General features: G+C 39.3%; 2 protein-coding genes, 3 long non-coding RNA genes and 2 pseudogenes across 13 annotated transcripts; 2 read left to right on the top strand and 5 right to left on the bottom strand.

Moving 5' to 3' along the window:
* Positions 1-9175: 9175 nt before the first annotated feature.
* On the bottom strand, positions 9176-11859 carry LOC140621391 (ferritin heavy chain pseudogene; annotated as a pseudogene).
* A 5712-nt stretch (positions 11860-17571) lies between these two features.
* CGGBP1 (CGG triplet repeat binding protein 1) lies at positions 17572-24626 on the bottom strand. Of its 3 annotated transcripts, none has more exons than XM_072806481.1 (3): positions 24432-24626; positions 23615-23842; positions 17572-21451 (listed from the first exon to the last, which is right to left on the bottom strand). In XM_072806481.1, the coding sequence occupies exon 3, from the start codon at positions 21430-21432 to the stop codon at positions 20929-20931; it is 504 nt and encodes a 167-aa protein (XP_072662582.1). In that variant the 5' UTR covers positions 21433-21451; positions 23615-23842; positions 24432-24626; the 3' UTR covers positions 17572-20928. The 3 variants fall into 3 exon arrangements, with proteins under 3 accessions (XP_072662582.1, XP_072662580.1, XP_072662581.1); XM_072806479.1 differs by having other exon boundaries at positions 23639-23842; positions 24432-24623; XM_072806480.1 differs by lacking the exon at positions 24432-24626 and adding an exon at positions 24005-24311 and having other exon boundaries at positions 23639-23842.
* Positions 24627-24818: 192 nt separating this feature from the next.
* ZNF654 (zinc finger protein 654) lies at positions 24819-117765 on the top strand. 6 transcript variants are annotated; one of them, XM_072806473.1, is made up of 9 exons: positions 24819-25118; positions 52318-52463; positions 80094-80175; positions 94316-94451; positions 97099-97301; positions 97946-98085; positions 108307-108448; positions 111684-114030; positions 114608-117765. In XM_072806473.1, the coding sequence occupies exons 1-9, from the start codon at positions 24930-24932 to the stop codon at positions 114613-114615; spliced, it is 3393 nt and encodes a 1130-aa protein (XP_072662574.1). In that variant the 5' UTR covers positions 24819-24929; the 3' UTR covers positions 114616-117765. The 6 variants fall into 6 exon arrangements, with proteins under 6 accessions (XP_072662574.1, XP_072662573.1, XP_072662579.1 ...); XM_072806472.1 differs by lacking the exon at positions 114608-117765 and having other exon boundaries at positions 111684-114591; XM_072806478.1 differs by lacking the exon at positions 94316-94451 and having other exon boundaries at positions 24825-25118.
* On the bottom strand, positions 40707-81491 carry LOC140621433 (uncharacterized). 2 transcript variants are annotated; one of them, XR_012021116.1, is made up of 4 exons: positions 81360-81491; positions 74511-74788; positions 52294-52589; positions 40707-40955 (listed from the first exon to the last, which is right to left on the bottom strand). It is a non-coding gene; the product is annotated as an uncharacterized lncRNA (long non-coding RNA). The 2 variants fall into 2 exon arrangements; XR_012021115.1 differs by lacking the exon at positions 40707-40955 and having other exon boundaries at positions 52128-52589.
* On the bottom strand, positions 48998-49657 carry LOC140621432 (proline-rich protein 3 pseudogene; annotated as a pseudogene).
* LOC140621434 (uncharacterized) lies at positions 106611-128397 on the bottom strand. The gene is made up of 4 exons (XR_012021117.1): positions 128173-128397; positions 115161-115241; positions 113979-114060; positions 106611-110242 (listed from the first exon to the last, which is right to left on the bottom strand). It is a non-coding gene; the product is annotated as an uncharacterized lncRNA (long non-coding RNA).
* A 36203-nt stretch (positions 128398-164600) lies between these two features.
* On the top strand, positions 164601-190188 carry LOC140621429 (uncharacterized). The gene is made up of 3 exons (XR_012021114.1): positions 164601-165325; positions 171850-171986; positions 188492-190188. It is a non-coding gene; the product is annotated as an uncharacterized lncRNA (long non-coding RNA).
* The last annotated feature ends 53605 nt before the right edge of the window (positions 190189-243793 follow it).

Raw genomic sequence — 243793 nt, 5'->3', positions numbered from 1 at the left:
AAAAGTAGAGCGAGAGGGACAAGCAGACTCTCCACTGAGTGGGGAGCTTGATGTGCGGCTCAATCTCAGAACCCTGAGATTATGACCTGAGCCAAAAACAAGAGTTGGATGTTTTCCATACTGAGCCACTCAGGCTCCCCTCTCATTTTTTATTATCTTAACATTATATGAGATATCTATCTTTCCCATATGCTGATAACATTTTAAAAATAACAGTCATCTTTACAAGCCAATTTTCTTACCTCACTGGTACTTCAATTTTCATTTATTTAAATAGATATATCCAATATCTATATTATTGATATATTATGCTTGTACTGGGATTTTTTCCCTCAATTCTTACCCTATTAGAGTTTCTTGAGCTTGTTATCAACTGAATCTTGTGTTCCTCAAGTCTAGAGTAGCGTGTCTCTTACAATATCCAGAGCAGAGTTTGTACCTAGTAATGTTTGTTGATTAAATGATGGTGACATCAGAAAAAATTAGGCCAGAAACTTAAAGACAGTGAGCAGAGGTCACCCATAATTAGGAATTGGTTATATGCTCACACACAAATATACAATGGAATAATTCACACATAAATAACAGTAATAATTCATTCTTTCAAAAATATAATAGAAGAACTCTTTGGGACTAACAGATAAAAGATCATTCTAGGGGATCCCTGGGTGGCGCAGCGGTTTAGCGCCTGTCTTTGGCCCAGGGCGCAATCCTGGAGACCTGGGATCGAATCCCACATCGGGCTCCCGGTGCATGGAGCCTGCTTCTCCCTCTGCCTGTGTCTCTGCCTCTCTCTCTCTCTCTCTCTCTCTATCATAAATAAATAAAAATAAAAATAAAAGATCATTCTAATGTAGTTAAAATCCTTAACAGTATAATTTTTAAATGTAGTTTTACTAATTTATGAATATACCCCCACAACTTGAAGCAGGAGCTTCTAAATTCCTTTCTAAGCCTATTTATGGGCCTGCTGCAATGAACAGATGAGATGCATATATAATTAGAGCTTTCCCTTGCATATATTAAATTCATTGCTAAAACCTCAAAAAGTGTATTCTCTTAAGTAATACAGTTAATTCTGTTGATTATTGAAATGCTGATAAAAAAAAAAAAATGGTAGGGATGCCTGAGTGGCTCAGCAGTTAAAGCATCTGCCTTTGGCTCAGGGCATGATCCAGGATCCTGGGATCGAGTTCAGCATCGGGCTCCCTGCATGGAGCCTGCTTCTCCCTCTGCCTCTGTCTCTGCCTCTGTCTCTCATGAATAAATAAATAATTTAAACAAAACAAAAATATGGTAATCATATATAATATAATAAAAGCCTCAGTTAGATGAAGGAATTTAATGCAAACCAGCAGAATACAAGGCATAACTGTGCAGAGTGAGTTGGTGTATAACTGTGTGTGTGTGTCTCTCCATGATACCACAACCCAGCTGAAGGAAAGAAAAAGTTCACTGTTCTGACGAACTTCCAGAGGGTGAACTTCCTTGATGATGAGGCAGTGTCAACGTTTGATGTTACCTCTAGGAGAACACAGTTCAACTTCCCAAGCTCCTTTTGTTTTGTCAGTTCTTCCTTTAGGTTCAGCCAGCAGAGGAGAAAGAGAATGAGAAAGGTTAATATGGTGTCTCTCCCAATTGGATGGGGGCTCCCAAATATGGGGCCACCCGGCTAGGTGGAAGCTGGTAGCAGGGGCAAAGGATTTACCCGAGGCAGAACAAAGGAGTTAGAAGTTTATTGGAGGCCAGACAGCGGAAGAGAGGCTGTTTGCCACAAGGCAATGAGTGTATTTAAAGTGGGAAGGTCTTCACCTTCCTGATGTGGGACTCAATTCCTGAACCCCGGGATCACACCCTGGGCCAAAGGCAGACACTTATCCGCGGAGCCACCCACTCTTCCCTAAGGGTTTATTTTAGAAGAAAACTAACAAAACTATAATTGGAAAGCCAAAGTGAAATATCCATAAATAGAACATAACTAGAAAAACTAAAAAAAAGAAAAACTAATGTACTAAAAACAAAACAATGTTATAAATTCTATGCCTCTGAGCTGAGGTTGGCTCTTTCTTTGATGAAAAGGAAGAATAGAGGGACGCCTGGGTAGCTCAGTGGTTGAGCCTCTGCCTTGGGATGGGTCCTCACATCAGGCTCCCCAAAGGGAGCCTGCTTCTCCTTCTGCCTGTGTCTCTGCCTCTCTCTGTGTCTCTAATGAATAAATAAATCTTTTTTAAAAAGGAGAGAGAGAAAAGGAAGAGTAGAGAGCTAGAAAGAGACACAGTATTTATTTTGTCAATATCAAAAAACTATTCTTTTCCATTTTACAATTATGAATTCTATTTGTTCTTATTTTAATATTGTCAAAAATGTTCTTGTTTTCCTAGCCTCTCATTAATATATCATTTTTAAACTTTTGGTGCAGTTTTAATTCAAAATTTCAGTGAAGTTCAAAGTTACTTTTTAAAAATCCAGTATTCTTTCAATAACAAACTTTTCTATATGATAATGACAGATAAATTTGGAAGCATTCCTGTCACCTCACATTTTATCTTTTGCAGTGCTTTCTTCTTTTTTATTCCTTTCTTGATTTGTTTGAATGGTTTTCTTTTTTTTAAATTTCATTTCTATTAAGGGATTGGAAGTTACACAGACAGTTCCTGTTCTTTCATTAATATGCAAATTTACATTTTAAGCAATACCTATAGTCAATTATAGCAACATCTAAAAAGTTCTAATTTTAGCACTAACTAGCATTGATCTTTGCATGGTTTTAGGTTTTATTTACTTTGATTTTTACTCTAACCCTTCATCCCAGTCTTTAAATGTTGCCATCAAGAATTTTAGAACCATATTTTTAACTGTTTTTATTAAAATTTGTGTATTGATGTGCTGCTCTTGTATATCACATCTTCTATTATATTCATTTAAAATATTTTGTTATGTGTTCTCATGTAATTATTTCAGAAAGGTTCTGTGGGTGATAACTTTTGGAGCTTTTGCAGGTCAGAATGTTCATTTTGATCTCACATGTAAATTCTAGTTTGGACAGGGGTGCCTGGCTGGCTCAGTCAGTAGAGCATGTGACCCTTGATCTGAAGGTTATGGACTCAAGCCTCACATTGGATATAGAGATTACTTTCAATAAATAAACAAACAAATGAACAAATTCTAGTTGGACAGGTACATATTTGTGTTTTCAGAATAATTCATACTCAGCAGTTGGAAAGTATTGCTGGAGTATTTTCCAACAACCGCCAAGCAATTCTCCAGTTCTCAGTGGATACCAGCTGGGTGTCCTACAAACAACTCAATTCTGACACTACCTGGAGATAGCATTAGATCCCACAAGTTAAGGACTCGGTCCTACAAAACTGACCTCATGTCAGATGCCAATCACAAGTTCAGGCTGATAGACTAGTTATAAATGGAGGTTCCCATAAGCCTGTCCTCGATTCTGTTAATTTGCTAGAGGAGCTCACCAAACTCAGAGAAACATTTACTTATGTTTATCAGTTTATTATAAAGGATATTGATAAATAGCCAGATGAAGAGGTACATAGGTGAAGTCCAGAGGGCTCTCATGGGCTGGATCTTCTGTCCCCAAAGAACTGGGATGCAACACCCTCCCAGCATTTGGATGCCTTCACCAACCTGGAAGCTCATCACATCTCAATGTCCAAGATTTGTATAGAGCTCAATTTGCAGCACCATTCTTCTGCTTTCCAGCCTTCTAATCACTTGGTCTTTCCAGTGACCAGCCCCACCCTAAGTCACCTCATTAACATAAGCTCTGGTATGCTTAAAAGGGCTAGACATGAATAACAAAAGATGTTCCTATCTCTTAGGAAATTATAGGAATTTTAGGAGCTTTGTGCTATGAACCAGGGATAAAGACCAAATATAGTTCTCATTATACCACAGTATTGATCTATTGACTTCTGTTACCCAGTTTTTAGTATTACATGGTACTAAAGTATTGCTCAGCTCTTGGAGGCATTTTCACACCTTGGGACACAATCCCAGGGAATGTCATGATGCCCTGAGAGTTTGCAATGTATCGCTTCCTGTTTGAATAGTAGTTTTTCTTTTAGGTAGCTTTCAGCAATTTCTCTGAGTCCTAAGAGTCCTGAAATTTCACAAGTAATTGTCTAAGGCAAAGATTTTTATGATGTTAACATTTGAAAAAAAAAAAAAAACATTTGAGCACTTTTATAAATCTCAACATTTGTGGCTTTGGGCATTATGGAAAGTTTCCTTCAGTTGCATATTTGATTATTTGTTCCTTTCAGATTCCCTTATTCTGTCTTTCTGGAACTTTTATTTGATAGACAAAATATATACTAACTACTCTTTCACGCTTCTAATTTTATTTTCTCAGGGCACCTCTCTCTTTGCCTTTTGCTCTTCAATTGTGGAGAGTTCTGTGACTTTATCTCCCAAATCAAACATGTAGTATTGATTGTCTATGTGATGAAGTTTTGGAATATAGTTGAGGTCCCGAGACAACGATCAAGAAAGAATTCTTGAGATGTCTTTGGTACAAAATGGTGATTTTATTAAAACAGGGGGACAGGATCCATGGGCAGGAAGAGCTCCTGCCCTGGGCCTATGAGGGAAGGATGATTATATACCCAGGTTTTGGGGGAAGTAAGCAAAAGGGAAATCCCAAAAGGATTTTCATATGCTAAGGAAGACCTACAAGATATTGGAGGCCGTGTCATTGTCAAGTTAAAGATTGCTTTTCCCCTCTAGCAAGGCATTAACATTAAGACAATTGGAAGCTTCCTGAAGAAGTCACACACATCCCACCCTGAGGGATATCACCTGTGGTTTGTCCTCAGCTAGCCTTGCTCCCTCATCACATGTATTAAATTTTATTAATTTTAATTTGGAAGAATTATGTTTTCCTTAGATTGCAATATTTTTGTTACAGGCTATAGTTTTGTGAATACAGTGTTCTCTTGTATGATATCCAGTCTGAAGAGAATTAGTTCATTTTTTAAATGTTCTCTTTTGGGGATCCCTGGGTGGTACAGCGGTTTGGCGTCTGCCTTTGGCCCAGGGCGCGATCCTGGAGACTCGGGATCAAATCCCACATCGGGCTCCTGGTGCATGGAGCCTGCTTCTCCCTCTGCCTATGTCTCTGCCTCTCTCTCTCTCTCTCTCTCTCTGTGTGTGTGTGACTATAATAAATAAATAAAAATTTAAAAAAATAAAAATAAAAAAATAAATGTTCTCTTTTGGTGTTTTGAATCATCTGATGGACCTTTGGTTTTGTCAAATAACTGGTAATTTTTTTTTAAGATTTTATTTATTTATTTATTTATTTTTAATTAATTAAATTTTTTTTTTAGATTTTATTTATTTATTCATGAGAGACACAGAGAGAGAGAGGCAGAGACACAAGCAAAGGGAGGAAGGAGCCCCCATGTAGGGAGCCTGAAGTGGGACTCGGATCCTGGCACTCCAGGGTCATGCCCCTGGGCCAAAGGCAGGCCCTAAACCGGTGAACCACCCAGGCATCCTTATTTATTTAAGGGGGGGGGGGGGTTATGGGGAGGGGCAAGGTGAGGGGAGAGAGAGAGAAGCCGATTCCCGCTTAGTAGAAAGCTTGGGACAGGGAGCTTGATCCCAAGACCCTAGGATCATGACCTGTGCTAAAGGCAGACACTTAACTGACTGAGCCACCCAGGCACCCTCCTGTTAAACTTTTTGACCAATGCACTAAGTTAATGAGTAAGTTGTTCTTATGAGTTGAATTGTGTCCTCCAAAAAGACATGTTGAAGCCCTATTCTCAATACCTGTGAATGTGACTTTATGTAGGAATAGTCTTTGCAGATATAATCAATTTAAGATGAAATCACTATAGCATAGGCCCTGATCCATGACTGTATCTTGATAAGAGGAAAATTTAGAGGCTCCTGGGTGGTTCCTTTGGTTAAGTACCTGGCTTTTGATTTTGGCTCAGGTCATGATCTCAGGGTCCTGAAATCAAGCCACATTGGACTCTGTGCTGGGCTTGGAGCCTGCTTAAGATTTTCTCTTCAACTCCTGCCCCTCCCCTCTTTTAAAAAAGAAAAGGAAATTTAAGTGCAAGCACACTGGAAGAATGACAGAATGTGACAACAGAGGCAGAAACTGAAGTGTTGCTGCTGCTGGAAGTCAAAGATGGCTTGTAAGCCACCAGAAGTTAGGAAGAGGCAAAGAAGGATTCTCCCCGATAGGCTTCAGAGGGAATATGGCCTAGCTGACAGGCTTGAGTTCAAAAGTGTAGCCTCCGAAACTGTGAGAGAATACACTCCTGTTTTTATGTATGTATGTATGTATGTATGTATGTATGTATGTATGATAGATAGATAGATGATAGATAGATAGATAGATAGATAGATAGATAGATAGATAATAGATTGATAGATAGATTTATTATAAGGAATTGGCTCATTTAAGTCCTAAGAACTGCAGCTGGTAAGCTGTAGATCTGAGCGCCAATGTTCTAGTTCCAATGTGAATATCGACAGACTTGAGACCCAGGAAAAGCTGATGTCCCAGCTCAAAGCAGCCAGGCAAGAAGAAATCTCCCCTCAATTGAGGTAGTGTTAGCTCTTTTGTTCTATTCAGGCCTTCAACTGATTGGATGAGAGGGACAATCCGTTTTATTCAGTCCACTGATTCAAAAGTTAACCTCCAAAAACACCCTCCCAGACACATCCAGAGTAATGTTTGACTAAATATCTGGGCATTCCATGATCCAATAAAGTTGACACATTAAATTGACCATCACAAATCTGCCCTTGGTCAACTTGGCGCCCATACACAGCTCATTAAACCATACTTAATCCTCAAATAAAGATAATAATAAGGTCATAATTCCATCTAACATGACACAACTATCCCGTGTACAACCAAAAACATAGTAACCCTTTCTTAGAAGAAAAGGTTAAAACTTGGAGTGAGGTTTACTCTTCTCTTTAATATCCTTTAACTTAAATTCTGTGATGTAAAATTAATACATAAATAGTATAATATAAAGTTAATACATTTATGTGCCATGATAAGGGAAAAGGAGAAGAAAAAAAAAAACAAAGAAATAGATATAGATATACAAACACACAAATGTATTTGTAGCAAAATAAAGAGGAAATACTCAGTGACAATTTACAGTCCTCATTGCTGTGATTGGTTATGTGGTCATTGCTGGTATTGATAACTATCTTCTTCCACTGTCCACTCTGTATTCTCTTTGCCTTCAGGAAGTACCCCAGCTGGTCATGTTACCTGGTTGAAGGACCCAAACCTTTCTTTCTTTTCTTTTTTTTTTTAAGATTTTATTTTTTATTCATGAGAGACAGAGAGAGAGAGAGAGGCAGAGACACAGGCAGAGGGAGAAGCAGGCTCCATGCAAGGAACCTGATGCAGAACTCAATCCCAGGACCCCAGGGTCACACCCCAGGCTCAACAGCTGAGCCACCCAGGCATCCCACAAACCGATATTTCTGATGGGTCTGGCCCTTAGTAGCCCTGCCTGAATTAAGTTATCAAAGTTTTCCATTGACCTTAGTCACAGGGCATGGCAATACTAAAAGATACCCTAAGGGATCTCTGTATTCCACACATTCCTTACCTCCACTGTGGAGGATAGTCCAGTTTCCTCTTGGTAATCAGGCTCAATTACCCCAGCCAGCACAGGAACTCTCTCCTTTGCCTGTTGATGCAGACACATAAGATGTCCAAAGTGGCTGAGCTGTGGTCTCAATTTCCAGTTCAATGGACATCATAGTTGTATCTCCTGGTGGATGCATTTCTCCCCTTGGAACTAAGACTTCTAGACCAGCAGGACACAGAGTCGTGAGAACAGGAAGCAAATATTTTACTAGTGGGTCACTGGGGGTAACAGTAAGTGATACCAATTCCATTTCCACTCCTTGGCTCCTTGCACTCCTTGTGGGGGAAACAGTGCCATATATTGGATACTGATTCAGGGTATATACAGCCTTCTGGAGAATGCTTTCCCAGCCCTGCAAGGTACTGACATCTATCACCCATTTACCCTGCTGATTACTCAGACACAACATCTCCTTCTCTGCATTTGTTCACTTTGAGTTTGCCATTTTCTTGGATCTGTTCTAAATTCTGAAGTGGTTTTCTTCAAAGAATTTGGGCTTTGTTTTTTCTCACTGTGTCACTTCTTAATCTAATACAATCTACTTTTCATTTTTCATACAATTAATCATCCAAAATAATCAGTCTTGCCATTATTCAGAGATTCCTCAACATGTCTTATCTATTCATGGAAATCTTTCTCATTTTATAATGCTTCTATGAATTTCTTCTCAAATTTTAGGGGATTTGAGACATAAAGGGAAGCAAACATATGTGTTTGGCCTATTATATCTATCCATTCTCTGGCTTTGCTGTTTAAATGTAACATATCATGACCAGAAACAAAGAATTTCTGATTAAAAATGGTGAATTAGTGGGGTGTCTGGCTGGCTCAGTACAGTATGCAACTCTTGATCTTGCAGTTGTGAGTTTAAGCCCCACATTGGGTGTAGAGCTTATATTGAAAAACTAAATAAAAATATATTTTTTTAAATAAAAAACCATTTATTTTTTTTAAAAACTCCTTTAAAACAAAACAAAAAAAAAACCTTGTCCAAAGTTTTTATTTAAAAAGGTGAATTGGGCAGCCCGGGTAGCTTAGCAGTTTAGCGCCGCCTTTGGCCCAGGGCCTGATCCTGGAGACCCGGGATCGAGTCCCACGTTGGGCTCCCTGCGAGGAGCCTGCTTCTCCCTGTGCCGGTGTCTCTGCCTCTCTATCTCTCTCTCTCTATGTCTCTCATAAATGAATAAATAAAATCTTTTTTAAAAAATTTAAAGAAAGAACATTAAAAAAAACCACAAGAGCAAATGAAATGAAAAAAGACACATAATATTATGATAAATTTTGCCAACTTTTTTTTTTTTTTTTTTTTTTTTTAGAGAAGGAGGGAGAGAGAGTAATGGGGACACAGAGAGAGGGAAAGAGAATCTTAGGCAAGCTCCACAGCCAGCACAGAGCTTGGTCTCACAACCCTGAGATCATGACCTGAGCCAAAATCAAGAGTCAGATGCTTAACCTGCTGAGCTACTCAGGTGCCCCATGCCAACTTTTATTTTTATTTTTTATTTTTGGAAGGGTACCAAATTACTTTATTTGAAGGAACGATACAAATGAAAGAAGTAGATGTTTCGGTATAACTTATAGAAAAGGTAAAGGTAACCCCAACATGCGTGCACTGCCTCGGTGACCAGGGAAGTCACCCTGTGGCTATGGGAAGACAGCCTAAGGCTTAGCTCTCACTATCACTGTTTCCCAGGGCGTGCTTGTCAAAGAGATACTCTGCCATCCCAGATTCGGGAGCCCCCATCTTGCGCAGGCTGGTTACATGGTCACCCAATTCTTTGATGGATTTCACCTGCTCGTTCAGGTAATGAGTCTCAATGAAGTCACACAAGTGGGGGTCATTTTTATCAGTGGCCAGTTTGTGCAGTTCCAGTGGTGACTGATTCACACTCTTTTCCAAGTGTAACGCACACTCCATTGAATTCAGCCCATTCTCCCAATCGTCACGGTCTGGTTTCTTAATATCCTGAAGGAAGGTTCTACCACCTCGTTGGTTCTGCAGCTTCATCAGTTTCTCAGCATGTTCCCTCTCCTCATGAGATTGGTGGAGAAAATATTCGGCCAAGTTCTTCAAAGCCACATCATCACGATCCAAGCGATAAGACACGGACAAGGAGACGCAGGACGCGTAGAGCTCCACGCTGGCCCGGCGGTGCTTCTGGCGCACCTGCGCGGGCGCGGCGTCCTGGCGGGGCGGGAGCGGCGAGAGCGCTGCGTGGAGGTGGAGGTGGCCAGGCCGGCTCCGGGCGGCGGCCCCGGAGGGCAAACGAGCGCCGGCCCCGGCCCCCCGCCCGTCCGAGCACTGTTGAAGCAGGAAACCGCGGCGACTCTGGCGGAGACTCCCCCAGCCAACGCTCAAAAGATAGAGGGCGGTTGGGTAGGTGACAGGTGACTGCCGGGGGCGGAGGGAGTGCGCGAGTCGGTCACTCCACGGAACCCCTCAGGGGCTCAGTGTTTACAAGCTAAAATGGGGTTCTCAGCCTGCTGCAGGCCTACTTCCCCAGACCACACAACTAGGTAACTATTTGTGAGTAGGGACTCATGTTTCTCCACCCCTCATGAATCAAAGGGCCAGAAGGTTATTTTCCGGAAAATTTGAGTCCAAGAAACTCTAGATTCAGGAAATGTCAGTCAAATAGAGGGTAGTTGTGAGGCAAGGGGCTAACAGCATGGAAAAGAATTCTTACATACTGAGCTATAACTCCTGTATCAGTTTCCTCATGCTGCTGTAACAAAGTACCACAAACCACAAGTCAGTGGCTTAAATAACAGAAGTGTGTTGTCTCACAGCTCTGTAGGCTAAAAGTCCGAGATCAAAGTGTAGGCGGGATTGGTTCCCTTTCAGTGCTGTGGGGGAGAATCTGTTTGTCTCTCTCCTAGCTTCTGGGGGTTTGCTGGCAATCTGTGACATTCCTTGGCTTAGGCTGCATCACTCCAATCTCTGCCTTTATCTTTATGTGGCATTCTTCTGTGAGTGCATGTCTGTATTCAAATTTCCCCTTTTCACAAGGGACCATCATATTGAATTAGGGGCTCATCCTATTTCAGTATGACCTTATCTTAAAGAGCTACAACTACAGTGACCCTATTTCCAAATAAGGTCACATTCGGAGATACTGAGGTTTACACTTCAACATTTGAATTTGGGGGTACATAATTCAATCAATAAAGTTCCCTTACTTATCCTATTCTCAGAATTCCAATAATTGGATATTCTGAACGCATCTTTGTCACCCTTCTCCCTGTGTGTTTGAAAAAATTGAAACAACCTAGATAAAAAGTTTTAAAAAACCTGACATTTGTAGTTCTTCAAAGATTGCATTTTGCTTCAGTTTATTCTACCTGTTGTCAAGTCTCACCCACATGTACAGAGCTTCCAATCAGCTCCTTAGTTCTTAAATATGAAATGAGCATCCTGGAATCACTAGGTACCTAAGTAGTGTTTCCAATAAGGAAGAGACAAATGGAAACAGAAATATAAAGGCCTAAAGGAAACAGACATAATGCAGTATCAGAAGAAAGCTTTTTTAAAAATTATAATTAATAATCACAGAGAGATAAAATACTGCGATCATAAATTTATCTTTTTTTTTTTTTTTAAGTAAACTCGACCCCCAATATGGAGTTTAAACACATGACCCCAAGATCAGGAATCATATGCTCTACACACTGAACCCATTAGGATCCCCTGCAATCATAAATTTAAGGTGGGATGCTTTGAAAAGAAAATGTTTCCAAAAAAAGAAAGTGGTCTTAGAAAGCAGGATAGAATAAATGAGAGTAGATTATCAAAGAAATAATATAATATGAAATGTACATAATAAAACATATGTGAAAATATATATACATGAGGAGTGCCTGTATGGCCCCATAGGTTATGCGTCTGCCTTCGGCTCAGGTCATGGTCCTGGGGTCCTGGGATGAAGCCCCTCATCAGGCTCCCTGCTCAGCTGGAGCTGAATAATCTGCTTCTTCCTCTCTTTCTGCCTCTCCCCCAGTTTGTGTGCTCATGCTCTCTCTCTCTCTCTCTCTCTCAAATAAATAAATGACATTTAAAGAGAAAAGAAAATATATATGTACACGAATTTTATGTGAAATTATATCTATATAATATTTATTTTCCTGGAAACCTTCCCAACCCTTTTTCCTCTTGCTCCACTCTCAACCTGTTTTTCTCTAGATCCAATACAGTAGTCATCCTGGGATGACTAGATCCAATACAGTAGTCATCCTGGGATGTCTCTTCGCTGCTTTTCTGACAGTAAATATTTACAATCTAAAAATAACATAAAACCACCTTATAAACTAAGAAACAATATTGAGAAAAGCTCTAGATTTATTAATATAGCAATAGACGACGAAAGACAGTAAAGCAATCTTCTTAGCCAAAATTTTGATTAATTGTGATGCAACAATGAAGTTATTTTTAGTCACACAACATATCAAGAAATAAATCTTCCATACAATCTTTCTTGAGAAGCTTTTTGATGATATGCTTAAGCCAAGCAATGGATTATGCAAAGCATAGGTTGTGGACTATAAGAAAGGAAGGATCTAGCCAGACAAGCAGCAAAGCAGAGACATTTCAGGATGACCACTGTTTTGGACCTAAAAAAAAAAAAAAAAAAAAAAAAGGAAAAAAGAAAAGAAAAAGGAAAAGAAAAGCAGATTCAAATTTGAGCAGGAGGAAACAAGGCTGAGGAGAAATGTCTCTAGGAAAATAAATATAATTAATAGTTTGACATATTTTTGCATTACTAAGGTATCTGCTATAAATAGGTATATAGATATTGCCATATCTCTTTGGGAAAAAAGGGAACATAATAAAATGATATAAAATTATAAAATTTTCTTAAAAATCAAAAAATTGTTTGAGAAAGGAAATATTTTTTTTAAAGATTTTATTTATTCACAATAGACATAGAGATAGAGAGAGGCAGAGACACAGGCAGAGGGAGAAGCAGGCTCCATGCCGGGAGCCCGACTTGGGACTCGAGCCTGGGACTCCAGGATCGCGCCCTGGGCCAAAGGCAGGCGCCAAACCACTGAGCCACCCAGAGATCCTCTGAGAAAGGAAATAAATACATTATTTGGTTCAGTGGTGAACAGTTATCTACAGGGCCATAAAAATGGAAACTTTTAAAGAAAATGGAAACTTTTTTGTTAATTTTTTAACTACGTAATATGGTGAGAGAAAGTGTGGAATGATGATAGTGGAAAACAACAAAATATTCATTTTTAAGCATATTGTCTAAAATTAATAAATCAAATTTGTAACATAAGCATATTGTACCCAAAATAGAAGAAGAAACAGGTAAAAGAGTTCAAGGTAGGTGATGGGAGAATAGAAGAATAGGGAAGGGTGAGAGAGTGAGGCAGGGATTACTGTTTATAAATCATTTACATTATCAGATGTTTAAAAGTGTATGCATGTGTTATTTTGACAAAAATAACAGATTTTTAAAAAAGAATACAGAAACAAATAAAACACCAAAATATACTGATAATAATTTGAAAACATATTCATATGTTTCCCAGATGTGGTATGATGACTGGTACTCTACATACAGCCTTAAGAAAACAATCAGGTTGATCAGATACTTATATTATTAGCTTCCTTGTTTATACAAGTAACAAACATAAAAGTCAATGTGATGGACACATTAATATACACCTAATGAGTTAAAGGTTAATTGTAAAGACAGAGCATTTGTAAAACCTATAGAAATGTAGAATCTAGTCATGTGTATGTATGACTCCATGAGGATACTGATTGCAATGTTCTGGCAGTATTTGCAATTTTTTTCAACTTATCATTTTACCATTTTTTTAAAAGTTTATTTATTTATAATCTTCACCCAACGTGGGGCTTGAACTCACAACCCTGAGATCAAGAGTCACATGCTCCACTGAATGAGCCACTCAGTTGCTCCAGTAGTTGCAATTTGAATTACAAAAATCAGCTCCATCTTATGGGTATTCCTAAGAATGTGGATTAATAACTACATGGATTGTAGACATGAATTTCCTACTTGTGACTCTTGTGATGTCCGTGAGTTGATATTTTGGTTTTCTTGTTTTTTTTTTTTTAAGTTGATAATATTTTGTGTTAGCCAAGGGTGCAGCATAAGGAATCTACAAGAGGAAGAGATGAAGAAGCATTAGAGGCGAAAGAAGAAAATAAGAAAGATTAAGAACAAATGGCCAGTAGAATAGGGAAAGATTGCACATTGGTTGTTCTGTCACTGTGATACTGAATAGTAAAGAAATTACTGTTGTGCCAATAAGCAAGGGGATGTTAGGCAATCCCCCACCAGAACGTTTTCAAAAGACTAAATTCCAGAATAGCTACCTTCATGGAGAATAATAGAATTAAATGACAATGACCAGACAATTAAAGTGTTTCATAGACATTATATATTATAAAGAACTACCTGATGATATGAGATTCCTTTTATTCTCACTGGATGACAGATTTTAAAACATGTTGATGGAATTTTAGCAGTGATTAAATTTATGTTTATTATAGACATTTTTGAAACACAGTGGAGTCATGTATACAACTACTATGAACAACTAGGAAGTTTAGGCTATCTATAGAAGAAAAATACAGGGATATTAAAGGTATAGCTTTGAAATTAACTCCCCAACTCCCCAGTATGTACTTAATAATGAATAACTTGGGAAAAAGAAAGATGATTTAACTTTGTAAATGTGCAACTAAATTTTATGAAAGTCAATTTTAAGAATTCAAAAAAAAGATGTTTTAAAGTATATGTTCAGCAAATTCTTTTTTTTTTTTTTAAAGATTTTATTTATTTATTCATGATAGACATAGAGAGAGAGAGAGAGGCAGAGACACAGCCAGAGGGAGAAGCAGGCTCCATGCCCGGAGCCCAATGTGGGACTCGATCCTGGGTCTCCAGGATCGGCCCTGGGCCAAAGGTAGGCACTAAACCACTGGGCCACCCAGGGATCCCGTGTTCAGCAAATTCTTTAAGGTTTTCATTAATAGTGTAAATGTATCATGATATTGCTATTCTTTCAGTTGGATATAACTATTGTGTTCACAGGTTTCAATAAAAGTCTACTTCATATTTCTACACACATATGTATGTGTGACAAAGATAACTTTGCTTGTTGTAAATAAGTCAACACATAGAGGTGTAAAAAAAAAAAAAAAAAAAAAAAAAGCAAGGATTCTCTTTCACCTCATTCAATATCACCACCCGTCAGGAATCTTGACATATGGTGCAAGTTGTCCACCTCATACATAGTGTACTTCTATTGCAGTGTTTTTTCCCTCAAAAGCAAGAAAATGCACTAAATTTCTTTTACTTAATACTGTAGATATTTCTTCTGATCCATACTTTAAGATCACTTGAAAAGTTCTGTAATATGGATGTGTCATAATTTTTGGACCATTCTCCTATTGCTGGACATTCATAGTATTTGCAGTTGCTTACTATTATAATATTAAAATGAACTTCCTTTCCATATATCTTTACATATTATTGACTATTTTGTTCCATAGGATATATTAATAGAAGTGGAATTTGCTAGATTAAAAAGAATACATAGGGGATCCCTGGGTGGCTCAGCAGTTTAGCGCCTGCTTTAGGCCCAGGGCGTGGTCCTGGAGTCCCGGGATCGAGTCCCACATTGGGCTCCCTGCATGGAGCCTGCTTCTCCGTCTGCCTGTCTCTCTCTCTCTCTCTGTGTGTCTCTCATGAATAAATAAATAAAATCTTTTTTTAAAAAAAGAATGCATAAAACTATTATTATTGAATAGGTACTACATGAGCAATGCAAGAAAAAATTCAGAGGAAAAACAAATATAAAAAGGATGTTTTTGGGACACCTGGGTGGTTCAGGGTTGAGCGTCTGCCTTTGGCTCAGGTCATGATCCTGGGGTCATATATTTTAATCTTAAAATATCTATTTTGTGGATTACAAAAACCACCAGATTTTCAAAGGATATGCAGACCATTTAGTCCACAAATTTTCAATTTCTACTACTCTTCTTGTACAAAATAAGACTTTGAGAATCAAAACAAAACCAGTAATAACTGGCTAACCAGTCTTATGACAAATGCTTAAAGAGGCTGCTTAGAAAACACAACAATATGTCCACCTTCACTCTTATCACAGTGTTATTTATGACAATGAATTATGATACTGTATTATCATTAAAATGTATGCTCCTTGAAGGCATGGATTTATTTTCTCTGATGTGTCCCCAGTGGCTAGAGTAGTATTAGGTATAGGATAGGGACTCAGTAAATACTAGTTGATTGCATATTATTCAAATTTAACCAAGAACTGGAAGACATAGACTTAAAAAAAAAAAGATTTTATTTATTTGTGAGTGACACAGAGAGAGAGGCAGAGACATAGGAAGAGGGAGAAGCAGGCTCCCCTAAGGGAGCCCGATGTGGGACTGATCCCAGGATTCCTCATGCCCTGGGCCAAAGGCAGGTGTTCAACCACTGAGCCACCCAGGCATCCTGGACTTAGACTTTTAAGTGATCTTATTTCAACATTTAAACAAGAGGTAAGATACATTCACTGTTTGTAGTATGCCCATAAAACAGCTAAAATCAAGTAACATATAGAAAGGTAGTCAGATGGAAATCATGCCCTACATTATCAAATGCATTGGATCACCCGTAGTCCTATTGTACCACCTGGTTTTAGCTTTCACAGGGATAGGTTAGCTACTCTAAACCCAGGAGCCTCTTTGCATCATGACATACTGTGTTATAGGTACATAATACAACTCAACTTACACAGACACAGAAAAAAAAAAAGGAACTGTTAGGAGACCCACAGGTACATATATTCAAGTGGTTCACCTTTAAAAAAGGTTTAATAAAGATTTTAATGAGATTTTTTAGGAAAAGTAAAGACAGATCTTTGATGCTTTGTTGATATTAAACGGGAAGCTGAAGTATTGACTGATTTTTTTAAGGTCCTTCCTAACATTTTGATTCCAGGAAATATAATTACTTTATAAATTCATTAATTTTCTGTCAGAAAGAAGCAAATAGGAGAAATGTATGCCCTCAAAACTATATAAAACTACTAAAAGGCAAAACAACTTTCAACTTCTAGCATTTTTTAACCCCAGTGGTGAATAATATAGCAAATCATTGAAAAACCCAATGAAACATATAGAAGGCAAATTAGGCCCTTGTCTTTCATAATTAATATTTCTAGAAGTAGAAAATTAAAGTTTCCAATTAAAAGCACTTACTAGGTTAACTATTACCTATGTAATTTTTTTTTTAAATTTTTATTTATTTATGATAGTCAGAGAGAGAGAGAGAGAGAGAGGCGGAGACATAGGCAGAGGGAGAAGCAGGCTCCATGTACCGGGAGCCCGATGTGGGATTCGATCCCGGGTCTCCAGGATCGCGCCCTGGGCCAAAGGCAAGCGCCAAATCGCTGCGCCACCCAGGGATCCCTACCTATGTAATTTTTAAGGAAAAGAGCTATTTTTAGCTATGATGTGAATCTGATTTGACAGAATATATGCTTTTATATTGAGCTTAAGGGCTAATAATCCTATAGAGATATAAGTAGTAGAAAAATAAAACTCAGTAAAATTCTGTTGGTATTTTGTAACTATGTTACTTAAGAAAAATTAAATATAGGGCACTTGGCTGGCTCAGCTGGTAGAGCATGTGACTTGATCTTGGGATCAAGTCTGAGCTCCATGTTGGGTGCAGAGATTAAATATTTAAAAAATATCTAGATGTTAACTGACTCACAAAATGTGCTTTCAAAAACTTCTGAAACAATTTCTTTTTGAAATTTATTTCCAAAAGTCAGAGACAAAACTTTAAAAGTGACACATTTATACTAAGGATACATGCTTGAGAAAAAGAAAAGAACAGGAATACAAAAATAGACATAGTAAAATTTTAATGAATACAATATTCTGATGTTCCGGATACAAGTAGAATACCACTAGGTAAGAACTGTATTTACCTTCGAAGTCTAGGATAGTATGGTTGGAGATAAACGAAGGTTTAGGACAGCCATTTTGCTATTCACAAGTTAATCAGTGCTGACCAGAAACTAAAGCAATTTATTTTGGGTTAAGAATTTCAATGAAATTATAGGATGAATCTTCTTTTTTAATGAATATGTTTTAAGGTGATCTGTACTCATATAAAGGCAGTCAGGGCAAGTCAAACCACAGAGAGCCCTCACAAAGACTAAGCACCAAATGACAAAATGTTTGTGGCTTTCATTTTGAGCCACTTTAAATTTTATTTTGTTTAAATGTGTTTTCCATTAACATTCACATACAAATTCCTTCAGGCAAAAGTTTTAACATAGAACTTTCTTCTTGGAGATCTTGCCAACTGTTACTTACAATAGTTTTTAAGCAATGAATACTTCAGAACAATCCCAAGCCGATACTTAATTGGTTACAATTGTAAGATGCAGAGCTTTTTTTAAAAAGTTTTCTGGTCCCCCAAAATTCAGTAGGGCCAAATGCATTAACTGGAAATAGCATTTGTTAAAAAAAAAAAAAAGTCTTAAAAGAAAATAATGAATAAAATAACTATTTAGGCTCTTGTACACAATCTTTCTAAATTTTCACCCTGTAAGAAATGATTACAATGTCCTTCAGGCCTGCTATATGCCCTACAGAATTAAACAAAACAAAACAAGAAATTTAACATTTCAACAAGCTAGTAACTATTTACTGTAAGCATATAGTGAAATTCTGGAAGACAGACTACCATACTTTAAGAAAACACTATTAACAGGTAAGCTTGTATTGAAGGCAGTTTATAAATGAAACATTACAAATCTTATGTTTATGCATACAACTTATAAAATAGAAAAAAAGCTATTTTTCCAATAGTATAGCATCACACTAACACTATATAGTTAAGATCGAAAGCTTCTGTACATGTCCACTACACCTCCACAGCAGCATACGCCTCAGACATTTTCCTTTGTTATCCAACATATGCCAACCATGGTTTCACGGATTTGTACCAGTTTAGGCAGGCTAAAATAATCACTCTGCCATATTTATTTAACTATGAGACAAAGTTAACCAATTTCAGGGAACAAAAGGTTTCATAATCAGTAAACATATTAAACTTCCACAAAGGTTGGAAAATGCTTCTAAGGACATGATATAATCCTAACAGGAGGATGAATTATGCCCCTAGATAGAGTGTATGTGGGAATAGTTAGGAGCCTGGAGAAATAAAGACATATGGGACCTAAATGATCATCAAATCAGTAATAGCTACTAGAAACTCAAATTTTAGTGCAACATCATCCAGTTTACCACTTGACTACTCAAAACTGTTCTGCTGTTAGTGTGAATTAATATTGAAATAGAGAGCAGTCTGAATCACATGGAATTTTGAAAAATTAGAATGATTGTGTATCTAACCTTAGTTTTGTACTCTGAAAATGTTATAAAGCTCAATTATTTTCCTGGCTTCTTAGATCTTCTACCATCTTAAGTAATTCAAATTAAACATGGTTGCCTGCAAATTCTTTACTAGGGGAAGTAAAAGCAAAGTACATTTTGGTTGTTTTGGTGCTGGTCTCATGTATGTGCTTTAGCATTGACAGCACTACTCCAGGCATTTATTGTGCTACTTTACATAACTAAACACGAGAAAAACTCATTCAGTCTGAAAATCTTTTTTTTTCGTGGCAGGCTTATTTAAAAATGAAAACAAAAACCCACATAAGTTCTAAAAATCAGATGGGCATTTTGACAACCTGAACTAGGAACTTTTAAGTCTGTCAAAGAAACTCAGACATGGAAAGCTGCTTCTGAAAAATATAACGTTTTTTCACTTTGGCTTTTTTTTTTTTTTTTTTTAATCTTAACGATTTGTGGTAAAATGACCTCAAAGAAAACTCCCAAGTCACATTGGGCATTCATGTCAGTGCTTTGTAATAGAAGTGTATTTTCTAAGCATTTTAAATTTTAATGTTTTCAAGGAATTTAAGTTCTTTTTTTTAAAGCTCTAGTCCAAGTCTTCAGCTATTTAGTTTTTTAAAAATATACTTTGGGTCTTCAATAGAGAGGACATAACTGGGCTAAGCTACTTTGATGACCTTATAGGATAGTGAGGTTCACTCATTTCCTGAGCATGGTTGACCCTTAACAGAACTGATTATTTCCTCACTCAGTTATGCAGGATACTGCCAGTCTCTACTACAAAAATCTTGCCAGTCTTTCTAGGCAATTGTTTACCATCCATGTTTAAAAACCTTGTACTACCAGAGGCAAAGCACATAAAATGAAAATAAGTAAGCTTGTTTCTAGTCTATTTATAAAGCCTTATAAATCATATGGGAAAATTAATGTATAGAAAGTAATTTCCTTATTATCTGATCTGTCCGCCAAAAAGTAATTACTGGGTTTCTGTAAAAACAGGAAACTCAATCATAAAATGTCTACCTGTTTAAATTAAAATGCCAATCTTGAAAAGTTTTAACATCAAGACACTAAAAAAAAAAAAAAAAAAGCAAATTCAAGAGGATGTTTGAAATGAAATTTCTGGTTCAAAAGTACTAAAATCATGTCACTGCAAAATTCCCCATGGCTTTTTGGCACGGACATTGAAATAAAGATTTTAGTCTTTCCGTCACTTGAAGCTGCTACTAAACACAATTAGCCTTTAGAAGAGTGGAAAAAAGACTGAGGAACTGAAGGATAAGGTAACTACATCATATGCACACATAGTTTGAAATAAAGTCATTTCTTCAAGGGATCTGAAGATACCAGAACAGTTTCCCACATCCCTTCTTTTTTGAAGAGAATTCTAATCAGAAATAATTCCTTTATGTTACTGTGAGTGGTGTTGCCTGGCAGCAGCTTCAATTTCCTAGGCTAGTGTTCAATCCAAGTAATTAAGTAATCTCACAAGGAATAATCATATATGGCAACAGGATAAAAGCAGGGCAGTTCTTCCATGCACAAACATTTCAGGAGAAAAACCATTAATTTTAAAGATAACCATCAGGTTTCAGGTATCCTAGCACACTCTAAACCCTAAGTTTTGCTTTACACCATTGGTGACTAAAATTAACAGTAAGTTTTGCAGTGAGGTTTTTTTTTTTTTTTTTTTTTTGCCTGCAACTATATACACATTGCAAAACTATTCTGCATCACATGATTTTAAATGAAATAAATATAAAAATGAACCACACAATCAACACATAACTTTAATACTCCACATTTATCTTGATCACAATGGTGGTAACCTCCTTGTCAACAATCTTGTGAGTTGAGGAGTTGATTCTCATTTTCATAGCCATCAGGCAGATATGCTCTCCTCAGCTGGTCTGACTTAGGTATGGAGCCTCCATTCTTCACATGGCGAGACAGGAAAGCACGGACTGCTGGGTGATCAGCCTTCTCAAGTGGGATGTTGGCTTCCAGGCACATTTTCACAAAGTCCTGGATAACACTGACTTTCTCTGTTTGCGCAGTACTGTTGCACTGAAGGGATGCAGTTAGGGGCCTCTGCTTCTTTCTCACATTCTGCTCTTCAAACTCTGCCTTCCTCTTGGTATGAGTCTTTGACTTAAGGTGGTCACTAATGGCAGACTTGCGAACATGATTCAGAACCACATTGCAAGAAGTGCAGAAGAGTTTTCCTCCATCTTCGTGTAGCTCACCTCCAAACTCAGTGACTCGATCCAGGGGAGTCACATATAAAGCAGTCTTAGAACGGTTTCGAGCAGGTGGTGCTGTCACTACAAATCTTTCCATTCTGACACTGAATAAGGTTCTTTCAAGAGAAACAGAGATAAGTGTTAAAACAACAGTTTGTTTGGAGAGTAATTAACAATAAAAGGTATAAACATTTCAAGAGTAAAGACGTCGGAAAACTTAATTCAAATGAATAAACTGTCCATTAAGTCTTAACTTACCTGAAATACGTATAGGAAGGCAAAACCAGAGCAAGCTACTAGTAACATCTAGGTCCATTCCTTGAATTTGATGAAATTCAAGTAAGTTAAAACTATGAAAAAAGAACTGCAACTAATTCAGATGTCACTATGTTTTAGGAAAACTCAATCTGATATCAATATTTAGGGTATTAATTATATATATATATTTATATTTTATTTATTTATGATAGTCACACACACACAGAGAGAGAGAGAGAGAGAGAGAGAGAGAGAGAGGGGCAGAGACACAGGCAGAGGGAGAAGCAGGCTCCATGCACCGGGAGCCCAACGTGGGATTCGATCCCGGGTCTCCAGGATCGCGCCCTGGGCCAAAGGCAGGCGCCAAACCACTGCGCCACCCAGGGATCCCGGGTATTAATTATATTAGTCTCATCCAATTTAGATGTGTATTGAAGTTTAAAAGACTCTTTTTTACCTTCACAGTTCTGGGCAACTGATTTTAGGAACACAATTATAGGAAATTATGTTCAAAAATTGCTCAAACAGGTGGGCCAATAAATTGCCCTAATTCTATATGAAGATGGGTATAATGTCCAAAATTGTTCTGAGAAGAAAAAAAGCAAAAACTGAAAAAGAACACAGACCAACTGCAATTAACAGCAGCAACAATGACATAAAATGGTAAAGCCAAGATACAGAGCTCAAAGTAAATAATTTTTTAATGTACATATATGTCTACCGAGTTTTCTAAAGATGATCAAGATATGCAAAGTGCTTTTTCTAACCCCTGTTCCCTCTTTTTTTCCCTTAAAGATGAATGCATTTGTTAATTATTTATTTCACTTATATTATTTCATTTGGTAAGTTAGAACAAATCTAAGAAGGTAACATAGTGCCTAGTATATAAGTCTATAAATCCATTTGTTGACGGAATAAGTAAATGATTTTTTTTGTTATTTTTCCAAGTATTTAACTCAGAAGCAGCTTAATAATTTCTCAATTTACCCTAAAAACATTTTTATGATCTTTGCCAAAATTATGACGTTACATTACGGACACTGAAAACCTGAGATAAAGAACAAATGTTGTCAGTGACAACCATTCGTTCTCTAGAGCCATGCCTTTGGGCTAAGCTCTTACGTTAACCCAAATATAAGAAATTAAAATGAATTTGATAGAATTCAAGATGGAATTCTGTTCTCTATAAACACGTTAGACAAAAATTCTTAAGTGCATTCTGAATAACTATCCTTTAAAAGTGTAACCAGCAATAAGGGAGTATTCCCTTAATCTATATTAGATAATTTATTGTTGGGTTATAGGAATTCTCTCTCAAAAGAATGCTAAATTGCCAATGCGTTAGAAACCCATGGACATAAACTCAAGAGACAAGACATAACGTTTCAGAGAAATTCTGGAAAGTATGATAAAGTTTAGGTTTTAATACATTTAACTGTATCTTCTTCCAATTAACAAATTATTCAATGTTCGACTCTCACGTGCCAAATATTGTGTTAGGCTATAGGTTTTCAATGGCAGAGAAGACAGATATGATTCCTGCCCCCAAATCAGTTACCATTACATATGTTTGTACTTTAAGTCAGTGGTATGTATTTTTTACTCCTCTAACAAATCAGTCAAAATTATGATTAATTTTGTTCTAACCTAGTTATAAAAACATTAAATATCTGTGCTTAGGAACGCCTAAATCTTGTGATGTGACAGTCTTCTGTCTTTTAAAATTTGGATTTCCAACTTTAAAATAAACATGATCAGTATTCTCTGAAGCGTAAAATGCTCTATCATTTGTGCTAATGTGAAAGGCCTATATACATTCCACTGCCTGTAACTTTCAAAAATCTGTTTGTGTTACCGCAGAGGGAAATATCCACCCAGTAGAGGATGCTCGGCTTTACAGAGACCCGAATAACAAAAGTGTTTTCAACAGATTGTAAAGATATTTTAAACGAGGAAGTTAAGCGCAGGAATTAGCCAACAAAAGAGAAGCTGCAAATTTACTAGACCGAAATCAAACTCACAAGTTTTCAAGTTTAAATGTTTACCCGATCAGTTTCCCGTTTTTTTCGTCTTGATATTTAGCAGTGAAGGGTCTCCAGAGTACAACCAGAGACGCTTGAAATCCTGGCACTTTGGTTTGTTCAAATCCGGAGCCGCCTTCAAATCAGTTTTTCAACAAGTGGTGATGGGGAAATAGTTCCTGGGCTTGCACCCTATTTTCCCTGCGGTGCCGGGAAGTCATGCCTTTACTGTAAAACATGAAAAACAAATGGAAAGAAAATATGGGGGAGGGGAGGGAAAGAAGGGGAGATAAAAAGACGAACAAGAACGACGCGGCCACCACGGAGGTGTCCTTAAAACCGCTCTCTTCAGGTGGACTCCACACCACCCATCCGGATCCCAACGTTTACCTCAACGCGGTCCAAGCAGTCCTCTTAGTTGCCCGCCCCCCTTGGCACCTCCTCGCGCGACCCAGGCCCCAGGGTCGGGGGCGGGGGAGAAAGGCGGGGCGCGGGGCGTCCCCGGCGTCTGGACTCCCTCCCCCGCGCCGAGCTCAGCACCCTGGCGCCCACAACCCCGGGCCGCCAGCCGGATGAGGCCGGGACCGAGCCGCGGGCCCGCGAACTCGACAGCAGAGTTGGCGGCAGTCTCAGGAGAGGAGGCGGCAGGCGCCCGGCGGAGGCGTCTGCTGTCAGGCTTCCCGTCTCCTCCCTCTTCCTCCCGCCGACAACGGCGCCCCGGCCCCGCCCCCGGCTCCCGCTTCAGGACCGAAGGCCCCGGGCCCAAACCCCGCACCAACGGCCGGGCCCACCCTCGTTCTCCCTAGCTCCTCGGTACCGTAGGATCGGGGCCGCCGTCAGGGGAAGTGGATGAGACCCGGCCGGAAAGGAAAGGAGGAGGAAGAAAAAAGGAGCACGGGGGTAAGGGAGGCGGAAGACCCGTCGCCGCCGCCGCCGCCGCCGCCGCCCGATCTAGCCCCGCGGCGGCCGCCGTGTCCCCCGCCGCGCCCCGTCCTCTTGCACCGCCTACTGCAAAGCTCGTAGGCGGGCCCCAGCAACCGCCGAGCAGCGCTGACCAACGGACCGAGAGTCTCTCAAACAGACGGTTAATTTGGCCAATGGGAGTTGAAGGGCGGGCATGTGTGTGATTGGCGGCCAGACTTCTCCAATGAGAACTGGGGGCGTGGGTGGGCGGAGCCGGAAGTAGAGACCGCCGAGAGGCCTGTCCGGCTGGGGCGGAGGGAAGGGGGAGGGAACGAGAGGAGGAGGAGGTTAGCCGAGGCAGCTACAGCGGCGGCGGCGTAGGGGCTGGTACGCGCTGGGCGGCGAGAGCCTCATGGCGGAGGAAGAGAGCGATCAAGAGGCCGAACGCCTCGGAGAAGAGCTCGTGGCCATTGTGGAGTCCCCGCCAGGCCCTGTCGGGTTTAGAGCTGCGGGCGACGGCAGAGGTGGCGCTGGCGGCGGCAGCTGCGGGGTCGGCGGCTTTGGGATCAGCAGTCGGGATTACTGCCGACGCTTCTGTCAGGTGAGGCGCCCGTCGGCCGCCTGGACTTGTCACCCGGGTCCTGGGCCTCCCTGCGTCTCCTGGCCTTCTCGTTCTCGAATCAGGGCTGTGTCCGGTGTTCGCTCCCGGAGCCCAACCGGGAGAGAGAGTGAAGATCCCTTCTCCACCTATCCGGCTTGGGGTGGGGGGCAGGGAGCGGGGCTGGGATGACCCGCGGGTTTAGGGTTGCTAGAAAGTGAGAGTTTGTCAGGGGTGGAGAGGTGGCGAGAAGAAGGGTCAGCTGGCAGGAAAGCTGTGTACTGACATTCCTCCTCTGCTCCGAATAGACCCCTTTCCGCCCGAGGGTCCCGCCTTATTGGGTTTCCTACCCTGTTCCTTCTCACTTCGTTTGGAATCTCCGGCAGCATTTCCTGCCTTCCCTCCTCCGCCCCTTGCCCCCCGTATTCTCCCCTTTTTCGGAGATGGGTGGCATGCCATCTCTCTACCGCCCCCTCTCCTGTCATCGCCACCCCTCCCCCTCTGCTTAGGGTCTCCTGTCATCCCCTCTCGGGATCCCACTGGGCCCGTTCTCCAGGTGGCTTAGGAGCTGACCCACTGTTAGTTACTTTGTCGGGAGGTGGAGGTTATGGCAGTGTGATTGTCATTTTTCCTTCTCTTGCGCTGCTTTCCCGACACATGTACTCTCTTTTCTAATGAACTGCTGATAGAGAAAGTAGTTTTCCCTAAAGTGCTGCTCTGGTGACCTCACCACCCCCTTCCATGTTTTAAATTACAATGTATTTTACGCAGCCTGTAAACTGCAGCGTCCGAACGGTGACTGTAAATTATTTACTTGGTCGTCTGCCACTACGATTTATGTACTTTAGAATCTGAATATGATCAAATATTATAGCAACAAAGTGCTTGTCTAGGTGTAAAATTCTTGTAATTTACATTCACATCTACATGTATTTATAGTTTAAACATTTCGTTCTCATTCACAACACAACACTTTTGTTTTGCGAACTGTTTTGGATTTTTTTTCTCTTTTAACACGCCATTCCTTTTTTTTTTTTTTTCCATTCCTTTTTTTTTTTTTTATCATCATCTTGGATGTATACAGTTCAAATCATGGCTCCACCACTTCCTAGTTGTGTTACTTTGTAACCTAAGTAACCTACAAATTACTTAATCTCTTTGTGCCTTAGTTTCCTCTTCTGCCAAACGGAGAGTAATTAAGTTGGTGAATAAGTAAAAGATTTGAATCCTTCACATATTAATTAAAGTTAGCTATTCATTTCATTGTGGTAACAAGTAGGAGTAAAGTTAACAAAAAGTGGGCATTGTGTTTGCTGAAATTTGATTTTATGCTTTTGCAAGCATTGAAAGAAAAAGGATGGAGTTGACATTTTCAGGTGTTTTTAACACTTTAGCTTAAATAGTTTCTTGACTCCCTCCTCCCACCTCCATAGATAAGTTGGTTTGAAGGTGGAAATTGTCTTGGTATAAAGTGTGTCAGTTTTCTTTGGCATTTGTTGTCTGATTAGTGACTTTCTTGAATTTTTTTTTGTATTGTGATTCACTGGATTTAAGGATTATTCAGTGTCTTTACAGTACTTCTAACTATATGTTTTAGGGGATCCCTGGGTGGCGCAGCAGTTTAGCGCCTGCCTTTGGCCCAGGGCGCGATCCTGGAGACCCTGGATCGAGTCCCACGTCGGGCTCCCGGTGCATGGAGCCTGCTTCTCCCTCTGCCTGTGTCTCTGCCTCTCTCTCTCTCTCTCTCTCTCTGTGACTATCATAAATAAATAAAAATAAAAAAATAACTATATGTTTTACATGTAGAAATCACATTATGGGTAGACTTTGTATCTATGGCAATTTTAGACTTCTGAAAATTAGGTTACAGTTGATTTTTTTTTTAGTATATTCACAGGCGAGTCTTTTCATTTTTTCTGTTTTCCCTCCTATATCATTAATGAGCAACTTGGTTTTGATAACAGTTAGTTTTGTTAATTTATTTGATCCGATAACTGTTATTTGCTGTAGAAGTTGAAATTTTGAGGACCAGAACATTTTTATAGAACTTTTAACTACTCTTCTGTATCTTGAAATCAGTTTTAAGAACAAATGAATAAATTTAGTCCAAAATACAGCATCTGAACAGTGACAGTAAATTATTTTAAGAACAAATGAAGTTGATGGTTCTATAAAGCTTCACTACCTCCTAAATATCCAGGAAAATAAACTAAACAGGAAATACTTTTTTTTTTTAATTTTTATTTATTTATGATAGTCACAGAGAGAGAGAGAGAGAGAGAGGCAGAGACACAGGCAGAGGCAGAGGGAGAAGCAGGCTCCATGCACCGGGAGCCCGACATGGGATTCGATCCCGGGTCTCCAGGATCGCGCCCTGGGCCAAAGGCAGGCACTAAACCGCTGCGCCACCCAGGGATCCCTAAACAGGAAATACTTAATGAATTTTTATTTTGTATTACTAAGTTATGAGTTAAGTTATACTGGCATACTTTCATGTTACTTTTACCTGAAACCTCATTACATATTTTATAGTACTCTAGATTACCAGTAGTTATGTTCTTAGGGTTCCTGTCCTAGTTCCACCTTCCAGGTGAGCTTTGTGTAGTTCTTTTCTGTATTAAAAGTTTAAGATGGAATAAAGGATTATTTGTATTAATTTGAATTTTATCCATTGATTAGTATAATTCTAGTATAGTAGTTCTGTTTTATTTGCCAGTAAGGGAAGCAGTGGGTCATATAATCTAATTTCCAAAGATTGTTTCTTTTTAAGTATTTGGGCTCCTAATATTTACTAAGAATAATTTTAAGTTACTTATATTCATTAGTAAATTACTTAATCATAAGTAATCTATAAAATGGATAATATGTACTTCGGTGGGTGACAGTTAACTAAATATATGAATTAAACACAGAGCCTTGTCGTGTTGAGAAGAAAGGCTCCAATTCATCTTCCTTTTAGAAAGAAATATGAATCAAAATTTCTTGGCAGTTAGTTTTGTGGGTGAAGGGAGAAAGGAAGGAGCACTTCAGGAAAGGTCTTTTATCATTTACCACAAGGAAAAGTAAAACAGAAGACAATAGGTAATGTATGTTGATAAATTATACCTACACTCAATAGTTGGCGATGTATTTTTCTGTTTGAGAAGCAATACCAGTAATTATAAATTCTCAAATTAAGGGAATAGACCCTGAGGTTTCAGCTAATTTTCGAGATGATGGATTTGAGAGATTCAAAGTGTTGGTTTCCAGATAGTTATATGGTCTAATGTTGGACTGCTTCTGTCATATCCTCCCTTGGCTTTTATTAGTAGACTCTGAACAGATGCTTAAATAGAACTGGCCCTTAACTGATACTTCATTTGCGTTAGAGGGGGAAAAATCAGTTTTATTGAGGGCCTACTAACTCTTAAGGCCTTCATATTGGTCTTATTATGCAAGTTACATATTTGAAATCGAGGCCTGAACAAGTTAACTTGTCTTCAGTTCCCAGTTGGTGGGCAAGCTGAGATTTGAACCAGCTCTAAATTTCTACTGAAAGGTTGAAATTACAAATAAATCTTCAAATAATTAGGGGCACCTGGGTGGCTCAGTCACTTAAGAGTCTGCCTTCAGCTCAGGTCATGATCCCTGGGTCCTGGGATGGAGCACACATTGGGCTCCCTGCTCGTCAGAGAGCCTGCTTCTAAAAGTTCTCTTTCAAAAAATAAATAAATAAATAAATAAATAAATAAATAAATAAATAAATAAATAAATAAAAGTTCTCTTTCACTATGCCACAGTATAAAAAATATTTCAAGAAATAGTTATTATTTCTCTGACTTTGGTACTGTGAACTACGTAAATACTTGAAGGCCGTAATAATTCAACCTACCTTGTTGCTAGGTATATTGAAATGTTTTCATCATAAATTGTATACTAGTGAGTTAAGGTACTTTCTTCTTAGTTTAGTGCCAGGAAGACTATAGTGAGGGATAAAGAAGTATTTCTGGAAATACTTGGATACATTGATTAAAATAGATTTAAAATCGTTTTTTTTTTTTTTTTTTTACTACAATAGGATTAATAGCTATTCCATGAGGATGTCAAGAGTATGAAAGAAGAGAATGAACCTGAAGTGCTCCATACTGTACCTAGCACATAAAGAAGATTAAATAGATAGAAGCTGTTAATATTTCTGTTGTCTGAAATCCTCTGAAGGTTTAAGAGAGACATTAGAGATAATCTTATAATTTGCATCCCGCATTTAAAATTTAGAGAAAATTTAGGAATGTTACATTTCTAAAATTGTTATTTAATTAGAAGACCTTGATTAAATACTAAATGATGTGCAAAAAATATTGCATTTTCTTAGAGATTTTGTTTCCTTCAGGGGACCTTTGGTAAGTCTGGGGATATTTTTGATTGTCTTCATGGGGGGGTGGTGTTGCTACTAGCATATTGTTGGTAGAGGCCAGGGAGGCTGTTGAACAGACATAGGGCAGCCCCAACAACAAAGAATTATCTGGCCCAAAATACCAATAGTGCCAAAGTTGAGAAATCCCACTATACCCTTGCTTTGGAGCTCAGTGGATACTTGATGTCTGTAATACTGATACAAATGGCAAATACGTATTTTTTAAAACACATGCTAATGTCTCTTACTTTAGAGAAATTAAAATTAAAGCTTTTTAATTTTTATTTATTTATTTTTTAAAGATTTTATTTATTTATTCATGAGAGAGAGAGGAGAGAGAGAGAGAGAGGCAGAGAGGCAGAGACACAGACAGAGGGAGAAGCGGGCTCCACACAGGGAGCCTGATGTGAGACTTGATCCTGGTACTCCAGGATCACGGCCTGGGCTGAAGGCAGGCGCTAAACCACTGAGCCACCCAGGCGTCCCAAAGCTTTTTTTAAAAGGTGATATTTATGTAAGTAACCTCTACACCCAATGTGGGGCCCACACCCACGACCATGAGATCAAGAGTTGCATGTTCTTTTGACTGAGCCAGCTGGGTGCTCCTGGAAAAATTAAAATTTAATTGTTTTTGGAAAATAAAGTCTTTTTTTCTTAGTCTGAATATAGAATTTACATGTATTTATAGTTCTTTGAGTAGTTTCTTGGGGTATAAGAATACATTATTAATTCTTGCTATTAATTGGAATTATTTTAAAATTTATTTTGAATTTTTATAAATGTTTCATACATATTTATTTTAAAAGATCCTACAGGGCTTATTTATCAGGAATTGCATTTTGCTGCTAATAGAGACCTGACTTAAATAAAACTATTTAAGTTTATTTAAGTTGTATACATTTATATTCTATGTGAAAAATCTTGAATAGATAGTGTAGGAATGACATGATGGCTTTATCATCATAGTACCATCATTTGCTTTTTCTCCTCAGTCATCCTTGTCTTATCTCAAGTTTGCCTCATGACTCAGGGTAGTTGCTGGAGTTCCAGTCATCACATCTGAGTTATAAGTGGCAGGAACAGGGTGTCTCTGTTGTAAGCCAAACATATATTGCCCAAATCCTATTCATTGACTTTCCTTCCCATCTTCTAGCAATGGCCATCTGAAAAATATGTTAGGAATTTTTTTGTCTTATTTTTTTGTGCTATTTTTCCTGATGAACACATGTCTGTGATTCTGCTTGTAAGGAAGAAGAAAACGAGAATAAATATTAGAGAGGCAACAGTTCCCCCCCACCCCAACAGTTTATCATAAAAAGCAGAAGTCATACTGTCCCATTCTTAACCCACTAGTTCCCTGGAGGTAATCACTTACAACTCTTTCAGCTGTTATGATTTTTACCTCCATGTTTATAACTTTTCCCCTTGTTATAGATATGATCAGTTAGCTTAGTTGATGGAGGAGGTAAGGGAGTACCTTATGGTCTCACTGTTCAGTTTGTACACTTTGATTTTACCACCCCTCCTCCCCCTTTTCCTCTGTATTGCTTCCCTTCCTTCTGACCCTTTCCTCCCCTCCCTGCCCTGAGTCTCTTGAGTCTCTTACAGGTTCAGCCTCTCCAGAGAATCCAGAGATTCCATTGATCTAGTATGGGAAGGGATCTGGGGGAAACTTTCACCTCCACTTTTGGAGATACATGGTGTTTCAGATTCCTAGTTTTTCTGATGTTCTTCAGTACAAATTAACCTGTTCCCGAATTCCCTCCCTCCTTTCTAAATAATAGCAATCTAAATGTTGTCATCTCCCCCTTTCCATTGTCCTCCTCGTGGATTTAGGTCCTTTGAAACAAAAATATTTTTACTGGTATTTCAGTGTTGTTCTCAAGTAGGAGCAGAAATGTGTGTTCAATATGCCACATTTAACTAGAAGTCTCAAATTAATTTTTCAGCTCAATAAGAAAAATAGACATGAAAGATGATGAAAGGGAAAAGAACTGAAACTAATTCATAGTGATTTATTTACTTCTGGAAAAGAGTATCCTCCTTCCTGACGTACTCTATCGTGAATATTGAGAGCTAGAAATAATAACATCACACAGATTTACTTTATGTGTTCCTTTTGGCAAATAAATTTTTATTACTAAATTGCAAGTTAAAATGTTAGCTTTTAAAATATGGCTTTGAAAATTTGACACATTTGGGACATTTCCAGTGTTCATAAAAGGCGAATTTCATGGAAACATTTATGTATTATAGTTAGGAAAAACAAATTAAAATGAACCCTAGATCTTGATGGCCATATTTGGGGAGCTAAATGCTTTGTTAATGTTGTTTAATGCATTTTAAGTTGACTTTCATGAGTGAATGGTACTAATTGCTCCTTATGACATTATTTATGATAACAGATCCTTGAAAATAACCTTAATGACCAAAGTTAGGGGAGTTGTTACATATAGTAGAATCCTCTGTTCGTGTTTTAAAATAATACTTATTCATACGGAAAACTTCATGGTATAATTACTGAAAAGACACAAGAAGCAGGTAATTTAACTTGTGTAAATAAAAAGCCTGAAAAGAAATATACCAAAAATTTGATAGCAAATAACTTATTAGTGATAAGTTTATAGCTGAATTTGATTATTTTCTTTATTCTTATTAATTTTTTATATTTTCTTGATTAAACCAACTACCTTTATAATCAGGAAAAATAAAGTATAAGAAACACATTTTATTTTTTATTCTTCTACCATCCTACTTATTTTCTGTAAATAAATGGAGTAAATGTTGGATTACTTGAGTATGATGAAATTTTAACTACTTGTTTCCTGAAAATATGTGAATTTTTAAAAAATGAATTGGTTGAGTAAACTTTTAAAGGTCATTTTAGGTTAACCAATGAGACCCTAAATTTACATAACTTCTTTATATACAATCTTGCATTTAAAAATGTGCCCATATTGCTTTCCAATAACCACCCTTCATACTAGCTTAAAAAAATCAATCTTAATTTTAATTTTGTAGATAAAGTGGTAGAGAAAATATTTTTAAATGAAGTTCATTGCTTTTAAGTATTTTAATGATACCATCATTTTGCAGTTCTGCTAAACAGAAGTGAGGCACCAGTTGTACTATTATTGTTGGCACTGAATCTTGATTTTTCTGCCAAAAAGTGCTAAACTATACCTTAGCAATTACAAACAAAAGAAGAAAAGAGAACTTTAAATTTGAGAAAGCTATGGTAAAATCAGTGTCTAATAAGTTATTTGAAAACATAAATACGATCAGTAAAATATGGTTAATTAGTATACCATTTTATTTTATTTTTAAAAATATTTTATTTATTTATTCATGAGTGACACAGAGAGAGAGAGAGAAGCAGAAGGAGAAGCAGGCTCCGTGCAAGGAGCCCGATGCGGGTCTTGATCCCAGGACTTGGCAGGATCATGCCCTGGGCCAAAGGCAAGCGCTAAACAGCTGAGCCACCAGGGATCCCCCAGTATACCATTTTAAATGCATATTAATATATAATGGTAAGGATGGTGGGCCATTTAAAATCTAAGGTAATTTATTTAAATGTTCTAGTTATAAATCATTTATAGTAGTACCTAGTCTAAATTAAAGTAGAAAGTATTTTTAAGTTACAATAAGTTACAATCTAACACTAGATAGGTAATCTTTAGTTTTCATATAGTATATATCATGTTGATTTCTTAGCTCCCTATATCTCTTGACAGGTCAGCTCATTATTTCAGCAGTATGGGTCTGTTTCTTAGTATAAGACCCAATCAATGTTTCCTGGTTAAAGCCATGGTGGAATACTGGTGGCAAACTAAACATGTGAGGAAGTCTGTCTGTAGAATTCATTACTTAAGATCCTAAAGTCCAGTACACTGACACTCTGTACCAAGCACTTGGTATACTCAACCCTTCAAGGCAGAAGTGAATATGAAAGTAGCTAAAAGATTTTCCATCTAGGCTGTAGGAAAAAGAGTCATTGGTATTATAGTTGAAGTTTGTCAGTTATATAAGGCATTGGGTACACAGTGGTAAGGAAATAGGCTTACCATTATATAATAAAAACAAAAACAACAAAACAAAAATAAAAACTTTTTGCATACAGTTATAATTTTCTTAAGTTCTATGAAGAAAAGATATACAATATATAAAATAGAGGCTAATAAGAGGCCTATTTTTGGATTCTTGGGCAAGTTGAAGTCTGCTGAGATTTTTTTGGTTTAGTTTGAACATGCTGAATTTAAGATGCCTTTCCTTAGCCAAGGAGTGATCTTAAAGATAGCTGGATTTACAGACTCCAGAATGCAGAAGTGAGGTCTGGTCAGCCTAGCTGTGTAGTTGGATGATATTTGAAGTCATGTCTTTGGATAAGCTAGCATAGGGAGATAATATGGAATGGGAAAAGAAGAAGACTTAGAAGTGAACCTTTAGCAAATCCACAGTTAAATTTCCTGGTAGAAAAGATTGAGTCTTCAAGTGAAATCTGAGAAGGATCAGTTAAATTAAAGAGGTTGGAGAATTCCAAGTGACTGTAGTGTCACAGAAATCAAGGGATCGAATGAATGAATGGTACTTGACATTGAAAGCTATTGAGATCCAGCCATTGAATTAGCATGAAGTCTTTGGTGACTTTAAGCAGACCTGTTTTGATGTAGTGATGAGAACGGGAGTCAGACTGGAGTATGAGGAGTGAGAGGCAAAGAAAGAGAGACCAGACCGTAAGTAAAGATAACATAAAGGAGAAGGAAAGGCATGAGCAGAAGTTGGAGAACTTGTGGATTAAAGGTGAGGATTTAAAAAAATAAAGTGCCTAGAATTTGGCATGTTGAAAATCTGATGAAAGTGATTTATTTGAATGGATGAGGTAAATCTACAAAAGAAAGAAGGGATAATCTATAAAATAAGATTCCAAAACGGAAAGGAAGGTTACGATTCAAAGCACAAATGGGATTGCTTTATATAGGAGCCTTGGGGTAGCAGGAAAGTTCATCTGTTGAGAATACATGATGCTGATTGGAGATTTAAGGTAAATGGAGATCTAAAATAGTAGCTTCTTAGAGAGGTATGTTGAATTGACCTACAGAACCATTTGAATTTGTTGATTATGAATGTAGAGCGACCATTAGTCTGTACTTTTTGTTCAGCGGTGCTTATCTGCATAGGTGAAGGCATGGAGAACATGATTATATTCATTGGGGGTTGAGTGATATATTGTAATTGATCAGTTAATTTTGAGAAAAAAAGAGTATAAGCTCATTTTCTGGCTCCATTTGTGGTAAAACATGGTACAGAGAAGTGAAAGGAGGAAAGAAAAAAGGTAGAAAAGTGGTTATGTCAGTACAGTAGCCCCCTTTATCCAATTTCATTTTTTGCGATTTCAGTTACCTGAGGTCAACTGTAGTCCAGAAGCAGATGATCCTCCTTTTGACGTATTGTCAAAAGGTCAGTAGTAGCTTAACACTGTCATATTGCTTATGTCATTCTCCTCACTTCATTTAATGACATAAGCATTTTATCAACTCACATCATCAATAGAAGAAGGGTGAACAGTACAATAAGATATTTTTGAGAGACAGACCACATTGTCATACTTTTGTTACAGGAAATTGTTATAATTGTTCAATGTCATAGTTATTATTATTTATTTATTTATTTTATTTATTTGTTTATTCATGAGAGACGCAAAGAGAGAGAGGCACAGACACAGGCAGAGGGAGAAGCAGGCTCCTCGCAGGGAGCCTGATGTGGGACTCGATCTGAGGCTCCGGGATCACGCCCTGAGCCAAAGGCAGACGCCCAACCACTGAGCCACCCAAGTGTCCCTAGTTATTATTTTTAATCTTTTTGTGCCTAATTTATAAATCAAACTTCATTATAGAGATGTATAGGAAGAAACATAGTATATATAGAAGCTGAGGTACTATCTGTGGTTTCAGGTATCCACTGGGAGTCTTGGAATGTATTCCCTGAAGATACTAAAGGGGGAGTACTACAGATATTAATAAGTACACAACATTGCTCTATATACAATGAAAATATATGTATATATAAAAGTGGGTATATATAATGTCCCAATAAAATGTATACCCAGTTTATTAATATATATTTCTATAACTGGAGTTTACTAAAATTAACCATTGTCAGTTTTAAAGTTTCAATATTCTAAATACTCACTAATCGCTGTTGTCACTGATGAGATGTGTGTGTTACATTTTTCATGTCTGAAAGATTTTATTTAAATATTCTATATATGTATGTATAAGTCATATTTTGAATGCTTTCCAGCTATCAGGTGCTGGATAAGTCCTTTTACGTTTTTTATCACTTAATTCGTTATGTGCTGTTGTTCCCATTTCATAGATCAGGAAACTAATAAGACCAAGAGAGTAAATGGCTTGACTAAGGCACTGTAGCTAGTTTGTGATTGTTAGATTGGAATCTGGCCAGCCTGACTATGAGGAACCTGTGTGTGTACTTAGCCATTTTAATATACACATACATTATACTTTACCTAGGAATATGCACATTTGGTATCTATGGTAGCATCTGTGTATACATATTTGATAAAGCAGTTGTGGACTGGGTAGAAATACTGATTTAAAAAGACTGAACGCAGCAGAAAATAAAGATGTTTATGAATGTAAAAGAGAGAGAAAAATCAAACTTAAGCTATCGGAAATTCCCTTTAAGGAGTGTTTTAACCCTTTAATTTTTTCTTTTCTCCTAACCCACCTAAGTGGGCTATACTTGTCTCAGAAGCAGTGGCTTTCTATAGTGTTTATTTTTAAAATGCAAGAGTTGTGATGATCACAAACCAGTTGAAGTTATCTTATGTGGAATATGTCTTAGATATTTATCCTAAATGATTAAATTTTAATGTTTCTTTCCATATTACTTAGATACAACCTTGCATAGTATGTGGAATTCTTACTAATCCAGGGTACAGTGGATATGCATTTTTCTACTTAATTATTTATCCTTTTATCATGCTTTGAAAACTCTTGCCTAAAGATCTCTCAGGTAGAAGTCTAAGTCTAAAATTTATATTCCATGTTCACAAGGGCATAATGAAATGGATATCTCATTTTCAGCTGGTAGGGGTAAAAATCACAGCCTTTCTGGACCACTGTTTATCAAAATATATTACAAACATTAAAAGTAATTTTTACCTTTGGCTTAGTGATTTTCCCTAAGCATTAATTTTTGAGGAAATATAAATTTGGACATTAAGCTGATTATCATAGCATTAATTGTAATTAATGAAAGGAATACATTTAAAATGGAGAAGCAACCAGAACATCTAAAATAGTTGAAGACTTTCAACCCTTATAAACTATTAGCACTAAAAAATGATGTGTTCAATGACTATGTAATGACCTAGGAAAACATAATAATAAAAAAATTTAGGTGGAAAATTTGTAGCAGGATTACACAGTTTGAATGTAGGCTAGTGCAGTCTCATTGTGCTCACATGCAGATTTTAGAGAAGGAAAGTGTGTTGAAGATAAATCAAATGAGCTATTTCATTAGAAATAGGATTTTTTGATGATAGTATAGAGGAGCCATTCATATACTTCAAGAAGTCTGTGAACTCTGAACTTATTTGCAAAAAGGTGTATTTGCCATTTCCTTGTTGAGTAAGTCTGAGGGTTTCTTTCTTTCCTTCTTTCTTTCTTTTTTTTTTTTTTTTTTTTGTCTTTTGTCTTTTGTCTTTTGTTTTTGTCAGATTTTAAGAATTTCAAAATTTGGGACACCTGGGTGGCTCAGCCTTGGGCTGAGGGCGTGATCCTGGAGTCTGAGATCCGAGTCCCACATCAGGCTCCCTGCATGGAGCCTGCTTCTCTCTCTGCCTGTGTCTCTGCCTCTCTCTATCTCTTTTGTTTTGTTTTTTTATTTTTATTTATTTTTATTTTTATTTTTTAAATTTATTTATGATAGTCACAGACAGAGAGAGAGAGAGAGAGAGAGAGAGAGGCAGAGACACAGGCAGAGGGAGAAGCAGGCTCCATGCACCGGGAGCCCGAAGTGGGATTCGATCCCGGGTCTCCAGGATCGCGCCCTGGGCCAAAGGCAGGTGCCAAACCGCTGCGCCACCCAGGGATCCCTCTCTATCTCTTTTGAATAAATAAATAAGATCCTTAAAAAAAAAAAAAGTTTCAAAGCTTGCTAAAAAAGAAACACAACCCAACAATAATCCAAACAAACCAAAAGGTTAGGAACCTTTGCTGTAAGCCATTATGAGATAAGCAGTGTTGCCTGTTTTTATAAATACAACTTTACTGGAGTATGCACATTCATTTTAGCATTTTCTATGGCTGCTTTCATGATACAACTGCGGAGTTGAGTAGTTGGGATAGAGGATATATGGTCCATAAGCTGTTTTTTGGCCCTTTAAGAAAAAGTATGTCAGCCCCTGTCCTAGATCTCATTTATTCTTTGCAACAACCCTGTGAGATAAGTACTATTTTTATCTTCATTTTCTGAATAGTGCAGCTAAGACTCAGAGAGGTGAGGCAACTAACTCCAAGTCACACAGCTTGAAAAGGGAAATATACCAAGATGTTAACAGTGGTTATATGTGGGAAGTACAATGATGGATGATTTTGTTTTCATATAGTATTCAAGTTTACTACAATGAGCATACATAACATGATCAAGAGGAAAGAAAGTTTTAAAAAATATAGGTAGAACTAAGTTATGAGAATCTTAAAATTCATCCATCCTTTTATTATTTTGATTTCCTATGTGTTATCCTGTGTTTATACTTATAGTAGATGTGCAATTTTTGCTTCCCTTCTTGGCATTGAATCTTACTATGTAGCTCCTTCTTAATGCTAAATTGATTTTTATGGAAAAAAGAGAAATTGTTGTTTTTATGGTTTCTTAATTTTCTATTAACTGAAATCATTTGTTCTTGAACTCCTGAGATTATCTGTTCTCTTATTTTTTGAAGTTACTTCAAGTTTTAAGTGCTATAACTTAATAGACACTCATAAAATGCTGCATAAGTATCTGTCCAACAGTATATAACTTACTTTTTCTTAACATCAGTCAGTTGAATTAGCCTTAATTATTTTAGACATAGATCTAGATACATAAAGTACCATAAAAGTGTTGCAGAAAGTACTCCTAAAAGAAAAAAATTGTCTGAACTATGTGAAAACTTCATTTTAATGATTATAGGGGATTTAAGAAGGAAAAAGTCACAACCCCTGCCTTCACAGAACTGAATCATCTTAAGGAAGAAAAGACATATCTCACTACTGCATGCACTCTTAGGACTTTGATGCAAACCAGTTATCTTTTCCTTGGATTATTTTATTTCCCTGCTTCCAATTTTTCTGTTTATTCTCCATACAGCCAAAGTGATCCTTTGAAAGACGTAAGAGTGAGATCTCTTCTAAACCTTCCATGCTTTTCTTTCTCAGAATCAAAACCAAAATTCTTACAGCGGGCCATCGTGCTTCATGATCGGGCTCTTATCTAGTTCTTTGACTAGTTTCATAATATTCTTTGTCTCTACTAGTTACTTTCAGCTGTACTACCATTTTTGCCCTTCCTTCAACTTGAATAAGTATGCCCCTGCCCTTGGCCTTTGTACTTGGCCTTTATTTTGTTTGCCAGAAGCACTTTTCATTTGGATATCTATATGGTTTGCTCTAGGACCCTGCTCAAATACCCTTTTTATAAGAGAGATGGAGGTCTTCCTTGAACACCCCATAGAAAGTATAAAGTAGTATCACATCTCTAGCATTGTCTTTTCCGTTTACCTTGTGTTTTGTTTTCCAAGGTATTTAACACTTAACATATTTGTATACCAATTTTCCTTTCACTAAAAATGAAAGTGTTAGGGTGCTTGATACACATTAAGCACTTAATAAGTTTAGAATAAACGAATGAGTAAATATAAATAAACCTAAAACAGGGAAACGGCTAGTGCCACTAACACAATGTATGTTAAGTCCTCTACAAATTCACATGGAGACTACTTCTAATAGTCATAATTTAGGAAAGTTTTAGTGGACAAGGTAACATTTGAATTGAGTCTTAAAAAATTGTTAGTATTAAAATGTAGACATGAAAAAGGAAGTGGTATGAGCAGGAGGAAATTATAAGTAGAACAGATAATTTGTGAAAAAGGTAGATGACATGATGTATTTATGTATGGGGGTAGTTAATTGTGTAGAGCTGTGGTTCTTAAAGGTGTGATTCCCCAGACCTGCAGTAGGAATGTGAACACTATTAGCAATGTAAATTTCTCGGCCCCACCCCAGATTTACAGTCTTGAAACTTGGGCTGAGGCCTAGCAGTCTGTGTTTTTCACAAGCCTCCAGGTGTTCTGAGAACCACTGGACTAGAACATATATATTCAGAAAACTATTGGTACATATTAGGATTTGAAAAAATGGATTGGTCTAGATCTTGGCTTAGGAATATGAATTTTAGGTTAAAAGCACAACAGTACCATTATTAATCTTAAAATATTGTTTTAAAATAGACTTGAAGAAGTGCCTCTGGCTAGAGGTAGGGATTTTTCAGGAACTATAGCTTGGGTTGTCTTCCTCTGAGTCAGCTATTGTTGCTGGGAGTAGCTGAGTAGCTTCCTGGGAGTAGATTTTTCACATCTTTAAAAGAATTTTTTCATTCCCAATTTCTTTTGTGTCTTAACTTTTTAAAGAATCCAGAAGTCAGTAGGGCAAAAATTTATTACTCTACACAGTCCAATACCCATTAAATTTAGAACAGTAGTTTCTTCAACTTAGTACATAGTCCAGTTGACTCATATTACTTTTGCCAGTAGAGTTTAGTGATATCACAGGGAAGATAGGTGCACAGAAAGCAGGGTTTTAAATCAGTTTTGGTTTCAACCTCACTAGGGTGTCAGTCACTTGCACCAACTGCCAGAGTCTAGAACTTGTACCTAAGTCAAGTGGTTGATTGTCTCACTGTGTGTCTACAATACTTTGGGGGGCAGTGGGAACTCTTAATCTGAACATTTCTAGTTCCTTGAAAGTGTATCTGAATTTCTGCCTTGCAAAGTTTGCAAATTTCTGTGGAAAGTGGCCCTGGGCACTAGTGTGTTTGATGTTTCCTCCTCAGATTTTTTTCATATTAAAAACTTTTAGTTTCCGTTTCATCTGTGTAGTCCTGGTATTCCTGTGCTGCAGTAAGTTTGTAATCTGTTTAGTGTCACAGCTTCTAAACTATCTCTTTTAAATAGCATATCACTTACTCAGTGTGTACAGTTCAAGGCAGATCTCCCCAAGACTCCAGCCCTGCAATCTGCAAAGCCCCAGTGTTCGTTCTATCCTTGTCTGTAGATTTCTTCGTCCCCAGCGTTCTGCCAAGACATTTTTTAGTCCTCTGCTACCTTAACTGTTGCCATCTTCCTTGGCTGTTGCTGTCTTCCTGAAATTCCTCCGCCTGTTGAGCTAAAACCATAAAAGCACTCCTGTTATGCTCCATAGTGCTGTTTTGTGGAAAATAACCATAAACAGGTACCAGAGATGAAGCTGCTTTTGATGTTTCTGGTGTCTATGCTTGCAGGAGCCCAGAGAAGACAGTATCTCTTTTGCCACTTGCTCCTCTGGACCTTCTCTTTACTCTGCTTTTAACTGTTCTGGGTCTTGCATCATTTGTTCTACTTCATTGGGAGTGTAAACATTCCTTTTTGTCACATTCCATTTGGTAGTATTAGGTTATGCTATTTCAGATAAACATAGCTGGTTTTTGTTTTTGTTTATATTTTAGCCTGTTCTTAAGTTGGCTTCTCTTGTCTTTTTCCTTTCTCTTTGCCTTTGGGCCCAAGTTTGAATTACCTGTTGTAATTGTAGAACATTCAAACCCATATAATGTCATAGATAAAAGTCAAGGAATTCTGACTTCATTAAAAAGCATTCATCATCATACAGATTTTGCCCACTGTCATCTCCCTGACTTAAAGAAAATTTTATCAGCTCAATCTCAGACCTAGGACTGACCTCTTATGTTTTTCTTCAGTGTTGCTTTTCCTTTTCACTCTCTGATGTCTAACTTTGAGTTCCTCGGGCACTTTCCTTTTTGATGCCATGCCATACCATACAACCCTCCATAATAACTAGTAATTTGAAATGTCCGTGAAATGCTGCTGGTATTTTAAGGTAATCTCCTGGCCTTTTTTTTTTTTTTTAAATCTTCATATCTGACAGATTTTATGTTACCTTATATAATGGTCTTCAAGGTGTGGTTTTTCACTTGCTCTTATTATGGACTTTCTATTTCTTTAAAAGAACATCTTGCCATAGTTCCAGTCTGGTTCACTCAGATTTTCATCCAAAGTTACCTTCTCTTTTTCTTTTGCATACTGTTGGAACTAGTCCCCCTTCCTTTCTAATGGGGAGCAACTATAAAATAGCCTTTTCCCCTAACTCAACCTTTAAGAGCACATAGTTCTGGCATATATGTTATTTCTTTTTTCCTATGTATCTAGTCTTGATTCTTGTTTGTTTTTGGTTACAATTTATTCATTTGAGAGAGAAAGAGAAAGAGTAGGGGTAGAGGGAAGGGCAGAGGGAGAAGGACAGGGAGAGATTCTTAAGCAGACTCCCTGTTGAGCACAGAGCCTGACTCAGGGTTGATCTCACCACCCTGAACCAAAATCAGGAGTCAGACTCTTAACCAACTGAGCCACCCAGGCACCCCATTTAGCCTTAATTCTAAGGGTGAATGTATTCTTAAGGTCGTACTTCTTTTACATCTTTATCAATATGATCTCCTTTTATTTTTTAACTCTCCCACTGTCATTTAATTATAAGTGTGTCATTTTTAAACAGACTTAGTTATTGAGACTGAGCAAACCTGGTACTTAAAGTTAGTGTTTGATACATGGACCTTTTAAGTTTCTCTTTTGACCTTTGAATTTGTAATAATTCCACCGAAGTTTCCCTGTGTAATAAGGAATCTGACTCTTCATCTGTTCACTTGATAAAATTTACTAGCCATCTTTGTTGAACTCAGATAAGATCTTCACATCTACAGTCTTGATTAGAGTAATGTACTTAATTCCAGAAGCTACTTGAGACCATATTGTGACGGTGAGTTTACAAGCCTTTGGACAAATTACATGAATCTAAGTTGCTCTTTGAGAACAAAACTAAGAGGTAGAGAGATAGTGTTCGTCCAACAGATCTAGAACTACTTATTCATTTATTTTTCATTTTTTATCAAATTTAGAAATTTTATTTTTTTAATAAACATACAGTGTTAGTTTCACATGTACAATATAGGTGATTCGATAAGTTCATAACCTCACCTGGTGCTCATGATGACAAGTGCATGGCTTAATCCCCATCATCTGTTTAACCCATTCTTCCAATCCCCTCCCTTTTGGTACCTATCAGTTTGTTTTTATAATTAAGAGTCTGCTTCTTGATTTGTCCTCTTTTTTTTTTCCCTTTGTGCATTTGTTTTGTTTCTTAAATTCCACGTATGAGTGAAATCATATGGTATTTATCTTTCTCTGACTGACTTATGTTGCTTAGCATTATATTCTCTAGCTCCATCCATGTCATTGCAAATAGTAAGATTTCATTCATTTTTTATGGCTCAGTAATATTCCACAGGAATAACAATTTAAAGGCTAGACGTCTAATTCACATACCAGTATTCTAAGATGCATATGGAATTTAACCAACTTTTCTGTTTACTCCTCTGGCTTGTAGTTATTGTTGAGAAACCAGAAAGAACAAAACATTTTCCACCTATTAATGTCTAAAACCTCTATATGACTAAAGGATTAAAAAAAAAGCAATAATAAAATCAGTGCCTCAGCCATACCTACAATACCCTCTCTGGCTAGGCCATGCTGAATTGAAGTCAGATGCAGAGCGCTCTGCATAGCCTAAGCCAGTTAAGTCATTTTTATGTGCACAAAAACGTGTATACCACTGGCTGCTGGCATGCACAGAGGTTTCTTCATCTTACATTCTGATTTGATGTTTAAACACATTCGCTTGTGCATATATTTTGGGGTCCACTTTTTTATTTGCCAATTTTATTGTTTATGAGAGAAGCATTTAATATATTCTTTTTAATGAGTTTGGAATTGAATGAATAATTGATAGGGATCAAAATTTGTCTAGAACATTTAAAATGAGCCTATTTTTTCTTTGGGTCAACTTAAGAGAAAAGTTGGGTTTTTATGTAAGTATGTATGTATGTATTTATTTAGAAAGTTGGATCTTTAAGCAGATACTCATGCAACCACATGGAGGACCCTGGTTTGTCTTGTGCCATAGGGATGCAGGAAACTCAGGAAGATGAGAGCCTTCTGTGAATGATATTATAATGGATATTTTTGTTTTAGTTTGTAGCTTTGACTAGATAATCATGAAGATTCCTTTTAATAGTAGGAAACATCAAGGGGTCCTTGGGTAGCTCAGGTAGTTGAGCATCTGACTCTTGATTTTGGCTGAGGTCTTGATCTCATGGTCCTGACATTGGGCCCCTCACTGGGCTCAGTGGTCAGTACAGAGTCTGTTTAAGATTCTCTCTCTCCCTTTCCCTCTGCCCCTCCCAACATGCGTGTGTGAGTGCTCTCTTGCTCTCTCAAGTAAATGAATACAATCTTTAAAAAAAGATTGTATGGAATATTAAGATTTAGAGGTGCTTACTCCATTTTCCATTTTGTAAATGGTTGAGTCTTACTACATTCGCAGAACCTATTAAAGACCTTAATGTTACAGAAATATCTGTTTAAGGAGTAGTGAGCTGAATAAACAATATGCTTAATTGAGTCTCCAAAATAACTGGATTTTAGGTTGTCTTTTACTGAAGATTATGTCCTTTGGAGATTTCAAGCAACTTTTAACTTATTAGGATGTATTTCTGAACCATTTTAGTGTTTTTTTTAAATATAACTTTAATTTTAGATTTTCTTTACATGATTATGCTGATAGAAAAATCAAATGATGGTAACTCTTGTTTTGAACAGAACTTTTCTTTACCTTTTTTATTCTCAATAGAAAACTTAAAAAAAAAAGAATCTTCAGGTATCCTCAGGCATGAGTATTGTATTGCTGTATCTAGGATACTCATCATTTGTCAATGAGTATTGGGCTAAATAGTTGAAAGTTAGCCAATAGCTTTTGAAATTGTTACTTATTTAATTTTTTTAAAATTTTTTAAAGATTTTATTTATTTATTTTTCAGGGAGAGAGAGAAAGAGAGAAGGGGGCCACAATTAGGAGGAGCTGTAGAGGGAGAGGGAGAACCAGGCTTCCCACCAAGCAGGGAGACCGATGTGGGTCTTGATCCTAGGACCCTGGGATCATGACCTGAGCCTAAGGCAGATACTTAACTGCCTGAGCCACCCAGGTGCTCCTTGGCAGTAAGTAGCTTTTGAATAGATTTTATTTGGGAGTGGCCTATCTGCTGGCTAAAAGTGTATAAAGTTTGTGTAATTTATCACACTTGGAAACCAACAATTAACCAGTTAACATTGATACAATGAAACAGTCAAAAAGTGAGTTTACCTTTGTCGTTTTCTTAGAGTATGCCAGGAATTATTCAGGCTTGTAATATATTCTCTTACTTCTCCAGGCACTCTGTGACTAAGGTGATACTAAATTCATTTTACAGGAAACTTAGACTGAGAAGTATAATTTTGCTAAGTTTGCTAAGCTAATAAATGACAAAGCCAGGTCTGATTCTGAAACCTGTACTCTTTCTGCATGCTGCCAATCTATCTGATGTATTTTTTTTCCATCTGACGCTAAAAAAAAAAAGATACCCATAGATAAGGGTAAATCTTGATGTGTAGTTAGGTAACAAAGTAGGGAAAGTACATGTAGAATTGTGCTCATGTTATAAAATATCGTCTAGAAAATAAAATAGAACATTGAGGGAAAAGGTGAGAACAAAAAAAAACTTTAAAGTTTTAACAATTGAACTAATTTTATGCTTATTGAAAGCATAGTACAATTATCAGGAATAGGAAAGCAACATTGGTGTGTAATAATCACTAAGTTATAGTTATTAGAAATTTCAGTTTTGGGGACACCTGGGTGGCTCAGTTGGTTAAGCATCTGCCTTTGGCTCAGGTCATGATCCCGGGGTCCCAGGAACAAGCCCCACATCAGGCTCCCAGCTTAGCTGGGAGTGTGCTTCTCCCTCTTCCTTTGCCTCCCCCCAGCTCCGGCTCTCTTGCTCTTTTGTGTTCTCTCTCTCAAATAAATAAACAAAATCTAAAAAAATGTATTAAAAAATTTAAGTTTTTCCACTAATGTTTTTTGTGTTCCAGGATGTTATTTCTAGATCTCATGCTGTATTTAGTTGTTATTTACCCTTAGTCTCTTCCAGTGTGTAACAGTATTTCAGTTTTTTCTCATCTTTCACAACCTTGACACTTTTGAAGAATATTGATTAATTTTTTTTGTAAAACAACCTTCAGTCTGATAATTTTTCATGATTGGAATGAGTTTAGGCATTTTTGGCAAAGTACCGCAAAAATGCTATTGTTTCTTGGTTTGCCATACCAAGAGATTTATGATAATGATACATTTTATTACGTACTGGTGATATTTACCTTGATGATTTGGTTAAGTTTGGGTCTGTATGGTTTCTATACACTTTCGTTACTATCTTTCTATTTTTAGTTGATGAATGTCTTGGGGGAGATAATTTGAGACTGCAAATCCTGCATTGCCTCAAACTTTTACCCATAAATACTAGTATTGATCCATGGATCTTGTCTGTAGCATTCATTACTATGTATTTGCCTAATGCTGATTCTCTCTCTCTTTGCTTCTGTATTTATTAATTGGGATTTTACTGTGAGGAAGAGCTGTCTCATCTCTAACATTTATTTATCTGATTATTTATATCACTGTGGACTCCTGGATATTTATCTTGTTCCATGGATTAAAAGTCTAATACTATCACTTATTTTGTTGCTTAAATTATTCTAGCTTTGGCAGGTAGGAGCTCCTTCAGGTTGGCTCCTGTGTTCTTATACCCCATCATTTATTCAGCATTTCATGACTTTCTGGCACCACAAAATGTTATTATATGTTTATAATAATATATGTTTATAATGTCCATTGTAATGTTTACTTTATATATTTAGAAAGTCAGCAAATTCATTCAGTGCATAGATTGCATGTGAATTTTAGGGAGACACATTTCAGTCCATAGAGATTTGGATGATGTAAATTAATGTTCTTAAATAATGAATATAATTTTTTTTAAAATTTTTATTTATTTATGATAGTCACAGAGAGAGAGAGAGAGAGGCAGAGACACAGGCAGAGGGAGAAGCAGGCTCCATGCACCGGGAGCCCGACATGGGATTCGATCCCGGGTCTCCAGGATCGCGCCCTGGGCCAAAGGCAGGCGCCAAACCGCTGCGCCACCCAGGGATCCCAATGAATATAATTTTAACTGAATGGGTTTATAGTAAGTCTGACTTTTGACAATTTTGCCAAAGAATGAATCTATGCTCATCCTCATAATAATTTACCTTGGTAAATTAAGATATGGCAGTATGTAGTATATACTATATCCCTTTTAGATTTGGGTATATGTTCCTGTAAATGAGAGAGCTGAGAAAGTGCTGTAGGATCATTGCAGGATTCTAGCATCTTTGGCAGTAGCTCTGCCCTTCTCTTCAACCTCCCTTATATCATGCCACGCTTTTGGCCTCAGCTGTAACTTCTTTTAGCGGTATTCATATAGTTCCTAAAAATTATAGTAAATTGCATTGCAGTATGTTTGTTATGCTCTTCAAAATGAAGGAAAAATAAAAGTTTTGGGACTCCTGGGTGGCTCAGCAGTTAAGCGTCTGCCTTCGGCTCAGGGCAGGATCCTGGAGTCCCGGGATTGGGTCCCTCATGGGGCTCCCTGCTTCTCCCTTTGCCTGTGTCCCTGCCCCTCCCTCCCCCATCTCTCATGAATATAAAATAAAATACTTTTTTAAAAAGGAAAAAAGCTATAAGAATAGAAGCTGAGAAAATAGAAAGGTTTTTTTTTTTTTACCAGTCTTTACTGGACAATTGATCTTTATCCCATTTCTTAGACTATTTTCTTGAAGAATTTAGAACTGTAGCAATAGTTGATTTTAAAGATCCAGGTAAATGCTTTTTCCTTTGTTTGCAGGAATTACAACATTATTCTGGCTACTATGTTAAGACTGTTCTTTGTTAGAGTCCAAAATAGAAAGAAAAATGTAAGATATGTTGCTTGCTATACTTTGGCCTGGTAGAGCATGTTCAAATTATGATGTCATGGTGTCTACTCTCATTAGCTGAGTGCTTATGATGGCACAGGAGAAAAATTTAAAATAAAAGGGCAACATAATGCATAGTTTCACATGTTTTAAGGAAAATATTTAAGAGAGAAATAGTGTTATAGTGAGTCTTTTTTGTTTGTTTCCATTGCATTTATTACTAATATAAAAAAATGTTAAAAAGAAAATAATTCATTCTCAGTTCTCCAACAGCTCTCATCCTTCCCTCTTGCCCACACAACTCCTGACCCATTTCCTCAGGGCCAGTGCAGAACCGAACCTGTTCACTGCCGTTTTCACAGAAAACAACAAGTGCCAGGGATGAAGGGAAGAAGGTTAGACGAGGGCGACAGTACCGTCAAGGTTCCTTCCACCCAAGGGTAGACCAGGTAGAGATTCACAGAATTCAGACGAAAGGGCTGGTGGCCTCACAATGACGTACTCTAACCAAAGTGGGCTGGAGAGGAGATAGGATAGCCCGTAAGAGGCTTTAGAGGACATCTCATGGGCTTGTGTCAAACCCCGAAAAACCAACACCAGGAGAATGGGGAGACCAGGGAGGCAGTCTTACGGAAAGTTTCACAATTCTCCCACGTTGGGAGGTGGAAAGTCTAGAGGGCATCAAGAGCCTCACTCATTTTGGCAGAAAAACTTACTCTAGTGTTGGGAAGTCACAATGATGCCGTGGACACTGAAAAAGGCTACGTACGAGGGGATGCACAGTTTTCACAAAGCACAGTGGTCACAGGCCAGAGCGGTGGGGATCATGCTACTGACGCAGGATCTACAAAATCCCAAAGCAGGGAGAATGGCCTTTCAGGAAGTAACTCTGCACCAGTCATCCATACTTGACCCCAGGTCAACCTGGTGAGTTTCACAGAGCAACTGGCAACTTTGGGGGTAGGGTTTGTCACATAAAAAGGACTTAAAAACAAGCAGCTAGAAGAAGGGAATGGTAGGAAACTGCTCCAGGGCTCTTAGGAATCGAGGGCAGTACTGAGGGCTGGGTGGACAGATGCACAAGAAACAGCACCAAAGAGGTTTCCTGTTCAGCAGTCAATCAGTGAAGGGGAAGAGGATCCAGGAGGCAGTTGAAGAGAGCAAAGGTAGGGTCCCGAAGGCAAGTCTGGAGGTTGGATCGGAAGAAAGCCCACACGCTGGGCACCAGTGATGAAACACAACTCTGGACCCCCAATGGGGGAGGTGGCCGATGGGGGTGGGTGTCACTGACTGAGGGTGGTGGATGGAACAGCCTCACAGTAGCCATCACAGGGCCACAGGGAAATATATGGTCGCTAGGTCAGAGGACTCCTTCCAGCACAGTCTCCTAGAGGAGGTCTATTGACGCCTGGGTGGTAGAAGGCACAGAGATCCTCATATCAACAGTGGCCCTTTTTGGCAAAGTGTCAGCAGACAGGGTGGTTGGATTTGTCTTCCATAACTTGGGGGCCATCCTTGGGCAGGCAGGTATTTTTAATAAGAGACCAACTTTTGAGCCTTCGGAGATTTCTCTGCTCTTTGTGAAAGCCTCCTTTGGGACTGGTCCAGGAAAAGGAGGTTCAGTATTGGCCCTCCACCAGCCATGACCATATGGGTTGCTCCCTGGATTGAGCCTCTGCCCCTGGGAGGAGGTGGGAGGCTCAGCAGTGGTAGAGTCATTGGTCCCCTTGATCCTGGAGGACCTCTGTGAAGAGCTGACTTGGGGTCATCAGGCTTTCCATTGGCCATGGGGGGAGGGCCCAGAAGGCTGGGTGGTCCGATGGGACTCCCATCCTCCTTGTCTCCAGTCTCCTCCCGCTCTGGCAGCAGGGGCTGTTGCAGTGGCGGCGGCTGCTGCTGATTCTGCTTCTTTCATTTGGGCATTGTGGTTGCATCAATGGCTCTGTTATAGTGAGTCTTAAAGTGTTATATTAATGTTTTTTTTTTAATTTTTATTTATTTATGATAGTCACAGAGAGAGAGAGAGAGAGAGGCAGAGACATAGGCAGAGGGAGAAGCAGGCTCCATGCACCGAGAGCCCGATGTGGGATTCGATCCCGGGTCTCCAGGATCGTGCCCTGGGCCAAAGGCAGGCGCTAAACCGCTGCGCCACCCAGGGATCCCTATATTAATGTTATAGTGTGTTAGTGTCTGGCATGATATTGAACAGTGTAAGAAGATATGTAAATTTCAATAATTCTGTTTATATCCCTTCAAAGGTATTCTGGCAAACTATTGGAGGTGTTGCCCACAGGGACATTTATTTTGTTAGGTTTGAGCTCAGCTAGATTAGGCAGTGTATTAGTAGCAGAATCTTGGTGAGTGAGGAAAGCTATAAGAATAGAAGCTGAGAAAATAGAAAGTTTCTCTTCTAAGGAGATAAACTCATCTCATAAATAGGAAGTGAATAAGGTTATAAGTAGATATGGATTAGGGCAAACTGTTGGAGATGGAAGATAGGAAAACATGAGACTGTCAGGTACCTATATTTTAGGTGGCATCAGAATGGTGTTATGGTGGCCAAAAAGAGCTTAATAAACTGGTCAAACACTTTAGTGAAGAGAAAATTTAGTCAGGAAACCACAGTTTATCCAACTCTTTTTTTTTTTTTTTTTTTTTTGCCTTTGGTAGTTTAGAAGAGTGTCCTATTTGGGCTCATTATAGTTAGTAGTAATTTTTACTGTCCAGTTAGCTTTCTGGTATTGCAATTTGAAATTGTCAGAGAGCCATGAAGGGTCTAAGAGTCTATCTAAGTTAGCCTGCCAGAGTTTGATGAATGCTGGCAGAAAACATGAAACTCCTGGGTCAGAGATAATGGACTTTATTTCTCATGTACTGCAAGCAGCATGAGCTTCATGCTTATGATGGCCAGTGGTTTCCCTTGACCTTCAATTTTCATAAAAGTGATGTAAGTGGCATAGGTGGATTCTCTACTCACAGTGAGTTTTCAATGCCGTACTTTAAGGAACCCTAATCTTTTATAATGGTTTACAAGAGTGTCTGCCTAGCCTTTGCTCTAGAGGGAGATGACACTGGGATTGTGCTAAATAGTAAACAGGCTCACATCTGAGGAGGGAGACATCATCTGTATTTTTCAAGGCTATTGCCTATGATTATCTTTGAAAAGATGAAGGCAGTTGGGCCTTTTTTTGAAAAAACTAGAAATACAAGAGACCCAAGGAAAATTGTCTCCTAACAGAAAGTGATGAGAGTGAAAAGTCCTTGAGCTCTTGAATGTCTTGGCTTTTGTAATCTTCTATTTTTTTCAGCTTTTAAAAAAGAGTTGGCAAACTTTCTCTGTAGTGGGGCAGATATTAAATATTTTAGGCTTTGTGAGCCATATGATTTCTGTCATAACTATGTAACTGATTGTTATAGCAGGAAAACAGCCATAGATAGTATATAAATGGATGAATCTGGTTCTGTTCCAGTAAAGCTCTAGGGACATTGAAATTTAAATTTCATATGATAGTTAGACATCACAAAATATTTTTTTCAACGATTTAAAGATGTAGCATCCATTCTTAGCTTGTGGGCCATACAAATACAGCTGGCAGGCCAGATTTGGCCTGCAGGCCATAGTTTGCCAACCAGTTTTACATGATGAATTTTAAAAATATAATACATTGTTTTAATATAATAGTTTTGCATATAAGAAATCATAATTAACAATTTATAGCCATTGATAGTTCTAATATGCTCTCTCATAAATTATCCTAATTTAGCTTCACAGTAAACCTGCAAGATAAGCATTATTATCTCTATTCTATTTTTTTAAATTTATTTTAAAGATTTTATTTATTTGTTCATGAGAGACACAGAAAGAAAGAGAGGCAGAGACACAGGCAGAGGGAGAAGCAAGCTTCCATGTAGGGAGCCTGACGTGGGACTCGATCCCGGCTCTCCAGGATCACGCCCTGGGCCAGGTGGCACTAAACCATTGAGCCAAACGGGCAGCCCTATTATCTCTATTTTATACTGAGGAAACTAATGCATAGAGAAGGAAGATGACCTATCCAAATTAATAAAGCTAGTAAAGTTACAGAGCCAAGACTAATTATATTCTGGACCCTTTCCTCCATCATGTTGTACAACTTCAACTTTAATAATTGGAGCATCCATCATACTACTATATCTTTAATACCTATTGGTGCCAAAATGCTTAGAGTTTAATCTTTAATAAGTAGTAATGATAATTATGTTTATTTCTAATTTTGTTATTATATTCTACTCTAGCTATTTTAATATTTTATAATTAATGTTTTAACAAAGGTTGGAAATGGGAGATGAAGGATATGTGGTACAGTTAATTAAAGATTCGGCATTTCAACAGTAAAATTATTCATACGCTATTTTTCCCACATTTTCAAAGATAATAGTTAAATTTTATTTTCAATTGTATACGATTAAAATAAACAATAATGTTTTTCCCCATTTGTATTCATGCTGAATTAATGTTTTAATTTAACTAGTTGTTTCATCAAATTTTTAAACTCAAGATGTTGAGAACATTTTCTATAATAACGTACTTTTTTGGATTATTTCCCCATCAGGTGGTTGAAGATTATGCTGGAAGATGGCAGGTCCCTTTGCCACAGCTTCAGGTTCTTCAGACTGCACTTTGCTGTTTTACATCAGCCAGTGCATCATTCCCAGATGAATGTGAGCACGTACAGTATGTTTTGAGTAGCCTTGCTTTGTAAGTACTTTTTACTTCCTATAAAAGAATTATTTTTCTTGACATATTTGAGAATTGGGTTTTGATTATTTTCTCTGTGGAAGGAGCCTTTCTTAATGTCTTCACTCGAAAAGAATTTCCCAAACCCTGGATTATGGGGGAAAAAAAAAAAAAAAAAGGAAAGAAAAGAAAAAATTTTCTATTTTCATTTAAGGTTTTAGGTTTAACTTTGAACATAAAACCATAAATTTACATTTAGTTTTAGAGTTAATTGGAACTATATCATACTTAAAGGATCTATCCAACAAGAGGACCTAACAATCATGGATATTTATGCCCCTAGTGTGGGAGCTGCCAAGTTTATCAATCAATTAATAACCAAAGTTAAGACATACTTAGATAAGAATTTTTGCATAGATTCTTATGGTCACTACCATCACTTTCCTTTTTTAATTCCTTAGCTTTAATGGTAAGTCCCAAAATACAGCAATTGAGGCCATCATAGTTAGCAGAGGGACCTCAAATCAGGCCAGAAAGAACTTGGGGAAACTCCTGGTTTTTAAAAATACTTGTAGAGGAATTCAAGTTAAAGATCACATTGAGCACTTGTGTTTATTGTTTTTGCTCTCATAGATCTGTTATAGTTATAGTAAAGATGTAAAAGACAGAAATACAGTGAAAAGAAAGTAGAGAAGAGCCATCAGTGAAGGAAAGATTTAAAAAATTTTCTAGGGGAGAGAACATAGAATAGTGGTTACTGAAACATGACAGAGCAGTCCACAATTTCACTTGCTTTTTGTAGTGTGTGTGTATGTGTGTGCGTATGCGTGTGTGCGCCTCAAATCACAAGTCACAATAACATGTAGTGACATCATTTATCAACATTAGAAAATACAATTAGAAAATATATCAGAGAATGTCTTGTAGGATCAGTATTATTTAGTGAAATTGTTGTTTTATATATTTATTTTTATGTATGTATATACTTGATTATTTGTAAAATATTTTACAAAACTGTAGCAGTTAAAACAGAATCATCCCCTTCCTTATAATATAGAAGGTCTAAACAGTTTGTCCTGCTCCCCTTCCCCCAGAATCGTAGAAAGGTGTAGAGTTTGAATATACACAGCGTGAAATAGAGAGTAGGGTATGAGATACTTTGGGAAAATGCAGATAAAGGAGTTAATTGCAGTTTTTCCATTCAGGCCACTCACCAGACTTTAGGACCAAGTTGGGGTAGGGAAACAGAGTTGCTGCCCCCCCCCCCCCCCCCCCCCCCCCCCCCCCCCCCCCCCCGCCCCGCGCGCCTCTTAAAGAATTAAAATGACTTTGGAGCAATGACCTTTGCATTCTGGTAGTTAAAGTTTCCTCTTTGAGACAGCTCACTAATCACTTAATTACCCTGAAGAAAAACTTCTCAGTCATCAAGGTCTAGACATGCTTATAGAGCTCCCAATTAGTCTGCTTATGGACTTATTCTTAAATATTAATGGGGATTCTGGAATCCTCAAACAGTGAGGAATACCTTCAACATGCAAAAAATACAGTAAAAACAAAAAAAATTTGGAAGAAAATTAAAAAATTAAGAGAAATATAAATTCTATAGTATACATTTTCAGAGAGAGTTGAGATATGTGTAGCATTAAAACATCAACATATCATGCTGTGTGAATGGAATAATGACATACTAAAAATAAATTTGTGGAAATTAAGAAAATCTAATGATGGTTAAAATTTAAAGTTCTGTAAGAAATTTGGAAAGTCAAGTTGGAGAAATAATCCAGGATGTCAAAGAGAACCAAAGAGAAGGAATGTGTCAGAGAAAAAAAAAAAATGATATGGTGCCTTTATATAGGAGGTTCATTATCTGACTAGTTGGAGTTCTAGAAAAGAACTTCTAGAAAATATATTGGAGGAGAATTTCATTCTTTATTTTTATTTTTTATATTTTTTTAAAGATTTCATTTATTCATGAGAGACACAGGCAGAGGGAGAAGCATGCTCCATGCAGGGAGCCTGATGTGGGACTCAGTCCCGGGACTCCAAGATCACGCCCTGACCCAAAGGCAGATGCTCAACCACTGAGCCACCCAGGCATCCCTGGAGGAAAATTTTAAAGAAAAAATAATTTTCCAGAACTGAAAGTCATTAACTTCCAGACTCAACTCAAGAAATGCTTAGCACAGTAAATATAAAAGATATACAGTGAGCAGCTTGGGTGGCTCAGAGGTTTAGTGCTGCCAGGGTGTGATCCTGGAGTCCCAGGATCAAGTTCCGCATCCAGCTCCCTGTATGGAGCCTGCTTCTCCCTCTGCCTGTGTCTCTGTCTCTCTCTCTCTTTCTGTGTCTCTTTGTGTGAGGTGATGGATATATTAACCAGCTCGATTTAGGTGATAATTTCACTGTATCTGCATATTAAAAGATCAAGTTATATACCTTAAATATATACAATTTCTGTTTGTCAATTATACCCTAATGAAGCTGAAAAATAAAATGTAGGAGGAAAGAGAATTTAAAATATAACCTTATAGAAGAAGTTTGTAAGAGCAATGCAATGTAAAGAAAACTATTATTTAAAAATATTTTATTTTATTTTATTTTTTTATGATGCCCAAATGAACTTGGGAGATAAAATTGGACTTTTTGATTATAATTGACAAACTTAAGCTACTTGAAGCAAAAGAGGAGGAAGTGTGGGGGGCATTTATTAGATGACTAAACCATGGAAAAGCAAGGACTAGAACTAGTTTCAGGATTTTCTGAATCCAGACAATAAAATATATTCTAGAACTGTTCTCCCCCTTTGTGTCTTCCTTTTTTTTTTTTTTTTTTTTGTCTTCATTCACTCATGGCTGCTAACTGTTCTGGGATTAAGCTTAGTTTTTTAACCAAGAGAGAAGGAAATCCCTTCTCCCATTTGTAATCCTCAAAATATTTTTGGGAACTTGAGTCCTGCCAACTTATGTGCCTACTGCTTTGACTAAAAGCCGTGTTTAGGAGAGTCTGTTGATGATCAACTCACCCCATGGCTGGAAGAATGAGGATACTACATTGACAGCCCAATCAGAACCATAGAGATGTTGGAAGGGTAAGCAGTTCCCTCAAGAAGTAAATGAGGTAGTATGAAAGAGAGCTAGCTGGCTAGGTAAACAAACATAACAGATGTTGGCTACAAAGAATAATTTTATGTGTCGTTTTGAAAACTACTAAAACCATTTTAGTTATTCTTGATTTCTGAGGAAAAGTACTAAAAGAAATACATTAGGGATCTCTGGGTGGCGCAGCGGTTTAGCGCCTGTCTTTGGCCCAGGGCGCGATCCTGGAGACCCGGATCGAGTCCCACATCGGGCTCCTGGTGCATGGAGCCTGCTTCTCCCTCCTCCCTCTGCCTATGTCTCTGCCTCTCTCTCTCTCTCTCTCTCTCTCTCTGTGATTATCATAAATAAAAAAAAAAAAAAGAAAGAAATACATTATTTGTAAGCAAGAAGTATTAATTTTGTTTCAGTGCCTGTTTGGATTTCCACCTCCCCCTTTCATCTATATAATCTTTTTAACATTAGTGTTACAATGAGAAATGCTTTTAAGGTTTTCAGAAGTACTTTATTATTTTTTTTTTACATTTAACTCATTTATTAATTTCTATTTCATTGTTTGCTATCTTTTTTTTACTACTGCTAATAAAAAAATAATGTATTAAGCAGAAGCAAATCTTATCTGAGATGTACAGTGCTAGAAAAGAAAGTAAACCATCTTAGTGGTTTGTCAAAGAGTAATGTTTCTTACAAGGAAAACTTTCTGCATTATTTGAATTTGCTTTAACAGAAAAGTTAATTGTAGTTTTAGTACCAGAAGAAAAAGGAAGAAAATAGCAACATGGTGATACTATTAAAAGAATGAGTCTGTTACAGTGTTTGATTTATTTAAATAAATATATAAACCAGAAAATTCTTGTAACAATTCCATAATTATTCATTCATTCATTCTGTAAATCTCTTGAGCTTAGTTCTAGGCTAAAATAGAAAATAAGATAAGTCCTTGTTCTCAAAGACCTTATAAAGCTAAAATATATTAAATAAGCAATCACATTATGTAATTATAATTATGAAAGAATTACAGGGTACAAAGAGTACAACAGGGGACTTGACTTGGTCTGGGTGGTCAGGGAAAATTTGCTGGGTAAGCTAACATTTGAGCTGAGCTCTGAATGAATGATAGCAATAAATTAGATGAAGGAGCAGAAGAGCCTCCCAGAGATGGCAAATAAGATGTTCAAGGTGACTGAAGAGGATGTCAAGATATTAATGGATTTCATTGTAATTCATATCTGTTTGTTGAATTCTTATATATGATCTATATCATGTACTTAACACTTTTTAATTCAGTTAATATACTAAAAAAATACAGGTGAGCTAAAGAGTTAAGTAATTATCTACTAGATTTTGTTTTATAGTGTATATATATACATATATATACATATATATACACACACATACGTATAATATATGTTAAGCATATACGTTACTATACTCTGTGGCAATATTGTCTGGTCCATGTGTCCATCTTCATAAAAGCCTGTTCCACTTTGTAAATTATACATATGTGAAGATGTGCCTTCTTTAGACTGGGAAAAACTAGTTTGTGAAGGTCTTTATAGGGAAGGAAGATGGATTCTCTTTTTATTCATCCTTGATTTTTTTAAAATTTTGTGGAAATGAATATAGTCATGTAGAGAGTTGTTTTAAATTGACTAATTACGATTTTACCTAGGTTGACTCTTTTTGAAAGCTGTATTTTTTTTTTTTTTGTATTTTTAAAGAAATGAAGATTTTGTTGTGTGTGTATATCTGTATTTGCACTAAAAAGGACCTCAGGTTAAATCTCTTTTTAGATAAGAAAATTTAGGCTTGAGAAGTTTAGGGAACTTTTGCAAATCTGAGTTGTTGTTGTTTTTTTTTTCTCCTATTGTTATCTTAGTTTCGTTAAACACTGAATTCTGTTGTATTGGTAGAACAGAGCCAGACACCCTGAAAGTAGTACTGGATCTTCAGGCAGAGAACTTAGACTTTACCAGTTTTATATAAAATAAAAGCAAACTTTAATGCTGCCTTCCCCACCACTTTTAGCCCAACAGAAAGTAAATGTTCATAGATTTTAGCATTCCATGCAGGCTTCAGTGATGAATAGTCTATTTGCCTGGCAGCCATTAGGTCCAAAAAGAACTGTATGGTTCTCTGGAGAGGGAACTAAGTTCAGCTAGTAGTGTTTATTTTGTGTAGTAGCAAATACTAAAAACGTATACCCTAATATGTCAAACTGCCTAGAATAGAAGACCAAAAACCTTCTCTTTCATGGAATTAAGTGAGTATAATCAGCGTCTTACTTAGAGTGGCTAGACATTCATGTTTTAGGCCATACATATAATGATAGATCAGTAACCTTTTCTGACTATGTTGCTAAATTGAATTACATTACAAACATAGAATTTGTGTCTAACTTCGATTTAAGTTATTTGGTTGTATTTATAACTTAGGTCTAGGCTTCAACTAAATTAGGAGATAGCCTAGAAATTAAAGGAAGAAAGGATATTTATAAAAGGCTGTTTTTTGGATTGTGGCCAGGCTCTACAAAAGGTGTTTGTCTGTCTTATGGCCCCAATCCGTATATCCTTTCTCTGCAACATATATCACTCTTACTGCTTCTTTACTTTTTAATTATTTTGACCAACACTTATTCAAAACCTTCTCTAATGTTATATCTATTATCTTTATTAATCATTTGTGGCAGGTGATCTCATTTATTTTATAGAGAAATCTAGGCTATCTGCCTGCTGTTTTCTCTCTCTAAAAAAGTGATTACTGAAGCACCTGTCTGGCTAAGTTAGTAGAAGAGCATGTGACTCAGTCTCAGGGTCATGAGTTCAAGCCCCACATTGAGCATGGAGCCTACTTAAAGATTAATTAATTAATTAAAAGAAATTATTTCCTTTTTGAGGCAACTGGTGGTCTTTTTTTTTTTTTTTTTTTAAAGATTTTATTCATTTATTCATGAGAGACACAGAGAGAGAGAGGCAGAGACACAGGCAGAGGGAGAAGCCAGGCTCCAAGCAGGGAGCCCGATGTGGGACTGGATCCCAGGACTCCAGGATCACACCCTGGGCTGAAGGCAGGCACCAAACCTCTGAGCCACCCAGGGATCCCCGCAACTGGTGGTCTTAATTTAATTCCTGTATTAAATCCCCTTAGGATTGCTTTGTTTTTTGTTTTGGTTTGCTTTTTTTTGTTGTTTTGTTTTTTTACTATTACATTATAATATTTTGTTTCCAGGATTTGTTGTAGCTAAAGTCAACATTAGAGACACCTGTGTGCATTTGTTTATATTGACCATGTTTAGAAACTCGGCATTTCATTTGGTGCTACTAGTAGCCTAGAATCTTTTTTCCTTATAATTTTGGTCTTTATTCTGCATTTGTTAATTTTGGGGTGAAGCAATTCAGACTTCATTTTACTGGCATTTAATAGTCATTTTATTGGCAAAGAGAGAGGGATTATTAAATGCTATATTTGTATTGACAGAGATGAGAAGTGATGATGACATACCCTGTTCCCATCCATGTTGGCATTTGTTAGAACCTAGAGGTATATACATGTATAGTTTATAAAATGGTATTTACTGCTTTTCTAATATAATCGAAGGAAGGCTTGATAATTCTTTTGGTCAGTGGAGATACACAAAAACTAGAGAGAAAAAGCAGTAGACTAAAAGCTCTTACTATTTCCACTGCGATTAGGAAGATTAATTATTCTTTAGAATAAAATGTATATAGTCATTATGAATGGTGTAAATACATATTAGAATTTTTCTGAATTTGAATCTATTTATTTTGGGCTAAGCCAGATTCCTGAAAAACTACAGATCTGAACTATTTTAAACTCTTTTTCTCTTCCTCCTAATAGCTTTGGTTCATAGAACTGGACCACATCATACTGTCAGCTTTCACTATGGAATAAAACAAGAAAAAGAAAAAAAAATGAAATGCTTCTGAAGTTATTGAAAAGATGACAAAGTTTTGCCCATTGCACCTTATATAGTAAGGACTTATGCTTTTAAGTCTGTGTGACTTAAAAGCATTCCCTTAGATGCACCAAAATTACATGGAAGCAAATATTAGGAGACCTAAAGGGAAAAATAGATAGCAATATAATAGTAGTAGGGAGCCTTAATATCCGTCTTTAATCATTGGTTAGATTATGCAGACAAAAAAATAAGGAAACATTGGCCTTAAACAACATATTAGACCTGATGGACCAAAAAGACAAATACAGAATATCCTATCCAAAAGAAATAGAATACACATTCTTCTCACATGCACAGGATAGATCATTTGTTAGGCCACAAAATGGTCTTAATACATCTTAGAGGATTGAAATCATATTAAGCATCTTTTTCTGACCATAGAGGTATGAAAAAAGAAATCAATTACAAGAAAAAACTGGAAAAACTATCAATATGTGAAGATTAAACAGCATTCTATTGAGCAAATAGGTTAAAAAAGAAGTCAAAGAAAAACCAGGAATACCTTGAGACAAATTGAAATGGATATATCTGTACAGTATACCAAAGCTTGCAGGATGCAGCAAATGCAGTGTTAAAAGGAAAGTTCATAAAGATAAGTACTTACTTCAAGAAGCAAGAAAGATGGGATCCCTGGGTGGGGCAGCGGTTTAGCGCCTGCCTTTGGCCCAGGGCGCGATCCTGGAGACCCGGGATCGAATCCCATGTCAGGCTCCCGGTGCATGGAGCCTGCTTCTCCCTCTGCCTGTGTCTCTGCCTCTCTCTCTCTCTCTCTCTGTGTGTGACTATCATAAATAAATAAAAATTTAAAAAAAAATTTAAGAAAAAGAAGCAAGAAAGAGCTCAAATAAATAACCTTACATCTTAACTAGGAAAAAAGGAACAAATGAAGGCCAGAGTTAATAGAAGGAAATAAATAACAAAGATCAGAATGGAAATGAAAGAGAGACTAACCTGAAGAAAAGATTGATGAAACTAAGAGCTAATTCTTTGCAAAGAGAAGCAAAATTGAGAAACCTGTATCTAGATTCATCAACAAAAAAGGAAGACTCAAAATCAGAAATGAAAGAGAAGATAGTATAACTGATACCACAGAAATACAAAGGATAAGAGACCACCATGAACAGTTATACACCAAAAAATTTGATAACCTAGAAGAAATGAATTCCTAGAATCACATAATCTACCAAGACTGCATCATTAAGAAATAGAAATCTGAACAGACTAATTACTAGAAAGGAGATTGAATCAGTAACCAGAAACCTCCCAACAAATAAAAGTTTAGGACCAGACAGCTCCACTGGTGAATTCTATCAGATATTCAAAGACGAATTAATATCAATCCTTTTCAAACTCTCAAAAAATTGAAGGGGCAGGAACCCTTCCAAACTTATTTTATAAGGCCAGCATTACTTGAATACCAAAACCAGACAGGGACACTACAATAAAAGAAAGAATAAAAGTCAGTATCCCTAGGAGCATAGGTACAAAAATAATCAACAAAATATCAGCAAACTCAATACAGTAGCCCATTAAAAAAATCATACACCATGATCAAGTGGGATCTTTTCCAAGGATGCAAGGATGGTTCAAGCATTCACAAATCAGTGTGATACACTGCATTAACAAAGTAAAGGATAAAAATCATATGATTCTTTCAATAGATGCTAAAAATCATTTAGCATCTATTAATGCTATTGAAAATTGAGTATCCATTTATGATAAAATCAACAAAGTTGGTATAGAGGGAACATACATTAACAACATAAAGGCCACATATTATCACAAGTCCACAGCTAACTCACACTCAGTGGTGAAAAGCTGAAAGTCTTCCCTCTAGGACAAGGATGCCCATTCTTACTACTTTCATTTACATAGTAGTGGAAGTCCTCTCCAGACCATTCATGAAAAAAAAAACGTCATCCAAATCAGAAAAAAAGTAAAACTGTCTCTATGGAAGATGACATGATAATAATAAAAAAAAAAGATGACGTGATATTATGCATAGGAAACTATAAAGAAAACTGTTAGAGCTAATAAAAAAAGTCAAAGTTACAAGATCCAAAATTGTTGTATAAAAAGGTTGCATTGTTCTGTGCTAATAATGAACTGCGAGAGAAATGAAGAAAACAGTCCTATTTACAACTATATCAAAAAGAATAAATATCTAGAAATAAATTTCACCAAGGAGGTGAAAGGCCTGTACACTGAAAACTATATGACATTAATGAAAGAAATTGCAGAAGACACAAGTAAATGGAAAAATTCCATGTTCACTGGTTGGAAGAATTATTGTTATTAATATGTACATACCACCCAAAGAAATATACAGATTCAGTTTAATCTCTATCAAAAATTCAAGGGCATTTTTCACAGAAATAGAACAAACAATTCCTAAAATTCGAATGTAACCACAAAAGATCCCAAATAGCCAAGGCAATCTTGAGAAGGATGAACAAAACTAGAGGCATCATGTGACCTAAATTCAAACTATATTACAAGAAAAAAACCTATATTACAGAGCTGTGGTGATCAAAACAGTATGATAGTGGCATAAAAACAGACGTATAGATTAACATTAAAGAATAGAGAGCCCAGAAATAAATCCATGCATATAAGGTTATTTTTTTATTTTATTATTTTTTTTTTTTTATGATAGTCACACAGAGAGAGAGAGAGAGAGAGAGGCAAAGACAGACAGAGGGAGAAGCAGGCTCCATGCACCGGGAGCCTGACGTGGGATTCGATCCCAGGTCTCCAGGATCGTGCCCTGGGCCAAAGGCAGGCGCTAAACCGCTGCGCCACCCAGGGATCCCCCATATAAGGTTATTTAATTTACATCAAAGGAGCCAAGAGAATATGTTGGGGAATGTACAGTCTTTAATAAATGGTGCTGAGAAGACTGGACAGCCACATGCAAAGGAATGGATCTAGACCATTGTCTTGCACCATGGACAAAAATCAACTCAGAATACATTGAAGACTTGAACTTAAGACCTGAAACCATAGAACTCCTAGAAGAAAACATAGGTAATACGGTATTTGACATTGTCTTGACAGTTATATTTTTGGATTTGACACCAAAGGCAAAGGCAACAAAAGCACAATGAACAAGAGGGCTTACATCAAACTAAAAAGCTTATGCACAGCAAAGGAAACCGTCAACAAAATGAAAATCAGTCTACTAGATGGGAGAAAATATTTCCAAATCATATTATCTGATGAGGTGGTTAATATCCCACATATTAAAAAGAACTCCTATAGCTCAAAAGTAAAAAAAAAATCAAACAATCTAATTAAAAAATGGGCAGAGGATCTGAATAGACTTTTCCCAAAGAAGACATACAGTTGGCTAACAGGTACATGAAAAGGTGCGCAACATCACTAATCATCAGGAAATGCAAATCAGGGATCCCTGGGTAGTTCAGCAGTTTAGCGCCTGCTTTTGGCCTAGGGCATGATCCTGGAATACCAGGATTGATTCCCGCATCAGGCTCCCTGCGTGGAGCTTGCTTCTCCCTCTGCCTGTGTCTCTGCCTCTCTCTCTCTTTCTCGGTCTCTCATGAATAAATAAAAATCTCAAAAAAAAAAAAGAGGAAATGCAAATCAAATCACACCGAGTTATCACTTCATACTTGTTAGAATGCTTAGTATCAAAAATACAAGAAATAATAAGTGTTGCCAACGATGTGAGAAAACAGAACCTTGTGTCCTATTGGTGGGAATATAAATTGTTTCAGGCACTATGAGAAAAAGTGTGGAGCATTGTCAGGGAATTGAAAGTAAAAATAATAATAATCCAACAATTCTTTTGAGTATTTATCTAAAGAAAACAAAACCATTAACTTGCAAATATATTATTATTCCTATGTTTATTATAGTGTTATTTACAATAGCCGAGATATGGAAAGAACCTCAGTGCCCACTGATTTGAGTAAAAAAAAAAATGTGATATACACGTGGAACATATATATGTTTATATAAACATAGAATGTATATATATCTCCTATATATACCACAAAAAAGAAGGTATCTTATTATATGTGACAACATGGATGGACCTTGAAAGCATTTTGCTATGTGAAAGAAGTTAGAGAAAGTGATCTCACTTACGTGTAATTTTTAAAAATTTTTATTTATTTATTCATGAGAGACACACAGAGAGAGGCAGAGACACAGGCAGAGGGGGAAGCAGGCTCCACACAGGGAGCCCGACGTCAATCGGCTCAATCCCGATCCCGGGTCTCCAGGATCACGCCCTGGGCTGAAGGCGGCGCTAAAACATGGAGCCATCCGGGCTGCCCTGCATGTGTAATCTAAAACAAAACAAAAGTCATAGATACAGAGAACAGGTTGGTGGTTGTCATAGATGGTATTGGAGGTTGGGCCAGATTCATGAAGATGGTCAAAGGGTACAAACTTCCAGTTATAAAATAAATAGATCGTTGGAATATAAAGTACAGCATGGCAACTATAGTTAATAATACTATATTGTATATTTGGAAGTTGCTAAGAGTGTAGATCTTGAAAATTCTTAACACTACAACAACAAATTGTGCCATGTGTGGTGATGAGTGTTAACTAGACTCGTTATGGTGGGCATTTTGCAGTATATGCAAATATCAAATCATGTTGTATACCTGAAACTAATACATGATGTCAGTTATATCTCAGAAAAAAAATAATTCCCCAAGGATTAAGGCACCAAGACAAATGTATATTTTTAAAATATTTAATAATAATAAATATGTGACTTACTTGCTTGAGGCTATTAATTACACTTTTCTCAAGCCACATGTTCTAAAATTTTATTTTATTTAAATTCAATTAATTAACAATATAATGCATTATTAGTTTCAGAGGTAGAATTCAGTGATTCATCAGTTGTGCATAACACCCAGTGCTCATTACATCACATGCCCTCTTAATGTCCATCACTCAGTTACTCCATCCTCCCACCTCTTCCCCTCCAGCAACCCTCAGTTTATTTCCTATAGTTAAGAGTCTCTTATGGTTTGTCTCCCTATCTGATTTCATCTTATTTTATTTTACCCTCCCCTCTTCTATGACCCTGTTTTTGTTTCTTAAATTCCACAGATGAGTGAAATCATGTGATAGTTAGCTTTCTCTGATTGACTCTTTTCATTTAGCATAATACCCTCTAGTTCTATCCATGTCATTGCAAATGGTAAGGTTTCTTTTTTTTTTTTTTGATGCCTAAGTAATATTCCATTGTATATATACACCACATCTTCTTTATGAATTCATCTGTCGATGGACATCTGGGCTTTTTCTATAGTTTGGCTATTGTGGACATTGATGCTATAAATATTGGGGTGCAAGTGCCCCTTTGATCACTATGTTTGTATCTTTTGGGTAAATACCTAGCAGTGCAATTGGTAAGTTGTAGAGTAGTTCTATTTTTAACTTTTTGAGGAACCTCAATACTGTTTTCTAGAGTGTGTACTAGCTTGCATTCCCACCAGTGGTGTAACAGGGTTCCTCTTTATTCCCATTCTTGCCAACATTTGTTGTTTCCTGACATGTTAATTTTCTGACTGGTGTGAGGTGGTATCTTATTGTGATTTTGATTTGTATTTCCTTGGTGCTTTTTTTCATGTGTCTGTTGGCCACGTGTATGTCTTCTTTGGAGAAATGTCTGGTCATGTCTTCTGCCCATTTCTTGACTGAATTATTTGTTCTTTGGATGTTGAATTTGATATCTTTAAAGATTTTGGATACTAGCCCTTTATCTGATAAGACATTTGCAAATGTCTTTTCCTATTCTATAGGCTGTCTTTTGGTTTTGTCGACTGTTTGTTTTGCTGTATAAAGGCTTTTTATCTTGAGAGAAATCCCAGTAGTTCATTTTTGCTTTGGTTTCCCTTGCCTTTGGAGACATGTCTAGCAAGAAGTTGCTGCAGCTGAAGTCAAAGAGGTTGCTGCCAGTGTTCTCCACTAGAATGATGATGAATTCCTGTCTTATATTTAGATCTTTCATCCATTTTGAGTTTATCTTTGTGTATAGTGTAAGAAAATGGTCCAGTTTCATTCTTCTGCATGTGGCTGTCCAATTTTCCCAGAACCATTTGTTGAAGAAACTTTTTTTTCCATTGGATATTTCATTCCTGCTTTTTTGAAGATTAGTTGACCATAGAGTTAAGAGTCTATTTCTCACGATATGTATAAATTTTTTAAGACTTATTTATTTGAGAGAAAGAGTGCGAGAAAGAGAGAAATAGAACATAGGAGGAGGGGCAGAAGGGGAGAGAAAGAAGCAGTCTCATCACTGAGCAGAGAGCCCAATGTGGGACTCTATCCTGGGACCCTAAGATCATGACCTGAACTCAAATCAGGAGTCAGATGCTTAACTGACTGAGCCACCCAGGTGCCACTTAAACCACAATATTTTGAATACATTTTCCATTTTAATTTTATAACTAGAGGGATAGAAAATAATTTCTTGTTTGTCATATATTTGTTTCCTTTTTTATTTTCTTTTTGATTAAGATATATAGGTAATTTCATTTTTTTAAGAAAGATTTTATTTATTTATTCATGAGAGACATAGAAAGAGAGAGAGAGGCAGAGACACAGGCAGAGGGAGAAATGGGCTCCATGCAGGGAGCCTGACGTGGGACTCAATCCCTGGTCTCCAGGATCAGGTCCTGGGCTGAAGGCGGCCCTAAACCACTGAGCCACCGGGGCTGCCCTATATAGGTAATTTCAATCAAGATCTAGTTAGGGAAATGTAAATCACATGAGATAATTCAGTAGAAGGAATTTAATTCCTAGGAACCATTTAAAATATTATTAGAAGATCTGAGGGATAGATGAGGAGAGGATGGTGAACCCAGACTTAGCAATTCTGATAAGCTACTGTTAGCCATAGAAATGGAAGGACAAGGTAAAGACATTAGAGATAGTTAATGAGGGGAAGAACCATGAGAGGGGATCTTAGAAGAGCTGTAATTACTGCTAAAAATGGCTCAGAAGAAGGGCAGAAGGAAAAGGCTTGTCACTGCTTGCTTTCTCCAGTCTTTCATTTTCCACCATTGCCAAAACTAACCGGAAGCCAATTAATTAGCTTCTATAAAAGTGATAGATTTGCTTTTAAAAAATATTTACTGATTATTGAATTCTAGGTTAATAGGATAGTTTTTTCCCCTTAGTATTTAAAGATGTCCATCCATTGTTTTCTTATTTGCCCCCCCACCCATGAAAAGTCCACCTTCATTCTTATTTTTGTGGCTCTTGTATATAATGTGCCCTTTTGGGAAGCTACTTTTAAGAATTTCCTTCATCACCTTTTTCTTCTTTAAGTTTTGGGTAGGTAATACATGCTTATGGTTCAAAATTCAATAAGTAGAGTGGGTATACAATAAGATATCCTGCAATTTGTGTTTACATTTCTACAGGAAATCAATGTAATTGTTATTTTTTGGTTGCCTTCCGGAGATGTTTTATACATATACAAGAAAAAAATTCATTTTCTTTTCCCCTATTTTGCAAAATTTCACGTGTAGTACATACACTTTTGTACTTCCTTTTGTTACCTGAATATCTTTCCCCATCAACACAGAAAGAGTTTCAGCAGTCATTAAAATGGATGCAGAGCATTTCACTCTATGGATACATGGAAATTTAATTTAATTAACCTGTTCCCCATTAAAGGGTATTTGCTTTTTGTTCCAATCTATTACTGTTTTATCAATAACACTTTAATGAATGACCATGTATGAGTGGCCCTTGGAATATGGACAAGGATATTTGTCTATTGCAGATATATCATAGAATTGCTAGATCACTGAATTTGACACTTGTCATTTTGATAGATAATATCAAATTTCTTCCATGGAGGTTGAGCCAATTTATAATACTGCCAGCAGTCTAAGAGTACTTGTTTCCCTACACATTTGTCAATACTTGTATTTAAAATTTTTTTAATTATCACAGTTGTCAAACCTATTCAGAAGTAAGAAGGAATATTAAAATGAACTGCCCTACCTATCATCAGCGCAACAGTTATCAACATATCATCAATCTTGTTTTCTCTGTACATCCCCATTCTTCACTCATTTCTAGTTATCTTTTTTCTCATTTACAGATTTACTGAGGTATAAATTTCATATTACTAAATTCTTGCTTCTTAGGTGTGTAATTTGATAATTTTTAGTAAATTTATAGAGATGTGTAGCTGTTATCCCAATCCAGTTTTACATTTTCATCACACCAAAAAACTCCTCATGCTCATTTGCAGTCAATCCCCAGTTCCTCCTCAGCCCAAGGCAGCTACTGATCTATCTCAATAGAGTTGTTATTTCCAAACATTTCATATAAACAATATGACACAATATATAGGCTTTTATATGTGATTTTTTTCCCTTAGGATAATATTTTTGAGGTTCATACTTGCTCATTCCTTTTTGTGATGACTATTATTCCATTGTATGGATATAGTACATTTTGTTTATGCATTCATCAATTGATGGATATTTGGATTGTTTCCACAGTTTTTGGCTTTTGAACATTTGTGTACAAGTCTTATGTGGACAGATGTTTTTATTTCTCTTGAGTAGCTAGGAATGGAATTGCTAGGTGTTATAAGTTATGTTTAACATTTGTTTAAATTAGAACTTCCAAACCAGGTTCAAAGTGACTATACCTTTTGTAATTCTAACCAGCCGTCTAAGGAGGTTTTGGTTTTTACACATCTTTACTAACACTTTTTTTTGTCTTTTTTAAAATAGCCATTCTGGTAGTTGTGTGGTGGTATCTCACTTTGGCTTTAATTTGCATTTCCTCAGGGCTGTTGATGGCAACCATCTTTTTGTGTACTTATTTGCTATTGCAGATCTTCTTTGGGAAAATGTCTATTTAAATCTTCTGACCATTTTTCAGTTGGATTACTTACCTTATTGAGTTGTAAGATTTTTTATATATTCTGTTTATATATTCAGGATCAGATAAGCAATTAATAAATACTTCCACTCTGGCCTGTCTTCATTTTCTTATCGGTATCTTTTGAAGTTTATTCCTGGTTTTAAGAAATTTGATTGTAATTTGCGTTGTGTAGTTTTCTTCATCTTTCTTGATCCTAAGCTTCTTGGATCTTTGGATTTATAATTTTTTAAAAAAGATTTTATTTATTTATTTGATAGAGATATAAACAGAGGGAGCAGCAGGCAGAGGGAGAAACAGAGTCCCCACTATGCAGGGAGCCTGATACAGGGCTTGATCTCAGGATCCCAGGATCATGACTGAGCTGAAGGCAGATGCTTAACCAACTGAGCCATCCAGTACCCCTGGATTTATAATTTTAACCAAATTTGGGATATTTCTTTATAAAAATTAAAAGATTTTTATTTTTAAGTAATCTTTATACCAACTGTGGGGCTTGAACCACAACCCTGAGATCAAGAATTGTACTCTATACCCATTGAGCCAGCCAAGCACCCTCAAAAATAATTTTGGAAGTGTCATTATGTTTTCTAAAGGGATGATACTTGAAGAGAATAGACAGTTGACCCATAGTTTACTCATGGTTCTGTTCATTTTTATCAGTTCCTTTTCCTTTGGTGTGTTTTTTTTTTTTAATTTTTTAAATTTATTTATGATAGTCACACACAGAGAGAGAGAGGCAGAGACACAGGGAGAGGGAGAAGCAGGCTCCATGCACCGGGAGCCCGATGTGGGATTCGATCCCGGGTCTCCAGGATCGCGCCCTGGGCCAAAGGCAGGCGCCAAACCGCTGCTCCACCCAGGGATCCCCTGGTGTGTTTTATTTTAATAATACCCTGTCTTATTTTCACTGATGTTATCCTCTGCAGTGTCTGGTTTGATATTAATCCATGTAATATATTTTTCATCTCAAATATTCTATTTTTTGATCTATAAAAGTTTTTTTTGAGTCTTTTATATGTTTATAACATGGTTATTCTTTACTTTAGGAGTTGGCAAACTATGGCCCATGAGTCAAATGCTGCCCATGCCCCCTTTCCCTTTTTAATATGGCTTCCAAGCTAAGAATAGTCTTTGTATTTTTTTTTTTTTTAAGATTTTTTTTTATTAGAGACACACAAAGAGAGAGAGAGAGAGGCAGAGGGAGAAGCAGGCTCCATGCAGGGAGCCGACGTGGGACTTGATCCTGGGTCTCCAGGATCACGCCCTGGGCTGAAGGTGGCACTAAACTGCTAAGCCACTGGGGCTGCCCAGTCTTTGTATTTTTAATGATTTATTTATTTTATTTTAGAGAGAGAGAGAGAGCGCGCGTACATGGAGGGAGGAGCTGAGGGGGAGAGAGAGAATCTCAAGTAGACTCCCTGCTGACCATGAAGCCCAACTCAGGGCTCGATCTCATGACTGTGAGATCACAACCTGAGCCAAAATCAAGAGTCAGACCTTCAACCAACTGCACCACCCAGGCGCCCCAGTCTTTGCATTTTTAAACAGTGATGTTAAAAATGTGACAGAGATCTTGTATGGACTCCCACGCCTAAAATATTATCTGGCAAGCCAACCTCCACCCTAACCACAATATAACAGTAGAAGAGGGCTTCGTCGGTTAAGTGTAGGTTAAGTGTCTGTAAGTGTCTGCTTTTGGCTCAGGTCATGACCCCAGGGTCCTGAGATTGAGCCCTGACTAGACGGCTGCCTGCTTAGTAGGGAGCCTGCTTCTCCCTCTCTCTCTGCTGTTCCCCGCTGCTTGTACTCTCTGCCCCCCTTTTCTCTCTGTCAAATAAACAAATAAAATCTTAAAAAATAAAGCAGTAGAAGAATTTGAAGCTGGTGATACAGTAGAGGTCGTGATAGCAACAACATAACACAAACCTACTTAATTCGTGACTAGATTTACTTAAATTTCCATAATGAAGGGTAATGGAAGAAAAGGGATCTATTCCCAGGCATAAATACTATTAACATCAGTCTGTTCTGTTGTATATCATGAAGTCCAGCTTTTATCTAAAAATTACAGACACATAAAAAAAGAGCAAGAAAGAAAAATCACTATCAAGAGAAAATCAATTAGAAGAACTAAATTCAGATATAAGTGCTTTAGGGAAAAAGTTGATAACATGGTTTAAACATATTGGGGATTTTAGCAGAGAGTTGGGACACTTTAAGAAAGATTCAAATGGAAATGCTAGAAATAAACGCAGTTTATTTGATGGCATATCTTAGAGTTGACACAGTTAAGAATGAATAAACTTAAATATAAGTCTATAGAGATTACCCAGACTAAAAGTAAAAGAGAAAAAGAGAAGAAAAACTAATAACATTTAAGAACTTTGGGAAAATATGAAACTGTGTAATATATGCCTACTAGAATCTAGAAGGTGATGAAAAATGAAGCTGAAGAAATATCGATAGGATTCTGGGTGGCTTGGCAGTTGATGGTCTGCCATTGGCCCAGGTCATGATCCCGGGGTCCTGGGATCAACTCCTACATCAGGCTCACTGCAGGGAGTCTGCTTCTCCTTCTGCCTATGTCTCTGTGTGTCTCATGAATAAATAAAATCTTAAAAGAAAAAAGAAATATTGATAAAGGGATAGCTGTGAATTTTCCAACTATAATGAAAGACATCCAACCATAGATCCAGGAACCTCAGAGAATGAGCAGGATAATTTCAAACATATACACACTACAGTACCACCTAGATCACCTAGAAGCATCACATTCAAACTCTGATAATCAGAAGAAATCTTGAAGGCCACAGAGTAAAAAAAGCTAATTTAGAAGACTAAAGAAATACAGCAGACATCTCAAACTATGAGCACAATGAAGTGACATCTTTAAAGTACTGAAAGAAAAAAAAAACTCTCCAATGAAGAAGGATAATTAAAGATGTTTTTAGGGGAGCAGAAGCTGAAATTATTCATCCCCAGAAGACCTGAACTATAAAAGATATAACAAATATGATGTCAGATAGAAAATCTACCCAAAGAAATGAAGAGAGCCTGTAATGATAAAAACTGAAGATAAAATATAAAATTGAATTTTTATTTTTAATCACTGTAAAACTGTCTAAAGCAGAAGTTGGCAAATACTGTTTTAAAGGGCCAGGTGTTTTTAGACCTGTAGACTATAGGGTGTTATAACTACTCAACTCTGCTCTTGTAGCACTAAGGTATCCATAGACATAAATGAATCCACATGGCTGTGTCTCAAAAAAACTTTTACAAAAACTAGTAGCCAGCCTATGGATCATATTTTCTAAATGCCTCAGCATTTAGAAGCAAGAATTATAATGAAGCATTGTTTATAGCATATTTAAAATGAAAATAAATGACAAGAATAGCACAAAGATTATTATACCTAAAGTATAATATTTGAAGGCATGCTGGGATTTGTTAAAGATATATTGTAAATTCTAGGGTAACCACTAAAAACATTGAATACAAATCTGGATATATTAAGGCTAAGTGGAGATAAAATGGAATTATCGATCAATTTGAGTAAATTTGGAAGTTACTCAGTCCAAAAATAGGTGGAAGAAGAGGTCAAGTGCAATAGTGAACCATGACAGAAGAAATAGAAAATAACTGTTAAGAGAAGAGGTTTTAATCCAAGCACATCAAAAATGATTTTCCATGTAAATGGTCTAAAAAACCTGTAAAAAAAGACAAAATTCGGTTGGTTGGATAGTAAAAAACAAGATCCACTAACAGGTATATAACCGTACCCATGTCCTTTTTTTATGTAAACAGACACACTTTACCCTTTTTAAAAAAAAATTAATATTATATCCTTGGAGATACAGATTTAGTTCAAGTCCCTGTTTATACCTCATAGTATTCTATTGTGGAGATATACCAGTTTATTCAGTCATATCTTCTAATAATATGTATTTGAATTGTTTCCATTATTTTCCTACTTAAGTGGTGCTCTGATTAATATTCATTTACATGCATTTTTAAATTTTTGCCAGCAGGTTTTTGGGGTGGGTTCCTAGAATCTGTGTCAAAGAATGGATACATAATTTTGTTGAGTAGTCCAAAGTTTCCCTCTGTAACAGCTCTTAACATTTTGCATTCACATCCACAAAATTAGGCCTTGTTTACATTCAGCCTCACCAATTTTGTGTTATCAGACTTTTTATTTATTTTTTTACTTTTTGCTAATCGAACGAGAAATGGCATTTTAGTGTATTTTTTTAAAAAATATTTATTTCTTTTAGAGAAAGAGCACAAGTGGGAGGGACAGGGGGAGAGAGAGAGAGAGAGAGAATCTCAAGCAAACTCTGTGTTGAGCGCAGAGCCCGTTGCAGGGCTCAATCTCATGATCCTGAGATGAAGACTTAAGCGAAGATCAAGAGTTGGATGCTCAACCAACTGCACCACCTAGGTGCTCTTCAGTGTAGTTTTAATTTGTATTTTTCGATGCCTGGGTGGCTCTGCAGTTGAGCATCTGCCTTTGGCTCGGGGTGTGATCCAGAGTCCCAGGATGGAGTCCCACATCAGGCTCCCTGCAGGGAGCCTGCTTCTCCCTCTGCCCATGCCTCTGCCTCTTTCTGCGTCTCTCATGAATAAATAAATACAATCATTAAAAATTACAATAATTTGTGTTTTTCTTATTGTGAGTCAAGTTGAACATCGTTTTGCATATCTCTACAAATCATTATTTTTTCACTTATCTTTTGATTTTGCTTATGTTATTTGTATTTTTAGACATTTTAAAATGCAATTAAAATTTGTCAGTATTCCTCTATTGCTCCTGAATCTTGAATCATAGTTAAGAATGATTTAAAGAAAAATGATTTCTTTATAACCAAGTTATATAGGATTTTTATCTGATATTTATAATGTTTAATTTTTTATATTTAAGTTTTTGATCCACTTTGAATTTTTTCTTTTGGAAGCTGGAGTGAACCAATTTTGTCTTAGAACATTTGAGTATCTAATAAGGAAGAAGTCAACTTTTTCCTTACTGACTTGAGATGCTGCTTTTGTCATGTATGCACTTTTCACATTCAGTTGGTCTGTTTTTGGATTTTTCATTTCATTAGGTTATTTGTTCATCTGCCAATACAATGCTGGTTCTGTTATAGAGGCTTTACAAAATGTTTTAATGTCGGCTAGCTCCTTTCCATTGCTCTTGCTGTTTCATGGTTTTTCTAGGTATTCAACCTTCTAGATAATCAACTTGCCTACCTACACAAAACCTTGGGAACTGGGACGCCTGGGTGGCTCAGCGGTTGAGTGTCTGCCTTTGACTCAGAGTGTGATCCTGGAGTCCCAGGATGGAGTCCCACATCGGGCTTCCTGTATGGAGCCTGCTTCTCCCTCTGCCTATGTCTCTGCCTATCTCTTCCTGTGTCTGTCATGAATAAATAAATAAAATCTTAAAAAACAAACAAAAACTTGCAAGAACTTTTATTGTATGTAAATTTTTAAATTACTTAAGGAGAATTTGGTGCTTAACTTACTCAAGTACATACTATATATGTTCATATGTTCTTTACCTTCCTCCAGTCCAAGGACACTGGAACAATAATGCTAAAGTCTCTCCTTGCAACTTAAATGCTATTTATGTCATGTATTTTTGCTGTATTTTAAAGCCACGATGAAATTTATTCATAGTGTCAAAATGTGTAGCCTAGGGGCACCTGGGTGGCTCAATGGTTGAGCATCTGCCTTTGGCTCAGGGCATGATCCTGGGGTTCCAGGATCGAGTCCCACAGCAGGCTCCCTCTGCCTGTGTCTCTGCCTCTCTGTGTGTGTCTCTCATGAATAAATAAATAAAATCTTAAAAAAAAATTTGTAGCCTATATATCCACTAATTTTTATCTGAGGTCCTTCTTGCTAATTTAATTTCCTATCTATTTGAAAACAGTTTCTGTTTTTCTGTGGTTGTTTATAGATTGTTTTTGTATTTGATGTCTTATAGTTTACTGTGATTAGCTAAATGTAGACATATTTTTATCAATCCTTAGGGGATTTCCTGGGCTTCCTAGATCTGAAGGTTGGTATTTTTCATCAATTATGAAAAAGTCTTACCTTATTTTTACCTCATCTCTTTCTCTTTGTCTCTATTTTTTGTGCAACTATAATTAGATATCATAGACATATACATTCCATTCCATGTGTCTCCAGTTCCTGCTTGTGTTTTCCATTTCTTTGTCTCTCTACATTGTATTATTCTATATTAGTAAGTAGATTTCTTGCTTTTGGATAGGTTAAGCATCATAATTCAGAGGAATTTTCCTATGGTAGATAAATACATAAATCCACATTCTTGTATTTCAGGATGAAAATTACTTCTATGCTTCAGAGACCTAAAAAAGAATAGTAATTCTTGTTATAACTACCAAACAATCTACTATGTATGTCTTATTTTAAGGAAGTCTGGTACCTCATTTCCATTTCCATGAGAAAAAAGTCTGACTTCCCAGCCTCCTGACGGAATATACTGTTTCATAAATGGGGACTGTGGCTATACTCTAGTTATTTAAACTTGTGTAACACATAGTAGTGTACTGATTGAAGAAAGTAAAGTATGATTATACATGGTATAATTTTTTTAATTCAAAAGCATGCTATTTATCATGTATTTGTCCTAAGTAATGTTTTTATATAAATCATTTTGTTTAAGTAATTCTATTTTGAATAATTACTTCAGTTTATGTAAATGAACTTCAAGTCATAACTTGGACTAAGGTTAATTATAAATTGATTTGAATATAAACTGGTGATATTAAATATACATTATTATACAGACATTAAACATATTCAAAATTAAAAACTGATATAAACAGACACTACTAAATTTTTAGAAACCTTTTGATGAATTTAGTCAGATATCTTAAAAATCTTCATAATTTAAGTGAGGAAAAATTGGTGTATTGTGTTTCAACAAAATTGACTTTGTCATAGCAGAGAACAAATCTATGAAGATCTTGTGTTTCCTGTTAGATTATTGAAGGAGGAACTTTAATGGCAAAGTTAATAAAAATTAATAAAAATTTTATTAAATTAATAAAGTTTAATAAAAATTAACAGTATTATATTATTACAAGCATCGATAACTCTACCAGTGATTGTTCTAAGTGCTTTACAAAAGATAGTTACTATTATTGTTTCTATTTTATAAATAAATAAACTGAGACATAGAAATAGTAAACGACTTGCCCAAGGTTACATATCAAGAAAGTGCTAGAGCTCAGATTGAAACTCAAATACTGTGCCCCTGACCAAGGGTGAGTAAAGGGCCAGATAGTAAATATTTCAGGTTTAGCTCATAAGGTCTCTGTTGCCACTACTCAGTTCTGTCACTGTAGTGTGTGTAGGCAGCCATAGCCAAGATGTAAATGGGTGGGTATGGTTTTCTTATAATACCTTATTTATTGACAGGATATTTGAATTTCATGTAATATTATTCCAGGTTATCCTTCCTTCCTTTCTTTCTTTCTTTCTTTCTTTCTTTCTTTCTTTCTTTCTTTCTTTCTCACAATGTAAATATAGCTAACTATCATGCATTACTCAAGAGGCTGTCATTGGGCCAGATTTAGCCTGTGGATGGTAGTCTGCCATCCCTGTTTAGACTGCTACATATATTTTGGGGTTCTACTTTGTTCTATTCTGGACTCACCCTCCACCATATAGTGTTTATTTCCATGAGGGCTAGATAACTTGATTTCCAAACGTTTAGTTGATCCTTTATGCTAGTCAATAGGAAATACAACAGATTTGAAACCTGAAGTTTCTACTTCTGTATATAATCTAGATTTTTCCCCTAGTGATTTCAGTACTACACAAATACTTGTTTAATTCCCTGAAGCCCTAAGGCAGAGCTAGCTAGATTATGTTGTTTTGTCTTTGTCTACTCTTACTTTGCATGTACTTTCTGTCATTTTAATAACATTATCGTGGAGTTGGGCCTTGTTACTGAGGTAGCTGATATTGGGTCATGCACAGATCTTTTATAATGTTGGCTCCCCTTTCATGTCGCCACAATTCAGACATATAATTCTGCATATTTTATTGGATTTGGTACAAGGTCACGCTCATCTGCATACTTAGATCTAAATATAACTACATAGCACATTCCGTTTCTACTAAAAGCCTTCTTTCAATGCAATTAATTGCCCTATCAGTCAATACTATCCATTCAATACAATGATGCAATCCCTCTCCCTTCTACTTAGTGCAAATTTCAACATGTTATACTAGAGATATATATATAAAGTATAATAATATGATAGGACAGAATCAGCTATATATTTGGAGAGAAGGAAGGGCATTTTAAACCAGATTCCTAGGTGAAATTGTATAAATAGGTCTTAAGGAAGCAATAGATCCTGTATCTTAAGAGTACAGGCCTTAAGGGAATGGGGAAAAGTTTACTGTAATTGGAGAACATGAAATATGTGATAAAAGCTCTGTGTAGAAGTATAGTTTTGATTCAGACATAAAAGTTCTCATATCATGATAAGGAATTTGTATTTCCTGCTTTAGATTAACAATCTCAAATACCTACATAGACTGGGAAGAGAATGATAGTGAAAAATAAGGTAAGCAGCTAGTAGAGGTAGATGGAGACTGGCACATTGGAAAGGAGGTTGATACTCTTGTCTACAGGCAGTAGTTGCTCAGCTTATTTTGTCATAGATGCAATCTCTGTATTATAGGGGTTCTTGTTTTTTAGGAGTGTACAGAAATCTAGATTTAATCTGAAGTAGCACAGTTTTTAAATATTAACAACTGAATAAAGCTGAAGATCTTTGCTTTAAATGGTACAATCCAGACAGCAGTTTGCAATGTCTGTTAAATAGTCAAATCATTCTGTATCTTAGAACAATAAAATGGCAGCTATATTGAGCATGGACTTTAAGTGTGGAATAGCAAGACTGGAGATAGGAAGGGTCTATTAGAAGCTTAAAAATGAAGTAAATGTGAATAAATGGTTTGTTAATAAGGATAGAGAAGATTGCAGAGGTACACTGATGGGGTTTTTTTCATATTCACTGATAGTAAAATAAATAATTGCAAAAAGGTTAATAATGCAAAACAATTCTTTATATTCCTGCCACCCAAATTCTGTTTTACTTATGTGGTCAGCTGCTTTTACCAGTTTGTCTCATATCCCTCTAGATAGTTGGTATTCATGTGCCTTCTACCCCTCCCTTCCTTCCCACAAATGATAGTGTAATTAATGAATTTCTGCATCTTTTCTTAACAGTATATCTTGGAATTTCCCCTTATCTAGTTACATATGTATATATAATACACACACACACACACACACATATTTGTATATGTATTCTCATTAACATTTGCATTATACTTCATTGTTTGGGTGTATTGTAATTCATTTTCCCAGTCCCCTGTGGTAGACATTTAGTATGTTTCTATTCTTTTGCTATTGTAAATCATTTATGGATGGATATCCCTATTTGAGCTAATGTGTGTGTATCTGGCTGCTTTAGTTCTATAAGTGGAATTGCTAAGTCAAATGATTGTGGGAGCATCATACATTTTCTGATAACAATTAACTGTGTTTCCCTTTGAAAGTACCTCTTACCATCCCTCCAACAAGATATCAGAGACTATTTCTATACATCAGAGTCGTCCTAGAATAAATCAACATTTTCATTTTTGTAAATATGATAGAAAAGGTATTTCATCTTTATAAAATTTTACTTATTTGAGTAAAGTAGAACATCTTTTCATATTTGAGAAAAAAATTCACTTGTATTTCTTTACTGTGAAGTAGTCCTCTCCCAGTGTTTTGCCAGGTTGTTAACTCTTTAAAAATTACTTGTCAGAGGCATCTGGATGGCTCAGTGGGTGTGTCTGACTTGTGATCTCAGCTCAGGTCTTGATCTCAGGGTCTTAAGTTCAAACCTGGCATTGAAATTCACACCCAGTGTGGTTCCTACTTAAAAAAAAACAACAAAAAGTAAAAAATAAAAAAAAGTAAAAATCAGCTGTTAAAGCTTTTTCATGAAGGAAATCAACAAAGATTCTTTCTCAGTGTATCATTTGCTTTGACTACATTTATGCTTTTTGGTCTGTTGACATTTAAAATTTTTAAGTAGTGAAATTTTTATAAAATGTTTATGAGGCATGGTTATTATATTTAGAAGAGTCTTTGTAATTATTGTGTGACACTTGGGACTTTTTTTTAAAGATTTATTTATTTATTCATGAGACACAGACAGACAGAGAGAGAGAGAGAGGCAGAGACACAGGCAGAGGGAGAAGCAGGCTCCTCGCAGGGAGCCCAAAATGGGACGTGGAACTCTATCCTGGATCCCAGGATCACGACCTGAGCTGAAGGCGGGTGCCCAACCACTGAGCCAAGGTGTCCCACACTTGGGACTTTTATATGATTTTTTAAAGCTCTATAGTCCCATAGCTATGTTTGCATGCTAAAAACTATTCTTAGAGAGATTAATACGGATTAAAGGCAAAAGGTGATTAAAAAATACAACTTTAGGTATTCCTAGTTGAGTGCCTTGTCAGTAAATTAAAAGCTAAAGATTTTGAGGTATTTGTCATTTTGCCCTACTTTTGGATTACTAAGTAATATTAAATAATTTTCATAGTTTTTCATGCTCATGATTAGAAAATAAGTCATTTTTTTCCTGTATGAATTATGAAGTATTAAAGACACATAAAGTATTTAGTAACAACATTTTCCAAAAACAATTATTATTTTTTTTTAATTTTTTTAAATTTATTTATGATAGTCACAGAGAGAGAGAGAGAGAGAGAGGCAGAGACACAGGCAGAGGGAGAAGCAGGCCCCATGCACCGGGAGCCCGATGTGGGATTCGATCCCGGGTCTCCAGGATCGCGCCCTGGGCCAAAGGCAGGCGCCAAACCGTTGCGCCACCCAGGGATCCCCCAAAAACAATTATTTAAGAAGGAAGAACCACAGATTTTGGGCAGTCTGTCATGAGTGGGATAATCAAGGTAAGCCTAGAGTTTGAGAACTCCTGTGTCACTTATAAGATACCTAATTGGTGATATTGCTATAATATAAATGTTGGCTGAGTTTCACAGTGACTCTAACTTTCTTATACTTTTGTGTTAATTTTATCCATTAAAATGGACCCATTTTAAATCATCTTGACATATGTAGCAACATTTTTGCCACCTGGTATATCACTACATTTTTTTTTTTTGTCTTGTGTGTGAACAGTGGTAGGCATGAGTAATATAACTGTTCATTCTATAGTTCTAGAACTTCAGTATATTTCTTTCTTTGTATTTTCTTTGAAGACATTTCTATTAAAACTTTACCGAAAACCTGACATAAATCTTTTTTTCTATTTTTAAAGATTTTATTTATTCATGAGAGACCTAGAGATAGAGGGGCAGAGACATAGACAGAGGGAGAAGAAGGCTTCTCACAGGGAGCCCATATGGGACTCGATCCCTGGACCAGGATCATGCACTGAGCCACCCAGGTGTCCTCTAACATAAATCTTAAATGATCAGTATAATGATTCAAATCTGGCTATTTTGAAACAAAATACCTGATATTACATAGCTTTTATGTCTTGAAAATATTTCAAATTGGGGCAAAAAAAATTAAAGAAGCAGTGGAAATTATTATTCACTTATTCTTTCTAGGAGCTTCTTTGAGTTGCTGTTGTTCTTTGGAAGAGATGAGTTTTATGAAGAGCCCTTAAAGGATATTCTCGGATCATTCCAGGTAAAACAGTTTACTCCTTCACATTTTGTCTACATTTAACACATGCCTTATTCTCCCCCTAAAAATGGTATATTGGTTATTTATTGCTTCTAAGTTTTTATACTTAGTAAGATGGCAATGCTTAGGATCCCATATATTTTACTAGGAGGAAAAAGAAGGTTCTTAAAATTAACTTCTAGCTGTATTTCTAAAAGCAGTTCAAATTAAGATTCTAATTCCACATTTGCTAGACCAGAGCCTACTGCTACCACCCTTGTAGATTTCTAAGCACATCTGGCACATATACTCACATTTTTATTGCTCCAGGCTTTGGTTTCAAAGCCTGTGTAGAATTCAGCCCTAGTATAAAAGGACTCTTCCTGCGTAGCCTGTCTCCTTGTCACTTGGACCCTTTGGCTATATCCTGATTTTCTCAATAGTCTTCCCCAGATAGGAGGTGATTTATTTTTTTTTATTTTTTTATTTTTTTTTTTTGGCAGGTGCTATATAAAAGGAAAGAGTAAATCCAAAAGAATGAAAAAGATCCAAGACCTCATCTGTAGACCCAAGAACATTTGATCTTTTTACCATTTACTTGAGAAACAGTAACTAGTAACTGTGGCTCAGTAATGTGTCCTTGTCTTTATCTCATTATTCTTTGAGGTAGAATAAGGAAAGATGTACTTTGAGCTCCCTCTAGGGGTGAAGTGTTCAGACATTTTATATTCCTATTATGTGTTAATAGGAGAGATTATGGTCAACTAGGAGTATTACTGTCAATCTTTAGGAAGGAGATCAGCACAGTAACATAAAAGTATGCAATCTTTTCTCTCACCTAGAATTTTTATACTTACTGAAAGAGAGGTTTTAGACTGTATTAAAATAGATTTTTATGATTGCTTACTCTGGTACGTACATAGAAATAGGCAAATTAGAAGCAGACTTAACTGGCTAAGATATATCTAAAACTTCTTCACATTCGAATCTGACTCTAGATTTGTTTTTCCACTCAGTCATTGTTTTTCTACCCCATTTTGTCTCAGTGCCATCAAAAGTATTGATGAGGTAGCAGTTCCTAAAATTATTGATGAAAGAACTAAAAGCCACTGGCACTAGGCTTTTAAAAGCTTAAGCTGGTTTTATGGTTCTGTTTAACCAGCTAGCTTTTGACTCCTGCTTAAGTATTGTTAAATTACATCAATTACCTGATATATACTCCTCCCATAGCATTTGCTTCCTAAGATTAAACAAGTACTCTGCTAGTCTTTTGGATTTTATTCTGAATCACCAATATACCTTACTGCAAGTTTTCATGCTGTCTCTTTGAATCTCCATGGATACAGAATGACAACTACATTGTGACCATTACCAGGCTGACTTGGATTCTAAGATAGCATTACTTATAAAACATACTCTGATTTTAGAGTTGTAGAAATAGTAAAAAACAAAAAAACAAAAAAATGCATCTTATCTAAAAAAAAAAAACTCCTCTTTGAATCAATAATACTTATATTAAACATTCTACTTTATCCATCCTTATATTTAGCAAAAGAGTAAAAATACTTATTTTCATGGAGCTTAATTTTTTTTGTTTATTTTATTTATTAATTTATTTTGGTAATCTACACACTGTATGGGGCTTGAACTCATGACCCTGAGATCAAGAGTCCCTTGATTTTCCAACTGAACCAGCCAGGCACCTCCTTATGGAGCTTACGCTCTAACTGAAGTCTATATTCACTATTTAAGACTTTGTAATTTTCCACTCCACTTTTTCTTTGTCGCTTGTGTTCTTGGCAATCCATCCTTGAATTTTTATTAAGCAAATATTTATTGAGTCTCTAGTATATACTAGGCACTGAGCTCTGGGAAAAACGGTAGTAACCACAACCAGAAAAACCCTCCTATTGTGGAGACAGAAAGACTATAAATCAAATTTTTGTAAATGTAAGAGTATTTTAGAAAGTGACAAATGACTCCCTTGAAAATGAAGCAGGCCAGGGAGATAGGGAGTGCTAGCATGGTGGTATTCGGGAAGGAAATTTCAGTATTAAATGAGATAGTCAGGAAATGCCTCATGAAGATGTTAACTGAGCACTGATAATGGGAACTTCTGAAGCAGTGTTTGTAGAGAGATGAGAGATAGTATTGAATTCTGTTTTAAATATGTGAAATCATAACATCTGTGAAGGGATAATTTTATTTGTTTGTTTATTTAGAGCAGGGTTTCCATACAGTTTATTAAAATAATTCCTTAGGAAAGAGTTCTTGGTTTTGTACCCTGTTCTATCGCCTGCTCAATTTCTAAAGCTCACCCTTCCTTTTGTTCTCTTTTGTTTTTAAAATCTCTATGCCACTTCTGCCACTTTGTTGCTGTGGCTTTTTCCTACTTCTGGCTTCTTTCTTCCTACTCTGAATTTTCTTGAGCCTCTAACTCCTGCCTCTTAGGAGAGATTTCGCCACCTTTCATCCTCCATTTTCTAAGCCGATCTGCTATTTGGTGTTTCCAGCCTGTGCCCTTAGGGACCCAGGAAGGGCCAACATGTAGGTCATCATATACAATTCCCTAAACTCTTGCATTTGCTAAGGTTTGTAAATTCCCCAGCCTTTGGCTTATATTTGATAGTCCCGTGATAGTCCCAGTATCACTTTTTGAAGTGTTTTTATATTTTCTTTTTTTTTTTTTTTAAGATTTTATTTATTTATTCATGAGAAACAGAGAGACAGAGAGATAGAGACACAGGCAGAGGGAGAAGCAGGCTCCATGCAGGGAGCCCAACAGGGGACTCAACCCCAGGTCTCCAGGATCATGCCCTGGGCCGAAGGTGGTGCTAAATCACTGAGCCACCCAGATTGCCCTGTTTTTATATTTTCTAATGCAAACCCTATTTCCCCAAGTGGTTTATTACTATCTATCTTTCATAAAGATTTGTACCAGCTTCAGATCTTGTGCTTTCTCCTCTACCATAAGTAGTACAAACATAATGCTGCTCATACTTTAATGTACCTGGGAATCTTGTTAAAATGCACGTATTGATTCAGTAATTCTGGGGTAGGGGCCTGAGAGTCTACACCAAGCTCAGAAGTGATGCCTCTGGTGCTTGCCTCTGGATCACAATTTGAGTTAACAGGGATTAACATTCCTTGCTGGATTTTAGTTATCCCTCCTGTCATGGTGTGGGCTCTGAAGTCATACTACCTGGATTTCTGTTTGCACAGTAATACCAAAACATGGCCCTTGAGTTTATTCTTATTTGTTCAATTAATTTCTGATCTCCTAAAATCTGAACTGCTTAAATAGAAATTTTAAATCTTGTTATTGACTGACTATAATTTTTCTTCTACCTTATTCCAAGAGGAAATTTCATTCTTAGAGCCAGATGTTCCATTTGCTGGCTTCTTAAAGCTTGCTTTCTTAATTTTTTATCTTCCAATAATTTTTCTTTACTGAAAAAAGAAGATGGCACATTTCTTATATGATGCACCTATCTCATTATTATTTTTAATCTGTCCATTGGTGAGCTTTCCATAGGCCTGTGATTGATTTCATACACTGGGTCTCCAAATCCCATTAATGTAATAAAATAAAATTTAGATTCTCAATGAAATGACAAAAATAACATGAGAACAAAATTCCTTATGAATGTTGGAAACTAGGATCAGGATCTGTATCAAGCACTCAAAGATGAATCCATCTGGAGTAATAGGCCAAAAAATATTTGATTAACTGAATGTGATTAAATAGGGGAAGGAGAGGGGAAGACCTTCCAAATGCGACCCAGTAATGCCCCCTACCCCTATCAGCTTGTAACAGTCGGGACTGGAAGAAATACCAGATGGGCATTAGGTATATGGCCAATCTCATTCTTGAAAGTGCACCAGGTGTGGAGCAGAGCATACAGAACAGGAATACTAATGTAACTAAGCTGTAAACATTAAAAATGGAATGTATGGCTCTCCACAAAGCCACTGAGAAAATGAGACTGTGACCCAAACTAAATGCAGCCTGCTGCAGTATACAGAGGTTAGAAAGTTTTGCAAAGGGGTATGGCTATCTCCCAGTGTAGCTTCCTCTTTACTGCCTCATGGGCCATTGATCTGACAAATTAAATTTACAACTTTTCCCTTCTATCTTGGTTGAACTTAAAGGAGTCAACAAAAACCTATTTACCCATTAGTAAAATAATAAAATTAGCTCTCTGATCTAGCTATTCTAGGATAAAGAGATTAATGCCATTTACCATCAGTTACTTGGTTAAGATGAGAGGACAGTTGAAAAAAAAAGATCCAGTTTTATTTCTGTGGTTGAGCTCAAGGGTATCCTCCTTGAAACGAAGTGAAGTTGAAAAGAAGGGACTAACCTAGAGTAGCTACAGAGGTAAAATATTGTATGGAGATGAAACTACTAAATTAAAAGTAGGCGATTAACAGTAGATTCGCTCCAGAAAAAAAAATGAGTTAGTGAAGGAAAAAGATCTCTAAAAACATATTTTCAATTCATAGTTATGTGCAGCCATATCTTGTAGTCTTCAATTTTCAGGATAAGGGAAAGTTCCTACAAATGCAGGACTCCTGTAAAACAGGATCCTAACAAAGGAAAAAATAAAATCAGGCTGGCGATGAATTTCTCCATTGTAACAAATACCAGAATAAATTAATGTCTATCAAGTTTTTCAAGGGAAAAATATTTAATAATACAGCTCCTAAGCCCTAGAATTTATGAGAGAGGGCAACAGAAAGAAATAGTCCAAATACTAGAGAAACAAAGCAACTACAAGTCTTTTATCAGAAAAAAAAAAGTATGCCAGCTGATTTAGAAATGGTCAAAACAAAGAATTTACAAATAGAATTGTTTTAGAATTTAAAAATAGGACTAACATGAGGAAACAAGCAAAAATTAGTAGACTGTTGTTAATATGGCTATAATGAAAATTCTGTTAATGTGTTAGGAATGATTCTGGAAAAAGAAAACACAAGTGCACACATAACGATATGGAACTAAATTCTCAGATTATGGTATTGATTGGATGGAGGTAAGGGAGATGAAGAATCAGGTATATTTGGGGGCATTTAAGCTGAAGTAACCATATAGAGTAGTGCCATTCACTAAGTGGGCACTGATCATAGGGGAAAGAAAGGTGATTATAGGAGAAAGAACAGGCTATAGAAAGAAGATAACTTCATTCTAGGTAGAATTTTAAATATTTTTGGAAGATGCAAGTACTAGTGCCCAGTGATAGATAGATTGATTGGTCTGTATTTTATCTTTCTTGCTTTTTTTAAAATTTAACCAAGAACATGTATTACTTTTATAAATCAAGAGACAAATAGATTGTTATAAAGCCTCCTCACTCCCAGTTTAAAAAAAGAAGAAGAAGAAGAAGAAGAAGAAGAAGAAGAAGAATATGACCCAAGAGTAGTCACCAAAATGCCAACCAATAATCCAAAAGCCTTAGGTTTGTGGTTGTTTTAATAAGCCTGCCCTGACCTCAGTGAAAACTCTATCCTCATCCCTGGGGTCAATGTCTAAATCACAAAGATCTTTTTTGTTCAGAATAGAAGTAGGCCTTAGTTAAGCTTTCCTTCCTGAGACTCTACCCTATTTTTTAATATGCGTGTCCTTCTTTGGATAATTGGGGGAAACTAATGGGAGGAGATAGGGATATAACCTCCCATATAGGAGGAGGCCCAACCCTATCTTATTGCAATAGCACCTTAAAAGGAGAACAAAAGGAATCAAAAGTAAAAGAACCAGCCACAGGAGAGAAGTTTAAATAAATTGTCATGTCTATCTGTTTCACTGGGGCAAGAGTTGATTTTCCCCAAGAAGTCGGAGTATATATTCATTGGCATTATAACCCAGTATACCGCCCCAATTTTATTTTTAGCTAATATGAGAAGTTTAAAAGATATATTCTATTTGAGAGAGAGAGAGAGAGAGAGAGCACCTGTCTGAGAAGTACCCATGGGGGAGAGGAGCACAGGGAGAGGGAGAGAAAGAATCTCAAGCAGACTCCCTGCTGAGTGTTGGGCTCCATGCTCACAACCCTGAGATCATGACCTGACCTGAAATCAAGAGTTGGATACTTAACCCACTGAGCCACCCAGGAACCCCTAATATGAAGAATTGACTTTCTACTAAAACCTTCTGGACTATGTTCTCTGCCTAGACTATTTGGAAAAAAATCTTGGTATTCAAACTACCTTTGTAATACTGGTTAAAAGGCTTTTCAAGAGGGGCACCTGGATGGTTCAGTCAGTCGAGCAACTGCCTTCAGCCCAGGCCATGATGGCAGAGTCCTGGAATCAAGCCCCTCATTGGGGTCCTGCTTGGGGTAGCCTGCTTCTCCATCTATAGCTCCCCCTGCTTGTGCACTCATTGTCCTTCTCTCTCTGTCAAATAAATAAATAAATAAATAAATAAATAAATAAATAAATAAATAAATAAATAAATAAAATCTTAAAAAAAAAAAGGCTTTTCAAGAATACAATCATATCAACTTAATAATAGCAAGACATTTTAAGGAGTAGTTTCAAAATTGTGTTCACATATTCTTTTCTTCTCTAATAGAAGTTTTCTCCTGTCTCTACTCAATTCATTTTGACTACATATGATGCCACCCCACTTCCTCCACCACAAGTTTTTTTACTGTTACTGAGACACTAATCCCTCTGTATTCTATTTGTGGTTTGATACGTCTCTCCAGCTATGCCATTAGATCTCATGGGTAGAGGCTATTTTCATTCCTTTGTCTCTAGCACTTAGTAGTCTTAGCCCACAGTATTCCTAGGTTTGGCAACACAAATGAAGGATAAAGAAGTCCATAGACATTTTTTTCTTTAAAAAAAAAATCCCTTTGTTGACCTCTACAAAACAAGAAACAATGAGGTATAGTTTCTGAAATTTACCTCATGGTCCATTGGTTACTACTGTACAGTGAAATGAAGGACAGATCAACCAATGCATTTATGGGATGAAACCACTAAATATTTACTTGTGGATTCTACTCTGACAGTGTTAGAAAAAAGAGAAATTGAAGTCTCCTTAATGGTGAGAAAAGTATAAGGAAAAAGATTTCACTATCTATGAAAGGAACATACTTGACAAGTATGCCACATATTTAGCACTTGGGAGTGAAAAAGATTGATGTTAAAATTAAGGTTGCATATTCTGAAATCATTTCATAAAAATTATATTCCTTAGATAAATCTTGTGTTGAAATGGCTAAAGCTTTGGTATTTTTTCACTGTCATTTTTATGTTTGAAATTGTTACTCCTATTAATAATTCTTATATATTACCACCTCAAATATTTTCACTTTCTCAATGTATTTTTTTTAATAATCTGAGAAGGAAACACTTTACCCCAACTGTTGAAGTTCTGTAATCGTTTTGAAGGGATTTAAGAGCCAGAGTTATTTCAAGCATAATGTAATAAATAAACTTGAGACAGTTAAGCTCAAGGAACCAAGAGCAAGTCTCTAAGACAAAGGGCTGTCAGCATCAATAAGTTGCATATCTCAGGAAAGGCCAGTATACCCTGACACAAAGGATGATGGTCATCTCAAAAGCAGGCATTAAACCTTGTGAATTGATAGTTATTCATACCATATTATCCAACTATAAACAAAGATCTTATGTTCTGAGCATCTTACAATTTTGTGTTGTCATGAACAGGCAAGTGCCTTCAAAATCAGTGATTTTGCTTAATGCTTTGAAAATACCTCTGAAAGCACATCAGGGTCATTAAGGTATTCATTGATCACTGAAAGATGATTCTATAGTGTCCTAATACATAATAACTAGAATTATGGACATATTAGTACTTGGAGTAGTTTGTTTTCCCAGATAAAATACTAAATTATAGAAAATTTAGCTGTAAAGAACAGTAAATGTCATTAAGTCCAACCTAACTTTAATACATGATGAAAGCAAGGACACAGAGATTCAGTCATTCATCCATTCAGCATTTATTGAAGATTAACTTACACAGTTTGTTGTGTTGCCAGAACGTGACCTGTTAAATCACGTTAAATCTGTTGAATCAGATTTTATATTTATTTCTTTGTGTGGAAACCTGTATTCAAGTAAATCCTGTGCACACCTTAATTCTGCTTCAGGGTCTGTCTTATAGGTTAGAACCATAACAATAGTACTTCTCTGTTGGCTATATTATTTCTTTACCAATTGAAAGTGTTAATAGGGTTTGCTTTCATTAGCATGGCAATCACCAATTCTGAAATTTGGTTATACTCTCAGTTGAAGGTTTTGCTGTACTTATGACTGGCCTCCCCTTCAGATAAAACTCCCAATTGCTATGCTCGCTTCGGCAGCACATAAAAAAAAAAAAAAAAAAACTTCAATTGCTAATTTAAGTATCATTTACATTTACTCCTTAAGATTTTTTACATGTATTAGAATGTAATCATGTTTATTAAAAAGGGAACAATTACTTATATTTAAATATTCATTTTTTCTGAAGTTCACAAATGGGGCATCTTAAATACTTCACTAAGTACATGATTCTAATTATTTTTAAAAATCAGATTTATGTAATTTATAGGCATTCATGCATTTTTATAACTTTGAGATTGGGCGTCACCTTAGAAATTGTTTAATCCCATAATACCTTATTTTACAGATCAGAAAATTAAGCTCTGATGGATTTGAGGTTTATATAGAAGTAGAAGGACCTAAGTCTTAGCTTCAACCAGTATTACACTTAATCTGTTCTATGAATTGTTATAAGCATGTGTTTTCAGTAATATAGATGTCAAAACAATAGGTTTAAAGAAGTCTTTTTTTAAGTTTTACTTATGTAATCTCTAGATCCAACATGGAGCTTGAGATCAAGGGTTACGTGCTCTTCCAACTGAGCCAGCCATGCTCCCCTAAAGAAATGTTTCATTTATACTACTATCTTTATAAAATGCTTTGTGTTCTAAATTTTGAGATCTTCTAAAGATTTACTGGGGAGAGAGAAGAAGAAGAAATTAATGGGGTTATCTAAATGATAGCAGATGAAAGCCTAGGCTTAGGCCTAAGTTACTAGTGTAACACTAGTAATAACAGGAAGAAGCACATCAGATAATAAATAAAATTGACATAATATTAAGATTAGTAGAAGACAGTGAGTTTAATATTTGATTCCAAATCCAATATAAAAACAAATAATACATAAAACCAGGGATATCTAGACTTTTGATAGGACAGCAATCCAGGTTTTAAAAAAATATATACTTATCAATATGTGTATATTTATGTACATGTACTTATATACATTAAAACATAAACAATTTAAAAAGATAAAAGCAAAGTAATGTTTTAACTGTAAAAACTAATGACAGCAGTGAGATTAAATGTTTTATTATGAAAAATTTTAAAACTAGGTCATATATTAATTCATAGTCTGATTTTAAGTTCAGTTTACTTTGATACTTGGGTTTAGTAGCTGTCATAGGTGTAAAGATACCTTTGGTAGATACAAATGAAAAATCTTATAAACTATGATACTTAGTTTTAAATTCCTTTCACCGAATTTAGAGTTGTCAACATTTGACTACTACTGTTACTGAAATCAGTGTTTTCTTGATACTAACCATTTTTAACGTATGAATTGAAAACCCATTAAAATGCCCCAGGCACAAAAAAAAAATGCTCCAGGCACAGATACAAACATTATAGGTGACACACTGATTTTTGGCAACTGCAAAGATGTAAAAATGCAAACACTTCCAAACAATCATTTAAAATTATTTTCTCCATAAGAATTTTCTTTGAAAAGTAGTAACCTTTTCACAGTTAACACTGTCCTGTTTACTTTATATGAGCAAACTCACAATGCTTACTTTTTAAAACAGGTAAATATTCCTTAGGAACTTACTGCAGAAAAGAACAGCAAATGTGTGATATTGTCTTTTTATAAAAGAAAACTATGTAATATCTTTAAATTTTACAACTTTTGAAATGCTTTGCCATAAGATAACCAATGGAAGTGTGATATTAAATATGATTGTATCTTATTTCAAAGTATTGTAAAGGTTTTACTATTTTAAAAGCTCTGTTTCTATAACATTAACCACATTGAAGACCTTTTTCAAATATTTTTGCTTTGATTTTCTACAATAGCTTGTTTTATGATTGAATTTGACATGGTAGTGTAATTTTACTCTGGAACCTGCATTTCATTCAGTATGAGATAAATATTTCATAGTGCTTCTGGTTACATGGACTTCCATAAAACCCTATTTTGATTAAAGAGCTAATTATTGAGAATTTAGTTTCTCTGGTATACCTTTCCTTTCTTGGCTCTGTTTGAAGAAGCTTTTGATTACCTAAGAAGTAAGATGTCAACCCTTAATAATACAAGGCCTCCTCTTATAATAAATACCAAGAGTGGACTGGAACTGATTTTTAGTATGGCAGGAGAAGGAATTAAGCTTATTATGGATTGAGGTAGCTAGCAGAGGGTTCTGAGGGAAAAGTAGGACTATGAAAAGATAGGAAAAGATTTAGATTGGTTTATGGGAGGATTTAGATAGGTTTATATGAAGTTGAAGGAGAAAGAGAGTGATAATGAGAAAAGCATAAGCACGAAAGTGCATGATGAATCTAAGAGACATGGAAGACATGACACTAGAGGAAAGGATTCATGTACAATAGGTGAATGGGAGGTATATAGGTTATAGGGAGGTATATCCAGAGGTCCTTAAATATGAAGTTGGGACATTAAGAATTTCATGTTATGAAAAAAAAGTCATCCTATAAGCTGCTGAAGAGTTCAGATCAGGTATATAGAATGGACAGAAAACTGGTCTACAGCTTTGCAGACATGTTGTAGGTGTCAGTTCTAAAGAGGCAGCAAGTTCAGGGAAGAAAATTCTTCTGGAACAAAATGCACAATATTCATGAGAGGCAGACACCTAGGCAGAGGGAGAAGCAGGCTCCCTGCAGGGAGCCTAATGCAGTACTTGATCCTGCAACTCCAGGATCACACCCTTGGCGGAAGGAAGACACTCAACTACTGAGCCATCCAGGTGTCCCCAAAAGGCACAATAGAACAAATCACAATAGATTCCGAAAAAAGAGTGAGGGAAGGAGTTGTGTTTTCTCTCTACCTTTGGCAAAAACACAAGGTTGAATGGAAGTTTCTGAGGGAATTATATTTAGCATTGTTGTGGTGAATATCATTGATAGTAGATGGACGACTTAATAAAGGACCAGGTTAATATACAGGTACAGGTTTTTAATTAAGCATTCTAAAATATATATATACACACATACACACATACAGGAAAGATAACTTGTGAATTCTACCGTGGTTTAAGTGCTTCCTTTTTCACTTTCAAGGCTTTTAAGTTGTATATCATCCACAGAAGCCACCATACTACTTAAGGAATGAGGAGCCAAAAGATATTTACAGACTTACTTGTTCTCTTTCATCCTATGTCTTTTTAAGTAGGCCAAAATGAAATATACTTTTCATCTCTATTTCTGTCCAGAACTATTTCCCATAAAAGTGGTCTCCAAAATATGGTGTACTTGGCTCAAGAAGTGCACATACACAAAAAAAATCAAAACTCTACCTTATAAATTTTATCTTAGAAAAATGAACTTCAGCTAATTGGCTAATTAGCTAATTGGCTAATTATTGACCCCAGAAGGGTCAATAGGAGTACCAGTATATAATTTCTAGTATTAACATTTATGAAAGTACACTCTAAATGTAGAAAAGGTACAATTGAAAAGTTTGCCAAAGTTGTCTGTGGGTTGGGGGTTATTAAATATACTGTTTTTCAGGGTTTCCCTCTAGAAATTTTGATTGAATATGTTTGAATTGGTGTCTGGGAATCTGTTTTTTAACAAGACCTCCAAGTATTTCTTATTTCTCAGCCATATTTAGGAAATTAGCAATAGATCTATTGCACCATATCTTTACTTGGGCCTAAGTCCAGTTATAGGTCCCACAATACTAATACCTTATCTACACTAAGACAGCTAGAAACATGGGTTGTCCAAGAGCTCAGCAGCAAGCCAAAGCTCACCAGTGATTCAGGGGTTAGCATCCAGCTCACCTTATTTCTTGTGCTTCTATTGGACCAAGAGCCAGCTTATAGTAGTTGAATTTTAGCAGTAGTAGTATACGTGTCTAAAGTAACATAGGAGTTTGTAGTATGTTTGTTTACCTTTAGGTTTGAAATTGATTGTTTTATCTATTTTATTTTATTTTATTTTATTTATTTTATTTTATTTTATTTTTGAAATTGATTGTTTTAAATCATAAAGCTGTTACCACAGATTGTTACTATGTTCCATGTGTGTAAAACATATCATGGCTGATCAAAAACTTTATACCTTCTTTTTGAGAATGCTATAACATGCTTGACACATGGAAATATAAATTAATTTTATGCTAAGGTATTTGTTAAAAATTGTTTAAAAATACTAGAAGAAATAATGGTAACATTTATGAAGTGCTTACAATGTGCCAGGCACTGTACCAAGCATTTTTCAGTATATTTAAACCTCACAACAATCCTGTGAAGTAGGTTTTTTAGTATCCATTCTGCAGATGAGTTAGTTAACTGAAGGAGCACAGAGAGGTTAAGTAACTTGCCCATAATTTATAAAGTTTTTGTTTGTTTGCTTGCTTGCTTGCTTGCTCATTCTAATTTGGGAATATTCTAAATAACTTTAAGAAGGTATTTATTTTCATGTTATGATTTAATGATCCTTTGACTTCTTTGACTAAATATTTATCTTGAAACTTGATTTCTTCTACTGCCTTGTCTTATAAAACAAATAAAACCTCTTTTTTGTGTATTTTAACAAGGAATAAAAAGTGGTATATAGATGCCACTTAAAGAACATGACACATAAAGCAAAGTGTTTATTGCCACTTTGAATATGTAGCCTGATGATTTATGTCATAAGTAAAATTTGTAATGATGTATTGTTTTATACTGAAACTTTGCTTTATAACTGTTACAATGTTTTTAATGTCAGAGGGATATTTTGAGCACAAAGAAATTTGGCAGTTGTTTTTGTTTTAATTTATGTGCAATTTATTCAGATTTTTAACATTGTTAATTGCAATATCTAATTTTTTTTTTAAGGCTGTAAGCTCAGTGTATGCATTTAAAAAATAAATCTAGTCATACCTTCACTAAATCTTCAGTTAATCTTTTAAAATTATCCATTAAATTCCCTGAAACAGTTACAAAAACAATACCAAGGTATATAATGAATTTAAAAAGCATAATCAAACAATTAAATTTTATAAATCTAAATTTTATACATTTAAATTCAGTCAGCCAAATTCTCCTAATTACTAAGATTTGTTTACAAACTTGTTACATAATTCATATTATAATCACGAGTTTAATATAACATTCTATAAAAACATTTCAAACATCTTAAAAACATCCCAGAAAAATGCATGGACAAATGATCAATTAATGCCCAACTTATCAATACTTCTTTATCTTAAAACAAATGTGAAGTTTTCTTATTATAGGTTGGATTCATTCCTTCAGTCTACCATTTCTTCATCCCAAGATTACAAATCTGCTAACACAACAAAATGCAATAGAATTTCCATCTTCCATCCAGCCTTTCACCACAACTTAGAGTTTACATTTGGGATCAGAGCAAGGGACCTGTGTCTATCTGCCAACCCCAAACTGTATTGGACAGGAACCCCTCTACCTCCTTCTTATAGTCAGGCTCTTGCTTGCCATTGTTAACAGAAGCTTTATGAGCCTTCACATAAATTTAACTGAACATTTAAGTTTTACATTTTTGCAACCTGGTTCTTTTCCTAGAAATGATGCATCCTGTAAGTTTTTCCCTTAGGTTTTGCAACCTGGTTCTTTGCCTAGAAATGATGCATCCCTTAAGTTTTTCCCTTGGGTTACACTTCATCCCTACTGTAATTGGATTTTCTAAGTCCAATTATGTAAAAACTCTGTAACCTTTGGCATTAAAGCCTATTTGTGTACTGATGGGGTTTTGACACCCTACTTAGGTTACTATAGCAACCCTTTCTCTTATAATTTAATAGCTGCCTCATTGACCATCAGTCATTTTATTGACAAGGATGATCAAGTTTAGTTTTTAACCCCTTTAAATTCACAAAGCCAAAATGATTTTTCTCTCCTAGGAATGCCAGAATCACCTCCGCAGATATGGAAATGTGAATCTGGAACTGGTGACTCGAATCATTAGAGATGGTGGCCCATGGGAAGATCCAGTGTTGCAAGCTGTTCTTAAAGCCCAGCCAGCATCTCAGGAGATAGGTACTTCAGGAGACTCAAAATCAAAACCAACATTTGTGAGAAGCAAGCGCAATTTCATTTCTAATTAGAGCAGTAATAGTGATTTCTCTTTATCTTCTAATACTGAATAAGAGTAATGTATTTTCACATGAAATGTATTTAAATTGTTATACTAACCTAGCCCAAGAATGACTTTTGACACCAGACTAGGTACATTTATTTCCAGTAACTTCCCATGTATTCTAATGGGAATTCAGAGTGTTAACACTTTTACTATTCAAATGTTACTAAGAGTTGGTTTTCACCACTTGTTATATTTTAAAAATCTATTTAAGTAGGAACAAACACCCTTAAAAAAACACCCTGCTTAAGCACATGGAATCTCCCTTATACAGGAAACTCTGTGAGGGCTGGAACTCTGCCAATTTTTATCACCACTACTATATATCCTGTACCCAGCCCAGTGCCTGGTACAAAGTAGGTGCTCAATATAAGTATTTGTTAACTGAATGAATGACCATGTGTAAGTGAATGAGTGATTAGTTGAATGTGTAAGTGAATGAGTGATTAGTTGAATGAATAAGTAAATAAGTAAATAAGTAAATGAATAAGTAAATTTCAATTCCAGATACTCTGGAGCAGTATTTCCCAAACTTTATCCATTAGTAGAAATTCAGTTTTATCTCATATTCCCTTAGTGCCCTGCATACTTCTTTGATATCACCTCCTCTTCATCTTAGATCCACAGTGTTTCCTGTGGGCCAAAATTTCCTTTTGAGGCAGGAGGCTGTCAATTACTTTTCTTTTTAAAAATGTTTGCCATATAATTCTTGAGCCCCAGAACATTTTGGATCATCAAACCTAGAATGTAAACTCAGCAGTAGTATAAGCAAAAAACTGGAGAACATTTGAAAGCATGGAGAGCCCATGGAGTGCAGTAATAAGATGGCAAAAGAAAAGATAAGGCTTCCTAGCCTTGGAACCATTCAGGCCTTGGTCCAGTGAGGATACTTCATACCACATAGTATGCTGAGCAGGTTAGGATCTTTCCATTTGTCTTAGGTTAAGGATTGCAGGTGGGCTTTGGGTAGAGCTGAGTGGAGAAGGGGCTATGCTTCTTCAGCTTAAGAGCAAGCCAACCCCAGATACAAATGTGGAGGACTGTGACAAAGATGTGAGAGAAGATGAAGATGAGAAGTAGTGCAAAGTGGTGGGATGGAAAGGAGGGGTAGGATCAGAGTAGGAGGAGAGAGCTATGGTATATATGACAGTGGTTTAGTGGTAAATACCCAGGAGAATACAAAGGAGACTGGAACTTGATGTGAAGGTTTCAGAAAGGAATAAAAAAACTGAAGAGGGAGGAAACTGTAACTGAAGAGAAAGGGTTGGATCACTGAAGAAAAGTATTGAGAGTCCATATAGGGAAGGCGGGGACAGTGATAGACTGAAGAAAACTATGAGGAGACTGGGGAATGTGGCCAGAGCAGTCAGGACCTAGACAAAGAGTTTCAAAAGGAGTGAGAACAAAGGAGAAGAAAGTTTGGACTTTTAGGGAAGCTTTGAAGCTTTTCTGACTAGGAGTTAGTACAAATCTGTTGTTGGTATGAGGGCTGATGGCATCTCTCTCTCTCTTTCTAGTCCTTATGTAAATACTCCTTTCATACCTCCACTAGCATACCTCATTTTGGGAAAAGTTGCTCTGGGGCGTGATTAACATGGATGACTCTCCTCTAGTTGGTGACTATAAGGGTGAAGACTAGTTTGAAGTTTATCTTTGTAATAGCTATACAAATCACTGTCTGCTTATCATATATAGTAAACAGAATTGTAAGGCAAACGTTGAAGCCCAAATAAAACATCACTCATAGGCATTTTAGGAGCTACTGATTAAACATACACAACTAATAAAAACACTTTGGATTTGAAATATGGGTCATTGTTCCTCCTCTACCAGCTTGTTCTTTGTTCTTGGGCAAGTCATTTGACCTCTCTGAGACTCAGTTTTGTGATCTGTGAAAGAAGTATGATACCTGCCATAGGTTGTTGTTAGGTCTAAATAAACTTATGTAGATAAAAGGTGTTTATATATTTTTAAATTGTGTAAAAGCAAGTATTAGTAATTATTCTTAGTGACAAATGAGCATATATTAATAAGCAGTCCTATTGGCACTACTATTAATATATATATAATAAAATATATTACATTTTCATTAATTAAATTACTTTTCTCTATAGTTAATATAAATTAGTGTGGTTTTACTGACAAATCAGGATTCAGCCTTTTAATCTTCGAGTAATGAAAATATTGGGCAGTAAAATAATAAAGCATATAATAGATTAGAAATTCCAGACCCTATTTATCTGAAACATTTTAACATATTAGTGAACTGAAAAGAGAATATTTCATTTTATTTTCCTTTTAAATTTTTTTTCACTTTTTAGACTGAAAAGAAATCAATAGATTATTCTTGAGCACTGTTTTGGTGGTGTTCTTATTTTCATTTTTCCAATCCTATAACTGAGAATTCTTTTCACAAACTCGTACTGAGGAAAATGCTAATTAAATAACTACTTAATCTAATTAGATACTACATGTTAGTGGCAAAATTTCAAACAACTTTGAGAATCTTTTCTTAAGAGTAATAAGAGTATTTTCTTTTTAATATAGTGAACAAATATTTAAGTTCTGAAAATCCGCTGTTTTTTGAACTGCGTGCCAGATACCTAATTGCTTGTGAACGCATACCTGAAGCAATGGCTCTTATTAAATCTTGTATAAATCACCCAGAAATCAGCAAAGACTTGTACTTCCATCAAGCACTCTTCACATGTCTGTTTATGTCACCTGTAGAAGATCAGCTATTCCGGGAGGTATTGTTTGAGATTATATTTGCCTATTCCTCTTTTAACCTTACCAAAAAAAAAAAAAGGTAGCCCATTCTTATTAAATTCCTTTTACAGTAACAGCAAAGATTTTAAGAATACGTTATCTAGATGTGTTCTCATTGGCACCATTCTTTGAGCTTCTGTTGAATTAGACAATCTGATATTAATAAATGATGAAATTAACAAAACATCAATAAGCATTTTTCATGTTGAGCTTCTTATGTGACAAATAAAAGGTTAAATAAAAACTGAGAATCATTTTAAAGAAAAATTTAATTCAGCACTTTTTTGGTAAATACTTTTATCAAGTATTGCCTTTTAAATAAAATACTAAGAAATTAAATGCTCATGTTTGTTATTTTGGTTTTTTTTTTAAGGTGAAATAATTAATCTTTTCCTAATAATAGAACCTATTTATCTACAAGTTATGGACATTAATGGGATTAAAAGTAGTCATGAAACTGTAGGTGCTACATAGTAAAACTATGAAAATATTTCTGTATCATTGTCTTTGTAGAAGAAAACCAGAAATCTAATTTTTTCTTGAATGTCAACTTTATATATTTAATGCAATAGCCTTTTTAGATATTTTTAGTTGATATGAACTGATTTTTCTTTTCCTCTTGTAGCATTTATTGAAAACTGATTGTAAGAGTGGGATTGATATCATCTGTAACACTGAAAAAGAAGGCAAGACTATGTTAGCCTTGCAACTCTGTGAATCCTTTCTTATTCCACAGCTCCAGAATGGGGATATGTACTGTATCTGGTAAGTGTTCCTATTGCTGAAACTGAAATGATAAGATGAGGACAGAAGAAGAATTGGTTAGCAGAGTCTGGACTTTGTTTTTCAAAAAGTTATGTGAAAATGTTACTTTTTAAAAATTTATTGCGCAAGAAACAACAGTAAGTTGTAAGACCTAAAAATGATAATGACTATGTACCAGTAATTGACAGTATATATTATAAAGTATGTTTCATTTTAATGAAACAATTATATTTTGAATTAAATGTGGAGTGTTAGTTTTTCAAGACTTTATTTTTTTAAGATTCTATTTACTTATTCATGAGAGACACAGAGAGAGAGAGAGAGAGAGGCAGAGACACAGGCAGGCAGAGAGAGAAGCAGGCTCCATGCAGGGAGCCCAATGTGGGACTTGATCCCAGGACTCCAGGATCACACCTTGGGCTGAAGGCAGGTGCTAAACCACTGACCCACCCAGGGATCCCAAGACTTTATTTTTTAAAGCCATTTTAGGTTTATAGCAATATTGAGAGAGAAGTACAGACATTTCCCATTATATCCCCATCCCCATATGTGCATAGCTTCCCCCATTATCAGCATTACCCAAAAATAAAACAAAAAACATTACTCACCAAAATGGTACCTTTTTTAAAACAAAACAAAACAAGGATGAACCTACAGTAGTACATCATAAACACTCAAAGTCCATAGTTTATCTTAGGGCTCACTATTGGTGTTATATAATGTATGGGTCTGGATAAATATATAATGTTATACATCATTAAAATATCATACAGAATATTTATTTTCATCTGCCCCAAAAGTCCTCTGTGCTTCACCTATTCATCTCCTCCCCTCACCCCTCACTTCTGGAAACCACTGATTTTTTTATATGTTGTCATTGTTTTTTCTTTTTCACAATGTCATATAGTTGGAATTATACAGTGTATATAGCCTTTTCAGATTGGCTTCTTTCACTTAGTAATAATGCATTTAAGGTTCCACCATGTCTTTTCATAGCTTGATAGCTTGTTTCTTTTTAGTGCTGAATAATATTCCATTGTCTGGATGTACCAGTTTAGTTATACATTCATCTACTGAAGGACATCTTGGTTGCTTCCCAGCTTTGACAACTATGAATAAAGCTGTTGTAAACATCCTTGCGCACGTTTTTTTGTAGATGTAAGTTTTCACATCCTTTGGGTAAATAGCAAGGAGCACAATTACTGAAATGTTTGGTAAGAGCGTGTTTAGTTTTGTAAGAAACTGCCAAACTTGTCTTCCAAAGTGGCTGTACCATTTTGTATTCCCACCAGCAGTGTATGAGAGTTCCTGTTGTTCATCCTCACCAGCATTCGCTGTTGTCAGTGTTCCAGAATTTGGCCATTCTAATAGGTGTGTAGTGGTATCCTGTTTTAATTTGTATTTTCCTGATGATCTATGATATGGGGCATCTTTTCATATGCTTGTTTTTTATTATCTATGTATCTCCTTTGGTGAGGTGTTGGTTAAGTTATTTGGCTCATTTTTAATCAAATTATTAGTTTTCTTTTTGTTGAGTTTCAAAAGGTCTTTGTATATTCTGGATAATAGTCCTTTATCAGATGTCTTTTACAAATATTTTTTCCCAATCTACGGTTTGTCTTTTAATTCTTTTGATATTGTCTTTCACAGAGCAGAGTTTAATTTTAACAAAATCTAGCTTACCAATTATTTCTTTCATGGATCATGACTATGGTGTTTTAAAAAGGCATTACCATACTCAGGGTCACCTAGGTATTCACCTATGTTAATCTTTAGGAATTTTACAATTTTGTATTTTATGTTTAGGCCTGTGATCCATTTTGAGTTAATCTTTGTGAAAGATACAAAGTGTATGTCTAGATTCAATTTTTTTTTTTTTTTTTGCATGTGGATTTCCAGTTGTTCCAGCACCATTTGTTGATGGGACTATCTTCACTCCATTGTACTACCTATACTCCTTTGTCAAAGATCAGTTGACTATACTTATGTGGGTCTATTTCTTTGCTCTCTATTCTGTTCTCTTGATATATTTGTTCTATTCCTTCACCAATACAGCCTTGTCTTTATTACTTTACCTTTATAAATAAGTCTTGAAGTAGGGTATCATCAGTCCTCCAACTTTGTTCTTCAGTATTGTATTGGCTATTCTGGGTCTTTTACCTCTCAATATAAACCTTAGAATCAATTTGTTGATATCCATAAAACAACCTCCTCATTTTTTAATTGGGATTGCATTGAATGTGTAGATCAAGTTGGGAAGAACTGACATCATGACAATTGAGTTTGTCAATTCAATTGAATTTCCCTATCCATGGAAACATGGAATGTCTCTCCATTTACTTAGTTATTTGATTTCATTCATTAGTTTAGCAGTTTCCTGTTACAACCTTGAGATCATGACCTGAGCTGAAATCAAGAGTGGGAGCCTTAACTGACTGAGCCACCGGGTGCCCCAACTATAGGCATTTTTTATTCAATACTTTTGATTGCAATATGTATTTTATTTTTCACAAACATTCTCTTTAATAGATAAGCTTAACATTAGCGGCAGATTTTAATAGAGTAGAAAGCCTTCAGTATATATATTGTCTTATATTTCAAGTTTATTTTTCTGAAGAGAGAAATTCCAGGACTAATGTCACTGAAGATAAGAAATTTAAGAAATAAGATAAACTGCTAGTTTAATTAAATTGTTTAACCTAGTGGCTACAGCTTGTTAGTTAAAGTTATATATAGGTTTGAGAGTGACTGGTGGTGATAAAAAGTATACAGAATAGTGAATCAAGAGATATTTGGGCTTTCAGAGGATACCACACTCCTAAAAACAACAACTATTACTTTTAGGAATTGGTCAAATTTAAGTACATGTTTTACATTATATGCTTCAGTCTACTTTATTTCTCGTAATAGTTTTTGAAAACTATCACCATAATAGGGTTTATTTCACAGAAGGAGTTATGTAGTAAACCACAGCCATCAAGCAGCATAAGCATAAGACATTTTATTTATTTGTTTGTTTATTTTTACCATAAGACATTTTAGTAGCCAGTGCCTGTTCATATATCTTTTTCTCTATTGTCCTGATTGTCACACTGTCCACCCTCAAGGAAACTGTCATTTTCATAAGTAGTTCCCACACTGTCCGGTCTATCATACTTTAGTACTCTTCCACCCCATCTATCACTCCTCAACACCACTGTATACACATAAATTGGTACATGCATTAAGCAACCTTAAGGAATTTAAATTCTGTCATTCTAATATCAAATAGCTCTTCAAAAACTTTAGTAAGCACATGGTCACAGAGGGCTTGTTATTTAATGTAGGTTTTCGTGCCTACTCTCTGAGCTTTTAACTGCATAGTTCTGAGTAAGGAACTACTTTTTTATCTTTCCTCTTTGACATTTTAATTAGTATGTGTAGTGGTGTGGACCTCCTTGGGTTCATAAGTATTTGCACTTCTAAACTCTGATTGGTTCTTCTTTAAGTTTTCTGTTTCTTTGTTGATGTTCTCACTGAGTCCATCCATTCTTCTCTCCTCTCTGGTGAGCGTCTTTATGACCATTAGTTTGAACTCTTTATCAGGTAGATAGATTATCTGTTTCATTTAGTTCTTTTATGAGGTTTTTTTCTTGTTCTTTCCTTTGGAGCGTATTCCTTGGTCCCCTCATTTGCTTGACTTTGTGTTTGTTTCTATGAATTAGGTGGAACTAAACTTGAAAGAATGGTCTTGTGTGTGGTCATGTCCTATGTAGACTGTGTGTGCCTAATGACATTGGCTACCTAGCTGGAGGTGTGGCTAGCCCGCTCTATACTGGGGCCACACTGTTGGGAAGGGCAGAGCTGAAGCAAGTGTGAGTTGGGGTGGTCCTAGGCTTCTCTGCATAGAAGGTACACTGGCAGGACAGCTGAAGCTGAAATGGGTGCAAGATGGTCCTGGGGCTCTCCTCTGTTGAAGGTGACAGCAGATGGTAAAGTGGGTACAGGCAGAGGTGTCCTGGGATACTCTGTGGAGGGGGCTGCCCTCATGGGGTGGCTGAAGCAGAAGCAGGTGTGGAGCACAATGCCCTAGGATGCTCTGCTCCAGGGGTGCCCTGGCAAGTTGCCTGGAGCTCAAGTGGTATAAGCCTGGACTATTTCAGGGTGTTTTGTGCCTGTGTACCTTGTCAAGTAGTCTGGAGTTATAGTGAACACTGACTACAGGTGTCCTGGTGTGCACTGTACTGGGGCTGCCTTCGTGGGACATTTGGGGCTGGTATGGGAGAACCAGGGCTCATTGAGACAATAGGGGGCTTGGACCATGCTCCTATCCATGCCGTCAAAGTGGATAGGGAATGTAAACTGTAGTGTTTGATAGCCCCACTGACGTAGAGAGAGTTTCAGCAGTGTCGCTGCTGTTTGGCAAAGTTCTAGGGCTAGATCCTTTAAGTTCTAATTGCCCTTTTAAACTGCAGCTTTTTGGTTTTTGGTTGTTTTTGTTTTTATGCCTCAGGACAGATGAATTTGCTTACAGTCCCTCAGTACCACCCCTCCCCCTGCCGTTCACAGTTTTGGGAGTGGGGGTGCCCTTCATTACCATGTCTCCATCTTTCTTATTGTTCTCTATGGGGTTTCCCTATCTCTTGTTATGCAGAAGTTGTTCATTGGGTCCTCAGTTCTTCAGGAGGAATTGCTCTATAAATGGGTGTAGATTTGGTATGTCCTCGGAGAAGGTGAATTCAAGGTCTCCCTATGTTGCCATCTTGGACCTAAAGTCTTAAATATTTAAAAAAGTGTGAAGATGGATTTAATGATAAACTCATTTAATATTCTTATTTTAGAGATTAAAATCTTTAAACTCAGATACAGTCAAATGGCTAATTAGTAGCAAAGCTGGGTCTAGAAACTAATGGACTTATCTTCTAGGAGAGTATATTTTTAGTTAGATTATGTAAATTTATATTAAAAAGTTACCATGAAATTGGAATTTTAAATAGAAGGAATCAGGAGAAAGTGGTAAGACATAAAATTTTAAATAGTTTTTAAAGTATTACTCTGTTTTCTTTTCTTTTCTTTCTTTTTTTTTTTAAAGATTTTATTTATTTATTCATGAGAGACACACAGAGAGAAAGAGAGAGAGAGGCAGAGACACAGGCAGAGGGAGAAGCAGGCTCCCTATAGGGAGCCTGATGTGAGACTGGATCTCAGGACTCCAGGATCACACCCTGGGCCAAAGGCAGGTGCTAAACTGCTGAACCACCCAGGCGTCCGTCTGTTCGTTCGTTCTTTCTTTCTTTCTTTCTTTCTTTCTTTCTTTCTTTCTTTCTTTTCTCCTTCCTTCCTTCCTTCCTTCCTTCCTTCTTTCCTTCCTTTTTCTTTCTTTCTTTCTTTCTTTCTTTCTTTCTTTCTTTCTTTCTTTCTTTCTTTCTTTTTCTTCCTTTCTTCCTTTCTTCCTTTCTTCCTTTTCTTTCTTTCTTTCTTTCTTTCTTTCTTTCTTTCTTTCTTTCTTTCTTTCTTTCTTTCCTTCCTTCCTTCCTTCCTTCCTTCCTTCCTTCCTTCCTTCCTTCCTTCTTTCTTTCTTCCTCTTTCTCTGTCTCTCTCTTTCTTTCATGAGGGGGCGGGACAGAAGGAGAGGGAGAGAGAGAATCTCAAGCAGATCCCATGCCAACACATGGCTCAGTCTTACGATTCTGAGATCATGACCTGGACCAAAATCAAGAGTTGGGCGCTTAACTGACTGAGCCACCCAGGTGCCCCTGAAGTATTATTATTTCTTGAAATGTAGTTATTCTGAAACAGAATACAGTCATGACTGTTATAGTAGGTCTTTTCCTATGGGGAAAGGAGGAAAGGAATGTTCTGACTATGGCTATATTAACCTATTTAAACAGGGTATCTTTAGCCTTTTCATTTTAATATACTCATAAGTAAATAGGAATCTCAAGGATAAACAAACAAACAAAAAGACCAAGAAAATATTTCCTTCTTTTGACTAACCATTTTACTCTTTAGGGAGGGACCTAAAATAGAAGAGTGTCTATCTTTCCTGCTCCCAGTCACTGGCACCCTCTAAGAATAGAAGCTGGGTATGCAACTCCCAGCTGCCTGACTATTCCTTTATCCTTCCTTCTGAGTAGGCAGAGTTCTGGTTGCCTGCTCTCTTATTTCTTCTACCTTTCCTCTATATTTTGAATGGTGGGGTCCTTTTCTCTTGCTTCAAGATTGATATTCACCGTAATTGAGGAGCAAGATTCTTTCCAGCCTACAAGTTCTGTGTTGTCTGTTTCCTTTTGGCCTTCCCTACGAACCAGCTTAACCTCATCTGCTCTGAACAGATCCTGATCCAGAGTACAGTTTTGTTCTATTTGAAGCCAATGGATCAAGTTACCAACCCCATTTCTTTCACCATTGCTGACAGCAGCTACTAATATCTATTGAGTGCTTTCCATAGTCTGTACTTTGTATTTGCATTGTCTTATTTATTCCAGTAATCTTATGGGGTAGATAGTATTATGCCTAACCTAGTAAATAATGAAGCCAGGATTCAAACCCAGGCAGCCTGACTCACAGTCTTTGCTATTAAATACTACTTACTATACATAGTTCATATATATATATATATAAATCTATGTTATAAGGGTGGCTATAGCCTGCATTCTCTGCAACTTGTTACTTGATGATTTTATTTGTAGTTAGCTACCTGAGAAATGTGTTTGTATACCATATAGGTGCTATGTTTTCTAAAGGACCTTCTGTTTGAAAAGAAAATGTAAGCTTCATAAACAGTATTTGCTTATAGGCAAAGAAGACTATCAGTGGTTTTCAGGGTGTTTTCTTTTCCTTCAAAAACCATTATACAAGAAAACCTGAGAACCCTTTTGTAAATTCAGTCAAAATGGAGCTTCATAACTATATCCTGATATTTCTTCTTTGCCTGCTAGAAAACTAAAATCCATATTGGTAGCCTTTTCCTGGCAGATTTATTATCTCTTGAGATTACATTTTGTTCACCAAGTTTCATCCTGAATTAGCCGAAACAAAGGAAAATAAGATCTCTCTCTTCTAAAAAGAAAACTAATACTGTACCCTAAGGATGTATATTAGGAATCTCAACTTATTTTTTGGAACAAGTTGGGGAATATATATATTTCTAATATGTTAAACATTCATCTGTATTAAAATGAATGTAATGCCATAACTTCCAAATATCATTTTTTATTTTTTCTCTTTAAATCTGTTGCAGATATGCATGTCTTTTAAAACACAGTTAATCTGCTTTCCTCATCCCCTTGATCATAAAATACCCCTTATATAGAATGTCCACCATCATCTTTTATACCATTCTATGTCTGTAGTTTCTCTTAATATATTTTTAACAGGCTCCCTCTAAGTGTTGCATTTAGGAATATATTTTTATGTATATTTATTTTTACCAGTTTATTAACTACCAAATATTTATTGAATAAATCTTAGTGCTTGGTACCATTAAGACTATAAAGATAAAGAAAGAATATAGGAAATTGGTGATTTATTAAACATTGGTATATACTAGACATTTTACCGACCTCAATTCTTTTTATGCATAAGAAGACTGGATAAGAAAGAAAAACCACATAGCTAGGAATAAGATGGCATTGGAATTTATACTAGTCAGTTTGCAAGTGATAACGTCCTATGTCTAACTAGTTTAGGGAAAAAGTATTACATGTGGAAAAAATACTGGGGTATGACATAAAAAGGGATATAGTAGGTCCCCAAATGTAACTGCTACCAGGGATGTGGATTTCTCTCTTCTGCCAGTTGACTTCATTCTCTCCTGTTGCAGACCAGAAGGAATGTCAACAGTCTCCAGCCTTCATAGTTTAGAGCTGAGAACATTCCAGGGACTCTGACTGGCCTAACTCTGGGGTCGGTTTCCTAGTGTGGAGGATCACATAGGAAATATGGCCATTGGGATTCTAACCTTGTGTAGTAGGGTTAGTTCCAGAGAAAGATGGCTCATTGAGAACTGGGTACTACACACCAGTTAATGTATAATGTCCTTTTGAGAAGTCTCTTACTCCCAGTCTCATGTTCTTGCCACTACCGCCACTATACAATGTGTCATTGAGGTTTACAATGTAGTAATAGTTGGGGGAGCAGGACCTACAAAATATCATTAAGGATATATGAAAGGCATGAAACAAACCAGAGGGATAAGATCTGTTCTGAAGATCTGTTCTAAAGGATCCTCTGTTTGAAAAGGACCCTCTGTTATCACTTTAGTTTGGGGTATTCATGAAGGCATTCATGAAGAACGAGTACTTGATAAGGACTTTGAAAGATAAGCTCATCTTAGAAATGAGGTAGTTTCCCCAAATACGGTAAATCAGCATAAACAAAAGAAGGGATGCCTGGGTAGCTCAGTGGTAAAGCATCTGCTCAGGGCGTGATCTCAGGATCTGGGATCCAGTCCCACATCAGACTCCCTGTGGGGAGCCTGCTTCTCCCTCTGCATGTGTCTCTCCCTCTCTCTGTGTCTCTCATGAATAAATAAATAAATCTTTTTTTTTTTTTTAAGGAGAATAAACAAAGCACATTAATTAACCTCAAAGAGTGCCCAGGATTAAAATCCTATCCTTCTGATGCCAAAACCCATGTTTTTGTTGCTATTAATACTACATGACATATGGAATAAACACTGAATGAAATGATTTGAAAGTCTGGAAACAGATCAGTTTAGCAACCCCAGTAGAAGTACATAGAGAGCCTAAGGTAGTTGCACTGAGAAGCATGGTATGGTTGTGGGCAAAAATATAATTGAAATACATAGGCTGGGACACCTGGGTGGCTCAGCAATTAAGTGCCTGCCTTTGGCCCAGGGTGTGATCCTGGAGTCTTAGGATCGAGTCCCACATCAGGCTACCTGTATGGAGCCTGCCTCTCTCTCTGCCTATGTCTCTGCCTCTCTCTTTGTGTCTCTGATGAATAAATAAATAAAAATCTTTAAAAAGAAAAGAAAAAAATACATAGGCTGTGGGAAATAAACAGATTAGAACCAAACAGGTTTGAGGAATGTTTAGTGTCATTGACTCACCTAGAGAAAAGATAAGCAGTTTTGCAGGAGTATCATTCATTCTAAGTGAGTTATGGTGATAGCAATGTAAATTGAAATATGCAGGAATGGAAATTGGGAGAGAAGTCTGAGAGCTCGGGTTTGGGAGCAAAGGTGTGAAACCTGGTAAGCATTTATGTATGTAAAAAAAGTGGGGTTGTGGACTGAAAAATGAATGCTCACAGAGAGAAGGAAATGGAAGTAGAATTTTGGTTTTATTTCTTCAACATTGCTTGCTATCACTTTCTCTTTTGTGTTTTCTGTATTGGAACGTGCACCTTCACGATAGTAGTCAAGCTATCTCAGACTTAATAGTTACATATGTTGGGCTCAAAGTACATACTCAGTAAATCTCTTAAAAGTTTTTTTCGTCAGTTATTTTAATACTTTTTAGGTTATCATGCTTTATGTCACATGACACATTTTAAAGAATTCTAATTTACTAGCATGTGATATCTAAATATATCAATTATATCTTATTATTTCCTTTATCTCAAAACTCCTTTCCTCCTATCTTGTCTATCTAATAACTTTGGCCATATTTTAGAAAAGAATCTACCTGTGAAACCCGTAGCTTGTCTGTTTAAAAGTACCCCATCTTAATAGATGAGCAGATGATCTTAAACATAAAATTTCAGAATCAGTACTATAGTATCATACACTTTTAACCTATAGTACTTTGGTTAACCCATAACTATAGTAACCTATAGTATAATCTTAATAGATTGAAAATGAAAAATATGAATATTTCTTTGCAGAAAGAATACAAAACTGATTTCTAAATTTACAAGTAGGTATTCAGGACCAAAGTTTATTTTTTTAAAGTAGTATCATTAATAGTGGTACATAGGGATTAGATTTTGTTTTCACATACTAGAGGTGCCTAGAATTATCAGCAAATGATTAGAATTCATCCCTTACCACTGTAAGATTACAGTTTCTGATTTACCACCACCACCTCCCCTACCTCTGCTGACTTCTATTAGTCCCATACAGGTAGCAGAAGTAGTTTGGAGGTTACCATAATATCCATTTACGCCCACTCTGTATACATCCCAGCCAGGGTACTATAGAATCAGCAAAAGATAGCTAATATCTGTATTTGAATAAACTGTATTTTTGATATTTCTTATTTTTCTCATTTACAGGGAGTTGATTTTCATATGGAGTAAACTTCAGCTTAAGTCTAATCCTTCAAAACAAGTTTTTGTAGATCAATGCTACCAGCTTTTAAGAACAGCAACTAATGTGAGAGTCATATTTCCTTTCATGAAAATCATTAAAGATGAGGTAAATAGTATATCTTTATCCCTTAATTTTAAATAAGTTTAAATGACAGTTTACTGAAACTTGAATCTTTTATGATAAAATTTATTTGAAGGGAAGGAGGATTTTAAAGCCACATTCTCCATGTATTACATCTTTCCCTTCCCCCAATCTCAAATTCTCAACATGGTACTAAGGGTATACATGAGTGAAAATAACTGAAAAAAAGAGAACTGCCAATTTGGTGTTACTTAAAATTTAATATGGAACAACTGCATCCATAAGAAGCTATTATCTCTTCCCTTAAAATTAAATGTTTGTCACTTTTAACACTGTCCTAAATCCTGTTTGTAGAATCTTAACTTATTTGCAAATGGACTTTGTATATCCATAGGTAATGCCTGCTCACTTCCACAGAAAAATATGGGGGTTCATAGTTTTAAGTCTGGTGTTCAGGTGAAAAGGAACAATGAATTTTGAGGCATTTTTGAAACCTGACAAACTTTTAAAGTATATATTTGAAGTAATAGTGAAATCCAGTACCTGTTTTTAAAAATAGTTCTAAAGGAAGTTTTTCATGGGTCACTTAAATGTGGGTACATTTCAACCTAAGACTCTTACATAGACGTGAAATTGGATCCTGCAGATCCTTTAACTTTTTCCCCTCAAATATTAACTGAACTTTGAATACAAAGATAAGGAAATAAAACTACCCTGTACTTTAGGTAGCTCCATTTAGCTGAATCTTTATGAAGGTTACTTTTAAATATATAAGAGGCATCCATTAAATAATATATTTTACTTTTTCTTATGTATTTATGCAGTTACCACTTTCATTATCACTCATAAGATGTATGACCATGTAGTATAATTACATCCTCATGATATAAAGTTAGCAACATTGCATTCAGAGAGTTTTGTAAATTTCCTATTTACTTTACTATCTGTATTCATAGTTTCATTATTAAATAGTAAAATATTATTCAAATGCACTGTCAAAGTTAACCTGTACCCCCAATTAAAAACGGAAAAAAAACACCAAAACACCAAACTATGCTATGAAATCCTTTTCAACATATGAAGTGCATCAGAATCACCTGTAAAACTTAAAAACAAAAATAAAATAAAATGTACCCATGTATATTTTTTACATAGGATTCTTATTTGTACCAAAAGTTGAAAGATTTTTGTTATAAAAAGTTTACAATATAGGTGAAGTTCATATAGTTACCATAAAGCTTTCTTATATTCACATGTCTAGTTGTCTTAAGACCGTAAAAGGAAAAATTCAAAGATGAAATAAATATTTTAAAATGTGCTTAACTATTTATACTCTATTAAAAACATCTTTACTGATTGAATAGATCATTTATACTTCAGTATGCCTCAGTGCTTTGAAAAGAGACACAATGCTGTGTGAGTTCTGAAGAATGTGACATTACAAATGACATATCTGGAAAGGCTTCACAGAAGAAAATGCTTTAAGCTGGGTTTTGAATGGTAGAGCAGGCTAATACTAACATGTAGAGGACTTTGTAGTTTACCGAGCATTTTTTGCCTCCTTGTATTACTTGTTCTTTCACAACTGTCCTTCAGCATTAATAGGGTAGAGAAATGTAGGGAGGAGGCTAATCAAAGAGACTCCAGGAAGTTGCAGGGGTAGGGGTGGTGGTTGGAAATCCTTAAGACCTTGACTTGCATGCTGCACTGCAAGCTGGAACTTCAGTCTGTCAATGTGCTGGAATTGTTGAAGGATTTCAGGTAAGGAAGTAGCCCGTTGTCCTTTGTCATGATCTTAAAATTTTTAGACTTGAGCGACTGGATACATGATAAGACAAAAGATATAGAAAGGATAAAGTTAGGAGAAAGATAAGGAATTCTGTTTCGAATTTTGAATTTTGAATTCACTAAATCTGGAAAATCTAGGTGCAAATATCTAATAATAACAGAAATAAGAAATTTGAATTCAGAAAAGGATTCCAAGCTGAAATGATGGATATACAGGAGGAAGTTATAGTCATTAGTAGAATAGATCTGATCCTGTTCACATTTACAAACATTTATTCAAAGGTTACTATATGCCAACTTCTATGCTAATGGTGGGAGGATACTACCTGTGATTTAAGAATTCAAAGTCAGGGGGCAGGGGCATACACAGTTACAAAACAATTATGTATGTGCTTTTTATAAATAAGTATAAGCTACTCTCCGTGGAAAGAATAGGAAATGTTTAACTCTGTCCCAGGGCTGGGGCCAGAGTGAATGAGGAGAAAAACTTTCAGAGTAAAACCGATTCTCAATGAATAGGATATAGATAGGAATTTACGAGCTAGGTAAAGGGGGATTATGATGAGCAAAGTTAAGGTCTGCTTGTAGAACTATAAGTAGTTAAGCAGGGTTACACAGCATGTAAGAGACAACGAAGACATGAGGCTGGCAAGGTAGTGTTCCTGTCATCCATAGTGTACCATATGCAGGCAGTACACACACAAGCACACACTTGTAAAGACATATTATCATTGTGTCTTTTTCTATTCAAACAAGCATTTATCATTCCACATCACTAGGGCCATTATTTATCATTTGAGTTAAGGTAGATGGATAGTAAATTCCCAATGCAGTTATCCTTGAGTCATCAGTAAAAGTTTCAAAGCTTGAATAATTTTCAGATAACTTCCATGTAGGTTCTGTTATTATGATTTTTATTAGATTTGGAAGGACTGTAATTGCCCTTTTCATGTGGGCCACACTTTTACTTGGAGAGATAATATTACTTAATAAGTAATATTTTTAGTGCAGATTTATGAATTTCTACAAGCAGTTTTTTTAAAAAGTATATAGTTCTTTTTTAAACACTGTTAAATGTTAAAATTGATAAATACTTTAAATATATTTAATTTAACCTTCTGCCTCAAAATGTGAGATTGGTACCTAATACACAGGGGGCTATATTTGTAAGAAACCTTAATCACCATAAGGTTATGAACCATTTTATATTATAGTTCATAGAGATTATCAAATTTGAAAATTAAACAAACTGGAAGCTAAACTGCTATATCTTCCAGATTATTCTCAAGTTAAAAAAGATTTACTTATATATTAAAAAAGACTTAAACAAGGCTACCTGTTGAGGGAAACTGCACATTTGGAATACTGTGTTTATGCAGCCTTCATTTCAGAGTTGTATTTTAAAATGATAAAAGTATAATAATTTTTTTACAAAGGTATTTATTTAGTGATGATATTTTTCCTTTTACAGGTTGAAGAAGATGGCTTACAAATTTGTGTCGAAATATGTGGTTGTGCTCTACAACTAGATCTTCATGATGATCCCAAAACTAAGTGTTTAATTTATAAAACAATTGCACATTTTTTGCCAAATGATTTGGAGATCCTCAGGATTTGTGCACTCTCAATATTTTTTCTTGAGCGTTCCTTGGAAGCTTATCATACTGTTGAAGAGCTTTATAAACGTCCAGATGAGGAATATAACGAAGGCACAAGCAGTGTTCAAAATCGTGTTCGTTTTGAATTACTTCCAATTTTGAAAAAGGGATTGTTTTTTGATCCCGAATTCTGGAACTTTGTAATGATTAAGAAAAACTGTGTAGCATTACTGACAGATAAGTCAGCAGTTAGATTTCTAAATGAAAGTACACTGGAAAATTCTACAGGTAATCTAAAAAAGGCAGTGGAACAGCAAGGTTTAGATGAAGGGCTGGACTCTCTTACAGATCAGAGCACTGGAGAGCTTGATCCTGATGATATATCTCAAGTGCAACCTAAGAGTCACATTAATACAAAGAAAAATCTTATGGCTCTTAATGTTTCCAAAGTAGATCACAATGTCCCAAGGCATCGGTGTATGTTATGTAATAAGGAATTTCTAGGTGGTCACATTGTAAGGCATGCCCAAGCTCATCAGAAAAAGGGCAGTTTTTCATGTGTAATATGTGGTAGGAAATTTAGAAACAGAGGACTTATGCAGAAGCATTTAAAGAATCATGTTAAGAAAATACAAAGACAGCAAATTGCTGCAGCTCAACAGGAGGATCAGGAAATCCCTGCTTTGGAAGAAATAAATTGTTCTGATACTTTCATTTCATTTGAAAATGGGAATTCTGAAAATAAGAATTTGGAAATAGAGACAATTACTGCTTCCAGTGATGGAAACAAAGAAATCATCCCTGCACATGTGGCTGAATTCATTGAAATTCCCGTGAGTGTATCAGAAGATGTTATTGAAAACATGATTGAAAATGGGAGTCCTGATACTTCTTTACATAATGTCTCAGAGCCTTTGACTATATGTGAGGATGACTATGAGGAGGAAGAAGATGAAGAAGGTGATTATGAAGAAGACGATTATGACCTGAATCAAGAAACTTCAGTACTTCATAAAATCAATGGAACTGTGTGCCATCCAAAAGAAATATATGCCACCGATCAAGAAGGAAACTTCAAATGCCCTGCTCTCGGTTGTGTCAGGATATTTAAAAGAATTGGATTTCTAAATAAACACGCAAGGACTGTACATCCAACTGATTTAAACGTGCGGCAAACAGTAATGAAGTGGAGCAAAGGAAAATGCAAATTCTGTCAAAGGCAATTTGAAGATTCTCAACATTTTATAGATCACCTTAATAGACACAGCTATCCAAATGTGTACTTTTGTTTGCATTTTAATTGCAATGAGTCGTTTAAGTTACCATTCCAGCTTGCTCAGCACACAAAAAGTCACAGGATATTTCAAGCTCAGTGTAGTTTTCCAGAATGCCATGAGCTTTTTGAAGATCTTCCTCTGCTATATGAACATGAAGCTCAGCACTATTTAAGTAAAACACCAGAATCATCTACACAACCAAGTGAAACAATTGTTTGGAATGTTCTTACAGACTCAAATCCTCATCATCAGGAAAAAGACTCATCTAGTAATGAGAAACAAACTATTAGTCTGCCAGTTTCTACTAGCAAATCAAGGAAAGATTCCACAGAACCAAAGACATGTACAGAAAGTATGGAAAAGAAAACAGATGGTTTAGTTCAGAATGGAAATGAACATTCTGATGACACTGTTTCTGATATAAGCTTGATAGACCAAAAGATGCCTGACATAGAGCCAAATTCTGAAAATAATTGTAGTATTAGTGATTTAGTCAATGGACACAGTGGAATAGAGCAGACACCTTTAGTTGCGTCAGATCCTGCTTTGAAAATTGATACAAATAGAATCAGGACAGAAAATGGTTCCATTTTACCCAGTGTTGTACCACAAGAACATAATACCCTGCCAGTATCTCAGGCACCTTCCAAACCAAATCTGACGAGTGAACATACTTCATATGGCTTAATTTTAACGAAGCCATATGTCAGACCACTGCCTCCCAGTTACCTTGATGAACGGTACCTTAGTATGCCAAAACGCAGAAAATTTCTGACTGATAGAGTAGATGCCTGTTCTGATCAAGATAACGTTTGTAAAAAATCCGTGAAAAGATTAAGATGTGGCAAATGCCTGACCACCTACTGTAATGCAGAAGCACTTGAGGCTCACCTTGCACAAAAGAAATGTCAGACACTCTTTGGATTTGATTCAGATGATGAAAGTAAGTCTTCTATCTTCTCGATAGGTATATCTGTAGAAATAGAAAATCCCATAGATCTTTATGAGGTTAAAGTTAACATTTGTATAGCACAGATAATAAAGCACCACCCCATACATTATTTCTTTTAATCCATACAGCCACTATGAGGTGACGTTACTACTCCTGTTTTATAGATCAAGCAACTGAAATTTCACAAGTTAAGTAATGTGCATAGGTATAGCCTATTTTCTGTGGAAGACAGAACTTGGACAGTTTTTCATACTCTTTGACATACTCATTCACTGTGTCTGAGGCATTTCTTCATTCCAAGTTTCATGTTATAAAAGTTTTAGAAACAGAGTAATTGTGATGAAAGTGCTTTTCATTTGCATGCCAGAATATAAGTCAAGTGAAGTTGGACTGCTTTTACAGAAACAAAAGTTTAACCAGAAAATAATCAAAAGACAAAATTGAGCGAAAGTCTTGCCTTTCTACTAACATCAATATTTTTTTTAATAAGAGTATAAACAGGAATCTGACTTACAGGATTCCAGTTGAACTATAAAATTTGAATTAACAGACATGTTCTGTTTTACAGGTGCCTGATAAAAATATTTCAGGAAGATCTGTCGATCAAGTAGTAGTGTGAAAAAAGCACTACAAGAAATTGCATCATCAATTTGCTATTTTCCTGATGGCCTTAATTTTCAAGCGGTCTTGGATTACTAAAGATAAAGACAAAGCACATTTTCTAGAATGAACTCAGAGAGGAGATGTGCTGGTTTAGACTCCAAAAGGGTTATTACAAAACTCCCAAAGTACCAGTTATCCAGAAAACCACATTTTTTAAAAAGCTGATGACTTAATGCAGCATGTTCAGTTTCACTTATGTGAGAATCGTGTTCAAAGAACTAGTCAAAGAAAAACCAGCTATGGCCTTACAGAAAGGGAAAAGTTAACCCATTATAAAAAGGGGGGGAGGGGTTGGTTTACAATAAACAAGTTAAAGTATTCTACAAATGAGATTTGTTTTCTTGTCATGCATAATCAGATTATGTCCTCCCTTCTCTTCAAACATGATTTAGAGAATATTGCTATTTGGTTTATTATAATTTAGAAACTGATACATGAAATAAAACTTGATTTATCACCCTGCTATCCATAAAAGATTGTAAGTTGTTCCCAGGTTGATTGATTAGACAGGACCGAGTTCCATGAATGGCATGCCAGCACTGAAAAAACAAAAACAAAAGAAAACAAAACAGCAATGCTTCACTAATAAGCTCTTGATAGAACATTTCACTTTCCATTTTTGTAATACCAGTGAATTGTATTTAAAGGCAGTAGTGTCAATTAAATAGAAAAAGTACCATCAGTAACTTTGGGGAGAGATGGGAGGAATCTAAGACCATTAAAGGCTATCTAATTCAAGGAAAACACTGAATTGCAAATAACTCAATGTGAATAATGGTATAAGCACACTGGGATATTTCTATTTGTATATAGAGTAGTGTTAGGACATTGCTTGATGATTCATAGTAAGGTCCTTTTAGACATTAATGTGAGTTATCTAAGTACAGTCCTATAAAAATAATTGGCTGTAAAAAAAATGTCAGCTAGAATCAGGTCAAGAATTCATTGGTTTTATTCAGTTAGGAGAGTTAATTCTACTATAAGCCATACTACTCACGCTTTCTTATTTATTAGTGATGAATTTGGTCTGAATAGTAATTTTTATATATAAAAGGAAATATTTACACAAAAATTTGCACAGCAAGAATACAGTTAAGATATATTGATGCTTTTATTTTCCTGGATGACCAGTGATTTTCCTAAGGAAGATTTTAACTTACTAGTCAATGAATTGTTAAAACACAAAAATATTTTTTAAGATGCTCTCTCAGATATGTTCCACTTGTACATTCTCTAAAACAGGAAGCTCATAGACCTTCTTTTACCTGTAAGTCTGTTAATCTGTAGCGGAGATAAAATGAACAAAAATGCAAAGGCAAGTTCTTAAAAAATGGAGCTACTTATGTGCCATGGTCAACCAAATATTTCAATTATTCCAACTGATAATTTTGTTCAGCAGATAATTTTATTGGACCCTACTATTACAAACTTTTGGATATTAAAGCTTCTTGAAGTCACTAAGGAAGGGGACATCCTTCCACAGTAGCATCCAGACTTTATTAAATTGGGATTTCCAGGTCATGAAAGATTTCAAAAAAATTGCTCAATTTTATTAGTTTATTTATTCATTCACTACTATGCAATTGGTAGTCACGAGTCCATTTCAATCAAATTGAGGTTTTTGTTTTGTTTGTGTAGCCTACATTAGGCTGTGGAATTAATATTTAAATAACAGATAAGTAAACAGAATTCAATCAGATTTTAAAAACTTTAAAGTCAACTAAAAAAAAAAAAAAAAAAACCTAAAAAAAAAAAAAAAACCCAACCAGACAAAAACAACACAACGCTTTCCGTATTTCCTAATACTAAAAATATAATGCTTGAGTTCTACTTCATTTCAGTATAAAATACATCATGTAATAAAGAGTCTGTTTGGAACTAGTTCATTTGGACAGTGAAGTGTTTTTGAAATATAATTTTCTGCTTTGTACATTTTCCAGAAGTTTAAAATTACAACTTAACATTTTATCACATTTTTAACTTATTTTTTGTAAGTTGTAATTATTGACATGAATCCATGTTCTGCACGTTATTTTCATTCACTCTGCATTTTGTACCATACCAAGATATTTTAAACATACTCCACTTGTTAATTTTGTCTTTAATTTGAGGTTTTGTTCCTACTTTTATGTTGCTAAGGGAAAATTGTTTCTGAAACAGATCAAATCATTCTATTCATAAATCAAGGAATGTTTTATAAAAATCTATTTGACCACACTGTTCTAAACCTCTTTATCTTTAATCAAATAATTGCTATTGAAAGTATGTGTACATTTCATTATGTATGTCTTATAAAGCATAAACTTACATCATTTTGCTTTTGTGGGGTGCATAAACTTCCAACAATTTTAATTTGGGATTCAGAAGAAAAGGAAGCTTTCTTACTCCTCAGATTCTTCTCTTTTACTTTGAATTCCTTCTATTTTGAGGATAAGTTTATCTTACATGGACCAAGTTTCAATCCTTATTTTTTTAAATAAAAATTTCCTTCAAAACATTAAATATAAACTTTTTGCTATATTAGTAAGGTCAAGGAAAGAGCAAATATGAATTTTTGCTGCTCAGATATTACAGAAAAGAGGGATCTCCGTGGACAAGGACACTGGTACTTTGGGCTTTAGCCATATTCATTTTTTTAAACCACCAATTATATAATGAGTAGATAACTTAAAACATTGAACTTGTGATTCTTTTCAAATCACACTTGAAGGTTCAGGCGTACTCCTTTCATGTTTGGTTTAAACTGTTGTATGGATGGAAAACCTAAAAGGGATGATAGTTTTATCTTTTAATTTATTTGGTACTGTAAAACACCTTTTCAGAATGCCTAAATGCTGCATATGCATTTTGGAATTGTTAATATGTGAAAGATATTACAGATTCAGCAAGAAAGGAAATTTGTGCTTCCTTGTTGAACATTAAATTATTTTACTTTGCATTTTATAAGAGTACAAATTAAAACTGAGCCATTGAACTGCAATAATTCAACAATAGCGTCTCATTTCAAGAAATTTTTTGTACTGTATATAGACCTGTTCAATAAAACATTGTCCTTGTTGGTAATGAAGTGTTCAGTTTTATGTAGCATAATGCTTCAAAAGGAATTAGGCTTAAGGTATATAGTAAGAAATTTCTATTATGTCTTATGAGATAATTATTTCAATTAATGTTCTCATATTCAGATGATTAATTTTTAAAAACATTTTAAAATAGATCTAGAAATTTACATAAAACATTTTAGACATTATTTTAACTAATGTCCACATGCAGGAATTACAAGTTGACAGAATGCTGGTTACTAAAGTTATTTTGGGTACCCTCTGCAAACTTAATAGGTAGACAAATCTCAGAACTCTGTAAATGAAAGATAGTGGATGGATTTATCTGTGTTGGTAAGTCTTCAAAGATGAAGAGCATCTGGTGGAACTCAAAAAAAAAAAAAAACACTGGGAAGTCACTTTGAAATAAGGTTGTAAATATTTTCTTTTCTGAGACTTGAGGAATTCTGGAAAGCAACCAAATATTACTAAATATGCTTCCAAGAAAAACAAATGAGGTTGCTTGTCAGAGCAAATATAAGTTCCATACCAGTCTCAAGAATCAACTAATGAAAGGGTTAGAACTTTTGGCTATATAAAGATGTCAAATGGAGGCAATCCAGTATTACATAGAATTAAAACTAAAAGTGGGAGAGAGGTTCATGCCTTATTTATGAGTGCTACACACTGGAGGAGAAATGTCTCCTGTTTTACTAAATTACTAGCTATTTTGTATGTGTTCCTCCTATTTGTTAAAATAACTCAAAAGATATGAACACTGCGTTTTAGAAACCAAGGTTCAAAAACAACCTAAATAACTTGACTGAAGTCACGCAGGAGAGGTGGGATTGAAAAATCAGATGTGTCTTTTTAAAACTAATGCCATGCAGTTTTTACTCTGCATTCAGGTTTCCCTACAAATGTAGAGTATGAGTGGCTCTAATATATGCAAATAGTGTCAGACTTGCCTGAAGATTAGTGGTTTTTGAGACAAAGGATGAAAGGTAGGAATAGGTGGCTGATGTTTCATTTTCGTCTATTAGCAGTGATTTTTACAGTGTGGTCCTGGAGCAGTGAAATTAGCATCACCTAAGAATTTGTTAGAAATGCTAGGGGCAGCCTGGGTGGCTCAGCGGTTTAGCACCACCTTCAGCCCAGGGCCTGATCCTGGAGACCCAGGATTGAGTCTCACGTCAGGCTCCCTGCATGGAGCCTGCTTCTCCCTCTGCCTGTGTCTCTGCCTCTCTCCCTCTCTCTCTGTCTCATAAATAAATAAAATCTTTAAAAAAAGAAATGCTAAATTTCGACGGTGCCTTGGTGCAGTGAGCTAAGTCCGCTCAGGTCATGATCCCAGGGTTGGGCTCCCTGCTCAGAGGGGAGTCTGCTTCTCCCTCTCTTCTCTGCCTTCCCCTACCGCTTATTTTTCTTGCTTGCTTTCTTTCTCTCAAGTAAATAAATAAAAACAACAGGCAAGCTTAAAGAACAAATAGCAAGGGGAACCACTGTGACTAGTTTGGAGCAAGAGACTGAAAGAATAGCAGAAAATGAAGACAGGTAAAAGGTAAGAGCCAAACTCTTTACAGTGGTATATATCTACAATATCCAATACAGTAGCCACTAGCCATATATAGCTATTAAAATTTAACTGAAATTCAAATAAAACTTAAAATTCAGTTCCTTGATTGTACTAGCGATATTATAACTACATTATAACTATAATGTAATAGCTAATGTGGCTGATGGTTACTGTACTGAACAACACAGATAAAGAATATTTTCATGATCTCAAAGTGATTTTGGACAAGTGGTTCTGTATCAGTAGTTCTCAACTGGGGGGTGGTAATTTTGTTCCCTGGGGATTTGGCAATTGGGGGATATTTTTGGTAGCCACAACTGGAGGGTCGGAGGTGCTACTGGCATTTAGTGGGTAGAGGCAAGGGATGCTGTTAAACATCCTACAATGCATAGTACAGCCTCCACAACAAGGAATTATCCAGCCCAAAATGTTAAAAGTGCCTCGACTGAGAAACCCTGCTCTGGATCAATCTTGATTGCAACTCTAAACTCAGTACCCCCTCTTGCACATGCTGCTCTGGCCTCCTTTGTACACGCCAAGCACTCTGCTGCTTCTTTGGAACCTCTACTGTTGTTTCTTCCTACAACATCCCTCTGTACTTCACTCACTTCCTTCACGTCTTTCATTATTACTTAGAGAAGCCTTTCTTGACAGCCTGTATAAAATAGCAACATCTGCTTCATCCCCCTCCTTTTGATTTATTTTTCTCCATAACACTTCCTGGCACAGTTTATAGTTTCTTGCATGTTTACTGTCTGATTCCTCTTAGTAGACTGCAAGCTCCAAAGGACTTGTATTTATTCCCAACACACAGTATAATGTCTGGCAAACAAGTGTTTAATAAATACTATTTCCTCCCTTTCTAAATGAAGGAATGAATGAAAGAAAAGTTTGGGCATGCCTTCTATATAGTCCCACACCAGCATGATGAGCACTTGTCATCTGTTTATTCGCAATACTCCCAAAAGCTCCTTGAAAGGAAGGTCTAGGGGATGCCTGGATGGCTCAGTGGTTGAGCACCTGCCTTTGGCCCAGGGCGTGATCCTGCCATCCCAGGATCGAGTCCCACATCAGGATCCCTGCAGGGAGCCTGCTTCTCCCTCTGCCTGTGTCTCTGCCCCTCTCTGTGTGTCTCATGAATAAATAAAATCTTTTTTTTTTTTATAGGAAGGTTGTCATTTCTCTGAATCTTCAGTACCTAGCATAGTAGGCACTCATTAATACTTGATGAAAAATGAAGGATTTTTATCTTTTGAGTATATGATATACCATATAACATCCACTGTCAAATTAGTATAAACATGTTTGAAAGCTTATGCTCCTTTACAGTTTATTTTATAACTGATATTTAGCTGTGGTATTTTTTTAAAACATTAAATTTGCTCACCTGGATTTGCAGATATCTACATTTCAGTTACTAGATAGCAATACCCTAATTAAATGCTAACAAATCTAAAATATGCCAAAAATGTGGAAGAGGCTAGAGGTAAGTAGAATGTGTTTAAGTCAGATTCCTTGGCAGTCTTGATCAGAGACCATTACTTTCCCTCAGGTGATTAGGAGCTGCTGCCACACTAACAGTAACAGCTAATAATGCAGCTTTCAACTAGCCTCTCACTTAAGGGAGTTAGACGCTATCTCAACAGTAGATGTGGAGGTGTAAAAAATGCACTGTACATGTCTCTTGAAACAAAAATTCCTAAATGCAGCTTTCAACTACCCTCTCACATAAGAGAGTTAGACCCTATCTCAATAGTAGGTGTGGAGGTGCAATGGAAATGCAATATTCCCTAACTCTAAGACACAGGCATTCCTTGAATGCAGCTTTCAACTAACCTTTCTCGCATAAGGGAGTTAGAACCTAGCTCAACAGTAGTAGTGGCGGTGCGATGGAAATGTGATATAGTTAGCTCTGATAAACAAGCTTTCCCAGGAACACTGGTGAGAGGGAGAAAGAGTAGAGTCCTCAACTCAACTGGTCTCGCAAACTTACCTAGATAACGTTCAAACCATCCTGAATACCTACGAATTTGACCTGAGATTTAAAGAGAGACCAGCTGGAACGCTACAGAGAGAAAAGTTTTCACTTCTAACAAGGTAGGAAGGCAGAAAAATAAAAAATAAATCAAGTTGGGGAGGGGAATTGAGACTAGCCGGCAAAAGTTGAGTAGCAAAAACCTCTGGGTCATGAAAGCCCAGCCCCCGACACAGGAGAACTTTAAAAATCACCTGAGTTTTCCTTGACGGAAATGTGTTTAGCAGTGAAATTGGGCAAAAGCGCCAGAGGGGCATGAAGCAAGAAGATTCCCGGAGACGCTGTAAGACTGGGGCGCCCCAGGGTAAAGCATATCACAAATCCCGTTCCCACTTTGGTAAAGGGCTGGAGCGCCACAACCTTCTAGGGCATTTGGGAGAAGCCCGCCAGTTCCTTAGGCCTGCCCAGAGCTCGCTTTACCCTAGAACCTGGCAACGGATGGAGACGACTATACTCCATTCCCTGTGGGAGAGGCACCCCAGGGAGTGTGGGTCCAGTGGCACAGGGCCCTGGATTCCAAGGTCCCGAAGTGCACAAAGCTGGCTATCCTATGTTCCACCTGGGACAGGCGGAAGTGGAGAGGGCACAGGAAAGCAAGCACTCTCCTGCCTCTGTGCAAGCAAGCAGCGCACCTGCCCCTGCCCCAAGGAGCATCTAGGACATTGTGGACTGGGAGACTGCAGTTAATTCCTCACTGGGAGCTCCACTCCAGACCTAGAAATCAGGCTGCAGCCTTTTTTTTTTTTTTTTTTTTTTTAATATCTCTTCTTTTCACATTGCACCTGGGAGAGGCGGGGCCGCCAAGGGACAAAGACCTCACAGGGTAAACAGCTCCCAGGGAGCCCGGCATCCGCGGGGGGGGGGGGGGGGGGGTGGGGGGTGGGGGGGGTGGGGAGCATCTCCCTCAGGTATACACACCTGAGAGTCAGCACAGCAGGCCCCTCGCCAGAAGACCAGCTGGAAGGACAGGGGAAAAGCAAGTTCTTGACCAAGTAGCGCTGGAAAACTCCAGGACTGAGGGAGAATAGTATATAGAACTAGACGGTCCCTTTTTTCTGCCTTTTTCCATTATGACTCATTTTTATATCACACTAAACTTTCCAATATTTGCTCTCTTTTCCCACCTTAACTACATATTTTATCACCTCTTCATTTTTAAGTTTCTTCCTTTTTGACTTTCATATTTCTACAATTATAGGTCTTAGATATATTTTCCACTTCTAGATTCCCTTCAACATACTCAATTTAATTTTGGGAAATATACGAGATATGGGCTTTTGTTTTGTGTTGTTTTCTCTGCCTTGTTTTGTTCTATGATAAAGGAAGTTAATACCTTCATATATATATAATATATATATAATAATTGAAGTTCGCTTTGCCAACATATAGTATAACACCCAGTGTTCATCCCATTAAGTGCCCTGCTCAGTGCCCGTCACCCAATTATCCCAACCCCCTTGCCCACCTCCCCATCTCCAACCCTTTATTTTTTTTCCAGAGTTAGCAGTCTCTCCTGCTTTGTCTCCCTCTCTAATTTTTCCCACTCAGTTCCCCTCCTTTCCCCTATAATCCCTTTCACGGTTTCTTATATTCCCCATATGAGTAAAACCATATAATGATTATCCTTCTCCAATTGACTTATGTCCCTCAGCATAATACCCTCCAGTTCCATCCACATCGAAGCAAATGGTGGGTATTCAGCCTTTCTAATGACTAATATCCCATTGTATATATACACCACATCTTTTCTATCTGTTCATCTGTCGAAGGACACTGAGGCTTCTTCCCCAGCTTGGCTACTGTGGACATTGCTGCCATAAACATTGGGGGGGCAGTTGTCTCGGCTTTTCACTGCATCTGTATCTTTGGGGTAAATCCGCAGCAGTGCAATTGTTGGGTCATAGGGCAGCTCTATTTTTAACTCTTTGAGGAACCTCCACACTGTTTTCCGGAGTGGCTGTAGCAGTTCACATTCCCACCAACAGTGCAAGAGAGTTCCCCATTCTCCACATCCTCTCCAACATTTGTTGTTTCCCATCCTGTTAATTTTCACCATTCTCATTTGTGTGAGGTGGTATCTCATTGTGGTTTTGATTGTATTTTCCTGATGGCCAGTGATGCAGAGCATTTTCTCATGTGCTTGTTGGCCACATGTATTTCTTCTTTGGAGAAATGTCTGTTCATGTATTCTGCCCATTTTATGATTGGATTGTTTGTTTCTTCGGTCTTGAGTTTAATAAGTTCTTTATAGATATTGGATACAAGCCCTTTATCTGATGTGTCATTTGCAAATATCTTCTCCCATTCTGTAGATGGTCTTTTAGTTTTGTTGACTGTTTCCTTTTCTGTGCAGAAGCTTTTTAATCTTGATTAAGTCCCAATTGTTCATTTATGCTTTTGTTTCCTTTGCCTTCATACATGTATCTTGCAAGAAGTTGCTGTGGCCAAGTTCAAAAAGGGTGTTGCCTGTGTTCTCCTCAATGATTTTATGGATTCACATCTCACATTTTGGTCTTTCATCCATTTTGAGTTTATCTTTGTGTCTGGTGTAAGACAATGGCCTAGTTTCATTCTTCTGCATGTGGATGTCCAATTTTCCCAGCACCGTTTATGGAAGAGACTGTCCTTTTTCCAGTGGATAGTCTTTCCTGCTTTGTCGAATATTAGTTGACCATAGAGTTGAGGGCCCATTTCTGGGTTTCCTATTCTGTTCCATGGATCTATGTGTCTGTTTTTGTGCCAGATGTTTTGTGTCTAGGTCTTGATGATCACAGCTTTGTAGTACAACTTGAAATCCGGCATTGTGATGCCCCCAGCTCTGGTTTTCTTTTCCAATATTCCCCTGGCTATTCAGAGTCTTTTCTGATTCCACAAAAAATCTTAAGATTATTGGTTCCAACTCTGTGAAGAAACTCCATGATATTTTGATAGGGATTGCACTGAATGTGTAAATTGCCCAGGGTAGCATAGACATTTTCACAATATTTATTCTTCCAATCCATGAGCATGGAGTATTTTTCCATCTTTTTGTATCTTCCTCGGTTTCTTTCAGAAGTGTTCTCTAGTTTTTAGGGTAGTTTTACCGCTTTGGCTAGGTTTATTCCTAGGTATGTTAGGATTTTGGGTGCAATTGTAAGTGGGACTGACTCATTAATTTCTCTTACTTCAGTCTCATTGTGAGTGTATAGAAATGCCACTGATTTCTGGGCATTGATTTTGTATCCTGCAACACTGCTGAATTGCTGTATGAGTTCTAGCAATCTTGGGGTGGAGTCTTTTGGGTTTTCTAGGTACAGATTCATGTCATATGCAAAGAGGGAGAGTTTGACTTCTTCTTTGCTGATTTGAACGCCTTTTATTTCTTCTTGTCTGATTGCTGAGGCTAGGACTTCCAGTACTATGTTGAATAGCAGTGGTCAGAGTGGACATCCCTGTCTTGTTCCTGATCTTAGGGGAAAGGCTCCCAGTGTTTCCCCATGGAGAATGATATTGGCTGTGGGCTTTTCGTAGGTGGCTTTTAAGGTGCTGAGGAATGTTCCCTCTACCCCTACACTATGAAGAGTTTTGATCAAAAATGGATGCTGTATTTTGTCAAATGCTTTCTCTGCATCTATTGAAAGGATCATATGGTTCTCATTTTTTCTCTTGCTGATATGATCAATCACATTGATTGTTTTACGAGTGTGGAACCAGCCTTGCATCCCGGGGATAAATCCCACTTGGTCATGGTGAATAATCTTCTTAATGTGTTGTTGGATCCTATTGGCTAGTATCTTGTTGAGAATTTTTGCATCTGTGTTCATCAGGGATATTGGTTTATAATTCTCGTTTTTGGTGGGGTCTTTGGTTTTGTAAAAAGATGATGTTGGCCTCATAGAACGAGTTTGGAAGTACTCCATCTCTTTCTATCTTTCCGAACAGCTTTAGTACAATAGGTATGGTTTCTTCTTTAAACGTTTGATAGAATTCCCCTGGGAAGCCATCTGGCCCTGGACTTTTGAGTCTTGGGAGGTTTTTGATGACTGCTTCAATTTCCTCCCTGGTTATTGGCCTGCTCAGGTTTTCTATTTCTTCCTGTTCCAGTTTTGGTCATTTGTGGTTTTCGAGAAATGCGTCCATTTCTTCTAGATTGCCCAATTTATTGGCACATAGCTGCTCATAATCAGTTTTTAATATCATTTGTATTTCCTTGGTATTGGAGGTGAACTCTCCTTTCTCATTCATGCTTTTATTAATTTGAGTCTTCTCTCTCTTCTTTTTAATAAGGATGGCTAATGGTTTATCTATCTTATTAATTCTTTCAAAGAACCAACTCCTGGTTTTGTTGATCTGTTCCACAGTTCTTCTGGTCTCTATTTCATTGAGTTCTACTTGAATCTTTATTAACTCTCTTCTTCTGCTAGGTGTCGGATCTATTTTCTGTTTTTTCTCTAGCTCCTTTAGGTGCAAGGTTAGCTTTTGTATTTGAGTTCTTTCCAGTTTTTGGATGGATACTTGTATTGCGATGTATTTCCCCCTCAGGACTGCTTTTGCTATAACCCAAAGATTTTGAATGGTTGTATCTTCATTCTCATTAGTTTCTATGAATCTTTTTAATCCTTCTATAATTTCCTGGTTGACCCTTTCATCTTTTAGCAGGATGGTGCTTAACCTCCACGTGTTTGAAATCCTTCCAAACTTCTTCTTGTGTTTAGTTCTAGTTTCAAAGCATTGTGGTCTGAAAATATGCAGGGGACAATCCCAATCTTTTGGTATCGGTTGAAACCTGATTTGTAACCCAGTATGTGGCTTATTCTGGAGAAAGTTCCATGTGCACTTGAGAAGAATGTGTATTCAGTTGCATTTGGATGTAAAGTTCTGTAAATATCTGTGAAATCCATCTTGTCCAGTGTATCATCTAAAGCTCTTGTTTCTTTGGAGATGTTGTGCTTAGAATATCTGTCTATTGTAGAAAGCGCTGTGTTCAAGTCACGCTGTGTTCAAGTCACCAAGTATAAATGTATTAGTATCTAAGTATGTCTTTACTTTGGTTGTTAACTGATTGATATACTTGGCAGCTCCCACATTAGGGGCATAAATATTCATGATTGGTAGGTCCTCTTGTTGGATAGATCCTTTAAGTATGATAGAGTGTCCCTCTTCATCTCTTGCTACAGTCTTTGGGATAAACTTTAATCTATCTTATATGAAGATTGCTACCCCTGCTTTCTTTTGAGGACCATTTGAATGATAAATGGTTCTTCACCCTTTCATTTCCAGGCTGGAGGTGTCCTTACGTCTAAAATGAGTCTCTTGTAGACAGCAAATAGATGGGTCTTGCTTTTTTAACAATTTTTTAAAATTTTTATTTATTATTTATGATAGTCACACAGAGAGAGAGAGAGGCAGAGACACAGGCAGAGGGAGAAGCAGGCTCCATGCACCGGGAGCCCGACGTGGGATTCAATCCCGGGTCTCCAGGATCACGCCCTGGGCCAAAGGCAGGCGCTAAACTGCTGCACCACCCAGGGATCCCGGGTCTTGCTTTTTTTATCCAGTCTGAAACCCTGCGCCTTTTTTAAGTTTTTTTTTAAATTTTTTATTTATTTATGATAGTCACAGAGAGAGAGAGGGGCAGAGACACAGGCAGAGGGAGAAGCAGGCTCCATGCACCGGGAGCCCGACGTGGGATTCGATCCCGGGTCTCCAGGATCGCGCCCTGGGCCAAAGGCAGGCACTAAACCGCTGCGCCACCCAGGGATCCCACCCTGCGCCTTTTGATGGGGTCATTAAGCCCATTCACGTTGAGTTACTATTGAAAGATATGAATTTACTGTCATCATGATACCTATTTAGTCCCTGTTTTTGTGGATTGTTTCCTTGGTCTTCCTCTTTCTTTTACAAAGTCCCCCTTAATATTTCTTGCAGAGCTGGTTTGGTGGTCACATATTCTTTCAGTTTCTATCTTGGAAGCTCTTTATCTCTCCTTCTATCCTGAATGAGAGCCTTGCTGGCTAAAGTATTCTTGGCTGCAGGCTCTTCTCATTTAGGACCCTGAATATATCCTGCCAGCCCTTTCTGGCCTGCCAGGTCTCTGTGGAGAGGTCTGCTCTTAACCTAATACTTCTCCCCATAAAGGTCAGGGATCTCTTGTCTCTTGCTGCTTTAAGGATCTTCCCTTTATCTTTGGAATTTGCAAGTTTCTTAAATGTTGAAGTGTTGAATGGTTTTTATTGATTTTAGCAGGGGAACTCTCTACGTCCTGGATTTGAATGCCTGTTTTCCTTCCCAAGGTAGGGAAGTTCTCAGCTATGATTTGTTCAAATACTTTCTGGCCCTCTGGCCCTTTCAGCACCCCCTGGAACCCCAATTAAACGTAGATTTTTCCTTCTGAGGCTGTCATTTATTTCCCTTAACCTATCCTCATGATCTTTTAATTGTTTTTCTTTTTCTTCAGCTTCCTTCCTTGCTATCAACTTGTATTCTATGTCACTCACTCATTCTTCTACCTGATTAACCCTCGTCATAGCACCTCCAGTTTGGATTGCATCTCATTTAATTGATTTTTAATTTTTGCCTGATTAGATCTAAATTCTGCAGTCATGAATTCTCTTGAATCCTTTATGCTTTTTTCTAGACCCACCAGTAGCTTTATAATTGTGCTTCTGAATTGGCTTTCTTTTTTTTTTTTTTTTTTTTGAAAGATTAATATTCGGGGGAGGGAGGGCGGGTGGAGGGCTCAGGTGGACCGGGGGCAGGAAAGATCCGCCGGGCCCCCAGCATGGCTGGACCTGCTGCAGGGTTGAATCCTCCTGGCGACTGCATGGACCCCACCCGTTTACCTCTTAACGGTTTCACGCCCTCTTGAACTCTCTCTTCAAAGTTCTTTTCAAATTTCCCTTACGGTACTTGTTGACTATCGGTCTCGTGCCGGTATTTAGCCTTAGGTGGAGTTTACCACCCGCTTTGGGCTGCATTCCCAAGCAATCCGACTCCCGGAAGACCCTGGCCCGGCGGCGCAGGCGGGGGGGGGGCGGGGCCTGCCGCCACTACCGGCCTCACACTGTCCCCAGGCTGGGCCTTGATCAGAAGGACTTGGGCCCCCCACGAGCGGCGCCGGGGAGTGGGTCTCGCCCCACTGTGGGGATTCGGCGCTTGGCTCCTGAATTGGCTTTCTGACATTGAATTGTAATCCAAATTTTGCAACTCTGTGAGAGAGAGTACTATTTCTGATTCTTTGTGGTGAGTTTTTCCGTCTAGTCATTTTGCTCAGTGCAGAGTGGCCAAAAACAAGTTGTACTGGAAAAAGGAGAAAAAGAGAGAAAAGAAAAACAAGGGGGGTGGGACAAGCAGAAAACAAAAAACAAGGGGGAGTATCCTCTGATTCTATACACTGTGAACCCCCGACTTCCCCTGGAACTTTCCAGCGCTGCTTGGTCAATAACTTGCTTTTCCCCTGTCCTTCTAGCTGGTCTTCTGGAGGAGGGGCCTGCTGTGCTGATTCTCAGGTGTGTGCACCTGGGGGAGCTGCCCAGTCCCCTGCCAGGTGCACAGCTCAGTGGGATCTGTTTATCCTGTGAGGCCCCTGCTCAGTCCCAGGCACAAGGTGACACCAGGAGGAACAACAACAGTGACGGTGGCCGGCTCTCCAGCTCTGGAGTCAGCTCTGGCAGTAATTACCGTAGCTCCCAGTCCCCAGGGGCCTGGATGCTCGGGGGGCGGGGGGCCATTGATCTGTACAGCTTGGGGCCGCCTGGCGGCAGGAGTGTCCTTGCTGCCCTGTGTCCTCCCGGCCTCCGCCTGTCCTGAAGGGAGCTCTGGATCTTGGGCTGTGTCCCCTGGCACCCTGGGCTCTGGGACCTGCGCCGCTGGAATCGCGCTCCGGGGGCCACGCAGCCCCCACTGCGTGGAGCTGCCTACGGAGCGGCTGCCTGAGCTACTCCCGGGGCCCCACCAGGCGCGGCTCCAGGCCTTTAGGGAGCTCAGCCTGCGGGGTGTGGCCGCTCTCCCCAAGGTGCGGTTCCTCTGTTAGTGCCCCTGGGAGTCTGAGGGCATCCCTGCCCCTCCTGGGATCCTGCCCGAGTTCCCTGTGAGTGCCTTTCTGTCCGGGAAGATTGGTAAAGTTTCTGCTTCTCCAGGATTGGGCTTTCCTGTCCTGGGGGCACTCGCCGCCCCCCTTAGCCCAGCTCCTCATGGGGGCTCCTCCCCCTTGGATGCTTTTTTATTTCTTTATTTTTTTCCGTCTTCCTACCTTGATAGAAGCACGAACACTTCTCACTGTAGCATTCCAGCTGTTCTCTCTTTAAATCTCAGGCCGAATTCGTAGGTTTTCAGGATGATTTGAACATTATATAGGTAAGTTGGTGGGGACAGGTGACTTGGGGACCCTACTCTTCTGCCATCTTGCCTTGCCTCTCACCTGAGATTAAAACAAAAACAAAACAAAAACCTCAGACGCAGGCAGGGTGAATGCAGGGTTCTGACAGAAACTGCGGAGACAAGAGGGCTTGATGGCTCTTCTGTGAAGGCTCACTGCAGACTGGGGGGTGGGATATTCAGTCCCAGGGCCAGAGAACCCGGCAGTCCCACACTCATCCCACCCATCAGCGTTGAGTCTTGGGGGATCAGCACAGCACCACCTGGTGGAGGTCAGAGGTGCTTATGCCGAGCCCGCCTCTGAGCCCTGCAGGTGCATCTCCACTAGGGCAAGATGCACACCTGACAATCAGCGCCACGGGCCCCTCCCCCAGAAGACTCGCACAGACAACTCACTCCCACCAAGTGTACGGACCACAGAGGGCTGCAAAGCTTCAGCTCTGTGGGGAAAGTAAGATCGAGCTTCCTTTGTACTTTATTCTTTATTTCTTTATTATTTTTCATTTATTTTCTTCAATCCTTTTTATTAATTGTTTAATTTTAATTTTTATGTATATACTTTATGTCTTTGTTTACTTTCATTGTACTTTACTTTTTTTCTTATTTCGGGATTTAGATCCTTTTAGCAAGCAGGCCAAAACACACCCAGGATCTAGTTTTGGGGTTTTTTTGTTATTGTTATTTTTCTTATATTTTCTTTGCCTTTCTTCTTTCTTTTCTGGACAAAATAATCAGATGGAGAAATTCATCCCCGAAAAAAAAACATGAGGTAGTACTCACAGGTAGGGAGTTAATCAATACAGATATAAGTAAGTGTCTGAACTAGAATTTAAAGCAATGATTATAAGGATAGTAGCTGGGCTGGAAAAGAGCAGAGAAGACACTAGAGAATCCCTTGCTGTAGAGATAAATAATTAAAATCTAGTCAGGCCAATATTAAAAATACTATAACTGAGATGAAGTCTCAAGTGGAAGCCATAAAAACAAGAAATGTAATGGACCAGAGAGGCAGACTTAGGAAACTCAGCAACTTATTGAAACATATCATATAAACAACATATCATATAAAACATCATATAACATAACACTCATATCATAGGAGTCCCAGAAGAAATGGGGGGGCAGAAGTTTTATTTGAACAAATTATGTAAACTTCTCTAAGAAGGACACAAACACCGAAACCAAGAGCACAGGAAGCTCCCACTAAATTCAACAAAAGCTGACCATCATCAAGGCACATCATAGTCAAATTTACAAAATATACAGACAAGGAAAGAATCCTGAAAGTGGCTGGGGCGGGGGTTGGGGGAAGTTCTAACTACAAGGGAAGATGAATTAGGTTCACAGCAGATCTGTCCACAGAAATTTGACAGGCCAGAAAGGAGTGGAAGAAAATATTCCATATGCTGAATGGGAAAAATATGAAGTCTTTATCTAGCAATGCTATCATTCACGATAGGAGTAGAGATAAAGAATTTTCTGTACAGGTTAAAATAATGGAGTTCATGACCACTAAACCAGTCTGGCAAGAAATTTTAAGGGGGACTCTTTTAGTGGAGAAAAGAAGAGACCAAAAGCAACAAAGAGTAGAAAGGACCAGAGAACATCACCAGAAACACCAACTCTACTGGTAACACAAAGACACTAAATTCATATCTTTCAATAATCACTCTGAATGTATATGGACTAAATGCTCCAATCAAAAGATACAGGGTATCAGACTGGCTTAAAAAACAAGATCTGGAATGCCTGCATGGCTCAGTCTGCCTTTAGCTCATGGCATGATCCTGGAGTCTGGGATCAATTGGGCTCCTTATGGGGAGCCTGCTTCTCCCTCTGCCTATCTCTCTCTCTCTCTCTCATAAATAAAGAAAATCTTTTTAAAAAGATCCATCTATATGCTACCTACAAGAGACTCACTGTACACCTACAGACATCTGCAGATTGAAAGGGGATGGAAAATCATCTATCATGCTAATGGACATCAAAGAAATCTGGAGGAGCCACACTTGACAAACTAGATTTTAAACCAAACATTGGGGACACCTGGGTGGATCAGTGGTTGTGTGTCTGCCTTCAGCTCAGGGTGTGGTCCCAGGGTCCTCGGATCAAGTCTCACATCGGCTCCCCTTGAGGAGCCTGCTTCTCCCTCTGCCTATGTTTCTGCCTCTGCTTCTATCTGTGGATCTCTCATGAACAAATAAATAAAATCTTTTTTAAAAAGAGAAAGAACAAATACTGTAATGAGCAATGAAGAAGGACATTATTTCATAATTAAGGAGACTATCCATCAAGAAGATCAAACAATTGTAAATATTTATGCCAACATGGGAGTCCCTAAATATATAAATCAATTAACAACAAACATACAGAAACTCACTGATAATAATACAATAACAGGGGGTTTTAACACCCACTCACACCCAGTGAAAGATCATCTAAGCAGAAAATCAACAGGGAAACAATGGTTTTGATTGACACCCTGGACCAGAAGGACTCAACAAATATATTAAGAATATTTCATCCTGGGATCCCTGGGTGGCGCAGCGGTTTGGTGCCTGCCTTTGGCCCAGGGCGCGATCCTGGAGACCCGGGATCGAATCCCACATCGGGCTCCCGGTGCATGGAGCCTGCTTCTCCCTCTGCCTGTGTCTCTGCGCCTCTCTCTCTCTCTGTGACTATCATAAATAAATAAAAATAAAAAAAAATTAAAAAAAAAAAAAAAAGAATATTTCATCCTAAAGCAGCAGAATACACATTCTTTTCAAGTGCACATGGGACATTCTCCAGAACAGATTACAAAATGGGCAACCAACTGGCCAACAGGTACGAGAAGACTAAGAACATACCATGTACATTTTCAAACCACAATACTATGAAACTTAAAGTCAGCTGCAAGAAAAAAATTTAAAGGACCACAAATACATGGAGATTAAAGAATATCCTACCAGAGAATGAATGGGGCAACCAGGAAATTAAAGAAGAAATTTAAAAAATATATGGAAACAAATGAAAATGAAAATGTGTTTGTTCAAACCTCTGGGATGTAGCAAAGGCAGTCCTAAGAGGGAAGTACATAGTAATACAGAAGAACAAGAAACAAGAAAAGTTTCCAATACACAACCTAACCCTACACCTAAAGGAGCAAGAAAAGGAACGGCAAGCAAAGCCTAAAGCCTGCAGAAGAAGGGAAGTAATAAGGATTAGAGCAGAAATAAATGATACAGAAACAACAAAACAGTAGAATGGAATAATGAAACTAAGAGCTGGTTCTTCAAAATAATTAATAAAATTGATAAAAACCCTAGCCAGACTTATCAAAAAGAGAAAGGGCCCAAATAAATAAATTCACAAACAGAAGAGATCAGTATCAACACCACAAAAATAAAATAGCTATAAAAGAACACTATGAAAAAGTATGTGCCAACAAACTGGGAGACCTGGAAGAAATGGACAAATCTCAAAAAATGTACAAACTACCAAAACTAAAACAGTGAGAAATTGAAAATGTGAACAGACTCATAACTAGCAAAGAAACTTATTTAGCAATAAAAATCCTCACAACAGGGCACCTGGGTGGCTCAGAGGTTGAGCATCTGCCTTCAGCTCTCATCGTGATCTGGGGTCCTACGATTGAGTCCTGCATCGGGCTCCCCTCAGGGAGTCTGCTTCTCCCTCTGTCTCTGCCTCTCTCTCTCTCTCAAAGTGTGTCTCATGAATATATAAATAAGATCTTTAAAAAAAATACCCTCTACCAACAAATGGAAGTCCAGGGCTGGATAGCTTCCCAGGCCAATTCTACTGGACATTTAAAGAAGAGTTAATATGTATCCTTTTCAAACGTTTCAAAAAAAATAGAGATGGAAGGAAAACTTCCAAACTTGTTCTATGAGGCCAGCATTACCTTGATCCCAAATCCAGACAAGGACCCCACTTTTTACAGACCAATACCTCTAATGAACATGGATGCAAAAATTCTCAGTAAAATACTAGCAAATAAAATTCAGCAGTACATTAAAAAAATTATTCATCACAATCTAGTGGGATTTATAACTGGATTTCAAGGGTAGTTCAACATTCACAAATCAATCAATGTGATATGCCACATTAATAAAAGAAAAGATAAGAACCATATGATCTGTCAATAGATGCAGAAAAAGCATTCAACAAAATACACCATCCTTTCTTGAAAAAAAAAAAAAAGCCCTCTCAGCAAGGTAGGGATAGAAAGAACATACCTCAGCATCAAAAAGGCCATATACCAAAGATCCACAGCCAATATCATGCTCAGTAGGGAAAAACTGAGAGTCTTTTCCCTACACTCAGAAACAAGACAAGGATGTCCACTCTAACCATTCCGATTTAACATAGTACTAGAAGTCTTGGCCTCAGTAACCAGACAACAAAAAGAAATAAAAGGGATCCAAATAGGCAAGGAAGAAGTCAAACTTTTACTATTTGCAGATCATATGATACTCTATGTAGAAAACCCAAAAGACTACACAAAAAAATATTGCTAGAAGTCAAACACGAATTTTGAAGAGTTGTAGGATATAAAATTAATGTGCAGAAATATGTTGCATTTCTATGTAACAATAATGAGACAGCAGAATGAAAAATTATGGAATCAATCCCATTTATACTAGCACCAAAAACAATAAGACACGTAGGATTAAGCCTAACCAAAGAGGTGAATAATCTGTACAGTAAATACTATAAAACATTGATGAAAGAAATTGAAGATGACACAAACAAAATGGAAAGATATTTAGCGCTCATGGATTAGACCAAGTATTGTTTAAAAGGCTATACTACTCAAAGCAATCTACACATTTAATGCAATCCCTATCAACATAGCAATAGCATTTTTCACAGAGCTGGAACAAATAATCCTAAAATATGTATGGAACCATGAAAGACTGAAAATAGCCAAAGCAGTGTTGAAAAAGAAAACCAAATCTGGGGGCATCACAATTTCAGACTTCCAGTTATGTCACAGAACTCTAGTGATCAGAAGAGTATGGTGCAGGCACAAGAAGTAGACATGTAGATCAATAGAACAGAATGGAAAACTGAAATGAGATATGAACCGATAACTCTATGTTCAATTACTCCCCAACAAAACAGGAAAGACTATCCAATGATTAAAAGATAGTCTCTTCAGCAAATGGTGTTGGGAAAACTAGACAGCCACATGCAGAAGAATGAAATTGGACCACTTTCTTACACCATATATACAAAATAAATTCAAAATGGATTAAAGACCTGAATGTGAGACCCAAAACCAGAGTTTTCTTCTAAAAAGAAGAAAAGATAGGCAGTAATGTCTTTGACTTGACCATAGGATCTTCTTTCTAGATATGCCTCTGAGGCAAGGGAAGCAAAAGCAAAAATAAACTATTGGGACTTCATCAAGATAAAAAGGTTCTGCACAGTGAAGGAAACAATCAAAGCTAAAAGGCAACATTCAAAATGAGAGAAGATATTTGTAAATGACAAATCCAATAAAGAGGTATTATCCAAAATATAAATTTCAACATCCAAAATGCAAATTATCCAATTGAAAATGGCAGAAGACATGAATGGACATTGTCTCTAACAAGACATCCAGATGGCCACCAGACACATGGAAAGACACTCAACATCACCCATTATCAGGGAAATGCAAATAAAAACCACAATGAGCATAATACCCTCCAGTTCCATCCATGTCGAAGCAAATGGTGGGTATTTGTCGTTTCTAATGGCTGAGGAATATTCCGTTGTATACATAAACCACATCTTCTTTATCCATTCATCTTTTGATGGACACCGTATTATGCTGAGTGAAATAAGTCAATTGGAGAAGGACAAACATTATATGGTCTCATTCATTTGGGGAATATAAAAAATAGTGAAATGGAATAAAGGGGAAAGGAGAAAAAATGAGTGGGAAATATCATAAAGGGAGACAGAACATGAAAGACTCCTAACTCTGGGAAACAAACTAGGGGTGGTGAAAGGGGAGGTTGGCAGGGGGTGGGAGTGACTGGGTGACGGGCACTGAGGTGAGCACTTGATGGGATGAGCACTGGGTGTTATTCTATATGTTGGCAAATTGAACACCAATAAAAATAAATTTAAAAAAATACAATGAGATATCACCTGACACCTGTCATAATGGCTAAAATTAACAATGCAAGAAACAACAGGTATTGGTGAGGATGGTGAGAAAGGGGAACCCTCTTACCCTTCTGGTGGGAATGCAAACAGCAGTGGGTGCAGCCACTGTGAAAAGCAGTATGGAGGTTCCTCAAGAAGTTAATAATAGAACTACCCTATGATTCAGGAATTGCACAATTGGTATTTACCCAGAGGATACAAAAGTACAGATTTGAAGGGATACATACACCCCAATGTTTATAGCAGCATTATCAACAATAGCCAAACTATGGAAACAGCCAAGTTATCCATCAACAGATGAATAGATAAATGAGATGTGGTAAATATACACGCTGGCATATCACTCAATTATCAGAAAGGATGAAACGATGCCATTTACAACCTAAAAAGAATTATGCTAACTGAAATGAGTCAGTCAGAGAAAGACAAACACCATACAATTGCATTCATATGTGGATCTTAAGAAACCAAACAAACTGGCAAAGGGTAGGGGGAATGAGAGAAGCAAACCAAGAAACACACTCTTAACTATAGAGAATAAACTAATAAAAACCTGAGGAAGGTGAGGGGGGAATGGGGAAAACAGGAGATGGGGATGAAGGAGGGCACCTGTGATGAGTACCAGGCACTGTATCCAAGTGCTGAATCACTATGTTGTACAACTGAAACTAATATTATACTGTGTTAACAAACAAGAATTTAAATAAAACTTTAAGAATAACAACTGTTAGTATTGATGACAAAGGTACACACATACAGATAAAAAGAGAAAGTAAATTGAATATCCATATAAAGAGTACTTAGAGCCATAAATCCCCTCCTTATCTCAGCTCTGGAGATGCCTGCAATGTCTATTCTCACCCTAGCAGAGGCCTGGAGTGGGATTATCTGGAGAAACCTCTGAATTGGTGGAGCCAGAGCCATCCTCAAAACAATAACCAGAATATAGTGCTTAAAACTAACCCACCGAAGATACTAGGAGTCCCAGATGCCAGGCACATGCCGAGACACAAAGTCACACTCTACACAAATAATAACCCTAACTCTAAACTTAATCCTAACCTTAACCTAACCATAATATTAGATGTATCACTAACAGAAAATCAAACACAAACCACAAGCTCCTAAGACATACAACTGACCCAAATGCCAACCCTAACTCTAACCCTAACCCTAACCCTGACCCTGAGCTTGACCCTAAGTGTAAACCAAATCCTAACCCTGACCTGACCCTAACCCTGACCCTGATCCTAACCCTGACCCTGACCCTTACCCTAACCATTACCCTAACCCTAACCCAAACCATGACCCTCACCCTGACCTTGACCAAAACTTAACCCTAACCCTAACCATGACCCTGACCTTAACCCTTAACCACCACCCTAACCACTAACCCTGACCCTGACCCTAGAGCACTAGTATCTAAGAGTTAACAATATCAGTTTGTCACTGTGTCGCCACATGAAAATTTTAGAAAGGTTCTAAATCATTCTGGTGATAGGCTAATTGCAAGCTGCAGGCCAGGAAAGATTCTTTCAGTGTTTAAACACCTGGCTGTGAGGCTAGCTTCTAATGTCCCTCAGGTGTGAGTGCTTCTTGAAGGGTTCATCTGAGAAGGCTGGTTTCTTCTCTTTTTTTTTTTTTTTTTAAGATTTTATTTATTCATGAGAGACCCAGAGAGAGGCAGAGACACAGACAGAGGGAGAAGCAGGCTTCATGCAGGGATCCTGATGTGGGACTTGATTCTGGGACTCCAGGATCATGCCCTGGGCCGAAAGCAGGTGCTAAACCGCTGAGCTACCCAGGGATCTCAAGAAGACTGGTTTCAAAGTGAAGAAGTGAAGCAGACCACCTTTCCACTGCCAGGAAGCAACCCTTGAAGAGGGGTCTACCTTCTTTTTGAAGAGGCTAGTGGAAACCTACATTCAATTATCTGTGGCTTCCCAGAGGCCCTCCAGCCCATATTTACCAGTCCTCCAAAACTGCTGTAGATATAGTTTTAAACTTCCTTGATCGAGAAGCTAGCCAGCTAGGAATGCCTGAGTCACAGAATTAATGCCAAGTCATTTCCAATGCGCCTCCACAGCTGCTGGGGAGGTAAGGTCTAAATCACCTATAAGAGAGGGCTAGTGCAGAGCTTCCCTCAGGGAAAGCTTTGTCCTCAGATAAAAGTAGACTGCTTTCCCTTTGTGGTTTCAACACAGCTGAGGACACTAGGTTTCAACTCCCTGATGTGAGAAGCTAGTTAGAAGGTGCATTCTAGAAAGGCTTGTCTCCAAGTGTGTTTTTCAGTGCATTTTAGTTCCCCTCCAAACACACTGTGTAGCTGCTAACCCCTAAATTGAGTGGCGAGTGGAAAGCTGCCTCCAAAGGGCACTCGCACCCAGGGTACTGGACAGCAAGTTCCATTGGGCCTCCAGTCCATTACTGAGCCAAGGCTAAACCTCCCTAAAGACAAAGGCTAGATAAAATTTCCTTCATACAACGCTGTGTCACAGAGTTCCTATATCTCCTTGTACCTGCATCTCCACACCAACATTTGAGAGAAGTTCTAACTCACCCTGATGTTAGACTAGTTGCAAGCTGTAGGCCAGGAAAGCTTTTCCTAAGTGTTAACCTGGCTTTTCCACTGTGCCAACACACCAGTGTGTGGGGTTAGCTGTTAAGCTCCCTCAGGGTGAGTGCTTATTGAAGGGTACCTCTGGGAAGGCTTGGCTTTCTTCCTTTTTTTTTAAGGGTTTGGCTCTCAAAGTGAAGCAGTCATATGCTGCCCATATGCAACCCTGTGGAGAGGGCTCTACCTTCTTTTTGAAGATGCTAGTTAAAACCTGCATTCAGGGAACTGTGGTGTTCCAGAGGTACCCCAGCACATATGTACCACACCTCCAAATCTGCTGTTGAGATAGCTTTGAACTGCCTTGATGCAGGGGTTAGCCAGCTAGGAAGCCCTGAGTTTCTTTTTTTTAAAGATTTTATTTATTTATTCATGAGAGACAGAGAGAGAGAGAGGAGAAAGAAATAGGCAGAGACATAGACAGAGGGAGAAGCAGGCTCCATGCAGGGATCCTGAAGTGGGACTTGATCCTGGGACTCCAGGCTGACGCTAAACCACTGAGCCACCCAGGATCAATCTTGAGTTTCTAATTATGGCCAGTTCATTGCCACTGATCCTTCACAGCTGCTGTGGGGGTAGAGTCTATCTCACCTATGTGAGAGGTCTAGTGCACAGCATCCCTCTCTGATAAGGGTGATGAGGATAAGATTTATCCTCAGAGATAAGTAGCCTGCTTTCCCTTTGCACCATCACCACTGCTGAGACATATAATTTAAACTCTCTGATGTGAAAAGCTTATCAGAGGGGCATTCCAGGAAGGCCTATATCCCCTAGTGGTGGACAGCGCCTTACATGGCCCCTCCAAACTTACTAAGGAGCTGGGTTCAAAAAACACTCATTGAGAGGCCAGTGGATAGATGACATTAAAGTAAGCTTATGCTTTGGGTCCAATACAGTCAGTTCCATTGCATATCAAGGCTAATGTGGGACTAGAGCCTACCACCCACCTGGGAGGGGCTAACTGAAAGTTTCACTCAAGGAACACTAGTTCTTCAGTGTTCAGGAGGTCTCAAGGAATATGCACCTCCACAACCACTGAAGAGAGGTTGTGCTAACTCACCCCAGTGACAGTTTCAAGCTAGGAAAGCTGCTTTCTCATTGAAAAGTACCTGGCCTCTGCCCTTGCTCCTCCCCCACCAAGGTTGGCCTAGCTGCTAACCTTCCTCAGATGTGAGGGCTGGCATGTTGAAAGGTTCCCTCCAGAAGGGTCTGATCCTCACACTGAAGCCCACAGACTTGCCAGTGCCCAGGCTCCTCTGTCTGCTGGGCTGAGAGGTTTGACTTTCCTCACAGAAGGGGCCAGTGGAGAGCTGTAACTCTTCATCATGTTAGTGTCACCAATTGGCCATGGGCTTTTAAGGGTTTCATTTCTGAGCCTCTCTCTTGGCCTTCTTCTCACCTGTGTAAATCCTTGATCCCACTTCACAGCATCCACTCACCCCAGGATGAAAACTGTTCCCTGTAAATCCTACATCCTGAACACTATGGAAGCTATGGATGAGACGCCCACAAGAGAGAAATCAATTAAGTCGCGTGACTTGGAAGGCTGGCCGTTTAACAGGTTAAAAGCATTGACTGAACATCAGAAACTTGAAAAGAAAGGTTTTCTTTCAAGGGAATACTTTCTCAGTTGGCTAAACTATGTGCATTCCTGGTATTTCCTCCATCTGGAGGGCAACTGAACAGAATGCTTCTCAGAATGCTTCTCAGGAGAAAGGTCACAGGTGAAGACTTCACGTTTTTTTTCAAGGACACATATTTCAGGGCCCCTGGCTGTGGTTCTGTTGGTCGGCAGAGCATGTGTCTCCACACGTGATCGGTCTGCCTCCTGAGTGCTAGCACGTCAGATGGGTGTAGAGATGGCCTTGGCAAACTAGACAGGCAGAGGATTAGGGATGCTATGGCCCTCCACTTTTGCCTCCTCTGGGTCCCCTGGGACTGATTCCAGGGAGTGGGATGGCTGGGTCCTCCAGTAATAGCATGTGCAGCTTACAAAGGCATTGCCCCTCTCCAGGGCATTTCTTGAATTGGCGGCCGAGAGTGGGGCAGCACCCCGAAGGAAGCAAAGAAGGCCACAAAGGAGGTCAAATCCAGAGACACTGGAAAGGACGGCATTCCAGAGGCAGCACCTTGACCTCCACCCTCTCAGCGTCTGGGGCCTGACTCCAAGGATGACCTTGACATCACTCCTATGAATGGGGTGGAGATGAGCAGACGAGTTTGTACCTGACAAGCTTCACCTGGCAGAGGCCTCCTGAGAAAAGACCCCAAAGAGTGGCAAACCCTACATGTTTGTCTATTGGTTTGAACAAGGAGAAGAGATTGTGGAAGAGTAACTCAACTATGTGGGGAGGCTAAAAGAACATAAGGAATTTCTTTTTTTTTTTTTTTTAATAACAAGATCAGTTTGTCCAGAGTTCTCATTCTCATGCTCAACTTCTTGTCCTTGAATATAAGAATGTCATTCACTCCCCTCCTGGCACTCCCCTTCAAGTCACCTTCCAGGGACACAGAAGGTAGTGTGCTTCTCAGAAGAAATGGAGGGGAGTCAGCACACCCTCCTTACACATGCTGGGGGGAGGGGTGTGTTTTGTGTGTGTTTCTTTGCTGCTGCGGCTACTTTTTATAAGTGTCTATTGTTCAAAAAAGTATTCTGGTTTCCTTTATATCCAAGTCTTATCTCAGATTTGGCTTTTGACAGGAGGAGGGAGGGCAGGCCACATTTTCTTCTGCCACTATGGAGAAGGTTAATATGGGTGCAGAGCTGTGCATATTCTCTGTCATCAGGGTGAGCAGAGGATTTGAATTCAACTCTTGTGGAATGGGATCTAATTTCTCCATGAACAATCAGGCAAAATATCAAGTGAATAGAGGGCAAGTAAAGGTTAGAAGAACACGGACAAGATTGGCTATAGATGCTGGAGTTTTCAGAACAATGATTGTATCAGAGGCATGTGAATATCAAAGATTTCTGGGGATCATGTTTACGGACACCTTGACATGTAGGTCCTTTCAAATTGACAGTGCTACCATTCGGTCACTTTAGCATATTGCCTCCAGCTCACTTGAGCAGTGTGGTCATGCAATTATAATATGGGCCTAATGGAGGGTGGAATTGTGCCAGAGAAAGGGAGACAGCATCAAGTCATTGAGCCTAAGGAAAGTCCAAGACAGTGACTCTCTACAATAGATTGAGGCAGAGGAAGACCAGCTGGATTTTTATTTTGTTGGTTGGGTATCTGTGGCAATGGGGTGGGTGTGGGTGGCTGTTGTTTGTTTGTTTTCTGGATGAGGTGAAAGAACTCTTCACCCTGGGTGAGGGCCCAGCAAGCACACTCCTTCCTCTAAAGCAACACCAACAGTTTACTGGTTCTCCATCAACCTGTACACCCTCTTGCACTTACTTCCCAAGGGAAATCCTCAATCTCATTCAACATAGTCACTGGCTGTTTCACAAGACACCTTCTGTCTACTAAAAGGAGGAAGGAAGATGGACAAACGTGAACCAGCCCAACAGATGTCACCTCCACATGGAGGGGTGGGGCATGGGGAGGCCTCACCAGACAAATGGTGACACTGAACCATAATCCCAAGGTTCTTGAAAAAAAATGAAATGGAAGGAGCACTTGGCTGGCTTAGCCAGAAGAGCACTCAACTCTTGACCTCAATCAGGATCATGAGTTCGAGCCCTATGTTGGGTCTAGAGATAATGAAAAATGAATGAACAAACTTTTAAAAAATTAAGTATGTGTGGGGCGCCTGGGTGGCTTAGCAGTTGAGTGTCTGCCTTAGGCTCGGAGCATCATCCCAGGGTCCTGGGATTGAGTCCCGTGCTGGGTTCCCTGCAGGGAGCCTACTTCTTCTGCCTGTGTCTCTGCCTCTCTCTCTCTGTGTGTCTCTCATGAATAAAGAAATAACATTTTAAAATAATATAAAAATTAAAATTAAAAAGATGGAATAGAAAGATAACGCGGCGAGGAGGATGTACCTAATACTGCTGAACTCTAGGCTCAGAAAAAGCTAAAATGCTCCATTGTAGGTGATGTCTATTTTTTAACCACAACTTAAAAACAAAACAAGACCCCCTTTCCTTGGCTCAGAGTAAGGGAGCTCCTGGGTCAGGTTGGAGGGAGTCCTGTTGTCTGCAGTATGGAAAACCAGGGCTCAGCAATCTGGAATATTTTCTTCCTCTCCAGGGAGACAGACGTAGTCACTGACGTCATCGTCATCCCCGTAAAGGCAAGGCAAGAAAGAAGGACTTCAGCATTTCAAAGCACCTTTTAGGGGCACCTGAGAGGCTCAGTAGGGTTAAGCATCTGACTCTTGCTTTCATCTGCCAGGAAGTGGCACTCTTGACTCACCTGGTCAAGCTGTGGGGAACTCTGGAAGGAAGGTATCAGGCCAACGTTTTCCAAAGGGCTTGATTGGCTTAGAAAGTTGATCTGAGTTTCTCCAAGCTGTCTGATCCTATATGAGTCTATGCATGTGTCTAAGGATGAGATTCCAGGGGCACCTGGCCTGCTCCGACAGTAGAGAGCACAACTCTTGACCTCCAGGTTGTGAGTTAGAGCCCTACGTTGTGAGTGGAGATTACTTTAAAAAATAAAACTGGGGGTGGGGGGGGTGGAGGGTGGGGGAGAGAAAAAAAAAGAAAAACAGATGCCGTTCTATTCAAGGCCTTGGTAATATAACCAATCATTCCAATGGTATCTGGTTACAACAAGAACGGATTCCCACCCAACCTATGTAGATGATTTGCCATAAAAAAGAATACTCAGTGAGAGTTTCTGAACTCTGGAGGGTTACAGGTAGGGAGAAAATATAAATCTTTTAATTTGTTTACAAAACATTTTCATAAAATTTCTGTAAGTTATAGATATCTCTAGAGACAAGTTTCCTTCAATCTGGAGGAGCAAACATGAGGGGATCAACATCGTTTTGAACTAGAGTCATTAAAAACAATCATCATTGTCCTTAACTAATTCAGTTCCATGTTGTTTCTTTTTGTTGTTTAAATGAAGCTTTTTTATTAGTTCTGACAATTCATACTTTAGTTTTATATCTCAGGATGACCAGAGACCGGTATTTGTCAAAAGCACTTTTTGTGAATCTTCTTGAAGCTGGATCATATTTTTGCAAGAGTATCAGAACAACATCTGTAAATGACAGGGCAGTAAAAAATGGACATGGTAAAAGACCCAATGAGAGCTCATTATAATGCAGTCGATTAGAAACTTTATTTTTTTGTAACACACAGCATTTTAAAAATTCGAATGTCCCATGATGGCACTGTACCAGGACATGTTACAACTTTAGGAATTTCATTTAATTTTTGGAACAGCGACAGGATTCATGCACCTAATATAATCTAAGAGAGTTTATCATTATTTGTTTGACAATGCTTCTCTTGTGACTTCACATAGCAGGTAAAGTACATTAATTAGTCAAGAGACTCTATTTAGGGTTTGGCTTTCTGGGAATCTGTTGAAAATCAATGAATGAATGAATGAACAAGCGAACAGCCAGCCAGCTGGCCAGCAAGCCAGCCAACCAAACCTACCAACCAACCAACCAACCAACCAACCAACCAACCATCTCAGAAGGTTTCAAGGCAAGTGCCTACAAAGGATCATGGATCCTTACAAAACTGAAAACTTCAGTATGTTTCACCATGGTGGCCCTAGGAGATTCTACAGGAGGTTATAGAGTTGTCACCAAAATGTAGCTCCTTTAATATTGAGAAGTTTTCACTCTCTTACTTAGGTAGAGACCATATAAAAATGAATATAAAAACTTATTGTTCTGGGCAGGTAAAGAAAAAAAATGTCTTTTTTGCTCTGTTTACAATCTCTTATCAAGAGTAGACTAACAATGCAATAAAACCTTGGCATTTTAACAGAGAGAAGAGGCAAATCTCAATGTATACCAGTGTACTTGTAAAACTCACTTCCAATCTCAGTCAGTCCTGACCATGCATACAATTCCTTTTCAAAAAGTCTCCTTCAAGGGACGCCTGGGTGGCTCAGCAGTTGGGCAGCTGCCTTTGGCTCTGGTTGTGATCCTGGGATCTGGGATCGAGTCCCACATGGGGCTCCTGCGAGGAGCCTGCTTCTTCCTCTGCCTAGGTCTCTGCCTCTCTCTGTGTCTCTCATGAATAAGTAAATAAAATCTTAAAAAACAAAATAAGGATGCCTGGGTGACTCAGTGGTTGGGCCTCTGCCTTAGGCTCAGGGCTTGATCCCTGGGCTCTGGGACCTAGTCCCACATTAGGCTCCCTGCAGGGAGCCTGCTTCTCCCTCTGCCTGTATCTCTGCCTTCACTCTGTGTCTCTCATGAATAAATAAATAAATAAATAAATAAAATCTTAAAAATAAATAGCCGGGCTCATTTCAGGACAAAATTATTTTCTTTTTCCTGAACAACAACAACAAAAAATGTATTATCATGCCTTGTACCTCTTCTACACGTCTCTTACCTTCTCACACACGGAGTTGTTTTCCATATTGTTTTCCAGCAGTCTCAATTCCATGTGATAGACTTTTTTTTTAAATTGTACTTATTTACATTTTTAGAGAGCACTTGTGTGAAGGGAGGAAGGAGGGAAAGGAGGGAGAGAGAGAGAGAGAGAGAGAGAGAGAATCTTTCTTTTTTTTTAAGATTTTGTTTATTTATTCATGAGAGACAGAGAGAAAGAGCCAGAGACAATAGGCAGAAGCAGGCTCCCTGCAAGGAGCCGGATGCAGTACTTGATCCTGGACCCCCTGATCATGCCCTGAGCCAAAGGCAGATGCTCAACCGCTGAGCCACCCAGTCATCCCCTGTGTGGCAGACTTTAAACCCCTAGGAACCTCAGTCTCTGGCAAAAAGTCAGTAGGAACAAATGGTGTACTATTGTTCCAGAATTCTTTAGGTTGGCAAATGTATGAATACATGTCATAGTTTTTAGAAACATAGTGTGTGTGTGTGTGTGTGTGTGTGTGTGTTTAACAAACAACTTTTAAGAAAGCATGAAACCTGTTTCTAACACACCCAAGTATCTGCAGTTTTCTGAATAAGACAAAAGATAAAAAGAAAAAAGGGGGAAGAAAAAGGGGGGAGGAAGGAAAACATAATGAAACAAAACAAAAAACCACCTTGAGTGTCTTAGTGATTCATGCTTTAGTATTTTATCTTATGTTGAAAAGACATAGGCATCTGATGAATTCAACCCAATTTATCAATTAACCTAGCACAACTTCAAAGTTTCAGGTCACCAAAGATTTTGGAAGCTATTGTAAAGGTTTACCTATAAACTTTTTTCTTTTATTTTACCTATTTGCTCTTAACAATGAAAAGTATATGAGGCAAACAAAATTGACCATTTTAAGTAGTTTCTGTGAACAAATCACAACAGGTGCAACTTAACTAATCCATTGAGTTAACAGCAAAGTTGAGTAGGGCCTTCCCTTGGGCTTGGACCTTCCAGCATCCTGGTCAGTCCAAAAGGAACAAAGGCATAAGTAGTTCTCATTTTATTTTATTTATTTATTTTTAATTTATTTTTTATTGGTGTTCAATTTACTAACATACAGAATAACCCCCAGTGCCCGTCACCCATTCACTCCCACCCCCGCCCTCCTCCCCTTCTACCACCCCTAGTTCGTTTCCCAGAGTTAGCAGTCTTTACGTTCTGTCTCCCTTTCTGATATTTCCCACACATTTCTTCTCCCTTCCCTTATATTCCCTTTCACTATTATTTATATTCCCCAAATGAATGAGAACATATAATGTTTGTCCTTCTCCGACTGACTTACTTCACTCAGCATAATACCCTCCAGTTCCATCCACGTTGAAGCAAATGGTGGGTATTTGTCGTTTCTAATGGCTGAGTAATATTCCATTGTATACATAAACCACATCTTCTTTATCCATTCATTTTATTTTTTATGCCTGTTGTATAAGACAGGAAATGTGGTTTCCTGGTGACAGAAGGGTCTATTTCAATTACCACCATTCCAGGCTCACAAACTGTGATGGGAATGTAGCACATCCACCCTTCCACCTAAGGGATTGTAAGGCAGACAGAACTGAAAATCAAGCGATTTTACAACTCCAGGGGGTGAGGGTGTGTGGGAGATAAAGCTGGTTATCTGTATGATGTGTGATGTTGAGAGCTCCAAAGACACGCCTTTTTAAAATAAGCCAACAACCTTGAATTGACTTGAAAGCCATATAAGGCACCCCTGTGTCCACTAAAAAGCCAACTGATTTGATCCCGACTCCCACTGTGACCCAATGGCTTGGAGTGATTTTTGCTCCTTGATGGGAGTGGGGAGGTGGGGACGACATGGCGTTAGAGGCACCTGGGATGGCAGAGAGGTTGACCATTCCAGCCAGGGGAGTGGTTCAGAAATAGGCAGGAAGGAGAGGGGAAGATGGGGGAGGGAGGGGGGACGGAGAGGCAGAGGTGGGGGCTGAGGCAAATTTAAAGTTTTTTTTTTTTAAGATTTATTTATTTATTCATGAGAGACACAGAGAGAGGCAGAGACACAGGCAAGGGAAAAGCAGGCTTCCAGAGGGGAGCCCAAGCAGAACTTGAACCCAGGACTCTGGCATCACACCCTGAGCAGAAAGCAGATGCCCAATCACTAAGCCACCCAGGCGTCCCTCTTTCCCATCTTATCCGTCACCTTCCACCCTTCCGCCTCCACCTCAGCCTGTTCCTTCATTGCGGGCTCCTGTCTCTGCTTCCTGCAATACAGACTTCGTCTGGGGTTGCTTTTCAGCCTCTGAAAAAGGTGGAGGAACAGACAGTGGGCTGAGCATCAGTTCTGCTGCTTGTGCTTGGGGAGGAGGAGTGTATGTTGGATTTCTGATGTCCACCTGGTCTATTATCCCCTTCTTCTTCATGATTGTGACTATTGGGAGGTGTTAGGTCAGGTGTGTAAAATTTTGGTCTATCCTTATGTCTCTGGACCACCTCTTGGATCCCATCCCAGAAGGCATCTTTCTGATGGGGTGACCTAGAAGTCTGAATGTAGGGAATTTCTTTTCTTTTTCTTTTGTCTTTAAAAAAAAAAAGAATTCTTGAATTTATTTATTCATGAGAGACACAGAAAGAGAGAGAGGAGAGGCAGAGACCTAGGCAGAGGGAGAAGGAGGTTCCATGCAAGGAGCCTCGTGGAACTCGATCCTAGATCCTGAAATCGTGCCCTGAGCTAAAGGCAGATGCTCAACCACCGCACAGGTGTTCCGAATGTAGGGAATTTCATCCCAGATCATGGGAACTTGTAAAATATTGGGGCTTGTCTTTAACTTTCTGAGCTGTCTGGTGCCCGATTTTTACCTGTGCCTGCCTTTCAACTCATGAGCTAGATAGTTCCTTTACAAATAAGTTTTAGCAATAGCATCCAGAGGCAGAGGGAACCTCTCCCACAGAGAACATATATGGACACGTAGACAAGAACAAGATGCCAAAAAACTCTATCCTTTGAATCACTCCTGTTTGTGGAGAGGTCACAAAAGACCCGATGTTCCAACACCCCCCTTTTATGGAAACAACTCCAGATGTCAGGTAGCACGTCTAGATCCATCTATCCATTGTTTTCAATTTCAAATCAGAACAGGGGCCAGTTTCTTGCAAAGATACCAAAAGCTGCAGCAACAAACCAACCAAACAAAGATTAGAGTATCTCTCCAAGTGAATCAAACATCGGTTCCTCCCCAAATGCCAAGGCATTTGTGAGGGAACCATATGTCAGAGGCTAGTTGAAAGCTGCATTCAAGGAATACTTGTATCTGAGAGTTAAGTACGGTGCATTTCCAGTACATCCCCACACCTACTATGCAGATAGGTTCTTAACAAGTATGTGAGAGGCTAGTGGAAATCGTATACAAGGAAGGACCCATTCTCAGACTTAAGACAGGGCCTTTTCCATTGTGCCTCCTGGTAAGATACTTCTTAGCTCCCTTATGAGAGAACCTATCTGGAAGCCCCATTCAGATAAAACTACCTTCTCAGACTTAAGTACAGCTCACTACTACTGCACCTGCGCCAACTACTGTCTAGAGAGAGTCAGGATCCTTTTAAATAGAGGCGGGTTGACAGCTGCCTTCAGGGAACCCTGTTATTTGGAGTTATGTACAATGCATTTACATGGGCCTCCACGCCATCTGTGGACATAAGATTCTAACTCCCTTATGTTAGAGCCTGCCTGCAAGGAAATCTTGTTTCTCAGAGTGCAGGAGGCTGAATTTCCATGAGCCTCCATGAGTACAATTGATCTAGGTTTCTAAGGGGGTGCAAAGCTTCTGTCCAGGAACGCTGGTTGTTCACATTTCACTACATAACATTTGCATGGACTATCCACCCCTGTGCAGCTAGCTTATGCCCTCTATGGGTGAGAGGCTAGTGGCAAGCTACAGGCCCGGAAGGCTTGTGTCACAGAGTTTAGTACAGCGCCTTTCCATGGCACCTTCTCACCTAGAGTGGAGCTAGCTTCTAACTCCCACATAGGAGCAAGCCTGGTTGAAAGCTGTGTTCAAGGAATGCTGCTTTCTGAGAATTGAGCACAGGGCCTGTCCCTCAGGGCTCCACAACTATTGTGGACATAGCTTCTAACTCCCTTATGTTAGAGGCTTTTCAGAAGCTGCCTGCAAGTCAGGCTTGATTCTCAGAGTACAATAGAATGCATTTCTTGCAAGCCTCCACACAAGCTTATGATCTAGGTTCTAAGGCCAGTAGGTGAGAGGGTGGTGCAAAGCTGCTCTTCAGGACTGCTGGTTGCTCACTGTTCACTCTATAGCATTTCCATGGACTCCACTCCTGTGCAGCTAGCTTGTACCTCCCATAGGGTGAGAGGCTATTTGCAAGCTTCAGGCCCAGAATGCTTTGGTCTCCAAGTCCAGTACAGTGCCTTTTCATGGCAACTCCTTTTCTAGAGTGGAGCTAGCTACTAACTCCCATAGGGGAGAGGATAGTTGAAAGCTGCATTCAAAGAGTGCCTCTTTCTGAGAGTGGAGCACAGGGCTGTCCCTCACAGCTCCAGAACTACCATGGACTTAGCTTCTAACTCCCTTATGTTAGACACTTGTCAGGAGCTATCAGCAAGGACACTTGTTTCTCCAAGTAGGCCCCATTTCCCATGAGCCACCGCATGTGTTACTGATTTGGGTTCTAAGACCAGTAGATGAGAGGGTAGTGCAAAGCGACTTGCATGGAATGCTGGTTGCTCACCATTCAGTACATTGCATTTCTATAGGCCCTCCACTCCTGTAGAGCCAGCTTGTATCTCCTGTGGTTGAGAGGCAAGTGGCAAACTGCAGGCCCGGAAGGATAGCGTCTCCTATTTCAATACAGCGCTTTCCATGGCACCTCCACACCTAGAGTGGAGCTAGCTTATAACTGCCATAGGAGTGAAGCTAGTTGATAGCTGATTTCAAGCAGTGCTTCTTTCTGAGAGCTGAGGACAGGTTCTGTCCCTCACGGCTTCACACTGCATGTGGACTTAGCTTCTAACTTCCTTATGCTTGTCAGAAGCTGCATTAGAGTCAAGTGGCCAGTTGCAGCCTAGGATCTCTTGTGTCTCTGAGTTCAATATAGTGATATCCAGGGAAGATCCTCACCTAGAATGGAACTAACTTATAACTCCCTTAGGACAGAGTTGAAAGCTGGTTTCAAGGCATACTTATTTCTGAGAGTTGAACAAATGGACTGTCCCTCACAGCTCCATACTGTCTGTGAGTTAGCTTCTAACCCCTTTATGTTAGATGCTTGTCAGTAGCTGTGTGACAAGATGGCAAACTTCAGGCCAAAAGCCTTGTGTCTCTGAGTGAAATACAGCATGTTTCATGGAACCTCCTCACCTAGAATCGATCTAGCTTCTAACTCCCATAGGACAGAGACTAGTTGAAAGCTGGCTTTAAGGCATACTTATTTCTGAGAGTTGAGTACAGGGTATGTTCATCACGGATCCACACTGCTTGTGGATTAGCCTCTAACTCCCAGATGTTAGATGCTTGTCAGAAGCTAGCTGGGAGGCAAGTGGCAAGCTGCAGGCCAAGAAGCCTTGTGTCTTCTAGTTCAATACAGCACTTTCTATGGAACCTCCTCACCTAGAAGGAGCTAGGTTCTAACTCTGATAGGAATTATTTCTTAGAGTTGAGAAAATGGCCTGTCCCTAACAGCTCCATACTGCCTGTGACATAATGTCTAACTCCCTATGTTAGGTGCTTGTCAGAAGCTGTGTTAGAGGGAAGTGGCCAGCTGCAGCCTGGATCTCTTGTGTCTCTGAGTTCAATATAGCACTAGCCATGGAAGATCCTCACCTAGAATGGAACTACCTTCAAACTCCAATAGGACAAAAGGCTAGTTGAATGCTGGTTTCAAAGCTTACTTATTCTGAGAGGTGACTGTCCCTTATGGATCCACACATCCTGTGACCTTAGCATTTAACTCCCTATGTTAGATGCTTGTCAGAAGCTGGGTGGGAGGCAAGTGGGAAGCTGCAGGCCTTGAAGGCTTCTGTTTCCTAGTTCAATACAGTGCATTCTATGTAACCTCCTCACCTAGAAGGAGCTAGATTCTAACTCCAGTAGGAGCAAGGTTAGTTGAAAGCTGGCTTCAAGGCATATTTATTTCTGAGAGTTGAGTAAATGGATTGTCCCTCATAACTCCAAACTGCCTGTAACTTAGCACCTAACTTCCTATGTTAGATGCTTGTCAGAAGCTGGGTGGGAGGCAACTGGCAAACTGCAGGCCCTGAAAGCTTGTGTCTCTTATTTCAATGTAGAGCTTTCTATGGAACCTATGGACTGAGAATTAATCTATCTTCTAACTTCTATAGGAGCGAGACTAGTTGACAGCTCAGTTCAAGACATAATTATTTCTTAGAGTTAAGACAATGATCTGTCCCTAACAGCTCCATGCTGCCTGTGACAGCGTCTATATCCCTTAAGTTGGATGCTTGTCAGAGCTGTGTGTCAGCTGTGGCAAACTGCAGACAAGGAAGGCTTCTGTCTCTGAGTGCAATACAGCACGTTCCACCTCCTCACCTAGAATAGATCTCGCTTCTAACTTCCAGAGGACAGAGACTAGTTGAAAGCTGGTTTCAAGGCATTCTTATTTCTGAGAGGTGAGCAAATGCAGTCCCTCACAGATCCAAACTGCCTGTGGAGTTAGTATTAAACTCTTAAGTTAGATGCTTGTCAGAACCTGTGTGAGAGGCAAGTGGCCAGCTGCAGCCTGGCACCGCTGTGTGTCCGAGTTCAATACAGCACTTACCCAAGGAACATCCTCACCTAGAATGGAAGTAGCTTCTAACTCCCATAGGAGAGACGCTAGTTGAAAGCTGGCTTCCAGGCATACTTAATTCTGAGAGTTGAACAAACTGTCCCTAAGAGCTCCATACTGTTATCTTAGATTCAAACTCCCTTATGTTAGATGTTTGTCAGAAGCTGTGTGATAGGCAAGTGACAAGCTGCAAGCACTGAAGGCTTGTCTCAAATTCAATACGGCGCTTTCCCTGAATCTACATCATTTAAATCGGAGCTAGCTTCCTATTCCAATAGGACAGAGCATAGTTGAAAGCTGGGTTCCAAGCATACTTATTTCTGAGACTTGAGGATAGACTGTCCCTCACAGCTCTACATTACCTGTCACTAAGCGTCTAAATCACATAAGTTAGATTTTTGTCAGAAGCAGTGTGAGAGGTAACTGGCAAGCTGCAGGCCCCAATCGCTCGTGTCTCCTAGTTCAATACAGCACTTTCTATGTAACCTGCTCACCTAGAATGGAGCTAGCTTCTACACCCATAGGACAGAGGCTAGTTGAACGTTGGGTTCAAAGAACACACCTTTCTGAGAGTTGAGCAAACGGATTGTCCCTCAGAGCTCCACACAGTTTGTGGAACTAGCATCCAACGTCCTTATCTTCGATGCTTGTCAGAAGCTGTGTGACAGCTAGTGGCAAGATGAAGGTCAGAAGGCTGGTGTCTCTGAGTTCAATACAGCATGTTCCTTGAACCTCCTCACCTAGATAGATCTAGCTTCAATTCCCATAGAATAGAGGCTAGTTGAGATCTGTGTTCAAGACATACTTCTATCTGAGAGTTGAGCAAAGGGACTGTCCCTCGTGGCTGCACACTACCTGTGGACTTAGCTTCTAACTCCCTTATGTAAGATGCTTATCAGAAGCTCTGTTGGAGCCAAGTGGCAAGTTGCAGCCTGGGATCTCTTGTGTCTCCATGTTTAATACAGTGCTATCCATGGAACATCTTCACCCAAAATGGAAGTGGCTTCTAACTCCTGTGGAGAGGCTAGTTGACAGCGGGGCTCAAGACATTATTATCTCTGAGAGATGAGAAACATACTGTCCCTAACAGCTCAAAAGTGTGGGCTTAGCGTTAAACTCCCTTAAGTTAGATGATGTAAGAAGTTATTTGGAAGACAAGTGGCAAGCTGCAGGCCCTCAAAGCTTGTGTCCCTGAGTTAGATAGAGCGTATTCCATGGAAATTCCTCACCTACAACTGGGATAGCTTCTATAGGAACTAAGTTAGTTGAAAACTGGCATCAAAGCACTCTTATTTTGAGAGTTGAGGAACTGGACTGACCCTCACAGCTCCACACTACCTGTGACTTAGTGTAAAATTAGTTTATGTTAGATGATTGTAAGAATCATCTGTGTAACACCAAATGGCAATCTGCAGGTCAAAAAGGCTTTTGTCTCTAAGTGCAATACACCATGTTCCATGGAACCTCCCCACCTTGAATTGATCTAGCTTCCAAAACTTAGGGAAGTCGCAAGTTGAAAGCTGGCTTCAAATCATACTTATTTCTGAGAGTTGAGTAAATGGACTGCTGTCCCACACAGCTGCACATTGCCTGTGAATTAGCATCGAACTCCCTTATGTTAGATGCTTGTCAGAAACTGTGGAAAGCTGCAGGACAGGACGGTTTGTGTCTCGGAATGCAATACAAGTTATGGAACATCATCACCTAGAATTGATCTAGCTTGTAACTCTTACAGGAGAGCTGCTGCCAGGCATAGCTGCCAGGCATACTTATTTCTGAGAGCTGAGTCAAAGGACTATCCCTCACAGCTCCAAACTGCCCATGGACTTAATGTCTAAATCCCTTAAGATATATGCTTGTGAGAACATATGTGAGAGGCAATGGCCAGCTGCAACCTTGCTTCGCTTGTGTCTTCAGTTCAATACAGTGCAATCTATGCAACCTCCTCACTAAGAATGGAAGTAGTTTCTAACTCCCATTGGACAGGGGCTAGTTACAAGCTGGTTTTAAGGAATACTCATTTCTGAGACTTGAGTACAGAGCCAGTCTGTCACGGATCCACACTGCTTGTGGTTTAGCACCTTATTTTCTTATGTTAGTTGCTTATCAGAAGCGGGGTGGGAGGCAAGTGGCAAGCTGCAGGCCCTGAACTCTTGTCTCTCCTAGTTCAATACTGCACGGTCCATGGAATCTTCTTATCCAGCAGGAGCTAGGTTCCAACTCCCGTAGGAGCAGGGCAAATTGAAAGTTGCCTTCAAGGCATTCTTATTTCTGAAAGATGAGCAAAAGATCCTTTCCCCATAGCTGCACACTGCATGTGACAGCGTCAAACTCTGGTACTCTAGATGCTTGTCTTAACTGTGTGACAGCAAGTCATATGCCTGCAGGCCAGAAACGCTTGTGTGTCTGAGCACAATATAGCATGTTTACTGCTTATCCTCCTTTAGAATCCATCTAGCTTCTAACAGAGGAGAGAGGCTACTTGAAAGATGTCTGCTAGGCATGCTTATTTCTGAGAGCTGAGCCAAAAGACTATTCCTCACAGCTTCACACCACCTGTGGATGTAGCGTCTAACTCCCTTATGTTAGATGCTTGTCAGAACATGTGTGAGAGGCAATGGTCAGCTTCAGCCTGGCTTCGCTTGTGTCTTCAGTTGACTACAACGCAATTCATGCAACCTCCTCACTTAGAATGGAAGTAGATTCTAAGCAACATAGGACAGGGGCTCATTGCAAGCTGCTTTCAAGGCATACTCCTTTATGAGCGTTGAGCAACACTCTGCCCCTCAGAGCACCATACTGCTTGTTGTTTTCGATTCTAAACCCTTATGTGAGATGATTGTCCAAAGCCATGTGCATGGCAAGTAAGGAGCTGCAGGCACCGGAGTGTCTCCAATTCAGGACGACGCTTTGCAGGAAACCATGTCCCTTACAATGGACGTAGGGCTCTACCTCCAATAGGACAGAAGCTACGTGAATGCTGGGTTCAATACATACTTCTTTCTGGACTGTCCCTCACAGCCCCACACAATCTGTGACTTATCAAATCATTCCATTATGTTAGATGATTGTCACAAGATGTGTGACAACAAATGGCAAGTGCAGGCCAGGGAGGCTTGTGTCTCTAAGTGCAATACACCACATTCTATGGAACCTCCTCCCCTAGAATCCATCTAGCTCCTAACTCCCATAAGAGAGAGACTTGTTGAAAGCTCACCTCAAGGCCTACTTCTTCCTACGAGATGAGCAAGCGGACCGTTCTTCCCAGCTCCATTCTCTGTGCTTAGCTTGTAATGCCCTTATGTTAGATGCTTGTCAGAACCTGCATTAGAGGCAAGGGGGACGTGCAGCCCGGGATCTCTTAGATCTCTGAGTTCGATGCAGTGCAGTATGGAACGACCTTCTGATTTCCATAGCACACTGGGCCAGTTGAGAGCTGGTGTGAAGTCCTCCTTATTTCTGAGAGGAGAGCAAAAGCACTGTCTCTTACAGCAGCAAACTGACTCAGTGTCTAACCTCCTTTGCTACATGCTTGTCAGAACCTGTGTGAGAGGCAATGGCCAGCTGCAGCGTAGCTTCGCTTGTGTCTTCAGTTCAATCCCGTGCAATCCATGGAACCTCCTCACTTACAATGGAAGTAGACCCTAACTACCATAAGACTGAGGCCGGTTGAAAGCTTGTCTCATGGCATACTCCTTTCTGAGAGTTGAGTCTAGAGCCTGCCTGTCCCGGAACCACGCTGCTGTGTCTTAGGGACTGACTCCCTTAGATACTTGTCAGAGGCTGGTTAGGATGCAAGGGAAAAGATACAGGCCCTGAAGGCTTGTTCCTCCTAGATCAATACTGTGAGTTCAAGGGAAGCTCTCATGTAGAAGAAGCTGTTTCGAACAACCTATAGGAGCAAGGCTAGTTGAAAGTTGCCTGAGGATATCTTTATTTCTGAGAGTTGAACAATTGGACTGTGCCTCATCACTGCTAAATACATGTGACTTAGCGTCGAACCCAGGTGGGTTAGATGCTTGTTGCAAACTGTGTGACAGCAAGTTGGAAGCTGTAGGCCAGAAACCCCTGAGACTCCGAGTGCAGCAGAGCATGTTTAGGGAATTTCCTAACCTAGAATAGAACTACCTTCTACCTCTTACACGATAATGGCTAAAGAGAGCTGACGGCAACGCATGCTGATGTCCCAAAGGTGTATCACTCACGGCTCCGCACTGCCAGTGAACTTACCGTCTGACTCCCTTCATTTAGAGGCTTGTTTGAAAAGCTGTGAGAAGCAGGAGGACTGATGTAGCACTAAGGGCTTGTGTCTCCCAGTTGAGTACAGTGCTATCCATGGAACCTCCTCTCTTAGAATGGAAGTTGCTTCAAACTCCCATAGGACAGAGGCTAGTGGATAGCCAGATTCAAGGCACACTCATTTCTGATAGGTGAGCAGAGGCTCAGGCCCTCCCAGGGCCATAGTGCTTGTCCTCAAAGGTTCTGACATTACGTTAGATGATTGTCAGAAGCTGTGGGAGAGGCACGTAGGAGTAGAGCAAAAGGACTCTCCCTCACAGCTCGACCCTGCCTGGGGACTGAGCTTCCACCTCCCTGATATTAGACGCTTGCTTGAATCTGCGTGAGAAGCAAGCGTCCAGCAGCAGTCCGGAGGGCTTGTGTCTCCCGGTTCAATACGGCTCTAGCCATGGACCCTCGTCACTTGGAATGGAAGCCGCCTCCAACTCCCACAGGCCGGAGGCTAGCTGAAACCTCCTTTAAAGGAGTTCTCACTAATGAGAGTGGAGTACAGAGACTGTCCGACGCGGATCCACAGTGCTCGTGCATGAGCGTCTAAATCCCTTCGGTTACACGCCGGTCACAAACCTGGTGGGAAGCAGGCGCATGGTGCAGTTCTGGAAGCCCTGTGTCTCCTATCTCAATAGTGCATGTTCCATAGAGAACCTTCTCCCCTACAAGGAGCTGGGCTCCGACTCCCGTAGGAGCAAGGCGAGATGAAAGTTGCGTTCAAGGCATTCTTCTTTCTGAGAGTTGAGCAAATGGCCGGGAAGTCACAGCTGCACACTGCCTGTGACTTCGCGTCCGACGCCCATGGTGTAGTTGCTGGTGTGAAACCGCGTGACAACACGTGGCACGCTGCAGGTCCGGAAGGCTTGTGTGTCTAAATTCCATACAGGAAGTTGATATGAACGTCCTCACCTAGAGTCGAAGTAGCTTCTACCTCCTGGACGATCGTGACTAGCTGAGAGCTGACCGCCAGGCATGCGGATGTCTGTGACCCGAGCCATAGGCGTCTCTTTTTCTTCTCTTTTTTCTTTTTTTTTTCCTTTTTTCTTTTTCTCTTTTCTTTCCTTCTTTCTCTCTCCTTTTCTCCTTTTCCCAATACAACTTGTTTTTGGTTTCTCTGCACTGAGCAAAATGACTAGAAGGAAAAGCTCACATCAAAAGAAAGAATCAGAAACAGTCCTCTCTCCCACAGTTACAAAATCTGGATTACAATTCAATGTCAGAAAGCCAATTCAGAAGCACTATTATACAGCTACTGGTGGCTCTAGAAAAAAGTATAAAGGACTCAAGAGACTTCATGACTGCAGAATTTAGAGCTAATCAGGCAGAAATTAAAAATCAATTGAATGAGATGCAATCCAAACTAGAAGTCCTAACGATGAGGGTTAATGAGGTGGAAGAACGAGTGAGTGACATAGAAGACAAGTTGATGGCAAAAAGGGAAACTGAGGAAAAAAGAGACAAACAATTAAAAGACCATAAGGATAGATTAAGGGAAATAAACGACAGCCTCAGGAAGAAAAACCTACGTTTAATTGGGGTTCCCAAGGGCATCAAAAGAGACAGAGGGCCAGAATATGTATTTGAACAAATCCTAGCTGAAAACTTTCCTAATCTGGAAAGGGAAACAGGCATTCAGATCCAGGAAATAGAGAGATCCCCTCCTAAAATCAATAAAAACCGTTCAACACCTCGACATCTAATAGTTAAGCTTGCAAATTCCAAAGATAAAGAGAAGATCCTTAAAGCAGCAAAAGACAAGAAATCCCTGACCTTTATGGGCAGGAGCATTAGGGTAACAGCAGACCTCTCCACAGAGACCTGGCAGGCCAGAAAGGGCTGGCAGGATATATTCAGGGTCCTAAATGAAAAGAACATGCAACCAAGAATACTTTATCCAGCAAGGCTCTCATTCAAAATGGAAGGAGAGATAAAGAGGATCCAAGACAGGCAGGAAATAAAAGAATATGTGACCTCCAAACCAGCTCTGCAAGAAATTTTAAGGGGGACTCTTAAAATTCCCCTGTAAGAAGAAGTTCAGTGGAACAGTCCACAAAAACAAGGACTGAATAGATATCATGATGACACTAAACTCATATCTTTCAATAGTAACTCTGAACATGAACGGGCTTAATGACCACATCAAAAGGCGCAGGGTTTCAGACTGGATAAAAAAGCAGGACCCATCTATTTGTTGTCTACAAGAGACTCATTTTAGACAGAAGGACACGTACAGCCTGAAAATAAAAGTTTGGAGAACCATTTACCATTAAAATGGTCCTCAAAAGAAAGCAGGGGTAGCCATCCTCATATCAGATAAACTAAAATTTACCCCGAAGACTGTAGTGAGAGATGAAGAGGGACACTATCTCATACTTAAAGGATCTATCCAACAAGAGGACTTATCAATCCTCAATATATATGTCCCGAATGTGGGAGCTCCCAAATATTTAAATCAATTAATAACCAAAGTGAAGAAATACTTAGATAATAATACACTTATACTTGGTGACTTCAATCTAGCTCTTTCTACCCTCGATAGGTCTTCTAAGCACAACATCTCCAAAGAAATGAGAGCTTTAAATGATACACTGGACCAGATGGATTTCACAGATATCTACAGAACTTTACATCCAAACTCAACTGAATACACATTCTTCTCAAGTGCACATGGAACTTTCTCCAGAATAGACCACATACTGGGTCACAAATCGGCTCTGAACTGATACCAAAAGATTGGGATTGTCCCCTGCATATTCTCAGACCATAATGCCTTGAAATTAGAACTAAATCACAACAAGAAGTTTGGAAGGACCTCAAACACGCGGAGGTTAAGGACCATCCTGCTGAAAGATGAAAGGGTCAACCAGGAAATTAAGAAAGTATTAAAAAGATTCAAGGAAACTAAAGAGAATGAAGATACAACCATTCAAAATCTTTGGGATGCAGCAAAAGCAGTCTTAAGGGGGAAATACATCGCAATACAAGCATCCATTCAAAAACTGGAAAGAACTCAAATACAAAAGCTAACCTTACACATAAAGGAGCTAGAGAAAAAACAGCAGATAGATCCTACACCCAGCAGAAGAAGAGAGTTAATTAAAATTCAAGCAGAACTCAACGAAATTGAGACCAGAAGAACTGTGGAACAGATGAACAGAACCAGGAGTTGGTTCTTTGAAAGAATTAATAAGATAGAGGGATCCCTGGGTGGCGCAGCGGTTTGGCGCCTGCCTTTGGCCCAGGGCTCGATCCTGGAGACCCAGGATCGAATCCCACGTCAGGCTCCCGGTGCATGGAGCCTGCTTCTCCCTCTGCCTGTGTCTCTGCCTCTCTCTCTCTCACTGTGTGCCTATCATAAATAAATAAAAATTAAAAAAAAAAAAATAAGATAGATAAACCATTAGCCAGCCTTATTAAAAAGAAGAGAAAGAAGACTCAAATTAATACAATCATGAATGAGAAAGGAACTACCTTTCTCTACCTTTCACTACCAACACCAAGGAAATACAAACAATTTAAAAAACATATTATGAACAGCTATACGCCATTAAATTAGGCAATCTAGAAGAAATGGACACATTCCTGGAGAGCCACAAACTACCAAAACTGGAACAGGAAGAAATAGAAAACCTGAACAGGCCAATAACCCGGGAGGAAATTGAAGCAGTCATCAAAAACCTCCCAAGACACAAGAGTCCAGGGCCAGATGGCTTCCCAGGGGAACTCTATCAAACGTTTAAAGAAGAAACCATACCTATTCTCCTAAAGCTGTTCGGAAAGATAGAAAGAGATGGAGTACTTCCAAATTCATTCTATGAGGCCAGCATCACCTTAATTCCAAAACCAGACAAAGACCCCACCAAAAAGGAGAATTACAGACCAATATCCCTGATGAACATGGATGCAAAAATTCTCAACAAGATACTAGCCAATAGGATCCAACAATACATTAAGAAAATTATTCACCATGACCAAGTAGGATTTATCCCCCGGACACAAGGCTGGTTCACCACTCGTAAAATAATCAACGTGATTCATCATATCAGCAAGGGAAAAACCAAGAACCATATGATCCTCTCATTAGATGCAGAGAAAGCATTTGACAAAATACAGCATCCATTTTTGATCAAAACTCTTCAGAGTGTAGGGATAGAGGCAACATTCCTCAACATCTTAAAAGCCATCTACAAAAAGCCCACAGCAAATATCATTCTCAATGGGGAAGCATTGGGAGCCTTTCCCCTAAGATCAGGAACAAGACAGGGATGTCCACTCTCACCACTGCTATTCAACATAGTACTGGAAGTCCTAGCCTCAGCAATCAGACAACAAAAAGACATTAAAGGCATTCAAATTGGCAAAGAAGAATTCAAACTCTCCCTCTTCACCGATGACATGATACTCTACATAGAAAACCCAAAAGCCTCCACCCCAAGATTGCTAGAACTCATACAGCAATTTGGCTGCGTGGCAGGATACAAAATCAATGCTCAGAAATCAATGGCATTCCTATACACTCACAATGAGACTGAAGAAAGAGAAATTAAGGAGTCAATCCCATTTACAATTGCACCCAAAAGCATAAGATACCTAGGAATAAACCTAACCAAAGAGGTAAAGGATCTATACCCTCAAAACTACAGAACACTTCTAAAAGAAATTGAGGAAGACAGAAAGAGATGGAAAAATATTCCATGCTCCTGGATTGCCAGAATTAATATTGTGAAAATGTCAATGTTACCCAGGGCAATTTACACATTTAATGCGATCCCTATCAAAATACCATGGACTTTCTTCAGAGAGTTAGAACAAATTATTTTAAGATTTGTGTGGAATCAGAAAAGACCCCGAATAGCCAGGGGAATTTTAAAAAAGAAAACCATATCTGGGGGCATCACAATGCCAGATTTCAGGTTGTACTACAAAGCTGTGGTCATCAAGGCAGTGTGGTACTGGCACAAAAACAGACACATAGATCAATGGAACAGAATAGAGAACCCAGAAGTGGACCCTGAACTTTATGGTCAACTAATATTCAATAAACGAGGAAAGACTACCCACTGGAAGAAAGACAGCCTCTTCAATAAATGGTGCTGGAAAAATTGAACATCCACATGCAGAAGAATGAAACTAGACCACTCTCTTGCACCATACACAAAGATAAACTCAAAATGGATGAAAGATCTAAATGTGAGACAAGAGTCCATCGAAATCCTAGAGGAGAACACAGGAAACACCCTTTTTGAACTCAGCCACAGTAACTTCTTGCAAGATACATCCACGAAGGCAAAAGAAACAAAAGCAAAAATGAACTATTGGGACTTCATCCAGATAAGAATCTTTTGCACAGCAAAGGATACAGTCAGCAAAAGTAAAAGACAACCTACAGAATGGAAGAAGATATTTGCAAATGACCTATCAGATAAAGGGCTAGTTTCCAAGATCTATAAAGAACATATTAAACTCAACACCAAAGAAACAAACAATCCAATCATGAAATGGGCAAAAGACATGAAGAGAAATCTCACAGAGGAAGACATAGACATGGCCAACACGCACATGAGAAAATGCTCTGCATCACTTGCCATCAGGGAAATACAAATCCAAACCACAATGAGATACCACCTCACACCAGTGAGAATGGGGAACATTAACAAGGCAGGAAACCACAAATGTTCGAGAGGATGTGGAGAAAAGGGAACCCTCTTGCCCTGTTGGTGGGAATGTGAACTGGTGCAGCCACTGTGGAAAACTGTGTGGAGGTTCCTCAAAGAGTTAAAAATAGACCTGCCCTATGACCCAGCAATTGCAATGTTGGGGATTTACCCCAAAGATTCAGATGCAATGAAATGCGGGGACACCTCCACCCCAATATTTCTAGCAGCAATGTCCACAATAGCCAAACTGTGGAATGAGCCTCGGTGTCCATTGAAAGATGAATGGATAAAGAAGATGTGGTATATGTATACAATGGAATATTACTCAGCCATTAGACACGACAAATATCCACCATTTGCTTCAACGTGGTTGGAGCTGGAAGGTATTATGCTGAGTGAAGTAAGTCAATTGGAGAAGGACAAACATGTATGTTCTCATTCATTTGGGGAATGTAAATAATAGTGAAAGGGAATATAAGGGAAGGGAGAAGAAATGTGTGGGAAATATCAGAAAGGGAGACAGAACATAAAGACTCCTAACTCTGGGAAACAAACTAGGGGTGATGGAAGGGGAGGAGGGTGGGGGGTGGGGGTGAATGGGTGACTGGCACTGAGGGGGGCACTTGACGGGATGAGCACTGGGTGTTATTCTGTATGTTGGCAAATTGAACACCAATAAAAAATAAATTTATTATTAAAAAACAAAACAAAACAAAAACAAGAGAAAGGACAAAGGCATACGATCCTCAAAAGAGTTGCAGAAAAAGCATTTGACAAAATACAACATAAAGAGCATAGCGGGTTTTTTAAATTTTTTTTTTTTTGGCATAGTGGGTTTTGAGGAAACGTATATCAACAGAATAAAGGACGTGTAGGAAGGCCCACAGCTGACATCATCCTCAAGGGTGAAAACTTGAAATCGTCTCCCCTAAGAGGAGGAACAAGCCAAGGAAGTCCCCTCTCAGCACTGGAAGTCCTACCGTAGTTAACAGACAGGAAACAGAAACGGTTCCACACCTGTAAGGGGGACGTCAAACTGTCCTTATTTGCTGAAGATGTGGCATTAGAAACAGGAAACCCGAGAGACTCCACCAAAAACTGTTAGGACTAATGAGTGAATTCAGTAAAGTTGTGGGACACAAAATGAACAGAGATCAGTAACCTTGCTGTGTCCCGACAATGAGCACTCAGAAAGGAAATTAAGGACATGACTCCCTTATCAGGAGCATCCAAAAGAACAAAATAATTAGCCTGAACCAAGGGAGTGCAAGACTTGTACACTGAAAATTACAAGAATTTGGGATGACATCCTGGGCTCGTGGGGTCGGAGCCTTCATCTTGTTAAAATGTCCACAGTTCCAGAAGCCACCCGCAGTTCCACTGTCATTCCGATTAAAATCATGGTGGCCGATTTTAGAAATAGAAAAAGCACTCCTAACATCCATCTGCCCCCACAAATGACCCTGGACAGCAAATCAGTATTGGAGAAGCAAGACAGAGCAGGACGCAGCACTTTCCTATTTCAAACGATGTCACAGAGACACAGGGTAAAGCAGTGTGGTTCTTGGGCCCACGGCTGGCTCCGTTGGTTAAGCATCTGACTCCTGACCTCACCCCTGGTCTTGATCTCGGGGTCATGAGTTCTAGCCCTGTGCTGAACTGTGGACGAGGCATGGAGCCTACTTAAACAAACCAAACCCACAGGGCTGTGGTTCTGGCATAAACTGAAGGAGCAGAATAGAGAGCCTGGAAGAAAATGCACTCGGATACCGTCAACTGATTTTTTAAACTTAATTTAATTTAAACCCAATTAATTAACAGTACAGTGTATTATACTTTCAGAGGTAGAATTCAGGGATTCACCAGTTGGAGATAACACCAGGGCTCATGACATCACGTGCCATACTTCATGCCCGTCTACCAGTTACCCTGTCCCTCCACTCCCCTCCCCTCCAGCGACCCTCAGTTTGTTTCCTGTGATTGAGTCTCTTTTTCCTCCATCTCTGTTTTCATCTTATTGTTTTTCCTTCCCTTCACAGATGCCCATCTGCTTTGCTTCTTTAATTTCACCTATGAATGCAACCATATGGTAATTTTCTTTCCTGACTGACTTATTTCACTTAACATGATCCCTCTAGTTCTATCCACGTCATTGCAAATGGCAAGATTTCCTTCTCGTTGATAGCTGAGTACCATTCCTATCATCTGTCTATCTATCATCTATGACCATCATCTATCTCCCATCCTCTTTATCCATCATCTGCCCGAGGGCACCGAGGCTCCTCTCACAGTGTGGCTACTGTGGACCCGGCTGCTGTGGACATTGGGGTGCAGGTGTCCCACGTCTCACTGCATCTGTATCTTCGGAGTGTGCTCCTGGTCGTGCACCTGCTGGTCCCAGGGCAGCTCTATTTGTAACTTCCTGAGGAGCCTCCACACTGTTTCCAGGGTGGCTGGAGCAGCCTGCAGTCCCGCCCACAGTGGAAGAGGGTTGAGTGAGTTTTGCGGGACGTGGTAAAAGTCTGGTCCACATTTCATTTCATTTTGCGTCCTGTAGGCTCCATTCATTGTCCTTAAGTATTGCTGGGGAAGCCGGGTGTTGGGCTCCGTTTCAGTGAGACGTTTCCGAAGCTCACAGGCCTCAGGTGCAGCATGGAAGGAGGCAGGTGCGGCCCTGGCGCAGGCACGCCGCCTCCTGCATGGCCTCCTGCAGCGCCTGAGCGTCCTGCAGGGGTCGCCCGAGCCCCGGCCCCACCCAGGGGCGCTATAGGCCTCCTCTGCCTGCACTAACAGGAGCCCACCTGTGCTGGGGAGCCCTGAGGAGGACGTGGGGACTCGTCCACGCTGATGAGCTGCAGCCTCCTCAGGACCCGTGGTGAGGTTTCAGGAAGATGTGGGCCCGCATCCACGCTGACAGGAGCCCCTGGGCCACCTCAGGACCCGCGGGGAGGCTTCAGGAAAATGGGGTGCCGCGTCCACTCTGGCAGGAGCTCCCGGGCTCCTCAGAACCCACGCTTTCGCTTCAGGAGGACGTAGGGCCACGTCCACACAACAGGACGCTGACCTCCTAAGGATCCCCGGTGTAGACTTCGGGAAATATGGGGATGCGTCCATGCGGACAGAAGACCTCAGCCTTGTCTGGGCCTGTGGTGAGGCCTACGAAAGATGTGGGGACCGCATCCACACTGACAGGATCCCCCAGCCTCCTCAGGTCTTATGGTGAGGCTTGAGGAAAATGTGGGGCTACATCAACACTGACAGGACCCCCGTCCTCCTCAGGACCTGCACTTTGGCTTCGGGACATATGGGGCTGCGTCTATGCTGACAGGAGCCCACAGCCTCCTCAGGACACGCAGTGAGTTTTCGGGGGGACGTGGGGCCATGTCCAGGCTGACAAGAGCCCCCCGGCCTCCTGAGGACCTGCTGTGAGGCTTCCAGAGGATGTGAGGCATAGTCCACAGTGACAGGAGACCTGGCGTCCTCAGGACCCGCTGACTATGACTCAGGAACACGTGGGGCCACGTGCACACTCACAGGAGCCCGGCTTCCTCAGGACCCCCTGGAGGACTCTGGAGGTTCCGTTGGGGGCCACGTCCACATCAGAAGGGACTACTCAGAACCACAGGGTAAGTGAAAGGGTAGAATGAATGGTAGGGTCAGGGGAGGGGAGGCAGTTGGTGGTTAGGCTTAGGTTAGATGTTAGGTGTTTGTGATTATGCTTATGGTTACGGATTAGAGGTTAGAGTGAGGGGTAAGGGTAACGGTCAGTTTTTAGGAGTTAGGATGGGGGTTAGGGATTAGGGAAAGGGGTTAAGGTTAGGGTTAGGGACAGGATTTAGAGTTAGGGTTAGGGCTTAGACTCTAGGGATTAGGGCAGGAGGTTAGGAGTTGGGGTTAGGGTTATGGTTAGAGTTAGGGTTGGGCTTAGGTTTGCAGTTAGGGTTAGGGGTTAGGGTGTGAGTTAGGGTTAGGGGTTAGGGTTAGGGGTTAGAGTTAAAGTTAGGGCTAGGTTTAGGGTTAGGGCGAGGGTTAGGGTTAGGATAGGGGTTAGGGCTAGGGTTAGGGTTAGTGTTTGGTTAGGGGTTAGGGTTAGGGTCAGGTCAGGATCAGCGTCAGGGTACGGTTTTGGAAAAGGATAAGAGATAGGGTCAGGGAGTGGGTTAGGGGTTAGTTTTAGGGTACGGGTTAGGGTACAGTTTGGGGTATGAGATAGGGTTAGTATTAGAGGGTATGGGTTAGGGTACAAGTTAAGGTTAGGAATAGGATTTGAGTACATTAAGTTAAGGTTAGGGTTAGAGGTTAGGGTTAGCGTTAGATTTAAGGTAGGGGTCAGGGTTAAGGGTTTAGAATAGGTTTAGGAGTTAGGGTGAGGGTTGGCAGGTAGGTTCAGTGAATGTGTTTCGATCTTGGGGTTTGTGTTTGGTTTTGATTAGTGACAGGTCTTGTTTAAGGGTTAGGTTAACATTAGGCTAGAGTGTAGGGTTAGGGTTGTGTCTGTGTATGGTTAGAGTTTGGTTCTTGGCATGTGCCTGCACTGGGACTCCTAGTATCTTGGGCAGTTTAGTTTTATGCCCTCTATTTAGGTTTTGGATTCAAAGATAGCCTGACTCCACCAAGTCAGTGGCCTCCCCAGAGAATCAAAATCCAGGCTTCTGCTGGGGTAAGAATAGACATGGCAGGCTTCTCCTGAGCTGAGCTAAGGAGGGGATTTGTGGCTCTAAAGAATTTATTTGGATTTTCAGTTGCCTTTCTGATTTTATCTCTTGTGCACACATGTTTCATCAATACTACCAATTATTATTTTAAAGTTTTACTTGAATTCCTGTTTGTATACACAGTATGATATAGTTTCAGGTTTACCACATAATGATTCAACCCTTGGATACAACTCCTGGTACTGGTCACAGGTGCCCTCCACTATCCCCATCCCCTGATTCCCCATCCCCCTCACCTTCCTCTGGTATTTATTAGTTTATTCTCTGTGGTTAAGAGTGTGTTTCTTGGTTTGCTTCTCTCATCCCCACCCCCCCGCCCCTTTGCCAGTTTGTTTGGTTTCTTAAAATTCACATGTGAATGCAATTGTATGGTATTTGGTATCTGTCTTTCTCTGACTGAGTCCATTTAGCATAAGTCCTTTCCACTTCTCCCACATCATTGTAAATGGCTTCATTTCATCCCTTCTGATGACCGAGTGATGTCGCAGTGTGTATATTTACCACATCGTCTCTGCCCATTCATCTGTCGATGGACATCTGGGCTGTATCCACAGTTTGGCTGTTGTTGATAACGCTGCTACAAACACTGGGCTGCGTGTCCCTCTTCGAATCTACTAAACTACTTTTGTATCCTCGGGGTAAATACCTAGCTGTGCAATTTTGGAATCGTAGGGTAGCTCTACTTTTAACTTCTTGAGGACTCTCCACCCTGTTTTCCACAGTGGCTGCACCTGTTCGCATGCCCACCAGGAATGTAAGGGGGCTCCCCCTTCTCCATAGCCTCACCAACATCTGTTGTTTCTTGTGTTGTTAATTTTAGCCATTCTGACAGCTGTCAGGTGACATCTCATTGTGGTTTTGTTTGCATTTCCCTGATGATGAGTGACGCTGAGTGTCTTTCCATGTGTCTGGTGGCCATCTGGATGTCTTGTCCGAGACAAAGTCCTTTCATGTCTTCTGCCCATCTGCAGTTGGATAATTTGTGTTTAGGATGCTGAGGTTTATATTTGCGTTATGTATTTTGGATACTAACTCTTTATCGGATGTGTTGTTTACGAATATCTCCTCTCATTTTGTATGTTGCCTTTGAGCAACATACAAAATGTTGTTTCCTTTACTTTGCGGAAGCTTTTCAATTTGATGAAGTCCCAATAGTCTTTTTGCTTTTGTTTCCCTCGCCTCAGAGGCATATCTAGAAGGAAGATCCAGTGGCCAATGTCAAAGACGTTGCTGCCTATCTTTTCTTCTTTTTATGGTTTCAGGTCTCACATTTAGGTCTTTCATCCATTTTGAATTTATTTTTTATATATATGGTGTAAGAAAGTGGTCCAGTTTCATTCTTCTGTATGTGGCTGCCTGGTTTTCCCAACACCATTTGTTCTTATCCTGGGGTCAGGGTTAGGGTTTGTTGAAGAGACTGTCTTTGTGCCATTGGATATTCCTTCCTGCCTTGTTGTAGATTAATGGATCATAGAGTTACAGGTTTGTATCTTGTTTCGGCTTTCCATTCTGTTCTATTGATCTAAGCATCTCCTGTTGGGAGATTCTTGATTGCTGATTCAATTTCTTTGCTGGTTATCTGTCTGTTCAAGTTTCTTAATTCTTCCTTTTTCATTTTTGCTATGTCATATATTTCTAGGAATTGATCAATTTCTTCCAGGTTCTTGGTTGCTGGCATAGAATTTCTCATAATGTTCTCTTATAATCATTTGTATTTCTCTAGTGTTGGTTGTTATTTCTCTTTTCTCATTTGTGATTTTATTTGGGTCCTTTCTCATCTTTTTATCTTTTTTCTTTTTTAAAGATTTTATTTATATATTCATGAGAGACACAGAGAGGCAGAGGTATAGGCAGAGGGAAAATGAGGCTCCATGCGGGGAGCCTGATGTGGGACTTGATCCCCCAGGACCCTGGGATCATGACCTGAGCCAAAGCAGATGCTCAACCACTGAGGCACACAGGTGCTTTGCTGATTCAATTCCTTTGCTAGTTATGGGTCTGTTCATATTTTCTATTCCTTCCTATTTCAGTTTTGCACGTTTGCACATTTCTAGGGATTTGTCCATTTCTTCCAGGTCTCCCAGTTTGTTAGCATATAATCTTTCATAGTATTCCCTTATAATTGTCTTATTTTTCTGGTGTTGATTGTGATCTCTCTTCTCTCATTTGTGATTTTATTTAGGTCTTTTCTCTTTTCTCGTTGATAAGGCTGCCTAGGGCTTGATCCATTTTATTAATTATTTTGAAGAACCAGCTCTTAGTTCCGTTATTCCATTCTACTGTTTTGTTGTTTCTGTATTGTTTATTTGTGCTCTCATCTTTATTCTTTCCCTTCTTCTGTAGGCTTTAGGCTTTGTTTGCTATTCCTTTTCCAGCTCCTTTAGGTGTAGGGTTAGGCTGTGTATTGGAGATTTCTTGTTTCTTGAGATAGGCCTGTATTGCTATGTACTTCCCTCTTAGGACTGCCTTTGCTACATCCTAGAGGTTTGGAGAAACATGTTTTCATTTTCATTTGTTTTAAATTTCCTCTTTAATTTCCTGGTTGCTCCATTCATTCTCTAGTAGGATGTTCATAAGCTCCACGTATTTTTGGTCTGTCCAAATTTTTTCTTGCTGTTGACTTCGAGTTTCATAGCGTCGTGGTCTGAAAATGTACAGGGTATGATATCAACCTTCTTGTACCTGTTGTACCTGTTGAGGGCTGATTTGTGGCCCATGATATGATCTGTTCTGGAGGATGTCCCATGGGCACTTGAAAGGAATGTGTATTCTGCTTTAGGATGAAATGTTCAGACTATATCTGTTGAGTCCCTGTGGTCCAGTGTGTCAAGGCTATTGTTCCCATGTTGATTTTCTGCATAGATGATCGGTCCATTGCCATAGTTGAATGTTAAAATCCCCTGTCATTGTATTATTATCAGTGAGTTCCTGTACGTTTGTTGTTAATTGGTTTCTATATTTAGGTACTCCCATGTTGGCAGCATAAATATTTAGTTGTTTGATCTTGATAGAGAGTCTTTTTAATTATGAAATAATGCCCTTCATCTCTTCTTACAGTATTTGTTCTTTCTTTTTTGAAATTTAAATATTTTATTTATTTATTCATGAGAGATACACAGAGAAGCAGAGGCAGAAAAATAGGCAGAGGGAGAGGCAGGCTCCCCAAAGGGAGGCCGATGTGGGACTCGATCCTGGGATCTCAGGATCACCCCCTGAGCCAAAGGCAGATGCTCAACCACTGAGCCACCAGGTGTCCCCCAGGGTTTGGTTTCAAATCTAGTTTGTCTGATATAAGTATGGGTCCTCCAGCTATCTTTTGATGTCCATTAGCATGATAGATGATTTTCCATCCCCTGACTTTCAATCTGCTGGTGTCTATAGGTCTAAGTTGAGCATCTTGTAGGCAGCATACAGATGGATCTTGTGTTTTTAATAACTATTTTATTTATGAAAGAGTGAGAGAGAGAGAGGCAGAAAATTAGGCAGAGAGAGAAGCAGGGTCTCCACCAGGAGCCCAATATGGGACTGGATCCCAGACTCCAGGATCACACCCTGAGTCAAAGGCAGAGACTCAACCCCTGAGCCACCCAGGCATCCCAGATCCTGTTTTCAAAGCCACTCTGATACCCTATATCTTTTGATTGGAGCATTTAGTCTATCAGCATTCAGAGTGATTATTGAAAGATATAAACTTAGTGCCTTTGTGTTACTGGTAGAGCTGGTGTTTCTGGTGATGTTCTCTTGTCCTTTCTAGTCTTTGTTGCTTTTGGTCTCTTTTTTTTCCCCACTAGAAGAGTCCCTCTTAAAATTCCTTACTAGACTGGTTTAGTGGTCTTGAACTCCTTTATTTTTTGCCTGTCTGGGAAACTCTTTATCTCTCCTTCTATCCTGAATGACACCCTTGCTGAAGCAAGAATTCATACAAATTGGACTCCAATAAAAAGAAATTTAAAAACATAAAATAAAATTTTCCTATTATGATTGAGGAAAATGGCATTTTATGTTCAGAAATTTTTAATTTCTTCCTAGGGAGATTAAATAAATTTTGATGATTATTCTTAAAAAAACAAAAGAAAGAATTCTTGGCTACATACTTTTCCCATTCAGCATATTGAATATTTCCTTTCACTTCCTTCTGGCTTGCCAAGTTTGTGGACAGATCTGCTGCAAACTGATTCATCCTCCCTTGTAGGTTAAGGACTACCCCCTCCAAGCCCCACCTCCGCTGCTTTCAGGATTCTTTTCTTGTCTGTGTATTTTGTGACTTTGACTCTGATGTGCCTGGGTGATGGTCAGCTTCTGTTGAATTTATTGGGAGTTCTCTGTGCTTTCGATTTCAGTGTCTGTGTCCTTCCTCAGGTTAGAGAAGTTTACATAATTTGTTCAAATAAAACTTCTGCCCCCTTTTCTCTCTCTTCATCTTCTGAGTCTCCTATAATATGAATGCTATTGTTTAATAAGTGGCTGAGTTCCCTCAGTCTGCCTCTGTGGTCCATAACCTTTCTTGTTTTTAAGGCTTCCCCTTGGGACTGCATCTCAGTTATAGCATTTTTAACGTTGGACTGACTAGATTTTAGTTCTTTTATTTCTACAGTAAGGGATTCTCTAGTTTTCTTCTGTGCCCTTTTTCCAGCCCAGATGCTATCTTTATAATCATTGTTTTAAACTGTAGTTAGACATCATATATGTGTATTGATGGACTTCCTGGCTGTGAGTACTACCTCATGTTATTTTATGGAGGTGAATTTCTCCATCTCATTATTTTTTCCAGAAAAGAAAGAAGGAAGAAAAAGAAAAACCAAGAAAAACAATAACAACTGCCCTCCCAAAAAAACACCAGATTCTGTGTTTATTTTGGCCTGCTTGTTAAAAGATTCTAAATCCCAAAATAAGAAACACAATTAAAGTACCATGAAAGTAAACAAAAACAAGAAATATATAAGGTACATACATAAAAATTGAAAGAAAGCAATTAATAAAAAAGAATCAAAGAAAATAAATAAAAATAAAGCACAAAGTACAAAGGAAGCTAGACTCTCCTTTCCTGGCAGAGCTGAAGCTCTGTAGCCTCTGTGGTCCGACCACTTGGTGGCAGCGAGTGGTCTGTGCGGGGTCCAGGGACGGGCCCATGGCCCTGATTGTCAGGTGCACATCTGCCTGGGAGATGCACCTACAGGGTCAGAGGCAGGGTGGGCGTCAGCGCCTCTGGCCTCCAGCGGGTGGCGCTGTGCTGCTCCCTGAGACTGGGCACTGATGGGCTGGATGCGGGTGGGGACGCTGGATCCTCTGGCTCTGGGGCTAAGCATCCCGCCCCCAAGTCTCAGGGGCCTCCACAGAAGAGCCCCCAAGCCCCTGGGTCTCCGCCGCTTCTCTCAGAACCCTGCATTCACTCTGCCTGCGTCCGAGCTTCTTTTGGTTTTGTTTTTTTATCTCAGACTGTTGTGCCCAAGATTGTGAATCCGAGAAACCAACGAGGAGCCAACACTGATGTAAACACATGAGGGTTTATTTACAAGCTGGAGCTTGTGTCCAAGTATACCCCACACAGCGGAGCATGGACTTGGACCCCGAGGTGGGTTCTAGCTGAGTTTTGTGGGCTGGTCTAGGGGACCTCCAGAAGCAGGGGGAGGAATTTCTCAAGTTCTGTTTACATTCTGATATGGGGCTTTCAAGGGCATTGAGCTCTGTTCTCATTCTAATATGGGGCTTTCTGGGACCTTAAGCTGTAAGCTGTTTTTTCCTTTTTTTCCTGTACCTGAAGTAATGTAAAATTTAGCTCTTATTCACAGGGGCCTGGGATGGCAGTACTTGTGCTAACAGTGAACTTAAAGTGGAACGGCCTTAATTTTCTCAGCCTCCACACAGACAAGTGACAGAATTTTAAAACTCCACATTTTAGGGGCTGCCCTGGTGGAGACCTGCACTCTTCCTGCCCTGGAGGGTGTCCTCCCACTCCTGGCCTTTGCTGGCCTGTCCCAGGAACGCGGCCCCATGACGGCACAGGGGTTTGCAGCTTATGCCCACACAGGGCAGACAGCTGGCCCGAGCCCCACTGCTCTCAGCCGGGTTCCTGCTCCTGTGCCTGGGAACAGTTGGCGCCACCGTCCTTGGGACCCCTGGGATCCTGAGCCCACCCTGTCGCTCCAGGGACTGCCCCCAACTTCTCCACCTGAACACCTTAAGGCTGGTGTGTCCCCCACTCTAGCAGACTTCTGAAAGTTCACATTTTGTGCTCTGCTGCATATAATACTGTGCGTAGACCCGTCAGCTGGCTCCCTGCCCTTGTGGGATCCGGGGTTGTGTCTCCCCAAGATCAACTGATTGCTTTTTTTTAAGATTTTATTTTTATGTAATCTCTACAGCCAACATTGGGCTTGAACTTGCTACCCCAAGAACAAGAGTCCCATGTTCTTACGAACCACACCGAGCCAGTCAGGCTCCCTTTGATTGATTGATACATGTTAACTGAAGCAGGGGTGTTGCATGTGTCAGGGCAGAAACTGAGCCCACGCTTCGAGGTGTGGTGGAGTCATTTGGACCTGATCAATGTTAAAGAAACCATAGCTTCCCTGGGAGCCCAGGGAGCAGGGCCCACACAAGTGAAAAGTTGATAATTTCCTTTACTGTAGTAGTTATTTTACTGACTATTTATTTAAAGTGCTATTCAATGGTAAATGTCAATCTAGGATTGGGATACAGTGAGAACGTTCTAGGATTCGGAGGTAACTGAAGCTCCCCATCAAGGACGCAATGTTCCAGTTCGATGCAGAGATAGGCAAGGAAGCAAAGAGTTATGAAACATGGCACTGAGGTGCCTGGCTGGCCTGGTCGGGGGATCTTGATCTCAGGATTGTGAGTTTGAACTCCATGTTGGGTATAGAGAGGACATAAAAATAAAATATTTAACAAATAATAAATGAATGAACAAATAAATCATGACATCAAAGGTAAGTGCTTGCTTATGTCTCACCTGCGACCTATTCTTGATTGCCCCGCTTGCACTACTTGGCCCAGATGACGTCCTCCACAAGGGACAGTCCCGCCCGAGTGGAAGTGGGCATCTTTCATTGTAAGACCTGTGGTTCCCCTCGTTCTGCAGGGAGAGAAGAGCCCTGAAGGCACGAGTTTGGTGGATCAGCATAAACCTAGGCCATGATCATTCCCAAACCCGGTAGCCAGAGCTCAGCCTCCTTTTAGGACCCGATGTCATAACGAAGCCTCTTTGGTCATTGGCTTGGATGCAGGGTGGAGGCTAAACTAGAATTAGGAAGAACAAATAGGAAGAAAACCAGAAGCTGAAAGAGAGGAGGACAGATTTCACCATCCATAGCCTTCACAGGGACCTGGTGTCCTTTCCTAGGAGGGGCCCCCCCTCTGTAGGATGCTTCCTGCCCCTCAGCGCTCCTTGTTGGAAACCAGCAGGCAAATCTCCGTGCCTCCAGCACCTCTGCAGTCATGGTTTATAGCGTCTTCCATGTATCCTATTGGGGACCACAGCGTGGTGTATGTAACCATCCGGCTGCTGTTTGACAACATTGGGGGGATTCCGACTTTTGTTGGTTTTGGGGTGTGTGTGTGTCTATCACATGCAGCTATCAAATGCAGCTATCTGATCCTCTGGCTGCATCACCCAAACACCGAAATGGTTGGCACAACATCATTTCTGGTGCTGGCGCTGGGCAGCTAGCTGCGCTCTCCTGGCCAACCCGGGGCTTGCTCGTGCAGTGACTTTCTGCTGGAGGGTCAGCTGAGCTGGAAGGTCTGGCTCGGCCCCATTCCCATGTCTGGCAGTGGGTCCTGCGGAGCGCCGGCTGCTTCTCTTCTCCCCGATGCCTCTCCAGCAGGGAGCCAGACCTCGAGGCCGCCCTGGGGGAGCTCCTGAGGAGCCAGCTGTCCATGGCGGGGAGCCCTCAGGCTGCCTGTGTGTGGGAGTCGGGGAGGGGACGGGGCTGGGGTTCCTCGTCCCGTGTGCTTCCTGGCCCTCAGGCTGAGCCTCATGCTCTCCCAGCCCCTACTCACTAGGGCGAGGAGTACCCTCCACATGCTGGTGTGAGAGATCCAGCACCACAAGGTGTGCAGGCTGAGTCCACCTGGTGAGGGTGGCCCAGGTGCGTGAGCTGCAAGTGTGGGACCCAGGAAATTTAACAAAAATCCCCTACCCCTGGACAAGCAGAGCAGGACTGATTCCATTTTGTGCTACACCCACCACCTCCCGTATGACACCCACATGACCTGCTTATTGCTTAAGGCGCTGCCCCACCATAGTCAAGCCCCTGGGCACACCCTAATCGGAAATCAGCTCATAACGATGTAACCCCGCTTTGTGCTGGCCAAAACTGCGCACCAATTCTGACCAAAGAAATAGGCCAGGTCAAGTGGATACTATAGGGTAAGGGGTAATTCTATCGGCCACCTGCGTGTGGACCGAAATGACTGTGCAACTTTCTGTGTATCCCATGGGCCACTGGCCCCTATAAAGCTGCTACACCTTAGTCTCGGGGTCCAAGTCCCTGCTCCGCTGTGTTGGGTGCACTTGGACCCAAGCCCGAGCTTGTAAATAAACCCTCGTGTGTTTGCATCGGTGTTGGCTCCTCGATGGTTTATCGGATTCACAATCTTGGGCACAACACAAGGGCCTGCTGTCCTGACATCCACTCTAGGGTCACGCTGACTGCCCTGCAAGCACTCTGTGCCCCAGGCACCCAGGCACGGGGATGCGGGGAGGGGAGGAAGTGCCCCGGAACCCAGCCAGCCCCGGCCCCCTGGACAGAGGGAGCACAGACCTCCCAGGTTGCTTTGCACAGACCCTGGTGACCTGAAGCTCCCTGGCTGTCACTCTGTCCCAGCCCCTCCTGGCCCGCGGGGCACAGGCTGAGTCCCAGTAAAGTCTGTGGGGTCCTGACCCTGGTGTCTGGCCACCCCTGGAAAGCACGTGGGGATGTCAGCTGTGTGTGCCTGGCAGCGCCCCTGCAGGGGCTGGTTGGGGCCTGGGTGGTGCCCCCTTCTCCTCTCTGGGGGTCTCTCCAGGCCCCGTGCACAGAGTTCTGGGAGACACAGAAACGGGCTGGCTGTGCATTTTCGCACCACAACACTTTATTGACTTTCTACAGCAAAGGGGCTCAGAGCCGAGGGTGCGTGCCTTCCCCTGGGGAGGGAGACCTTTCTGTTCTTTTGGGGAGGGCAATAATCACACGGGGTGGGGGGGTGCTGGAGTCCCCCTCCTGGGAGCATGTGTGGACTCCGAGTGGGGGCAAGTGTCCTGAGGTTTCAGCCTGAGAGACGGTTCTGAGGACAGCAGAGCTGACCTGGACCTGCAGCTCATGGGCTCCTGCGCTGGGTCCCCGCAGGGCAACTGGACCCCGGCCTCGGGCCCCCTGGGGTCCCAGTACCTGGAGGAGTCTGCCTCCTGGTGTGGGTGTGGGTAGGGCCCACCGGCCTACCCCAGCTCTCCCCACCCTGGGGTGTCCTGGGATCCCCAGGGCTGCCCTAGGTCAGTGACCTGGATCTGTGGGGCATGCCCAGGGCCCAGGAGGCCACATCCAGCTGTGAGAGGGCTCGCTCAGCCCGGGGCCAGAATCTAGGCCTGGCCAGGGCCATGGGGGGCTGGATCCCATTAGTCTTTGTGTTGGGCCTTGGGGGGGGCCAAATCACCCCAGCCCCCACATAGCCCGGGGCCAGGCCAGCCCAGGTCCCTCTGGGTTAGGGGCTGGTGTCCTGTGCAGGGTGTGCTGCCCTCCAGGAGGGACAGTGGAAGAGGCAGGGCACAGTGCATCCTCTGCTCCACCCACCTGCACCCACCCTTTCGGGGGCTCCCTGCCTTCCCTCCTCCCTGCAACCCCTGGGTACTCTTTGGGACACCCGGGCTTCTGATGGGAGCAGGCTGTCCAGAGAACCCTGGGGAGGCTGAGCATGTCCCACAGGGGGCAGCTGCCCTGGGTCCTTGTTGGGGGTTGATGGTGTGGGGATGGATGGTGTGGGGGCAGGGGTATGATGGTGCTGGAGTGTGGGGGATGGTGTAGGGGGGATGGTGTTGGGGTGTAGTGTGGGTGGGGATTGTGTGGGGCTGTGTGGGTGTGAGGGGGATGGTGTAGGGGGGATGGCATGGGGGATGATGATGTAGGGGTATGGTGTGAGGGTGGGGAATGAGGGGGATGGCGTGGGGGGCCTGTGGACACAGGGCATCCCCTTTCTCTAAGATGCACACGGAGACATCTACAGATAAAGGTGACCCCAGTCTGTGGTTTGCTGTGACACCTGTCCCTGGGACCCCGTGTGGTCAGTGCAGGGCCCTGGCTGGACCGGGGGCATTCTCTGGGGGTCATCATACTATGTATGTTTACAAATTGCAAATTGTCTCAAATAAAATGCATAGAATTTAGAAATATATAAAGGACCGAGGGTGGGTGTCACCGTGACCCGTCCGACCCTCATTGGATCAATGTGTGTCCTGCTCCAGCCATGGCCATGCTGCCTGGCCCCCAGGTCCCCTTAATGCCCCCCACGGTCCCCCCCCCAGCACCCTGCTTCTCAGGGGGCCATCCCTCACCCCTTTGGGGTTCAGCTCACATGGCAACACCTGGAGGCCCCATCCTAGTGGCCTCCTCATCCCCGAGACCCCAGGGGTGGGGGCACAGGGGTCATCCCCAGCACCCTACCATGCAGCTGTGTGTTTTTGGCTGCTGTTGCTCCCCCCGGCCTCAGAAGCCCCGTGTTCCCTACCCAGAAGCCCCCGGGCCTCCCCCAGGGCCCCGAACGCCCCTGGCCCAGCTGCCTCACCCAACCCCGTAGCAGTCCCAAAACATGGTGTGGGTGCTGAACGTCCTGTTGACGTCTAGGTCTACCTGCTTGATGTCCCTGGAGGAGACCAGGGCCTCCTCCTTCATTTCCACTGGGAATCCTGGGGAGGAGGAGCCGGGGTTAGGGACACAGGCCCCGACCTGTCACCAGCTGCCGTCCTGGGCAGGGAGCCCTGGGGCCACCATGGGAATGTGTCCTGCCGAAACCTCCTTCCTTCCCCTGGGAGGCCGGGGACGGCGGGAGTGTCCACTGTGCCCATGGGACCTGTGTGAGGGCTTGTGCCCAGCTGTTGTGGGCGGGGAGGTGACTGAGGGTCAGCCTGGGTGGGAGGGGACAGGGGGTCAGCCCAGGTGGGGAGGGGACATGGGGGTGTTGTGCCCAAGATTGCAAATCCTAGAAACCACTAAGGAGCCGACACCGATGCAAACACACGAGGGTTGATTTACAAACTCGAGCTTGTGTCCAAGTATACCCCATACAGCAGAGCAGGGACTTGGACCCCAAGGTGGGTTTTAGCTTAGTTTTAACGGCTGGTCTCGGGGACCTCCAGAAGGGCTGGAGCAATTCCTCAAGTTCTGTTTACATTTTGATATGGGGCCTTCAAGGGCATTGAGCTCTCTTCTCATTCTAATAGGGGCTTCCAGCCCTTGGCTTGGGCTCAGTTTTTATTCTATTGTGGGGCTTTCTAGGACATTCAGCTGTAAACTTTTGTTTTTTTCCTGTAACTGAAGTAATGTAAATTTCAGGTCTTCTTCACAGGGGCCTGGGATGGCTGGGCGTGTGCTAACGCTGAACTTAAGGTGGAATGGCCTTCACATTATATGTTCTCATTCATTTGGGGAATATAAATAATAGTGAAAGGGAATATAAGGGAAGGGGGAAGAAATGTGTGGGAAATATCAGAAAGGGAGACAGAACGTAAAGACTGCTAACTCTGGGAAACGAACTAGGGGTGGTAGAAGGGGAGGAGGGCGGGGGGTGGGAGTGAATGGGTGACGGGCACTGGGGGTTATTCTGTATGTTAGTAAATTGAACACCAATAAAAAATAAATTAAAAAAAAAGTGGAATGGCCTTAATTTTCTCGGCCTCCAGGCGTCCCATTCCATCCTATCTAGCTCCTTCCCCTTTCCCTGGAGCTCCTAAGAGAGCAATTGCAAATGATCTCTGGTGGCAGTGTGTGTTGGGGGACAGGACCAGGGATTTGGGATCAGGAAGACCTGGAGCGCGGGCGTCCCGGCTGTGCAGCGGGATTCGATGCTGCAGACTCTTATTCCTTAAAGCTATCTTGACAACTGACTTTGTACATAGAAAAGCTCTCCTGTGTCTTTAAATGATGAAGAGCGAGTCAAAGCGTTTTGTCTCTGCCCATCTGATTGCTCAGATTCCAATCTGAGACGTATTTCCTGTTAATAAGGGTAATTTACTATCTTTAGTACTATGGTTAAAATATTCTGACACAAGTAATTCAGAGGGATGAGGGTTTCTCATCTCTTTCTTCACAGCTCAGTCAGTCATCAGGAAATGCATCTGTATGGATTTGGAATTAATTGAGAGACATTATTACCAATAGTCCTATTATTATGTTAAGGATTCTTCCCTGAGATTCTTCCCCTATTTTAACTGACACTGAAACACTGTGAACTCTTTGGAAGACAAATGTCAAGGAAATAAATGTTATGCATTGCTAATTTTAAATGCACTTGCAATATGGTGTCTATTATAATAGAAGTATTTTTATCTGATTTTTGCTATTTATGATCCTTTCTTGCTTTTCAGGTTGAGGAGGCATTATACGTGTTCATAAGTGTTTTTCTTTCCTTCTGATATAAAATTCTTACTTTCTTCCCATCGAAGGAACTCTTTAAGAATAAGGCAAAAATTCATTAAACTATTCTTAAAATGTCTTCACACTTGGAGCCTGATTCATTTAAGTCAATTTTCAAAATAAATCTTATTTCTTAGAACAAAAGCAAAGATTTATAGGGAAATTGAGGAGATAGTACAGAGAATTCTCATGCCCTCACACTCAATTTCTCCAATTATTGATATCTTATATTAGTACGGTACAAATATTAGCTAATGAATCAATATTAAAATATTCGCATTAACCAAAGACCATACTTGATTCAGATTTCCTTAGTTTTTGCTAAGTTACCATCCCTCATATCACATTCCATTTGTCCTCATGTTTTCTTAGGCTCCTCTGGATTGTGACAGTTTTTCAGCCTTTCCTTGTTGTTGTTGAACTGGAACACTTTGAGAAGTAGAGTATTTTGTACAGTTTCCCTCAGTTGGGACATGTCTGTTGTTTATCTCATGATTGAACTATGATTGTGGATTATATACAGAGATATACTGCCATTTTCATTATATCATATAAAGGATAGATACTATCAGCATGATTTATCAGTCTTGGTATTGATCTGATCATCTTGCTGAGGTAGTGTTTGTCAGCTTTCTCCATAGTAAAGTGATTCTTTATTATTAATTATTATTATTATTATTTTATTATTTTAAATGTTTCATAATATATTTTGTAGAAGTAAGTTACTATGTGTATTGCATACATAAGACTGGGAAGCTATGCTCATCAACTTGAGGGTGGAATGTCTGCACTAATTGTTTGAAATTCTTCTACATGGGAGATTTCTCTTCCTTCTGGGTTTGTTTGTTTCTTTTTCAAAGATGTTATTTACTTATTTGAGAGAGAGAGGAGAGAAAAAGCATGAGTGAGAGGGGCAGAGGGAGAGGGAGAAGCAGGTTCCCTGCTGAACAGGGAGCCTGCCTTGGGACCTGGATCATGATCTGAGCCTAAGGCAGAAGCTTAACTGACCGAGCCACCCAGGTGCCACTCTTTCTTTCTATTACAATTTTTAATATTAGTATAGATTCATGAATATTTATTTTATGCTTTGGGTTATAATCCAGCAGTACTTATTTTGTTGCTTATATTGTCTCTGCTCTGGCTCTTTTAGTTGATACCTGTGTCCCTTTAACATATTTCCACCAGTATGGAGTCTTTTGTCTGTTCATACCTTTTTAAAAGACAAACTTTATGTAAATCTCATTTTTGATTGGCACATTGTTTCTGTCCCCATCCCTATCTTTGCCTCCTTCCCTCTCTCTTCACTGTTTCATATCTTTATTTATTATGATCTGAAAATAGGAAAGGACATAGGATTTCAAATTTTGCTATTTTAAGGTAAATCAATTCTCCTTGGTGCCTAGCCAGTGGTTCTCACATGTTAGTGTGCAAAAGAATAACCTGGAGAGTTTGTTAATATGGCCAGCCAACATTTTAATTTTTTTTAAGTTAAAGGAAGGGGCAGTTTAGGATTCTGTATGTTAACCGGTATGCTCAGAAAATAATAATGGAATTCTTTGAGGGCTTTGCTTTGAAAAGCAGTGAGCATGAGGGCAGATGGCTGTTCTGATACACATATTTATTATTTCTAGTGGATTGGACCCATATACCCACCGCTTGTGATAAAAAGGGATATAGATTTGGGGATTTTCTATCGCCATAGAAAGAACCCTAAAATACTCAGGATCTATGCTCAGAGTTAGTTTTATATTTTAGTATTTGAGTATATATATAAGATCCCCCATCTTTTTGTGCTCAGTATAGTGTTTAGGACCCCACATCAGCATTTCAGGTCTGAGAGGGAACTGAGGGATCATCAGCGCTGGTCCTCTCTTCTGAGGCACAGGAAAGAAACTGAGAGTTCCGGAGGATTGGATTGTCCAAGTTCACATGCTTATTGGTGGTGGAGCTAGGTCTGAAAAAGGTCTTCCTAGAGATTGTTCCATCAAGACAGACACCATTGAACGTAACTAGTTTAGATAGGTTTTTGTGAAATAGACAATTTTGGGTTACTCTTTCTGCTTTTATACTTTCATATAAAAGTATGAGTGTGTGGGACCCAGGAAATTTAACAAAAATCCCCTACCCCTGGACAAGCAAAGCAAGACTGATTCCATTTTGTGCTACACCTGCCACCTCCTGTATGACCCCCACATGACCTGCTTATTGCTTAAGGTGCTGCCCCACCATAGTCAAGCTGCTGGGCACACCCTAATCGGAAATCGGCTCATAACAATGTAACCCTGCCTTGTGCCCACCAAAACTGCGCGCTGATTCTGACCAAAGTAATAGGCCAGCTCAAGTGGATACTATAGAGTAAGATGTAATTCAATCAGCCACCTGCGTGTGGACCGAAATGACTGTGCAACTTTCTGTGTATCCCATGGGCCACTGGCCCCTATAAAGCTGCTACGTCTCTTATCTCGGGGTCCAAGTCCCTGCTCCGCTGTGTCCGGTACACTTGACCCAAGTTCGAGCTTGTAAATGAACCCTTGCGTGTTTGCATCAGTGTCGGCTCCTTGGTGGTTTCTCGGATTCTCAATCTTGGGCATAATAAAACTCTACCTCTTCGCTGATGACATGATACTCAACATGGAAAACCCAAAAGCCTCCACCCCAAGATTGTTAGAACTCATACAGCAATTTGGCAGCGTGGCAGGATACAAAATCAATGCCCAGAAGTCAGTGGCATTTCTATACACTGAGACTGAAGAAAGAGAAATTAAGGACAATCCCATTTACAATTGCACCCAAAAGCATAAGATACCTAGGAATAAGCCTAACTAAAGAGGTAAAGGATCTATACCCTAAAAACTATAGAACACTTCTGAAAGAAATTGAGGAAGACACAAAAAGATGGAAAAATATTCAATGCTCGTGGATTGGCAGAATTAATATTGTGAAAATGTCAATGTTACCCAGGGCAATGTACATGTTTAATGCAATCCCTATCAAAATACCATGGACTTTCTTCAGAGAGTTAGAACAAATTATTTTAAGATTTGTGTGGAATCAGAAAAGACCCCGAATAGCCAGGGGAATTTAAAAATAGAAAACCATAGCTGGGGCCTCACAAAGCCAGATTTCAGGTTGTACTACAAAGCTGTGGTCATCAAGACAGTGTGGTACTGACACAAAAACAGACACATAGATCAATGGAACAGAATAGAGAACCCAGAAGTGGACCCTGAACTTTATGGTCAACTAATATTCGATAAAGGAGGAAAGACTATCCACTGGAAGAAAGACAGCCTCTTCAATAAATGGTGCTGGAAAAATTGGACATCCACATGCAGAAGAATGACACTAGACCACTCTCTTGCACCATACACAAAGATACACTCAAAATGGATGAAAGATCTAAATGTGAGACAAGAGTCCATCAAAATCTTAGAGGAGAACACAGGAAACACCCTTTTTGAACTCAGCCACAGTAACTTCTTGCAAGATACATCCACGAAGGCAAAAGAAACAAAAGCAAAAATGAACTATTGGGACTTCATCCAGATAAGAATCTTTTGCACAGCAAAGGATGCAGTCAACAAAAGTAAAAGACAACCTACAGAATGGAAGAAGATATTTGCAAATGACGTATCAGATAAAGGGCTAGTTTCCCAGATCTGTAAAGAACTTATTAAACTCAACACCAAAGAAACAAACAATCCAATCATGAAATGGGCAAAAGACATGAACAGAAATCTCACAGAGGAAGACATAGACATGGCCAACACGCACATGAGAAAATGCTCTGCATCACTTGCCATCAGGGAAATACAAATCCAAACCACAATGAGATACCACCTCACACCAGTGAGAATGGGGAAAATTAACAAGGCAGGAAACCACAAATGTTGGAGAGGATGCGGAGAAAAGGGAACCCTCCTGCACTGTTGGTGGGAATGTGAACTGGTGCAGCCACTCTGGAAAACTGTGTGGAGGTTCCTCAAAGAGTTAAAAATAGACCTGCCCTATGACCCAGCAATTGCACTGCTGGGGATTTATCCCAAAGATACAGATGCAATGAAACGTTGAGACACCTACACCCCAATGTTTATAGCAGCAATATCCACAATAGCCAAACTGTGGAAAAAGCCTTGGTGTCCATCGAAAGATGAATGGATAAAGAAGATGTGGTATATGTATACAATGGAATATTACTCAGTCATTAGAAATGACAAATACCCACCATTTGCTTCAATGTGGATGGAACTGGAGGGTATTATGCTGAGTGAAATGAGTCAATTGGAGAAGGACAAACATTATATGTTCTCATTCATTTGGGGAATATAAATAATAGTGAAAGGGAATAAAAGGGAAGGGAGAAGAAATGGGTAGGAAATATCAGAAAGTGAGACAGAACATGAGAGACTCCTAACACTGGGAAACAAACTAGGGGTGGTGGAAGGGCAGGAGGGCGGGGTGGGGGTGAATGGGTGATGGGCACTCAGGGGGTCACTTGATGGGATGAGCACTGGGTGTTATTCTGTATGTTGGCAAATTGAAAACCAAAAAGTAAATTTATTATTAAAAAAAAAAAACCTTCATCTGCAGGGAGTGTGGAACTGGGAGGGACCGCATGTGAGCTCAACTCGCAGAAGGATGTTCCCCAAGGAGACAGCTTTCAACTACGTTCTCAGGTATGGAAGTTAGTATGTAGCTCCAATCTACGGGATGAAGGAATTCCTCAGAAGTCGCTGGACTGAGCTAAGAGACACTTGCCTCTCACAAAACTTGTGTCCCACATTGAATGAAATCCTGTGGAAGAGAGCCCGTACAGGCAGTCAGGATGGGGGAGCCACTGGCCAAAAGCTCAACTCTCAGAAGTGTGTATATCTTGTATATCTTGGAGGCTGATGTCTGCTAGAAACTCATTTACAGGAGTTAGAAACTAGCACCACTCTAATTGATCAAAGCCATTGGCAATTGTTGCATTGAATGCAGATACACGTGAGTACAGGCCTGACACTTCCACATGCTTTTCACACAACCTCTTCCAGCATGTTACATAAGGATGTGAGGACCTATGTCTACAGACAGTCAGGATGCGAGAGGGTCCTGCTCTGAGCTCAGCTCTCACGAGGAGGCATGCCAAAAGCCAGCTTTCAACTAGCTGCATTCTTATGGCAGTGAGAACCTAGCAGCATTCTACGTCAGGAGGTTCCATGAATACCTCTCTATTGCACCTGGAGACACCTTCCAAGCCTGCGTTTTTCCACTTGCATCCCACGAGCCTCTGACAAACATCTCTGGTGAGGATGTTCGAAACTCAATCTGCAGGCAGTGTGGAACTGTGAAGGACTGGGTGTGAGCTCAACTCTCAGAAGCAAGTTCCCTTTGGACACTGTGTTCAACGAACTTCTCATGTATGGAACTTAATATGTAGCACCAATTATGAGAGGAATTCCTCGGAAATTGCTGGATTGAGCTTAGAGACAGTAGTCTTGAGGGTCTGCACCTTCCACTTACCTCTCACACTACTTCTGTCACGCTTCGAAGCTAGGCCTGTTAGAAGCAAAGACATGCATTCAGGATGTGGAAGGTACAGGCTAGAAGCTCAACTCTCAGAAGTGTGTTTGCCTTGGGGGCAGGTGACTGCTCGCCACTCATTTATGGGAGTTAGAACCTAGCTACACTCTAATTGAACAAGGCTGTTGGAAATCGCTGTATTGGACTCAGATACACGTGATTACAGTCCTGACACTTCTACATACTTTTCACACAACCTCTTCCAGCACCTCGCTTAAGAATGATAGGAACTATGTCTACAGGCAGTCAGGATGTGGGAGGGTCCTGAGCTCAGCTCTCACAAGGAAGCATCCCTAGAAGCCAGCTTTCAACTAGCTGCGTTTTTATGACTGTGGTGTCCTTCTAACCTAACCTATACTTGGTCACTCCAGTCCCCAACTGGGCCTCAGCTGGACCTGGTGCCTCTGGTACTTAGCTTGGCCTTACCTGGACCGGGTGACTGTGTTCCCACCTGGGCCTCAACTGGTCTTATGACATTTGTCCCCACCTGGGCCTCACCCAGACCAGGTGACTCTGTTCCACCTGGGCCTCACCTGGACCTGGTGAATCTGGTCCCCTCCTGGGTATCACCTGGATCTGGTGACTCTGGTCCTCACGTGTGCCTCACCTGGACCTGGTGACTCTTGTACCCACCTGGGCATCATCAGGATATGGTTACTCTGTTTCCCAAGTGAGACTCTGGAACATTTAACTTTGGTCCTCACCTGGGCCTCACCTGGACCTGGTGACTCTGGTTCCCACATGCACCTCACCTGGACCTGGTGTCTCTGCTGTTCTTCTAGCCTCACCTGTACCTGGTGACTCCAGTCCCCCCCACCCCGGGCCTCACCTGGATTTGGTGACTCTGGTCCTCAGCTTGGTTTCACCTGGACCTGGTGACTGTGGTCCCCACCTTGGCCTCACCTGAACCTGCTGACTCTGGTTCCCACCTGGGCCTCACCTGTACCTGGTGATCTGGTTCTCACATGGACCACACCTAGACCTGGTCACTGTGTTGTCCTTCTAGACTCACCTTTCACCGGTAACTCTGGTCTCCACCTGGGCCTCACCTGGACCTGGTGAATCTGATCCCCACTTGGTCCTCAAGTGGACCTGGTGACTCTGGTCCCGAGGTGGGTATCATTGGGACATGGTTATTGTGTTCCCCACCTGGGCCTCCCCTGGACCTGGTGATTCTGGTCTGCACCTGAGACTCACCTGGATCTGGTGACTGTGGTCCCCACCTGGGCCTCACATGGACCTGGTGACTCTGATCCCCATCTGGGCCTCACCTGGCCCTGTTGACTCTGGTCCTCAACTGGGCATAATTGGGACCTGGTTACTGTGTTCCACAACTGGGCTTCACCTGAACCAGGTGACTCTGGTCCCCCTCTGGGTCTCACCCTGACCTGGTGGCTGTGAACCCCACTTTGGTCTGATTTGGACCTGCTGACTCTGGTTGCCACCTGTGCCTCACCTCGAACTGTTGACTCTGGTTCTTTCAAGGGCCTCCCCTGTACCTGGTGATTCTGGTCCCCACCTGGGCCTCACCTGGACAGTGGTGACTGTTGTCACCACCTGAGACTCACCTGGACCTGGTTACTGTGTTCCACACCTGGGCCTCACGTAGACCTGGTGACCATGGTCCCCAGCCGGCCTCACACGGACCTGTTGCCTCTGGTCCCCACCTGGGCCTCACATGTACCTGGTAACTCTGGTCCTCACCTGGGCCTCACCTGGATCTGGTGACTCTGGTCCCCACCTGGGCCTCACCTGGATCTGGTGACTCTGGTCCCCACTGGACCTCTCTTGTACCTGGTGACTCTCTTTCCAACATGGACCTCACCTGGATCTGGTGACTCTGGTCCTCAGTTTGGCCTCACCTGGACCTGGTGACTCTCGTCCACACTTTCACCTAACTCAGACCTGGTGAATCTCGTCCCCACCTAGGCCTCACCCAGACCTGGTGACTCTTGTCCCCAGCTATGCCTCAACTCAACCTGATGAATCTGGTCCTCACGTGGGCCTCACATGGACCTGGGACTCAGCTGGATATAGTGGCTCTGGTTCCCACATGGGGCTCACCTGATACTGGTGACTGTGGTCTCCTTCTATGCCTCACTGGGACCTGGTGATTCTGATCCCCATCTGGGCCTTGCATGGCCTTAGTGACTCTGGTCCTCACCTAGGCATCATTGGGACCTGGATCCTCTATTCCACACCTGGGCCTCACTTTGACCGGGGACCTCTGGTCCCACTCTGGGCCTCACCCTTAACTGGTTACTCTGGTCCCCCCTGGGCATCACCTGGCCTGGGACTCTGGTCCCCCTCTGGGACTCACCCTTACCTGGTGACTCTGGTCCCCACTTGGGCTTCACTTGGACCTGGTAAATCTGGTCCTTACCTGGTCCTCACCTGGACCTGGTGACTCTGGTCATCACCTGGGTCTCACCTGGACTCTTGTTGCCACCTGAGCCTCACCTGGACCTTGTGACCGTGGTCCCCACCTGGGCCTCACCTGGATCTGGTGGCTCTGGTTCCCATATGGGGCTCCCCGGACCTGGTTCCTGTGGTCTCTTTCTTGGCCTCACCTGGAACTCATGACTCTGATCCATATTTGGGCCTCACCTGGACCTGGTGACTCTGGTCCTTACCTGGGCATCATTGGGACCTGGTTACTCTCTTCTCTACCTGGGCCTCACCTGGACCTGGTGACTCTGGTCTCCCTCTGGACCTCACCCTGACCTGGTGACTGTGGTCCCACCTGGGCCTCACCTGGACCAGGTGACTGGTTCCCACAGGGACCTCACCTGGACCTGGTGAATCTCTTCCTCACATGGGCAACATGGGACCTGGTTACTCAGTTCCACATAGGGACCTCACCTGGATCTAGTGACTCTGGTCCCCCTCTGGGCCTTACCCTGACGTGGTGACTCTGGTCCCCACCTGGATGTCACCTGGACTGGGTGACTCTGGTCCTCCTCTGCGCCTCATCCGGAGCTGGGGACTCTGGGCCTCAACTGGGCCTCAACTGGACCTGGTGAATCTGCTCCTCACTTGGGCCTCGTCTGGACCTTGTGACTCTGGTCCCCCCGGGCATCATTGGGACATGGTTACTCTGTTCCCCACCTGGGACTCACCTGGACCTGATAACTTTGATCCACACTTTGGCCTCACCTGGCCCTGATGATTCTGGGCCCCATCTGGGCCTCAATATGGACCTGGTGACTGTGGTCCCCACATGGGTCTCACCTGGACCTGGTGACTCTGGTCCTCACTTTGGCCTCTTCTGTACCTGGAACTGGTACTCTGATCCTCAGCATGGCCTCACCTGACCTGGTGACTGTGGTTCCCATCGGGACCTCACCTGGACCTCATGTCTCTGGTCCCCACCTGGGCCTCACCTGGACCTGGTGAGTGTGGTTGCCACCTGTGCCTCACCTGGACCTGGTGATTCTGGTCCCCACCAGAGCCTCACCCATACCTGGTGACTTAGGTCCCCACGTGGGCCTCACTTGGACCTGGTGAATCTGGTCCTTACCTGGTCCTCACCTGGACCTGGTGACTCTGGTCCCCACCTGGACCTGGTGACTGTGGTCCTCACCTGGGCCTCACCTGGACCTGATGACTCTGATCCCCACCTGGGCCTCACCTGAGTCTTACCGGGACCTGGAGACTCTGGTCCTCAGCTTGGCCTCACCTGGATCTGGTAAATGGTCCCCACCTTGGCCTCACCTGGACCTGGTGTCTCTGGTACCTATCTAGGCATCATCAGGACAGGGTTTCTCTGCTCCCCATCTGGGACACACCTGGATCTGTTAACTTTGGTCCTCACCTGGCCTCATCTGTACCTGGTGACACTTTCCCACATGGACCTCACCTGGACCTTGTGTCTCTTGTTTCCTTCTAGGCTCATCTGTACCTGGTGACTCCAGTCCCCACCTGGGCCTCACCTGGAACTGGTGACTCTGGTCCTCTGCTTGGCCTTACCTGGACCTGGTGACTGTGCTCCCCACCTGTGCCTCACCTGGATCTGGTGACTGTGTTCCCCACCTGGGCCTCACCCAGACCTGGTGAATCTGTTTCCCACCTGGGCTCACCTGGACCTGGTGACTCTGGTCCCATCCTGAGCCTCATCTGGATCTGGTTTCTGTTGGCCCCACATGAGCCTCACCTGGATATGGTGGCTCTAGTTCCCACATCAGGTTCACCTGGACATGGTGACTGTGGTCCCCTTCTTAGCCTCACCTGAACCTGGTGACTCTGATCACCATCTGGGCCATACCTTGACTTGGTCGCTCTGGTCCTCACCTGGGTGTCATTGGGACCTGGTTAATCTGTTCCACACCTGGGCCTCACCTGGACCAGGGGATTCTGGTCCCCTCCTGGGCCTCACCTGGACCAGGTGACTCTGGTTTGCAAATGGACCTCACCTGGAGCTGGTACCTGTGGTGTCCTTCTGGCCTCACCTGGACATGGTGACTCTCATCCCCATCTGGGCCTCACCTGGCCCTGGTGACACTGGTCCTCAGCTTGGCCTCACTTGGACCTGCTGAGTGTGGTTGCCACCTGGGTCTCACCCGGACCTGGCAACTCTGGTCCCCACCGGGGCCTCACCCGGACCTGGTGAATGTGGTCCTTACCTGTTCCTTACCCAGACCTGGTGACTCTGGTCACCACCTGGGCCTCACCTGGTCTTGGTGAATCTGGTCCCCACCTGGGCTTCACCTGGACCTGGTGACTGTGGTCCCCACCTGGGCCGCAAATGGACCTGGTGGCTCTCGTTCCCACATGGGGCTCACCTGGACCTGGGTCCTGTGGTCTCCTTCTAGGCCTCACCTGGACCTGGTGACTCTGATCCTCATCTGGGCCTCACCTGTACCTGGTGACTCTGGTCCCCTCTTGTGCCTCAGCTGGACCTGTTGACTCTGGTCCTCAGTTTTGCCTCACCTGGACCTGGAGACTGTGTCCCCACCTGGGCCTCACCCAGACCTTGTGACTTTGGTCCCCACCTGGGCCTTACCTGGAGTTGGTGAATCTGGTCCCCACCTGGGATTCACCTGGACCTGGTGAATCTGGTTGCCACCTGGGCCTCACATGGACCTGGTGCCTCTGGGCTCCACCTTGGCCTCAACCTGGACCTGGTTTTTTGGTCCCCACCTGAGCCTCATCTGGTCCTGGTGGCTCTGGGTCCCACATGGGGTTCACCTGTACCTGCTGACTGTGGTCCTCATGTGGTCCTCACCCAGACCTGGTGACTGGTATGTGAGGAGTCTGCTCCAGATCCCCCCTCTCCCTCCATCCCTCCCCACTGTACCCTCTCTCAAGTAAATCTTCTGAAAATTCACATGAAGACATGTGAGCATCTTTATCCCCTCTTCAGAGGTGCCTTCATATGTGTAATGACCATTTTAATGCCTTTCATGGACCCACTGTGAGTCCCATCAGAAACCCCTTTTCTTTGATATTATTGAAGTACAGTCAACACACAATGTTACAGTAGTTTCAGGGCTACCACCTACTGATTTGACAATTCTGTGCATACTCAGATCTCCCCACGAGAAGTGTCATCACCATCTGTCCCCATACAAATTTGTCACAATAGTACTGACTCTATTGCCTAGGCTGTACTTTCTAATATCTGTGAATTATTTATTTGAGAACCAGATACTTATAGCTCTTAATATGCTTCATCTATTTTGCCCATCTCCCACCTCCATCCCCTCTGGCTATCAGTCACCATGATCCATCACATTAACAAGATAAAGGACATGGGGCAGCCCAGGGGGCTCAGCGGTTTAGCGCTTGCCTTTGGCCCAGGGCGTGATCCTGGATTCCTAGGATTGAGTCCCATGTCGGGTTCCCTACATGGAGCCTGCTTCTCCCTCTATGTCTGTGTCTGTGTCTCTGCATCTCTCTCTCTCTCTCTCTCTTGATCTCTCGCTCTCTGTCTCTCATGGGTAAATAAATAAAATCTTAAAAACAAAAACAAGAGAAAGGACAAAGGCATACGATCCTCTCAAGTGTTGCAGAAAAAGCATTTGACAAAATACAACATAAAAAGCATAGCGGGTTTTTAAATTTTTTTTGGCATAGTGGGTTTTGAGGAAATGTATATCAACAGAATAAGGGCCGTGTAAGAAGGCCTGCAGCTGACATCATCCTCAAGGGTGAAATCTTGAAATCATCCCCCCTAAGAGCAGGAACAAGCCAAGGAAGTCCCCTCTCGGCACTGGAAGTCCTACCGTAGTCAACAGACAGGAAACAGAAAAGGTTCCACACCTGTAAGTGGGATGTCAAACTGTCCCTGTTTGTTGAAGATGTGGCATTAGAAACAGGAAACCCAAGAGACTCCACCAAAAACTGTTAGAACTAATGAGTGAATTCAGTAAAGTTGTGGGACACAAAATGAACAGAGATCAGTAGCCTTGCTGCGTCTGGACAATGAGCACTCAGAAAGGAAATTAAGGACATGACTCCCTTATCAGGAGCATCCAGAAGAACAAAATAACTATACTGAACCAAGGGAGTGCAAGACTTGTACACTGAAAATTACAAGACTTTGGGAAGACATCCTGGGCTCGTGGGGTCGGAGCCTTCATCTTGTTAAAATGTCCACAGTTCCAGAAGCCACCAATGTCAATGAAGTTCCAATGTCACTCCTATCAAAAACATGGTGGCCGATTTTCGAAATAGAAAAAGCACCCCTAACATTCGTCCGCCCCCACAAATGACCCTGGACAGCAAATCAGTATAGAAGAAGCAGGACAGAGCAGGATGCAGCACTCTCCTATTTCAAACGATGTCACAGAGACACAGGATAAAGCAGTGTGGTTCTCGGGCCCACGGCTGGCTCCGTTGGTTAAGCATCTGACTCCTGACCTCACCCCTGGTCTTGATCTCGGGGTCATGAATTCTAGCCCTGTGCTGAACTGTGGACGAGGCATGGAGCCTACTTAAACAAACCAAACCCACAGGGCTGTGGTTCTGGCATAAACTGAAGGAGCAGAATAGAGAGCCTGGAAGAAAATGCACTCGGATACCGTCAACTGATTTTTTAAACTTAATTTAATTTAAACCCAATTAATTAACAGTACAGTGTATTATACTTTCAGAGGTAGAATTCAGGGATTCACCAGTTGGAGATAACACCAGGGCTCATGACATCACGTGCCGTCCTTCATGCCCGTCTACCAGTTACCCTGTCCCTCCACTCCCCTCCCCTCCAGCGACCCTCAGTTTGTTTCCTGTGATTGAGTCTCTTTATCCTCCATCTGTTTTCATCTTATTTGTTTTTCCTTCCCTTCACAGATGCCCATCTGCTTTGCTTCTTTAATTTCACCTATGAATGCAACCATATGGTAATTTTCTTTCCTGACTGACTTATTTCACTTAACGTGATCCCTCTAGTTCTATCCACGTCATTGCAAATGGCAAGATTCCCTTCTCTTTGATAGCTGAGTACCATTCCTATCATCTATCTATCTATCATCTATGACCATCATCTATCTCCCATCCTCTTTATCCATCATCTGCCCGAGGGCACCGAGGCTCCTCCCACAGTGTGGCTACTGTGGACCCGGCTGCTGTGGACATTGGGGTGCAGGTGTCCCACGTCTCACTGCATCTGTATCTTCGGAGTGTGCTCCTGGTCGTGCACCTGCCGGTCGCAGGGCGGCTCTATTTGTAACTTCCTGAGGAGCCTCCACACTGTTTCCAGGGTGGCTGCAGCAGCCCGCGGTCCCACCCACAGTGGAAGAAGGTTGAGTGAGTTTTGCAGGACGTGGTAAAAGTCTGGTCCACATTTCATTTTGCATCCTGTGCATTCATTGTCCTTAAGTATTTCTGGGGAAGCCAGGTGTTGGGCTCCGTTTCAGTGACACATTTCCGAATCTCACAGGCCTCAGCTGGAGCCTGGAAGGAAGCAGGTGGGGCCCAGTGGGCAGGGAAGCCGCCTCCTGCACAGCCTCCTGTAGGGCCTGAGCGTCCCGCAGGGGGCGCCTGAGCCCAGGCTCCACCCAGGGGGCATGCATGCACAGTAGGCCTCCTCTGCCTGCACTAACAGGAGCCCACCTGTGCTGGGGAGGCCTGAGGCGGACGTGGGGACGCGTCCACGCTGATGAGCCGCAGCCTCCTCAGGACCCGCGGTGAGGCTTCAGGGGGACATTGGGTTGCGTTCACGCTGACAGGAGCCCCGTTCTCCTCACGACCCATGGGGAGGCTTCAGGAAGATGTGGCACCGCGTCCACTCTGGCAGGAGCTCCGGGGCCCCTCAGGACCCAAGCTGAAGCTTCTGGAAGCTGGGGGCTGCATCCACGGTGACAGGGCCTCCTCAGAACCCGCGCTTTCACTTCGGGAGGATGTGGGGCCATGTCCACACAACAGGACGCTGACCTCCTCAGGCCCCCCGGTGTAGACGTCAGGAAATATGGGGATTCGTCCATGTGGACAGAAGACCCCAGCCTTTTCTGGGCCTGTGGTGAGGCCTAAGAAGGATGTGGGGACCGCATCCACACTGACAGGAGTCTCTGGCCTCCTCAGGACTCACTGTGAAGGTTTGGGAAGATTTGGGGCCGTGTCCATGCTGACAGGATCCCCCAGCCTCCTCAAGTCTTATGGTGAGGTTTGAGGAAAATGTTGGGCCACGTCAACACTGCAGGACCCCCGTCCTCCTCAGGACCTGCACTTTGGCTTTGGGACATATGGGGCTGCATCTGTCTCCACATCTGGAGAGACGTGGCTCTGAGAAAAGGTGCACTAAGAAACATTGTCACAGTTTCAATATTCCCTCCCCATGATTTGTGACACCCAATTACTTCCAAACTCCTTTTTCCTCCTTTTTGTTTTGGATGGCAATGCTGCTCTGTGACTGACCTACACAATCAATGACTCAGTAAGTATCACAACAGTTCCACTCTATGGAGAGAACCCAAGGGTCTGCTGGGGAAGTATGAAGAACTGTGGACTTGCTTGTTTTGCTTTCAGAAATCAGCATTAAGGCTCCTGATAGGAAGTTCAAAAGACTGCAGGTAGTACTCTGGGGACATAGATCGAAACCCGGTGGGGACGGAGCCTGTCTCTGTGCCTGCCATATAGAAGGCCGAATAGATGTCTTTTTGGAATGAATGGGTGTTGAATAAATAGGAGAATCTGTGTATGCTGGGTCTGTTTCAGGTCACTGATTCATACTTAGGGAGAGACATTAATCTAGGGAATGGTTCTCTGAACAAGTCCTGGGAAAATGTATCCTAAGTTATTTTTTTTTAAGATTTATTTATTTATTCATTCAGAGAGAGTGAAAGAGAGGCAGAGACACAGGCAGAGAGAGAAGCTCCATGCAGGAAGACTTGATCCCTGTCTCCAGGATCACACCCCGGGCTGCAGGCAGCGCTAAACCGCTGCACCACCAGGGCTACTACCCCCCCCCCCTTTTTTTAAAGATTTATTTAGTATCCTAAGTTATTTGAAAAGGAGTAGTAAGATAGATAAGGAGTTCAGAATTGAGAAAAATATTAAAATCGTTTGAGGAAAGTAAAGGTGTTGATCATGGAAGTGGGTTTCTTGCAATTTACTCACTTATAGCTTGTATATTCTGAACAGAAAAAAAGAAAAGGAAGGAACCACATGTGCTTGAGGTCATCAATTTCATCTGTAAAAAGGAAATAATACCGCCTGTCCCGCAACACTGTTGTGAGGACTAGAAGTGATGGCTGTTGATGTAAAGAGTTGCTAGGTCCAGTCACCATAAAATGTAAAAACAACACATTTTATTAATATAGCTACCAATATAGCTGCAATATACTTTTTATTTTTATTTATTTATTTATTTATTTATTTATTTATTTATTTGGGAGAGGGAGAGAGAGAGGCAGAGACACAGACAGAGGGAGAAGCAGGCTCCATGCGGGGAGCCTGACGTGGGACTCGATCCTGTGTCTCCAGCATCACACACTGGGCCGAAGGCAGCGCTAAATCGCTGAGCCACTGGGGCTGCCCTGCAATATACTTAAAAAAATATATTTTTATTATTTATTCGAGAGAGAGAGAGGCAGAGACACAGGCAGAGGGAGAGACAGGCTCCATGCAGGGAGCCCGAAGTGGGACTCCATCCTGGGTCTCCTGGATCATGCCCTGGGCAAAAGGCAGTGCTAAATGGCTGAGCCACCCAGGCTGCCCCTTTTCAAGTTTTCTTAAAACACACAATCTGACTTCTTTCTAGCAAAGTTTTATGTGAGTTGGTGTACCTATCAATTAAAAGCTGTAGGGTATGGATCCCAGGCTGCCCCGAAGGTGCATGTTCAGAGCCCTTCCAACTCCTCCAAGAGCAGCCTGGAAACCACTGAGCCGGTCTGAGGCCACATCCACAGCTGTGGGAACCAAGTGCCAGAGGCAGTCACGATTTACTGGATCAGAAACCCAGTTCTCTCCTGAAGCATCTGAGTCAGGGAATTGGTTTTTCTCAGGGCAGGGTGAAAAAACCTTACATGATCAAGATTTCTCTGATCCCAAGAAAAATGCTTAGCATTTTTTTGTTGGTTTCTTTTTTCTCATGTTGCTTGGCTGTTTCTCTTGTCACATTGCCCTACTTCCTTTGGGAATTAGTTTTGGAAAGAAATCACTCACATAATGAAAATGATCTAGAAACTCAGGTTAACAAAATTTTCTAGCCAGTATGGATATGTGTGATTCACAGTTGCTTGAAGCCAACAGAAGTTTGTTTGCAAAAATTAATAACTTTTAATAAACGGACTTTACTGTTCACTGATAAAAATATTCCTGTCAAAGGGGCAAGATGGCCGAAGTGTAGGGTCCCCAAGTCACCTGTCCCCACCAAATTACCTAGCTAACTTTCAAATCATCCTGAAAACCTATGAATTCGGCCTGAGATTTATTTTTTTAATTTTTATTTATTTATGATAGTCACAGAGACAGAGAGAGAGAGGCAGAGACACAGGCAGAGGGAGAAGCAGGCTCCACGCACCGAGAGCCCGATGTGGGACTTAGTCCTGGGTCTCCAGGATCGTGCCCTGGGCCAAAGGTAGGCACCAAACCGCTGCGTCACCCAGGGATCCCTCAGCCTGAGATTTAAAGAGAGAACAGCTAGAGTTCACATTTCTATCAAGGCAGTTCCCACCTGGGCCTCACTTGGACCTGGTGACTGTGGTTCCCACCTGGGCCTCAGCCAGACCTGGTGACTCTAGTCCCCAACTGGGCCTCACCTAGGCCTAATGACTCTGGTCCCCATCTGGGTCTTATGTGGACCTGGCGACTGTAGTCCCCACCTTGGCTTCACCTGGACCTGGTGACTATGGTCTCCACCTTGACCTCACCTGGAGCTGGTGACTCTGGTCCCCACCTGGGCCTCACCTGGACATGGTAGCTGTGGACTTCATCTGGACCTGGTGACTGTAGTCCCCACCTGGGCCTCACCGTACCTGGTGACTGGGCTCCTCAGCTACCAATGACTAGGATCCAGGATGGACCCTTAGTTGCTACTGATACCGGGACCATCCCCAGGGTCTCACTTGTTCCTGGTGACTATGGTCCTTATCTGGGCTGACCTGGCTCATCCTTGGCTCTGAACCTCTCCTGGGTCTCCCCTGCTCTTGCAGGTATGGTCCCCCCTCTCATGGGTGTGTAGTGTCTATGGTCCCTTCTGGGCCTCACCTGATGGTACTGGGCCACGATATTGGCCCTTTGCAAGGCCAGCAGGGTCTCCGAGTCCTCCTGTATGGTGCTGGAATCCAAACACATCCAGGAATGACGGCGCATGAGAACCTTCCGAGGACACATGCGTCAGGGTGCTCCCCGAGGGCAAGTCCCCCGCCGTCTGAACAGAGCTGGAGACAACCCCATAGCCCTGAGGGGCACAGGCTGGGTTGGAACATCACACACGGGCCCTCACTGCCTGTCTGTCGCTTGCCCACCTACAGTCCACCTTCCCAGCCACTGTCCCAGGACACGCCATCATGCTGGGATCACAGAGCGCTCCCACCCTGGTATCAGGAGCACACGGGCGGGGGACCCAGGAGGCTCTGGGAAACTGTCGATCTGATGCTCGGGGTGATGTCTCCCAGCCCGGGGGAGATCGAAGGTTTCTCTTAGATTCCACAAGCACAACGACCAAGGGGAGAAAGCAACGGACTGGACTTCATCAAAATTAAAACCTGATGCCAGCAAGAGTGTGACCAAACTCTCCACCCTGAGGGCAACGATGCGTGAATAGCCTGAGGGGGGTCTGGGGGGAGCACGAGGGACTCCACGTTCCAGTGCGTGAAGAGCAAGCCTGCTCACCAGCCAGGGGGACCCAGCAGGCCCTGACCGTCCTTCTCTGACCATAGGGTGGGGCGGGGGGGTGTCATCCCTGTTGGGGTCCATGCATCTAGGATGGGCTAGAAAGGTCATGTATTGGGTCTCCCTGCACAGCACAGGGCTTACAGGGGAGTGAGGGTCCTGGGGGAGCTGCCAAACTCCAACTGCAGCCTCCTTCCCTGGACAGGGCCTTAGGGGGCTGCCCTCACCCTGTGGGGCTGTGGAAGGGCTGCAGGAGCTGCTCACGGTCATCGCATTGGGGTCGGGGTGTTTTGGACCCGAGCCCGGGAGGCCAGCACCCCCACCCGGACCCACAGGCCCCAGAGTGGTCCGCGGGGAGCAGGCATCAGCGGCCACTCACCTGTGACCTGTCGCTGTGTTAGTGCCTCCTCTTTATGCACCGGGGTACTGGGGAGAGTGGAAGAGTTGGGGAACTGGGGAGAGTGGGAGTACTGGGGTATTGGGGAGAGTGGGAGAGTTGGGGAACTTAGGAAGGTGGGAGTTCTGGGGTACTGGGTAGAGTGTGAGAGTTGGGGTACTGAGGAGAGTGGGAGTACTGAGCTACTGGGGAGAGCGGGAGAGTTGGGTCGCTGTGAGCCAGATCCGGAGCACGAGTGCTTCCGAAGGTCTGCAGATGCACAGTGAGTGCCAGGCAGCAGTGGAACCCGGGGGCAGCACAGTTCCACCCACAGTGGGGTCCCGCATCATGACTGCGGGCAGGCAGGGTCCAATCAGCACTTAGCCCTTCACCCTGAAGGCTGAGGGTCCCGGGGGAGGGTCCTGTCCCCACGCCGGGTGGGAAGGGGATGCAGGCACCCTCCCACATCCTCAGTCCTCATCCTCGGGCCCTGCAGGCCTTCCACCCTTCTAGGCATACTGGGGGTCACAGACGTCCCCCCGACCCCAGAGTTCACAGCATGGGGTTGCACTTAAGAACATTTGAGGGGCTCCTGGGTGGTTCAGTTGGTTCCACGTCGACTCTTTAGTTTGGTTCAGGTCAGGATCTCGAGGTTGTGGTGTGGAACCTCGTGTGGGGCTTGGGCTCCGGTGGGTGAGGAGTCCGCTCCAAGTTCCCCCTCTCCCTCTGCCCCTCCCCACTGCACCCTCTCTCAAGTAAATCTTCTAAAAATTAACATGAAGACATGTGAGCATCTTTATCCCCTCTGCAGAGGTGCCTTCGTGTGTGTAACGACCGTGTAAATGCCTTTCGTGGACCCACCGGGAGTCCTACCAGAAACCCCTTTTCCTTGATATTTATTGAAGTACAGTCGACACACAATGTGACAGTAGTTGTCGGGCTACAACTAGTGACTTGACAATTCTGTGCCTTACTCAGCTCCCCCCACGAGAAGTGGCATCACCGTCTGTCCCCGTACAAAGTTGTCACAACAGTACTGACTCTATTCCCTAGGCTGTACTTTCTACATTTCTGTGACTTATTTATTTGAGAACCAGACGCTTATAGCTGTTACTATTGTTCATCTATGTTGCCCATGTCCTACCCACGGCCCTTCTGTCCATCAGTCAGCAGGATCCATCACATTAACCAGAGAAAGGACATGGGGCATCCCAGGTGGTTCAGCAGTATAGCGCCTGCCTTCTTCCCAGGGCATGATCCTGGAGTCCTGGGATCGAGTCCCACATCAGGTTCCCTACATGGAGCCGTCTTCTCCCTCTGCCTGTGTCTCTGCCTCTCTCTCTCTCTGCCTCTCTCTCTCTGTCTCTCAAGGATATATAAATAAAATCTTTTTAAAAAAGAAAAACAAGAGAAAGGACAAAAAGCATATGATCCTCTCAAGAGTTGCAGAGAAAGCATTTGACAAAATACAACATCAAAAGCATAGTGGGTTTTGAGGAAATGTCTATCAACAGAATAAAGGCTGCTAGGAAGGCCCACAGCTGACGTCATCCTCAAGGGTGAAAACCTGAAATCGTCTCCCCTGAGCAGGAACAAGTGAAGGAGGTCCCCTCTCAGTGTTGGAAGTCCTAATGTAGTCAACAGACAGGAAACAGCAAAGGTTCCACACCTGGAAGGGGGACGTCACACTGTCCCTATTTGCTGAAGACCCGGTACTAGAAACAGGAAACCCGAGAGCCTCCACCAAAACCTGTTAGAACTAAGGAGTGAGTGCAGTAAAGTCACGGGACACAAACTGACCCTACAGAGCTCAGTAGCCTTGCTGTGTCCCCACAATGAGAACTCAGGAAGGAAATGAAGGATGTGACTCCCTTCTCAGGAGCATCACAGAGAATAAATAATGAGACTGACCCAAAGGAGCACAAGACTTGTGCACTGCGCCACACTAGGCTCTGGGATGACATCCTGGGCTCCTGGGGTGGGAGCCTCATCTTGTGAAAATGTCTGCAGTTCTTGAAGCCACCCTCAATTTCAATGTCATTCCTATCAAAATCATGGTGACAGATCTTAGAAATAGGAAAAAAAAAACCATAACATCCATCCGCCCCCACAAATGACCCGGGACAACAAATCAGTATTGGAGAAGCAAGACAGCGGGACGCAGCACTTTCCTATTTCAAACGATGTCACAGAGACACAGGATAGAACAGTGTGGTTCTTGGGCCCCCGGCTGGCTCCGTCGGTTAAGCATCCCATTCCTGACCTCACCTCTAATCCTGATCTCGGTGTCATGAGTTCTAGCCCTGGGCTGGGCCATGGACGAGGCGTGGCACCTACTTAAACAAACCAGACCCATGGGGGGTGGTCCTGGCATAAGCTGAAGGAGCCGGAACAGAGAGTCCAGAAGGAAATGTGCTCTGATACAACTGATTTTTTTAACTTAATTTAATTTAAACCCTATTAATTAACGTATAGTGTATTATACTTTCAGAGGAAGAATTCAGGGATTCACCAGTTGGAGATAACAGCAGTGTTTGTGACATCACGTGCCCTCCTTCATGCCGGTCTCCTGTTATCTCTTCCCCCCTCCCCTCCCCTCCAGCGACCCTCAGTTTGTTTCCTATGATTAAGAGTCTGTATTTCCTGCATTTGTTTTCATCTTATTTGTTTTTCCTTCCCTTCACAGATGTTCATCTGCTTTGCTTCTTTAATTCCACCTATGAATGACACCACATGGTCATTCTCTTTCCTGACTGACTTATTTCACTTAACATGATCCCTCTAGTTCTATACACGTCATTGCAAATGGCAAGATTTCCTTCTCTTTGATAGCTGAGTAACATTCCTCTCTCTATGACGATCATCTATCTCCCATCCTCTTTATCCATCATCTGACCGAGGGCACCGAGGCTCCTCCCACAGTGTGGCTACTGTGGACCCGGCTGCTGTGGACATTGGGGTGCAGGTGTCCCTGAGTCTCACTGCATCTGTATCTTCGGAGTGAGCTCCAGGCCGTGCACCTGCTGGTCACAGGGCGGCTCTATTTGTAACTTCCTGAGGAGCCTCCACACTGTTTCCAGGGTGGCTGCACCAGCCCGCGGTCCCGCCCACAGTGGAAGAGGGTTGAGTGAGTTTTGCAGGACGTGGTAAAAGTCCGGTTCACATTTCATTTCACGTCATTTTTTTTAATCAAAAACGTTTTGATGATTAATGTTTAGACACTATTTAACAGTGTGGATATATCCAGATGAGCTAAAGCACACTTTGACAGTACACTATTGAATGTTATAGTTTCTGTATTGAAATATGTAAAGACATTTGCAAACTAGTACCTAGGAAACATACATTTACAAAAAATACACATTCTAGATTTGATAAGGTAAATGTAAACAGATGCCATGACTCCCTCCAAACAGAAAACCCAAAAGGCTAATAAGAGAACCAACTGGCCCCCCTAATATGAATGTGCAAAATTAAAGCATGATAAACTGATATTTACATAGATATCAAACCAACAATTAGTTTATAGATTGTTGATGACCTTCTAAGATGTGTCATGAGTGGTTCAATGACTGGTTTTTCTCCCAAGGGAGAAGGTATTCAGCGTAAATTTCAACACTTTAAAATGACACACACAACAGTCTTTATCTGTTTGACCACTGCCTCAAGGGTGAGAGACATGATTTTATGATAAGCAGTCTCAGTTTTAAATAAGCAGCTCTACACAAATCTTTAGATTCTAGGAGAAATAGGACTATATATGGGACTATATATAGTACTATATATGAATGGGTACATTGTTGTCTTTTAATACATTTGTCTCCACTTTTTCCTGTACATTTTTCTTTTGTAATTTTTGACATGTACTCTTATGATCATTATGTATTTTTAGGTAATAAAATAGTATTTGTTAAAAAAAAGTCTCTTTGAGCCTTGGTTTCCTCATTTGTAAAATGGGGATAATAATATATTCTTCACCTCAGCAACATAGTTATGGACCTGTCTCCTCAGGCAGGGGAAACAAAAGCAGAAATGAACTCCTGGGACTACAGCATAATTAAAAGATTTTGCACAGCAAAGGAAATCAACAAATGAAAAGGCAATCCAATGACTGGGAGAAGATATTGGTAAATGACATATCTGATAAGGGATTAATACAACAACAAAACAAAACAAAACAAATAATCAAATAAAAAATGGGCAGAGGACCTGAACAGACATTTCTCCAAAGACATATAGATGGCCAACAGACACATGAGAAGATACTCAACATAACATCACTCAAGATCAAAGAAGTGCAAATCTGGACTACTATGAGATATCACCTCACACCTTTTAGAATGGCTAAAATAAAGAAGACAAGAAAAAAGTGTTGAAAAGGGAATACTCATAAAAAATAGAACTAGAAAAATAGAAAAATAAGAATAGAATAGAATAGAAAAGAATAGGGGGGGAGGAGCAAGATGGCGGAAGAGTAGGGTCTCCAAATCACCTGTCTCCACCAAATTACCTAGAAAACCTTCCAATCATCCTGAAAATCTATGAATTCGGCCTGAGAATTAAAGAGAGACCAGCTGGAATGCAACAGTGAGAAGAGTTCGCGCTTCTATCAAGGTAGGAAGATGGGGAAAAAGAAGTAAAGACACAAAAGGCCTCCAAGGGGGAGGGGCCCCACGAGGAGCCGGGCTGAGGCCGGGGCGAGTGTCCCCAGGACAGGAGAGCCCCGTCCCGGAGGAGCAGGAGCTGCACCGACCTTCCCGGGCGGAAAGGGGCTCGTGGGGAGGTGGAGCAGGACCCAGGAGGGCGAGGATGCCCTCGGGTTCCCCGGGACAGTAACAGAGCAACTGCGCGCCCAGGAGAGTGCGCCGAGCTCCCTAAGGGCTGCAGTGTGCACAGCGGGACCCGGAGCAGCTCGGGGGGGGGGCTCGGGCGGCGGCTCCGCGGAGGGGGCTGCTCGGCCCCGGGAGCAGCTCGGAGGGGCTCGGGCAGAGGAAGAGGCTCCGTGCGGAGGGGGCTGCGCGGTTCCAGGAGCAGCTCGGGGGGCTCGGGCGGCAGCTCCGCGGAGGGGGTTGCGCGGCCCGGGAGCGCGAATCCAACAGCGCAGGCTCCGGAGCACAGGGCGCCGGGACACAGCCCAGGATCCCGCCTCCTCCGGGACAGGCAGAGGCCAGGAGGGCCCAGGACAGCAAGGACGCTCCTGCCCCAGCTGAGCAGATCAGCGACCCCGCCCCAGAGCCTCCAGGCTCTGCAGACGGAGTTCCTGCCGGAGCTGAATCCAGGTTTCCAGAGCTGGCCCCGCCACTGGGGCTGTTCCTCCTGCGGCCTCACGGGGTAAACAACCCCCGCTGAGCCCTGCACCAGGCAGGCAGGGGCACAGCAGCTCCCCCCAAGTGCTAACACCTGAAAATCAGCACAGCAGGCCCCTCCCCCAGAACACCAGCTAGACGGACAACTTCCAGGAGAAGCCAAGGGACTTAAAGTACACAGAATCAGAAGATACTCCCCGGTGGTTCTTCTTCTTCTTCTTTTTTTTTTTTTTTTTTTTTTTGTTTTGTTTTGCTTTTTGATTTGTTTCCTTCCCCCACCCCCTTTTTTTCTCCTTTCTTTTTCTTTCTCTTTTTCTTCTCTCTCTTTTTCTTTCTTTTCGTTTTTTTCTTTCTTCCCTTTTTTTTCCTCTTTCTCTTTTCTTTCCTACTTTCTCTCCTCTTTTTTTCTCTTTTTCCCAATACAACTTGCTTTTGGCCACTCTGCACTGAGCAAAATGACTAGAAGGAAAACCTCACCTCAAAAGAAAGAATCAGAAACAGTCCTCTCTCCCACAGAGTTACAAAATCTGGATTACAATTCAATGTCAGAAAGCCAATTCAGAAGCACTATTATACAGCTACTGGTGGCTCTAGAAAAAAGTATAAAGGACTCAAGAGACTTCATGACTGCAGAATTTAGAGCTAATCAGGCAGAAATTAAAAATCAATTGAATGAGATGCAATCCAAACTAGAAGTCCTAACGACGAGGGTTAACGAGGTGGAAGAACGAGTGAGTGACATAGAAGACAAGTTAATAGCAAAGAGGGAAACTGAGGAAAAAGGAGACAAACAATTAAAAGACCATGAGGATAGGTTAAGGGAAATAAAGACAGCCTTAGAAAGAAAAACCTATGTTTAATTGGGGTTCCCGAGGGCGCCGAAAGGGACAGAGGGCCAGAATATGTATTTGAACAAATTCTAGCTGAAAACTTTCCTAATCTGGGAAGGGAAACAGGCATTCAGATCCAGGAAATAGAGAGATCCCCCCCTAAAATCAATAAAAACCGTTCAACACCTCGACATTTAATAGTGAAGCTTGCAAATTCCAAAGATAAAGAGAAGATCCTTAAAGCAGCAACAGACAAGAAATCCCTGACTTTTATGGGGAGGAGTATTAGGGTAACAGCAGACCTCTCCACGGAGACCTGGCAGGCCAGAAAGGGCTGGCAGGATATATTCAGGGTCCTAAATGAAAAGAACATGCAACCAAGAATACTTTATCCAGCAAGGCTCTCATTCAAAATGGAAGGAGAGATAAAGAGCTTCCAAGACAAGCAGCAACTAAAAGAATATGTGACCTCCAAACCAGCTCTGCAAGAAATTTTAAGGGGGACTCTTAAAATTCCCCTTTAAGAAGAAGTTCAGTGGAACAGTCCACAAAAACAAGGACTGAATAGATAACATGATGACACTAAACTCATATCTGTCAATAGTAACTCTGAATGTGAACGGGCTTAATGACCCCATCAAAAGGCGCAGGGTTTCAGACTGGATAAAAAAGCAGGACCCATCTATTTGCTGTCTACAAGAGACTCATTTTAGACAGAAGGACACCTACAGCCTGAAAATAAAAGGTTGGAGAACAATTTACCATTCGAATGGTCCTCAAAAGAAAGCAGGGGTAGCCATCCTTATATCAGATAAACTAAAATTTACCCCAAGGACTGTAGTGAGAGATGAAGAGGGACACTATATTATACTTAAAGCATCTATTCAACAAGAGGACTTAACAATCCTCAATATATATGCCTCGAATGTGGGAGCTGCCAAATATATAAATCAATTATTAACCAAAGTGAAGAAATACTTAGATAATAATACACTTATACTTGGTGACTTCAATCTAGCTCTTTCTATACTCGATAGGTCTTCTAAGCACAACATCTCCAAAGAAACGAGAGCTTTAAATGATACACTGGGTCAGATGGATTTCACAGATATCTACAGAACTTTACATCCAAACTCAACTGAATACACATTCTTCTCAAGCGCACATGGAACTTTCTCCAGAATAGACCACATATTGGGTCACAAATCGGCTCTGAACCGATACCAAAAGATTGGGATTGTCCCCTGCATATTCTCAGACCATAATACCTTGAAATTAGAACTAAATCACAACAAGAAGTTTGGAAGGACCTCAAAAACGTGGAGGTTAAGGACCATCCTGCTAAAAGATAAAAGGGTCAACCAGGAAATTAAGGAAGAATTAAAAAGATTCATGGAAACTAATGAGAATGAAGATACAACCGTTCAAAATCTTTGGGATGCAGCAAAAGCAGTCCTAAGGGGGAAATACATCACAATACAAGCATCCATTCAAAAACTGGAAAGAACTCAAATACAAAAGCTAACCTTACACATAAAGGAGCTAGAGAAAAAACAGCAAATAGATCCTACAACCAAGAGAAGAAGGGAGTTAATAAAGATTCGAGCAGAACTCAACGAAATCGAGACCAGAAGAACTGTGGAACAGATCAACAAAACCAGGAGTTGGTTCTTTGAAAGAATTAATAAGATAGATAAACCATTAGCCAGCCTTATTAAAAAGAAGAGAGAGAAGACTCAAATTAATAAAATCATGAATGAGAAAGGAGAGATCACTACCAACACCAAGGAAATACAAACGATTTTAAAAACATATTATGAACAGCTATACGCCAATAAATTAGGCAATCTAGAAGAAATGGACGCATTCCTGGAAAGCCACAAACTACCAAAACTGGAACAGGAAGAAATAGAAAACCTGAACAGGCCAATAACCAGGGAGGAAATTGAAGTCATCAAAAACCTCCCAAGACACAAGAGTCCAGGGCCAGATGGCTTCCCAGGGGAATTCTATCAAACGTTTAAAGAAGAAATCATACCTATTCTCCTAAAGCTGTTTGGAAAGATAGAAAGAGATGGAGTACTTCCAAATTCGTTCTATGAGGCCAGCATCACCTTAATTCCAAAACCAGACAAAGACCCCACCAAAAAGGAGAATTACAGACCAATATCCCTGATGAACATGGATGCAAAAATTCTCAACAAGATACTGGCCAATAGGATCCAACAGTACATTAAAAAAACTATTCACCATGACCAAGTAGGATTTATCCCTGGGACACAAGGCTGGTTCAACAACCGTAAAACAATCAATGTGATTCATCATATCAGCAAGAGAAAAACCAAGAACCATATGATCCTCTCATTGGATGCAGAGAAAGCATTTGACAAAATACAGCATCCATTCCTGATCAAAACTCTTCAGAGTGTAGGGATAGAGGGAACATTCCTCGACATCTTAAAAGCCATCTATGAAAAGCCCACAGCAAATATCATTCTCAATGGGGAAGCACTGGGAGCCTTTCCCCTAAGATCAGGAACAAGACAGGGATGTCCACTCTCACCACTGCTGTTCAACATAGTACTGGAAGTCCTAGCCTCAGCAATCAGACAACAAAAAGACATTAAAGGCATTCAAATTGGCAAAGAAGAAGTCAAACTCTCCCTCTTCGCCGATGACATGATTCTCTACATAGAAAACCCAAAAGTCTCCACCCCAAGATTGCTAGAACTCATACAGCAATTCGGTAGCGTGGCAGGATACAAAATCAATGCCCAGAAGTCAGTGGCATTTCTATACACTAACAATGAGACTGAAGAAAGAGAAATTAAGGAGTCAATCCCATTTACAATTGCACCCAAAAGCATAAGATACCTAGGAATAAACCTAACCAAAGATGTAAAGGATCTATACCCTCAAAACTATAGAACACTTCTGAAAGAAATTGAGGAATACACAAAGAGATTGAAAAATATTCCATGCTCATGGATTGGCAGAATTAATATTGTGAAAATGTCAATGTTACCCAGGGCAATATACACGTTTAATGCAATCCCTATCAAAATACCATGGACTTTCTTCAGAGAGTTAGAACAAATTGTTTTAAGATTTGTGTGGAATCAGAAAAGACCCCGAATAGCCAGGAGAATTTTAAAAAAGAAAACCATATCTGGGGGCATCACAATGCCAGATTTCAGGTTGTACTACAAAGCTGTGGTCATCAAGACAGTGTGGTATTGGCACAAAAACAGACACATAGGTCAGTGGAACAGAATAGAGAATCCAGAAGTGGACCCTGAACTTTATGGGCAACTAATATTCGATAAAGGAGGAAAGACTATCCATTGGAAGAAAGACAGTCTCTTCAATAAATGGTGCTGGGAAAATTGGACATCCACATGCAGAAGAATGAAACTAGACCACTCTCTTTCACCATACACAAAGATAAACTCAAAATGGATGAAAGATCTAAATGTGAGACAAGATTCCATCAAAATCCTAGAGAAGAACACAGGCAACACCCTTTTTGAACTCGGCCATAGTAACTTCTTGCAAGATACATCCACGAAGGCAAAAGAAACAAAAGCAAAAATGAACTATTGGGACTTCATCAAGATATGAAGCTTTTGCACAGCAAAGGATACAGTCAACAAAACTCAAAGACAACCTACAGAATGGGAGAAGATATTTGCAAATGACATATCAGATAAAGGGCTAGTTTCCAAGATCTATAAAGAACTTATTAAACTCAACACCAAAGAAACAAACAATCCAATCATGAAATGGGCAAAAGACATGAACAGAAATCTCACAGAGGAAGACATAGACATGGCCAACATGCACATGAGAAAATGCTCTGCATCACTGGCCATCAGGGAAATACAAATCCAAACCACAATGAGATACCACCTCACACCAGTGAGAATGGGGAAAATTAACAAGGCAGGAAACAACAAATGTTGGAGAGGATGTGGAGAAAAGGGAACCCTCTTGCACTGTTGGTGGGAATGTGAACTGGTGCAGCCACTGTGGAAAACTGTGTGGAGGTTCCTCAAACCGTTAAAAATATACCTGCCCTACGACCCAGCAATTGCACTGCTGGGGATATACCCCAAAGATACAGATGCAGTGAAACGCCGGGACACCTGCACCCCGATGTTTATAGCAGCAATGGCCACGATAGCCAAACTGTGGAAGGAGCCTCGGTGTCCAACGAAAGATGAATGGATAAAGAAGATGTGGTTTATGTATACAATGGAATATTACTCAGCTATTAGAAATGACAAATACCCACCATTTGCTTCAACGTGGATGGAACTGGAGGGTATTATGCTGAGTGAAGTAAGCCAGTTGGAGAAGGGCAAACATTATATGTTCTCATTCATTTGCGGAATATAAATAATAGTGAAAGGGAATATAAGGGAAGGGGGAAGAAATGTGTGGGAAATATCAGAAAGGGAGACAGAACGTAAAGACTGCTAACTCTGGGAAACGAACTAGGGGTGTTGGAAGGGGAGGAGGGCGGGGGGTGGAAGTGAGTGGGTGACGGGCACTGGGGGTTATTCTGTATGTTAGTAAATTGAACACCAATAAAAAAAAGAATAGAAAAGAATAGCATAGAAAACAATAGAATAGAATAGAAAAGTAAAGAATAGAATAGAAGAGAAAAGAATAGAATCCAATCGAAAAGAATAGGAGAGAAAAGAATAGAATCGAATAAAATAGAATAGAAAAGAATAGAATAGAATAGAATAGAAAAGAATCGATTAGAATCAAATCGATTCGAATCGAATTGAGTCGAATCAAAAGGAAAAGAATTGAATCGAATCAAATCAAATAGAATAGAAAAGAATCGAATCAAAACCAAACAATTAGAAAAGATTCGAATCGAATTGACGAATAGAAAAGAATCGAATCAAATTGAATAGAAAAGAATCGAATCGAATCGAATAGAATAGAAAATAATAGAATCGAATCGAATAGAAAAGAATCGAAATGAATAGAATAGAAAAGAATCGAACCGAATAGAAACAAATAGAAAAGAAACGAATCGATTCAACTTGATTCGAATCGAATAGAATAGAAAAGAATCGAATAGAATCAAATACAATAGAAAAGAATCGAATTGAATAGAAAAGAATCGAATAGATTGATTCAAATAGAATCGGATAGAAAAGAATCAAATCAAATAGAATAGAATAGAATAGAAAAGAATCAAATCAAATAGAATCGAATAGAATGGAAAATAATCGAATTGAATAGAATAGAATAGAAAAGAATCGAATCGAATCAAAGAGAAAAGAATCGAATAAATAGATTCGAATAGAATCGAATAGAAAAGAATCAAATCGAGTTAAATCGAATCGAATAGAAAAGAATTGAATCGAATTGAATCGAATAGAACAGAAAAGAATCGAATTGAATCAAATCGAATGGAAAAGAATCGAGTCGAATCAAATCAAATCGAATACAAAAGAATTGAATCGAATCGAAACAAATAGAAAAGAATCAAAAAGAATAGAATAGAAAGTAATTGAATCGAATTGAATCGAATAGAAAAGAATCCAATAGAATAGAAAAGAATCGAATCAAATCAAATCAAATAAAAAAGAATCAAATAAAATTGAATTGATTTGAATCGAATAGAATTGAATAATCGAATAGAATACAATAGAGAAGAATCGAATCGAATAGAATAGAATACAAAAGAATCGAATCGAATTGATTCGTGTAGAATCGAATAAAAAAGAATCAAATCGCATAGAATCGAATCGAATAGAAAAGAATCGAATTGACTCAAATCGAATAGAATGGAAAAGAATCGAATCGAATAGATAAGAATGGAAAAGAATCGAATAGAAAAGAACCGAATCGAATCGAAAGAATCGAATAGAATCAAATCGAATAGAAAAGAATCGAATTGAATAGAATCGAATCACATAGAAAAGAATTGAAACGAACCCTATAGAAAATAATCGAATCGAATCAAATCGAATGGAAAAGAATCGAATCGAATCAATTCGAATAGAATTGAAGAGAAAAGAATCGAATCGAATCAAATTGAATAGAATAGAATAAAAAAGAATCGAATTGACACAAATCAAATAGAATGGAAAAGAATCGAATCGAATTGAAAAGAAAAGAATCGAATCGAATAGAAAAGAATCGAATCGAATCGAATAGAATGGAAAAGAATAGAATAGAATAGAAAAGAATCGAATCAAATCAATTCGAAGAGAATCGAATAGAAAAGAATCAAACCGAGTCGAATCGAATCGAACAAAAAATAATTGAATTGAATCGAATAGAATAGAAAAGATTCGAATCGAATCAAATAGAATGGAAAAGAATTCAGTTGAATCAAATGAAATCGAATAGAAAAGAATTGAATCGAATCAAATCGGATCGAATAGAAAAGAATCAAATACAATAGAATAGAATAAAGAAGAATCGAATCGAATAGAAAAGAATAAAATAAAATCGAATTAATTCGAATCCAATAGAATATAATTAAGCGAATCGAATAGAATAGAGAAGAATCGAATCGAATTGAATAGAATGGAAAAGAATCGAATCGACTTGAATAGAATAGAATGGAAAATAATCGAATAGAATCGAATTGAATAGAATAGAATAGAAAAGAATTGAATCGAATCAAATAGAACAGAATCGAATCTAATCAATTCAAATAGAATCGAATAGAAAAGAATCGAATCAAATCGAATAGAAAAAATTGAATTGAATCAAATCAAATCGAATAGAAAAGAATTGAATCGAATCAAATCGAATAGAATAGAAAAGAATCGAATCGAATCAAATAGAGTAGAAAAGAATAGAATAGAATAGAATAGAGTAGAATAGAAAAGAATAGAATAGAATAGAATAGAAAAGAATCAAATAGAATAAAATAGAAAATAATTGAATTGAATCGATTCGAATAATATCGAATAGAAAGGAATCGAATCGAAATGAATAGAAAAGAATTGAATCGAATCGAATAGATAGAAAAGAATCGAATAGACTCAAATTGAATAGATAGAAAAGAATTGAATCGAATCGAATCGAATAGAAAAGAATCGAATTGACTCGAATCGAATAGAATGGAAAAGAATCGAATCGACTCAAATCGAATCAAAAAGAATCTAATCGAATTGATTCGAATAGAAAGAATCAAATCAAATCGCATCGAATAGAAAAAAAATTGAATCGGATCGAACAGAATAGAAAATAATCGAATCGAATCAAATAGAATAGAAAATATGAATCTAATCAATTCGAATAGAATTAAATAGAAAGAATCAAATCAAATAGAATAGAAAAGAATCGAATCGACTCGAATCGAATAGAAAAAATGGAATAGAATAGAAAAGAATAAAATAGAAAAGAATTGAATCGAATTGAATAAAATTGAAAAGAATCGAATTGAATCAAATCAAATACAAAAGAATTGAATCGAATCATATGGAAATGAAACAAATCGAAATGAAACGAATAGAAAAGAATCGAATCGAATTGAATAGAAAAGAATCTAATAGAATAGAATAGAATAGAATAGAATAGAAAATAATCGAATTGATTCGAATTGAATCGAATAGTAAAGAACCGAATAGAATAGAATAGAATAGAAAAGAATCGAATCGAATAGATATGAAAAGCATTGAATCGAATCGAAGAGAAAAGAATCGAATCGACTCGAATTGAAAAGAATGGAAAAGAATCGAATCGAATAGAATAGAAAAGAATTGAATAAAATCAAATAGAATAGAAAAGAATCGAATCGAATCGATTTGAATAGAATCGAATAGAAAGGAATCAAATCGAATCGAATTGAATAGAATAGAACAGAATCCAATCGAATTGAAAAGAATCCAATGGAATCGACAGAATAGAATAAAAAGAATCGAATTGAATCAAATAGAAAAGAATCGAATCGAATCAAATCGAAAAGAATGGAAAAGAAACAAATCGATTAGAATAGAAAAGAATTGAATCAAATCAAATAGAATAGAAAAGAATCAAATCGAAAAGATTCGAACAGAATCGAATAGAAAAGAACCGAATCGAATTGAATTGAATAGAATAGAAAAGAATCCAATCGAATCGAAAGGAATCAAATCCAATAGAATAGAATATAAAAGAATCGAATTGAATCGAATCGAAAAGAATCGAATGGAATCGAATAGAAAAGAATTGAATCAAATCGAATAGAATCGAAAAGAATCAAAACGACTCGAATCGAATAGAATGGAAAAGAATCGAATCGAATTGAATCGAAAACAATCGAATCGAATCAATTCAAATAGAATCGAATAGAAAGAATCGAATCAAATCGCATCGAATAGAAAAAATTGAATTGAATCGAACAGAATAGAAAAGAATCAAAATGAATAAAATAGAATAGAAAATTATGAATCAAATCGATTCGAATAAAATCGAATAGAAAGAATTGAATTGAATAGAATTGAATAGAAAAGAATCGAATGGAATTGAATAGAATAGAAAAGAATCAAAAAGAACAAAATCGAATAGAATAGAAAAGAATCGATTTGAATCGAATCGAATAGAAAAGATAGAATCAATTTTAATGGAATACAAAAGAATTGAATCGACTCAAATCGAATAGAATGGAAAAGAATCGAATCAAATAGAAAAGAATTGATTCAAATCGAATAGAATGGAAAAGAATCGAATAGAATAGAATAGAAGAGAAGAGAATTGAATCGAATCGAATCGAATAGAAAAAAATCAAATCTAATAGAATCGAATCGAAAAGAATCGAATCAAATCGAATAGAAAAGAATCGAATCACATTGAAAATAATCAAATCGAATCGAATAGAAAATAATCGAATCGCATCGAATCAAATTGAAAAGAATCGAATCAAATCGATTCGAATAGAATCGAATAGAAAAGAAAAATCGAATAGAATGGAAAAGAATAAAATAGAATAGAAAAGAATTGAGAAGAATTGAATCGATTGAATAGAATCGAATAGAAATGAAATGAAACGAATCGAATTGAATAGAAAAGAATTGAAACGAATCGAATACAATAGAAAAGCTTCGAATTGACTCAAATAGAACAGAATGGAAAAGAATGATATCGAATAGAATAGAATAGAAAAGAATCAAATCGAATACAATAGAATCAATCGAATCGATTCGAATAGAATTGAATAGAAAAGAATCGAATCGAATCAAATAGAAAAGAATTGAATCGAATCGAAAAGAGTAGAATAGAAAAGAATGGAATGGAATCGAATAGAAAAGAATCGAATCGAATCGAATAGTGTAGAATAGAAAAGAATTGAATCGAATAAAATAGAAAACAAAAGAATTGAATCGATTAGAAAAAATCGAATAGAAAGGATTTGAATCGAAATGAATAGAAAAGAATTGAATCGAATCGAAGAGAACAGAAAATAATCGAATCGACTCGAATCAAATGGAAAATAATTGAATCAAATAGAATAGAATAGAAAAGAATTGAATCGAATCAAATAGATTAGAAAAGAATCGAATAAAATCGATTCGAATAGAATCGAATAGAAAAGAATCTAATCGAATTGAATAGAACAGAATCCAATCAAATCAAAAAGAATCGAATCGAATCGATTCAAATAGAATAGAAAAGAATTGAATCGAATTGAAAAGATTCTAATCGAATCAAATAGAAAAGAATTGAATGAATCGAATAGAAAAGAATTGAATGGAATCGAATAGAATGGAAAAGAATGGAATCGAATTGAATCGAAAAGAATCGAATCGATTTGAATAGAATCGAATAGAAAAGAATTGAATCAAATCGAAAAAATTGAATCGAATCAAATCGAACAGAATAGAAAAGAATTGAGTCGAATCGAATAAAAAAATTAGAAAAGTATCAATCGAATCGATTCAAATAGAATCGAATGGAAATAATCGAATCGAATTGAATTGAATAGAAAGGAATTGAATGGAATCAAATAGAATAGAAAAGAATCGAATCGAATAAAATCGAATAGAATATAAATTAATTGATTCGAATCGAATCGAATAGAAAAGAATTGAATTGAATAGAATAGAAAAGAATCGAATAGAATCATTAGAAAATAAATGAATCGAATCGAATACAAAAGAATCGAATCAAATCAAATAGAATAGAAAAGAATCAAATCGAATAGAATAGAATAGAATAGAAAAAAATGGAGTTGAATTGAATAGAATAGAATAGAAAAGAATTGAATTGAATTGAATTGAATTGAAAAGAATAGAATTGAATCGAATCGAATTCAAAAGAATTGAATCGAATCATATGGAAACAAACCAAATCGAAACGAAACGAATAGAAAATAATCGAATAGAATAGAATAGAATAGAAAATAATCGAATCGATTTGAATTGAATCAAATAGTAAAGAATCGAATTGAATCGAAACGAAAAGAAACGAATCGAATCGAATAGAAAAGAATTGAATCGAATAGATTTGAAAAGCATGGAATCGAATCAAATAGAAAATCGAATCGAATCAGATCAAAACGAATAGAAAAGAATAGAGTCGAATTGAATAGAAAAGAATTGAATCGAATCGAATAGAATAGAAAAGAATTGAATCAACTCGAATCGAAAAGAATCGAATCGAATAGAATAGAAAATGGAATCAAATCAAATAGAATAGAAAAGAATCGAATCGATTAGAATAGAATAGAATAAAAAGAATCGAATAGAATAGAATAGAATAGAATAGAAAAGAATCCAATCAAATCGAAAAGAATTGAATCAAATCGATAGAATAGAAAAGAATCAAATTGAATCGAATCAAAAAGAAATGAATAGAAAAGAATTGAATCAAATCAAGTAGAATAGAAAAGAATCGAATCAACTCGAATTGAATAGAATGGAAAGAATCGAATCGATTCAAATCGAAAAGAATCAAATCGAATCGATTCAAATAGAATCGAATAGAAAGAATCGAATCGAATCGCATCGAATAGAAAAAATTGAATCGAATCGAACAGAAAGAAAAAAATCGAATCGAATAGAATCAAATAGAATAGAAAAGTATGAATCGAATCGATTAGAATAGAATCAAATCGAATCGAATCGAATCGAATAGAAAAGAATTGAATGGAATCGAATAGAATAGAAAAGAATCGAATCAAATCGAATAGAAAAGAATCAATTCGAATCGAATCAGATAGAAAAGATTGAATCGAATCGAATCAAAGAGAAAAGAATCGAATTGACTCAAATCGAATAGAATGGAAAAGAATCGAATCGAATGGATTAGAATAGAAAAGAATCGAATCGATTGGAATAGAATGGAAAAGAATCGAATAGAATCGAATGGAATAGAAAAGAATTGAATCGAATCGAATAGAAAAAAATCGAATCTAATAGAATCGAATCGAAAAGAATCGAATCAAATCGAATAGAAAAGAATCAAATCGAATTGAATCACATTGAAAAGAATCGAATCGAATCGAATAGAAAATAATTGAATCGCATCGAATCAAATCGAAAAGAATCAAATCGAATTGATTCAAATAGAATCAAATAGAAAAGAATCAATTCGAATAGAAAAGAATCGAATCGAATAGAATGGAAAAGAATCGAATCGAATTGAAAAGAATAGAAAAGAATTGAATCGATCGAATAGAATCGAATAGAAAAGAATTGAAACGAATAGAATACAATAGAAAAGCTTCAAATCAAAAAAAATCAAAAAAAGAAAAGCTTCAAATCGACTCAAATAGAATAGAATGGAAAAGAATCAAATCGAATCGAATCGAATTGAATACAATAGAATCAAATCCAATCGATTCTAATAGAATTGAAAAGAATCGAATCGAATAGAAAAGAATCGAATCGAATCGAATAAAATAAAAAATAAAAGAATTGAATCGATTAGAAAAATACCGAATAGAAAAGATTCGAATCAAAATGAATAGAAAAGAATTGAATCGAATCGAAAAGAATAGAAAAGAATCGACTCAACTCGAATCAAATAGAATGGAAAATAATCGAATCGAATAGAAAAGAATTGAATCGAATAGAATAAAATAGAAAACAAAAGAATTGAATCGATTTAAAAAATATCGAATAGAAAAGATTCGAATCGAAAGGAAGAGAAAAGAATTGAATCGAATCGAATAGAATAGAAAAGAATCAAATCGAATTGAATCGAATATTATGGAAAAGAATCGAATCGAATCAAATCGAATCGAAAAGAATCGAATCGATTCAAATAGAATCAAATAGAAAAGAATCGAAATGAATCACATCGAATAGAAAAAAATGGAATCAATTCGAATCGAAAATAATCGAATCGAATTGAATCGAAAATAATCGAATCGAATTGAATCCAATCCAAAATAATCGAATTGAATCGAATCGAATAGAATCGTATCGAAAATAATCGAATCGAATCGAAAATAATCGAATCGAATCGAATCGAATAGAAAATAATCGAATCAAATTGTATCGAATCCAAAATAATCGAATCGTATCAAATCGAATTGAAAATAATCGAATCAAATTGAATCGAAAATAATCGAATCGAATCAAATCGAGTCGAATCGAATCGAATTGCATCAAAAATAATCGAATTGAATCGAAAATAATCAAATCGAATCCAATCGAATCGAAAATAATCTAAACGAATCAAATTGAATCGAATTGAAAATATTCGCAATGAATCGAATTGAATTGAAAATATTCAAATCGAATCGAATCATATCGAAAATAATTAAATGGAATCAAATAGAAAATCGAATAGAAAACAATCGAATTGAGACGAATTGAATCGAAAATAATCTAAATGAATCAAATTGAATCGAATCGAAAATATTCGAAATGAATCGAATTGAATCGTAAATATTTAAATCGAATCGAATCATATCGAAAATAATCGAGTGGAATCAAATAGAAAATAATCGAATTGAAACGAATCGATTGAAAATAATCGAATCAAATCGAATCAAATCGATTCGAATAGAATCGAAAATAATGCAATGGAAAATTATCGAATCAAATCGAAAATAGCCGAATCGAAATGAATCGAATCGAAAATCGAATCGAACCGAATCGAATCAAATTGAATAGAAAATATCGAATCGAATCGAATTGAAAGTAATCGAATAGAGCCGAATCGAATCGAATCGAAAATCATCGAATCGAACATAATTGAATCGAATACAATCGAAAATAATCAAATCAAATCGAATTGATTCATATCGAAAATAATCGAATCAAATCGAATCGAAAATAATCATATTGAATTGAATGGAATCGAAAATAATCGAATTGAATCGAATCGAATTGAATTGAAAATAATCGAATCTAATTGAATCAAATCCAAAATATTGAACCGAATTGAATCGTATCGAAAATAATCGAATCGAATCGAATAAAAAAACCGAATCGAATTGAATCAAATCGATTTGAAACGAATCGAATCGAAAAAAATCGAATGAAATTGAATCGAATCCCATCGAAAATAATCGAATCAAATTGAATTGAATCATATTGAAAATATCGAATCAAATCGAATCGAAAATAATCGAATCAAATCGAATCAAATGGATAATATTCTAATCGAATTGAATCGAATCGAAAACAATCAAATGGAATCGAACTGAATCGAAAATAATTGAATCGAATCGAATTGAATGAAATAAAAAATAATCTAATCGAATTGAATCGAATGCAAAATAATCGAATCGAATCGAATCGAATTGTATCGAAAATAATCGAATCAAATCCAATCGAAATTAATCGAATTGAATCAAATCAAATTGATTCGAAACGAATAGAATTGACTCGAAATTAATCAAAATGAACCAAATCGAATCAATCGAAAATAATCGAATCGAATCGAATCGAAAATAATCGAATTGAATTGAAATGAGTTAAAAATAATTGAATCAAATCCAATTGAAAATAATCGAATCAAATCGAATCAAATCATATCTACAATAACGAATCGAATTGAATCGAAAATGAATCGAATTGAATTGAAAATAATCATATCGAATCGAATGGAATCAAATGGAAAATAATCAAATCCAATCAAATCAAATCGAAAATAATCGAATCGAATTTTATCGAATCCTAAATAATCGAATCGTATCGAATCGAATCGAAAATAATCAAATCAAATAAATCGAAAATGATCAGATCCAATCGAACCAAATCGAGTCGAATCGAATCGAATTGCATCAAAAATAATCGAATTAAAACGAATCAAAAATAATAGAATTGAATCGAATCAAAAATAATCTAAACGAATCAAATTGAATCGAATCGAAAATATTCGACACGAATCGAATTGAATCGAAAATATTCAAATCGAATCAAATTGAATTGAAAATAATTGATTGGAATCGAATCGAAAATAATTGAATTGAAACGAATCGAATCGAAATTAATCGAATCGAATCGAAAATTGTCGAATCGATTCGAATCGAAAATAATCGAATCGAACCAAATCAAATTGAATTGAAAATAATGGAGTTGAATCAAATTGAATCTAAAATAATCGATCGAACCGAATCGAATTGAATCGGAAATAATCGAATCAAATAGAATCTAATCGAATCGAAAGTAATCGCATCGAACCTAATCAAATCGAATAGAAAATCATCGAATTGAATGAAAATAACTGAATCGAATCGAATCGAAAATAATCGAATCGAATGGGATAAAATCGAATCTAAACTAATCAAATCGAACCGAATTGAATCGAATCAAATATCATCGAATCGAACGAAAATAATCAAATCGAATCGAATCGAACATAATTGAATCGAATCGAATCGAATAGAAAATAATTGAATCTAATCAAATCGAATCGAAATTAATTGAATTGAATCGAATCGAAACGAAAATAATCGTATCGAATGGAATGGAATTGAAAATAATCGAATCGAATCGAATCAAACCAAAAATAATCGAATCGAAAAAAAACGAATCAAATCGAATCGAATCCCATCGAAAATGATCGAATCGAATCGAATCATGTCAAAAATAATCGAATCAAATCAAATCGAAAATAATCGAATCGAATCGAATCGAGAATATTCTAATCGAATCGAATCGAAACAATTGAATGGAATTGAACCGAATTGAAAATAATCGAATCGAATCGAATTGAATTGAATCGAAAATAATTGAATCGAATTGAATAGAATCCAAAATAATTGAATCGAATCAAATCGAATCATATTGAAAATAATCGAATCAAATCAAATCGAAAATAATCGTATCGAATCAAATCAAATCAATTCGAATCAAATCGAATCGAAATTAATGAATTGAATCGAATCTAATCAATAAAAAATAATCCAATTGAATTGAATCAATCGAAAATAATTGAATCGAATCGAACCATATCGAAAGTCATTGAATAGAATCGAATCGAAAATAATCGAATCAAATAAAAAATATACTAATCGAATCGAATCGAAAACAATCGAATGGAATGAACGAAATGGAAAATATTCAAATCGAATCGAATCGAATCGAAAATAACCGAATCGAATTGAATCGAATCCAAAATAATCGAATCGAATCGAATTGTATCGAAAATATTCGAATCGAAAATCGAGTAATCGAATCAATCGAAAATAATCGAATCGAATCGAATCAAATAGAAAATAATCAAATTGAATCGAATCGAAAATAATGAAATCGAATCAAATCGAATCGAAAATAATTGAATCGAGTCGAATCGAAACGAATAGAATGGAATTAAATCGAATCGAAAATAATCGAATCGAATCGAAAATATACTAATTGAATTGAATCAAATCGAAAACAATCGAATGGAATGAACGGTATCAAAAATAATCGAATCGAATCGAATCGAATCGAAAATAACCGAATCGAATCGAATCGAATCGAATTGAATAGTGTCGAAAATAATCGAATCAAACCGAATCGAAAATAATCAAATAGAATCGTATCGAATCAATCAAAAATAATCGAATCAAATCGAATTGTATCGAAAATAATCGAATCGAATTGAAAATAATCAAATCGAATAGAATCGAATCGAATAGAAAGGAATAGAATCGAATTGAATCGAAAATAATCAAATGGAATGAACCGTATCGAAAATAATCTAATCTAATCAAAAATAACCAAATTGAATTGAATCGAATCCAAAATAATCGAATCGAATCGAATAGTGTCGAAAATAATCGAATCAAATTGAATAGAAAATAATCGAATCGAATCGAAATTAATCGAATAGAATCGAATAGAAAATAATCGTATTGAATCGAATGGGATCGAATCAAAAATAATCGAATCGAATCGCATCGAAAATAATCGAATCAAATCGAATCGAATCGAAAATAGTCAAATCGAATGGAAAAAATTGAATCAAATGAAATCGAAAAGAAAATAATTGAATCGAATAAATTAAATAAAAAATAATAGATGAATCTAATCGAATTGTATCAAAAATTATCGAAACGAATCGAATAGAAAATAATCGAATCGAATCGAATCGAAAATAATCGAATCGAATCCAATCGAATCGAAAATAATTGAATTGAATCGAAACAAATAGAATAGAATAGAATTTGAGTAGAAAATAATCGAATCGAATCGAAAACAAACGAATGGAATCGAACAGAATCAAAAATAATCGAATCGAATCGAACAGAAAATAATCAAATGAATTGAATCAAATCCAAAATAATCGAATCAAATCGTATCTAAAATAATCAAATCAAATCGAATCGAAAATACTCGAATCGAATTAAATCAAATCTATTCGAATCGAATTGAATCAAATCGAATCGAAATTAATCAAATCGAATCATTTTGAATAGAAAATAATTGAATCGAATCGAATCAAAAATAAACAAAACGAAAGAAATCGAATCAAAAATAATCGAATCAAATCGATCCAATTGAAAATAATCGAATCAAATCAAATCATATCGAAAATAATCGAATCGAATCGAAATAATCAAATCGAATCGAATCAAATCGAAAATAATCTAATCGAATCGAATAAAAAATAATCGTATCGAATCGAATGGAATTGAATCCAAAAGAATCGAATCGAAAAGAATCAAAACGAATTGAATCAAATCCAAAATAATGGAATCGATTTGAATTGAATTGAATCAAAATAATCGAATCGAATCATATCAAAAATAATCTAATCGAAAATAATCGAATTGAATCAAATTGAAGTGAATCGAAAAAAATCAAATTGAATTGAATCGAAAACAATCGAATCAAATCGAATCCAATAGAAAATAATCGCATGGAATCAAAACGTATTGAAAATATTCGAACTGAAAAGATTCGAATTGAAAATAATCGAATCGAATGGATTTGAATAGAAAATGAATCGAATCGAATCAAATATAATACAATCGAAAATAATCGGATCGGGGATCCCTGGGTGGCGCAGCGGTTTGGCGCCTGCCTTTGGCCCGGGGCGTGATCCTGGAGACCCGGGATTGAATCCCACGTCAGGCTCCCTGCATGGAGCCTGCTTCTCCCTCTACCTGTGTCTCTGCCTCTCTGTCTCTCTCTGTGTGACTATCATGAATAAATAAATAAAATCTTTAAAAAAAAAAAAGAAAATAATCGGATCGAATCGAAAATAATCGAATCTAATAGAAAATAGTCAAATCGAATTGAATGAAAAATAATCAAACTGAATAGAATTGAATCGAAAATAATCAAATCGAATCGAATCGTATCGAAAATTATCGAAACGAATCGAATCAAAAATAACCGAATCTAATCAAATTGAAAATAAATGAATCAAATCAAAAAGAAAATAATTGAATAGAATTGAATAGAATTGAAAATAATCGAAATGAATCGAATCAAAAAACAATCAATTGGAATCAAATTGAATCGAAAATAATAGAACTGAAAAGATTCGAATTGAAAATAATTGAATCGAATCGAATCAATTCGAATAGAAAATGAATCGAATCGTATCAAAAATAATCGAGTCAAACCGAATCGAATCGAAACAAATCGATTCGAATCGAATCTTATCGAATCGAATCGAGTCGAGAATTGAATCGATACGAATCGAATCAAATTGAAAATAATCGAAACAAATCGAATCAAATAAAAAAAAACCAAATGGAATCGAATCCCAACGAAAATAATCAAATTGAATCGAATCATATCAAAAATAATCGAATCGAATCAAATTGAAAATAATCATATCGAATCTAATCGAATGGAAAATAATTGAATCGAATCGAATCGAAATTAATCGAATCGAATGGAATCAAATCGAAAATAATCGAATTGAAACGAATCGAATCTAAAATAATGGAATTGAATCGATAGAATAGAAAATAATCAAATCGAATCATGATTCGAAAATAATCGAATTGAATCAAATCGAATCATTGATAATAATCGAATCGAATCGAATAGAAAATAATCGAATCGAATCCAATCGAAAATAATCGAATGGAATCGAAATGAATTGAAAATAATTGAATCGTGTCGAATCGAATCGAAAATAATCGAATCGAATGGAAAAAATCGAATCAAATCGAATCGAATCGAAAATAATCGAATCGAATATAAAATAATCGAATCAAATTGAATTGCATCGAATCGAAAATAATTGAATCGAACCAAATCGAATTGACTCGAAAATAATCGAATAAAAAATAATCGAATTGAATCGAATCCAATCGAAAATAATCGAATCGAATCGAATCCATTTGAAAATAATCGAATCAAATTGAATCCAACCTAAATAATCGAATCGAAACGAATCAAAAATAATCGTATCGATTCGAATGGATTCGAAAATAATTGAAATGAATCGAATTGAAATTAATTGAATTTAATCGAATCGAATCGAAAATAATCGTATCGAATAGAGTGGAATCGAAAATAATCGAATCGAATAGAGTGGAATCGAAAATAATCGAATCGAATCGAATCGAATCGAAAATAATCGAATCGAATTGAATCGAATCCAAAATAATCGAATCGAATTGAATCGAATCGAGTCGAAAATAATCAAATGAATTGAATCGAATCCAAAATAATTGAATCGAATCATATAGAAAATAATCGAATAAAATTGAATCGAAAATAATCGAATCGAATCAAATCGATTCGAATCGAATCGAATTGAATCGAAATTAATCAAATCAAATCGAATTAATTCAAATAAAAAATAATCGAATCGAATCGAATCGAAAATAATCAAAATGAATTGAATCCAATGGAAAATAATCCAATAGAATCGAATCCAATCGAAAATAATCGAATCAAATAGAATCGAAACATATAAAAAATAATCGAATCGAATAGAATTGAAAATAATCATATCGAATCGAATCGAATCGAAAATATTCGAATCGAAAATATTCGAATCGAAATTAATTTAATCAAATCAAATCGAAAATAATCATATCGAATCGAATCGTATCGAAAATATTCGAATCGAAATTAATTGAATCGAATCAAATCGAATCAAAAATAATCGTATCGAATCTAATGGAATCGAATCAAAAATAATCTAATTGAAACAATTCGAATCGAATTGAATCGAATCCAAAATAATGGAATTGAATCAAATCGAATGGAAAATAATCGAATTGAATCGAATCATATCGACGATAATAATCTAATCTAATCTAATCAAAAATAATCGAATCAAACCAAACCCAATCAAAAATAATCGAATGGAATTGAAACGAATCGAAAATAATCGAATCGCATTGAATCGAATTGAAAATAATCGAATCGAATGGAAAAAATTGAATCAAATCGAACCGAATCGAAAATAATTGAATCAAGTCAAATCAATTCAAATCGAAAATGATTCAAATCGAATTGAATCGAAAATAATCCAATCGAAATTAATCGAATGGAATGGAATCGAAAATAATTGAATCGAATCGAAAATAGTCGAATCGAATGAAAATAATCAAATCGAATCGAATCCAATCGAATATAATCGAATCGAATCGAATTGAATCATATCCAAAATAATCGGATGGAATCGAATCGAAAATAATCGTATCGAATCGAATGGAATCGAAAGTAATTGAATCGAATCGAATCGAATTGAATTGAAATTAATTGAATCGAATCAAATCGAATCGAAACGAAAATAATCGTATCGAATTGAATGGAATCGAAAATAATCGAATCGAATGGAATAGAAAATAATCAAATCGTATTGTATCGAATCCAAAGTAATCGAATCAAATCCAATTGTATTGAAAATAATCGAATCAAATCGAATCGAAAATAATCGAATCAAATCGAATCAAATCGATTAGAATCGCATCAAAAATAATCGAATTGAATCAAATCAAAATCATCGAGTCAAATCGAATTGAATCGAAAATAATCTAATTAAATCAAATGGATTTGAATCGATAATAAAAGAAACAAATCGCATTGAATCGAAAATAAATCGAATCGAATCGAAAATAATTGAATCGAGTCGAATCGATTCGAATTGAAAATGATTCGAATCGAATTGAATTGAAAATAATCCAATAGAAAATAATCGAATGGAATTGAATTGAAAATAATCGAATCGAAAATAATTGAATTGAATCAAATCAAATCGAATCGAAAATAATCGAATCGAATTGAAAATAATCGAATTGAATCGAATCCCATAGAAAGTAATCGAATCGAATCGAATCAAATCGTATCGAAAATAATCGAATAAAATCGAATCGGAAATAATCAAATTGAATCGAATCGAATCGAAAATTATTGAATCGAATCGAATCAAAATGAATAGAATAGAATTGAATCGACTAGAAAATAATCAAATCGAATCGAATCAAATCGAATCGAAAATATTCTAATCGAATCGAATCGAATAAAAAACAATCGAATCTAATTGAATCGAATCCAAAATAATCGAATCGAATCGAAACGAATCAAAAATAATCGAGTCAAATCGAATTGAAAATAATCGAAACGAATCAAATCACATCAATTCGAATCGAATCGATATTACTCAAATCGAATCGACTCGAAAATAATCGAATCGAATCAAATCAACTCAAAAATAATCGAATCGAATAGAATTGAATCGAATTGAAAATATACTAATCGAATCGAATCAAACCGAAAACAATCTAATGGAATCGAACCAAATAGAAGATAATTGAATCGAATCAAAACGAATCGAATTGAAACGAAAGGAATCGTATCGAAATAATCGAATCAAATCGAATAGAAAATAATCGAATCGAATCGAATCAAATTGATTCGAATCGAATCTAATTGAAATTAATCGAATGGAATCGAATAAAAAATAATTGAATCGAAACGAATCGAATCGAATCGAATTAATCGAAAATAATCTAATCGAATCCAATCGAAAATAATGGAATCAATTCTAATCGAATCGAAAATAATCAAATCGAATCGAATCGAAAATGATCGAATCGAATCGAATCGAAAATAATTGAGTCGAATCGAATCGAATCGAAAAAATCTAATCGAATCAAGTTGATTCGAATAAAAAATAATAGAAATGAATCGAATTGAATCGAAAATCTAATCGAAAATAATCGAATGTAATCGAATAGAAAATAATCGAATCGAATCGAAAATAGTCGAATCGAATTGAATCGAAAATAATCGAGTCAAATCAAATCGAATCGAAAATAATCTAATCGGGATCCCTGGGTGGCGCAGCGGTTTGGCGCCTGCCTTTGGCCCAGGGCACGATCCTGGAGACCCCGGATCGAATCCCACATTGGGCTCCCGGTGCATGGAGCCTGCTTCTCCCTCTGCCTGTGTCTCTGCCTCTCTCTCTCTCTGTGACTATCATAAATAAATAAAAAATTAAAAAAAAGAAAATAATCTAATCGAATCAAATTGATTCGTATAGAAAATAATCATATCGTATCGTACCAAAAATAATCGAATCGAATCTAATTGAATAAAAATTAATCAACTCGAATCTAATCGAAAATAATCATATCGAATCGAATCGAATCGAAAAAAATGAATCGAATCGAAACGAATAGAATAGAATCGAATCAAATCGAAAACAATCGAATAGAATGAACCGAATCGAAAATAATCGAATCGAATCGAATCGAAAATAACCGAACCGAATTGAATCGAATACAAATAATCAAATCGAATCGAAGCAATTCCATCGAAAATGATTTGAATCGAATTGAATCGAAATAATACAATAGAAAATAATCGTATGGAATATAATCGTAAATAATCGAATCGAATCCCATCGATAATAAATTGAATCGAATCATTTCGTATCGAAAATAATCGAATCGAATCGAATAAAAAATAATTGAATCGAATCTAATCGAATAGAAAATAAATGATCGAATCAATTCGAATCGAGTCAAAAATAATTGAATCAAATCAAATCGAAACGAAAAGAATAGAATTGAATTGAATCGAAAATAATCAAATCGAATTGAATCGTAAATAATCGAAATGAATCAAATCCCATCAAAAATAATCGAAACGAATCGAATCGAATTGTATTGAAAATAATCGAATAAAATCGAATCGAAAATAATAAAATCGAATCAAATTGAATCGAATTGAAAACAATCGAATGGAATGAACTGAATCGAAAATAATCAAATCGAATCGAATCGAATCAAAAATAACCGAATCGAATTGAATCAAATACAAAATAATCGAATCGAATCGAATCAATTTGAATTGAAAATGATTCGAATCGAATTGAATCGAAAATAATCCAATTGAAAATAATCGAATGGAATATAATCGTAAGTAATCTAATCGAATCCCATCGAAAATAATCAAATCTAATCGTTTCATATAGAAAATAATCGAATCGAATCTAATCGAATAGAAAATAATCGATCGAATCGATTCGAATCGAGTCAAAAATAATTGAATCGAATCAAATCGAAACGAAAAGAATAGAATTGAATCGAATCGAAAATAATCGAATCGAATCTAAATGAATCGAAACCCATCGAAAATAATCGAAACGAATCGAATCGAATCGTATCGAAAATAGTCGAATAAAATAGAATCGAAAATAATAAAATCGAATTGAATCGAATCGAGTCAAAAATAATTGAATCGAATCGAATCGAACGAATAGAATAGAATAGAATTGAAAATAATCGAATCGAATCAAATCGAAAATATTCGAATCGAATCGAATTGAATCGAAAACATTCGAATGGAATCGAACCAAATAGAAAATAATCGAATAAAATCGAATCGAAAATAGTTGAATCGAATTGAATCGAATCCAAAATAATCGAATCGAATCATATCGAAAATAATCGAATCAAGACGAATCGACAATAATCAAAACGAAGCGAACCACATCGATTTGAATCGAATCGAATCGAATCGGAATTAATCGAATCGAATCAAATCGAAAATAATCGAATCGAATCAAATCCCATCAAAAATAATAGAATCGAATAGAATCAAATCGAATCGAATATATTCTAATCGAATTGATTTAAATCGAAAACAAACGAATGGAATCGAACCAAATAGAAAATAATTGAATCAAATCGAATCGAAAATAATCAAATCGAATTGAATCAAATCGATTTGAATCAAGTCAAATTGAATCGAAATTAATCGAATTGAATCGAAAATAATTTAATTGAAACGCATCAAATCGAATCGAATCAAGTCGAAAATAATCGAATCGAATCGAATCAATCAAAAATAATCGAATCGAATTGAATTGAATAGAAAGTAAACGAATCAAATCGAAACGAATCGAAAATAGTCGCATTGAATCCAATAGAAAATAATCGAACAGAATGGAATCGAATCATATCGAAAATAATTGAATCGAATCGAATCGATCGAAAATAATCTAATCGAATCAAATTGGTTCGAATCGAAAATAATCGAAACTAATCGAATTAAATCGAAAATAATCAAATCGAATCGAATTGAATCCAAAATAATTGAATCGAATCGAATCGAAAAATCGAGTCGAATCGAATCAAAAATAATCTAATCGAATCAAATTGATTCATATTGAAAATAATTGAATCGTTTCATACCGAAAATAATCAAATCGAATCTAATTGAATAAAAAATAATCGACGCGAATCTAATCAAAAATAATCATATCGAATCGAATCGAATCGAAAATAAATGAATCGAATCGAATCAAAACCAATAGAATAGAATCAAATCGATTTGAAAATAATCGAATCGAATCGAAATATACTAATCAAATCGAATCGAATTGAAAACAATCGAATCAAATCGAGTCGAAAATAATTGAATCGAAGTGAATCACAAGGAAAATAATCGAATCGAATCGTATCGAAAATAATCGAATACAATCAAATCGAAAATAGTCAAATCGAATCGAATCTTATCAAATCGGAAAGAATTGAATCGATTCGAATCGAAAAGAATAGTATCGAATCAAATCGAAAATAATCAAATCGAATCGAATTGAAAATATTCTAATCGAATCGAATCGAATTGAAAACAATCGAATGGATTCGAACCGAATAGAAAATAATCGAATCGAATCGAATTGAATTGAAAATAGTCGAATCGAATTGAATCGAATCCAAAATAATCGAATCGAATCCTATAGAAAACAATCGAATCAAATTGAATCGAAACTAATCGAAACGAATCAAATCAAGGCGATTCGAATCAAATTGAATCGAATCGAAATTAATCGAATCGAATCGATTCGAAAATAATAGAATCGAATCGATTCGAATCCCATCAAAAATAATGAAATTGAATAGAATTGAATCGTATCGAAAGTAATTGAATCGAATCGAATCGAATGGAAAATATTTTAATCGAATCGAATCAAATCGAACACAATTGAATGGAATCGAACCTAATAGAAAATAATTGAATCGAATTGAAACGAATCGAATCGAATCGAATCGAAAATAATCGAATCGAATTGAATCGAAACCAAAATAATTGAATCGAATCGAATCATATCGAAAATAATCGAATCAAATCGAATCGAAAATAATCGAATCAAACCGATTCGAATCAAATTGAAACGAAATTAATTGAATCGAATTGAAACAAAAATAATCAAATCGAATCGAATCGAATTGAATCGAAAATAATCGAATTGAATTGAAACAAATCGAAAATAATTGAATCGAATCCAATCGAAAATAATCGAATTGAATCGAATCGATTGAATCAAAAATAATCGAATCGAATCAAATCGAATATAATCGAATCGAATCAAATCAAATCGAAAATAATTGAATCGAATCGAATTGAAATTAATCGAATCGAATCGAATCGAATCGAAAATATCATATGAAACGAATGGAATCGAATCGAAAATAATCAAATCGAATCGAATCAAATGGATTCGAATTGAATCGAATCGAATCAAAATTAATCGAATCGAATCAAATCGAAAATAATCGAATCGAAACGAATCAAATCGAATCGAAAAAAATCGAATCGAATAATCAATTGAAATAATCGAATCGTATCGAAAATAATCGAATTGATTATAATTGAATCAGAAATAATCGAATCAAATCGAAATTAATCGAATCGAATCAAATTGAATAGAAAATAATCTTATCAAATCGAATGGAATCGAAAAGAAAATAATCGAATCGAATCGAATTGAGCTGAAAATAATCGAATCGAATCGAAATTAATCGAATCGAATAAAAAATAATCGTATCGAATCGAATGGAATCGAATAGAAAATAATCGAATTGAATCAAATCAAATAAAAAATAATCGAATCGAATCAAATCCCATCGAAAATAATCAAATCAAGAAAAAAAGGAAATAGTCAAATCGAATCGAATCTATTCGTATTGAAAATAATCAAATCGAATCGAAAAAAGAATAATCAAATCGAATCTTTTGTTTCAAAAATAATCGATCGAATCTATTCGAATCGAGTCAAAAATAATTGAATCGAGTCGAATTGAAACCAGTAGAATAGAATCGAATCGAATCCAAAATATCGAATCAAATCGAATCGAATCGAAAATATTCTAATCGAATCGAATAGAATCGAAAACAATCAATTGGAATCGAATCAAATGGAAAATAATTGAATTGAATCGAATTGAATCGAATCAAAAATAATCGAATCGAATTGAATCAAATCCAAAACAATTGAATTGAATCAAATCATTTCGAAAATAATTGAATCATATCGAATCGAAAATAATCGAATCGAATTGAATCAAATAGATTCAAATCGAATCGAATCAAAATTAATCGAATCGAATTGAAAATCATATCGAATAGAATGGAATCGAATCGAAAATAATCGAATCAAATCAAATCGAAAATAATCAAATCGAATTGTATCGTATCTAAAATAATCAATTCGAATCGAATCGGAAATAATCGAATCGAATAGAATCCCATCGATAATAATCAAATCTAACCGAATCGAATCGTATCGAAAATAATCGAATCGAATCGAATCGAAAATAATCAAAACGAATCAATTCGAATCGAAAATAATCGAATCGAAATTAATCGAATCGAATCGAATCGAAACCAATAGAATAGAAATGAATCGAATTCAAAATAATCGAATCGAAACAAATCGATCAAAAATAATCATAATCGAATCGAAAATAACCGAATTGAATCGAATCCAATCGAAAATAATCGAGTCAAATCAAATACAAAATAATCGAATAGAATCTATTCGAATCGAAAATAATCGAATCGAATCGAATTGAAAATAATCGAATCAAATCGTATCGAATGGAAAATAATCAAATCGAATCGAATCGAAAAAAATCGAATTAAATCGAAATGAATCTAATCAAAAATAATCGAATTGAATCATATCCTATCGAAGAAAATCATATCGAAACAAATTGAATTGTATTGAAAATAATCGCATCGAATTGAATCGAAAATAATCAAATCGAATTGAAAATAATTGAATCGAATCGAATCGAAACTAATAGAATCGAATCAAATTGAATCGAAAATATACTAATCAAATCGAATCGAATCGAAAACAATCGAATGCAATGAACCAAATGGAAAATAATCAAATCGAATCGAATCGAATAAAAAATAACCGAATCGAATGGAATCGAATCCAAAATAATTGAATCGAATCGAAGTGTCGAAAATAATCCAATCAAATCGAATCGAAAATAATCGAATTGAATCGTATCGAATCAATCAAAAATAATCAAATCGAATCGAATAAATCGAAAATAAGCGAATCGAATTGAAACTAATTGAAAATATTCAAATTGAATCAAATTGAATCGAAAATAATCGAATCAAATCTAATTGAATAAAAAATAATCAAATTGAATCGAATTGAATCGAATCGAAACGAAATTAATCGAATCGAATCGAATCGAAAATAATCGTATCGAATAGAAAATAATCGAATCTAATTAAATCGAAAATAATCGAATCGTATTGTATCGAATCCAGAGTAATTGAATCGAATCGAATCAAAAATAATCGAATCAAATCTTTTCGAATCGAAAATCATCGATCAAATCGATTCGAATTGAGTCAAAAATAATTGAATCGAGGCGAATCGAAACCAATGGAATCGAATCGAATCGAATCAAAAATACTCTAATTGATTGAATCGAATCAAAAACAATTGGAATCGAACCAATGGAAAATAATCGAATCGAATCGAATTGAATCGAATCGTAATTAATCGAATCGAATTGAATCAAATCCAAAATAATTGAGTCGAATTGAATCGTATCGAAAATAAGCGACTCAAACCAAATTAAAAATAATCGAATAGAAAAAAAAATAATCGAATAGAATCGAAAATCATCGTATCGAATCGAATGGAATGGAATCGAAAATAATCGAATCGAATTGAATCAAAAATAATCGAATCGAATTGTATCAAATCCAAAATAATCAAATCGAATCGAATCGAAAATAATCAAATCGAATCGAATCCCATCAAAAATAATCAAGTCGAATCGAATCGAATCGAAAATAATCGAATTGAATTGATTCAAATCGAAAATAATTGAATCGAATAGAATCGAAACCAATAGAATAGAAACGAATCGAATTCAAAATAATTGAATCGAATCGAATTGAATCGAATCGAAAATAATCGAATCGAATTGAATCGAATATAAAATAATCAAATCGAATCGAATTGAATTGTATCGAAAATATTCTAATCGAAAATAATCGAATTGAATCGAATCAAAACATTCGAATGGAATTGATTCGAATCAAATCGAAATTAATTGAATCGAATCGAATTGAATCGAATCGATCGAAAATAATTGAATCAAATCAGATCGAAAATAATCGAATCGAATCGAATCAAATCATTCGAATGGAATCAAATTGAATCAAATCAAAATTAATTGAATTGAATCGAATTGAATCGAATCGAATCGAATCAATAGAAAATAATCGAATCAAAACGAATCGAAAATAATCTAATCGAATCTAATCCAATCGAGAATAATCAAATCGAATCGAATAGAAAATAATCGAATCGAATCTATTTGAATCGAAATTAATCGAATCGAATTGAATTGAAATTAACCGAATCGAATCGAATCGAATCGAATTGAAAATAATCGTATGTAATCGAATCGAATCGAAAATAATCAAATCAAATCACAACGAAAATAATCGAATCAAAACGTATCGAATCCAAAATAATCGAATCGAATAAAAAAATCGAATCGAATCGAATTGAATCTAATCGAAAATAATCGAATTGAATCGTATCCTATGGAAGAAAATCATATCGAATGAATCGAATTGTGTCGAAAATAATCGAATTGAATCGAATCAAAAATAATCAAATCGAATCGAATCGATCGAATCGAAAATAATTGAATCGAATCAAATCGAAATGAATAGAATAGAATAGAATAGAATCGAAAATAATAGAATCGAATCGGAAATATACTAATCGAATCGAATCGAATTGAAACAATCAAATGGAATGAAACAAATGGAAAAAAGTCAAATCGAATTGAATCGAATCGAAAATAACCAAATCGAATTGAATCGAATCCAAAATAATCAAATCGAATCGAATTGAATCGTGTCGAAAATAATCGAATCAAATCGAATCGAAAATAATTGAATCGAATCATATCGAAAATAATCGAATTGAATCGAATCGAATCGGAAATAAGTGAATCGAATTGAAATGAATTGAAAATAATCAAATCGAATCAAATCCAATCGAAAATAATCAAATCGAATCGAAATGAATCATATAGAAAATAATCGAATAGAATCGAATCGAAAATAATCGAATCAAATCTATTTGAACCGAAAATAATGGAATCGAATTGAATTGAAATTAACCGAATCGAATTGAATTGAAAATAATCGTATGCAATCGAATCAAATCGAAATGAATAGAATAGAATCGAATTGAAAATAATTCAAATCACATGGTATGAAAGCCAAAATAATCGAATCGAATCGAATAAAAAAAAAATCGAATCGAATTGAATCTAATAGAAAATAATCAAATTGAATCGTATCCTATCGAAGAAAATCATATCGAATAGAATCGAATTGTATCGAAAATAATCGAATCGAATAAAATCGAAAATAATCATATCGAATCGAACCGAAAATAATTGAATCGAATCGAATCGAAATGAATAGAATAGAATAGAATAGAATCGAAAATAATTGAATCGAATAGAAAATATACTAATTGAATCGAATCGAATCGAAAACAATCAAATGGAATGAAACAAATGGAAAAAATCAAATTGAATCAAATCTAATCGAAAATAACCAAATCGAATGAATCGAATCCAAAATAATCTAATTGAATCGAATTGAATTGTATCAAAAATATTCGAATCGAAAATAATCGAATTGAATCTAATCGAATCAATCGAAAAGAATCGAATCAAATCGAATCGAATTGTATCGAAAATAATCGAATCGAATTGAATCGAAAATACTCAAATCGAATCGAATCGAATCGAAAATAATTGAATCGAATCGAAACGAATAGAATTGAATCGAATTGAAAATAATCGAATCGAATCGAAAATATACTAATCGAATCGAATCGAATTGAAAACAATCGAATGGAATGAACCGTATCGAAAATAATCGAATCGAATTGAATCGAAAATAACTGAATCGAATTGAATCGAATCCAAAATAATCGAATCGAATCGAATAGTGTCGAAAATAATCGAATCAAATCAAATCGAAAATAATCGAATCGAATCGTATTGAATCAATCGAAAATAATCAAATCGAATCGAATTGTATCGAAAATAATCGAATCGAATCAAAAATAATCAAATAGAATAGAATAGAATAGAATCGAACTGAAAATAATCTAATCGAATCGAATCGAAAATATACTAATCGAATCGAATCGAATCGAAAACAATCGAATGGAATGAACCGTATCGAAAATAATCGAATAGAATCGAATCGAAAATAACCAAATCGAATTGAATCGAATCCAAAGTAACGAATTGAATCGAATTGAATAGTGTCGAAAATAATCGAATCAAATCGAATCAAAAATAATCTAATCGAATCGTATCAAATCAATCGAAAATAATCGAATCGAAAATAAGTGAATCGAATTGAAACGAATTGAAAATAATCAAATCGAATCAAATCCAATCGAAAATAATAGAATCGAATCGAAACGAATCATATAGAAAATAATCGAATCGAATCGAATCGAAAATAATCGAATCGAATCGAATCGAAAATAATCGAATCGAATCGAATTGAATCGAATCGAATGGAAATTAATTGAATTGAATCGAATCAAATAAAAAATAATCGTATCGAATCGAATGGATTCGAATAGAAAATAATTGAATTGAATCGAATCGAAAATAATTGAATCGTATTGTATAGAATCCAGAGTAACCAAATCAAATCGAATCGAATCAAATCGAAAATAATCGAATCGAATCTTTTTGAATCGAAAATAATCGATCAAATCGATTCCAATCGAGTCAAAAATAATTGAATCGAGTCGAATCAAAACCAATAGAATCGAATAGAATAGAATCCAAAATATCGAATCGAATCAAATCGAAAATCTTCTAATCGAATTGAATTGAATCAAAAAGAATCAATTGGAATCGAACCGAATGGAAAATAATCGAATCGAATCGAATTGAATCGAATCGAATCGAATCCCATCGAAAATAATCAAATCTTATCGTATCAAAAATAATCGAATCGAATGGAAAATAATCGAATCGAATCGAATCGAAAATAATCGAATCGAATCGATTCAAATCGAATCGAAAATAATTGAATCTATTCGAATCGAAACCAATAGAATAGAAACGAATCAAATTCAAAATAATCGAATCGAATTGAATTGAATCGAAAATAATCGAATCGAATCGAATCCAAAATAATCGAATCGAATCAAATCAAATGAAAATAATCGAATCGAATCGAATCGAAAATAATCGAATCGAATCTACTCGAATCGAAAATAATCGAATCGAATCGAATTGAGTTTAAATTAATCGAATCGAATCGAATCGAATCGAAAATAATCCAATCGAACTCTATCGAATCGTGTGCATAAATCTAAACTGCCCAAGATACTAGGAGTCCCAGTGCAGGCACATCCCAAGACCCAAACTCTAACCATACACAGACATAACCCTAACCTGACAGTTAAGCCTAATGTTACACTAAACCTTAAACAAGACCTATCACTAATCGAAAACCAAACACAAACCCCACGACCGAAACACATTCACTGAACCTTCCTGCCAACCCTCACCCTAACTCCTAAACCTATTCTAAACCCTTAACCCTGACCCCTACCTTAATTCTAACCCTAACCCTAACTTGTAACCCTAAACTTAACTTAATGTACTCAAATCGTATTCCTAACCTTAACCAGTACCCTAACGCTAACGCTCGAATACTAATCCTATCTCATACCCCAAACTGTACCCTAACCCGTACCCTAAAACTAACCCCTAACCCACTCCCTAACCGTATCTCTTACCCTTTTCCAAAACCGTACCCTGACCCTGACCTGACCCTAACCCTAACCCCTAACCAAACAATAACCCTAAACCTAACCCTAACCCCTATCCTAACCCTAACCCTCGCCCTAACCCTAAACCTAGCCCTAACTTTAACCCTAACCCCTAACCCTAACCCCTAATCCTAACTCACACCCTAACCCCTAATCTTAACTGCAAACCTAAGCCCAACCCTAACTCTAACCATAACCCTAACCCCAACTCCTAACTTCCTGCCCTAATCCCTAGAGCCTAAACCCTAACCCTAACTGTAAATCCTGTCCCTAACCCTAACCCCCATTCTAACTCTTAACTACTGACCCTTACCCTTATGCCTCACCTAACCTCTAATCCATAACCATAAGCATAATCACTAACCCCTAACATCTAACCTAAGGCTAACAATCAACTGCCTCCCCTCCCCTGACCCTACCATTCATTCTACCCATTCACTTACCCTGTGGTTCTGAGTAGACCCTTATGATGTGGATGTGGCCCCCAATGGCTCCCCCAGAGTCCTCTAGGGGGTCCTGAGGAAGCAGGGCTCCTGTGAGTGTGGACGTGGCCCCACGTGTTCCTGAGTCATAGTCAGTGGGTCCTGAGGACTCTAGGTCTCCTGTCACTGTGGACTATGCCTCACATCCTCTGAAAGCCTCACAGCAGGTCCTCAGGAGACCGGGGGCTCCTATCAGCCTGGACATGGCTCCACATCCCCCCAAAAACTCACCACGGGTCCTGAGGAGGCTGTGGGCTCCTGTCAGCATAGACACAGCCCCATATTTTCCGAAGCCAAGGTCCTGAGGAGGACGGGGGTCCTGTCAGCGTTGACGTGGCCCCACATTTTCCTCAAGCCTCACCATAAGACCTGAGGAGGCTGGGGGCTCCTGTCAGCATGGATGTGGCCCAAATTTTCCCAAACCTTCACAGTGGGTCCTAAGGAGGCTGGAGACTCCTGACAGGTGGATGTGGCACCCACATTTTTCTTAGGCCTCACCACAGGCCCTGAGAATGCAGGGGTCTTCTGTCCACATGGACACATCCCCATATTTCCCGAAGTCTACACCAGGGGTCCTGAGGAAGTCAGCGTCCTGTTGTGTCGATGTGGCCCAACGTCCTTCTGAAGCATCACCAAGGGTTCTGGGGAGGCCGGGGCTCCTGTCACTGTGAATGCAGCCCCCAGCTTCCAGAAGCCTCAACTTATGTCCTGAGGGGCTGGGGAGATCCTGCCAGAGTGGACGTGGTGCCACATCTTCCTGAAGCATCCCCGAGGGACCTGAGGTGGCCCAGGGTCTCCTGTCAGTGTGGACGCGGGCCCACAATTTCCTGAAGCCTCCCCGCGGGTCCTGAGGTGGCCCAGGGGCTCCTGTCATCTTGGATGCGGGCCCACAATTTCCTGAAGCCTCCCCGCGGTTCCTGAGGCAGCCCAGGGGCTCCTGTCAGTGTGGATGCGGGCCCACATCTTCCTGAAGCCTCACCGCAGGTCCTGAGGAGACCGGGGCCCCTGTCAGCATGAACACGGCCCAATTCCCCCCTGAAGACTCCTCCTCCTCCTGAGGAGGCTGGGGCTCATCAGCATGGATGAGTCCCCAAGTCCTCCTCAAGCCTCCCCAGCACAGGCTGGATCCTGTTAGTGCAGGCAGAGGAGGCCTACTGCACATGCGCGCCCCCTGCGTGGGGCCTGGGCTCGGGCGCCCGCTGCAGGACGCTCAGGCGCTGCAGAAGGCTGGGCAGGATGTGGCAGATTTTCCAGGGGCTGCACCTGCCTCCTTCCAGGCACCAGCTGTGGCCTGTTAGCTTCGGAAACGTCTCACTGAAATGGAGCCCAGCACCCGGCTTCCCCAGAAATACTTAAGGACAATGAATGGAGCCCACAGGACGTGAAATGAAATGTGGACCAGACTTTTACCACGTCCTGCAAAACTCACTCAACCCTCTTCCACTGTGGGTGGGACTGCGGGCTGGTGCAGCTGCCCTGGAAACAGTGTGGAGGCTCCTCAGGAAGTTACAAATAGAGCCGACCTGCGACCAGTAGGTGAATGACCTGGAGCTCTCACTGAAGATACAGATGCAGTGAGACTCAGGGACACCTGCACCCCAATGTCCACAGCAGCTGGGTCCACAGTAGCCACACTGTGGGAGGAGCCTCAGTGCCCTCGGTCAGATGATGGATAAAGAGGATGGGAGATAGATGATGGTCATAGAGAGAGGAATGGTACTCAGCTATCAATGAGAAGGAAATCTTGCCATTTGCAATGACGAGGATAGAACTAGAGGGATCATGTTAACTGAAATAAGTCAGTTGGGAAAGAGAATGACCGTGTGTTGTCATTCATAGGTGGAATTAAAGAAGCAAAGCAGATGAACATCTGTGAAGGGAAGGAAAAACAAATAAGATGAAAACAGATGCAGGAAATACAGACTCTTAATCATAGGAAACAAACTGAGGGTCGCTGGAGTGGGGGGATAACAGGGGATCGGCATGAAGGAGGGCACGTGATGTCACAAGCACTGCTGTTATCTCCAACTGGTGAATCCCTGAATTTTTCCTCTGAAAGTATAATACACTATACGTTAATTAACTGGGTTTAAATTAAATTAAGTTAAAAAAATCAGTTGTATCAGAGCACATTTCCTTCTGGACTCTGTTTTTCTCATTCAGCTTATGCCGGGACCACCCCCCGTGGGTCTGGTTTGTTTAAGTAGGCTCATCGCCTCGTCCATGGCCCAGCCCAGGGCTAGAACTCACGACCCCTGAGTTCAGGACCAGAGGTGAGGTCAGGAGTCGGATGCTTAACCGACGGAGCCAGCCGGGGGCCCGAGAACCACACTGCTTTATCTTGTGTCTCTGTGTCATCGTTTGAAATAGGAAAGTGCTCCATCCTGCTCTGTCCTGTTTCTCCAATACTGATTTGCTGTCCAGGGTCATTTGTGGGGGCGGATGAATGTTATGGGTTTTTCTTTCCTATTTCTAAGATCTGCCACCATGATTTTCATAGGAATGACATTGAAACTGAGGGTGGCTTCAGGAACTGCAGACATTTTCACAAGATGAGGCTCCCACCCTACGAACCCAGGACGGCCTCCCAGAGCCTGGTATGGCTCAGTGCACAAGTCTTGTGCTCCTTTGGTTCAGTCTCATTATTTATTCTCCTTGATGCTCCTGAGAACGGAGTCACGTCCTTCATTTCCTTCCTGAGTGCTCATTGTCGGGACATAGCAAGGCTACTGAGCTCTTTAGGGTCAGGTTGTGTCCCGTGACTTTACTCAACTCACTCGTTAGTTCTAACTGGTTTCGGTGGAGGCTCGCGGGTTTCCTGTTTCTAGTACCGCGTCTTTAGCATATAGGGACAGTGTGACGTCCCCTTCCAGGTGTGGAACCTTTGCTGTTTACAGATTAATGTCCTAGAAAGCCCCACAATAGAATAAAAACTGAGCCCAGGGAAAGGGCAGGAAGGCCCTATTAGAATGAGAACAGAGCTCAATGCCCTTGAAGGCCCCATATCAAAATGTAACTAGGGGTGATGGAAGGGGAGGAGGGCGGGGGTGGGTGTGAATGGGTGATGGGCACGGAGGGGGGCACTTGACGGGATGAACACTGGGTGATATTCTGTATGTTGCCAAATTGAACACCAATAAAAAGTAAATTTATTATTAAAAAAAGGAAGAAAGGAAGAGTGGCTCCTGCATGGCTAAGTCAGTTAATCTTCTGCCTTAGGCCCAGATCATGATCCAGGTTCCAAGGAAGGCTCCCTGTTCAGCAGGGAACCTGCTTCTCCCTCTCATTCTGCCCCTCTCGCTCATGCTTTTTCTCTCTTCTCTCTCTCAAGTAAGTAAATAACATCTTTGAAAAAGAAACAAACAAACAAACCCAGAAGGAAGAGAAATCTCCCATGTAGAAGAATTTCTAACAACTTGTGCAAACATTCCACCCTCAAGTTGATGAGCATAGCTTCCCAATCTTATGTGTGGAATACACATAGTAACTTCCTTCTACAAAATATATTTTGAAAAACTTAAAATAATAATGATAATAATAATATAATAATAATAATAATAATAATAATAATAATAAAGAATCACTTTACCACGGAGAAACATGACAAACACTACCTCAGCAAGATGATCAGATCGATACCAAGACTGATAAATCATGTTGATAGTATATATCCTTTATATGATACAATAAAAGTGGCAGCATATCTCTGTATATAATCCACAAAAGCAGTTCAATCATGAGATAAATGACAGACATGTCCCAACTGAGGGAAATTTTACAAAATACTCTACTTCTCAAAGTGTTCCAGTTCAACAACAACAAGGAAAGGCTGAAAGACTGTCACAATCCAGAGGAGCCTAAGAAAACATGAGGACAAATGGAGTGTAATATGAGGGATGGTAACTTAGCAAAAACTAAGGAAATCTGAATAAAGTATGGTCTTTGGTTATTATGAATATTTTAATATTGATTCATTAGCTCATATTTGTACCGTACTGATATAAGATATCAATAATTCGAGAAATTGAGTGCAAATGCATGAGAATTCTCTGTACTATCTTCTCACTTTCCCTATAAATATTTGTTTTCTTTCTAATAAATAAGATTTATTTTGAAAATTGACTTAAATGAATCAGGCTCCAAGTGAGAAGACATTTTAAGAATAGTTTAATTAACTTTTGCCTTCTTCTTAAAGAGTTCCTCGATGGGAACAAAGTAAGAATTTTATATCAGAAGGAAAGAAAAACACTTTTGAACACGTATAATGCCTCCTCAACCTGAAAAGCAGGAAAGGATAATAAATAGCAAAAATCAGAGAAAAATACTTCTATTATAATAGACACCATATAGCAAGTGCATTTAAAATTAGCAATGCATAACATTTACTTCCTTGACATTTGTCTTCCAAAGAGTTCACAGTGTTTCAGTGTCAGTTGAAATAGGGGAAGAATCTCAGGGAAGACTCCTTCACGTCATAATAGGACCATTGGTAATAATGTCTCTCAGTTCTTTCTAAATCCATAAAGGTGCATTTCCTCATGAGTGACTGAGCTGTGAAGAACTAGAGGAAAAACCCTTATCCCTCTGAAACACTTGTGTCAGAATATTTTAACCATAGTACTACGGATAGTAAATTATCCTTACTAACAGGCAATAAGTCTCATATTGGAATCTGAGTAATCAGATGGGCAGAGAAAAAACGCTTTAACTCGCCCCATAACTTTTAAAGACAAAGGAGAGCTTTTCTATATACAAAGTCAGTTGTCAAGATAGCCTTAGGGAATAAGAGTCTGCAGCATCGAATCCCGCTAGACAGCCTGGAAGCCCGCGCTTCAGGAATTCCTGATCCCAAATCCCTGGGCCTGTCCTCCAACACAGGCTGCCACGGTGAAGTCATTTGCAATTGCTCTCTTAGGAGCTCCGGGGAGGGGGGCAGGAGCTAGATAGGATGGGACCGGACGCATGGAGGCCGAGAACATTACGGCCATTCCACTTTAAGTTCAGCATTAGCACATGTCCAGCTGTCCCAGGCCCCTGTGAAGAAGAGCTGAATTTTACCTTACTTCAGTTACAGGAAGAAAACAAAAGTTAACAGCTTAATGTCCTAGAAAGACCCACAATAGAATAAAACCTGAGCCCAAGCCAAGGGCTGGAAGCCCCTATTAGAATGAGAAGAGAGCTCAATGCCCTTGAAGGCCCCATATCAATATGTAAACAGAACTTGAGGAATTGCTCCAGCCCTTCTGGAGGTCCCCGAGACCAGCCCTTAAAACTAAGCTACAACCCTCCTTGGAGTCCAAGTCCCTGTTCCAATGTGTGGGGTATACTTGGACCCAAGCTCAAGTTTGTAAAACAACCTTCGTGTGTTTGCATCGGTGTCGGCTCCTTAGTGGTTTCTCGGATTCGCTATCTTGTGCACAACACCCCCATGTCCCCTCCCAACTGGACTGACCCCCTGTCCCCTCCCACCCAGGCTGACCCTCAGTCACCTTCCCGCCCACAGCAGCTGGGCCCAGGCCCTCACACAGGTCCACGGGCATGGTGGGCACTCCCTCCATCCCCGGCCTCCCAGGGGAAGGAAGGAGATTTCATCAGGACACACTCCCATGGTGGCCCCAGGGCTCCCTGCCCAGGATGGCACCTGGTGACAGGTCGGGGTCTGTGTCACTGACGCCGGCTCCTCCTCCCCGGTTTTCCCGCAGGAAATGAAGGAAGAGTCTCTGGTCTCCTCCAGGGACATCACACAGGTGGACCTGGACGTCAACAGGACACACAGCAGTCACATCATGTTTTGGGACTACTACAGGGTAGGGTGAGGCTGAGGGCCCAGGGGGGATCAGGACCCGGGGGAGGACCGGAGGCTTCTGGGTAGGGAACACGGGGCTTCTGAGGCCTGAGGGCGCAACAGCAGCCAACAACACACGGCTGCATGGTAGGGTGCTGGGGATGACCCCTGTGTCCCCACCCCCGGGGTCTCAGGGATGAGGAGGCCACTAGGATGGGGTTTCCAGGGTTTGCCATGTGAGCTGAACCCCAAAGGGGTGAGAGATGTCCCCCTGAGCAGGGGGCTGGGTGGGGGCCATGGGGGGCAGTAAAGGGACCTGGGGGCAGGGTGCATGGCCGTGACTGGAGGAGGACACACATTGATCCGATGAGGGTCGGACGGGTCAGGGTGACACCCACCCTCGGTGCTTTATATATTTCTAAATTCTATGCATTTAATTTGAGACAATTTGCAATTTGTAAACATACATAGTATGATGACCCCCAGATAATGTCCCCGGTCCAGCCAGGGCCCTGCACTGACCACATGGGGCCCCAGGGGCAGGTGTCACAGCAAACCCCTGACTGGCATCGCCTTTATCTGTAGACGTCTCTGTGTGCATCTTAGAGAAAGGGGATGCCCTGTATCTGACAGCCCCCCACACCATCCCATTCCCCAGACCCACACCATCCCCCTACATCATCATCTCTCATGGCATCGCCCCTACACCATCCCCCTCACACACACAGCCCCACACAATCCCCACCCACACTATACCCCAACACTATCCCCCCTACACCATCCCCCACACTCAACCACGATCATACCCATGCTCCCACAACATCCACCCCGACACCATGGGCCCCGAGCAAGGACCCGGTGCAGCTGTCCCCTGTGGGACATGCTCAGCCTCCCCAGGGTTCTCTGGATACCCTGCTCCCATCAGAAGCCCGAGTGTCCCATAGAGTACCCAGGGGTTGCAGGGAGGAGGGAAGGCATGGAGCCCCTGACAGGTGTGTGCAGGTGAGTGCTGCAGAGGATGCACTGTGCCCTGCCTCTGCCCACTGTCTCTCCTGGAGGGCGGTACACCCTGTACAGGACACCAGCCCCAAACCCAGAGGGACCTGGGCTGACTTGGCCCCAGGCTCTGTGGGGGCTGTGTTGATTTGAGCCCCCACCAGGCCCAACACAAATATTAATGGAATCCAGCCCCCAATGTCCCTGGCTAGCCTTGGATTCTGGTCCCGGGCTGAGCGAGCCCTCACACAGCTGCATGTGGCCTCCTGGGCCCTGGGCGTGCCACACAGATCAAGGTCGCTGATCTAGGGCAGCCCTGGGGATCTTGGGACACCCAAGTGTGGGGAGAAGAGGGCTCCTCCAGGTGCTGGGGCCCCAGAGGGCCAGAGTCCGGGATCCAGCTGCCCTGCTGGGACCCAACACAGGAGCCCATGTGCTGCAGGTCCAGGTCAGCTCTGCTGTCCTCAGAACAGTCTCTCAGGCTGAAACCTCCGGACACACGCCCCCACCGGGAGTCCACACATGCTGCCAGGTGGGGAACTCCAGCACCCGCCCCCCACCCCATGTGATTCTTGCCCTCACCTAAAGGACAGAAAGGTCTCCCTCCCCAGGGGAAGGCACGCACCCTCGGCTCTGAACCCGTTTGCTGTAGAAAGTCAATAACGTGTTGTGGTGCGAAAATGCACAGCCAGCCCGTTTCTGTGTCTCCCAGAACTCTGTACAGGGGGCGTGGAGAGACCCCCAGAGAGGAGAAGGGGGCACCACCGAGGACCCAAGCAGCCCCTGCAGGGGCGCTGCCAGGCACACACAGCTGACGTCCCCACGTGCCTTCCAGGGGCGGTCAGATGCCAGGGTCAGGACCCCGCAGACTTTACTGGACTCAGCGTGTACCCCGAGGCCAGAAAGGGCTGGGACAGAGTGACAGCCAGGGAGCCTCAGGTCACCAGGGTCTGTGCAAAGCGACCTGGGAGGTCTGTGCTCCCTCTGTCCAGGGGGCTGGGGCTGGCCGGGTCCCGGGGTACTTCCTCCCCTCCCCGCATCCCTGTGCCTGGGTGCCTGGGGCACAGAGGGCCTGCGGGGTGGTCAGTGTGGCCCTAGAAGGGATGTCAGGACAGCAGGCCCTTGTGTTGTGCCCAAGATTGCGAATCCGAGAA

The sequence above is a fragment of the Canis lupus genome, chromosome 30 (genome assembly GCF_048164855.1).
Source record: "Canis lupus baileyi chromosome 30, mCanLup2.hap1, whole genome shotgun sequence".
In the NCBI taxonomy this organism is placed as follows: Eukaryota; Metazoa; Chordata; class Mammalia; order Carnivora; family Canidae; genus Canis; species Canis lupus.
This window is presented reverse-complemented; position numbering and strand designations above follow the sequence as displayed.

Bases quoted from the DNA above. Each gene is read 5' to 3' on its own strand.
- CGGBP1 (XM_072806481.1), bottom strand. From the start codon at position 21,432: ATGGAAAGATTTGTAGTGACAGCACCACCTGCTCGAAACCGTTCTAAG.
- ZNF654 (XM_072806472.1), top strand. From the start codon at position 24,930: ATGGCGGAGGAAGAGAGCGATCAAGAGGCCGAACGCCTCGGAGAAGAG. The intron at 25,119-52,317 runs GTGAGGCGCCCG...TTTCCCCATCAG, and splicing joins ACTGCCGACGCTTCTGTCAG to GTGGTTGAAGATTATGCTGG. The intron at 94,452-97,098 runs GTACTTCAGGAG...TTTTTAATATAG, and splicing joins GCCAGCATCTCAGGAGATAG to TGAACAAATATTTAAGTTCT.